Genomic DNA, 288358 nt, shown 5'->3' with positions numbered 1-288358 from the left:
AGATATTACAGATAGAACTGCTTTCACCCTTACTGAAGTTAATTCTGTCAATATTGAACCAAAGCTAAAGCTTCCCAGAATATAAGCCACTAGAGCTTTGTTGTTAAGTTTCTCTGGAGCAGACAGGCCACCAGGGTTGGATGTGGTATTTCGTTGCAGCAGTCAGGATTACTATGAGAATCCTAGCCCAGGCAGTGTTAAACTATAACTCGGACTAACTCCCCCACCCTCAGTCCCAGCAGCAAAAGATCGCTTCTGCAGCATTCTGGATGGACACTGCATCCCTCCTTCAGTATCCCCAGAGCACTGAACAGCTTTCAAAACTATGCCCACTACAGAGCATTCTCAATAGTAAACAAAAATCAAACAACATAATTAATGAACATTTAAATAAACATTAGGTATATCACTGTTTGCTGGAGAACATATGAACTGTGTCCATATATGAATATGCTTTGTATGTATAACGTGCATATATATAGACAGCTGTGAACCAGACAAATGCACTTTATGCTTTTATACGTTTTTTTTAAAAGCTAGACTCAATATAATCAACCAATTTTTTTTCCCCTCTTCACAGCGGCATTTTACAGAGCTAAATGTATTCCTTTTGCCTGTCACTCGCTTGGTAGGAGCAAAGTACAGCAGAAGCTATAATTATTTGAAGCCAGAGAGCATGGAACGCCAAACTCAACTTAAAAATATCCTACCACTATCACTGGAATTAAACTAGAACATGCCTAAAACTCGGTTCCAAGAGCACATCTGTGGCTGAAGTACACCACAATTCCAAAAGTGTGTGGTCACAAAAAAAATTGCACATTCCCTGACCAAATGTTTTGGCAAGTTTTGCTGGTTCCTTCTGGTTTAAATAAAGTTTTCAGTGGGACAAAATTCCCTGTAGCTCCCAGTCTGGCACCCAAGTCAGAGGCTGGAGGGCATTACCAGCACCCCACCCAGGCGGCATGCTGCAGAGCACATACGCAGTCTTTCATGGTGAATTTCAAAAGACGCGGGTCGTCATTTTGTAGCAGAGCAATATCAGATCTAACATTATCAGCTGTGAAACAGAATAATCTTTTTCCATCCACCACTTCTTGAAATCCAAATATCCCCACCATTTTCCATATGACGTGTGAATTTTCCTCAGTTTTTTGAACATCAACAACTAGTCATCAGGCAAGGTTACAATGCAGATGTTGTCTGAGTTCATTCAAAGTTTAGTGTTGACAGTACCTCGGTACCTTGAGCAACTGAGCTATGACTCTGGCCAGCCTCTGCAGCCTGGTCTGACCCAGCAAACTCTAACCCTGTTCAAATTGGGTCAGCATGGGCTGTGTTGTAACCCGCCCATGTGGCTCGCTTGATTTAAAAGCTCATAGGATTTTCATCTCTGGACCAAGTCAGACCATGTTCCCTGGAGGATGTACCAAAAGCTGAACATTCTCACATAGGCCTAAAGGAGGACACAACCATTAAACACACCACAACATTTTGACCAATAAAAATATGAACTTGATACCCTATAGATTCTTTGTGCCTTTTTATGAGGGTGTTTGGTCTTTCCTAATGCTATCTTAACATATTGTAAATACCATCTCTCAATCCATCTGCACACTGTTTTCAAACAATCTGAAGACACAATTTGAAAAGGTATTTAAATGCCTAAAATCCTTTAAAAATCCTAATTGCCTTTAAATACAGGTCTGCATGACTCTGAAGTAGATCTACAGTCAGGAATTAAGTGCTAAACATGTTTCTAATTTTAACTATACAGCTGCCTAGCCAACATTACAACTTGTAGTGCTATGAAGTTATAGTTAAGATCAGGTTTCAGAGAGGAAACTGAGCTGGAAAATACCCATTTAAAACAATGCCTGGGAAATTTGGATGGAAATATTTAAAAAAAAAAAAAGGCTGAAGTGATTAATTTAAGTTTCACTGCTCTAAAAGTGCAAAAGATCTTGTTCTGCACTGTAGAGAAAGTGCGTATTCTCTTGTAGAAAGACTCTTCAGATGACTCTTTCTTATTCAGATATACCATAAACATTAGACCTATGTAAAGTGTCCTGTCCTTAATCCAACAAGTATTTAATTATTCATGGGAAAGAGTAATCATTTCAACAGAAGCGGTTTAGCAATCTCTAAGCTAATGGCATGAATGGCCTGATACCGCAAGTCACTCCAGACAAGGTAGGAGCCCAAATCCCCCCAAGTGAGTAGTCTAATGACCTCTGCATAAAAGGGCTGGTTTTGTGTTGAGTCTCTCTGCTCAGACATTATTAATACGTCTAAATGCCTTCCGAACCAGGTCTGCCTTGGCATGCTACTGGAGGTAGCATGAGGTAGAACAAAATTATCTAAGCAGACCACAGTCTTCTATCCAGGCTGGGCTAAACTAAGAGTTAAGTGCTTTAAAGCATCATAATGATAATCCTTTGCTTCTTCCAGCAGGTGCTTCTACCTCCTGTTACAGGGTTAGACGATATACCCAGATGGACAAAGCTGAGGCTGGAAGCTTTTTTGAAAATATCTCACCCTAGGCCAGCCCTGATGTGACTTTGCAGATCACAACATGGCCTCTGTTCTGATCCCAGTTTTCTGATCTGATCTGATTTCCCTTTTTATTCCTAACCATGTAAGGGGAAAAAACCCAGCCTTCGCTCCCTGTGATAGATCAGCACCAAGAGTAGCAGAGTGTGGAGATGAATATCCATACTGTTACGTTTCTGAGGCTGTTTAGGTTCTTGAAAAGCTTCCATCAGTACTCTGCAAACATTCAGTTTGGAGCTGATATCCTGCAGTTCACAGATCATAATGGATCCACTAAAAATGATAGATCAGAGCAAAAAGTGGTGCCTGATGCAGCTTCATAGGTTCTTCTTCATAGGTTTATAGGATATCCATTAGTTCTAAGTTATTTGCGGGGAGTAGTTTATCCCTGCTAATGCCTCAAACATACCTGCTCTCTGTCTGACAAAGACTGGAAAGTGGAAAACAAAATGCAAGACTTTGAGTAAAACAGTAGAAAGAGTAAAAATTAAGCATATTATAGGCATGTAGGGGAACAGAAATTCAAAGATTGGTGTGAAGAGGGTGAAGAAAGGCTGCAGGAGCAAAGAAGCAGGGGGGATATTTTAGAGGTAGGAGGGGGAAGTGTCTTACTTCAGGCATCTGTCTAGAAAGTGATCAGCAGATGGAAGGTTCACAACATCTGGCATTTAAAGAGAAAGTCAATATTTAACAGGATTTCCTCTGCCTTTCAAAATATTGATTTTTGAAAATAAACAGCCTTTAAAGAGCACATACATATGTAACAAAAAGCCTCAAAAGAAAGCTAGCTACAGTACTGGGTCTTGGCACAACACACAGCTGTCTCTAATGTGGCTACCACCTGCCCCAAGGGTAGATTTAAACCTTAAAGACTAGAAATTGAGGAACAGTTGTCCTCAGTTGATCAGGTCATATGACTTTCACGATTCAATCTAACCCTTAAAGTCTATCTGTAATTCCCATGGGCCATGGCCAGAATATGTGTTATGTGCATCAGAAAATCCAGTATGGGGCTTGTCTGTCAGGGCTACAAGCAGAAAGCAGCCTCTCACATTCTCCACTTTGGATTTTAACACAGCTGAAATGAGCAGGATGTCCTACATCTGTGTGCACCCGCTACAAACACATCATGCCTCCTGCTCCTGTCACAAGCAACAGGGCAGAAATGGGGCACATGCTGCTGCTCCTCTGTAGCACTCATCTGCCTGTGGTTCCTGCCTTTCCCTCATCAGACAGAAAGGAACAGAACTGCAAATGGCTGTTTTGCATGACAAGACATATATAGTGTGGTCCATAGCTCACCTGTACTTAGAAGAGCTCTTCAGGCTGCATTGGTTGCTCTCCTGAAACTATTATGTATTTAGGTACATAAAAATAAGTATTTATCAGATCAAAGACCAGGAAAAAAAAAAAACCACTAGGGTACATTTATTTATTCTTATAGCAATTTACATGTTTCTATATATGTTTATGTACGTACATGTCTCTGATCTCAATGATTCTATAATATAGAGAGATATTTTAGAAAAAGTTGCACTCTTTTAACAGAATACAACAATGAATCTGATCTCTCCAGTTTCCAAACAAGACAAAATCTCCATCCACTCAAGCCTGTTATATCAGTTATGGCTATGACCAGAACTGGGGCTGTATTCCTAAAAACAAGGTTCTAATGATCTATGCTGCTATCTTGGAAATGAATCATAAATACCTTTTAAAACAGAGTAGTGACATTTTAGTTGTATTCTTTTTTCCATAGCAACTTCTAAATCAAGTGCTGCCTCCACATGTCAAGTCAGTGTGGCCAAAACCACCACATGTGGATTAATGTGGATGTTAAAGAGAGAGAACAATATCTGAAGGAAATGCTTTCTCTTTCAGAAGAGGAATTTCTTTTTCTGTTCCTTTCCTTAATCTGAACTATATGCTTTTTCCCAAATTGAAAAAACATGTGCATGGAAAAAATATAACAGGAAACTTGGAGGAAGGAGCCACAACAGGAGGTCATCATTAAAAAATTCTAAGTTTAGAGCTGTAGAAGGCCAGGAAATGTCATTCACCTCTTAGGCCCTGGTAACAAAACCTACAGTTGGGCTGGAAAAATCTGTCATAAAACAAATTTCAGTATGTGCCTGAAGGGAAAGTTAAATGAAATCTGAACCATGTAGCCAAAACTGTAAATTAAATTCTAAACAATCATGCCCCAAAAGAGTCAACAACCTTAGTCCAGATAAAGCCAGCTTATTTTATATACTCTGAGAGCTGCTCAGATGTCCTAAATTCCATCTAAGCCCCTGAGCCTAGCGTTTCCTTTTTCGCTAAATGTTTTTGAAAGCCTGAAGCTAGCCAAGAGAAAACACCAGGCACAAAGACTCATGTGCAATTCTGGCCACATTAATAAAGCCTTAAATGATAAGTCTTTTCCCTTCCAAATTTTTTCCCCTGAGTTTTTTTACCCAGAGCCACTACCACAGGTTTGATATCTCTGCCTAGAAATTAATTATTAAAAAATAGGAGGATAGGCACTGTCATCCCTCAAGGTCTCAGGCTTTCCTTGTAAGAAACTAAAAAAACCGAAACAAATCCTTGCAGAGTAGGGTGTACAAAAGCCAGTAGTAGTATAGTTCACAGGTTGCAAACCCCAGAAGAATGTGTGATGAGTACATGAACATGGGCCAGCTGAACTGTTTCTTCCTACTTAGCAACTCATCTTCTACGTAATTTCTTTCATTTCAAAACTCTTTTCTTTGAAAAGTGAATGTGGAACTAACGCAGCAGCGTGCAGAACACTGCTGCTGGAGTACCTGGTTCATTGCACACGGCTGCTCTAGAAAGCAACTGAGGAAGATGGGACAGTCTGTCTCCTCTCCTAAAAAAATTGCCAGAATATGTCTGCACAAATAGCTGATCGCTGGGAATGGTCCAGTAACTGGGGATTGCTTTTGAAAGAATAATTCGAGTAAGCTACAAAAACTCACTGCTGCAGCCAAACAACTATTTGAAAAGCTAGACAAAGAATTTCTCTTGGATTTCTTTCAAAGTTTCTTCAGCAGCTGGCCATATACAGAGCTGCTTACACTGAAGATGTACGATTTCCTTCACATTATCTAACTCAGTTCTCAAAATTCAGATGTTAGGCAATTTATTCTAATTTATTATCTAATTTTGTAGCATTAAAACCAACAACATCATCTTCAGGTTTATTAATTTGACTACATGTTCTGCTCTCGCCCATTCTCTCCTAATGACCTGGAGCTGTGAATAGGCTGTTGTTTCTGCCACTACTGGCTATGAATGGCCTGTTAGCATTCAAACTTAGTGCAGGCACTGGTTGTTTGGCATCCCTGAATTTATGCCCATCTGTCAAAGTGGTTTTGTTCCCACTCCAACAGTCATATGGTCGGTTGCAAGAGAGTATGGGCACCAGGTGTAAGTTTAGAGTAGATGCAGCTAGAGTGTTAAAAGAAGAAAAAAAGGGGCAAAAAAAAGTTTGCTTTGCAAGAAGCCTCTTCTGATAGGAAGTAATCAAAACATATGGAGATTACGGACTCAGATTTGTTGACACTTTGAGGCATTATGCCACAAACAAACGCTTTTATCCTTAAAATGTTTCATTGCTTGGAATTTACATTGAAAAGCCCAATTAAAGGACATATCGTCCCCCACAGAAATAAGCAACCTCCACAAATTCAGTGGATATCCTTTGAAGTAAGCTGAAAAAACTTGCCCTTACATAAGACTTCATTTTGTTAGTGGTGGGCTGGTGTTTCTTGTTCCTTTAAGTGAGTTACAGGCATTCAAACAGGCAGAGGCTGGGGAAGTTGTCCCATGAAGAAAAGAAAAACCAAGTTCTGCTTTTTGGGAACACCATTCTCCTTTATTCTGATCACATTCATGTTCAGAAGAAAAAAAAAAAGAATGTTTACTCCTTTGACAATAAGCAAATGGGGACTTTTCCTAAAAACCATGAACCACATTTAGAGATTAAGGGCACGGCATATGTGTTAGATACTCACTAGCTTGTTTATTTCTAAGGATTTCTAGGAGATTACACCTGATAGGAAGCACCCCGAGTCTGAGCTCTGACAGAAGACTCTTAATTTTCTCCTTCCTTAGTTATTTGAGTAAGAAAACCCTTCCCTCCACATCCTACATTCAGGATACCCTTGAATAAGAGAAAGGGTCACCTGTTAAACATGCTGAGAGAAGGTGGAGGAGAAACAGAAGGGCAATGGGACTTGGTTTGAATGGGATGGGGGAACAAAACTGGCAAGTGTGAGGGTAGCATCCTTCAGTTGTACCTTTGGTATGCTGAAAGGAGAAGGTGCTTTGTCGTCGCCAAAAAGACACAGGAATTAAAAATACTACCAGGTAATTTTGCTCCAGCTGCTCTACCCCTCATGATTGATAAAGCCCCGAAGCATGAGAGTGATATCCCTCACAGTTCATATTATTGTCCAGCAAACATTGGATAGTGATTATTTAGGCAGCTGGCTTCATAATTGGTTTAATCTTTCTTCCCATCTGTGCTTACTGGAACCTCCAGTTTTCTCTCTTATTCTGTTACAGGAAGTGGCAATGAAAACGATGTGAAGATGGCAGCACCTCAATAGGTCAGATGCTGTGCATCAGGCAGTTTGGAAGGTGATCAGGCTCCTTACCGAACAGCCAGGCATGACACACGAAGTGTCAGAAAAGCCTCTCAAAGACAACTCTGCACAGGTCTGTGAAAGAGGTCTGGCACAAAGTTGCTATCTGGTGTGCAGCATGGACATACCTCAAGGGGTCTGGTGCACCCTTAGGGCTTCCAGGCCAGACAGAGCCTGGGTGTCTTGACCAAGACATCCCTTAGGGACAATCTGTCTGATGTAGCATGTGTTATTTGGAGAACACCGTCATGGTTCTTTGTCCTGCAATAAACTGATCTAGAACTCTGCCAGTAAATTTTTGGAAAAGGCAGAGTATTGAAGGAGTGCCGCACTTTGACTGCAGGGTGATGAATGGGTAAAAGCGTCACTGAGATATTGGACTATACTCTCATTTAGGCAGCAGATCCAGATACAAAACATCAGATTTGGCAAGACAGCTTTGTGTATAAATAGATATCAGGCACAAAAAAGAAACTCAGTAAAACCTCGTGGTAAAAGCTGTAAGGAAAAGTACAACAAGCAAACATCTTTCTCCCCACATCAAGGTAACTTGTAAGCTAACGAGCCAGAAACACGTTTGGTATCTTACTTTCAGAATAGCAGCTCCCTAAAATGATTCCTGAGTTTTGTCATTTTTGGTGTTCTGCTCAAAGCCAACCGTTTAGAGACAGAAATAGTTCTGACAGTACTATGCTGGCTGGTGCTTCAGCTATACTCTCTTGCCTGCAATTTAAAACATTATGTTTTATATCCTTGCGATAAACAGGGATACAATTTTTTTTTGGCATCCAAACAGTTACTTGCTTCAGACTTTTGTGAGAGTTTTAGATATTGCTTAAGAAAACAGGAAATGGAAAAAATGTAAATAAAATAGAGGTATTGGAACAATCCCATAATGCACTCCTTTCATTCTCATGATAGCCAGTTGCTGAGGGTTGCCAAACACTTTCAGTTATGTTAATACAAATTAAAGTCATATTAAGGTGCAGTTCCCAAGTGTAGCTCACACATTAAGATGCCTGAACAAAAACGTGGACAGATGACTCTGGTGTTTGTTGGAAAGAGAGAGGGAGAGAGAGTGGGCAGAGAATGTAATTCCTTCACAGCAAGTGGAAGCATTTCTGGATGAAATAGTACTAGCAGTACTTATCAAATTTCATAACAGGATGTTCTCAGCTCAAATATGCTCCTTAGTTCTTGATTTTGTAACTAACACTGGCAGAGCAAAACCACTATGAGACCAGATAAATATAAAAGTTTTACTTATTTTGAATTGCTTTTTCCCTCTAGCATTTCTGCCCCAGACTCTCTGGATTCCTGAGGTTCAGGCACACTCCTACATATCTCACCTCATGCACCAGGGGAAGTTACTTCTACTTCCCAGATTCCTTTGTAAGCGGTTCTTAAAACAGCCTTGCAATTTGAATGTAGTTATCTTCTGAGTCTCTGTCCCATCCTATTCCTGGTCTCGGTCCCTGCCCTCCCCCCCCCCAGAAAACTCTTCCATCCTCTGAGTTTAACAGGGAAGGTAGGAGAATCACTCTGTCTACTTACACATCAATTAGTTCAATAAATTGGCATACAGTTCTCAGCTCTGTGATAAAATCTTCACAAGATAGACATTTAGGGCAAGACCTTTTGTCTTCTAGTTCTTCTAAAAGGGACCAAATCCCCCCTTTGAGACTACTCAGGTGTAAACACCAGATGGGTCCCCACCTTCTCTCCAGCACAAGTAAACCCAGTTACGGAAGGGTTGGAGCCTTCCTTTACTCAAGCAACAGAGCACTATTGCTTGCTTTGGATATGCTAATATTTCCTGGGCCTCCTCCAAACTGTCTCCCTGCCCAGACAGATTGTTAATGACTGTTCCCAGGACTGCCTAAGCCTTTAACAGGTTGGTAACTCATTAAGAGGAACAATGTCCCTTTTCCAAGGCAAGGAATTGCGCCAACATCAAAGTTCTGCCTTTCCACACATTAATCCTTGTGTTTCATACAAGGTGTTTGTTGGTGACCACACTTATGCATACCTACATGACTAATGCATATGACTCATTGCTGAACATTGATTAAGCTCAGACAGAGAGATAGGCAGACATTTCAGGGTGATAAGAGGTTTGGAATGACACCTGCCTAAATAAGAGAACAGGATCAGATCATTAGTCTGCTATGATTTACAACAGATATTGCTGTGACCACCTGCAGTGTGCTATTAGATTTTAATAAGGGTTTTTTGGGGTTTTTTTCCTACATTATCAATCTTGCACCTAAGTAATGCTACTTCACTCTCATTTTGGTTACTTCTTGTGGAGGAGCCTTCGTCACATTTGCTAGATGCACCAAAATAAAATGAAATTAAAAAAAAACAGAAAACATATGGTTTGATATTTAGTCTGAAAATTGGTAAAACATTCTAACATAGGAGCACAAACAATATAAATATATATCCAAACAAGTACACTTTACAGTATACTCATATGTGCATATTTATACATACACACATATGCAGAATCAACGGCTGTTGTATTGTGAGATGAAGACCATTTTCTACATCAACAAGTTGGCACAACTTGCAATATTATTTCTTAAGCATCTAGCCCAATGGGTATAATATTCTGCCCCTCTACTCTGCTCTGGCAAGAGCCCACCTGGAATACTGCATCCAGCTCTGGAGTCCTCAGCATAGGAAAGACATCGACCTATTGGAGCAGGTGCAGCAGGGAGCCACAAAAATGATCAGAGGGATCAAACACCTCTCCTAGGAGGAAGGGCTGAGAGAGTTATGGTTTATTCAGCTGGAGAAGAGAAAGCTCTGGGGAGACCTTAACTGTGGCCTTTCAATACTTAAAGAGGGTTTATATGAAATATGGGGACAGGCATGCAGCAATAGGACACGGGATAATAGTTTTAACTAAAAGAGGGTAGGTTCAGACTAGACACAAGGGGGAAATTTTTAGCAGTGAGAGTGGTGAAACACTGGAACAAGTTGCCCAGAGAGGTGGTAAGTGGCCCGTCCCTGGTAGCATTCCAGGTCAGGCTAGACAGTGCTCTGAGCAACCCGATCCAATGAAGATGTCCCTGGGTCATTGCAGGGTGTGTTGGACTAGATGATCTATAAAGGTCCCTTCCAACACAAGCTATTCTGTGATTCCATGATTCTGATGCCAGGCCCTACTGGCTATGGGAGTTTAGCTCCCTACACTCAGTGCCAGCTAATTGCTAAGATCTGGTGTGAAGGAAGAACTGGAAGGAGTTTCAGTGCAGGCTCCTCTCTCCTCCCCTTGGAAGCAGCATTTAAGATGCAAGTGCCTGGTCTTGTACCTCCTTAATCCTGACTCTTGCCCAGTGACTTCACTTTCTGGCTTTACCTGTGACCTGCCTTATCACCATGGACTTGCTGGGCAATCACTGAACAGAGGCTGATCTGAGTCACCATCTCTGATCATGGCCCTGACAGTGCTGGCTCAACTGGAGGCACCTGCTTGATGTGGTAATTGCTCTTCACCTGCCTGGCTGTCACCCTCAGCACCCAGCCTCACCTGCCCTTCATGGAGCTGCCAGCTGTCCTTGCTCCCCGCACTGCTTCCTGCCTAAAAATTCGTTTCTTTAAATAGCATCTGCTCCTAGGAATTGCCCAGGGATCTGAGCATACAGAGCTCTGCATTACCACTGCCAGTAAATGGTATGCTGGACAATCCCTACGATTAGTTGCCCAAATTAGGATGTCTATTTGAGACCTCTCTACCTCTGACTTGTTCTGCTCTCACTCCAATATTCGCTTGTGCTCGAGAATGATGAATAGATTTACTAATGTTTTGGAGCACAAGCAGAACCTTAATTGTATTCCTGCCTCCTCATAATATTAAAAGTTTTAAAGAAGAATGTTAATTCTGTGGCCCTTGCATACATTAGCAGCAGAAATTTCCTTCAGTGCGAATACAGAGAAAGCAGGTGTTTGGCGGTGAGGCAAGTTTTTCTCTTGTGTCCACTCAAGAAGACATAATGGCAGCACATATCAAGCCTATTGATTGCAAATGCCAGTGATGGGGCTTACATGGAAACACATCTCAGCTCCCAACAGGCTAGGAGGAACATTAATGCAGCTGAAAACCAACTGTGAGTCCAAGTAGATTCATAGACAAGTAGAAGAGGCTTTGTTGTGTTTTTTCTCCCTTGAAACAGAATTACATTCATGGATGGTGAGATAGAGAAGAGCCCTCTACAGAGCTCTTGTGGATGCCATCTACAGAATTCTAATATATGCTAAGTTAAATCATTAATATTCATAGATCAATGTTACTGCCAAAAGAAATAATTTTTACAACAAATTGAGCTTACTGCATGCTGAGCTGTCAAATCTCTACAGGATTTTGAAGCTCACAAGCTCCCTTTAAGCTCAAAACTGAACCCAGAAAACAAAACTATCTTTTAACTTTAATGAAACCTCCATTATCTACCTTTTTTGGCTCCTTTTTCCAGACACACCAATCCTGTGGATTCAGCTTCTCACTTTCTCTAGCTCACCATGAGTTTGAAGAGGTCAGCCACTACTAAAGCTATCAAGGACTATCCTGAGACAGTCCTTTTGTATTTTCAAAGCATTTAAACAGGTTTTTGGCACACAGAAAGCACAGAGATTACTTTTAGAATATACTGGTTTATTCACTGATCTTCGTTTTTCACAAAAAAAAAGTCTTTTTGTTTTTTACTAACAGAAATGTCTTGAACGAAGTAATCATTTCAGTAAAAAGACTTAAATCAACTTTAGCCTAAGACACCATGTATTTATTAAGTTTTACTTCACTGAATTGTCTTTTGAGGCTACTTTGTTCTGTCCAGATACGACTGTGATTTATTATGCTGTTGTTCAAACCTGAGCAGTGGATGCTATAAAATATCAGCAGCATAAGTCAATGGTGGATTCCTTATATGCCAGTTGCCCTGATTCTATCCTGTAATATCAGAGCAATCCAGCTCTGAAGAAGCCATACTTCACTTTCTCTAAGAAAGAGATGAGCTGCAGAAATACATGTTGTTTGTTTACACTGGAGGAAGAGGAATAACAAAAAGGTAGCATTACCTTATTACAGCTGATGTCTCAAACCAGACTGGGTAAATTCTTTTTGCTTTCATCCAGAACTTTTTATTCTGTCTTCTTGCTTTAAAAATGAAGATTTTCCTTAGATGGAAATATTGTCATAATCTCAGAGCTACGGCAAATTGCACTTCATGGTTACGGAAATCTGTGAAAATGTGCCTAAATTCATTCCTTGCATGTGGATTTCTTTAGAATTACATCATGGGAAAGCTATTTTCTGAAAATATGAATATATTTCAAAAAATGAAACTTAGATGCCACTTCTCATACAGAAAATAATCTTTCAAAATAACCTGAGATTCAAACAATTTGATGGGTAAGACAGAATTTGAAGATGAACAGTCTTTGAGCACAACAGCCCCCTGAAACCAGAGATCCTTTGTTCGTGTCCATCATCTGTATCAGACTTACTAGTGTGGGAGGGTAAGAATGTGGCCTTGAGTCAAAGCAGCTTCACTGACATGGCAACATTTTCATAATTGATCTGGCTGTGAAACTAAACCGGAATGCCACTGATCTATTTTCTTTGTAGGCTTACAAACCAGAGGGACAGGATTCCATGCAAGCTCATTGCCTAATTTGATTTTCAACCAAATTGCAATTTGTAACAAAAGATTCTGGAGAACATCACAGGCATATTTGTGGCAGAGATTCATACTGTTGCAAATTTATGTGTTGTTTGTTCTGTAAACCAAACATGAATCAAGTAGTGCTAGGTCACATTAATACTACTTTAAAAACAAATTGTGAATAGTCATCAAAAAAACCCCAAGTGTGTAGACTTGGATTTGTTCACTGCTTTATATCATCATTTCCAACAGTGGCGCAGCTCTCTGAAAGCTGCTATGACTCTCTATCAATAACAGAGCTATGCTTTTCCTAGTCAATACATACTAATTCTGTCTGCTTGGAGTAAGTTTCTGCATTCTGCTGAGACCTACAGAGGAAAAGGTGTGTGGGATAAAGACACACTGCAGATTTTTGTGCTTTGACTGCTTCTGTCTAATTCTCTTTTACAAATCAACCTCTATGTGCATTCTACACCATTCCTCAGCATCATGCAAGGAATTTGTGCTGCCCAGCACAGTGTGATATATTGCTGAGTACTAAAACAGGGCCACAGAACACATCTACATAAGCATAGCTTTGCATTCCCAAAAGAGTCACAATCTCAAGTAGTGATATGCAGATCCAGATGCATTACCCCAGAGGCTGGAGTGCACACTCAAGCCAGGGCTTAAGTGCACATCCCTTTCTGGATGTCACTGATAAAACCATGACCCTCCCTAAAGCAGTTCCATGTCACACTGAAAGGACACTTACCAACAGTGTCCTTTCAATCAAAGTTGGATCTGTAATGCACACTGGTTAACTTATTAGGTTATTCTATCCTCATCTTTCAATAGAAAAAGGTTGTGAGGCATCACATCCAGCAAAACCCTGAAGGGTGAAGGACAAGAGGGGGAAAAAAGGGAAGTAGCTAAGGCAGAAATGTTTTCAGCTAACAGCTGTATCTGCAAGGGGATACATGATCTATAGGATAAGTCCCAGTAGAGAGGATACATTGTATGATTCAGATATACCTACATTACCTATTTTGTTACAATAAAATAAACTCCTATATGCAAATATGTAGATCTGTTTATATTATGTTCCCCAGGAATTAAATATTCTTTACTATTCTTCATTAAAATAGCACTGCATGTAAAAGCCAAGGCTTCTACAAACAGAGAAGTAATTAGCATTAATGATAATTTACTGGATGGCCTGCATTCTCTTTCTGATTAGACTGTGAACTTTAACGTAAATGTATATTTGTATTCTGCAAAGAATATTTTAATATTTGTGTTGTTTACAGCTAGGATAGGGAAACAGTTTATGGAAAGCAATTTGTCCAATTTAATTCTTCAGTTGCCCATGAATACACCACACTTGTCACCGAATTTATTTTCTATTAAAAATCATTGATGAAAAATGTTAGTTCTTGGTCTATAAATACATTTCCAAGCACTTGATTGCAGACAACTCATATTCTACAGTCTAGAATTATGTACAGATCACATGGCATTACTTCTGGATATCTTTCTACAGCTATTTATTACCAATCCAGCAGTTACACAAACATTTTTTCTGGACAAATGTACTTATCAGAACACATATGTAAAGTGAACTCAAGAACACTAAAATACAAATTTTTTTAAAATATTCTTCTAAATGCATACATATTGACCAGTTCTCTTGAGAAAATCTTGCACCATTTCCTACTGCACATTCAGTGGTTTATTTTTACATATTCTGCACACCATCAAATGAACAGACACAGGAATCAAAACACAGGAATACATCGCTCAAGAGACTGGACAGAGATCAAGTTATGTTGAGTGGAAAAAATTATTTATGCATACTGTCACCCCTAATGAGAGCAGAAAGTCTTCACCAGTGTCTTTCAACAAAAGAAAGTAAGTGGCTCCACGAATGGAACAGTTCAGAGCCACTCTTTGGGATAATACAGAAGGGCAAAAGTTTACGCAGTACTCGCTCAGTGCCTAATCTTTCCTTCTGCCTTCAAAATGAAAGTGATTTCAAAAAACATGAGAGCTAGAATGATGCAGCTAACAAAGACCAAATTCCCTAAAACCCATACAAACCATGTAGAAATATAAGTGAAAATTATTTCCATAGGTTAAAAAAAGTGCATTAAAATGATAGACTAATCTTCCCATTAATGGAGCCTACATGGGAGGATCTACCAGATCGGAAATCGATATCTACACTGCAGAAGTCTAGATCTGAGATGCTTTCTCTAGGGTTTCATCATACTCCATGGAGATAAGTGAGCACTACAATGAGCTACACATCTCACCCTAAAGTGAGATGTATGTATAACATGTCAGATAATTTACGCCCATTAGATATAAGCACTTAGATTGCAGACATTGTAGATAAGATGAATCCTACCCCATGATAATGAGGAATGTTGTGACTGTGAAAGCCCCACTATTAAGTACTCTTCAGCAAGTAGAAACAAATTTCCTGGATCATTTTAAGGGGGTTTTTTTTGCCTGCAAATAGAAACCTGCATGCCAGATAAAAGTAGATTCTTGTAACATATTCAAATGGACTGAATAGGAAGAAGGCTTCTGATTTTTCCCAGAGTATAATCAACTTAATTAAAATTCAGAGGGACCCTTTTTAACTTCTTCCCTATGAAGTGATACAAACTTCTCCATTTATGGAAGAAGAGTTCATCCTCTAATGTAAAAAATGTGAAACAAGATGGTTTGGCACAGATCTAATTTTGCTTGCATGCATTTCTTAACTCTGTTTCATCAGGCTTCTATTCTTTGTACAAATACTCAAGTTGCCACATAAGCAAATCTTGCACAAATAATGACTGTCATTAAACTGCTCATTTAAACAGTTGATTCAAGTGAAATATCAGGGTTCTCTAGTCTGCTAGATAAGCACTTGGGAAAAGTGTTGGGCTGTTATTTGACATGTTTCCTTTTTTTAAAATCCTAAAGAATTCCATGACTTGCATGATAAGCAGCTTTACATTTTAAACTGAATGAGCATAGATACTGAAGTAAAGAAGAAATCTATCTTTGAAAGAATAAACAACTCTGCTGATGCTTCATTGTTGACAGGCTTTCTTGAATAGAACAAAAATATTTTCTTGCTCTGGGCACAAATGAATTTAAAATCTCACAGTGGTCAAAGCATAAAATGAATGCAAGTTCAAGAAGCATGGAGTACTTCTGTAAAAGAAAAACCTATGAAGAAAGGATATACTGTTTCAAAGTATTATTGCAAAGGAAATGAAAGACTTGCATTTTTACCCACATGAATTCCCATCTAAGTCAATCCATAAATGCTTTCATTGCTGATTTAAATAAAAGGACACATAACACTCATCAGTTGGCAATCTAGATCTTCTCCCTCTCTGGTAGTGTGACCATGGTATTTAGGCACCTCTGTCTTGAAAGATGTGGGCACTGCAAATGACTGCCTGTGATTAGATATTAAGAAGAAATTCTTCACTATGAGGTTGGTGAGACACTGGCACAGGTTGCCCAGATAAGCTGTGGCTGCCCCATCCCTGGCAGTGCTCAAGACCAGGTTGGATACAGGTGCTTGGAGCAATCTGCCCCGCCCAAGGAGTCTCTGCCTGTGGCAGGTGGTTGGAATTGGGTGAACTTTAAGGTCCCTTCCAACCCAAACCATTCGATGGTTCTATGATTTGCTGAGGTCTCATCTAAAATACATACACTGAACAGGACATATCATTTTTAAAGTCAAGCTTATGGGCCTAGAGCAGAGTTTATATGCTGCCTTTCTCAGCAGGCCTCTCCATGCCTAGGCAAAACAGACTCCCATTGCTTTGCTTGCTGTCTGGACTCCAGCCGGTTTTTCTCATCAGCTGGGAGACTTTGGCCTCACGCCAGAGGCATCTCCACACTTCCCTGTTTATCCTTCAAAGTAATCACTACCCAGAGACTCCTTATGTGATAAAAGGTGTTAAATGACAGCAGAGTGGAGCTGGATGAAGACTTTAAGAGCAAATAGTAGGTAACGCTGTCTATTAAACAACATACTACAGTTTATGTTTGGAGGCCAGTGGTCTTCAGCATTTGTTTCAGCAACCGAAAAATTGAGAATAAGCCTAAAGAGGAAGAAGCTTTTGCACAGTAATAGTATGGAGTGAAAGAAGACTCCAAAAGCAAACTTGAACAGCAATCTCAGATGCCGGTTACTTTTGTTCACTTGCACACTTCAGGGTCACTGTAACTGTTATCCTTTGCATATGTTTGCATTACCAGGCAAGAGCTAAATGAGAAAAACACAAATTCCAGCTAATTCTTAGCATGGAATGATCTTCCTCTCACTTACTTTTCATTAACTTACACCTGCAAATTGAGACAGGAATCGCACAACAAAAATTAAAGGAACCAGCCACAACTATAACAGCAGGAGTTCTGCAAAACACAAGCAAAAAAACCCTGTTATGGTTGCAATAGTTAACAAACAAACCTTGAAGGGAAGACAGATGTTCCTCTTGTAGCTGGAAGGGAGCATTTGTGACTCACTACACAAAAAAAAAAGTACAGTTTCTCAGTCCTCCACAATCCCCATTGTGTCATTCACCGAACATTCTTTGTGAAAATAATTCCTCCCTCCCTCAAATTTGTTGCAGTCTTTCTCTGCAAGATATCAATGTTTTGGAGCAAAATAGCGAGACACAAAATGTTATGCTTGAAAATTATTAGTTCTAAACTAAAAAGCAGCTTATCTGCCTCTTTTTGCCATTTCTCCTTTACAGCCTGGGCTTTCTGGCTGTACAACTGGACCAAAGGCAGTGGCATAAAGGTAACAATCTCAGGGTCCTTATATAGGCTTTAATTGCATTTTAAAGTAAAGAGTAACAGTACAAGGTATGATGAGGAAATATTGCCTATGGTGAAGCTTTCAAAGCCTTTGTCTTGCAAAACTGAATTTTTTTCTCCACATAGCAAGCAGCTTTGCCCAGGAAGAAAAAAATACTGACCTTTAGATGTGCTATAAGCTGATTATGCATGAAGGAGGTATGGAAGTATTATCAGTGGGCAAGTAACAAACTTGTACAAAGCTGTACTACTGTGTAGGACTAAATATCTGTATTTTGTATCTGGGGGAAAAAAAAAAAAAGCTGATTGAACATATTGAAGATCCCTAAAACATTGTTCAGCTTGGAGAACTGGAGGAAAAAGAGTAGGAAGGACTTTATATATCCTCTATACATAACTTTTATATGCAAAGTAGGACAGATGAGAGGATTCCAAGGAACACCACGTGCAGAGCACTTACATACAGAGGTGGTGAAATGTAGCCATTATTCACTCTCTAAGTAAATCACATTAAGTACTAGCTATAATCCAGTACTGGTATCATTTAAGCATCAAGAAAAAGATTCATTATTCTTTCTTTGGGTTTCACTTGTATAAATTTTAGAAGTCTTTTGCTATATATAACCAACTCTTATAAAACATCTCTTGCAGAGGGAAGTAAGCCCATCCTCCAAAGCAGAAAAATTCCCAGGTTTCTTAGTATTTAGATGGCATAGCTTTTTAAGATTTACTTAAAATCATTCCCCACTTTTCTTCTTCCCCAGCAGGTAATTTCTCAGAATTTGGCAGACTTAATTGGTCTCAACCTTGATTCTAGAGAAGCTCAGTTCAAGAGTGTTTATCTAGCAGTTGCAATATAGACCATGCTCCAGTCTCCACCTGATAGCTAGCCCAACTTCTAAGAGGCCTGAATTGCTTTCTGTTTTGAAGCAGAGATCAAATATTGTGGTATAGCTTCAAGAAAATCTCTTGATTAAAGCTTGGGAAGTGCATAATACCGAGGAGGCCACAAAAGCATGATAAGATCAAAATCAAGTTTACACAAAGAGGAATTGCTAAAATTGCTCCAAATTAAAATTCAAAAGATGAAGTAGGTGAAAAAGAGAAACAATACAAGTTCATATTTTGCTTCTTTTGAAGTATTTCTTTTAATGAATATGTTCGCATAGTACAGTGTAAATTCAAACATTTCAAAAGAGTAAAATGTCATTTTTTCCACTGTGCATACACAAGACCAAACAAAAGTCACTTTACATATCTTTGAATGCTCTGTTCAATTGTGTAAAATACTCAGGTTAAGGAAACACAGGTACTGGAAGTTCTTATTTCGTTACTAGGTGAAGGTGTCAGAATATTTAGAAAAAATGGATTAAACAAAACTCATTTCTCTTTACCAGCAAAAAACCAATCTATTCTGAAATTAAATAAATGCAGCATTTTAAAAATAGGAAAAATAAGTGAGAAGTCTTACACTAACTGAATAAGAACAGGGCTTTAATATTAAGGATTAATGTGTATCCCTTTGTGTATGACTTACAGACAGTACAATTCAAGGCACAACTTTATTACAGTTAAATGATAAAATAAATCTTGTTTATGAGAGTTTGTTGGAACCCCATTCTGAGTCATATATTGAGATATGCAACTGCTTCCATGAAAGATTACCTTGCAGTAAGTATTCATCCTCCTGAAACATAAATTCTGCAAATTATTTTTAGATATGCTAAAATGTAGCTCATTCAGCAAAGAATGAGCAGTTTGAATAATGGAAAGGAGGGATGTGAAGAAAAAAAGTAGTGGGCCTTGCAAATTTGCAGATAATATAATCACAGTGGATCTGCCTGGTACTGTCTGTTCATACTCTCGATTCTCTTAGCAAGACTATATCCTTGAAACACCACTTGTGAGCTTGAGGGGAGAAGGCAGCATCTCCATGGCAGCTGCTAAAACAATGCTTTTACATACAAGGAGAGACTTACCTACTTTACTAGGTAAGTACATCCTTGGCAATGATGGAAAGGTGTAGGAATCAAAACCAAATAGTCAGTTTGTAACACGACACATAAAGAAGGAAGCTGCACCACCACTGGAGTTTTTATGGGAGTTCTCCAAACTGAGTTTACTCCAAGGAAAGTATCATTCGCAAACACTGAGCAAGGCACCATCCATAGTCAAGCAGGGTAGGCGGTTGCCCAGGGCTAATAATCTGTACTGGTTTTGGCTGAGATAGGGCTGATTTTCTTCATAGAAGCTTTTATGTGTTGTCTATTGGATTTGTGACCAAAATAGCAAAGTTTTATCTATTGCTGAGCAGTACTTGCAGAGCATCAAGGTCTTTCCTGCTTCTCACTCTGCCCCACCAGCATTTGACTGGGGGTGCACAAGAAGTTGTGAGGAGATACAACCAGAATAGATGACTCCAGGGATATCCAACACCATATGACGTGATGCTTAGCAATAAAAGCTATGAGGGGGAGGAGGAAGAAGGGCGAAACTTAGGATTCATGTAACCTGTCTCTCCAAGTAGCCATTAGGCAGAATGAAGCCCTGCTTTCCTGGAAATGGCTAAAACACCTGCCTGTCAGTGGGAAGTACTGAATGAATTCCTTTTTTTGTTTTGCTTACATGCATAACTTTTGCTTTACCTGTTGAACTGTCTATCTCAACCCACAAGTTTCCTCCATTTTGCATTTCCTATTCTTTTCCCCATCCCACTGTGTTGGGATTTGAGCAAGCAGCTGTGTGGGGCTTAGCTCCCACCAGGGTTAAATCACATCATCTAAGACTGAAGTCAATCAGATGACTGATAATGGTTTTAAACAAAAGGCTAATACAAATACAATCCTTTCAGTGCACCTCTTCCGGCATGCTTCAAAAAAGTAAACCCCTTGTGACAACTTTGATCAACTTGTATCATTATAACATCTAAGCCAGAGCAATATGAACAGCCAAACACACCTGAGAAGGAGAACATAAAAGAGAAGACAAAGGTACACTGATTACAAAGGTCAAGAAGGAGGGAACAATAAAAAAAAAAAAAAAAAAGCAGCTGTGACAGTGGTATGATTTACAATCCAGAATTAGCTTTTATTGTACCAGGCTCTGTACAAACATTGCAGAAGAATTTTCCTACCTCATTTAAAATTGTTCAGTGATGAAGAGAAGAAACAAGCAGAAGAGAAAGAAGCAAATAAATATTACAATTACATAGAGGCACAGAACATTTTTGTTACGCTAGTCAAGAAAGTGTAACAAAGTATGCAGATGAGAGTGGTAATTTCTAACTACTGAAAGGGAAAGTATAGAGCCTGTCCTCAGAGTATGAGCACTATAACACCAATATTAATGACTAGTCTGCAAGTTCAAAGTAACAGTGTTTCAGTACCACAGCTATTGCTTACCACCTCATATACAAAAAATTCTGCTAAACATGAGTTACAGCTGTACATTCCCACTCCTTGCCAGAGTGGGAGTTCTTGCCAGGCAAAGGCACCACCTCCAGATGTAAAGTGTCCACAAATGAGAAAAGAATCCTTTTCAGACACAGGTATACCTTAACACCTAGGAGACAAATATACCAAGAAAATAATACTAGAATGTGAATCCAAGCAACTTCTTTGGAAAGCCTTTAGCTTCCTATAAAACTCTTAGGAACTTCCTGACTTCTGCAGCATTTGAGAGCCAGAGGATAAACCATGCAAATAAATGTTACCTACATCTAATGACCTTTTTAACTCTCCAACCTTTATTTAGCAATACAGCCAATTGTTGCTCCAGATGTTCGCTTATCTGCTTCCCCCCACTGCCAGGCCCCACTCCTCTGAAATGCAGGCCAGTGGTAGCATACTTCACACCCATACTACTGAACAGTTCTGGCTTCCAGAACAAGGAGATTGAACCCAAAAGTGCTTCTAAGAAGTGGTCCTTATCACAGACTGACCATTGAACCAAACTAAGAGGTTAGTAGCTGCCCTGATCCAAAACAATGACAAAGACCATCTGAAAACCAGAGACAGACGAGTGTCTGTGCTCACGGACGTCCCTGAACGTGTTTAGTTCACTGACCACTAATTGCGCTGTGTTTCAAGGCTGACTTGTCTGAGATGTCATGGTGACCTTGACGTCAAAGTCCTGACACGGTTTCTGCTTTGCAGTGTCACTCAGTCAGTGCACATAGCTCCCTTACCAGTCAGGAATAGCACAGATCTCAGCCCAGCAGGGCCCTACAAAGCATGGGAGCTCCCTAGGGTATCTACTGTCATAGGCATCAATACTAACACCTTATCTACCGTTCCCTTTCTCCAAAAAGATACTGGCAGAAAGGTGAAGCGAAGTTCCTACAAATGCTCTACACCTCTCGCTTCCCATTCACTGATAATTCTGGACACAGCAGAACATCACTAGCCTTTCTGTATTTCCAAAGGGTTGTATGATTAGTGGCAATTCTGCAATCCAACTACATGGGACACTGTTTTGCCAACAAGCAGGAAATGTTGTAAGAGTAAAGTAAGGGAATTATAATCATTTGAGTTTGCAGGGAAACAGGGGAACTGTTCCATTTGAAGGGGGAAGCCAATATAAAAAATCTTGCAGTACAGTCAACAAAACTTAGTGAGGTGAGCATGTGTTTTCCACACTCTTTCCCCAAAGTACATGAAGATCCTGCCAGTAAAGCTCTAAACTGGTGCTTCATTTAAATACTACTGCAGCCTTTACTTCACCATAAACTTACCCCATCAAAGCTTTTTATATTAATGGGAATAAGGCCAGGCCTTACTGATGTAAATCCAGAAAAATCATCACTGAAACCTATAGATACTCTGTGTTTGTGCATGTAAATCAAATACTTAGTTAATACTCACCTGTTTACTTAAATAAAGACTTCAAGTCCATACAAAAGAAGGGCCTATTAAAAACTCCTCATAAGGAAAAGGGGAAAAGGTAACACCTACATAAAATAAATTATATAGGAGCACTGCTATTAATTTGTAGAGTCAAGATAGAGTTAGGATTTAAGTGCTCATTGAAATACATGTCCAAGATATTTTTTTCTGTCCCATGTGTACTATAAAGGACTTGAAATTAGTATGACATTTGGGATTGCAGCTTTGCTCTTACAACTTTTAAAATGTATAAGCAAAAGTACTTGCACAGCTATTTTAGTCATTCATTGGGGGAAGTTATTTGAATTTTCATGAAGTCTGGCAACACATCTGCAATTATTTTCTGTTATTTAGAACACATTTCATGAAACATAATTTCAATTAAAGAGCTGCTATACATTTAAATTTGACCATGTGTAATTTTTTTTTTAAAGGCTGGGTGCATGTGTTCAAGTTAAAACCATAGAAAATAAGAGGATTTAAATGTATTGAGTGTGGTATTACCATTACAACTGGTTTCTGTTTCTACAGGAGTTTTTATTCCAGGATTGCAACATGTTAATTAAGGCTTCTGTTCAGAAGAGCCTTCAGCTCCAGAAAGGCTGTTTAGCACATGCTTAGTGAGACTCATGCATAAGCTTAAATTTAAGCTCATTTTAATGTGACTTCCTGAACAGTGATGTGGCTTTAGCACACAGGTAAGGGAGTTTTTTTCTCTTTACAATTAACTAAATTTCATACTATTCCTGAGGTCTTCTCAATTCACATAATCTCTACTGTGCTCCAGAAAAATGAAACACAGACTGAGATCCACATTTTTCCAATCTGTCCTTAATTTGGAGGACATTTTCTCTTCCAGACCAGCCTAGAATCCTAGGGATTTTTCTGAAAAAGAAGACCTAACTGTGTAAAATGGAGGACTCAAATCCAGGCTACTCAGTTTTACTGGTTCTTTCATATTTGGCTCTAAAATTGAAGAAAATTAGCTTGTTACAGGAACACTAAATCTCTGGTCACCATTAATGTCAATGAATCATTAAAGAATGCAAAACATTCGAAGAACATAAAGAAACGAAAAAGTATGCTCAAATTTGATCACTGTTACATGTGCTTCAGGAGTTTCCCTATAGGATATATTTATGAGTTCTGCATAGAGTAATTTAAGCAAGTAACATATTGAAACCAGACAGTTCCATTCCCAGCACTGGGAGCCCAGTAGACATAAACCTGATCTCCTCTAGAGGCGTGCAACCACATTAATGCAACCATGGACCCAAGTTAACTTCCTAAAATCACGTAAAGATGGCACTTCTTTTCCTGTTTCAAGTTGTAACATGAACAGTATTGCAATGCACTGTAGGAAGGGTTAGACAGTGAGCAAAGGGAGTGAAAAATCCACTTTCCATTAGCTTATGGAAAAGATGAAGCATGTCTGACCCAGAGTCTCACCCACCCTGAACTGACCTAACACATTCAAGAAAGCAAGCAAGACAATACGACCAAGAGCAAACAGTTAATATATTGCATCCTTATTGCATATGTGTACATAGTATTTAATATTTTTCCTCTTTCTCTAGAGCAGTCAGCCTTGCGGTATGTAGCCCACTTGCCAGACCAAGTTGCATGCTTTCTTTTTGTCAGTGGCAAATCCCAGCAGTGCTCAGTCGACTCCCCTAGCAAACCAAACTGCAATTGCGAAGCTGAAATAAACTTTATGGTCTCCTTTACGCTAAGTCCAGCCATCAGAGGTAGGAAAGACAGCAGCATTTTACGTGGTCCAGCTGAAGTCTTAACCTGCGCCCGCTGTTTGTAGATGAGGTCCAGAAAGACACATATTTTAATAAGGTGTTGATAGAGTTCTATATTTCTCTCAACTCTGTGGTCTTAAACACATCTTTGGAAGCTATACTTAGCAGCACTTCAATACTGATGCTCTTGAATCCCTGCAGACATAAGTTCCTTTAGAACTGCATGTCGGTAAGGTTTCTCAAAGGAAAATCCACTCTGTTTTGAAAATTCCTGCTGATTTCACAAATTAGCAATGTAATAGTAACTAATCTATGGCAGTTAAGCTCTTTGGAATAAGCATATTTATGCATCTGCTTCCCAAACATATAGGCAAAGTGGTCAACTTTGATATTTACTCAGAGATTAACAAAAACCATGAGGTAGGAATCCTAAAACCAGGCTGAAGAGAGGGATTTCAGATGAATTCTGCCAACAGCTCTTTCCTACTGCAACCCTTGGGAGCTCCTAAGCAAGGGCCTGTGTGAAGCAGACAGCTAGCAGCAAAATGCAATTCTTATTAAGCCAACAGCTGGATTCTTTCCTGACTTCAATCTCTATTTTCAGTTTAGCCTCAAGCAGTGTGTCATTATGTGTCTCATACTGAAGTAACAGCAACACAGATAATCACAATAACACAATTTCTGCAGAAAATCTCATTTCCAAAAGCAGAACACAAGACACCTTGCCTGGTCCCTGCTAACATTCGCTGTTTGAAATTCCATCTGCCCTAGATATAATAAGATATGGTCTTTCTGTGGAGCTGGCATGTACTTTTCTCCATTCAAAAAGTTAACATGACCTTGAACTCCGAGAGTTACTTTATCTAAGTGAGTGTGACATTCAAAGAAGGTACTTGAGAAGTACTTGCCATTTGGGCTTACAGTTCTGATGTGTCTGAAGTGAGAGGTAAACTAGAGACCAGCACTACCTGTGGTTTGCCACTAATATCTCTTGAATGATACAGATTTGATACTTCCCATGACCTGAGCACACAAGTCTACAAGCTCTCAGAGATGGCAGCCTCTCTTCTTGAAGGTCTCAAACAGCTTTGCAGCTGAAGGGAAAAGATGATACAAGACCATTCTCCTCTTTCAATGCTTTGAAAGACAGACCTACTGGGACAAGCTGAAGATCAACTCCCAAATGACAACTGGAGAGACCTGTACACTGATGAAATTACTCTACTGAATCTGGGGTTTTCTGGTTTTTATTTGTTTTCTGGGGGCCTAGTATACCGGCTAAGTTCACTAAAGAACAGTCCAAATACACAGGCACCCCAAACTCATATGCTGTCATGCAAATCATGCTATGTTTCAGATAATTCAGCTGGCTACAGAAAGTCAGATGCTCTGATGTGTCATGCCAGCAAAACATTATTTTGCAATAAAGCAAATAATAGCATAATAAAAACATTATTAATATATTAATTACAATTATCATGTTATTAATAATGAAAGAATTAGCATTGCATGTTATTTCTTATATCATTATCAATAACAAATATTTTGCGTTATAAAGCTGCATATTGGCAAAAGGCACTTTCTTAAATATTTGTTTTGCTTGACATCAGAAGCAGGAAGCCTGAACTGTTTCCCACTAAGAACATCCTGGAAAACCTCTTTGGGAATTGCAACCCCCTCAGAAATGCCACATGCTTATTTAAAACATCTGGAAGAACATGAGGCTGACACAATGTGTGAGATCATTTTCTCTTTCAGTCTCTTCCCCTTGCTCTTTTGTATGGTATTTGCTATCTTGCCGAGACATTTATTCCACCTTTCAGACCATTGTTCTTAATAAGAAGATTTGTTTTATTTGTCTGAACACTATGATCAGCATCATTTTGCAGACTACACACTGACCTTTCCAGATTTATGCTCATAGAAGTGTGTTGAGATACTGTGAACTGGTGGATGTTGCCCTCAGTGACCAGGAGCTTGTCCCAAACACTGCAATCAAATATTAGATCTAATTACAATGTTGCATGCATATTTTTTTCTAAATTGGATTTGGTCTATTGAAATAATGGAATTTTCCCAAACCAACCGCAAAGACAAGAAGGCCCCTTAGCAGCAGAAAGGTCCCCATGGAATTCTAGCAGACCACAAAAGGAAATGTGTTGAGGGCTAAATTAAATCCATCATTTACATGGGCAGAAAAGGGTAAAAAGAATACAAGAATAGTTCCTTCTTGCCATGCCCTGAGCACCATGAGCTATAAACAGACGTGTGGAAGCAGCATTGTGGCTGTCTGGCACTGCGCTGGGAGCTAGTTCAATCCCACCACCCCAACAGTTGATAGAGCCTGTTATGGAGACTTCTCTTCTGAAGCAAGAGATCTCTGAGCTGCACATTTCTGAAGGACTGGAGAGCATTCAGGGGAAATATTACTACAAGTTCACTTTGGTGTTATCCTTCCTCACCCTCCACAAATCTGCTACTGGCTATCTGCAGGAGATGTAACACTAAGCTAGACAGACCTTTGTTCTGCTCTGGTGTGTCCATTTTTACGTTCAACCTCACACAATCATCTCAGAACATTTTTAGGAGGGATTTGGTTTTCCTGAAACATTTTTTTTTCCTTTTTTTGAATAGCAAGGCTCATCAGACCTGCCATGTCAGCTAACATTTTTCTCTCTATGACCTATCAGCTCATATTCTTTCCCCAAAGCATTTCAAAATATCTGAAAGATATGTCTAAGTTTCATGGGTATTATTTCATCTTTCAACTTTGGCGTCTGTATTGCCTATAGCTTTTGAAAAACACAGCAACATCCTACTATTCTTCTATATTTCTTCTGTTGTTTTTTCATAGAGGCTGTTTCTGTTCAACATGCTTTTGAATCATGCTAATTACACGGTTATCCTCTGGCATATCTGCACAGATATACGCATAAAGACCTCCCTAGAAGTCTTTAGACATACTCACTCACCATTAGTATTTCATCTGTTTCCGCATATAATGGGTTATTCTGGAGTGGAATCCTGGAAGATTTGTTTCAGCCAGACACTGCTGCAGCAGAGAAGCTGCATCTCCTTCCTCAGGCAGTGGGCGCCCTAAATCCCTGCAGAAGCGAAAGGTAAGACCTTAAACTGTAGCAGCTAAACCCACCCAAGCTTTAAGTCAGAGCCCTCCTTTAGGAAGTCTCGCTCTTAGATCCTAGAAAAGGTCAAGCATTTAAAGAGATATGAAGCAAAAATGTTGTTGCTGCCTGATTTTCAAAGCCATGAGCAGAAGGTTTCTCAGGGGCCTTGAAGAAAATGTCAGGGTACAGAGAATTTTTTTCATAAAAACCTTTCCTGCCCAGAAGAAAGTTTACTACTCTCAGCCTGCAGAGGAAACAAAGGAAAACAAAGATAATGTACATACTATAACTACCCCAAGGCACAAGATGACAAAAAAGCAAAAAGAAATAATTCACAGCAAGGTTAGAGAAACATAAGAGAAGAATAACAATAATGTAATGTAACAGGTGTGAGAAAGCAAAATGAATGGATTAGATAGGGCTGGATCAACATAAGACACTAGCATGGCCTGACCTTTAGAGCAAAGGTGTACAAACAGTAAATTACTGTCAAAAGCAATGTGTGATCTATGGCCAGTAGCAGCTAATTTGCTACAGTGCGAGAGGAGAGGTGACATGGGATTACAGCTGTTGTTTATGCATGGGAGAAAACAATGCAATGCATGTTTCTGGGCACCACAGCGCTGGCCAAACTGAGCTGGAAGGCGACTTTCTGGTGCATTCCCCTCATCAGGGTTCAGGGAGGTTTCAATGGTCCAGATGATATCTGAAGCGTGTAGGAGAAAGGAAAATAAACCCAAAAGTCGCTGCACATAGATATGAAGACAACAGCCTGTGCTTGGAATGGTGCAAGGGTAATGACTGTGAAATGGTACAGACTAGGTGAGGTAAGTGGTTTGTGTATGCACAGTGTGTGTGGGCAAATTCCCATGAGAATAAGTTGAAACTTGTCCCATCCTTACTGTGTTTGCTAAATATTCAATATTGGGTAAAAGGCCAGAGAGCCTGATATCACATCTGAGAAAAGAAAACTACCTATGACAATAAATTTAAAACCATTTTGGGTTGGACAGTGGATGCATGTAAAAGTGCTTGTCCTGTACAGAGAAACAGCAGATGATCCAAGGTCAGCAGATTGACAAAGACTTACTTCAGCTATGTCTGCCAGAAGGTAATTTGGAAAGACAGCCATTATCTGTGGGTCATGCTAAAAGATTGTGCTGTATCCCAAAGTGAAGAAAGCAAAGAGGACCCCTAAGGAGATCTCGAAGAGCATTCATGCTTGAGCTTTATTCATCTGGTCTGATGTCATAAATTTATGATCCCCGTAAATGGATATCGTTCCCTGGTTGGTCTTTATAGCTGCCGACAAGGGAACACACTGACAGTACAGCTCAGCGTTCACATCACTGCCTTCTGAGATGGGTACGAATCATAAATATAAATGATATATTTGCATATGAGAAGGACCTTTACTCAAATTAAAGTTTTAAACATTAGGAGACAGCCAATATAAATATGGCTTTTCTTGTGCATTTAACTTTTAATTAATTGTGTTTCTCTATCATGAAGCTGCTATAGTCAAACACATTGGAATGCCACTGTGCTTGGCAGAGTAAGAATTCACTTCCCCAAAGAGCTGACAAGCAAGTACTCCTGTAAGTCAAGTTAGTCAAGAATAAATTTAGAATTTATCAGATGCCATGAGAGTTTGCAGTTTTACTAGCAAGTAAGAAATCTCCTTGAGTTTATGATCTTATGAACCTAATTGTAAACTGAATAAAATTATAAAACTATATATTATAGAGTGCCGTTAGATACTCTCCAGTTATATATCAACAACATTTCCATTACAATATTATTTCATTCTACATTCTTTGGCTTTAAAACTGATTTTGGTTACAGCAGCCATGTAATTTCTCTGCTACATTAAGATGTGAGACTCTAAGCTGTGACATCCCATAAATAAATCTGAGAAAGATAAACTTCTGATATTTTGTTGTCACTTAATAAAGGAGGAGAAAAAAGGACAGAGAAAAAGAAACTTCTTTTGGTGTGGTAATCTAGTTGACTTTCTAGTACAGAGGAATAAGACTAACCGATTACCTTTGACACTTGGGCTATCATGTAATAAAGCAGGAACAAATGTCTTGAGAATCTGAGTTCAGCACTTGCAAAAGCCTGTTTCTCCGATAGAAACAGTAAGATGAAATCATAGGTACAGCAAATGCCCTATTTGGTATCATCTTTCCTAGTATTTGTGCCAACAGTGGTTAATAGGATTCAAATATGTTCTTATTAGGAGGCGTTTCAACACTGTATTTTCAAAGGATGGTACTTTCTGCTTTTGGCTACCAAGTTTTCTTCTTCTTCTTCTCCCCCCCTCCCCGAACTTAACTCCTTGTAGGATGATTTTCAACAAATGATGTTTGCTACCTAAAGCGGCTAGCAGAAGCATATCCTCCTCACAGCGTGAAAGCACATTATACTGATATGCTATAGAGAGCCAGAAGCCAAATTAAAATTTTCTCCCACAGCCTATGGAGTCTGACAATGATAATACTTTAATTACAAAACTGAAATTCAGGCTATGTTGGTTGAAAGGCCTCCCAGAGCTCACCAGTCATTCTGAGCTCATTTCTTTTTTGAAGGAGAAGCCACAGAAACCAGACGAAACTTCTGAGGCTGCTCAGTTTTGACCCCATGCCAAGCGCAGCTTGAGGGCACAAATTAGTTGGGGGTTTTAGTCTTGGGTTCCACTCAAATCCCCCAGTACCAAGCAAAATTCAGAGAAAATGGGAAGCCTCCCACCACCGTCATATCCCATCTCAGCAATTCACTGGGAAAGCTCATTCTGTAACTCCTCTTTAAAACTGCGCGATAAACCTCAAAGCAGCTAGTTGATGGAAATTTATCTCTGCATCTTTGCCTAATGTGGCCACCCAAGATGCTGTGATATTACTAAATATGTAACAGAGAATAAAGCAACTAAACTCAAGCCAGAAGCACGGTCATCACTGAAGATACAGGCTTCTCAGGAATGTTAATTTACAGACAGAAGTGGAAAAATTATTTCAAAGTATGGAGAAATGGGACAAAAATTACAGTAGAGTATATATACCGCATGGCTTTAAGGAAGTTGTGTGTGGGAAAAGGAACTGCTCTGAGCCTGGGTCAGCAGCAGAGAGGGGCAGATTCTCTGCAGACCAAATTCACATCTGGAAAACCAATCTCCTGTGACCTTGTGGGGCCCAGGCACATCCTCCTCCTCCCCTCCAGGGGGGGTAGCTGGCTCCCAGGCTCAGAAAATTCACTCACCTGAAGTTGTTGTACACATATTTTATCTTTTTTCCCCTCCCCACAAAACTAATGCAATTCTTTTCCAGGCAAATATTAACAGATTTTTCACAGTAATTTGCTTTCAGCTTTCTGTAGTCAAAAGAAGAAAGTTCCTAAGCACTGTTTAAATCTGAAATTAAGTTCATTGTTTTCTGCATGGCTTTGTAGTAGGCTTATATAGCAAAAGCAGGTTTACACATAACAGAAACTAATGTTCAGGCTTTTGGTCAGCTTTTATTAAACAGATAGGGAAATTTGTCCATTCTGACTGTCTGCTGCATGCCTAGATTCATTCATGCCTATTCAGGTAAGCCAAGAGAAGTAAAAGAAAGCTCTCCAGAACTGCAATCAAAAGCAGAGTAGTAAATACCTTTAATGTGTTTGAAGAGTGGAGGAGACGAGAGACTGAGTCCCACTGGTTGGCTGTACTGGCCTTCTGCTGTTACTCATCAGAAATTTGGAACAGATTTTCCTTTAGGCTTAAGCTCTACTTAATGTACGAGAATAGAGATTGGCACTAGTTATATCTTTCTGACTCCTACAGACAGTCTACACCTCTGATGAAGGCTTAATCCAGACCTATCAGAAAGAATAGCCAAAGACTACTGCTATTTCTAGTTCAAGCTGATCCCTGTTCTGCAACAGTCTAAAGTGGCTTTGGCTCATGCAGATTAGGAAATTTTCTGCCTTCTCTCTCCTTCCAGTCTGAAACTCTTAACTGAGCATCCTATAGCTGAGAACCAAGGCCAGGCTGTTTATAAATTACAATGATAAATTATAATAATTATTGAGGTTCTTTGCAGCTGGATTTGCTAAAGCACATACACAGTTAACCAGTACAACCACTGAAAACTTCACTGTTCCTCTTGATTACAATTTTGTCATTTGATGCCATGAAAAACCATGGACTACTTTTTCCATTTAGGAGATTTGTAATGTTGCACATTGTTCTATTAGTGACTGCGGGACTGCTCTGTCAAAGAACCAGTGGAAAGAAAGAGTTCAGAGATGAAAAGAATAAAAGGATGAACAAAGGACATGGTGACTTTTTAGGTGATGTGAACGTTTTTCCTAAGTGCTTTTGAGCTGAACTTCACACATGCCTGTTCCATTCTCCTTTCTAAGCCAACTCTAATGGCTCTTTTAGCATTGTGATGACACATGCATATGGATGGGAATCTCTCCTGAGTTTCCTGAATGCTTTACAAGCCCAAGAGATTGCATTTTAAGTATTTTACCAGAGCACTCGCCTTCAATGTATATATTACCTTACAAATTGCCAGTGCTACAGAATATTCATGCCAGCTCATAGGGGACCGAAATTATACTAAACCTGACAGCTGCCGTACTGCCATCACATATGCTCTGAAATAACCCTTGTTCAAAGCCTCTGAACTACAACTGTATAGGCTTTCATGTAACCAATCCATCATTTATTTTGTTTGTGGCACAGCTCTAAGACTTCCAAACCATGTCTAAGTTTTCCTGCAATGCAATGCAATTACTTGCTGACATTGTGCCAAGTTCAAACTAATGGTTTTCACGCATCATTAATTGTAGAATCATAGAATAAACTAGGTTGGAAAAGACCTTTAGGATCATCAAGTCCAACCATTAAACATATACAGAATGGGGATCCTACAACAGGTTTCAAAGTAACTTGAACAGACTTTATTATTAAGTTTTTCATAAATGGCCCACTTCTCAGCTTGTGGCTCTGTTCTCATAAATATTTAAAATATGTAGTTAATACCTCCGTCTCCCAGGAAGTGTCATATTAGCTCTTGAGGTTTTTTCAAGATGAAATTTATAAACCAAGTGCCTAGTAATGGCCTTCCAAATGAGATAAAGATCTCATTTTCTGCCTTCCATTAGTATTGCCTGGCTTATTTCTCCACAGTGGGCCATTGTACGTGTAAATATATGTGTTCATATAGGTCCATAGGGTTTTTCTTATGAAGGAAAGTAACAGACCATTGCAATTCTGTATAAGCTGTCACTAAGGAATCAAAACAACACTCCAGCCTTGTCTAGCCTTTCCTCGCCTGACCATTTCCTACTGCACAAAAGTAATAATAAAATCTATAATAAACATATTTTACACAAGATTCCCATTATAGGTATTAGCAAAATAGCAGAGCTTAGTGGAGGGATGACAGTATACTCCAAGAGATAGAAATAAGCCTGAGCGTAAATATGAGGCTATGACACGTCTTTCCTATGATGATGAAATAAAAGCCTGTATTTTGACTAAGTCTTCCTTGAAACTCTTAAGCCCAGATTCCCCACATGCAGCAGTGTATAAGCATCTTAAACCTGGAGTGGGCTAGTGAGCTGGTCGAAAGTATGATTCCTGCTCCAGTTCAGGCTCCATCCTTCCTGCTGTTTGAGGGTTTAGGGGAAGAACCTGGGACTGAGAGCATAGGCTGGCTAATCTTTCCTTTCCAAAGTCTATTTCTTAACATATTTTACACCTTTATTTCCCAGTTGTTTCTTAAGCACTTGAGTATAACAAAAGCTGAGAAACTAACATTTATGCACAACTTTATTTCGAATCATTAATAAAGATTACTACTCAATTTTATTTTCTAGCACAATGAAAGTTATCTGACTGGGTGGAAGGGAAGGAGTATATTTTTACTTCCCTTAAGTGCATAAACTATGAAGATTAGCATTTTCTATATCAATATAACTGCATCCACATCTGAGAGCATTAAAGAAGGTAAACTTTTTTTTAACCTATTCCAGAATAATCAAAAAGTTTTGAACCATATGCAGAGAAACTGTGAAAGCAGAGTTATCTGGTAATAGGCTGTTTTCCATGGTTGTATTCTGCCTGGAACAAGTTTCCTCCTAATCTGAAATAGCCCAAGTCTAATAACTGCAAGGACACATTGCAAGGTGCCTGTATTCATGCAGAGTGTGGTAGAAGATAGGTATTACATCTGTGTGGGAGAAGCATTTCAGTTTCTGGCAGAGGGCTGATTCCTGCTTGCTGCTAGGGTAAGCTGCTATTTAATTTCATGGTAAATTGTGTCAGAGTTCTGTTTTTCTTTGCAGTATAAATCCTAGTAAATTGCCAAACACAATCTGTGTTTGCTTTAAACAACCTATTCTTATTGTCCATTGATGGACAAAATTCTAACCTACTAAAATGAGTATAATCCACAAAAATCACTTTACCCTGTGGAGGTAGCAGTGCATCAAAAGCTTATGTAAAGTATCAACCTCTCTCTTTCATAGTTAAATGGTCCAAGTTTCACATGAACTGACTATCTCTATTTTTAATACACATATCCCTATAGAGTCCTGTCCAGCAGAGAACATATATAGTGACACTCATTTTAAAGATGAAAAAATCTGACACAGACAAGCTATGGGCCAAATAAACTGTGCCTAATAGGATTTTCAAGAAGTCTTGCACGCCTCTTCAGAGGCTTCAAGCACTGTGACAATCTGGCTTCTTTCTGCTAAGTCACTCTTCTCATTTTGTCCTGCATGCATTTCACTGACATAGGTGGAGAGGTCTGAAGCAAAGCCTAAAGGTTTCCAGATTGAAAGAACACCTTACACTTCAGAAACAAGGTATTCTGTGAGAAACATTACCATACCAAGAACAAAGTATACCAAGCCTTTAAGTCACGTATAATGTACTGGTAGTTTGAGGTTATTAATTCAAACCAAGTTATTCACCCAAGGAGAGACAACAGCAGATAGAAGTATTGTTATATACAGATTACAAGAAGCCAAGATGCACAAAAACATGCCAAAGCTGTCAGAAAACTTCATCCCACTTGTCCTACGACAGGTGAATGTTGTATCCGCTGAGGCAGAGGAGGCTGATCATTTTATCAAAATTTCTTCTTACTATGACTTTTCCACTACACAAGCTGGTTTCCACAATACCATTTTTCCTATCAGCTGTAAAATTTCTCTTTAAAAGTGTCTCTCTATATATTCCACTGACAAATGGTGGCATGTGAACATCTACTTAAGTGCTTAAAATGTGCCATGTTTGGTTATCCCAGCAGCCTGGACTAGGTGTTTCTGGTACTCTAGCATCCATTATTGTTCCTTATCAAATTTTAGACATCATTTTGAAATGGTGCAGTGAGAACTACCTGCATACCACAGCTTTAAACGGTCACATAATACTGCTCTGCTTCACTCTCATTTCTACTGCTCTCAACACTGAGTTTGATTCTTTGACCACCAAGCAGCAAATTCTTCACTTTTTCCTGTGAAATGCTCAATAAAGGACCCAAAATATTTTGCACAGGAAGGCTCCCTGACCTTGAGATTATTTTTTTTCATGACTGGGGTTGCAACACCATGATAATTTTGGTGCTCTAAATTGAGGATTCCATAGTCTCACCCTTCACCTCCCTCTGGTCCCCCTTCACAGCATCCTGTGCCAGGTCTAGTCCTTGTGCAAATGCAAAGTGAGCACTTCAGGGCTTTTAAGATTGCTCAGGGCCTTGAACCTTCTCCTTAGTAGCCAAGTAAGCACAACAGGTTGAGATTTGGAGGTAGAAATGCATCCCCACATTGACTGGCTTGGTACAAGACAGTGATCTTCAACCAAATCCAGTTCAGATTATAATGTTTCAACACTGAACTGACATTATTTTGTATGACACACACACACAAAAAACAACAAAACACCACAATAGAAGGACTTAATTCAGTGATGTTTTGACTGAACAGAAAATACGTGACCTGTTAAAAAATGATAATTTCTTTCTAAAAGAAAAGATACCTTCATCCTTTCCATTAGAGTACACAATGTTCACAGACATAAGTACCTCCTACATAAATTACTGATGGTCCAAACAACATATGGTTTAGTTTGAATATTTTATTCAGCTCTGTCATGGGATTTAACTTTAAGTGAAGTCTTAATTCCTTCTGAAAAGCCCCCAAGACTACTTCCCTAAAAACAAACCAAAATCAAAGAAAGACTTGGACTGAATCCAGGCAAGCCATTATAATTCAGAATTCAAAAGGCAATGTCAAAGGGAATGATCTAAAGTCACGGGAAAGGACAGAAATAGCACAAGAAAGGTTTTTCTCACACTCTGCCTAGTGTATTTCATTTGTGTGAGAAATCGTAAGGGAAACGGTAGGCATAGACAGGGAAACAACATATACTGTTCAAGAGTATCCTCTTGAAAAATCTCTAGCAGGCTTTGTCTGCATTTAGGAAAATGAAACAATGTATCGCCATTGTCCTCCTCAGAAGATATAGGAATGAACTTAAGTACTCCCTTAAGGTAGGCTGGGACTAATAGAAACAGGATATGGAAAGCTCATGTACCCACTAGGCTCTTGTTCAGGTTGTGGTAGCAAAACATCTTTTGAAAACACCATACAAATGAGCATCAGCTATGAAACATTTCATCTGCATTTCAGCTCCTGTATATAAATTCTGTGAAAGCCTGTCCTTGTGGAACTAACGTGAAATGGTTAACAGGAAAACAAATTTATGTGATGGATTTTATGTTTTCATAGTAAAGCTGTCGTTCTGAAGATGCGTGAGAGAATCCCGCGTTGTTGAGCTACCCAATTATCACCAAATTTGACTGATCTTTCCACGTGTCTTTATTTAGCTAACCTTGTTTCATCTTGCTTAATGAAACCTGGACTAACATCCAAGAAAGAAGTTAAGCACATGCCTAACTTGAAACACATGAGCCCTAGTCTCTGCTCTCATTTAGAATCATAGAATCACAGAACAGTTTGGGTTAGAAGGGATCTTAAAGCTCATCTAGTTCCAACCCCTGTGCCATGGGTAGGGACACCTTCCAATAGACCAGGCTAATCAAAGCCCCGCTCAACCTGGACTTGAACATTTCCAGGGATGGGGCAGACACAGCTTCTCTGGGCAACCTGTGCCAGTGTCTCACCAACTTCACAGTGAAGAATTTCTTCTTAATATCTAATCTAAATCTACCTTTTTTCACTTTAAAGCCATTACTCCTTGTGCTATCAGTTGCTTGTTCCATTAGCAACTCATTTTGCTGCTCTGCTACAACAGCATAAGCGAGTCCTCAGGGTGCCTACAGTAACCCAAATGTGAGATTCACCATTAATTTCAGCAGGCTGAGGAAGGGATCCCATTTTTTTGTTCTTTGCTCACCTCAAACATTCATTTATAAACCTATAATCAAACACAAAAGGGTTGCAGCTTTAGGCACTGACCGAAACATCCTAAATCCCAAAATTACAATTAAGTTTCTTCTTCAAGATTTGTCTTGTAAGCAAGCTGCTATGGCCTTTCTGATGTAATTTTTGTTGCTGCCACTTGTTAGTGGCCTACATTTGATTCTTTTGTTACTCATGTTGCCTAGCAGGGGAAAAAAAATGTAGGTGCCTAATAACGAACTCAAAATAAGATTCAAATCATCTAGGCTTCATTTTTAGCTCTGCAAACACAGGGCCTCAGAGCATTCTAGTTTTGTCATTTATTTTGTTTTTGTAAATCCTACTCTGAGTGTAAGGGGATTATGAGAACTGCTGGGGACAAGGGAATAATAATCCTTACCAATATTTTCTTTGAAACGCAGACCTTGAGTTCCCTAATGGTAAATCTTTCCAGTGGATTAGTCAGAGAGACTCACTGTGAGAACGTATCTCTGCTAAAGTCGAATGTCTCTTCCAAACATTTAAAGCCATTTATTTCATTTATAAAACAGCTATTTTTCAATTGATGTTGTTCTGCTTACTGATTACTGAGAAAACTTACTAAGTTTTCATTTAAAGACATTCAAGGTTAAAAAAGCTTTCTTTCATTCATGAACTATATGAAGGAAAATGGCTTTTTCTACATACATTTACACTAGAATAAATACTAAACCGTTTCACTGCTTAAATTGTATTAGAGGAGAACTCAAGAAAGGCCTGATTTGGGATCTTTTACCTAAATCATATATATAAGAGAAGCAGAAGAAGATTCTTCAAACAATGTGAATCAGATAACTTCATCAAACACTTGATTTAGGTACGGTATTGACAGGCTAAAGGACAGTGTCCTAATCAGAGGCAGAATGTATATTTACTCAGTGTCCGAAAGTCTGTTCTTAAAGGCAGTCTTTCTTGTAAGACCAAACCACAAGTAGTTCCTTTTTGCCACTAGTGTTTCAGTTAGCTGCCACCATCATAAATTAATTATATTTACTCATTTAACTAAAGTATGAATTTTTTATTTACTGAATTATTTCAGTCCAGTGCTGATGAGAAGTAAAACATTCACTTGTGAAAAAGAAAACAAGTCAATTTTTTTGAAGGACTGCGCTGAATCACATGGAAGAAGGTGCAGTAAACCCACCATACCTAAAAGACAACTTCAGAGCAGGGCTACTAGACATTATCTGGCCTTTGCAAACCAGCTATCTAAATCAAGACACTCTAAATTTAAAACAGGAAGGAAAGGACTGAGATTCCCCCCCATCAACTGCTTATGAGAGTGTGAGAAAGAGGAGCTGTACTACCACTTGTTAAATCAAGTATGGCTGGAAAAAGAAAGGGATTACTCCCAAATGCAGAAAATTCAGATACATCAATTGCAGTATTATGAGACAAAAAAGAGGATTAATCCCAACCTTAATGTTCATGTTATTTTTATCAGCCCTTATAGAAAACTATATGACATAAAATCCATTGTTCAGCAGCCAAATGTTATCAAGCCAACCTGACAGCAAATTGTAAAAGCACTTTAATAAGATGCTTTTAATGTGGAGACAGCCCAGGGAACACGTGCAGTCAGAAAAGCTGAAATATTATTACTATGCATAAACCGTACTATCACCACTCCTAGCTCTTTGTTTTGTTGTGTGTTCATTGTTTTAATTTTATGAAAGCATCATCCTGTTCTTCCTTAATCTCACCTCTGTTTATACACACCACCAGTGAGCATCTTACTAATGAGACTTCTAATTTTTGTAAGATCTATCTCCCTATCTCTCTTGCTTTCTCTGTGTCTCATAATTTTCCAATGAAATGGCATTAACATTACCCTTAATAAAAATATTATTCTCAGATGCAGCCTTTACAAGTCCTGCTCTAATACCTTCACAAGATTTATCTCTGAGCAAAGACATCATGGTGGCAGTTTAAGACTCAGAACACTAACTGTGCTTGAATTCCTTCCAATCCAAATACAGTTGGCTGAGAATTGATTTTCCATTGCAATGTGGTGTTGGCATGCTTGCACTGTATAAACTAGGCTGCCTGCCAGCCTTACCACTGCCATGCAGGAGTAATAACATAATATTATATAGACTTACATGTTTATTTCTTTGCAAGCTATGAGAAGAAGAACTCAAACTTTTTTAGCCTAGGAGCTATATTGCTATTTGATTGACAGTCCTTCCAAGGGAAGCTGAATCATTACAAATGACTCTGAAATATAACTTTAATTGACTTCACAGTGGAGAAACTCTACTACAGAGTTTCTGTAGTAGTCTGATCTAGGTTCTCCACAATGGTTTGTAAGGCAGCAGTGGTGCATTTGCTACCTGGTCATAAATCCCAGTCAGACACCTCTCGGTTTTAGTATTCTAAGACAAACACTGAAATTCTGTGCTTGAAATCAGTGACTGTTTCCCAACGCCATCTTCTTATGGGTTATACACAGGGTAGGTGCTGATCCAAAGCAACAGTTTCAGAAGTACTTTAAGCAGGAACAAGGTAGGAATTTCACTTAGAGATTTGTACTCCATTGAGCTACCAGTCACTCACCTACAATTAAAATGCTGCCTTTGTGCCATTAGAAGTGTTGGAGGTACAGCAAACAGGATCAGAAAACCAACTGGGTCTAAAAGAGATCGGTGAGCTTCCTGGATTCACTTCAGCTCCAAACTGCTCCACAAGATAACTCTACTGGCACAAACAAGGGATTGGGAAGAAAGAGAGGAAAAGAGGGATTGCTTTCTTTTGATGATGTGCCAGCAAAAAGCGCTCAAATCTACCACCTAAGGGTCATCTTGATGCTTTTGCTGCCCAGCGAGGCAGCATTTTTCATTTCACATTCATTCTTACTGCACCGCCACCTTTTATAATCCCTGCAGTGGTACAGGTAAAAATAGCAAGGAATGTATGTAAAGGAGCACTCTTGGGGTAAGGAAGTGAATACGTAACAGACATCATGACTTCTGGTGTACAGATGAATTTGAGGGGTGTAATTCAGGTCCCAGTCCTTTCAGAAATTCAGTGAATTTTCTCATGCCTTTTTTATTTTTTTAATCCAAAGCCTTCCTCTCAACACAGCATTGAAGAACAGATCTAGAAAATTAAAAGGAAAAAAGAGAGAGAGGGAAGAGGAGGACAGAGAATAAAGCTCTATGGAATCTGAGTATCAAAGTCCAAACTTATAATTCTGAACTCTCTCATTCAGTCCCCATCTAGCGCAGAGTGTAAGAGAATCCTGTAGATCTTCTGTATTTCTAATTCAACCTTTCCTAACAGCCTAGAGTTTCAGTCTTGCTGAGCCCAGAACTGCCGACTATGTTAATGTCGGCAAATCTGATAATACATCCTCCTAGTGAGTACAGAGAAATTCCTTTACCTAAGTTGCTTAAGGATTTGCAGACTTTCTCAGGGCATAGCAGGTCTCTATTCCTAAAAAAAACCAACTAAGCAATCAGCCAAAAAAACCCGCACTTTGGGATTACTCTCAAGACTTTATTGTATTTTGCATGAGTAGGTATGAAAAGTCATTCTATGAATTGTAGGCAGGTACAATAACAACACTGTTAACTCACAAAGCAGAGAAATGGAAGCTCACTCCTCTTCTGCACTGAGCTCCCTGATCACTTAAATGCCCTAACCACTGAGCAATGATATATCGTCAGTCTTTCTTGTCCTCTCTTTCTGACCACATGTTCCTGAGGGTGATCAAAGAGTAACCATACTTTATTCTTTGCTGTTGTTATGGAACTATTTTGGGAGGAAGAAACTGACCTCCTAGATCAGTGTTCTAAAAAAATTAAACTACTACCTAATGAGAAAGCACCTTGCAGATAGGTTTTAAAAGAATAACTGAAAACTTCCTTAGATTATTGGGGGGGGGGAATAAAAATGGTGGGGGGCACTTATCTTCACCAGCTTAAAAGAAATAAACAGAATTTAAGGCATATATATGGTCAGAAATATTTAAGTACATCCACAGTGGTATTATCTACCCGCAAATGGATTTTGAACCATTTTGAGTGATTCCTTGCACAGAGTTCATGCTGTTCTGGATTTAATTTTGAGAAGACAAACTTTCCCTGTATCTACTCACAGTTGCAGAGCTAAAGAAATTTAGATTTCATTGTGGGTATTGGGGGTGATACTCATACTCTCTACCACAGTACCTAAAGCAAAATTTCTGTGTGCATAATGACTTTCCGGTTGTAGATGATGGGTAAATCTGAGCTATCAGAACTTCATTTTTCATTGCAGTATCTTGCACGCAATTGCCAAGTCACCAAAGATCCAAATTTCAAGCTGTGAGTATCATTTTCTCTTAGCCTTGGGTTACAGCAACAGGAATCACTTGTGATACAAAGAGCGGCTAAGCTGAATAAGGCCCCTAAAGATTTAAAAATAGAATTGGACACAGATCTAAGTACTAAACTTTAGCAATATAAAGAGGACTGCTTGTATGCTTAAAATTTGAGTGGATGCTAGAGTTATCTGTAGAAGACATAGCTTAGTGTGGGTTTACAAAATTAATCCTGATTTTCCTAATTTCAATAATTTTAAGTATTTGTTTATTTTCAAGGATATCCCAAAACTTCCCATCACAGACATATTGAAAATAGGATCAAGGTAAAAAGAACTTATGTTTTAGTAGTTTGCACAAAAATAATATAGTGCCCTCTTTCAACTTCATCAGCACATACCAAATAGTATCCTCATAGCTGTGCTAATATCATTCAAAGATGCTGCTGCAGGAAGATATTGAAGTCCTATTTAAATTGAAGTTGCTAAATAAAAACAGTCTTGTCTGGATTCTGTTACATTTAAGAGACAGGAAAACAAATCAATGTTGCCAAATGGGAAAGAATGAGATCAATAGGGGAAGAAAGTACATTTCCAAGGCATTAAAAATCTGAAAAGTAAAACCAAAAGTTTAAAAACTCTGAACAATTACCTGGTTGCATCCTTTTAAATCAAAGTTTATGGCATTTGTAGAATGCTAGACATAAGATAATACCTAGCATCTGAGAGCTTAGCATTGCAGTTTTCTGATAATGTACCTCTAAAGGCCTAGGCCTTAAACAGAGCTTTGTAATCATCAGCCATGATTTATGGACGCAGTAATTCCCCTTCTCCCTATATTTCGTACCATTAACAAGAAAGATTGGTCTGTCACATGAAATTCTTTTTCTTCAGGTAGAGTTAAAAGAACAGTAAAAAGTATAGGTGACCCATATTTCAGCAAAGTTATTTTCTGAAGATTAACTACATTGATACTGAATAAAAGCCTGAGTCGTTTTGAGCATTATTCACAGCTCTTATTTTCCTGTGCAAGCTTCCAAAAGGTACATGGAGCAATATCACTGGAGCTGGGGGGAGGAAAGTATACCAAAGCTCTAGAAAGGCACACAATTTTATAAAAAACTCCACATATTTTATAAAAATATGGTTATTGGCATATAGCCTTACTTTCCATTACACCACTGTATCACATCTTGGTATGGACATGGACCCCAAATAAAATGAATCATAGAATCATAGGTTGAAAGGGACCTCAAGGATCATCTGGTCCAACCTTTCTTAGCAAAAATGGAACTGTTCAGGTGAAGAAGTAGTTTTTCTTACTTGTGTAGAGAGACATAAATCACAGTTTCAGGATCTTCTTTCAAGTCTATTTTGGATGATACACATATAATTCTGTTTTCCTTTTAGTACGGATAGGCACAGCACTAAATGTAATTGCAAAGCTTAACAGAGCTTCAGAGAAAACACATCTGGTAACGCTTACAGCAGAAACTCACTCCCTGGCTCCCAAATGCCAGGCAGACATTTTCCATGCATCTCCATAAATGTGTGAAAGTGCCTTTCTACAATCACTAAAATTTGGGATGCCACTGAAGCTAATCCCTGCTCTCTTCAGAAGTTCTGTGCCGCTTGGCTTGAGGCAAAAATGTCACATTTAAGCTTTGCTTACCCTCCCCATTTTCCATGTAAATCAGGATCTGATTTGTACTGCAGATGTGTGCAGCAGCTATGCATGTGCTCTGTTTCCTCCAGCTCTTTCCCACAGGCATGGTCAGCTGCTCAACAGGAGGAGAGAAAGACCTGAGAGAGGAGCAAACAGCCCCCCAGCTCTCAGAGCAACATCCCAGTGATGCCAGTAGAAAAGTAGGGACTGGTTTTGCTGGGCTGAGAGCATACGCTGTCACCTTAACCTGGAAGAGAGCTGGGTGATGGATTGAACATAGCTTGAATATTTCTGCTTAAAATGATTTTGGTGTTTATACATAGATACAACTGGCACTCACAGGCTACACACCACCGATCAGGAAAAGGCAGTGTAAGAACATACAAAAGCATGCCATGTTTCCGTGTGTGGAGAGAGTCATTTTACACCTCTTTACATCTGCAACACCTCCCTGCTATAAGGCTATTTTCCTTGGGTCACATATAGCAATTATGCCATTTTACTGAAAAATTTCTGTCATTATATATTGGCTTTTGAGGATTTTATAATATGTAATGCACATCTACATTTATTTCAGTCTTAAGCTTTGGCCTTTAACTTCATATCAGCAAATTATACCTATCACTCTCCTTTCAAACAGCTTGGTTATCTAAGTGAACATTAGGTTATTGAGACAGGTGTTTCTATGGTGCTGTTAACCTTAGCCATTAATTTTTCACTTATTTTGGAGCCTTGTCAGTACTAAGCCTTTCTTGCTATTCCTCTCAGTCATAAAGGAAGGAGAAACATTTAATGACTGCCAACTAATTTTCAAATCAGAGCAAGGTTCTTGCTAAGGCACTTGTAGATTCGCGAATGGAAGTAGGGGTAACATTTTAGCAGCTGTGGACACTAGCACTACACCTACAGAGTCTGTTAAAGCCAAAATCAACCATACGTTCTTATATATTGCTGTGTCTGTGAAGTCATTCAAATATTGCAGTAGATTTATTCAAAACTTTCCAATATAAAGGGAAGAAATTAAAAAAGGCAGCCTGTCTGGACTGCGTTGAGAGACTGTTCTTATTTGGTTTTGACAGAAGTCAAAAGCTGCCACTTTAGCAATACGGAAGAAAGACAACTGATATTACAGACATTGAGAGGCTGAATAGAAACATACAGCTGATTGATTAAGAGCTAAGATTCTTGAAGTTCCTTGTTAGCCACGGTCTGAAGGAGCACTTCATTCTTCCTTCTTAATTACTTCATCTCTGTGTCACTCAGAGCACTTTCTCCATAAAAAACTAATTCTGGGAAATGGTTTCCATTAATATCTTTTGACTGTGCTCTATAACCAGTACAGAGGGACAACCTAGTTACAATAGTCGATAAGCCACATTTCCTGACACCTTGAGACCAAGTCCTATGGAAGCACCACCTACTTGGAAATGCCTGCTGAAGAGTTCGTATACTCTGAATTACTAGACAGACAGGTACGCCACTTGCTTTAATGGCAGAGTTCCGCATTCACAGTCATTTAGATCTAATGGCAACATTAGGATTATCACCAGAAGCTAATCAGAGAGCTTCTCTTAGGTAAGACTTAAGCAGCTTTGCAGAACCATTAAAAGCCTGAAGCAGTACTTCAGAGCATGTAAGAGAGGATTGTTTTTCTTTTAAAGGGTTTTAAATTGTGTTACTGTGGTTTTATACATTATTTAATGACTGTTAAAAGAATAAGTCTCAGCCCTTCAGCTACACAGCCCACCACTTCTCTGGTTTTTCGGTAATTAGTGGTAGAAAACATCCTAAAAACCTTTTAAATCATGCAGTTAAAAATATAAACCACATTATTTCAAAGCCTAATGAACAAGTCTCCTTTGCTTTCATTCATACACCTATCCATTATGCAATCCACTTTCCTACAAAGTCTGGCTAGCTACCACAAAAGTAAGTGGAAAAGAAGGGGACAAACTTGACTCGACTTTCAGAAGTTCCAGAGCCAGACAACAGACCATTTTTCTAAGATTTCTTTGCACAAACCATCCACAGAGAAACTCATTTCTTTGCCTTTTCCACTGCAGCTTCCCAGCCCTGTACACCTGTGCCCTGTCACATTCATTCTCCATCATCACCTGCCACGTGAAAGTAACGCTACGCAATGCACCACCTGCCATCAAAGAGGAGTTTTCAACACACAGCCATCCAGCTTTTTGTGGGTCACCACTTAATGTGCTAAAGACCCCGCAACAGGATTTCACAGCCCACAGGGGGCAAAGACCTGACAGAAACAAAGTTTTTGCATATCTCCTGTAGGGAAATGCACCCATCTCAACTCTAATTTAAGAGGCTGTGGTACCTAACTCCTAAGCACTACTGAGCTTCCCACTCAGCAGGAGCCACCTTCTCCCACTCCTAGAGTGACGACTTTGCAAGAACCAGCCTTTCCCATACCTTGGATCCTGCTAAACTCAGAGGTGTAACATTACTTCTCTTCCTTCCACTAAGTTATAGTAGTGCATACCAGGAAAAACAAGGCCAGCAGGTATTAGCCTGCTGATAATAACGAAGGGCATGTTATAGCGTTGGAGAAAAGCTACCATAAAAGCCATCTAAAATGAATGTTCTAGACAGGTGGTCAGTTTTCTGCACCAAATACTTTCCTACACATTTCCAATATGAAAAACTGCTCACTTCAGTTAAAAGTGCAGATTCTGTTTTCTGAGACATCAACAAATAATTTTGATACAGCTCAACTATTTCAGTCTCTGTAGAAGCCTGACAGTTTTATAGCACCTGTCCATCTTGCAAAGCTTACAGTATCATTATATTGTTTTGAAAATGTTCAATATACATCAATAAACATAGATGTGTGTTCTCTTGCTCAGAGACCAGTTTTGTTCCTGTAGAAATCAGGTTTTCTGTCTTCAGATTATAAGAAGCAGTCAGGACTGACTGGCCCTAATTTCCAAATACATAAAAATAAGCTAAAAGAAATACAGTAATGATTTTAAAATAGTAACTACAAGGGAGGTATTCCATGAAATGAGAGGCAAGAAATGGGTCCTGCTAATTCTATGTACTATTGGCTTCAAAAGATAAGAGATTTTAGTCACATAACATCAGATGCAGGGCAGTAAGAAGAGACATATAATAAAACATAGCGATTGGAAAGGGCTTAAAAAACTCCAGAAACCACAGAAAAAGCAAGCCTGGTGTTCTTTATGCAATCTGTCAATTTCTTCCTGTATACTTAAGTATATACAGAGTCTTCACATTCATTTTACAGCTAATTCCCTTTATACTTAGTAGGGAGAGTCCCTTTACTAGGTAAGATTTGACAAATTCTGTACTGAGACATAGGTACACATGAAATTTCCTGTGACCTTCTTGCCTTAATGCACCGTGCCTCAAGATTACTGCTCTCTTGAGATCTCAGTTGGAGTACTATGTACTCAGCACAAAAAGGACATGGAGATTTTGGAGCAAGTCCAGAGGAGGGCCGTGAGGATGATAAGGGGGCTGGAGCACCTCCTGTATGAAGACAGGCTGCGAAAGTTGGGGCTGTTCAGCCTGGAGAAGAGAAGGCTGTGTGGAGACCTCATAGCAGCCTTCCAGTATCTGAAGGGGGCCTACCAGGATGCTGGGTAGGGACTCTTCTTTAGGGACTGTAGTGATAGGACAAGGCATAATGGGTTTAAACTTAAACGGGGGAAGTTTAGGTTAGATATAAGGAAGAAGTTCTTTACTGTGAGGGTGGTGAGGCACTGGAATGGGTTGCCCAAGGAAGTTGTGAATGCTCCATCCCTGGCAGTGTTCAAGGACAGGTTGGATGGAGTCTTGGGTGACATGGTTTAGTGTGAGGTGTCCCTGCCCATGGCAGGGGGTTTGGAACTAGATGATCTTGAGGTCCTTTCCAACCCTAACTATTCTATGATTCTATGACTATGGACAGAGAAAGTTTTATTGGTTAATGGTCGCCAGTCTCAGCTGTGCTCTCCCAAACCAAAGAACTAGAAGCCCAACTTTTCTGATAAGACCCATGCCCAAAAATCTATCAGAATGTCATCAGCTGGAAATCTGAGAGAACTGCCATTCACATAGCTATGGGAAGGCAAGACAGATGAGAACTAAAGTAGCATTTCTAAGAAGATGCTTTTGAAAGGTTTCTACTAAAGAACATTATAAATATTGTATTGGAAGAATAGATAGAAATTTCGCTTGTCCCTTGAAGAGCTACTGTGCCAAATTTAGAGATTAAATTCAACCATTAAAGTATCAGACGGAGAGATTTTAGTCCTGCTTTTATTGGAAATCAAAATGCAATTTTAAACTGTGGAGCCCCTCCTGATGCCTCTATAATAGAAGCATTTTGGAGCTGGACTCATATGCTTTATTCCACTCATCAAAACAACACTGAAGAGATTTAGTCTTGGAATAAAATAGTAATTTTTCCAGACAAAAAGATTGCTGGGAAGATTCCATTTTATTACAGATATAGAAGAGGGCAGCTGTTGTCTTTGATTATATTTACAAACTATGAATCAGTTTTAACATACAAAGATAGCAAACCAGAATAAATTAATGCTCACGATGTGGGGACATATGCAGATGATAAGGATGATCACAGCTCCTCATTTCAATTATAATTTCAGCATGTTGCTGCTACAAATGTCTTCCAGAATTCAGGAAACAATTTCGGACTATCATTAAAAACTTTATTTAGGAAGGGAGAGAAGAATCCAAGATGAAAATAAGAGGGCTTGTACACAAATAAATTGAAAGATGAATCAAGTGTTCCATATCTGAATTCACACTATTTAGAGAATGACATTTGGGCTTTCTCCTGACAGCGAAATCCTCATGTAGTTGAATTTTTAGTATGTGCAGCACAAGGAAACATTTTATCCCTTATGGTGACAAATAACTACAGCAGTACTTGGGTTACAGCACCCAGACAGAGCATCTCAATACAACCTATGCTGTGTATTAGTCAAGTGACCATTTTTGCAGATGCAGAATGAGGACATTAAACCGAACTGTACATTTGGTTTAAGGCCATAGAGAATAAGTATCTTTAAAGTTACTGCAAATAAGGAAAAAACTACTTCTCTCCAAGTTAAGTGATGTGTGCAGATTGTTACAATATTCTAAAGATTACTTGTTGGATCGTGTTCATCCAGTTATTTGAAATAGTACCATAAAACCTTTAACCTCTCCCATGACAAAAAACATAAACAACAAACCAATGTTATTTCCAAATTTATCTGTGATTTTGGATTAAGGATTAATATAAGAGGACATTAGGAAGTGCTTTGTGTTGTATAGAAAGTGAGGAGTTTGAATTTGCATGAATAAGAAAAGACAAAGTTAAACATAGAATAAGTCTTTGACTTTCTGAACACATTCTGCAGGGTATAGACTTACATAAGACAAATTTCTATCTGACTACTTTTCTTTTCACCACCTAGTTGAATATTGATACTCTAGAGACCATCACAGGAAACCCTACATAAGTCTATGAATTTCATTACAAATTTGCAATACTGTGGTGAATTCAAATACTGTGAAGGAGAAAGCAGTGATCTCTGAACAGAATGGTTAGATGCTGCATAAAAAATAATTTATCTATGAATTAGTAAATTGATCCACCTGGTTGCAAACTGATTTGCAAGAAACATAAGTATCTAGTCCTGTCTGTCCGTGTGAAGAAGTAATGTTTTTTGAGTGTATATCTAGAATTGAAAGACTGACATTGTGTGAATCTGTCTGAGTAACTCTACTCCCCTTTGTAGTAAACTGTGTAGAAATACTGTATATACATATACATATACATACACGTAGCATGTACTTCCACTATACATGTAATGCTTTCATTTGCCTTATATCATCAGTTACTACTAAATATGAAATTAAGACTGGTGTACTGTCATCACACTCAGGATTACTTTTACAGTGGTAGAAATATAACAGATAGCGTTAAAGACACACTTTGTTAAAAGGATGGATTTCAAAACTATGTGGCAGAGTAATCTTTACTGTATTGGTAAGTGTCTATTGGAATGTCCTGGGCATGCAACAGTAGAATGGAGAAGGGAAAGAGTCAGATGCAAGCCTTCCCTCAGATTGTCCCAAATGAGTATGTCAGTAATTCATTCAATAACTCATGTATGGATTGCACATTTAAATGAAGAAATTGCTAACACACTCTCTTCCTTTGGCTAAGACAATCTCCCCATTGTGCCTTACCTTCACACCCTCAGCATTTTGTCTTCCTCTGCCCAGCGTGCTGTTAGAAGTGTATGATCATCCTTTTCTCCCTCCTTAACCTTCTGTTAAGACCTCTTTCCTTTTCAACCCCCAGGTCACAGTAGTAGCATATGACCAGGGTAAGCACAACACATTGAAGCCCCAGCTGCACCATAATGCTCCTTCACACAGGTGAGGCCAGGCAGCCCTTTGTCTCCCTCCCTGGTTGTAATAGGTACACCCAGAAATCCTGCCAGACGCACACATTGTGCAGAACAGCCAAGGGTTCCCCAGGTTTGGGTTATTTTGAATCAATTTATTATCCTTGTCAGACCCTGAAACTCATCATCATTGGTCTTGACTTCTCTTGGGAACATGGCCAGAGGCTGTCATTCAAAGAACAATTTCCTCCTTCCTCTCCAAGTGGATTTATTTTGGCAGCTATCTATAAGCAATACATATTGGAGAGTATAACCTGATCATTTCAGAGGAAGATTTCATTCTATCAATGACTTCAGTTTCAATCTACCAAGGTGTCACTTTTATACACAGTTTCTGTGCAGGATATACCAACATTTTAAGTTTAGATTTCTGCTGCAGTCCCTTTTTTGGGGAAAATGTGAAATAATAAAAGGTGCTCCTACCAATACTGTATGAAGACTTATGCACGCATAATTGTTTCTAAGACAACTAATTTCTCTTTGCTACTTCGTAGTTTAATTAAAGAGATACAGTCTCATAGCAAAAAAAAAAGATTTATCATAATTTGTATTTATCATAAATTTGTATTAAAGCAGAGTCTGTATGGCTTTCACATGTGGTTAAAATCAGAATGATTAACAATAACAATACTCCATGATAGTTCATTAACTAGAAGCTCAGTACCAACATTAAGTGCCACAGGCCAGCTAAGGTGATATTCATGCGAAAAATCATGAACATCGGGGGATGTAGCTCAAATACTGCTTATGGCAAGAGCAAAGCTTGGAGCATCTGGTTCTGTGTCACTACTCTGTAGCAGCAAGATTTGTCAGACATTGCTGAGTGTGAAGTTGTTCATAGGGCAATTAAACCACAGCCCTCAGGAAAAAAAGTGAGATAGCAGTGGAAAAACAATATCTTTTTTTTCTGATGTACTCCTTGTTATGAGAACAACTATGACATAGCACTGTACACATACTGAACACTTATACCAGCGTAGCAAAATACTAGATAAAGCAATTATGAAGCTTAGAAAATAAGGGGAGTGTCAAAACACATTGACATCCTGCTCTCCCTGGTCAGGAGAATACCTAACAAAATCTTCACTTTTAATATTTGAATAGGCTTTTTTAAGCCCAGAGGCTACAAAATCACGTATTTAATCTCAGACTTATGTTTAAATATCTGCTAAAGTAAGGTATTTTGTACCCTGTGTTGATTCATTAAGAATTATTTAGGTATGTGATCCAAAGCACTTCAACTATTCCATCAGTAATCAAAATATATCCATTTGTATTTAATAATTTCTACTCTTATTCTTCTATATTACTGTATTCACTATTAATAATCATAATTTATCTTCGATACAACCAAGCCATTAGGAAATATATCTATAGATTCATTCTTTAAATAAAATTAGGATATTACTCTTACCCATTTGAGCTAATCAAAAAGATGATCCTAACCTCTCTGCTTAATGAAGAAAAGTATATCGCAGAAACATGACCACTGGTGCAAAGCCAGGGAAAACACAGACAAATGATAGTATCTTTTAGACACATTACATGAATTTCATTCCAGCAACGCCAGAGACAATGAATTTAGAAAGAAATATCCATTGAATCCAAAATCTTTTTTTAATTCAAGACTATATAATCAAAACATCATCTTTCCCCCTCAAAACCCTGAAACTTCTGGATATTCCACTTCTTCACACTACCCGAATTTAGTTACTCTTGCAAATTGTCATGTGTAATGCTCCCAGAGTACCACAAAATTTCTAACACTGTCTTCCATGTTCCCTGGTATGGAAGTGTCTAAAGAAGTTTGTGATTTTGAATGTCAGTCTTAGTAAGTCTGGTTACCTCCCTGTCTAAGCATTTTAGATTTAACATTACTGCAGTGTCCTTGGCTTCCACTCCAGATACACTTCTTGGCACTGATTTTTATCCTAACTGAGCAGTCTAAGAAATAAGGCACTCGCAAACCTGTGACAAAGGGTTTCTAAATGTGATTCTGTGTTCTTCTGTGTTAGCTGCGATTTGAAATGGCATCTCCCTTTTGTTCCATCATGGCAAACCTTCACTCTTGCACTAGTCTTAGCTTGGCCCATTTGCGATGCGTAAATACAGCAACTTTTACACTTATCATATAAACTGAAGATAATCAGTACTTTGAATAATATAGCATATCTACTAAAATATCCAGTACTGATCATACATTTTACAGCAAAACCTACTAAGTCTTTAGGGGGCTTCCTCAATTTTCTTCTGTAGTCTTTGTCCAATCATCCACCATATCATTCTTCATTTTACTGGTAATTATTACATAGAATGGCAATAGTTCAGACCTGAGAGTGGTTGATTTTACATAATTGTGGAAAATATTAATATATAAAATATTTTTGTGCTGTTTGATTGGAGAGTAAAGGAAAACTTCAAAGAGCTCAAACTTCCCTAGGGTTTACATGCTTTAAAATAACAGTATCTCTGTATTGCCAAGGAGGGGAGGGGAAGGGAGTGGGGTGGGAGGGGGGGAACCAACAGACCTTCAAATTAATATTACATTGGCAGCAGGTTTTTACAGTCTACTTTCAGGGCTGCGAGCTGACTCCATCCCTTAATGAACAGTTTGATTTAGAACTTAAAATTATGAAGTGTTCTAAGTGTTCTACCAGAGTCATAAATAATGCAGTTTATAATATTCCTATCGAGCATATAAAACTACATTTGTCTTCCATTAACAACACACTTTTTTTAAGTAGCCTGACCTCTTCAGATATATGAGAGCATGCAATTAGCGCAATTTGTCACAGGTCCTTTACATTTTAATAAGATGTAATTAATTGTCTGTTTAGTCTAATTAACTTTGAAACCGTGACAGTTCTTGCACTCTGGTATAAAGCACAGCTCCTTATTTGAATTGCTAATATTGGACAGAGTGCCTCCATACAACAATAAATTTAAATCTGTATACCTTTGCAGACTAAAAGACACTGGGCTAACCTACCAATATTTGCATTAACTTTTCCAAAGCCTTTTTTATCAATCTGTGCCAAGGTATGGAAGTCAATGATATGCAGGAGTCAACGTGTTTGTGAAACTGCTGGAGTTACCATATAGTACTATCAGAGTTCTATTAACGATTGCACAACTGAATAACTCTTTTTCAGTCATACTACTCATGTTTCATACATGGTTTAACAAATGAGTTACAGGCTCAGGCCAACAGAGATTTAAATCCTTTTCATTCTTTGAAGTCAACCTGCAGCTCATGAAGAATGTAGTGCGGCATTAAACAGATGACCCTGGAAACATGACATTTTCCTGATCAGAGAAGGGTATCAGCTGCATGGAAGTAACACTGAACAGAGTTAACTGTTCAGAGCTCTGGAACTCTGATTTTAGGGTTGATTTTTTCTTCAGATGTATGAGATTATGACAATATATCTTGATTATAATGCAAGTCATTACTTTAAATATGACAGATTTATTTTATATTCTCTCCAAGATGATTTGAAGTACTTAGAGGATTGAATTTTCAGATCAGTGACACTTAATTCAACTGAATAGTAAATAAAGGGCAGATTCTGACATCCTGTCCTCTCCTGAATAAAATCATTATATGTAAAATATACAGCAAAAGTTAATGATCTTCAGAACCATAGAAACAGGAGAATGTGAGAATCTGTACAGAAAAGAGCATATGAAAACAGAAACCATTCAATGAAGTGTTGATTTATGTTCAAAAAGAGCATATATAATACATTCAATGGAAATTTTTGCAAGTTGATTTTTTTTTTTCCCCTGAAAACAGGAATAATTTCACAGTCTTGGGTTCTGTGCATGGCCCTTACAGAATGCTAAGCAAGGGGATGTATAAATCTTGCCTGCTATAACATATAGACACTGACACGGACAGAATGAGCACCAAAGCAAATACGAGGTAGAAATGATTTTTTATTACTTTAGGTATTTCTAGATGTCAGATAAAAATGAGAGCGTTGCTAAAAATTTTACAGAATGACAGCTGTACCTTATGGATAGTATTCTATAGTTTGATGTATGAGGCAGAAAATGTGAAAAATATTGTGAAGTACTACTTTGACATGATGATGGAATACCACAGGAAGCGTGTTAGCTCCGGAGGAATGTAATAGACTACTGTTAAATAAAAGAAAGGAGACTTCAGGTCCAGCAGAAAAAAATAAAAGAAACATCAGGTACTGCCTTTAGAAGAACAAAAGTTGCAAAACTTTGTTTCTTTTTTACACAGCTGCCCAAGTTCTGATGCTCTTTTTTGAACAGGATTACCTCTCAGAGTTTCCATAGTTACAGAGGATTTTGCAAACATTCATACTACTCCTTTTACAAAATACCAGAGGATGCAGCACCTCCAGCATTACAGAATCTATAGTACAGGCTACTACAAGGGACTACATATTTTTTAAAAGTACTTAAATAGGGCACGTGAAGGCTCAATAGGCAGTAGTTATGTGGCTAAAGCAATTTAAACTAACTGTTATAGTTTCATTTATTAAAGTCTGCTCCAACCCTGACTAAACAGGGTTTAGTCAGGGGAAGTTCAGCTTAGATATAAGGAAGATCTTTACTGTGAGGGTGGTAAGACACTGGAACAGGTTGCCCAAAGAAGTGGTAAACGCTCCATCCATGGCAGTATTCAAGGCCAGGTTGGACAGAGCCTTGGGTGACATGGTCTAGTGTGAGGCATGTCTGCTCATGGCAGGGGTTTGGAACTAGATGATCTTAAGGTCCTTTCCAACCCAAACCATTCCATGATTCTAAAAGTCAAAAATGAAGAAGTACCAAATCTACTTAACATCCATTTAAATGTCCACTTAAGATCACAGATACATACCATAGATGCATCTGTATGTTTCATATGTTATACAGAGTATTATCCTGTTCTCTCACATTAAAGCAAGTGCCACATGTTAAACCTCAGTCTATGCATCAGCAGAGCAAGAATGGCAGGGTCTGCCCTGCAAGGTGAGGCCACATGCAAACCCCATTCCCGGTTTAACATCAGACTTGTATGAAACTTACATAAGCAGCATTCTCTTACATACCTGGCTGACTTCAGGAGGAGACCAGGCCTGCAAGCAGAAAGGGCTAATGGATGGTATGGCAGGTCCCCGACGCAGCAGGTCTGGCCAGGGCTGCAGAGCCTGCCTCATGCTCCACACTCACCCTGCAAAGATCCTAATTATAGAGCCCTATCCTCACCATGCAGGGCAAACACGATACAAGTGGTGATGATTAATAACAGTATTAGTTAATAGCATTAGCAGGCACTGTACATGAAGAAATTAAATGTATGAAAATAGTGAAGACATGTCAACATACTATGCACAAGACTCCACCTACTGAATACTTAAACCCAACAAATCTCAGCCAAAATGTTGCATCTAGCTTTAAGCACACCAATTTTAATGAATAAAGACTAATTAAAAGAAGCTTAGAGAGTATCAATAGGAATAAGGCCTCCAAAACCTGACCCAAGCAGGAAGGCTGAAGAAATCCGTTTACTAACCTCGGAAAAAAATTGTAATGCCAAGTCACATGACAACAGATTCCCAAATATGTAAGATTTGTTCTAAACTGATAGTAATAGATCTCTACTGAGAAAGAAAGGAATTATTAATATTTGGGAGGTGAGAAACAATCCTTAGTTTAGACATTAAGAAATCTGATTTTTAACCACAGCATTTCAAATACACCTGTCAGGGATGCTTTCGGTATGTTTGTTTCAGAGCACGTACACAAATAAGTTCATCTTTTGAGGTCCATTCTAGGCTCAATCTTTCAAATAGTTCTAATAATAGAAAGAAAAAGTAATTCCTAATATGCAGCAACATTTGAATGGAAGCAAACTTGTATCAATAGTGACTTACAGATATTCTTCAGTTTCATAACATGTATCAGAGGTGAAAAAAATTTTGTCTGCCTATGAAGAAAAATCACTGCAAGAGCTCTTACATTAATATATTCTAAATTAGTGTGTGCCAGAGGAGAAAATCCACTGAAGAAGTTTAGCATTGTTGACAGTAGTTGACATGCAGGTATGATTGATGTCTGCCTTCCCTGCAAGGATAAACGGAATGCTGGCAAATGCCACATATACATAATGCGGTGAATTTTAAGCCAAATTGGTTTTCAGACATCATGCTTGACATTTCCCCCTCATACTTCAAATTATTCTTTGGTACAAATTGCATGTTTATATAATGTGTTTTGCTGTACAGTCTGGTTTGATCACATCTCCTTTAGGCTTTCTCCAGGCAGCTGCAGTTATAAATAGGCCAAAAGCACTGCTTGTAGTAGAGATGAAATAGAGATTACCCCTGTCAAAAAAAAAAAAAAAAGAAAAGCAAAACCAAAGAAGAGCTGAGGCCTTTGTATTGGGCCATGAGCAAGTACACTGAGTTTTTACACTGAATTCCACTACTCTGAACTGCCACCCAGTCTACTGTGGCTTGCTTCTGTTAAGAGGTGTTAAAATTATAAAGGGGAACTTTGGCCTTTCTGATATGTGTTATGAGGTTAAAATAAAACCACAGAGAGGCATTTCAAAGGGCTCATTGGCATATGGATGGTTCTGGTGTAGCAGTTTAATAAGGTTTCAGGGAAGATACAGCCTTGTGATCTCAGGAACACGGACCCAATCTCTGGACATGAGAGATGCCAGTGGACGTTTTACCCAGTGTCTCCTGTGACACTGCCATGCTGCTGACTCCGGTTTGTCATGCTCCATGCCTGCTACTGAATAAGATAATCTGATCTATGCCCCAGGGCTTCCTTCTGTTGCTGTTTCTGTTTTATCCAAATAGGGGGTGGGGAAAGCAGACTTTATAAGCTTACAGGTTACAGATTTATTCTTGGAAGACATACACAAAACCTCAGGCAATAAATGTGTGAGTGGTATTTGCTGTTACAGTTCAAGACTCCATCTGCAATTCCTAAGTGTCTGTGTTACAAGGACTTGGTGCGCTAAGGTCTAGCTATGGAGTAGAAAACTAGTAACTGCAGCAGTATCTGGTGATCAGAAGACAGTTGTCTGCTTAAACACTTTTAAGCATAGCACATTGATTTGCAGTCTGCCAATTTCACACATAACTAAAATAGATAAAATCCTGAGTAAAGAAGGTGGAACCCTGATATTGATCCCCAGACTCATATTGACAAGTGCAAGTTCAAATGTAAATATAAACAGCCCAAGTTTCACCTCAAGTTAAACCCCCAGGCATGCTGAGAAAATGTGAACTGTGAAGATTTGCCTACAGGCAAAACAGTTTGCTGAGACTGTAGCACTCACGTTAGAGACAAGGATGTGCGAATAGCTGTAAACCACTCAGTTTAACAGGCCTTGGCCCTGTTTTTCTCTTCTCCACCAAAAAACCCACCACCCACCCGACCCCAAAATCCCAAAAGGCAGCTATCTAGCTGTATTAGGTTTGCATTTGCAGTTCCTGCAGCCCTGAAGAACAAAACATCAAACCCAATCTTGAAATGCATATAGCTTCTTTCAAAATTTGGGGACAGAAAAATCAGTGCTGCACAAGTTATCCATTTTAAGACCAAGATAGCTTGCATCAACTTGTTTTATGGTAATCCAGTTTAATATTATATTATAGGTGAATACTTCATACAAAATTCTGATCCCATGATCTACTCTGAAGTATTTAATTGAACCAAATGGCAATCTTTTCTCCCTCACTGTTTTTTGAAATTATATTCACTGCATTGATCTTGATACAAACTGTCTACGTCCTAGAGTTATGCTTTTGACATACATACGGTTAACTCTCTAGTAAGAATACAAAAGGAGAGATAATGAATGAAGTTGGTAATTCCCAACTCTGGTAACTGTTAAAATATATACAAGTTGATTGATGCATTGAACCCCCATTCATTTTAGGTCAATTCTGTTTGTGAAGTGCTGATAAGATTGCTACCTATCCTAGACTCTGCATGCTAACTATTAAATGTAAGAGAAAAAATGCCAAGCAGCACTCAGGGGATTGAAGCTGCATCATATCAGATGGTGTGATACAATCCTGATGAAAACAAGTTGAAACAAACCTGCCCTAAGCATAAAGTTACCTCTATGTCAACATTGAATGTTATTAACTTTCATATCTATGTTATCAAAGAAACACCCTGATGGGAAGAAGACACATAGTTTAGCTATTATTGCCATCTTATTTCTCAAAACTGGATGAAAGTTTTAAAGGTTGATCTCACTGGATACTTTCCATGTTCTGGTGCCATATTTAGCTTTCTAGAAGTACAGCAATGGAGCCTTGCTCAACATCTCAATGCACAGTTAACACATGCTAGAAATCATGGAGTAGCCTGCATTTGGATTGTACAATAAATGCAACAAATATGTACATTTGTGTTAGTTACACAGTAATTTGCCTCCTTGATTCCCATTGATTTGCCTGCATTTCACACAACCCCTAAAACTTAGGTAGCAGATTTTGATGTTGGCGCTCAATGACCCTGCAATAACTGCATCCTCAGACTGGGTCAGAAGTACGTCTCTCCCTCTGAGAGAGTACATCCATTGCGTGCAACCACATCAGGATTCAGTCTGAGTGAGTGTATCTACACAAATTCAAGGAAGTCTATGTAACCCTCTGTTCATCATTAGCTTATCATGAATCTCATTTTAATCTAGGACTCTCACTGTCACAGCAGGAATTAGCTAACAAAAAGTACTAATCAAACCATCAGAGGTCCTAGAAGAAGCATCAGACAAAAGCACAAAATACAGGAAGCTCTTTAACTCCCTTGCTTTCTCTGCCACTAGACTTCTGGCAGATTCACATTCAGACTTTGGAAAAGGGAAAGAAAATATACATCCTTTCCAAAACATTCAAATTCAACCACCAATAACATGAGAAATGTCAAGAAGAGAACTGCTGCTAACTGGTATCATAGACTACACAGCAATCATTCCTGCAATTCTAAAAATTAAACCAGGCCAAACCAATATTGTCCTAAATTTGTTTAATAACCAAGTTCAAAATTGCTTCTCAACATTGACTTATACCTCAGTGTCTGAGGGTGGTAGTATGCACAATTCAGCTTATACCTACTAATAAAATGATTTAGACAACACACATTTAAGACTTTCGATTTTGATTCTACAGCTTCTAAAAATAAGCAAAATAATTTTCTGTTATAGGAGCTATAGGTGGGTTATATGACAATTTATTAGTTCATACATGAGTGAAATGTGTGATCACCTCCCCCAACCCCCCCAAAGCATAGCTATTACAGAAATGAAAAGTACTATTAGAAACATTTACCTTCATTTCTCATGGGAGTTTTAATGGATTGGAGATAGATGGTTTCGGACTTATTTTGCATTACACATATTGAATTTTTAATATATGGAAATCTTAATATTTGCTCTCTGTGGAAAAACTTGGCTCATCAGCAATCCAATAGTCATTTCCTTGCCCTGGAACAAAACCTAAGGCATTTACTTGGTTTTTATTTGTTCTTTATTTAGGCAGACTTGCTGACTTCAGTGAGAGTTTAGCAGAGCAAAAACTGGAAATAAAAATTGAATTAAGACATTAGCATATGTTCACCTGGAAAGAGTATCTGGATTTTTCTTGGCTTACTTTATATACCTGCTGCTGAATAAAACAGGCAATAGCATAGTTCTTCACAGAATATTGTAAAATGGATAATTTTATATAATCCTCTAGAGAGATTAAGGATAGGGGAGATGATATCTAATTTTTTCCTGAACTATACATTGAAATTCCATCATCAGATAGCAGCAGTCTAGCAGAGCTTCAGCTGTGCCAAAGGAGACTACACAAACACTTCTAGCATACTCAAAAATCTCTTTGGTATACTGCAGAGACACTCGGGTAAACAGAAACTGTACCATAAACCTCACTATATATTGCTGAGTTCCCTACCAAAATAGTGTCTTGACAGTAACTTTCAAGCACCCTTTTTTTTATGTGGACTGAGTGCATTGCTTATGCTCTCATTCCTCCTGTCTTCCTGTAATACTAAGAATTATAGGTTTTGGCTCTTCATGTCTTGTACTACAGGTTTCATTTTTCTCTTCAGTTCTCAGGAGAACGCTTTGGACTTGTATTTTGCAGGGACATATGGTACAGATGTTCCATGGATCCTTCTAGACTAAATGTCTATTTATATCAGTTGTCTTTTACACTAACTGAGTAGACTAAATGGTTTCTTGTCCTTATTAATCTGTGTTCCTCAGGAAAAACTTTTAGCTTTAACTGCTCCAGCTGTTGGTTTCTACTCTGCATGTTCCAATTTCTTCTCACTGCAATTCCTGTTGTTTCAGGAACACAGCAACAACAGCAATGCATAAAACGTAATGTAGATGTCCTTTATGATGCAATTCTCCAAAAACGATTGAAACAAAGCCATAAATTCAAACCTCCCCCAGCATTTCACTCTACACCAGCAGGTATCACACTGTCAACTGCCTGAGATCTCCAAGTGATATGCTTGTACTCTTGACTGACAGAAGCACTGAGTGCCCACACAAACTGAGTATACACAGCAAGTTGACAGAAGGTTTTCAAATCTATGTGAGCTAACTGCTGGATTTTGAAACACAAATTCAGCACAAACCAGGGATACTGTACCTTGAACTCTTGTAGGTAAGTCTATAGGTCTGAGACATTTCTGTATCTGCTTTTGTTTCTTTAATTGACCAGTTATCTCCATTATTTCGAAAACATCGAGCATCTATGCAACAGAGCAGTGGTTGCCTTTGCAACACAGAAATTGTGTTTCTTTTCTTCCCACTCCCATTATTGCTTTCTTGTTCATGCATGTGTCTTCTGCCATGCAAAAAAACCCCACCATAATATAAAGCTCACTGTGTAATTTCAGTCGCTTCTTTGTAAAGTATTTATGTTTTATATCATGCTCCATCCACTCATTCTGTCCAGCAAGCCACAGATGACCAATTATTCATTTTCTCAACTATTAATTCTAGATCAGGCTTTAAATCTCTTTGAGATCAGCAAGCCCTTGAAATTTCAGAGTTTGACAGTCTGAGCTTCCCAAGTCAAATGGTTGTAAGCATACTTCTGTGTCTCCATGGATTTTACAGCACCACTGCTATGCATTCTTAATCTGAAATTGCTTTCTGCCTGAGGCTGGAATGCAAACCTATCTTCCAAACAGATGCAGAACCTAGTAGTTATCTAACTTACGTTAAATGCCATTGAAGTTATATTATGTTTGTATCTCTCTGGAAATTAGCTGATAGATAAGAAAAAACTAAAGTAGTACATTTGGTCTATTTGGTTTAGCCAGGAACTTGGCCAATAAACAGAGATAAAAACCAGAATATCCCAACTGCTAATTGCTCAGGCTGCTAACAAACTCCAGTCCTTTATGATAAGAACCCAATACACTCCAAGGACTACGAACTGCCCAAACAAAAAAGATAATCTGTCATGGATCAAGGAGAATATTTTATGCATTTCAGAGCTCTAAGGATTGAATATAATTGAAGTAAGACTCTAATGAGTTTAAATTTAACTAAATGGGAGGGCATTTTTGGATGTAGGGAAGGAATTATAGAACAACTGTGAAAATGGTTGATGTGCAGAAGTTCCTGTAAATATGCCTAGCTATTTCTTCAAACTCTACATTAACTATTTGCCAGTGTGAGCAAACACTTTGCCTGGGAGATTCAAGATTGAACCAAAAGGTACAGCAGTGGCTGGAAGAGACAACACTGAAGCTGTTACTTATGATTAGTCTTTACTCCATATATTTGAGAACTCGGGTGTTTGCTGTAGTTCATGTTCTTTTACCAGTAGCAAGAATCATTTTAAAAAGAGATCATAAGTTGCATTTCCATTACCCATTTCTACAGACAGAACTGTGTTTCTCCTGATTGACCTGTGTCACTACACAGAGGTAAAGAGTATCTGCTACATAGAATTGTAGAAAAATAAGTCTGAAAGGGAACTCAAAAGGGTCTGTCATCAATCTCTACATACGTCCTGATTAAATTAATCCTAATAAAATTTCTTACTCATTTGTTAAGCCTATCTGAAAGATAGCCAATGGAAAAAAAAAATAAAATAAAGTTTTATGTGGGGAGTTCTAGTTGTTGAGTTTTGTTGTTTTGTTTGGTTGGTGGTTGTTATTATTCCACCGGGTCGTTCAGCTAATCAAATCCCTAACGGATACTCAGGGACAATTGAAATTACCATCCTTGCCCCAGTCTAGGTACAGTACAACAGGGTATTCTTGCTCCCCTTCTCTGAACTTCAAGAATATAAGCTAGATAAGTCAGACAAAGTATTAATTTGTACTCAAAATGGACATTTGAGCTCCAGCACTGAAAAGATAACAAGATAACACGTGACAATGTTCTGTCCACAAATCCAGGCAGGCTGACTGTCTTTGCACAGCAATATAGCATTGCATGTCCTATCCTTAGCCTATGATAAACCTGAATTAAGACAATCAACACCCCCCCAAAAAATCACAGAACCACAACTATTGCCTGTGCTAAGTTAATGCATTTGCGTACTTCTGCCTAGATCTAGAAAAGCGCTTTTGTCCTTGTTGAGCTGCATCCTTTATTTATCACTTGAATTTGACAAGTTCAGTCTAATTCCTTCCTCAATAGAGATAGAAGAACAGAGAGTAGTTTCCAAATTTCCAAATTTTCCAAAGAAATTTCCATTTCTTTTACCTGGTAAAGGAGTTGAATTCAGCTTTCAATTTCAAATTTCAAGTCAAGCTTTCCTCTCTTCAAAATACCTTTAAACAAACCTCAATATCATGAGCTTACCATGTGACATTTTGGTTACATGATAAAATAATGTCACATGATATACATATAGGGGACCATGAAGCTGGGGTAGGAAGCTGCTACTTGGAACACTGCATGCAGGTATGATGCCCTCACTTTAAAATTACTACTTATCATGGGAAAAATTTGAAACCCACTCACACGACAGCAACAGAAGTCCATGACACTCCCAGGCCTGGTTTCTCACATTTTAGCCCCAGTGCAAATATTCACTACTAGTCTTGTTTCACTTCAGCTTTTTACTTTCAAAGTTTCAAAATCCAATTGCAATAACCCATTGAGTCACTTGTGTACCTGGAGGGCCAGCCCCTCATCTTTCTTGTGATGTGTTCTTTCACTTCTGTATAACCTTGCAAAAGTCTGAAGTGAGAATCCATGTGATGACTGGATTCTAAGGATTTATCAGCACTTCCTTCCTACAAATCACTGTCCTTTTGTCAACATACATAAAAATAGAAAAAGTGCAAAGCTGAATTGAAATAGTGAGCTTAACTCAGAGTACAGGATGACAGTAACTGCTATTTTATATTGTATAAGCTCCCAGTGTATCACTCACATGGAGTACACCTTGGGATGTAGGGGTATCCAAGAGAATTTACTATTTCTCTTAGTGACCCTAGGAAATCTCAAGTTCCCAGCACTTCACCAAGGTGTTGCAGAGCAGGCTGCCTAGATTTCAAGAATATTCTAACAAGTATTCAAATATTTATGCAGTCTTTTACTTCAATCTTTCAAACTATTTAGCAAACTAAGATCATATATAAGAATTTAAGTATTATTATTATTAAAAATAGAATGCATTTTATTGGTTTGATTTTTGCCAGAAAAGCAATTGTGGTACATTACTATTCGTGGCACTGTTACAGGAACTGAAAATGGAATATGCCAGAGTTATTTGCTTTCTGCATTAGGCAGAGACACATTTTCAGTGCCAAATGATTTTTGACACCTAATTTGAAACCCATGATACCTTAAAGTTAACTATCTAGAAGTAATAGTGATAAAGCACCAGAGCATTCCATTTCTAGGAAGTGATTTTTCTGGTTGTTTTAATTAAATGAAAATACATCTTATGGTCAATACCTCATGCTTTGAAACTGTCTCTTTTTCAGCAAAGTATTCAGTCTGTTCAAGTACTGACTTTGGGTTGAATCCTCTGTGCATTCTGTTTTGGATTGGGGTTTGGTTTTGTTTCATGGAGAGCTAGCTAAAATATCAAGAGATTTAGGTACATGTTCCAGTTACTTGAGAGGACAGGGGATGGATTAGCAGTGGAAAAAGCCTTCCAAACAAAACTTTTCACAAAGTATGTTACAAGCTAAAATAATTTGTGGCCTTGTGCAGAATGTGATTTGTTTCAGAGAAAGCTCCAATCATGTTCAAGTTATATTTCGTGCCTTAATCTACCATTACAGTGGGGGTGCATAGTCTGAAATTTTTGCTGTTTTCTTCAAAAGTTATATTAAATAGCTGAAGTTATTTAATTTCTTTAAATTCAGATATCCCTTTTGTTTTTTTATGCTGGCCTGAACCCTACAGTATTTGTGGTACTTTAAATAAACAATTGGCAAAGAGTCAACAAGAGTTAAAGCAAGACCACAGATTAATTCAGACAGAATTATTTAAAGGCAGCAGTAATACGTGTACAGAGATGTGACATTATGTATGCACACCACTGTAGCAACTCTTTAAGATTTAATTTTACATAAGTGTTGAAGCTTCTTTAATGACAGATTAGGCAACAATTTAGCATCTCACAACAAAAGTGTCATCATATAAGCTACATTAGTGCTGAGATCAGTTGCATGCACAAGAAAGTTCGTTTGTCTAAGAGAGGTCAAATGAAGAAGTTGAGCACTCAGAATAAAAGAGGGATGTAAATTAACTGTGTAACATTTACATGCAAGGCTCTTCAACAGTAAAGGCAATATTTATTGTTTTAAAAGAAAATTTAATATCCATCCGCTTTGACTATTTCTTCCATCAGTGTTTACTGAGGCCACAAAACAGATTAGATGAATTTCATGTTTTAGCAGCATAAGCGCAATCAATTACAAGATGATATTTGTTTGCTATATCTCACAAACAAGCAGTTCACATTAGCATGGTTACTTCAGATGAAATTTGTTCCTCAAGCAGCTTGGAAGTTCACTGGGGCTGTGCAAGAAGGTCAATACAACAGCTTGCATAGGCTTGCAAATACAAACTTAGGTTATCTCTTCTGTTAACAATAATCCATTTCTGACCCAGTCTGTGTTGCTTTCTCAGTCAACAGTTATTGTCTTAATTAGCCATAGCTTTTTCAGAGTTTTAGTTTGTTCTCTGGTTTCTCTTTATAAATCAGAGATGGCATATGGTCTAACTAACCAAACCACTGAAGCACAGTCAAAAAGAAGCAACTATATGTGTTTATGTTAATCTCTTTAGAGACCAGGATTATTTGGATTAAAAGGAGCAGCCATTCAAAAAGTCTTTTCTTTACCCAGAGACAACTAATAATCTGACTAGAAATCCTAGAGCATTAAAAAGAAAGCCAAAACAACTCTTCACTAATAAAGAATGTGTTTCAACTGCATAAAATCCTTTCCCATGTGGAAAACAAATAATTTTATCAGTTTAGAGCAAGATTTAAAGTGTGAATAACAAATTAACGCATGGCAAATTAGGTCACATTTAAAATATACTTCATTTATCCAGTAAAAATTCTTGCTGCAAATGAAATTCTAAGCAGGACAAATGAAAGATGATGGAAAAAGTGTCAGCTAGAATGAGATATGTCAAAACTGCAGTAAAATAATTTAAAAGCTATCTGTAAAAATGATGTGTATATATGTCCAGGTACCCACAATTTTAAATTGTAGGTATTAAAAAAAAGTTATTTTCTCATTGATGAGTAACTAAGTTTAAAAGTCTGAACTCCAACAGAAACTAAAGCAATATAAACGGCTCCTAAATGGGCACATTACAATTACATTCCTGCTTCAAGGCCTACTAACTACAGCTAACATAAAGAGAGAGGTGGCTTTATAAATAGTTTCATCCTTCAAAGCAAGGTCTAATTCAGCTAATTTATTTATGCTAAAAAGTGGGTATGGTACCCTAATGACTCCCAGCAACTGTAGCATTTGACTCTCCCATTTCCTCCCATTCACCCTTGGGTGCAGGAGTACATTCACTCAGGGTTCCCACCTAAACAAAACCACAGTCTGGGTTGAAAACTTGCAGTCCATTCGAACTGGCGACGAATGTGGAAGAAGTCAAAATCAGTAGTCCTCCATGAAATATGTTGAAGACTTTTTCACAGATATGTGCCTATTTTAAGCATAAAATCAAAGCACCTAAGCAAAGGGTGTTTGGTTTCTTGAGAAGTCTATATTTTTCACTGGAAGGAGTTTTCAGCTAAACAAATAGCTAACACTGTATTTGCCTTTGAAAATCAGTTCTGATGAACATTTATTATTACTATTATTTGTACCATTTCTGTCCAGCTACCAGAGTAAATGCAGGCTCTGGGTTTATTCCATGACTTAGCCACATACCTACTTCCTAACTACAACTTTCAGGGCCTAATTCAAAATTTGGATCCAAAAATGAAGTATAATATGAAATTAGAAGGTGCGAATCAAGCTAAGGTTTCACTGATTGTGATGGGTTCTTTGTTATAACCCCTGAATTAACAAAAAGAAAATGAAAAGTCATAAGATATCCTGAGTTGGAAGGGACCCACGAGGGATTCTTTCCACAGCACCATATTCCTAAGTGATACCTAAGCAGTTTTATTGCTATACACTTCCAAGACTGAGTAAAATACAAGTTGCATACACAACTTGCCAAAATACTGATTCACTCAAACACACTTCAGCTTTTTGTATTTAAGAACTCCAAATTTGACATCTGGAGGTTTCTAGGGATTTATGTTGCTTTCTCTAGGGTTCAACTATATATACTTATATATACACATACATGTATTTAGATAGTTAAAAGCAGAAGATAACTATTCAGTAGCTTACTTTTACACTAAACAATTCAATTTCTAACTTATCAAAATTATGATCAAGCAGTATTTAACTGTAGCAAAGGAAGGTTTGAACTAAAGAATGGGAACAGGCACAAATTTGAAGTGGGAAAAACTAAGTCTAATACTATGCTTCACTGGAAATGGAATTTCATGTTACGCACAGAAGAAACTGGCAAAACAGTTGTCTGACTCAATTCAACATTTCATACTACAGTTTCCCAGTTTCTCCTCTATCAAAATGGAGATTTTTTCCAAATACCAATGGCAATTTCAAAATTAAACACTAGGACAGCAACTGTGACACTTATTTTCAGGATCAAATTATCCATTTCCATACCTTTTTAAATTTCCAATTATTTTTAGATGTTTTCTTACACATGAAATACCACATTTCTATATTAAAACTGATGAAACGCTGAGAAACATAAGTTTCCTTCCTGCCCAATGCATTTTATAACTGGTTCAGAACTACTTGGGCATAACAAGGTCTTTAACTAGGGTTTGGAGGGAAAAACAGCTAGATGAGCTGAAGAAATGACTTCTTGTTGGGGGCAGGGAGTGAGAGGAGCTGCCTCTATGCACATTACAAAGATTATAGAGAGCATGAACATAGATAAGGGCAATTCCACTGATGAAATAAGAATAGTTTAGGGGTTACTACTTGTTATAGATATAAATCAAATCAGTGAGAAGTACCAATAGTGCTATAAGAAGCCATCAGAATTAGAAATACAGAGTGAAGTATGCTAACAAATATTAATATTTTGAACCATTAAAAATACATGTATATACACACCAGGGTTCCCATTCAAATTAATGGCTATAATAGCCAGAGCACCTATCCAGCTAGGGGGGAAATATCCTATTGCTGACACAAAAAAATAAGCAAAAAAAAATAAATCACACAAGACAAACCAATCATGCAGAACTGCACCTTGAGTAAATATCTCCAAAATAAACCTCACACTACTGAAAACATCAGCACACCCTACAACTCTGGCATTTATTGTTGCATAGATAAAAAAAAAAATTGTAACAACAAGACAGAGCAAAACTTAGAAATATTTTCTTCCTTTTGAGTCTATTTAGAAGAACTAAAAATTCCAAATGCACTGAGGTATAATTTTTAATGGCTATAAATACATTTCAGGAGAAGTGTTCCCTTTCTAAAGTCTGAATGCATTTAGCCCTGAACACATGGGGACTTTACCGTACACTTCTATAAGCGGCTGAAATCCCAATAAGGAAGTTTGTTATTCAAGTGAAAAATGCAAATAGCATACAGCACATTCCAATCAGCTCTGAGAAAAGAGGGCACTGACATTTCAGAAGTAAGAGAAAAAAGAAAAATCTCTTTCTCCAGCTGATGTGACTTAATTTGCCCTGGAGAACTTTGCTGTCTGGTATAAGAGGCCCACCTTTTGGTTAACTTTTTGGGAACTGCTGCAGCAGAAGGTCATCTTTCACCTTTCTTCTTTCTGTAACCCACATATTTCTTACATGACACAGCTTCAGACTAGGTTTTGCTGGGGTTAGAAGGGGCATGTAACAGCCAGACAACTCCAGAGCAGGTTGGACATGAGGCTACTGCCAAAGTGTGTTTGGTGGTCACATGCGTCTGCGATCACAGTAGTGATGTGGCACCCCGTACTACTGCAACATTAACCTATCACAACTTCTGAACATCACATGGCATGGTTCAGATTTCTCTAATTACTTGTGTCCGTTACTTGCTACCCCACAGACCTTTAAGTCATCTGAAAATTTCACCACTAATGATTTTACGTCAGTGTCTGGATCAATGATAAATATGTAAAGAAGCCTTGGCCCCCAGGAGACCTTCACAAAAATGGCATTTCTTATTGATCTCTCCCCATTAGCAACCTAATTTTGATACCTGTCAGTGAGCCAGTTCTAATCCATCTGCTGTGTAGCCTGCTAATCTGCACAATGTGGTGTTTTTCAATTGAAATGTTATGTGGTACTAAATTAAATGCCTCAGAGAAATTAAAGTATCTAATATTGACACAACTGTCTATCAGCCAGACCTCGAACTCTGCTGAAAACGAAACAAAAGCAGATTTGTCTGAGAAGCTCCATACTGACAAGCCTAATTATATTTTTAATTTCTAATTCTTATTTAACAGTCACAGAGTAGCCATTTCATTATTCTACCTTGGGTTAGCATCTGGCTAATGGTTTTACAGTTCCACTGATTAATTCTTTTTAACCATCAAGACTATCTTGCACATCCCTTACATCTTTTGTCAGCTTTCCAAGGAGCACAGATAAATACCAGGGCATGACTGCACTCCTCAATTCCTTACAGTCCCACACGACTTATTCTTAACATGCTTTGCCAACATGCTGTCCTTGTGGCACATGGTCATAGCTACATAAAAAGTCATGTTTAACAGGGAAGGGGAGGTTACCCACAACCCACTGGACTAAGCAAAAGCAATCATTTGCTATAACTTCTAAAGCCAATTCAAATAAACTGGGTAGAGCTGATTCTCCTACTCAGGAGCTAGTTTCAAAGTGATGGACTGATTTCTCCTTGAGACTTGTCATCTGGGATGCAGTAACAGCTCAAGTATGGAAAACTTGGAAAACTCTTCCCTGTAATCTCTGAAAGAGTCCTTTCACACTCCCAGAGTACACTGCCAAAACCAGTGCCAGACTTCATGTGTGGATCTCTGAGGAGTTCTGGGGTTGGGGTTTTTTTTCTCCATTTTGTTCCAAGAGAACTAAGGTGTTCATTCCAACTCCTCTAAAAGAAGAACGTCAAAACTTTAAAGTCCTTTACAAATGAAAATTACTGTTCTCTTGACACTTCTAGAATAATTTCCAGCTTCTTTCTCGCTTAGTTCCCTGCTAATGTTTTAAAAACATTGAAGCTCTGCTCCCAACTTGTTAAGCTATTTTGAAATTCAAATCCTGTGACTTCTGAAGTAGAATTGTTTTGCAGCTGTCAGGAAATACAGAGAGGCAGAATTATTTTTCCCAAGTCACACAATTGCTTAGTATCTTACAAAGAATAAATACTTATTTATAGGTCAGATCATGAAGTATTTATTCTTTCACACAGACATGTAAGTAGTCATGTTTAACAGAAGGGATGCTTAACCTGAAGAGGGACTACACAAAAATGGATTAAGTGCTTCAAAATCTGATCAATACTAACAATATTCATATAATGCAGCTTCATAGAGAACAGTGTAGTATTCATGCTTAAAGCTGCTATTAGAGTAGAAATATCTCAATACTTTCTTTGCATTCTTTATGTATGTAAGATGCAGAAAAAGAGAAACTCAAGACGACGACAACAGAATTCAGACATTTATGCAAAAGGAAGAATTAAATTTCAGTGTTCTCTTTGCCTCAGGTACACTTTAGGGAAATGTGTGACACATATGCGTGTATTTGTGCAAATAGGCGTAAACCCCATGCCATCATTTTACACTGCAGCTTTCATTTAAAAATGTGGAGAAGCAAGACAAACCTCTCTTCATCATTCCCTTTTTCTGTACCACCAGATACGGCATTTGCTTTTAAAAAGTTATTGGACTCTCAAAGAACTACAATGTCCTAATTTAACTATGCTATGGGAGCCATCAAAAAACTAATGACGTCAGTTTGGTAGCTTTACACCCTGCCTTATAGTGGCAAGAAGTTCAGATCTCCACTGACTGACTGTGACAGGTCTCAGCACTGCAGCTCCAGACACCTGTTTCTAAGTCCATCAAGGCAAGAAACAAGGTCTGAGGTGAGAGCTCTCTCCTAACATAAAAAAGAATACTCTGTCATTAGCAGTGGAACCACACTGAGCAGGACAGAACAGCGTACAGTTAGGCAGACACTTCTATTGTACATACAAACAGTAGTCAATTAGCCAAAGAAAGTTTCCAGCAGAGGAAAAGTCAGGTGGCACATGTCCATATAGCATGACACTGTTCCAGTGTAAGTTTACAGTTTCCTTTTTTCCTCATTAGGAAGTTATGCACCAAACTGGGTTCTGAAATCAGCCTTGCCCACCTCTCCCCTTCTTTACTGCACGTCCAGTGGGAGCACAAACACTGGGGACATCTCTTTGGGACACCTAGGTGTGCTAAGCAGTAAGTTTGAGGACAATGGAAGACTTCAGTCTAAACCGCAAATGCTTATTTGAGTCAAACAGTGAGACAACTGAGGTGTTAGAGGACTGGACCATGAATAATTAAATCACCTTTCTTGTATATTAAATGTATTTGTACTTAAAAGTTTCTGGTTTTGAGAAAGTAATTCAGTGTCTATTTTATATGGGTTCAGGCTCACAAATTACTGTATACTGCCGAATGATAATTTCTTCCTTTTTTTAATCTTACAAAATATTTCCAAAGTCTATTCTGTGCCCCAAGAAGTGTTTACTTTTAAAATTTTCTCTTCTTCTATTGATAAAGATCCAGCACAGAAATGAATGGACCTCTAACAGTCACCTCTAAACATGGGATACTGAAATCTACACATCCAGCATTCTAGTTTTAAGCCAAGTTTTAAGTCCCACCTGCTGGGGGAATAGTGGGTTCTGATTGCAGTTTTACCTAAGAGCTCTGCTGAGCATCTGTCACAGAAATCCATATCTTACAGCAAGTGCTGAGAAACTTATAAAATTAAACATAACAGACACTATAAACTGATTTTCTGTGCTTTCAACAAAACCACTGTTACTCTCTGCCATGGGTATAATAGCACCCTGAAGTTCAAACCATACATGGACTTGCCAGACCTTTCTTACCACTCAGATCAAGTAAAATGTACAGGAACCATATAAAGCAAGCAAAGATTTTTTTCTTCTGACATTTGAACTGAAACTCCTCACTTTCTTCTGTTCATTCAATTAAGAAAAATAATATTTATTAAAAATTTTAAAAAAATCTTACCTCTAGATTGAGGATTTTTTATATATAATGTGCATTTCTGCAGTTGAAATATTAGCTCTTGAATGTTTGAAAGCCAGTCTAAAAATCCACTAGCCTTGAAATGAATACTATCAGACTTTTAAAACAATTTTCCATTATGATCAGATCATATTTGATAAAAGGAAATGACACTTCTAGAAAGCCTGATGACTTTTGTTTTATCTGATGTGTGCACAAAGCTCAAGACAGTTCGGCAGTTTCTGAAAACTTCTGCTGGGTCCAGCACATCAGAAGAGTTCTGAAGCCAGAATTTTAATGTATTAGTCATACATAACTTCCATGAACATTTTCATTAAGAGTAAAACCCACCTTTACCATGGGAAACAAAGGTAAGAAAATCCCCAACTCTTTCAGCCTGCTTTTACCCCTTTAAATGTTAGGATCTTGGCACAGAGTTAGGGTTGCATTTGAGGCTAATTAAAACCACTCAGTTTTTCCTGAAGGTAGCATTTAATAGAGCACTCCTCTGTGGTTATCTGTTATCTTCTGAAACAAACAGCAAGTAGAAAAACAGTTCCACTAGGGGTAGAAAGAGCCACCAGAAATGAAGCAGTACATTTTGAGTGAGAATTTAGATCACACTAGTAAGTTCATCGCTGGTATCATGACACTTTTTTGGAGTTATGCTCCAAATAAATTTAATTTTTCATAACATGTACAGCAGAGACTAAACTTTTTCTACTTTGCAGACAAATCTAATTACCTACATTCTCTGTATACACTGGCTTTCAATCACATCTTAAAACTTGTTATTCTCTCATAAGAGACAGCATAGCATTTCAAATACCACATTTGTATACACTCTAGTTCATTTCCTTACTAGGTTATAAAGCTGTGGCTCCTGAATATCTCATCACACATCAGTGCACAGCTTTTAACAAGTCCTTCCCAACTATTAAGTCCAGTACGCTGCCACAACCATGTAGTTCAAAAAGAACAAAATCCACTAACTCTGCAATTGGTCTAATTTATATACTAGATCATATCCCTCCCACATTCCACAATTGGATCCACATGTTTGCTTACGCCTGAGTCAGTAGAGCAGCATCATGAAGAAAGTTTTGGCTATGAATCCAGAGACAGATGGAATAAAACAGGAATATCATTATTTTCTACTGTCTACTGATGGTTTGGGATTCAGCTCTCAGGCTGCCTTATTCGTCTGTAGGGCTGCACAAAGTTTCCCACAGTCTCCAAGGCAGGAAAGGGTGAAGGAACCCACAAGAACACAGGGCATTCTGATTTCAAGCAGTTGCTCTTGCAGTCACACACTACTAAAAAGTAGTATGCTAATTTAGTAGGTCATAGGAATAAATCCTTTTACCAACTCATTCCCCACTGTACATCCGTTTACTCAAAATTTCAGCAAAGATGTATCCTATTTAAGAGCTTTGATACCCAAACAAGTTCTACAAAAAAAACCAAAGTTACCAACACAAATGAAATTCACATCAGCTTTACGCTGAAGTTAGGCATTCCCTCAAAACATGTTAAATTACTGCAGAATTCTACACTTCCAAAGGCCAACATTGTTCCAAGACACTGTTCTTAGAAATTGATTTGAAAGGAAAAATGTGAAGTCTTAAAACTTTCGTGTAGTGATAAAATGATCCCACTACCGCCTCCTCCCTTGGCCTTATTTAAATACACACATTATATTTTTTTCCCCCGATTTTAGCTGATTAAGATCTTTTTACGTTTGTCTAAGCCTCATCTGGAAAAGTGAGGCAAATTCTATTATGATTTATGAGCATTTAAAAGATTCCAACCTTCAATCAAAAGAATTGATTCAATATATTTGACTGAAGCCTAAAGTAATCTAATCATTCAGAAGAATTTTATTAAGCTCCCTACATTTTCTTCAGTAACTTAGTTAATTATCATAATTTTGGATGGCATTATTTCTAAACTCCAGCTCTCTTCCAAAAGCTCTAGCATTCAGTTTTTCAGATACTGGAATTTCCTTTCTTCTTCAAAATATAGTTTCTTCAATATGTTATTTTAATCATTGAAAGGAAAATACTACTTTCAGTGTGCACCTCTGCTTCATTTTTACAATCATTCAAAAAAACAAAAACAAAACAAAACCAACCAAAAAAAAAAAAAACCAAACAAACAAACAAACAAAAAAAAAAAACAAAAAAAAAACCCCAAAAAAACCACATTTCCAAATTGTACTTCGTCAATACTAAATGCTGAGTAAGGAAACTTGTTGTGAGACATCTTCTGCCCATGGAGTCATAGAATCTGCTCTTATTCACACATCTACTTATTTTTAAGGCTTTTTCTCTGAAGACTCCTCAACTAACTCTGTATTCTAAACATAGAGCATGTCAAGTATAATAGATAAGAGCAGCAGTACAGGTTTCCTCCACATGTCAGAACCACTATAAAGAGATCAAGCATTCATGCATGATAGTCAGAAAGTTTATTTTTAAATTCTGGAAAAAAGACAAGAAATATTTTGATATGACTGTTTCATTTCTTCCTCTGAAGAGAGCTGATTTCTTCTGATGTCATTGTGAACCAGTTCTACTGATGATTTATAAAACATGAAGTTCTTTAATACTTCTACAAGGAGTCACACAAAGTCACATTTATTTGGACAATTCCAGAGATCAGGGAGACAACACACCTCAAAGCCAGATATGGCATTAAAGCCAAGAGGTAAAATTAATGTTCAGGTCCAAAGTGCTGGCAAAACCAGTCCCCTTAGAGCCAGTCAAAAATATTTAGATCAATTGCTGGATGACCAACAAGCATTTAGAGAATTGAAGATCTAAATGCAATGAGAATACAGAATGTTTCTAGGTAAAATTACTTCCTTCTCCACAATTCTCTGTTACCTCTCCTGTTACACAACTTGCCATTCACTCCTCTTTAGAAAAATAAAGGCAGTTAAGTGGTGTCTAATTTATTGAGTGATGCAGTAGAATTGCTCCGTCTCATGACAGCAACACAAGACCAGGATAACTCAAGACCTAGGCATACATCCTCCTCTTCAAATCACATTCTAGCTTTTGTGGGAAGAAATCTGGCTATGCAGACTGACTAAGAAGCTGCTGGTCATTCCATCAGAATAACTGGATGACAGAGAAAGGACACAGTGAGACATAAACCTGTCGTACATTTGATATAAATATATACACAAGTATCACTTCTGCACCAAGAAATAACAAGAATACAGAACAGAGCTTCATAATTTTTACAGAAGTATTTTACAGAGAAGATATCACTGATACAGCATTTGCTAGCTCCAATTAGATGACAATAGATAAGATATGCCAGTGCAGTCATGTGCATTGGAGTGTTATGAGATCTGGGCACAACCACAGTGTAATTGCCAAAATTATATGCCACAGTAAAATTCTCCTTGGATGTTTGAGTGTTTACAAGAACCTTGCAGATTGCTTCTTACTCTGGCTAATCCCAATTTCATAACATGGCTTGTGCTGATGCCCTTAGCTAGCTAGCTAGCTGGCTACTGACTTTGTTTATTAATTTCTCTAAACCTAGTAGGCACAAATCCAAAATTTCCTGACGTTTCCCCCAACCCCAACACAAACGTTAATTGCCTGAAACAACTTTTTTTTTTTACTACAGAGCAAAAGCATTATGCTTCTGAGTAATGTTTTTAACTTCACAAATCACACTTCTTGATGTGAAGATCTATTGGCTTTTACCTCACTACATTTGTTTTTCTTCATAATGATAATTTGGGGTAAGCTTTGGAAATCAGCAAGCTCTGGTAAACTACAAATGCTGAAGAGTTTGAGAGATGTCCTGTGTCTCCTGTGATTACTTGTATTTCTAGGGCTTGACATCCTCTTGGTCCTGGATACTACTTTTTGCCTAGTTGCACAGTAGTGATTATCAACATTCCTCAGCTGAGTATTTTTTTCTACTTTCACAGAGCAATGAGGGTGGACAAAGCCAGTGTAGACTTGATAGTAATTTACCTGATAAGGAATTGGGTAGTATTGCATCTTATCTGCCACTGGACTCTACTTTTATACTTGTTATAGATGCACAGTTCGACTCTGGCCTTTGTTTTTATTACATGCTTTAAAGGCATATTTTAAAAGACACACTGTGGAACTCAGGTATATGTTGTGCAACTGTAGGCTTTCCTGCAAAGTCCATGACCTTATGTATGCTGAAATTAATATGCATTTTCATATTTACTTCAGTTGGGCTTGTATTCAGAAGATGATGTTTAATAATTTCCTATATTTTTGATTAGTGTTTTCCAGCAGACAATTCCCCTCTTATGTGGAATTTTCACAGAGAAATTAAAAGGAAAAACAAAAGGATTTTCAGCAGAGCAAGGTAAATAACTTTTCAGGATTGTCTATATTTTTGGCCATAACATTGTGTAATATTTCTATTATTTCTGTAAAAGCTTCTGATCTACAAATCCTATGGACACCATCTGAACCAGTTTTGAGGTTTTTCTACCTATATTGAAGATTGGAAATGTGTCTCTTTTACCTTTCATAAGACCTTGGTGAAAGCTACCTATCAGTTTCGTGCAAGTTGGCAAGAGAAGGAAGAGGCTGTGGATTTTTGTTCTGGTTTTGATTCCCTTAACTAAATTTAAGCTTTTACTCCAGGGACACACATGAGTTCCCAATTTTTTTTTCCTACATTTTTCAACTAGTGGAGGGCTCAAGCTATTCTACAGGTCAGTAGGCAAAGAACAGCCTTTGTTGGAGTTGCACAATTAAAAGGGTAACAGTTTTGATTAGCCCTCTACTAAGATAAGAAAGGCAAGAAGCTCAGTCAGGCAGCCATAGGATTAGCACAGAGATGAAAGTGCATCTCTACCTCCACAACAGTTCCCTGAATCAATACACAAATTCTTCTCAGATGCGAATTGTCATCTAATGGAAGAAATGTTAAATCTGTGAATAGTTAACAACAGTGTGAGTATGGCCTTGCACTAACCATTTGCTACTCCTTCACAGTAAACAGGTTTATGCCATGTATTTGCATACTAAATTTCCCAACCACCTGAAAGTAAACTCGGTATAAATCTGGTAAGACAAACGAATGGAGTATTTGAATCACATTTATTATGCTTATAAAAGTAGATCAGAAATTCTACCTGCCCAATCTTTTGCTCAAATGTTCTAGTTTGCATCAGATCTGGGCAACATTTGTAGAAACACAGATGCATGCATGCTTTTTTTTTTTTTTAATTAACTGGCCTAAACTTGAACTTAGCAGACCTTAATTAAAAGTAAACCAAGACATTTTCTGTTAAGGCTAAAGCATTTGTTTTGCTCATCCGACAACTCCCAGGAATAGCTGTCTGCCCTCACAGAAACAAAAGAGAAGCCACCTGAAATACACGTGTACTATATATATGTATATATATACACCCATATGAGCCAATGTAGAAATATGTGTGCAATTGTAAATTAGCTTCACAAAAATTCCATGAGGAACTGAGTACAGAATATATATATGTATGAACATGAAATGCCTTTTATTGCCTTACATCAAAGGAAAATTAAAGCACTCCTAGGAAGCAGGGGTTTTGCTACAGACAAGAGAAAACGGGATGGTGTTTTGTATGACTAATGGCTTCCATTTCATTTTGAAACACATCCACATTTTTATATAGCAAGTGCAAATAATCCTTTGTAAGAAAATGCACCCAAATAAACTTACTAAACCTATATGTGTTAGTAAAATAGTATCTCTATATACAGCATTCTATATATATATATATATAATTTTTAAAGACTAAAAGGCACAGAAATTCTAAACCCTAAGTTACTGCAGCTGCCACCTCCTCCTCACTGTCTGGGTGTCTGCAGCTACATGTCTCAGTAGCAATGCTAATTCTAAAAACATTTTCCTAAAACACTTCAGTGGAGGATTTTCCCAAAGGCAAGGTGCTCTAGAGCTTACACATCTGTACCAAAGAATGACACATTTCACAGCTGCTCATTAATTGCCAGTTTTCTGAGGATACAATTATTAAATACCAAATTGAAGTGCTCCTGTGAAGTTACACTGGACCAAACTCCTACTATTGTTGTCAGATAAGAGAGCAGGTAGTAACATTCTGAAAAAGACTATAGCCTTTTTCCTACCACTGTGCCACTTATTTTTCCTGACAAAACCTCTATGCAATTGCATATGAACTCAGCTTGAAGCTGCCACTGGTCTTGTGCATGGCTAGATGCTTCACACCAACCTGTTTGATGAGGAATTCTGCAAACTGCCCTTCAACATTCCAGGTCCAACACACAAAAAACATACTTGTTTTACTGAAGGTTATTTTTCCCTGCTACAAATAAATATTATATAGTAAGTTAGGTTACAAAAAGCTGTGAAAATTAAGCCACATATGGTTCTTGGAGAAACAGTGTTTAAATTGCTGTGTAGATTGGATATTCTTTAGTGATATCTGAAGTTTTCTTGCCTGCTCAAATCCTTCAAATAGAATTTAAGTCCTCTAAACTGGTAACGATTTTCAAATGCCCAACAAATTGCTTTTCTGATTAATGACTAATTTGAATACTCAGGGGTAAACTCCTCAAGCACTTTGTATTAAAGAAAAAAAATCGTATTCTCCATACAGTTCTTCTGTAATTACGTAGTTTAGAAATTTACCCCTTAGCATTCAGGGATATTCAGAATTTGGCTCAGAATCAATGTGGAAGCCTTAATGACTTTGCTACCATTAACATTCTCTAGGAAAAGCAGGGAAGTTTTTTATTTGTTTCAGAAAAAAACCCCAAACACACCAAGTACTGAATTACTAAGGTTTACTTAGTCATGGACTCCAGATAAGTACACACTGAACAGATTTATTGATTCTCAAGATATTTATTCATCACTCTGCTCCTTAGCAGGAGAAGATCAGAAAACATTACAGGATTGGTTAACAACGTTTGTACAGGAACACTCCTGGGGAATCTTCTTATCTTTTTAGTATACACGTTAACATTTGCTTAGATTATAGTAACAAAGAGTATCAGTCCAGGAAAACTTCCAGTGTCGAACACGTTTGCCCTGAATGCTCATCATGGATGTGCCCTGCTGGGCACTTGGACTGCTGGTTTACCCCCATACACTGTTTTAATTCACATATTTTTCTTTTTCAAATCATGGCCTTAGCTCTGAGTCTAGGAGTACTCCTTTGATGCAGAACCTCCTCTCACCAACCTCCCAGAGCTGAGACTGTTACTCAGTCGCCTTAGCTGCTGGTTCTACAGAGTCAGTATCAGCAAATTATAACCATCGGAAACAAGAACACAAGGTATATTCTGGTTCTCAGCCTCCATTTCCACACCTGCTGCACCACATTGCTATTCCTAGGTTTTGACCAGAGACAGTCTAAAACATGCTTAAAAAAGGCAATACTACCATGAGATTTAAAGTTCTTGGATATATTATAACAAGTAATAGTGACTGCACTTGAAGACAAGCAGACTTTTTCCACTGTAATCTCAAGAAAAAGGCCGTGGTTTTACACTATCTTCTGCCAAATAAAACCCTTAATTATTTATAAAATAATTTAGTAGCAAAAATAAGTTACCCAAGAGAGTATAGGTGTGACTGAGCCCTCTCACCACATCAAATTTAGTGTAAATATCCTGGTTAGCTTGGCACTAATAGACTGTGGTTTTAAAAAATCTGTCTAGGTTTAGAATTTAAGTCCACATTAATTCTAAGCTGTTTGCTAATTTTGCTACACTATGCTTTAACACAAAATGTTACTTTACTACCAACGCAGCCAATTTCATCTTTCTGTATATTTTCCATTCTGGTGTAACAGCATGGCATTCATTATTTTTCCTTCCACTAAGTTTCCCATATGCCTAGTGTGTGAGTGTAGTCTCATTAGGAGTTCAGTATTACAGCTTGCCAAGAACTGTTTTCAGAAGCTTCTCAAACTCTGAACCAAAACAATTTAATAGCTTAAGTTTCATGGGAAGATACCTTATTTATGCTGACGTGCTTCCATCAGCTTTAACAGCTGGTCACCTAAATACTTTTGGTATTTCGAAAAATTTAGTTACCTCAAAATTACAAGTCATATTTGTTTAATTGCCTCTTCTACTAAACTCAGACTACAGAGAAATGAGGACTGGTCCATAGATTCCAGGCAAAGGGATGGTCTAATTTTGTCTCCTACTATCACATGCAAAATTCACCAGTCACTGAACATGGTAATAACAATTTATGATCTTGACTGATTAGTTGCTTGTTTCTTTCGTCATGTAGGTATTGAAAAACAAGTTATCTCAGTGTTTGCACACAAACACCAGCAGTTGATGGTTAGATTATAACTCCAGGTTGGCAGATTTACTAGAAAAGTGTAACAAGCTCAAACACCACTTTGTAGCTCTCCAATATCAGTATGATTTTTAGTCTAAGCAAATAAGATGTATCGCTGCCTCTATACAATGGATTATAGAGATTGGTTGAAACGCATTAACTATGAAAACATCAAATACATACTATTTTAGATACCAGACACTAACTCCAGAGGTCCCAAATCACAAGCTTCTTAGTACATTAAGAAACAATCAGTTTTACATTCTCGAGGTTTGTGAACTGAGTCATAAACTTTTAAAGAAATGAACCATAAATACCATACCTATGAAAATGAACACAATGTACCATTTATAACATTGCAGTTAAACTACTTGTCTTGCTTTTAATCCCCCTTATACAGAAGCAGAGCAAAGAAAGGCTGAGAGAGAAAATAGCAAAAGTGATTGTTTATTTCATGAAGAATTCTCAGAAAAAAAAAGAAGTAGTTTGAGAAGTACCTTTCTTAAGCATTTTATGTCATCTTCTTAGGTCTTAAGGTTTTATGAACTTCTGCAAGTATTAATATTGTAATAATCTATGCCCAGCGATGGAGCTGTCACAAAGGCAACCTGGCAAACACACTGACAAAGAAAGACACCCCTGATAAACTCACCCTAAGCCTCTTTGATGGGGAGCAGTTGGCAGGACAAAAGAACTTTGATGGGTGCAGAGCAAAAACTGTAAGGATGACCTTGTCTGCCAGGAAAGCTGGAGTGAGCAACTATTCTAGGAACTGATGTCCTACAAGCACTTAAAAAGAAAGCACAAGTACAACGAAAAGGTATTCAAAATTATTAACTATTCACCCAGCATCAGCTTCTGTGCAAGAACCTCTCTGAACAAAATCTCACAGATCAACCAGATCCTTGCCAGGGACACATGGCTGACTCCAGCCTGTTACAGATAATTTTTAAGTGAGCGTTTTCAATCATCGATTAGCCCCAGTCCTGCGAGCAGTTTTGGAGGGTTTTTTACCATTAATATCTCAAAAATATAGGTGCACACAAGTAAATGTTTATAAGTAAATACTTGCTGCCGAAGTTAGAATGTTGTAATAACTTGTAAAAGACATATCTGCTCTACTGTTATGTTTACTTGTTTTCCTAGTGGCAATTTTTTAGTGACTTGAAATGTTTTTGTGCATGCACATATATAAATATTTATCTACTTAAATATATATATATAATGTTTTTACTAATAGCAGTTTTATAGTAATTTATAATAGACAAATTATCAGAAACCCAAATCTCGGTCCTTGTGCATTGCAGAATCCTAAGAACACCACGGTTATGATCTTTAAACACTCACATGCTGGGTAAGCCTCATATGTTATTACTTTGACAGCTACACCCAGACAGAGAAGAAAGTGCAGCTTGTGTCATGCACCTAGAGCTATGAACAAGATGACCCAGTCGAAGTGAGCTGTCAGTTCACCACAGATCCTTTCCTGCCATTGGAGCCAGGAGACAGAAGCATTCCACAGTCCCATTGTATAGCTACCTCCTCAGCGACCAGAAACCCGTAGTAGCCGATACCAGAAAACACTACCAGCCTATGCTTGCTTAATAAAAAAAAAATGGTTCTGGTCAGAAAAGTGAAACACAGGGAACAGAAGAGTTGCACCTGCATAAAAAAATCTATCAAACTTGCTCATCACATAAAATGAGCCTGATGATTACAGTATGTCACCCACATTCTTGCCAAGTGTCCTTATTTTACAGAACCACCACCTATAAGAGTTAGGGCTCAGTAACTTTGAGTCTTTTTGGTCTTAGATTATACTCAACTACTAGAACTTCACCAACAGTTACATACAAACAGCAGCTGTTAAATGAAGCTAAAAGAATAAAGACCACAACCAAAATGAGCTCAAAGCTCTCTGTTTTAACAGTGCCTGCATTTCTCAGTCCTACAGTCTTAAAATGCAAATGACCTTCACGGGGCTTCTGCATGAACAAGGAAGGAAGACCTGGCCTTTATTTGGCAATCTTCTTTTAATTAACCTTTAGATAGCTCAGAGTCATCCCTTTGTTTTTGCAGTCAAGTGTTGCAATCAAGAAAGCAACTTGCACTACCAGGAAAATGTCACCATTACCTTTCAAGAGGAACAGAGTAGGTGTGGGATCTGTAACTCTGTATTATCGATTTGATTCAGAGATCAGTCCAGCAGTAAACCTGCTCTACCTATTCCACATATGCTGCACTACCCTTCACAGATGGGTGTGCTGTATGCATAACCACAGCACATCCCACCTCAGTTACTATGACTTAATATTCTGAATATTAATTGCCAGGTTGGACAGGGCTTTGAGCAACCTGGTCTAGTGGAAGGTGTCCCTGCCTGTGGCAGGGGGTCCATTCCAATACAAACCATTCTATGTTTCTTACTTGTGTAACTATTTTCCAAGTCTCTTCTCACTGACATTTTGTAGGAAAAAAAATTGTAGTGGGAATTAATATTAAGAAGGAAAAACCCAAGGAAATAATGTAATGTTTTTCCCCTCTCTCTCCAGTAAATAAAAATAAATAAATAAACAAACAAACAAATAAATAAATAAGAATTTAACTGAAGAAGTTGTTCTCATCATGTTCTTTTACCAGGAGGAACTTGCCACAGAAGCAATTACAGACATTGTACCTGGATGGGTGTCATTCTGAAGGAGGTACAGAACGCACCTCCTCGCCCAGCCGAGGGAAGCCACCCCAGGCCCCACAGGGGTCCCACAACCACAAAGGTTTCCCTCAGGCAGGGCTGGGAGGCACGGACAAGGCCAGAGCTGCTGACGTGTGTGTGGCCACCCAGGACTCAGGCTGCTAGAGCCTCTCCCCAGGGCCTGGTGTGCAGAAGTTCCTCACACACATGCGAGGCAAGATCGGCTTAGCCCAGCATCAGAGCTGTGGTAGATGATCAGAGCATGAGGGAGGCTGAGAGAGAGACCAGTGGAGCCATGCTCTGCCCTCCCTGAGACAGAGATGGGGACAGACTTTTTAGTGATGGGACAAGGGGTAATGGTTTTAACTAAGAGGGTAGATGTAGATTGGATATATAAAAATTTTTTTAATGGTGAGGGTTTTGAGGCACTGGAACAGGTTGCCCAGAGAAGCTGTGGATGTCCCATCACTGGACACATTCAAGGCCAGACTGGACGGGACTCTGAGCAGCCTGATCTATTGAACATGTCGCCACTCATTGCAGGGGAGGGTTGGACTTCATAACCTTTAAAAGCCCCTTCCAACCCTAACCATTGTATGATTCTAACATGACCAGAAACAACTTTTCAGTTTGCATGATTCAATTTATCACTCTAACTTCATGTCAAATATTTCGCCCAATACTAGCTCAGTTTAGTGGAAAACTTCAGGTCAGCAAACAATGACTTTAGCAGAAGAGCCCATCTGCTTCAGATTGGGTATGAAATAAATAGCTTGCAGAATCAAAGCCAAAACAACCACACAGGTAAGTTTCCTTAAATATTGTCCTCATGGCCTGGGGCACATTTACCAGCTTACTTTATAAAGTTAGGATCCAATTTATTGAGAATTAAGCATACATCTGGTATAAAATGACTTATTTTTTGAGTGAATGTAGGTCTCCAGTAATATAGACGTTTAGAGTGGAGAGAGAAAACCAACTTCCACAGAGATCCTATGACCAAAACTGACTCCAAGGGGCACAAAATGTCATCTGCGTTCTTGGATATCAATTTGCTTTCCCAGGCTTGGAGTAATTGACTCTGCTTCTTCTGCTTTTCTTCACCCATCTGAAAGACATTTCCTTCTGTGCTCATTCACTAATAGCATCTTGGAAATGCTCTTTACATGCACTTTTCTCCCATGTATGTTTTTTATTTTTCAGTGCTTTTGCACCTACAATCCGAAGCTCTTCCATCGCTTTGGATTCATTGTTTATCTGATAAAGTTCCCAGAGTGACTTCGGAGTGCCTAAATGCAACTTCCTCATCTCCCAGTATGTTCCCTTCCACCACCATCTAGGCTTTTCACAATTCAACATACTTATCATGCCTCAAAGACAGAAAATGTTTTTACAGGAGGGGAACTGAAATGCAGGCACGAAATAGCATATAACCATAGAAGCTTGAAGGTAGCACTTGTCTCACCTAATTGGAGTCATCTACATCAGCATTTAGTAGACCTTTATACTAAATGGAAACAGAAGTTTGCAAAAGACTTCAATCCACCTAGTGCTTTAGAGGGATCACTGTCTGAGATGTCTGCCTTTCTCCACCAGCTGCTGTGACACCTCAAACTCAGTGGAGATTAGGGATCAAACCTTTCAATAGATGGCTGTCTTAATGTCAGTGGGTGACTAAATCTTGAGGGTCTGGACTGCCTGGAGAGGTGCAGGCAGACATGAGCTTCCTCTGTGTGTCATGTTCAACAGCTGCTTGTGCACCTACTCCTCAGCACCACAGTGAATTAACACACAAATAGTGCCCCCAGTAGGGACAGAACCAGCACCAAGTTCTGGCATTCTTATCCCAAGTTAAGCCTTTAGCCACATTCCTGTCTCTTCTTTTAATTTTCCATTTATTTTTCTATTTTAAATATTTACAAGGACACGTAGAGACAGGACAAGGGGGAATGGCTTTAAACTAAGAGAGGGAAGAATTAGATTAGATATTAGGAAAAAGTTCTTCCCTGTGAAGGTGGTGAGACACTGGTACAAGTTGCCCAGAGCAGCTGTGGCTGCCCCATCCCTGGCAGTGTTCGAGGCCAGGTTGGACACAGGGGCTTGGAGCAACCAGATCTAGTGAAAGGTGTCCCTGCCCATGGCAGGGGGGTTAGAACTAGGTGATGTTTAAGGTCCCTTTCAACTCAACACATTCTATGATGATTCTATGATATTGAATGTTCACATTTAAAGTCCCAGGAAAAGGAAAAGTAAACACCAGTGTGTTTTCCCTTTAGCACTCTTCTGGCCATTTGCACTGGCACTACTTTTGTACCTTAAAATAGAAAAATCCTAAGGCACCTAAAATTAAAAGACTTTATGGGGTCTTCTGAACTGATGTAGACAAAATCTTTGTAGTTGCTAAAAAGAAACACCAGAGTGAGTTATTCCAATGTATTTGCAACACTGCATAGTATGCAAGTATGCATGACAGTCGAAAAGCTTCCTCTCAGGAAGGAGATGGGCAAAAGTGATAATCCCCCTTTTTTGTGGTGCTGGCATAGATGATATACAAGAAGACAACATGGCTTTCCTGCAGGTTTTTCCATTTCATTGTAATTTCATTTACACTCATTTTAGAAATTGATTGAAATCACTCCAAAGACCAGAGCTGAAAATTAGTAATGTCCTATCTGGAGCCTGAAGTAATGCATAAAGTGGGAGAAAACATACAAATAAAAAAAAAGCTAGATTATCCTTCTTAACATGACAGAAATAGCACAGTCCCCATCATATTTCCCATTGAAGATGAAAGAGACTAAATATGCACCAACATCTTGAATTTCTCCTTCCACCCCCATTCCAGCTTTCCCACAGAGAATTGTTAAACATTACTGCCTCAGTATGAGACTGAAGAACCGTTACTGAATGCAAATCTATAGACCTGTAATATTTAGATGTATCTACTAGGTTCAGAAGAAAAGTCATAGCGTAAAGATGTTATTAAGAAGTGAGTTAGGGAGACTTAGTGGAAAAACACACTGGCGATGTCAGCCTTAATCAAGCGTATTCCTGGTACTAACAGGGTTTAGTCTGAGACGAGCCTTCAGACTCCCATTTTCCTTGCCTCACAATCTGTCCTCACATCTGACTTAATACGTCAATAGTCCTAGAAGCTTCCTTTTGCTCCCTGCCACAGGCTATTACCTCTCTGCAGGCCAGGCTGACCTTCCATCACCGACATCTTCCCAGCACGCACACAGCCCAAGAGCACTCCTGCCTTCACCTATCCAGGGAACAGCCATCCTGCTGTTTCTCCACATGCTTTATTTTTTTTCCTAGGGCTTCAGATCCCCAGTGAAACAGCAGCAACTCTTTTGGCTTTAAAGGATACCTTTTAAACAGACATTCACACAGCCTTCAACTTCAAAGGCTAGCTGAACAGCAGAAATAAATACTTCAAGAGCGAAAGGGAATGAAAAATTATCATGTTCTATCAGTTTTAATAATATGGAAGCTACATTTATAACTTTCCCCACTTAAAAAAATAGGCTTTAAAATACACACCTGCTATAGTTAGATGAATGCTAGCTTTGAGAATGGATAGGAAACATCAGCATTTGGAATGAGAAGAAATCAGTAGAGGTTTTATTGCTAAAAGGTCAACAACACTTACAAAGAGATTCAATCTTTAAAGCCCTGCAGAATTTCATTTAAAAAATAAAACAGCAAGGAGAAAGAAAAGCTCTGAAAACGGGAATCTGCGAGTAGTTTCTCACTTTGTGACCCCATGTTTGAAACGCTGTTGCATAGCGTATGCCCACTGCCACCTACAGACCAAGATAAGTGCACACAGACCCAGCGCAGGGAGTAGCTTTGCCTGAACCCAGGATGTCGTGATTTCCAAACATTAGCCACTCAGCAGTCTGAGAAGTGTGCTAGCTCAGCTGTTGTGCTAGAAGGCTGATAAAGCTTTCAGAAACACTACACACATTCAAGATTGCCTGTGACAAGAGTAGCAAGGAAAACATAAAAGACAACAATAGTGTCGTACTTGATGTGTCTATTGGCAACAGAGAGTTGTACAAAAGAAAACCAGGTCCTCCTAAAATGAACTGTATATTTGAAAAAAGCAGTTCTTATATGCATATGTACTGTAATCATGTTTATGTTGGTGAAAATTGACTGTTAGCAGCTTTTAAAACATCACTGTGGGAAACACAAGCAAGGATTTTAAATGGAGAAAGCTGAAAAGAAAACGGAGTCAACTGGGTTAACAATAACATGTGATAGCACTGATACTTTTCCTACAAGCATGGTCTTTCTTTTCTACAGCAAGATTAAGTACAACTGCATGCAGTGTAGCCAGTACACATGTAGAATATTCCCATCATCTTCCCTTCAAAGCAACACATTAAATAGCATGATCAAGTTCCATACAACTTACAAAATACATGTAAGAATTAAGAGTTTGTGATGAACTAAGGAAAACCTAATAAAAACCAACACACAACACACGGGTAGAAGAGTACAATTTAGAATTCTGCCTCCAGATGAAGGCAAAGGCTTTGACAAAAAAAATTGAAGACAATTTCAAAAATTATTCCAGCATAAGTTTCCCCAGTTAAAAATAAAACTGGGCTCAAGTTTCAGACAAACTTTTGTAACATTTTTCGTAAGTATTTCAAACACTCTCTGCAGTGTGCCTTTTTGTTTACTGGTATGCTGAAATAAATACTTTAAGGTTTTTTTCTTCCCCCAACAAATGACAAGCAGTGTTTAAATTTTCATTCCATTAGGTTAAAATATGTCAATGTAATGAGATTTTGCAGGGATCAGAGAAACAAAGGCAGCAATATTGAAGAGACAGGTTAGAACCTTTAAAATACTGCAATTATTGTCAAGATCTTACAGCAAGAACATTTTCCTGAATGTTTTCAGATTGAAATAAATATACACACACACTTTTTTGTTTTAAGACTGGTGAAGCATTTACCTTATTTCTATTTGAAAGAAAGGTCACACATCTCTATTAACACAACAGCACTATTACTAATGATTTGAAGATCTATTTCCTTGGAAAGTCAGATTTATCAAACACAACTAAGACAACAGCCTTTTTCATTCATAATCAGCTTCACACAACTGAAAACATAGGTTACTGCATTATCTGCAGGACTGGTATGCCATGGAAATGCTCTAAGTCCTGACAGAGCCTCTTGAAAGTGCTCGATCTCCTCAACACAAGATAAAAGTGCTGTTCTTGTGTGGAGATGGCATGAGAAAACAATGCCCAGATCCGGGTCTGCCACAGTTGTCCTTCCTAAACCATTTTCAAGTGCAACATTCTATGCAGAAATTAATCTAGCAATGCTGCATGTTGACCAGCTCTGCCAAATTAAAATACTGGTAGCTATATTACTCATTTATACCACACCCAAATAATTTAAAGTAATTTTTATAACATCCTCCAAATAATAATTTAAGATAAATCATCTTCCATGCTTTTGGTCCTGAATATGGAAAGGACCTCCCTCCCCCCAAGCTTTACAAGCATAGAATGGAAGAACATATATAACTGAATTTGCAAGGTCAATCTATACCATTTATGATGCACTGGAAAACATTAAACTCATTTCCCTTGTGCAGCAATTCCTATGGGCACAGATCAGGAAGAATCAGCACTGCAGGATGCTTCATGTCATTCAGTTCCCAGACTATGTACTGGCCACACCTGAAGATGTATACAGACATATAAAAGTTTCTATTAGCTTCAGATGGTTAATTTGCACTTGAGACTGCAGGAAGTTTGAATCCCTGTCACAGCAGGGATGGGCTACGATTAAAATGTAGGCTCATCTAGACAATAATCCATCTGGTATATTCCCCAGATAAAGCAGCATAACTAAATAAACCTTAATCTTGGAGGACCAGCCCTCACCAGGTATGAATCTCTCCCATAAGCCAGATCCTGCTCATATACAGGAGAAAGAAATGCAAGGTAAATCTCAAACCAGGAAACATGTAATTAAGACAATTTCCCTGCAGGAAAAGGGCTCTGATTGATGTGATAAGAACAAGGGAGGAGAACACACCCTGAGGCTAACTGTCCATGCACTAGGTACAGATTAAAATAAAACGTTGTGGTTTAGAGAGATATCATTTTTTAGGTTTTGGGGAGTTTGAAAAAAATCTGACTGGGAGGTATATACAGGTTTTCCGTCCTCCTTTCACAAGCTCTAGTGTGTTAGTACGCCTGTTATGTTAAAACCAGAGGTATAAGCTCTGACTCATTCCTCCTAATTTCTATCCATAAGAAGAAATGTACTGAATGCTATGGGAATAGAGATGGGGACACCTGGCCAAAACCAGGTGGGAGGTACAATGGGCAAGAGGTAGTGGAGACAGGCCCAGGACCAGTGAACACTTCAGCAAGCTTGCAAATTGCACCAGCAGCTAAAGAAAACTCCAGAAAGCAAGCAGCAGCTTTACAGATGCAGTCATAGCTTGCACAGCGCCCAGTTTAACAAACTAGAAACAAACAAATAGCTATAAGATAACATTGTCTTGGGTAGAAGGGGCTGTATTTTATGGAAGGCAGCTGGAAGCACATCAGTCTTCTCTCGCATGCTTCTAGCTACTGTCTTTACCGTGTAATAAAACTCTCAAGTTCTTTTGGCTATAGAGAATTCTCTGCCTCTCCTGTCAACCACTATAACCTATAAATATTTCAAAATATTCTCTATTTACCTCTGCTCCTTTTTAAACTATATAGGAGTATGGAAAAGCACTTAGGAATCAGGTACTATTTTGTACTTTTAATGAGCTGCAGAGCATCATAAACATATGCGTACACGTCAACTTCATCAGCCTCATTAAGTCTTACAAACATTTCTTTTATTGAGAATTAAAAATATCAAGTTCACTGATGAAAGACTTAAAATTGAACCATGATAATTAGCCTGGAGGTCGCTTCTTGCTAAACTAACTGTATAGCTCCTGGAATCAGAACCATTGTCTCCCAATTACTGAACGCAGCTCTGTGCCATGAAGATTTAGCAGTTCAGCCCTGCATCTTCAGCATTACACTGACAGCCCAGAAGATGTGCAAATGTACAGCTCAACTAGAAACCAAAACTTTCACTTCCCAAAAAGATTGTGTTCATAATCATCTTACCCTGATCAATAGCACAAGTCAGGTGCACCACACGCAAGAATAGAGGCAGGTGCTGCAACATACAAGATGCCACATTAACACAAGGGCAACATTGCAAAGCTGTTTAGTTTCTTCACCCCCTGCTTCTGTTTGCCTGAAAAGCTTGGGAGCTTTTTTAACTAACAAACAAACAAACAAAAAACCAAACCAAAACAAACAAAAAAAACTGTCCCCCAAAACCCCCAAAACATTGCCATTCTGGGAAAGCTCAATACGCTACCAGCCAACCTTACCACTTTGTTAATGTCATTTTTGGCATTGAACTTGCTTTTTCTGCAGTCTTTCACAGAGGAACCTTCACATCAAATTTCCTTTGTCACAAAAAGTATTTCTTTTAGTCTTTCCTTGTCCAAAAGAGTAAAAAAAAAAAAATAAAAATCATGTAGTATATTCTTTTTTTGAGGCTTAGGTTGGCTTTTTTGGTCTTCTGAAAGTCAAATAAGGACTGTGTGCTGAAATAAAGCTCATGAACCACCATGCTGAGCACTGATACTTGAATAGAAAGACAACTCTGGCACATCTCCACTGATTCTCAAGTGTTTTTGTAGTCGATAACATTCATCCACAAGTACTCCACATTTTATATAAAGAGGAATCCAGAATTCACAGATAAGGTTTTGTTTGTTTTTGCAGTATAACCATTTCCTTGAGAATTCCCTTTGCTCTCAGTTCATATTCCTTCCCCAAATTTCTAGCTATAAATCATTAAATAGCCAATACTCTTCTAAAAACCTATTTCTCTGAGGTGCAAAATACAAAGTACCAAACTTTCCATTGTTAATGCAAGTTCATATTGCTTAGCCATAAACTGAGATTAACAAAAATCAGTTGTGAAATTATTTATACACTATAATTACATAATAGATGATGAAGTTATAATTGCATGGTTTTCTCATTGCCTAAAATCAATCCCTTGGAATGGAAGCTGGTTCACAACTACGAGTTCACATAAGATAGAAGGAGCCCTGGCAAAAAAAAGAAAATTTGCTAATTTGCCTGTAAGAATAGGCCTATGACTGCAGGGTAAAAAACAAGCTACGTTTTAGAGGTAAAGATAAATGGCATTTCAAGTATTTTATTTCTAGGGATTGGGCTAGAAAAATTTAAAAAGTGGCAACGCAACACTGAATTCTGAAAGACCAAGTACGAACCATGCTTATTCATAACAACAATGTATGTTACTTATAACGGCTGATGAACATATTTCACACTAAATGAACTGTGATCATTTATGTCAAAATAGTGAAGTTTTACAAAAACCTCATTACTTCATATATTTGAGAGGACTCAGGCTGTCTTTCATGAGAATGACCCTTGTCATTATTAAAACTCAAAGAATTTGGAGAAAACCAGTCACCTTCCCTTATTTAAAGTATCAAATTAAAATTTCCAGTATGTACTTTGCTGAGAAAAACAAAGTATCTCTGTTCTGAGGTATGCAGAGGAAATTCGTATATTGATTCCTTCTGTATCAAAGACTTTCTGCACTGACTTTTTTCTGTTGACACACAATAGGACAGGAGTTTTTATTCTAAATTTGCGGATTCATTTAGAAAAGAGGTGAACTAGTTTTTTAAATACACTTTGTTCTGCAAAAGACAAGCTGGCGTTTTAGCACAGGCAACGAGAGTTTGTCCCATGCTGTGTTTGGGACACATGATGTCCTAAATTGTTTTATACAACACGATCACGAATTTTTAGCTGATATGCTCTGGATCAACTGTGAAAGACCTCCAAACCACAGCAGTCCTCACAGATGTTCTACCGTGCTTCCAATGGAAAATAGCAGTTTGGATTAGACAGACACACAGATCCTCATCTGCAGTGTCTCCAAGGAGTACTGCTCTGTATTGCCAATGCACCTCACTAGTGCATTTTCCCCGGCTATCTGCCTCCTGTGCAGGAAGATTATATTATTTCTTCCAGGCTAACCTGCTCATGGGATGAAATAAGTATTTAAAAACCCATGCCATTTCGACCCTTGAGGAACAGACCTTTTCAAAATAGGATTTTAGAAGACATAAAGGGAATGGGCAGCTTTTCATTCCATTTTTCAAAATTTCAATACTTTCAAAACTTTAGTTTTCTGACAGCAAAATAAAGAAAAGTTATCCTGGCACTAAATAGCTCTTTTTTAGTTGTACAGCTGCGTGCAGCCTGATTTCTTGTTCTCTAGACATTTTTCCCTTGACTTTACCCCTTCTTCCTTATCTGATTACAGCAACTTGTGCCAATAGCAGAAGAAAGAACATCATACCAGAGTACATCACTGTGATGCCAAGGAATTCAAGTTAGAGATTTGGATTCCTATGACGATGAAAACTTGACACCAGTGAAGACTGTCTGTGGTAGGAATAAATGTTGAACTTTGGACCCTTGGTAGTAAGGGGGAGGATACAAGGGATAGAAGGGACATGCTGAGAGATGTGCAGATGGAAAAATGAGTGAATTATAACCCCTTCCTTTTTATAGTTACTTGCTAGAAAATTTTTATTCTTACAGCTAATTTAAGTCCTATTTATGAGGAGGAAACCCAGCAGTTAACTTTTCAAGTTATCTGATTTTAGGGTTGTTGAGATTCAGTTGCGATGTACAAACTGCATGCTCTGCCTTTTTAAGGCCATTCTAAATTCTACTCTTGGCCTCAGTTGCAGCAACTATTCAGAAACAGAGCCTCAATTTGAGACCTGCAGACAAAGTTTAAAAGCAGAGAGGTCAAGCTCATGGCCTCTATCACTCAAGAAGCAAGTGCCCAGTACACCTGCAGTTTTCGTATGGGAGGTCCCAGCAAGCACAAGCAGAATTCTTCAGGCCCTGAGGCGTGGCGCACAGGAAGAATGAAGGAGAGCACTGCAGCCTGACATGTTTTCTACATCTTAGATGTTGACTTTGTTCCTGGATTCAAATAGACTAATGGCAAGTTATTTGTTGTAACTCTCTTCCTGGTTTCAACAGTTTGATTTAAAACTGAAAACACAAGTTCTCCAAGATGCCCACAGTTTGCTTAGAAGTTTTTGGCAAATACTAGGAAGATAAAAGCCATACTGTAGCAAGGAGGTGATCTAAAATGGTATACATTACACAGACTGGTGCTAAAGTCAATGTGCAAGTTTCATTGATGTCTATGCTATTTCGCCTACCTGTCCAAACATATTGTGTTCATCTGAACAAATGGTTGTGTGAACTCCAGCTAAGCCCAGGACCTCAGAGTAATGAGCATGTAGAAAAAAAGTTTTGCCTTACTAAGCAAAATGACAAGAAAAACCCCATTGACAACATGCATAGGTAGGTAGAAATTACCTGCCACATGCACGTGCCCACTTGCTTTTTCCTGTTCCTTACGTACCATGTCCTGCTGATTCCACTGCTGGTTGAAAGGGGTGGAAAGAGGAAGGCTCAGAGGATCAGGTACACTCAAAGAATAAAATCAGATTATAAAAGTAAGTTACTACGTAGTGTAACAGCCAGTCTTACACGCAAGTTTTGCGAGACTGACTCTATATAGAAACACTCTAGCACTAAAATGTATATGGGAAAAATAGTAATGGGCCATGCTCTAGCTAGACAGCTGTATACTTTCCCTCTGTCTGGATTTTCCTGTTGTCAGGTTGATTAATGGAATGTCTTCATGTTTATCTGCTTTTGGATATCTTAAATCTCAACAAGTCGATTTCATGTTCTTGCCACCAAGATTTCCAGTAGATTTCTTTTAGCATGTCAGAATGACAGATAAGTTCCTGCAGCCAACCTTGTAGAGAGCTCATTATTGTTTCAGACTTGCATACTCTCCCTGGAGGTCTTCTGTACAAAGGCCTCCAGAGTTTTAGGTCATTTTAAAATCTATGTTGAGTAAAGGTGTCATTCCTCTGCTAGAGAAAGCTTTGGAGCAGAGTTCAAGGCCATGTTCTGAAGTTTACGCTGTTTTATATCAGTTCACAGAAATAACCACAATAAACACTAAGTAACGCAACATAGCATGTGCTTGATCTATTTTATTTATATAGTTGCCTGCTCTATGTTGAAGTGCCATAAAGTTATTTATGAGATGATAGTTTTATTATTTTCTTCTGAAAGCTTCAAGCTCTCACTGGCAGCACAGCAACATTATCAATACACATTTTTAATTCACTTGTAAAATGTTGCTGGTTTGAAACTAGCATACCATAATTGCTTTCAATGTTTTAAGAGAGTTTTGAAAATGTACAACTGAAATCCCTTATGCTAATTCCAAATAAACCAATTCTTGCCCTCACTATGGATTTTTAGCTGCAATGGTGAACTTAATCAGGCTCCAATGTAGCTGTATTAGTAATGGTGCTTTATTATGATCATGATTGTTTTTGAATGAGTGAATTTAAGAGTGAGCAATGAGGTGGAAGGTTGATCAACCACATGGGAGAGATCATATCCTACCTCTGCTCTACACTGTGCAATCATTTTCTTTTCCACGCAGCTGAAGGACCAATTGCCCATACTATCTGCAAGGCGTTTTTAACATCACAGCATAATTATTTGACATGATTGGAATCAGAGATATATCTTTAATTGTACCCTTTCCCTTCACTCCCAACAGACCCTTCCAACAGTCTTTTAAGTTGGATTTTAGTATTGTGCCGCAGCTCTGTACTGGAGACGTATTTGGCATATTGCCCTGAAGTGGCTTAAAAGAAACCTTACTCATGACTCATCCTGTACTGGAGAATGCAGGCATGGAACTTGCAGGCTTGGAAACTTTTCCTTTCTAAGGAAAAGGAACATACAAGTACTTCATGGTTCATGTTGCAAAACTTGTCATACTAGCCTGCAAACTTTGGAGCAGGAAGAAGGAAGATGATATTTGGGTTCTTTTATTTGAGTTCTAGGTCATGAGAATGGACCCTAAGAAGGAAGTTTCCCCATATTCTTTGTTATTGTGACTTTTTCTGAATATGAAATCTTGCTTCTTCACTTTGAAAACACAAGCTAGTTTTCCCAGTCTATTTAACTAGAGCCTGCTATGGACAACAAGTTTAAACCATGTAGATCTTCCAAGTAATCAGATCACAAGTAATCAGATCAAGGTAGAAGTACAAAATGGGGTCAAATAGGTAATTGTTAACAGAACTGATAGTAACTAAACGAGACAGTTAAGGTAGCTTTAACTTAGAGTTGCAGTCAGCTCTACATGTGTCTAGAAATGACTACCACATTTAAATCCCACCTACTGCCCAAGGTCCACACAACGCAATTTAAGGCACCTATCAGTCACACACAGAACTAATGTCATTAGCATACAAGTGTAGTCATCAACTTTCTGTTTGTATCCAAATATATAAATGGATGTATTTACAACAATATTTCTCATTCTTCTCCCCATCTCAGAAGGGTCATCTGCTTTGTAAACTCTAGCTACCAGCCAGATACCAGATATACTGGTGAAAATTATTCTTCTCTCCAGAGCAAGGGAAGCTCTTCCCTCTGTTCAAGTGAGGAGGAGCTACCGGGCTGTTTCCCTGGAAGCATGGTTTTACAGTACAAATCTGATCTTTCGTACATAGTGAAGGGCACTTCTCTCCAGCTGCGATCAGAAGAGTTTCTCAGAAGATCATCTGGTTCAAATCCCATCCTTTCCACTGCCTGCTTTTCTGAACTGGTTTATGATCACCTGACAAATGCCTTTCAGCCCATACAATTATAATTCCTGATAAAATAGCAAGAATCACAGCTTCTATGTTAATATATTAACATTTTCTGTCTATTTACTGAACATGTTAGTTCAATTTACTTCCCAAATCTGTGTAGTTTAACATGATTAACTAAGTGTTTATTTTAAGATAAACACTTTAACACTTAGGTCTACCTTTCACTGGTACAGACAAGCAGTTAAAAGTCTAATGATAAGGATGCCATTTGCTAGTCAAGTTTTCTCCCCCTCCTCCCCCCCTTTTTTTTTTTTTCCTTAAACTGTTGTCTTTGTTAGCCTGAGTTGGCAACTAAGCTCACTTCCCCCCATGCTCCATGGGATGGAGAGGAGAATCAAAAAAGAGAGGGAAGAATAAAACCTGAGACAGACAAGTGATGCACAATACAGTTGCTCACCACGTGCTGACCGATAGTCAGCCTGGGAGCAGCAATCAGTAGCTCCCAGCCAACTCCCACCAGTTTCTGTACTGGGCATGACGTGCTGTGGTATGGAATATCCCTTTGGCTAGTTCAGGTCTGTCCTGTCTCTGCTTTCTCCCAGCTTCTTGTGCCCCTCCTCACTGGCAGAGGATGAGACTGAAAAGTCCTTGATCAGGGTAAGCACTACTGAGCAACAACTAAACCATCGGTGTGTTATCAGCATTGTTCCCAGACTAAAGCCAAAACACAGCACTGCAACAGCTACTAGGCAGAAAATTAACTCTATCCCAGCTGAAACCAGGACAACAGTAAAATGAAACATATCCTGTGGAATTACAGGGTAAAAGTAAATGAGAAATTTAGATTGGAAACATGAAAGTCAGAAGCAGAAAGCCATATTCTAGTAAATCTCAGATGTCTCTACAGTTCTGTTTAGCTTGAAATCACTGCTGATGTGCCCTTGTTCGTTGATTGGTATTAACTTTAGTCTTTCATTGGTGTAAATAAAGACTTAAGTATTAGTTCACCATTTTACAATATTAATCCCTGAACACTGCTTACAAAAAATCAAGGGACAAATACCTGAACTCAGATGAAATCTTGAATTTAATCTAAGTTTGGTATAATCCTGTGGCAAGCATTTCTTACTCAAGCTCTCCAGAAAGTGAAAAAAGGTAATATAGAAGTTCAACGCTCAGATTAAAAAAAAAACACCAAAAAACAAACAAAAAAACCCCCGAAACAAACCAAAAAAAAACCAACCCAAAACCAAAACCAAAAAAACACCAAAAAACCCAACAACTTGCCGTGATAGAGAAGAAAAAATACTTAATAGCCTTCATTCTGAAAAGTGGTTACCACTTTCCATGGTGACTTTTTTCTCATCTAGTTGACAGGACACAGAATGCTTAAATGAGAACATCTGCAGCATTCTTTTAGTACACTGGGGAAAGGCATGAAAAGCAATATGTTAGAGTATAAGCAACAGGGATTCTTTCTTTGCAACTCGGTCAAAAGATGCTGCATGTAGGCATCTTTAATTTTTAAAAATGAATTTATTTAGAATTCTTAAAGAAACCAGCTGTTCTTATTGTATCACTGCTTCAAAATCCTCTGAGTTTAGCATTTGGAAGCTGACATACTTATTCCATTAATTTAGATGTCTCTGAGCATTTCCCATAGAATAATTGTGCTGCATAATGCATGACTATTCATTATCTGGTAATGTCATTTGAAAAAGGAATGAGAGGAGAGGAGAATGGGTAATTTCTTTGATTTTGGTGGGGTTTTTTTTGTTTGGCTTTTTGTTTTGTTTTGTTTGGGGTTCTTCCCCCCCCGCCCCCATCAGAGTCCAGAAGTTAAATTTTATTCAGACTTTCCAAGTGCAAGAATGTCATTGCTGCTTTCATAGGACTGAAGTTTACATGGTCCTGCCTAGGTCTCTGACTAATCATCAGTGTTTCCTTTTGGTATATATTAGCCACAACATCCCATCTTTTTTATAGTCTGGGTCTGATTACTTCTGAACTTTAGATCTGTCTTGAAAAAGGACATGCAGCAAACTAGTATCCAAAACCACAGACCAGTTGTTGTCTGCCTAACCATCATTTGCATTCTCAGTGAATTCAGTTTCCAAAGTGATAGTAAATCCAGAAAACACAGCTTGTTAAATGCACTTGGTTTCAGTACTCTTAAAGTAGAAGAACATTTCATCGGGAGAAAACACCTCCTGAATACTAGTCTTAGCCTTTTTCTTGTTGTGTCCCAACTTCCCTTCTCAATCTGTTGAAGAAACAGCTTCCTTAGGATACTGCAAGACCCTGTACATTGGGATTGCCAAAAGAAGTGGTCATTTGCAGAACCTGCAATTTTCTCAGCTAAAGCCAAGGCCAAGAGACTTCCACACCCTTTCCCCCTGACCAGTTATGGCCACAAGCACTCAAACTAATCATATGCCAGAAAAACTGCTCTTCATCCCTCATTTATCAGAACAGTTTCTCTTGGTGGAGTCCAACACAACTGTTGGGTGCAGAAGGGCTCATATTTTCATATTGTGCCATATATAACATAATAAAGAAATGTCAACGCTTGTAAGGGGAGTAAGAACACTCACTAAATTGCTTATTTATAATAGCAAGCTGTGCCCATCTACTTTACTATACTGAGAAGACATCTAGAAGTTCCTTGTCGCTGCTGTCTTACCATTCCCATGTATTTCTACACTGAAAGGTTTAACAGAAAACACTTCAAATATCAGAGTTGGTATAGACAGTGTTTCTGCTATGAATAAAACAAGATCTCTTGGCAGACATTATCCAGCAGGAAATATCCCTGGGCTTTTGGGCCATGAGGTGCAGAAAGCTGCAGAGCTAGGCCCCTTGGCAGGTCAGCCTGTTCAGAAAGAGGGTCACAATGCCATGGGAATCCATTAAAGCATCCCAGTACTAGTGTTAGTTTGCAGAATGGGTCACAGACCGGAGCTCAGAAATGCTGCACTGATTCCCAGTGTGGATAGTTTCCCTCCTGTCAGCCTTGATGCTCTCAAAATCAGTGCAATATTTTAGGGTGCAAATAAACAGTGACTCTTATCTATGAACAGCTAGGAATTGTCCATTTAAAAACAGCATCAGTGTCCTAGGTCAGATAGTATCAGCAAACATCATGAGGCTTCACATCAACGCTAACATCCACCACAGCTGCTAGCACAGACACAAGAGCAACGGACTTTGTGTATGCCACTGAGGCTAGAATAAGTTAACTGAAGAAAACTTACTAGGATAAACTTTGGGTGACTAAAGAAGTGAAGTGGAGATACTGCTAACAAGAGCACAGAAACTGAAAAAGAGGTAAGAGAAAAGTAAGAGATCAAATTAAAGACTGAAAGATTGGCCTGTTCTATGTAAGGTGGTGGCAAAATCGATTAAAACCATCCTTTCTGCCAGGGAACTATACTTTGTAACAGCAAAATCTGTACTACTGTTCAAAAAGAAAAAAAAAAAACAAAACCAAAACCAAAAAAACACCACCACAAAAACAAACAAATAAACAAACAAACCACACAACACCACACAAAATAAAACAAAAACCACAAAAACAGCTTTGCACACCACTTTAGACTCAGTAACACGTAAGTTCTCATCCCATACAGGCAGTTGTCTGCTCTCATTTTTAATCATAGCATGAAGCCCTAAGAAAACAGTGACTGGCACAAACTGATTTGCCCCATGGATCAAATTTGGCCAGGCCAACATGATCACTCTGATCCACCCATTAGCTTTAAAAGGATGTAGTCATGGGCTATAAATCTGACTATCACTACTAGCAGAACAAAGAAGCAATGAAAAACTATGAAAAAGTTTGAGTACACTGTATAAATTGAGATGAACACTGTGTAAATTGAGACAAATAGCCAGTGAGAAAAAGACAAACAGAAATTAAACATCAGGTGAAAGTGAATAAAACCCCACAACATTCTTGCATACATACTGCTTTAAAGCCTCCTCACAACATACACAAGACAAGAAAAAACTACTGGCTCTTGTTTATATGCAGGTTTGTTGATTGTTTAAACAGAGATTAAACAGCAAGGAAATTCTGAACAATTAGAGACCTATTAGCTTTCAGCCTGCATTCTACAGCATTTCAAAGACAAAATAATTGGACCAGTATGGCACTAGCTATCCATGGGTAGAGACCTGAAAGTTGTCTTCCCATTAAGATTTTCAACAATAAACCTGTTTTGTCATCAGTCTGCTACTGAAGACAAACATAACTCTACCACTATATACAGCATTTAGAAACTATAATAAAGATTCTCCTTTGTTGACAATAGTAACCACTATGAATTTATACCTACAACTATAAACAGCCACTTTGCTTTTGATAATTGTATGTGAAAATGAACAGGCACCAAAACAGCTATAAGAAAGTCATGAACTGAGGTGACAGCAGGAATAAAATGACCACATTGTATAAAAGAAAAATATGTAGAGTGCTCAGGAATAAAATAAAAACATCCTACGTCAAGTATATGATGTAGTGGAGTTAATACAGAAACTCTACAGTGAAAGCAAGGCAAGGTTAAGCGCAAACAAATCATGTGCTCACCACATGCAAAGGGAAGATCATTAAAGAGAGAAATTACCACATGGGAGAACACAACACTTAAAGCCTCAAGAGAGTCTGCAAAGGAGAGAAATAAAAGGTATCATACATGATGGTCTAGAGTGTATTTAAAGGAAATTGAAAATTATTTCAAAAATAGTTTAAATAAAACATTCCAGTGGACAGAGGGTCTGCAGCTACACCATTTCATAAAGATTAACCTGCTGTAATTAAGAAATGGAAATATTGCGCATTATTTAAGTACTTCAGCACTTCTCATTACCATTACCTATATAGGGTTACACAGCATTGTTGGTAATCTTCACAACTGTTATGTGGACCACAACAGTTTCGGTGACATTCGAATTTTCCCTTCTGTATTTTGGACACTTTTCTTTGAAGATTTTTTCATTTATTGAATAACCATAAAGGAAGTTTCTTCTTAGGAATTACTCATTTTTATGCTAGTAAGTTCTTTTTTTCTGTGAAAGAAGCAGCCACATATGAGCAAACGTTTAATTTTGTATATTGATAGATCAAAGTTGCTATGAGTATTGAATACCGAACTCTGCCTGAATGATATCAAAGTGGAAAGGCATTTTTCATGTTTTACTCCATATGATATTTAATACCTGATTCTTAGGTCTAAAATGCCCCAGATATGTTTTTAATTTTATATTTTTTTAAATCAACACTAGCATTATTCTCAGAGTTTCTCTGTTAAAACTGATTCACAGTCTGTCATTATGTTTATTACCACATTGGCCATATTTACTGGAAAAATGGATTAACTATTCTCCAACGTGAATTCGCTTTCCTTTTAAGATATTGGTACCCAGGATCAGAAACCTATCATTTCCTCTTCTCAGTTTAGTACTTGTATTCATCATTATGAATCATGTACCATATAAATTTACCACAAACGTAGAGATAAGCATTAGTCAAAAAAGTGTTAAGTGGGCGTCAGTGATTTTATTGCTGTTTTAAAGACCACTATAAAAAAAAGAAAAAAAAAAAAGCACAAATCTAATTTCAGGTTATACATCAGCCTGCCCACCTAACATAGTTACCTACTGGTTGATAAAAGAGCCAAATATTTGATCTGCAAATTCTCCCCCGAAGGCCTGCACACAAAGAAGCACCCATATGCACAGCAAAGTCACAAATGCAGCCTCCCTTAACGCACACCATCAGCAGCAAGGTCAGCAAGAATCCACATTTGGGGATATATCCTCTTTTCCCATAGAGACAGAGTCTGTGAGAATGAGATCATGAACTTCAGACACCACTTGAAGCAGATTGGGGCTCTCCCTTTAACTTCAGAGGGACTACTCTTTAACCTGTATGTCAGAAGTTTGGTTGTAAGTGTATTAGTCACAAATCTTTCAGCAGTTTTGATATCAGTTTCAAAAAGGAGGCATGTTTGCTGCCTCCCTCTCCCCCCCCCCCCCCCAAGATTGCTCTATTCTGCAGGTACTCAAAACTAACGTACAGCTAACATTCAGTTGACACTGACAAGTTGAAACATTAACTTGTTTAATACAGCCACTTAAAACATCAATAAAGATATATTTTAAATGCCATCAATTTCTCTGTATGTGTCAACCCATTAGTGCTATATTCTGTGCACTGAAGCATATTTTAAGACAGATTACACTTACACAGTAAGTGAATTAGATTAACTCTCGGCTAACAACTTCAGGGCGTAAGGACTGAAACATTTGGATAACTAACCACTGTATTTTGGCGATTAGACCATGGCCACACATGCAGTGTGAGCAGCACCTGGGACCCTGACCCATCAGCTGCTTCTGGCTTAGGTAGTGTTTTTTCCTAATTATTAGCTCCTAGTCTCCATCATGCAGGGCACTTAACCCATGTATTTACTGTTGAATACATCACTTTGAGACCGAGATCTACCTGACCCTACTATGCTGCCTGTCCTTTGACCCTAGAGCTATAAAAAGTCTTGAAACCTTTTGCTAAGGATACTGTAGCTCAAGCTCAAGACAAATTGCCAGATAAAACATACTGCACAAGACCAAACTCAGCCTCAGGCTAAGTGCTCTGTGCCGTGCCGGTAAAGCAGTTTCAGCCATGGGTTGGAGTATACACTTGCAGCTCTACCTGGAAGTAGAAATCAGTCTGTACTCTGCCCTCACACAAAACCCTTACACAGAGGACATCCTATCTATGGAAGTGATTCCTGACTGAAACCAGAAAAGATTAAGAGATTAAGAAATAGGTCACTAGGAAAATAATTAAGAAACAAGCCTACCCCAGTGGAACACTCATCAACAGGAACATATCCGAATTAATGCTGTGAGTGTATACAGTATATCTTCAGAGATCTCCCATATAGTTGCAAATAAAATTTACACTTTCTAACAGCGATACTCATACTTCAGGATGTTTTTTAAACAACCAAATTCAAATTTGAGCTGAAACACATACAGAAGTGAGGAGAGCAGGCCTTGAAAGAGAGCAGCACATATGAGTGGAACTACAACTAGCTCACTGGTGACAGACCTGCCTCAGCACAGCAATTTAAAAAAACAAAAAAAAAAAAAAAAAAAATCTTCTCACAGAATGAGAAATCATGAAAAAGACACTGCACAGTAAATTTTCTCACCAACATCACAGAATTGCCCCTTTTCCACAGGCATTCACTCGGACCACAAATACATGTAGATGATGGACATGACCTATGCAATTCTCTCAATTCTGGCTTTATCCTAGCAAAGGAAGACAGGCATTTATTCCCTGATGCAAGGCAGCTCTAAGAGAATTGGACTGTCCTTTAAAAATAAAGGATAAAGCTGCTTTTTTTCCCCCCACTGGGGTGGAGTAGGTGATTCTTGACTCAGGGCTTCAAAAGGCCTTTTTTGACCAGTGGGCCTTTTTGAACCTGAATTTAAATGCTTTTTGAGAGAGAGAAAAGCGATTTTAGTAGACTTCTCACACTTCAGACTCTGCAGTCAAGCCATGATAACCTTCAGAGGAATTCATTGAAAGATGCAGATACTGCAGTGGGGGTGACAAAAATGGGGAGGAATGTTTTCTCCACAGTGCTATTGTCTGATTTTCCATCAGAAGTCATGGCTATTAGCCTTTCCTATTTATAAGGAAATATTTAGAAATATTTCATCTGAGAAAAATTTATCATCAGTAGTCAGGTTCCATTTTCTTAGGCTAAACAAAACATGCAAAGTTCAAATGCTATATTAAAGCACTGGTTTTGCAATATTAAGGAAAAAAAAAAACTAAGCATGAGTAATTAAGCTTCTGATTCTACTGTGAATTTGTAAAATACAAACACTGCAAATCCCTTACAATTTCCAAAGCAAGGCCTGTGGAACTTGATCTGCTATTAATAAAATTTCGCAGTGACCACATAGGTCTAAGATACAAATGGCATTGAATGTAAAATCCTGTAAATAATGACAAAAAGCCACTGTTTCTGTTCATCTCAGTTCTCTTACTGATACTCCTAGCAAGTGTAAAGTGTGCCAAATTTACTTCCTGGCTCTTTCTATGGGCAGTAAAGATTTAGATAACAGATCTAGTTTAAATCAGCAATACACAGGCACTCATCTACAGCCACTCTATAAATCAAGCATTGAGATTCAGCAAGTTAGTGTTACAAATCTAGGATAGAAACTCCAAATAGCAGATAAGCAAATCACTTTTACACAGTAAAAGTGGGAGGCATAGAAGTTTTCTGTTTATGCAAATAGGCTCTTTTAAATTAAAAATAATGATTTGCAAATTATTCTTACTCAATTACAAGAGAAATGGGGTTTTCTGGAAGGAGGATGGTCCACATTTAAAGAAATTCAGTATTGGCCTACTCAGCACTGCAAAATCAGTCATGGGCTATAATCTAGCTCTGAAGTGGAGCTGGTGGCCAAGATCCTTTACACATTCTGCACTTCAGCTAAAATTTATGCACTTAATATACCTCCAGCATAAACCTCATGTGACTGTAGCAGCTGAGAAAACATTTATACCAACCACCCACATCCCAGAGCCAAAGTAAAGTGAAAGGCAGCAAGAACATCTTCAAGATCACCCTGTGCCATTTGCAAGAGTTCATTTATTGGATCCCCCAGTTTTCTGACAAAGGTAGGTAAATTCTTCCTGGATTACTTCTTGCTGTTAAGGCTTCAAATAGCACAAGAGCTACTCCAGATTTCTAAGGGGAGTTTTTTGAAGCTCATACAAAGCTGCTTATTGTGATTGGCTATGTTTCACATGTAGAATAATAATAAAAGTATCACTACCATAACATTAAAATAATACAGTTCCGAGCTCAATGCATTTTGCCTCACAAGGATGACAAGGTATTGAAACTGCAGTAAAATTTAGTAGCAGACTGCTTAAGGTTAGAATATAAATAACTTTCTCCAGTAATTTTTAAAGCGTAGATGACATAAGGGAAGCACTTTAGGCTCCAACAGTATGACATGGAGATGATGTGTGTAGTATTTCCCTATTATACAAAGCCTGAAACTAAATGGATTGCTGCTCCACAGTTGACACAAATACAAACTTTGCAAAGCACAAGCCCAGAAAATTTGCAGCATGAGAACCTAGAACTCCATTTCCAATATTCCTCCATTAGGTTGCAGAAAACAATACAAAACAGAAACAGAAAATTACAAAAGAATATTTGGATAAGACATTTCTACTTGCGTGTTTTACACCACTAGCATCTAAAAAAGTTAAATGTTGTAGTGCTACCATCTTTCACCTTCAAAGTTGTCAGTCTTAAATAGTGGACTTTGTCATTTTTACGTGTCAATTTTGAAGTCACAGAAGTTTATCACTTGTCAAGTATTTTTACCCCTGGCTCATGGAATGTAGGATTGAGGCTTGCCAACACTAACTGTTAGGTAAAGATTAAAGTAACAGTGACAGGGCATATGCTTGCACCTTAGTTTAATATCAGCCATAAGCCTGTTCCCTTCCAAGATTTGCAGAGTTGAGAGTTGTTAGGAATATATTCATTGCAGTGTCTAATTCATTTGGCTTATGAATCTGAAGCAACTTACTTTTCTGCCTCAATGACATGAGCATAGGATAAACAATAATAAGCTATGAGCAGGCATAGCTGTTCATAAACCAAAAAGAACAGCTTATCTGCAAGTATTGTACCTGTAGCCTCCTAAATCAGTGTAAGTACTGCAAGAAACAAGACAAAACAGTTTGGGGATTTGTTTGGTTTGGTTTTTCTTTAAGAAAGCTTAAATGAGCAAGGAAGTTGAGGAATAAGAACTATTTTGATGCATGCTTTGACACATGACATCCTAAGGCTGAAATCAAGTGTTCCAAATGAGAAGACAATTGGGTTAGAATCAGAATGACAACTAGTCAAAAGCTTACTGGATTAAAAGGTAAAATTAGGTAGTAGATGCGGTCTCAACTTCTCTCGGCTGTATTTCTATTTAGAAGCGTGTTAAGAGCTTGTTTGCATAGGTGCACTTTGCATTTCATTGCTTCACATTTCATTATGGATGTGATTCTGTATTGCCAAAAATGGCTTTTTATAGTTGAGGGGAGTTTTTTAATCCTCTAATTTAAAAGAAACATACAGAGAGCTGAGCTAGCTCTAGCACTGGCTCATGATTTATTTTACAAGCAGTTTCACGCAGCTCTTTACTAAACAGACATTCTTTGTGCTTTATTACAAGTTTGCTCCATTGAGTCATGCTCTCTGTGGGCTATTGCGTCTATATTTTATTTTACTCTACCCATTAATTACCTTGTGGGCCTGTATCATGTGTCTCAGTCTCATTTATTATGACGGCGCCTGCTAGTGTTGCTCAAGTTAAGAGGCTGTCAGTATTTCCATTAGAAAACCCATCTCTCAGGGGTTTATAAGTCAGCTGTAAAACTTTACTTCTGGCTCACGGTTGGCGTACATGAATACAGCCAGAAAGGTTCTTTCTCTTCTCAACATCAAATTGAGCTAGAAAAACAACTCAATGTTTTAAAGTCTTAGAATCAGAGATAAGTTTTGACGCCTTGTTTTTGAAACAGTTTAATTTCTTTAAACCAAGTTTTGCAGGCTATTTGCTGATAATTTAAGTCAGTGCCGTGAATATTTTCTAAAAAGGATTCAAGGCATCCTTCCAACTTCTTTTCTGTCATTACACTTCCATTCTTTACACCTTGCCTGCAGCAAACAGGTCCAGGTTCTGCTCCTCTGTAGCTGCTGCTATCTGAAACAGCTTTAGAGTATTCCTTTATATGTTTGCCCTTCCATTTAAGCTCACCAACTAAGACATTGATGTTTTCTGCCTATATCTCTACAACCACTGTGTTCAGTTTCACTTACTAACTTTATGTCTCCATTTTGAGCAGAACTGGGAGGAGGCAGCTCATGAGAACTTCCATACACCAACACCCGATTTCTTCTCACTTTAGAATCAAAACAGGCACCCCAAAAGCTTCTTTTTAAGGGCTTTGAAGCAAGTTGGTTTGACAGCTAGGGTCCTGAAAGTCCAAGCGGTCAAGAAATTCATGAGTCTCAGAGCCAGCATTTGCCGGTACTAGTAGTGGGGGTCTCAGCTAAGCCAGAACTCAGGTCACTGTAGCATGCAGATGTCTAGAAAAATCTGACTGGATTCCACAACAACTTACAGAAAATATGACCTACAGAGCAGATTGACTATGACAATTCAATAGGTCGCTGGATGAAAAACACTAATACAAAATTTAAAGCCAGTTATTCCTATTTTATTCCAATAAATCAATGATGGATTTTAGTGCCTGTCATTGAAAGTTTATGCTAACCAAAAAGAAAAAGACCTTACAAGCTAAGTTTTAAAAGTAGACCTTTGCACAGAAAGAACAAGGCTCAGAAACTGAGATGTGTTTGAGCTCAGTGATCTCATTACGTGGAAGCAACTTTACAGCACAAGAAGGGTATATATTCACAACTATATATTACGGTAGTACAAAGCAATTGGAAGACTTAGTGTGGTCCATTGTCTTAGCTATATTAAGAAGATTTAACCTAGGTCACTTCTTCCCAAATAGTTTGCTGAACTTATACCACAACTGTTTTTCACATGCTATACAAAGGAGCTTATAAAAAATAAGGCTGAGGTGTTTAACATCGGCATACTGAAAGGCAGTGACTACAACCTATTACTACATCTGATAAATTTTAAAGCATTCACATTCAAACAGTGTTCACCTTTGCAAGTCATTTGTACTTGTAATGAAAAACCTTCAAGAGAGTCCCAACTTGACCAAAGTTGATAATTTCTCTTGGAGTTTTAAAGAGACCACAACATTTTGCATCTGCGTCGGATGCTTAGACAAAGGAAGTCATCTTTATATTGCTATTCTTTTTTAATCACGTAAACCAGCAGCAAGGAGGTGCACCACGTCCTTAAGAATACTGTGACTGCACAAAGTTGTTAAAAATCTCCATACGTGGATCAGATGTCCCTGCACTGCCCTTCCCCTCAAAAGACAGCAGGGGGGGATAAAGCAACCTCTTAAAGCAATTGTAGAAAGAAAACAAAGTTACAGAAGACTAGACAAAGTCTTGATTCATCTGTATTTTTATACACAGATTGATTAACTGCATAATGGTGGAAAATAAGCTAGCTATCAACCACAGACAGAAACATAAGAATTAAGTTACTGCATTTATGAGCTACAGGTAGGATGAAAGTGAATGCTGTTTTAGTGAGTAATGAGACTGATAAAAACCTGAGCACCACTAAATCAACTAAAAAAACCATCCAGTTAAATAGAATTACTGCCCCTGAAAATCATCAGCAGTTGTCATTAAGTTTCATTTAACCAGGATGCATCCCAGGGAATTTATCCAAGAGCATGGAAATAAGCAACCTAGCAAGAAGTTTAAGTGAAGTGATGTAACTTTCGAAAAGTCATTATCCTCATTCTTTTCTTTTAATCGCTCAGAATATTCTGCTATATTTTCATCATCTAAAGAGGATACAGTTGCCAATCACTCAGCTCTGCTTTTTACAATTAGTAAGGAAGAATATATATTACATTGAATGGAAGATGAGGTACAGCGACAGGAGGACAATAAATCTATTAAAAAAAAAAAATCTACTTTATCTAGCTGAAAGAACATCTTAGACCCAGGGGAAAGCAAAATATTGCCAGGAAAAAAGGCACCCTTCAAATGCAGAGCTAGAATTTTGTCTCAAAACATGCAATCACATTAGATTAGGAAGTTAATCTTAAAGGGTTAGAGCTAGTCTAACTGAAATAAGCCTTTGTGACCCCCTCCACTGTAAGCATCCTTTCCAGTTGCTCCTAGGAGCAGTATAGCTATCCACAGCCTCTTATTCAGAGAAAATTATTTTCTTCCAAGTTAAAAGTGTAGTGAGTTAAGATATTTTACATCACAACAAATCTGGGGCTTTTGCAGCTGCAGAAGTGGAACTATCGCAAAAAAGGCCATAGCTTGAAATATAGCTCTGAAGCTTTTGGCCCTCTCTGTGTTAGGATATGTTCTTTTAATTGCTGTTCTTGTGGGTGGCTTCGGGATTGCCTTACAATATACATGAGTAACTGAAAAGGTCCTATCTTCCTAGGTAAAAAGCTGTATTGACTCAAGTACCAGGCTAGCAGTCAGCTAGCTGTGGCACTTGCTCCAAGCCTAAATACATCATCAATACACAGAAAATGAACGTTCCTTAAGACTTTTTAATAAACAAGAGATCATACAAAACCAAATGAAAAACAGGCTTTTTTCTTTTTTTAACTTTTTGCCTCAAGATACAAATTTAAAGCCATCATGCCTGCAACTAAATTACAGGTAATAAATGCTCCCAGCTCTGTAGTACTTTGCTTCATTGACTGTAGCTGCTCTGGGCATCCCTTAGAACTAAACCCAAAGAAGAGACTGAACCTCAGCTCAATGTTGAATACTAAAATATTCACCTCATGAAATCTCCTCACTTTTGTAGGCCCAGTAGTTTGGTATTATCATAATAATTTTGCTTTCCAGAATTTTGAAGGGAACAACCTTGTATACAGCTGGAGTTGATGCCTCTATAAGCTGCTTTTTGGCATTTTTCTGTTCCAGAACTACCCAAACATTTTTATTTCATGAACGATTTAAGTATTTCCAGAAGTGATTTCGTCCCAGTGAGTGAAATGTTTTAGACTTTTCAGAAAGAAAAAAAACCCCACAGATATATGTGAAGAGATAGTATATTCGGAGTAGGCTGCTCCAAATCAAGACAGGGAGGAGAGGTAAAACTTGCTCATTCATTTCCTCAATGACTCTTCCCAAAGCTGAGAAACCCAAGAAATTTTTAGCTGAAAGTGATAGATATTCTGGTTTGATGAGTTAGCCACTGGCAAACTCCCACAGGAGACACTGGCAAAACATCCCCAAGATGTTCTAACTCTTAGACACATAATACCTAGACAGCCTAATACTGGAGTTCATGCTTTGAGAGTGAATCCTCTGTCTTAATAGGTGTGTTGCACTCCTGCAATTGCAAGGAGAAAAAAAAAAAAAATAAAAAAAGGTAGGTTCATTTTTCATACAGATTTCAGGTTTCTGACCGTGCAAACCTTAAAAAAAAAATAAAAATGAGCCTAGTCATGTAAATTAACAATCTATTCTTTCTGCATCTATTTGAATTCAAAGACAAAAATAAATCTTTACGCAAGAACAATATAGGGCGAGAGTGCAACCTTTCATCCCAGTTACTTCAGCTGATTTTACATTTCTGCTCCTACCCCTTTCTTACTGCCGTGAATAGTGTTTACTTATTTTTCTCTGCAAAGTTTACACAAGCATTAAAGATTCGCTTCAAACAAGAAGTGGTAGCTCTTACTTAAGATCCATGTTTGTATACAGTCCACAGCAACCTCATAAATCAAACTGATATTTCTCCATAACTCCTCTCAAGCTATTCTGCTCTCTTTTCTAATCCAAAGAGGAACTGCCAGTCATGTTTATAGGTCAATTTTCAGTTTATTGCTTTGGTTGACTAACAGGCTTCCTTGCTAGATCTGACCTATACTTGCCATTGTAAAATAATTAGAAGTGATGCCTCAAAGTACTTACTGTTGTGGGTTTATTAAAATTAAGTTTTTCTCACAGAAAGAAGCAACATGCTTCAGCGAGGAAAGGAGACTTCCTCAGCTACAGACAGCTATGTGCTAGGGTCAGTTTTCTGCAATTTGTATTCATTATTAAACAATAAAAATAGTATGCAAAAATGACATAATACTGTTGTCTCTGCTTCCCCTGCTCCTGAAATCCAGAAGGCAAATTGACAAGCGATGTAAAGGTCTGCTATGCCAACATTCAGGATCATATGCACTACTAGGCCATTACTAGGATAACATAAAACTCACAAACTATTGCCAGAAAAATACTTAATTATTAGTATGCCTTTATTTTGTGCACCTCACATGACTCTCCAAGCAGCTACAGAAAAGGCGGCAACATGCTATTTTTCCGAGTAGTGACACCTATGAGGAATCTGCAAAACTCATTCAGCTTAAGTCTCCTAAATAAACTCACTGTGTGATTGATAGAAAAATAAGAGGATAGAAATGGAGAAGGCATCTTGAATGTTTTGAAAAAATAGTCTTAAATGGAAGATGTTACAATGCACTTCTTCGAAAAGCCTGAGATAGTGAGAGAGAGCTCAAATGGGATTGCTTATCAGGAACACAGTTTATTAAAGAGCATATTAAGCATAACAGAAGCCTGTTTGTTTAGTTTTGTAATCATTTTTAAAAGTGACATCGTTTAGAAGGATGAAAAGCTCACGTACCCACAGCAAACCTCAAGAACTTCAATAAGGAAAGCACATATTTATTGAAAGAAAAATATTTGTGTGCCTGAGGCTTGCTTTAAAAAAATGTTATAGAAGATTTATAAAATGCTAGAAACTGGATCTAGAGATAGATTTATCCAGGATGCATTAGATGGAGTTTGAGGTGTTTTTAACCTGGTTAGCAATGATTACAGAGCCATCGTTTGTATTGCTTTGCAATTTCACTGAGGTGTATCATTTGGAAGCACAACTGTCATCTCTGAAGCACTCTTTAGCAGGGATATTGACAAATATGTACCTAAGCCACTATTTGGCTGTTGCTAATAGGTGAATGGGGAGTGCAGGGCTGGAAGTCAAATGAGGTAGACTATAAAGCCTGAACTTCTGCTACAGAAAAGATAAATTGTCCAATTCAGATGTGATAGGGGACCTAAAGATACTTAAAAACATTCAGAGCTATTTTTCTTCCAATCTAATAGCAGACCCATAGCTTTTGGCTCAAAGGGTTTGACTCAAAATTTTAGACCATTCATTTCACATGCATATCACAAGTGATAGCAAGGTGCTGCCACTGGTCACAGCAAAACATGAATACAGCCTTCTAACACAGCACTAAGATATTGTCCACAGGGAGGAGAACTCCCTTGCATTGTAATCTTGCAAATTTATGCTCAGTTTAAGTCCAGAAGCAATATGCAGACCTCTGCAAATGGTCATAAAATGCTTCACCTTCCCATTTCAGGTGCAGGAACAGTCTTTATTGCCTATTCATAGTAAATTAAAAATTAAATTTGCTCTTGCCACATCCAGTAAACTGATTACATTTAAATGAATTTAGACATAGCCAGTAATCGTATTTGTAAATAATTAGTAACACTTGCATTGCACCACAGAGGCAAGTGCTGAAGTTGCTTCAGCAATTAACATTTTTGATGTGTCTTCTCAATACAAATGGAAAAATGGCATCTTCTAATAGGCTGATACCAAAGGTTAGACTTCTACAGATCTTGGGGACACTGCCTGCCCAGGGGACAAACTTGAAGAAACGAGAACACTGTGTAGAGGAACTGCTCTGGACCCAACTGTCATGGTCCAGCAGGTCTACCAGCTATGCCGCAGCACTAGGGCTGGCAGCAACCACAGAGGTACTCATGGCAGAGGCAGGGAGCTTGGAGGGGAGAAAGGAGGGGGCTAGCTGTATTGACGAGTGAGGTCATTTATAGCAATACCTCCTGACCCTGAAATAGAGAGGCACCTAAGTTTCATTCTACCAGCTTGCTGCTCTTGAGGATGGGAGTGGGTTAGGCGGTCACACTAGTACCAAACATCTAATTCATCTAAGTTTAGAGATCAATACCACTGAGAACATTAAAATATTTTTTGTTCACTCAATTCCTTTTGCCAGTACTAGAGAGCATGGGAAAGCATAGTCCTGCAGTGGATAGTATCTGCAGGGTTCAATCCACACACAAACTTTTTTATGGGAGTATGTAGATTGAAGTGTGGAGCATTTGGCTGCTGAAATATGAGATTTCATTAAGTGACTGCATGAACAAATTCTTCTCAAACATTTGCAGAAAGTGAACTAACATGGCAGAATAGTTGAATTAACTTCTCTAGAAATCCCCACAAGCCTTACTCAGGGGTGTGCATTACACAAATAATGTATATAAAAATACTATAAAAGTTTTTCATTCTGATTTTCATACACAGATCAAATACTTGGGGAGGAGGAAATTGTTCTTTGTTGTTTTCAAAACCAGTACACCATAATAAATATATGAATGCTGACTCTAATTATTAAATTACGATTCAAGCTGCAGACAAATTGTTGCTTTTTAGGTATTGTATTGAACTCTTGTTTGTTTGTTTGTTTTAAGTGCACCACTATCCTCCAGCAAAATCTTTTATTTATGATACAGGTACCATAAAAGTTTGAAGTTTTATCCCCACATATCTCAAAAAAAATTAAGACAGAACAAGTATCTAACTAGGAATGACACCAAATGTCAACATTCTAGCAATTTGTATGAGAAACGTACTCTCATATGGGTAGTGTTGCAGAGGATCAGGGTAAAGCAAAATGGATGAGTCATACACAGGGGGAAAAAGACTACTTGGAGATGATGATATAATATATTATTTTTGGTGGAACCTTAGTCATTCACACACAGCTTTTTTTGCCCCTAACCAAAATTGGCGTGTCTTTTCCCTCACTTGGATTTGACCATGTTCACAAGTGCATAGCCTTCCTGATAAGCAATTCCAAGTCAACAGTACAAGTTTCGTCATCACCTGTATTTTTCAGACAAGATTAGTGCAGCCTACATCTATGCTCGAGACCCTTGTAAACTACAGTGATCCTTCTATACAGGGAGGCATTCTGAGGTAAAGCAGTATGATTTGGGTTGTTAGAATTTACACAGTGTGAGCCTGAACTTGGAGAACATCATAACAGAGCAGACAGGTACAGCAATACCGTTATTTTAACCTTACAGTTAATAGTATGGTAAAGTCACTTGATAATTATTCAGTGGCCAAGAAACCTGGCCTTGTTACTCAAAAAAGGCCTTTCTGATCATGATGCTCCATCTAGTCACAGGTAAACAGAAGCCTGCTGTATATGGGGAAGCAATCCTAGCAGACAAGATGCACACAACACTGCAAAACCCTCTGCACAAAATAACAAGTACTGAGTTTCAGCCCATCTGCTGTAGACACAACACCACACAGTGTGCTAGGGATGTCGCAGCCCATACTCACAAGGAAAATGAGCTCTTCTCTGAACTCTGTGCCATGCTTGCACATTTATAGATTAACATAGAGGAAACTGTATAGTTACCACCACTGTAACTCCTATGGGGACACCACACAATCTCTTTAGAGCGGTCTCGTTACTGTTCAGGAAGATGTTAGACATCAGAGAACAAATCTATTAGATTGCCTGCTGATTTTACAGCAGAGAACTATCTAGATGCTCTCTCTAAAGGGTAAGTTTAGGTCTTTTATGATAAAATCTTTTTATTTGCAAGGAAATACACAAAAATTTGATCTTCATAAGGATCTGACAGTCTATTCAGATTTGGATGTGAAGAAAAACAAGCAGCAAAGACATAATATGGAAAGCTCATCAAAGCAAAAATACAATCTAACAGTATCCTGTAAAATAAGTGAAACCTTGCCAAATCTTCCTTTTTTGAGACAGTCAAGAGGGAAAAACAAAAATCAATGAAAAAACCCCCACACTACACTAGTGTTATAGTAATGTAATAAAATTCTGTATTGATATTTCCAGAACAATTGTTTCAATATTTCCCCCCAAAGTAGGGTTGTTTGGGTTTTTTTTTTAAATTATCTACTGCTGTAGAAATAAGTCAACATTAAAATTCATTCCTAGTCCAAAATTGCTTTTCCACTGGATTTGATTTGCAGAAGAACTTGGACCTCTGAGGTTATTTTAAAAGAAGAGCAAGTGTTGCATCCTTTGCAAGGCACTCTAATCATATGAAGTTAAACAATACAGCTTAGTAGCAGCCAAGAAGCAAACTAGCAGGAGAAAAAGAAAACAAACAAGGAAATCACATTAAATCACTCAGGACAGTTGCTCTGGTGCAGATGCCTGCCTAACAGTGGAAGCTAACTGGAAGTCCCAGTGCCCAGCCTGCTGACTAGAGCCTGATGAGGATTAATCACCTTTGCCAAGCACAGGGATGCCCTTCCAGCAGATCTACACAGCTGAGGTACCTCTTCACTCCCCACATATATTCTAACACTTGAATTCAGCATCCTCAGTTGGATCTTACCCAGTCTTCTGACTGTAGCAGACTTCTCAGCACAGTCCTCATCACTGCACATAAACCTATGGGGCCAGGCAGGAAAGGGAGCTCAGTTCTCTGCTGGTCTAGCAGAGGAGAAGCAGCTCATGGCATCTGCCACAGCCACAACCAGCAAGTGGCACTAAAACAAGTGACACTGGGTGCAGGGTGGTATCTGAAGGGGAGAAAAAGCCCCTTAAACACTAAGTCTCTGGGAGAGCAAGCACTATAAAGCTGCTTTTCTTTCCCTCTGGAAAAGGGATGAAGTTCACCCTTGCCATCGCTATTTCTCCAAGGGCAAAACTCCACAGAAGAGAGGCTGACTAAACCTCCCATATTCAGTCTGTGGCAACAGGCAAGCTTTTTGGGCTGGAATAAGAGTCTGAACACGTGGCTGTGATCGGAGGCTGAGCAGAGGGAGTATCTGTGCCTCAGGCAGCCCAGTGTACGCCAGGTGAACAAAAAGCAGAGCAGCTTCTATGTCCATGCTTCAAATAGTGTAAAAAATACATCCCCACTAATGCTACTTGTTCTGGTCTTGGGGCTAATGGCAGAGACTGCTGTTTCTGCTCTTTCTGATCTTTGTAGAAGCTTGTGCCACTGAGGGCTTTAAGCCTCATGTTTAAATTACACAGAAATTGAGACTTAAAATCTGCATCAATAAGTACAAATGTTAAGTAGCAGTGGTTGGTCTGCTGTGACCACAAAAACTATGTTTAATTTGAGTGCAAACAGTTTTATCAGTAATTCAGCTTATCCCCTTTACTTCCCACTTTGAGGTCACTCTTTAAAAAGTCATTACAACTCATAACAGAAGTGTTGTTCTTTTCTCCAGTTTTGAACCAAGGTGCCCACCTACCAGAAGAAATCAGTAGGAGTTAACCAGGTCTATTGAAAAGGGTGGATCAAAAGTGAATCTTTGCCTGCTTGCATTACTGCTGTGTAAAAAATGCACTATAATTAGGCTTCTGTACACACAGATACCAAAAAAGGGTCATTACACCTGTTCCTCTCAAGAAGCCTTGGTACTATTCACTAGTTAATTATCCATCTCTGCTTTCCTCAAAATAAAACAGTGGTTATAACAAGTATTTATCTTCAGCCAGCAGCTGCTTGACAAAGATTATTCAGTACCTAAAATGCAAGTTGAAGTGAATTAGCAGTTGAACACCTTTTTTAATTATTATTTTTAAAGTTGAAATGTCTGCCTTGAGTCGCAGGCTTTTTCAGAGCAGCCAGATGCTGTTTCTTTACACTACCTCAGACTTGCAGTGAACTACTTGAGGGGGCAAGAGTGAAGGAATGAGAACTGCCCACACAGCAGAGGGATGAGCAATTTAACTTCTACTTGCAGGCACAAGCTTCTATCTCCTCTGTTAAACACCAGCTTTAACTGTTGAGAGGCAGTGAGCCACATTTATTCTTAAAGGTTTTGTTTTGTGGTGGGCAGATGCAGGTTTTAACTTTGAAGAGGGAGAAAGTAATAAATATTTAAGAACACCCACAGGTAGTTTGTGAATAGTAGTTAACGTCTGTTCAAGCTACAATGGATGCTTCAGAGAGAGAAGGCCATAGGCAGTTTGCCCTTCACCACTTGCACAACTTTCACTTCAAACACAAGATGCTTCATTTATCTTTCCACAGTTACAAACTGCCAATATAATTTGCCTGTTTGTAACAGAGAAATGGCCCATCACCAATGCCTCATTAAGTATTAAGAGCTGAAACTTCTGTGAAGAACCATTTGACGTGCAATTTCTCCTACTTTGGCAATAAGGTTTACCTGTGCAAATTTGATGTCTGAAGATTTCCCTACTAATACTACACAGGAACACACCCTAAGCAAACCAAGCCAAAGCCTTTGACATATCCCAAGTGGCATATCCTTTCAAGCTTACCTTATACCCCATCTCTATTCCATATGACTGAGACAAAGAGAGTTAAACTTGGGTGAAAATGAGTGGGAGAGAGTTGCTTCAAGTGCTCTTCAGAATCAGTTGGTTTAGTTCACTTGTTTTTTTGAAGGCAAGAGAAACTGTATAAATTTATAGGACCTAGAAACTTAACACTGAAATGACTGAAATTTGGATCTCATCTTGTGACTCTGGGAATCGATGCCTGACAATTGACAGTCTGCCAAGCATAGGTAAGCACCTAATACAATTTATCTCAGTTGAATTTGGTCACTTAAATATTTTGGGAATCTGAGTTAGAGATGAAGCTTTAACCTGCCCTTCTTCAGGAGAGAAAGTAAGGCAAGAAATACTGGAAGCTTTCCCTGAAGTGCCACCAAGTTCTCAGAGATAAATGAATCTCTGAAATGAGAGGGAAGGGGCACCCAGACAAGTTACAGAGGGAAGATGTAATGCTTTCAGTAGCTACTATAGCATTGTTGCCAACTGGTAGTTTACAGCCCTGCCATACAGCCCACAGGCCTGTTTGCCTAATGCTCAGGACCCAAACTCAAGACAACAGAAGCTAATCAGAGGGTGGAAACTTGCTGGTGGACTCAACACCTCTGTGACTTTTGTAAACTTGCCTGTAAGGTCACAGGTACAATTTTGGTTTGGCACAGCCTTTAAACCATTGCTGATGAGTTTTCTGTATGCAGTGACCTTCCTCAGGGCTATTTAGAGAACAGAGGAATTTATATGTACTATTTGACCTCAGTAACATCCATAGATTAGAAGTATTTCTTTCTAGAGAGCTGAAGTGTGTATATATCCTCATACAAAGCTTAGATATAAAGGAGTCAGCTGACCAGGTTGGCTATGTATGACCTTGCTTCCAGATATTGCAAAGCACAAAGAACAACGTTTAAATCAGAATCCACAATGCCAGACATTCACATGAAGAAAATGAAAGAGGCAGTTGTGATAAGAGAAGCTCCAATATGCACATGCATGAAAGGCCAGCCAGTAAGATACCTGCACTTCCTCATCAGGAGAGACCACAGGCATACTGCAGGTTCCCCACGTTCTCCCTCAAAATCAGTCTCCACCTGCCCTGACAGGTGTGCTTCTCCTTCATCAAGAACCCAATATGCACTCAAACCCACAACTCCTCTTCAGCCTACTTGGCATGAAGTCTACCAGTCCCAAATCAACTAAGCAAAACTCTTCCAGGAGGAAAGTGGAGGACACTCTGTGGAAGGAATTGCTGCAAGCTGTCACCATGATGGACCAAAAAAAATATATCTTACCTGTTGCTTCAATAGGAGCACCTGGCTATACCTAAAAGTTTTCCCTCTGTTTGCAAAGCATTAGACATTTCAGAATTAAACCCAAACAATCTAGGAGACTTTAGGTGATGTAAAATATGGCACAGATTATGAGTCAGGGAAAAGCATGCCCTACCTCTCAGTTACATTAAATCATAGATCAGTCTTTTTTGCAGCCTAATAATAAAACTTTTACACAATTCTTAAAGCATAACATGAAACTACCATTATTCTGGTTGCAACTCATACATATTGTAAAACTCTTTCTAAATATTGCTATGTTGCCTGTGGACTGCAAGAATCTGCTTTCCCAGTGAAACATATTAAAATAAGACTGAGGGCTGCTCTGGAACCAGTTTTCACTCAAAATATGCTGATGCACATACCTAATGGATATACACCTCTTCCTGGAATAAAATAATTTCTGAATTATAACATATGTACTACTAAAAAAGCAGAAAGATTAAAATATTCTGCTTTCAGTGATTAACCAACTGCTTTATTCTTCCAAATCATGACGAGAGCACAGGAAACTATGCAATGAGGAAGTTTGTCAGTGTATATCTAAGCTTACTATATCATCTGGTTTTAGTTAGAATCTCATACCTAAACCACCCTGTCATTGCAATGACTACATCCTATAGCGCAGAAAGATGACTATGGATGTCAGAAGAGAGTGTGCTATGAGCATATAGGCATCAGATGGATAATGTAGTTCTGAGTGTTGTAGAGCAGAAGTCAACACGGTATTTTCCAGAACTTTTCCTTCTAGTCTGTTGGAGGTTAGAGAAGATAAATAAAGCAACAGTTACAATGTTCGTCACCTGCATTTCAACATTTTTATGTGAAATGGTAATGTGACATTTTCCTGCAATTTCAAACTGTGTGCAATAACTTGCTAGAATTATGTGGGAAAACACCTCTAAGGCTTTTTTTCCAGGTTATTGTATTTCCTTTATTACAACAAATATGTTTATGTCAATTTTTCAGAGCACTGATTGTGAGAAAAGGGAGAGGGAGAGAGGAGAAAAGACAAAGCAACTCTCTGATCATTGCCACCACCAATGCAGAAAACTTCACAGGTTTTTAATCTAATGACAGCTCCCAATGTAATTGTTGCTTCCACACTGACTACTCACCAAAATGACAGTAAGAGATGTTGACACAAAATAACAAGCAATGGCACAAAGCATCTAACACACACAGAAAGAAAACCCTGGAAAAGGGTGTAATAATGACAGTTCATCATCTTAGTTCTGAAACACCAGAGTTATTTGTGGATTAATGTCCATCCTTTCACCAAGCCACTCTGACTTTTCTACTTCATTTTAGTTCCCTTCCTTTTGATCTTTCACTTACTCTAAATAAAATGAAATACAGACTAAAGGACTCCATCAGGAGCTGAAGGTATCGTAAACTTTAGCCCTGCCAGTGATAGCTCAGACAGTTGCTGTAAAATGGAGGGCTGCACAGCATCAGAGCTCTGCCAGGGATCCCATACACAGTGTTAGGCCAGATGCAAATGAGATGCAAGAGCTCAAGTTCAGGTCTTCAAAGGCATATAACTCCTAATGAAACCCCTGTGAGGCAGGACACCTGATTTTGAGGAACTGGACCAGTCACGTTTTCGTCTGAAGTCAAAGTCCCTAAGTGAATTTTCAGCTATGCTGAAGGCTTTAGTCATTTACCAAATAGAGGTACTATTTACTGAAAAAAAACCCCACCAAACCACACAACAAAATAAATTTGAGAATTTCACAAGAACCAGGGTATTTTCTTAATCTTTCTCCTGATACCAGAGAAAACTGGTGTAAATTTAGTGTAAAAATACACTAAAATTCTGAAATACTGCACTCCTAATAGCATCCGTTATCCCAAAGTACCTGAAAAGCTACTTCTTGCATGCTTCTTCATGAACACTACAGTTGGTTTTGCACATTGTAGCAATACAAAATTAAGAGGAGAATTTTGGGTTTCGAATACCTTTTCCCAAACATAAGCAGTCCAGTTTCCAGTCTAGAGTTACATAATCCTCTAAAGCTAGAAGACAGTCAGTAATGACTGCAACAAATAACAAATAACATTTATTTTGCCTCTTGCCTAAAATTGCATATCCCCCAGGACAAAAAAGAAAAAAGTTCCTTAATGCTGAGGGATGCCTGTTCAGAACTGTAAATCAGGGACTTCCAAACAATCGAGCAACATTTGTTCTTCTATCCTCCACACTGTCTTTGAAATCTCCCACCCAAGCACAGATGTAGGCAAACCATGATTACAATAGCTTGTGAAATCTGTCAGATCACAGAACAAGGTGGGAAGGAAGGCTGCAGATTTTCCTGACGTTGAGGGCATTAAAGGACAGTTCAGGGTTCCTAAGAACTCCCACAAGTACAAAGAGAATCCACATGGAGGCTATGGTTTCATATCTTCTGGCAGTTAGGTAAAGCTAATAGAAAATACAAACCTGATCAAAAGAAGAATCACCCCACACCCCAAAAACAAATCCAAACAAATTGGCTGTGTTCATATGCCAACTGAGGAACTGGGAAAAATCAGGTGAACGCAAAGATGCAAGGTTTCTTCACCACTATACTCTTCGTATACCAAAATATAATTAAATGATTTAGACAAAAAACAAGTCCAATTTGTTCTTCTTTCTCAGCAGATTAGAGAAATTGCACTCAAAGCAGCTTGTTAAGCAGCAATCAACATTTTAAAAAAGGCATTTAACAATCTGCTCCTTACACAACACCTTTCCAGCCAAATTACACCTATAAAGTTATAACAGAACTGCTTTGGAATCAAACAAACATGAGTTGCATATTTTTATTGCAACTAACATGTGAGGTGGTTAGAGTATTATAATTCAGTTAGTGCACATATACAGTTTTCTTTCACTGCACTGTATGAGCACTCCAGCAAAATCGTTTTATATGTTTACAACATGAAATTACTTTTAAGTTTGATATGTCCAGTGTCAGGAGGTTGGCATACACAGAATAATAAGTTTTGCTCATCATCACCCTGTGCACCTAACCTTCCCATGGGTTTCTGAACGTCCTTTTTTCAAGTTTGCTTTAAGCTTCAAGAGTCATTTTTTAGTGTGACAATTTGGTGGTTTCCAAAGCGCTGTCGCTAACCCAGTTCCCCCTTTCCAAGGGCAGGCTGGGCTTTACAACTGCACCATCCATGAGCAAAAAGCACAAGGTCCCAGTGACAACACAAAGAGGCAGAAGGAACCACAGTTAGCCCTTCCACCCAATGTGGAAGTACATTTGGCCTAGAAAGAGCAGCAATGACCAGAGAAACAAGGATTAGAGCAGCTCTCTGCTCAGTTCCATGGTCAAGCACTCGCATTAGGGCTACCTTCAGATCAAAACCTTGCTCAAGGTATTCTGTTCTCTTTTAAAGTGGAATTTACTCAGCCACAGAGATAAAAACCCAGTGCTACCCATCACAAGTATTTCTTATAGTCAATCCCTTGTCAACATGACCTGTGCCTGGGATTTTCATTTACCCATGGGCAGCACTGAGGTACACTTTTGCATCATTTCATACTCAGTTATTAACACTAAATATTGTTGGTTCCTTTTCTTTCATAAAAGGTCACTGTACAGTGCAGTGTAGAATCTCTTTGCCTCATGAATAATCAACACAAAATCTGTTCTGCCCTTCTACAAAGTACGTTAAGGATAAAAAAAACCAAACAACCCAAATCTTCCTCCCCATGTGTGTTTTCAAAAATATTTTGGTGTTTTGGTTAAACTTTTCACTAGAACCTGCACTCCAGTGGGAAACAAGTTTTATTTGTGTTTATGTGGACATGTACTTGTCCTTACCCATGTCAAGTGGGTGTTTGGAGAATAACCATGGAATAGGTCAGATCTATTAAAAGCAAAGTGATTTTTGCATTTTTGAAGCTTGTTGTCATGCACATATTATCCAGCATAAATTATGAATTGCCATTTCTGAAGCATCAGGTCACTGTTCTTATGTCCTCCCACATTAACTTGCAAGGTAGTCCTGGATGATCTGAAGACATCAGACATGCTCTCCTCCAAGGTCTTGTCCTTCCCTGTCACTCAGTATGTGACGGCACAGCTGTTTTCAAAAGTTAGGTAGAAAGAACACATGGATGCGTGGGCAGAAGCACAGGTACTGTCTTCCTGGACAAATATAACATATACTGAATTTCTTGCTTTTGGAACAGAAACAGAGTGGGCACCACCAGCACCTTTTCCCAAAATCAAAAGGCTTAAAGTATTCTGAAAATACATGAGGAAGAATGAAACACTAGACTTTTTCCATTAAACTTCAGATATACTCTAAAGCAGAGAAAGCTTTTCTACTCATAAGTTGCATTTGTAAAAGGCTTAGGGAATTGCAGAATATTCAGGATCACAAAATAGCTATTATCAGTTCTCTTCATTTTAGTTAAGTCATTATTCAGTGCCCCTCAGCATAGGAATACCAAGCCTGACAGGTGCTCCAGGCAGAGAGATATCTAGCTGTTGAAGACATATATTCAACTTTGCAAGTGAACTGAGTCTAGGTCAAATTTAGTTTCCTGGGGTTGTTAGAGGCAAAATAATTTGAGGAATCATTGTGTTATTCACCTTGTTATTAACAAAATAGATAAAATGGTTACAGCAGAAGTCCTAGAGACAGAATTTCACTATTATACCACCCTTAGTTCTGTGACAATTCATTGCAGGAACTCACATGGGTCAATTATTCCCCCTGCTCCTTTTTTAAACTGTTCAGAGAAAGAGGATGCAACACTAAGCAGAGAGATTTTAGCCGCTCTGCTTGAGTTTCACATCTGTAAAATGGTAAACATAGTAAATGTCATTAAATACCATTAGACATTTTGTTCAAGTAGTAACCAGTCGTGCATACAATAAGCTAATTGCTAAGGCAGTATTATAAGATTGAAATTCATACATTTTATTATTATAAAGTTACTAATCTAGCTCTCTGTATTTTAGGATAGGCGATGTCTTCTGGGCTAGCCTACTGTGCATGGTAGAAAGTTAGGGAGCTCTCTGCAAATTCTAGGAGCATACCTTATATTTTCATCTATGCAGACACTGTTAAAGACAAGCGTGAAGTTCAGAGAAATAGCAGCACAAGGAAAGATGTAATGAGGGGTTTGTGAGGAACCGAGACTTTGTCTCCCAGAAGCAAATAGAAGTAGATGCTTCCCAAGGGCTGGAAACATGGGAAACATCTCCAACAAAACTTCTCCACTGGGACTCCCATTTCAGTTTCCCTTTCTCTTACACCTTGGTATCTGAGGCAGGGGAAAAACTAAAGTCTGGTAAGAGATAAGAAAACAGGGGATGCCTTTCCCCGATTTAGTAGTGTGCGTCCCTGCTAATCATATCAGGATGATTCCTTTCTTGCTCACTGTATAGCAAGGGCAAAGTTTTCAGTGCTCCATTATGTGGCAGCACTGCTTTAAACTGTTCCACCTGTATGAAGCTTCCCCATTTTCACTATCAGCCCGTCTGAGAGTAGGTATTATACATTAAAATAGATCAGAGATAATCATACATTTCTCTTGATTCAGAAAACAAGGACATTGCTATGGAATATGTCAGTGGCCCCTCATTCTGCTGTTTGCCCTATAATAATGCCCGTCACATCCATATGAAAAAACAACCTCAAATAAGAGATGAGAGAAACAGAATCTAAAGGAATACGACCATGTGACTCAGTAGTGTCATCTCTCCTGTTCCTAGGCAATGTCTTAATTCATCTGGACATAGAGTACATACTCGAGAACATCCCCAAGCATCTTAACAATTAAATACATACTTAAAACTACAGAGTTCAGTTGAAGGCAATACAGATCCTAGTTTAGGGCTTTTAAGATAAAACAGCATTATCATTATATAATCAGAATTATTGTGATTACACCTATAATCTTATACTAGCATCTTCCAAACACTGCCAGTTTTGATCCTCCAAAAGATTCCTATCACGATCCTACAAGAAGTTGAAAAAAGGCAAAGGTCATATACAGATAATTAACACTGTTTTCTGAAAGTCTATACTAATCCAAGAAGAGGGTAGTTCAACAGAACACAGCTACCTAAGTGAGCACCAGTTTTGTTTTAAATCAATGCTCAATTAAATATTTCCTGCAGTCTTAACCATTAATTGCTTCACAGTAGAACAAATAACCTTTTACTGCCTGTAGGCTGGTAACCAATGCATTACCTTATTTTGTAACTGTTTCTCTTCCTGGCATTCTCACAGTTCTTCCTCGCTCCTGTCCAAATGCATTCCAAGAGTGAAGGGATGATGCGATAATGTACATACAGAGGTAGAAAATGCATCTTTTGACCACAAAAAGAAATACTGGAATAAATAATAGCAAGTAGAAATATTGGGATAAATAATAGCAAGTGAGAAAGTGATAACTCTGATCAAAACCCACTAACGGTCTCTAATTTTTTTTGCTCTTTACCTGTGAAAGCACCTCAATCTCCTTTTCAAATTTAGAAAGTTATCTAATTTTCATAACCAGAAGATGTTTTTAGAATATTAAGGCTTCTTTTTATATAGTTTGTAATTACACTAGGATGATATCAGCAATATTTACCTCAAAATATTAAAAAGAGGGAGTAACGAACATCTATCATAAGCCAGAAAGTAAATATTTTGTATCCAGACTTTCCAATGCCCAAATCAGGAAAGAAGTTGCTTGTTGTCATTAATCCTGCAGCTCACAGAACACAGAAGTCAAAAAACAATGCCGGACTTCATTCACACCATATGAAGAGCATTAAAACATCTGCTCTGCCTAAAATGACTCATTTTTAATTTAGAAACTTCATGATGTCATAACATCACCTGTACAAACCTCTGCTATTACTTCTTTTCTGCAGAAAAACCTCATGTGGATGCTTTAATTTCCTCCTTCCCAGAGCGGCAAAATACCCTCCTCTATCACTTTCTCTATTCTAATATGTTTCTCAGGCTTCAGAAACACACGGGCTGAAGGACTACAGCAGCTCCCACCTTCAAACAGCTCCATTGCCTCCTCATTTTTTGAGATTAGTTTGCTCACAGGCTGTAAAGCCTGAATTGCATCAGGCTTCTGTACTCGATCCATTACCTACCCCATGCCTCTCTGAAAATCTGCATTCATGGCTTCCTGCAGCCCTTATCTAGAATAGACTCTCCTCAACTCTTCACTTAATTACATCAATAATAGAGTTGCAAACTACCCATTGCTGCTGTTTCTTATCTTATGTAGCCCATAAAATGTTACAGGAGATAGATGATTACAAGTGATGGCATGATTCTACATAGCAAAAGGTAACTAACCCTGATAATAAAGGGTATAGTATGCTGTTTAAATCATTTTTATTAAAAACAATGATAAGAAGTGAAACTAAATCATGCAACAAATTTGGGACCTTAATCTGATGCTCAAGACCAGGACTTCAAGAGGTAAACTGTGACTAAAATTACCAGTGAGTCCCAATGAAGACTGGGAACTCTAAAAACACAGCTTATTCTATTTTATCAATTAACAATAGACTACTATTTATCACACTGTTGCAAGCGCAAGCTGCAGCATCTGTGAAATCCTTGTCTCCAAGCACTCCTAATTGGGACTTTATAAGGTTTCCCCACAGCTGGCAGTCTTGAAAATAAAATATAAGTTCTGCATATGTCCAAAATATTCTTCTATTAGTAACCACCAAGTAATTTTTTCCACACAAACATGTAATGAGAAGTCACCAAGACTGATTACAGTCAGCTGAGCTAACACAACTTTTCCCAGACTGACACAATTTGATTTGCTTAAACCAATTTTTATGCTGTTACCCACTTCAGCACTGTGCCCCGCCTCAACACCAATCACATCTAAGATGAGAAAAGAAAATTTCAACTCAAAACACACTTGGGAAAACAAAACATTTTCAGTAACTGAAGAAATTAGAATTCAAATTTTAATTGGAACCTCAGACTCTCTTACACTTTGCGAGACCATAAGCCAGCATTCTCTTTTTACCATCAGATATGCAAAACTCTTAGCTTCAGGTAGCTTTAAAAACACCTACATAGAACAGAAGTTTTCTAGAATGCCTTGAACCATTTCAGAGAATGGAAAAACATGTTTTTCATAGATTCACAGAATGGTTTGGGTTTGAGGGGCTTTAAAGCTCATCCAGTTCCAACCCCTCTGCCACATGCAGGAACACCTTCCACTGGAACAGGCTGCTCCAAGCCCCATCCAAGCTAGCCTTGAACACTGCCAGGGATGGGGCAGCTACAGCTTCTCTGGGCACCCTGTGCCAGGGCCCCACCACCCTCACAGGGAAGAATTTTTATCTAATATCTAACCACAGGCAGTCCTTTGCTGTGTCCACATCTTTCATGACAGAGAACAGTAAGAAAAAATAAGACAGATTTGCCATCAACACCAAGGTAAGAAGAAAGAGCATAAAATCTTCCTATTAGGAAACTAGAGTTGAAGGTTTAAAAATCAGCAATGCTTACACATAAGGTAAGGATTTCCACCTACATAGCCATTAGACCAATTACCTCTTCAAAAAGATCAGTTATCACTCCAATTTCAAAAGCCACAGTGTATTCCTATGGCATGGACTTATACACTCATTAAGGCGAAAAACTTCTAGTAGCTTTCTGGAGGGTCCTCCAAGAGACAGCACTCACACTGTGTTAATACAGAGTATGTCCATGAAGCACAAGCAGCACCATGCACAAGAGTTGACCTAAGAAAGCCAAGCATACTTAGAGATCAACTTTTCAGCTCTTTTTGCATTGACAGCTCTCAAAAGTCCCTCCTTCAGACCAGACAATTCTGCCCCATGCTGAATACCATAAACCTCAAAGCCTGCCCTCCATAATCAGCTTTGACTCTGGACACTGTAGAATAAGTTGACTAGATTAAACGAAGGTCATATGCACATCTAAAATTCACGCAATAGAAATAGATAAATGCTAAGTTACATAGCATATTGAAACAATTGAAATCAGTGAGGACACCCACTTTAAAATCTTGCCCAAGCTTGATAAAAAGTCCAGCCTTAATGCACCACCAATGGCTACATTTCTAACCAGTAGCCTGTAAGGGCTCTTCAGCTGTAATCACTCTGAGGACCACTGGCTGTTATTTTACATGGCCCAAGTTCAACACCTTACCTCCTCACCTTTCAAAAACTTGGGAACACTCTCCCTAAAGTTCTTTCTTAGCTAAGCCAATGCTACAACCTAATAAACAACCCAGTGATCTTTTACTCCCCTTCCTGCACACAACAATGGCGAAATATACCCCATAACACTACTCACCTCTAACAATTGTCTTGCCACATGACCTGGAAACGAGAATCCACAGCTCTCTGATGTTATTCCTTCTATCTGGAAGAGGGACACACTACCCAAGTGGATAGGCTTTCTCTGAAACTTTGTGAACTCCTACATTTACATCCACATCCAGGAACTATCAGCCCAGTTTACTGACCATTTCACCTAGCCAATTCAAAAGCAGAGAACATCTACCCTTTTAGTTACTTAAAGCTGTACAGGTGCACCAGGCCAGTGGATTCAATCCTCACTTCAGCCATGGGGAGGAGGGGTGAGAAATTAGCCTGCAGTTGATCAGCAGAATCAATCACTGCTGCTAGAGAGCACACAGGAATCAGTCATTTAGTTTAACTATGCAGGAGTCTTATCACTGATGGAGAGCTTTTAATGAAATTTAAAAAAAAAAAAAAAAAAAGGAGAAATTTCCACACTCTATCTGAACTTCTGAAGTCAGCTGTGTTCCTGCTTTTCAAATAGCAAAATTCAACCAAAGTGTTAAAACTCAAACTCACTAATTCCAGTGCTCTATGTTACTGTTCCTCCTTACACCTCCATAAAGTTCTGACCAAAAACTTGCAGAAAAACAGTGTTTAGCCTGCAGCTTGTACTAGGAAGGGACACACAGAGGAATGGACCTCCCTGACTGCCCTTATAGTCATTACCCCCTAAAGCTCACAAGTTTCAGAACATATTAGCTCCTTCTAGAGTGACAGACAAGCTCTGTCAGGCTGTTGACACCTTGATGTTGCCCACAAACACCCCAGGTTCTGTCTGTCAGTGGTTATTTGTTCGAGCTGGCAGTCATCCTGCAGTTGTTTGAATAGGGTGTTCTGTTTTGATGCTCTTCTAAGTAACCTCTCACCAGCACATTCACAATTACTCCTTAAGAACTGTGGCATCTGCTTCTCACAGAAAGAAAGGGTAGACTGACGAGTGGTACAAAGGCTCAGCACTTTTTCTTCTCCAATTGCTAAAATAGTTTGTTTTAAAAGATAATTTAAAGATAAGGGGAACAAGAATAGCTTAGAATTGTAGGCACAGCACCAGTTTGGAAATTTCCCCTTTTCTCTCTTCTTTCTTTCACTGATTTAAATTTCATTGGTTTCACAGTTATATGGAGACTGAAATTAGGAAACATATTCCTAGATGATCTTTAAGGTCTCTTCCAATGCAAACCATTCTACGTTTCTAATATTCTATGTCCCTTAAGCTTCAACTTTTCCACTAACATGGATTTCTTATACAGTTAAATTTCAGGTTGACTTGACAGTGTTATGTTTATGTTTGGATTCAATGATCTTAAAGGTCTTTTCCATTCTAAATAACTCTTATTCTATGATTCTATAAAATGGCCTCTCCACAATGATGACCATAATTATATAATGATAAAATAACAAGCTAGTTATTCATTCTTACAAAGGGCTGATGTTAAAGCTGACAATTAAGCCCTAAAATGCCTCAAATGGGAAAGATTTGGAAACTGTCCAGCGTTCTTTGTTTTTCTAAATCATTTCCTCAAGAATCCTTATTCTAATACAGCTTATGGTAAATTAACACAAATAACATAGCCTTAGGACTCCAGTAGTTTTGTAACTATTAATACAAATAACATAGCCTTAGGAGTCCAGTAGTTTTGTAACTGTCGATGTCATGTCAGATCACCTGCAGAAAGAGCAAACAAATCATAATTTTCTTTTTAAAATAAGCCGTTACTCTTCAACAACAAAACCAGCAAAAAGTTTGTTATCCTATATTTTGAGGAAAGACGAGATGCTGGTGCTCTGACTCCTGCCAAGAACTCGTTCCTGCACAAACACTGACTTAAATGTGACTACGCAAATCCTTGAATCAACAGGCAAACTTGAACTGTGACAGGTAAAGAAAACCCACTCAAGCCAATTGCCATTCTTTAAGGTAAGCATAGGAATAAATTTCTTATTGAATTTTGCTTCAGATCATAGTCAGGTCTGAAGAAATTCATTAGAATTTTATTTGGAAGAATCTAACCAGCCAGAGGAAAAAATCCTACTGTTTAACTGTGTTTAAGTTGAATAATTTGGTATCCAAAGACAATGCACCTGTGTCTGGTTATGGCAAAATACTATAATATAGATAGGAAACTCATTCCCTCTTAACTATCCTTCAAAAATATCACTGTGATTTCAAGTTTAAATAGCTTCAAAAAGTTCTACAACGTAATTCTTCTCCTAAGGATATAATTCTGGAGGGGAAAACTGTAAAATGAAAAGTTATGGTGATTTCCATAGACTGTTAGTGTAAGTAACACAACGTGAGCAATGCTTTGGTCATGATATATAATTATGCAAAACTCAGGAAATGTACATGAAAGTAGACACAGTCTTTGTCTCAAAAGCTATTGAACATGTGAGCTAAAAACCATATAATTTGGTATTAGCAGTATTTCCCTGTGCTCCAGATTTCCTTACAAATGTAGGACAGTTCATAACTAGCATTTTCACGGAGAACGGAATGAAGCAAGTGCATCCTCCCTTTCAGACAGGGGCAGTAAAGGGGTACCCCCATCATGGCAGCCTTTAGGCCACTGCAGAACGTGAAGGCAGCCTCGACACACATTTTCCTGACTGACCTCAGGCTGAAGGAGCCAGTCTGAAAACATTTTCAAGGTGGGTGGGTCTGCATTTGTAAAAATCAAAAAGAATAACACAACAGGCAACAACAGTAGTCAATCTTTCTAGAAGCCAGTGGTCTTCTGATGACATGATTTTTTTTCTTTTTCCCTTTTTTTTTTTTATTTTTTAGGAAAACACTCACCTTTTTGCCGCAGCAGCATGGTTAATAAATCTAGTTTCTCTCAAGAGCTCCACAAGCCCAAGTCTTCCTTGCCTTGCTCAGAGCAGAAAAGCCCATATCTATGCCAAATGCTGCCACAGGGGATGTCACACAGGAGTCATAGGCTTGGTGACTACTCGCACTGTCCCAGGGCACACCAAGGTATGAGGCAGGAGAAACTCAGCCTCTGAATCCCTGGTTAAGTTCCAAAAGAGGCACTTCCAACTACTGCAACTTTTAAAATGAGGCTATCCCATCTTCTGGCCTTGAGACCTAATCCAGTGGTTTTCGCTTCTCTGAAGTCAGAACATCCCTGCTTCTTATCCCCTTACTGCCTTAAATACTCCCCCAGCAAACAGCATATACCAAAGGGTGCTTGATTTCCACGGTGCCTATACTAGCAGCGATACCAGAACCAAAGATGATAGCATATGTACTTTGTTTCTGAGTCACGTGCTGTTTCTCTCTCTGAGTTTTGACCTTCAAGCTCCCCATTAAAATTGTTGCTTTTGGCAGAAACGAAAGTTCTTGACCACAAAATAAGGAGGAGGAGGAGGAGGGAGAGGAGGGAGCAGTGTTGAAATGGAAAAAAATTAGGCATCTGACCAGAATTTAGACTGTTGGAAGAATAACATTTCCAAGTTATTTTTCCCACCAGAAATAGGGAGGAGAAAGGCTATGATAGTTTTTGAAACTGTGGATGGAATGGTGGAATTTGGGGTAAAAAAAAATAAAAACAGTGGTACTCATATTTCCTTCAATGCTCTCTAAACTTTGTATAAAATGGAGAAGTGTTATCATTCGTTTGGGGATACCGAAGGGATGAAGTGATATCATGACACAAGTCTGCAAGGCAACTTTCCTTTATGCCTTCCCCTTCCCCTGCTTGTCCTGCCACCCACCTCCTGTTCTTGTTGCAACTAGGTGCAACAGCAAAGAGCCAACCCAGGTGCCTACTCACCAGGTTTCCCCCAGCAGGAGGGCCTTGTCTGCAAGTAAAATACATAGCTCCAGGTAATGCCCTATTCCAGCCTTGTCATTTCCTGACTGCATCTGATTCAATGACAGGAGACTTGAGGATGACCTTGTAAAGATTGTGTTTTACCTATCATGGCCCAAATACAAAGGGGGACATCAGTCAGCATCTTGTTGTTATAGTCGGATGAGTTTGTATCTCAGAGGAAAAATGTCAGGAAAAAGCAACGGAGGGAGAGAATTAAAGAGTGATTTTAAAAGATTGCTGGTTTAATGTAGTAGTCATTAGCCTGTTTTGCTAACCTCGTTTGACTGCTGCTGCTGTGGTCTTACAGCCAGTTCTTCTCTGCTTGTGCCCTGTAGTATGCTCCCACTGCTTGGGATGAGGTGTGTGTATGTTGAAGTATATGTGTGTATGCATGTTTGTGTGCATGTGTGCGCATGCACATGTGTGTGCATGCACATAGCTTCACCTTTTGCACTATCGGGGCAGAAATTTCTCATTTTCAAGTGGTGTGGGGTCGGGATGCTTAGCAAAAAAAAAAAAACTAACCCAAAAAGCTACCAGCTAAGGAGGAGCATCAGAAAGAACAGCTTTGGAAGGGAACAGGCCACACACTTCTTTGAGTCTGAAACTGCCTGAAGTTAACAGCTCACATAAGAAGAATAAACTGGTGGTGCTGTAATTGAATTTTTATGGAAATAAACAGGTGGCAGATTTACTATGGCTGTGGGAATGGCAGGGGGTGAAATGCTGCAGCCACATTAACCTGTTTAATTTAATAGCCTCTCTACTCCGAGAGAGAGAAAAAAAAAGATACTGAGCAGTTAGTTCAGTCAGCTGGATGCCAAATGTAAATAACTACAATTACCCTACTATGCCCATGTGCTCTATGGGAAAGAGACTTCGTGCCAACTCTTAGTTGTCATGTTTATTAATTAAGCTCCAGGAAGTTTAAAAACCCAAAAGTTTTCATGAAAAATCAAGACACACAGGAGGAGCACGCATATGGCAGCAAGTGCAGGGTTTACCTGAAGTGGCTGCTACTTAAATCCAGCCCTGCTGCCTCACTGTCCGAAAGACGTGACCGAGCCAGTAGCTTTGTGCCAGCCTAGCACCTATTGAGCTACTGAAAGCTGGTCAGCATTTGATAGCAACCTTTAATGCTCACAGGGAACCTGCATCAAATTAGCACAGGGAATCTAAGCCCATTATGTATTTATAATCAAGGTAATTGTATGGGGAGGGCTAGAAATATTAGATTTAGCTTCTTTCCCCTTAACTGCTGATGCAAAACAAAAATAGGCTGAGGCATTAGTAGTGCTGTATTTGCATCCTGGCATGTTTAGAGGTATATGAAAGAAATGCTGCAGTAATATTCAAAGAGGGCTCCAGGGCAGCCCTATAAAATTACACATTAAGGGAAGAGGGAAACTGCACAGTTAGGCAACCACCAACCAAAAATGGGTTCCAGGGCTCTGCCCCTTGCGCATATGGATGATGATACAGTCTTTTAAGTACATGATCAGTCTTTAATGGTGAAATACAAGAACAACACATTTCCTAGTGCACTCTCTCAGTTAATTTGTGTAACCCCATACACCGGTGGGTGAGTAGTCGTTAAAATACTTTATACATAGTACTTCTTTTAATTCAAGCAAATGAATGTACTTCTCCAGAAAATTGATCTGTTCGAGAAAGGGAGTCACATTCTCTGCTAGTGTATCCTGGCATTGCCCTTCATAAAATTACTGCCATTTATATGCATTGAAGATCTGGTCCAAGTGATCATGTAATTAAAGACTGCAATGCGATTGCATCTCATTAGTATGGCTGAGGTAAAGCTTTAATTTTGTCTACCTGCTTTCTGAGCAAAATATCTGGGGTTTTAACATACTCTCACTGTTAGTCTTTATGTAATTTCCATGCTAGCTTATGAAGAGTATGATGGAAATCAAGAAGATCCCATAATTAGAAACACTTCAGCAAGACATGACTGGAAAAATGCACATTGACCCATGTCTCATTCACTATGCTCTGTGGAATACACAGATTGCACATACAAGAATCCTTCCTTATTCCTCACTAATCTTCAGTAAATTATTGTCTTTTCTCATTTATTCATGGACAAAACCCACCTGCTTTCCCCTCTGAACATTTAACAATTGCTGCTCAACTTACTGAACATCTTCAACCCCCTTCTCATCATATTGATTTGTTATACCTGCCACTCTACATGACCTAAAAAGATTAGGAGGACTGCTAAAACGGAAAAGAGATTTTAAGGAAAGATGTCTTTTAAAACACAACAGGTAACATTTGGCTTGGGAAATGGAATTCCATTTTTCTTTTGTTCTAGGTATTCTCTAAATCCCCCCCCAAAAAAAAAAACAAAACAGGAGCTTGCACTCCTGGCTCAATTTTAAAACTGTACCTTCTGAAAGAATACTGGTTTTGAGTAGTTACGGTGATAAAAGTATAAAACAAATGCACAACAAGGGCCGGGTTTTCTGTCCCCAATAATGCATCTAGGCAAGCCGTAAATTTAAACACTAGTAAGGGTAGCATGTTGCAAACTGTAACTGCTAAAATATAGCTCCTTCGGAGACATAATTAACGACCCTCCTCTTAGCTGTAATCTATCTTAAAGATTGCAGTGCACAATTAGGGTATGCAAAGGATACAAGGTAGTGAATCTGTAAGCTGAGGGTAAAAAACAAAATAACCTGTTAGATCATTTTTATCTCCTTTACTTCTCCCAACAGCCTTCGGGCTGATCTTCCTGAAGCCACTGTGGGTGCATGCCTACTCCTGGGAGTCAGTTCACCTCTTAATAAACGCTACTATCGCCTTTCATGAGGAGACACCCCCCCCCCCCCCCCCCAGAAGCAACATTAAGTACGGCAGAACAGAAAGCACACCGCTTCCCCCCACGAAAAGGCAAATCACCATCGCTGCGGCATGTTGAAGGCACACCCCGCAATGCCTGTAGCAGCTGAAGGTTGCAGCTGGGTTGATGCTACCACCTAGTGGGTATTGCTGGGAGAAGTCAACCACAGCAGCTCCGGAGTCCGGCTCACTAGCAAGCCATCAAAACCCTCTCGTAAGCCTGCAATTTGACTGAAAGCGCAATGAGAAATGTAGAAAAATAAACGGGCAACCGATTATCGGTCTCCTGGTGTTTGCTTGTTCTCAGGAAGGTCTCCCAAGCCAGCAATGAGGCTTGCTGGAAAAGGTTTTCTTTGAGCAAACAGTTAAGGCAGTCAGTTAGCTGTCATCTGCTGATAGCAAAAGATGAGCTCTGTGTCTTTGGACTATGAGAAACAGCCCTGAGTGTGCAAACTGAAAACTCAGTATTTCTTAGTATTGAAGCTCCCACTGAAATTCTGAAAAACTATCACTACTATTGCAAATGAAAACAATATAAACTCACTTTATTGACATAAAATCTGATTTTTAAAAATGTATAAATAAATGAAAAGGATGTTTCTCTTCTACCTCTCGCCTTAAGTTCTGATGAACTTTAGGAGGGTTGCTGTTCTGCAAGAAATATCTTCAGCTCACCCATCCCCCACAGCACTAGAATTTATCATGCAAGAAGACATTCTAGCTCAATGTCCAAATGGAGACAGGTAATGAGTCGTGTCCCTCGGGGGTCGGTGTTGGGACCGATCCTGTTCAGCATCTTTGTCGGCGACATGGACAGTGGGATGGAGTGCGCCCTCAGCAAGTTTGCTGATGACACCAAGCTGTGTGGTTCGGTTGATACGCTGGAGGGAAGGGATGCCATCCAGAGGGACCTGGACATGCCAGTGAGGTGGGCCAAGGCCAACCTCAAGAAGTTTAACCAAGCCAAGTGCAAGGTCCTACACCTGGGTAGGGGCAATCCCAGGCACTGCTACAGGTTGGGCAGAGAAGAGATTCAGAGCAGCCCTGCAGAGAAGGACTTGGGGGTGTTGGTTGATGAGAAACTTAACATGAGCCGGCAGCGTGTGCTTGCAGCCCAGAAAGCCAACCGTATCCTGGGCTGCATCAAAAGAAGTGTGACCAGCAGGACAAAGGAGGTGATCCTGCCCCTCTACTCTGCTCTCGTGAGACCCCACTTGGAGTACTGTGTGCAGTTCTGGTGTCCTCAACATAAAAAGGACATGGAGATTTTGGAGCAAGGCCAGAGGAGGCCACGAGGATGATAAGGGGGCTGGAGCACCTCCCGTATGAAGACAGGCTGAGAAAGTTGGGGCTGTTCAGCCTGGAGAAGAGAAGGCTGCGTGGAGACCTCATAGCAGCCTTCCAGGATCTGAAGAGGGCCAACAAGGATGCCGGAGAGGGACTCTTTGTTAGGGACTGTAGTGATAGGACAAAGGGTAATGGGTTCAAAGTTAGTCAGGGGAAGTTTAGGTTAGATATAAGGAAGAAGTTCTTTACAGTGAGGGTGGTGAGGCGCTGGAAGTGGCTGCCCAAAGAAGTGGTAAATGCTCCATCCCTGGCAGCGTTCAAGGTTGTGTTGGACAGAGCCTTGGGTGACATGGTCTAGTATGAGGCGTCCTTGCCCATGGCAGGGGCGTTGGAACTAGATGATCTTAAGATCCTTTCCAACCCAAATCATTTGATGATTCTATCATTTTTATGGGCAAAATATGCAAAGTATTGCACTGATGGGGATGTTCTTCATCAGAAACCTGTGCTTAAACTGACCGCTAGAAGCCATAAATGCAGAAAAATTATATTGCTCCTCATAATGGTATAGGATAATGAAAATGTTGAAACTAGAAAAATATCATACAGTGTCATATAAGTGTCCTGGGAGTCTGAAGATATCATAAACCACTCATGCTTTTCTCTTTTTACTATCTGAATGCCATAATGCCTACATAGTGTTTTATCACCAGTTTTTCCTCAGTTGGTTCTTTATATGTAATGGATACAAATAACTCTTATAGGTAGTTGTGTATTATTCAGTTATGTAGTACTGGTAACTAAACACTCAGATTATATTTCTTCTTCACATAAACTGTTTTTTCAATCCAGGTTACTCATTGGTACACATACACAAGAAGTTAATATACCTTTGAATGAACAAAAAATAAAAAATCAAATAGCTACTAAATAACATTAGAAAGATTTCTCCCTGACAGCATGATAAATATTCCAAGGAACCCAGTTCTACAAATGTGCAGGAATTTTACAGCTGTTCTGATACGCATTCAGCAATATAACTGTAAAAAACACTCCAAAAACAAAGGCCATAACTGTGCATATCTGCTTATGAAATTCCCCAAATCTTTTTGCATCTTTTGTGCTGTTGTCCCATCTTTTTCTGGTTGGTTTTTTTTTTTTGTTTGTTTGTTTGTTTGTTTGTTGTTTGGTTTGGTTTTTTTTTGTTGTTTCTGTATTTGGATATTGTCACTGAAGCATTCCGTGTTTATTTCCCAGAACAGTATTTTCAGTCTAGAATAATATATTCAACATATATTTAGATCTTATGGTACTGATACTTGCTTTGGGGTTTTGGGTTTTATTTTGTTACTTCCACAATGGCTTCTTTACAGTGTTATGCTTTAAAACATGGTGCCATCTCACTTTTAGAAATACATCATCTTGTTTACATTTTATGAGTGCATGAGCTCCATCAAATATTACTCTTTTTTTCCATTACGGGAGTGCTAAAAGCCTGTGCTTTTTGTTTCACAGAGTTTTGGTTTGGATTCATAGAGTTTTATGTAAAATATTCCTTCAACTCTAATCTGAATGAGTGCAACATCCTTTAATTTTATTGTTCCCTAGCACATAAGGGATCTGACCCAAGGGAAATTCTATCTGAACTTGAGTTTAATCTGAATTCACATCACCTCTTCCAAACTCCTTTTTTTTTTTCAGATATAGTGCTCCATGTTTTAAACGAAGTGAAACTCAGCTCACATCCAACCTACCATCAGTGCACTGTCATGTGAAATATTTGGGAAGCTCTGATAATGGTGAAACTAGCACAACTTCATTTATACTTATAAACTGTATGATAACTCGAATAGCAAGCCAGACTAAGTCTCATGGCTCTAAAACTTATTTAACAGTCCAGGTCTAAACTATCACAACTGAAGCACCACTGCAATTTGCACGTTTCCATTTGTTTGGAAATATATCACATTACTTTTCTATTAAAGCAAACCAGGTGTGTGAACACAGATATGTTAACTCAAAGGATCCAGAATCCCTCCTTATGAAAATCAGTTGATGTTAGCGGAATTGGTTGATTTCCACCATTTAACCATCTGGCTCTCTGGCATCTTCTATAAAATACAGCCAGAATAACAGCTGAGTAGCTAAGCATAAACTAACAGCTAGTGAATGTATACAAAACAGTAGTACATTTTGTAACTGGAAAGTAAGAAATAGATGTTCCAGATGAGACTTAGCTCTCCATCTGGCACTGAAAGTGCCTTCACCTGGAATTTAGATGCTGAAAATACTGAGCTCTAATCTGCTTTAGCACACAGAACTATGGCAAGCTAGGCACACACACACCTACCCAGCACCTGTGCCATGGCAAATGCCCTGGGGCATTCACCAACAGGCACTTCCCCCACCACCTAGGGACATGCTGATTTTTTCCAGCTGAAGTGGCTCCACTTGTGAAATCTGAATCAATATTAAATCAATGAGGAACCCAGCCCTATGCTGAGGGACTTCGCTTCTCTCCTTTTCACTGTAGTGGTAGAAACCAAAATCACCTCAAGCCCTCAGAGAGCTTGGAGTGACACTGGTGGGCTTCTCAGTGTTCATTGGACTTTTCTGTTCATTTGCTTGTTTGGAGGGAGAGGCATTGGCCAGCCATCACTCACCTCCTAGCCAGCCTTCACAGCTGAGCACCCTGAACACAGAGAGACCTTTCCCTCCCTCATTGCGGAGAAAGGCATCTAAACCCTTCTCTTCCTTTCTGCTGATCAGGCTAAGCAGCTCCCTACTCAATGTGCTGGCTTTTACAAACCCAGGTCTTAGCCTTTAAGATGTATCTACAAAGCTGGGCAGTTGTATTTAAGTCAGCAGGGGTATCAGAAAGGCCCTGGCTGTGTTAGCACAGTACCCACTGACAACCGGGCTGGCCTGTGTGTGCCCAGGGGGGTTATTGGTCTACATGGCCATGCCTTCCAGTACTCCATCCAGCTACCTGAGCAATGCAAACTGCCTCTCTCTTTGCCTCGCCCCTGGGCCTGCAAGTTTCATATTGCAGCACTAAACCCACTTGGGAATCTAATCTTAGGTTTTTCCATGACTAGAACAGGCTTATTTTCCTATTGACGTGGCAATAAGAAAACTGGAATTTTCGTTCTCTTTTGAGGATCTGAATCCAGACCTAAAACCTTTCCTCAACTCTTATCACCCCCTAAAATCCATTCCACATGTCTGCCGAAGCTGTTTGTCTCTGCTTCGACAATCACAGCAAAATAATACGGTTGTTGCCCAAATGCCAGGTGCTGCCACCTTCTCAGTACAAAAAAAAAGGTTCTTTGATCTGAGCTCATTATTCATCCTGCCCCACACCTACTACTACTGTTAAAAAACATAACACACTGGAGGGAGATTGTGCTATATTTCATGAGCATTCATTGCTGGCGCTAAGGGACATACCCATCTGTTATTTGCTCTCAGCTTTGCTTACTGACAAAACAGGAAAGACAGCTTGCTGATGGGCTCTCTGAAGCAAAAGACTTCTCTCGTTTTTACAATTAAAGTCTATAAATTATTTTTTCAGTAGACAGTTGCAGCCTACCTCAAATCCAAACTATTTCTACTAAATTAAAATTAAATATTCTGTACATTTTTTTGTATCACATGACTTTGAATAATGGAACCTTACAGCAGCATGACTCGTTTGAAAATATATTGGACTTTTTCCCAGCACAATCTGGCTTTCTGTTATCTGGGTTTCAAACATATACTCTAGTGTGTTTTCCAGCTGCGCTGTCATATAAAAATATGTGAAGGAGTTAGGGCATTCTGGCTCAGGGACCCATGAGGGAATTAAGGGCAGAGGGCAGGAAGGATGTAGCTGCCTGTGGGATAGAGGCTATGATGGATACTGGGCTGTGTCCTTTCAGGGTTTCTCTCTGCTCATTCTTATGACCATCACAGGTCCCAGGAACATCCCAGTACTGAAGACAGACAGCCTGCTACAATGCTGGGAGTGACCTTAGCCATCCAACACACCACACAAATCCCCCCCAGTGGTGACTCCATCCATCAGAACCACTGGAAGTCATCGTCCACTTTGGGCTCTCTCAATGCATCCAGGGGCACTGCAATAGAGACGGTCCTGTCAGAGCAGGCCAATGCAGGGACCTGGGTATTGCCATGATGAGCAGGCACTCCTATCATTTTATTTCTAGGCATCTTGCTGACCTTTCCCACACCAAGTTTCTGCTTGAGAAAGTGGAGATCTCTATTGTGCAAAGAACAAACATTCAGGCATAATATTGGTGCCACAAATACAACTCCCCCCCCAAAAAATGTAAAAAACACCCTTGTTTTTGTTGTGCTTCTACTCTGCATGTGCTCAGACACTTCAGTTACCTCACACTTTTTCAACAAGGCAATATTTGAAGATTTCAGCATCTAAACAGGGATGGTTTTCACCTCCAGGGACATGTAATTGGAGATAAACCACAGCTATGCATGTGGGAATTGTGTTTTCAGAGTACGAACAAGTCTCTCCTTTTTGTTACTCAGACTAATCATTGCATTTCCAACCACCATCAACCAGTGCATCAGCTCAGATTTAACACCAAAAGAATATTAAAAGTCCCCTAGAAAGTTCCCAGTCCTGCCAAACGTGTAACCTGGCAGCTACTCATCTAACATGTGGTTCCTGTGCCATTCTTCAAGCCCCAGCAGTGGAATGCTGGCCAGGCATTGAGTTCCTCTTCATTCAGTGCAGGAACATTCAGCAGTGACAGTTCTGAGCCATGAGAGCTGCTCAATGGAAAAGGGACACCAGTGACAGATGATATACAGTTTCTTTTGATATATAGTTCGAAGTGACATTTAAAGCTTTGTGATGGAAAGTTAATTTCCTGCCATTATCATGCCTGCTGGTATTATACAACCTAGAAGCACAGGAAGGGTGATCCTGCATGACTCACAGTCAACAGGTTCTGAGCTTTCCAGATTTAACAGTTAACAGCATACTCTGTGCATTTCTCAAGATACTTGGGAACAAGTAATTGTTCTGACAAGGTCATTTCTACCACTTGGACCAGTTAAACCTCTTAAAGAGAAAAAAAAATACATTGCCCATTAGCTCAGAAAATTCACCTGTAGATTCAAGTCATTTCAAAGTGCCCGCATAGTTCAGAAAAAATAACCTTATAACATTGGAAAAATTTGCTAACACAGACATCTCTGCACAAACAGTTTAATTTTGCTAAATGTGATCAATATACAGAATTCCCGTAAGGGGTGTGCGACCGCAACATATGAGATACCCAAATAACTAGATGAGCAATCTTTCCCCATTTTTCTTCCCACATACCTCCTTATTGTCCACAGCAATTTACAGCATAGTAGAAAAATCTGATGAGTGTGGACTGGTGAATTTCTAGTGCCTTGGGAGGCTGGAGGGCTCTGTAAGCTGAGTCACCGTGCCACAGATGTCATCCTAAAATAACCTAGGAAAACATTCAAGGAAGAATAGCAGTGCTCTCTGGTTGTGTTGTTTTTCTACCTTTCCTATACTGACAAGCCCTCAGAGAAGACCGGTGAGAACTAGCTTACTCACGCCAGCCAAGTATGCTGAGATTCTTGATGAAAAGCGTTGCTGAAGAGCAAGCATCACAAGCAGTGAGAGGTCTGAGACACTGGAAGCTGGCCACCAGAGCAGCTGAGCAAGCCCAGCCCCATAGCAGAGCCCAGGTGGCTGGAGTCTGCTGCGGAGCTTTGCTATGCTTTGTGGAGGAGCAAGTGTCACAGATGTAATGTGCAGGTTTGCATGGTTTATGTTTACGAGGTGATTTAAGATGGAAAGCAAATGCAGGCAAAAGCCACAGAAAGTGCAGTCACCCCTTATGTGCCTCCGGCTACAGCAATTGGTTTGCCTGAAGCACACTGTAGCAGTGGGTCACCGGGTCTCAGCTGGACATTGGGGGATACATCTGTATGTACAAAGTCAGGGTAACCTCACAGTGGAAAAATCTCCACCGTCTTACTGCTTTGCCTGCAGCAATCATCATTATCTCTTCTGTAAGCATAGCTGTTATTGTTGCAGCTGAATATAATTACATTAGTGATTTGTCTACACTTTGAAAAAAATGTGTAATTTGCAATGGTGTGACCCGTTGTCATGGACTGTCTTGGCTCTGTTGCTCTTCTCCACATAGCATGTGGGGAAGAACATTTGGCATGTTTGCCAAATTTGCTTTGTTGTTTGGAGTTTTTTTCCCCCTCTTGGTCAGAATAAACAAAAAAAGCACATAACAAAACCTCCACCGGTCCCAAGGCCCTTAATCTTTACTCAGGCAAATGTGCCATTAAAGTGGAGCTAATATCTGTCTCCATTCAGAGGGACTGGCTCCAAAAGAGCATGTCTGGTTTCTCCCTGTAAACTTCCCCATCCAGGAGAGCCCTGGACACTAGGCTTCACCTGGTAGCGCTGGAAGAACAGTACAGGTACAGTCTTTTGTTATAAAGACTTTCGCTACTGACCAGGAGGTCTCCCTTCCTGTTCCAGGCAATGAGGACCCTCCTCTAGAGACTTTTTGGGGCCATAGATCCTCTCCCCAGAGGCAGAAAGGACCACCTCTCTATTGCAGTCCAGCAGCATTTCCAAGGCACCAGAACAGAAAAGGGGCTTATGTAGCATCAGTTCATGAAACCTTATGTCATGTGGAAAGGGTCATCTCCTATGCCGTTTTCTTGCTTAAGAAAATTAAAGAAGGGAAAGAAGAAAAGACAAGCTGATGCACAATAGAAGTGAAAAAAGGTAGACAAAAAGTAGGCAGAAATACCTATGCTTGTGCATTATTTGCGATTAACAAATGCTTTTCATCTCTGGTGATATAATACATCCGACCCTTGAAATATACCTGTATGTGTGGATATATGCGTCTTTTTTTTTTCCCCCTCCGGTATAATTAGTTCATTTGTTAGCCTAGTGTTATGCTGTCAAGAGCCTTCTGGGAAAAATAATAGGGATTTCATGGATAGTCTGAACTTTTTATTCCTTCCTTTCAAACAAGGTCTATGGATTGTTTATCCGTTCCCTTCAAGTGTGAACACATTCTGTCATACATTATTACATGAACCTCCTTAGGGACTGTATAATGCAATTAGATCCTTCTGTCACCTTCTTTCTAGGCCTAGAGATATCATATTCTCCAAGCCTCTTCTCATACATAACATACTCATTTAATTCCCCACAGTACACTTTTTGACCTTCTCTGCACTTCCTACTGTATTTAAGTACCATATTCAAACTTTTGTTATGAGACTAGCCAGCGAAACAGCACATAGAAATTAGTCCAATTTTTGGAGACACTGTAGAGATGTTTTCTTTGACTCATAACAGTGCTCTTGCTGGTCTTCTGGCAGCTCAATCCTTTGAGAAAAGGAGCCTCAGAAGCAAGCCATTTTGAAAAGAGAGCTACAGCTTGTTGCTTTCTCTGTTACATTTCAGTCACTTTCAGGGCTTTACTGAGTGTCCTGGGTTATACGATTTCCTTTTGCTCAAGTATGTCATCGGCACCTCAATTCTGTTTTGGTAGCGTTACAGTCAGCATACAAACAGTGCAAGGGATGAATTTCAAAATAGATATGCTGGGAGCTAAAGGGCGTTTTCTTAGTTTTCAAAGTGTTGTCACAAAGTGCTAAAACCTTGAATAGCTATCAGAAAGAATGAAATGTCTGCTTAAGAAAGGAAGGTTATAATTTGTAACAGGAAGAGTTTCTATTCTAAAAAAATAAAATAAAGCTGAGGCAACAAAATATCAATCCCTCATCAAGCAATCCTCTGGAGAAATCAGCTATCTCCTTACCAGCAATACCACTTATGAGTGAAGTATTCTCCACTTTTCTTTCTCAAATGAATTTTGTGCTTAATAAAAGCATGAACGTGTGATTACATTATGCTTCTTACAGTTGCCAGTGCCTAACTATATTTAGTACACTTCTAAACCCTGTCAGGTTTACATTTTCCCTAGTGTGAAATAGACTATTTTGTGCCATTTATTTCTGCACAATAATGAGCAGACTGGTATGTGTCACTCCTGCACTGTCATTAACAGCGGACTGGAATGAGGCCATGCATTGCTGGAGCAAAGCCAGACCAGAGAATTGTCTTAATAAATGCCAGAGCTTGTCCAAGAGAATACCTCATATAAAGCAAGCCAGAAAATTTCTAGCAAAATAAGTTTTCATTGAAATGCATCAGGTTTCTCAAACACAAAATACTAAATACAAACATGCTGGTTTTGGCGATAGCGGCCCTGAGAAGTGTGACTAGTTTCCAGCCAGGTGAAGCAATCTTTAGGAACTGCCCAGGTCTGCCCTGGAAGCATCTTTGCTGTCAAAAGCCCAGCAATTATTCCATGATTCATGGCCCAGAAGCAGATCTCATTTGCAGGCTGCCACAGGTAAGCGGCTCTATGAATTACTCAAGGAGGGTTTTTTCCCCAAAGTTTTCTCTATTTTTTTTTTTGTTGGAAGTTTCATATACATACTTCCCCACCTCCTTTTTTTTTTTAAGTGGAAAGCTCCAGGGCTTCTGAATACCTTAAGACTGTGAAAAGAAATCTCTGCTTTCCACTACCTCTGTTCTCAAATATTGACTTCTCCAGAGAACTCATAGTAAATTTGAAATGCAGGTCTACACAATGCAACACTTGGGGTTAGTATATGCTTTAACATGTAATTGCTTTGGTTTCTCTACAGGTAGAGGAAAAACACAGTAATAATGGTGTAGTGTTGCCCGCTCTTAAGTGTTTCTTGCATTTCTTTCTTTTTTGGTGAAATACGCTATATTTCAAATTTTTCACTGGAGTCATCAGCACTATGCAGCCTTATAGTACGGTAAGCAGACTCCTTGAAGAGTTAGCTTGGATTTAATAGTAGGTTTAATGGTCTAGCTAGTGTGCTTCTCTGCCTAATCTGAGTGTCATTACAACTCGCCTGTGTAAAATGACATGAAGATCCAAACCAGATGAATTGGTACTACATCTGCAAAATGAGAATAGCATTGAACTCTGGTCTTCTCACTAGTGTAGTGCAGCACAACTGTAGACATGACTTATGAGGCAATTCCTCTACATTAATTTAGACGACATGCTCTCCCCCTCAAAAATAACTTCGGCATTCTTCTGCCAGCAAGTACATTCTGCTGAGTCAGCCTCTAGCTAGCTCTTTATTTCAATGCCATAAATTTCAACAACTGGTGATAAAATATATACTTTTTCTTCCTTAGGAACACCAGAAGTTTGAGGTCTACATTTCTCTAAGCATGGAACTCAGTCTGGTCATTGCAGTGGTGCCTGTGGATAAAAGTAATTAATTGTTCCTGACCAATACTATGCCACAAAAACAACTCACCATTTGTATGTACAGACACACATGTGTCTGCGTCAGAAGAAAAGCTCTTAAAAATGCTAAAAATTCAAGAGATATGAAAATTTGCCTTATATTTGGGGCAGGGGTGGTGATGCTGTGAGCTATATTTACAAATGAAACTATGTACTCTTTTGCTTTTAAGATCCAAACTTACCTTAACTATTCTATCAGCAGTAGCACCTGGGGTTTTTTTTTAGAGGATACTTATAAATGCCAAATCCTAAAAGTAAGATTTTATTTTGCTATTATCTTGAGTCTGATAGGGGCCTGGGTTGTTATTTCTGTGATTTTAACCCTCGTATTTTCCAGCCTCATTTACCTGGCATGTGTGATGCCATGCCATGCAGTGGGAGAGGTTTGTTTTCCCCTAGAGTGTTGAAAACACTGTCTAAAGGTTTACAGACTCTTAGTGGTAATAATGTCTAATGTCCCCAATTCCCTGTTCTACTCATACACTCAGCGTCAGCCTGTAAACCAGATTTCACGTCTAGACAGATTTTATATCCTATTGGCTTGGCAAGGACAAAAAGATGGGGGCTTTAGCTCTCCATTGTGTGGAGTGTAAAGGGATCCCTAGGCTCAGATGGGTATTCTACACGACAAAATGCTGTGCCATAGGGACACAGGACACTGGGTTCTATGTACATATGCATACAAAGCACCTAATCTCAGTTTTTCTCCTTTTTTGTCTCTGGCTTCTCTCCGGTGCTGCTTCCTGTGTTTCATTGTTATTTTTGCCTTTGAATCACTTACTACAAGTCTTATGTTGATTATTGGGTATCAGGGTGTTTTGCGACCTCTGGAGGCTGGCGACAAGTGGAATAGATGTAGACCCTTCTAACCCAGACATCAATACTACAGTTGTCTGTGGTAGTGGTCAGATGATCCCCACATTTCTAACGTATTTGAGCAAATGTTAAATGCATCCTGCCCCTTCCTTCCCTCCCTCTGTTTTTCCTCTTAAAATGTCATTTGTAGAGTTAGACTTGTAAGACAGAAAAATATCTGAAGATATCTGATTTAAGGCTAAATTTCCCTTGGCTCATGAATATCTGCCCTGAAGAGGAAAGGACTGTAGCACCTTGGAGGAAACACTGCAGTGCCATGGAGGAAAGAGTGAGAATCGAAACACACGCTTCGAAGAAAACACATATCCAGTTTCACATACAATATCTGAAGATGTGGATGGGTATGCTGAATCTTACATTTAACTTCACAGTGAGATGTTATCTTTGTTTTGTCTGTAAATATAATGAAGGACTGAGCCCAAAGGCACTGATTCAGCTCCAAGGTTGCAAATGCCCTTTCTGCATCATATCTCAGGCTCTGTAGGTGGGGTTGCTTGCTTGTTCTTAACCCCACTTCTACACATTAAGTGTAGAAATCTAGAATTATTGTCTAAAGTGAATCTTTATGATTATTCCAAGGTTTCTGCCTAAAGCAGAAGCTTCAAACAATTGCAGATAACTGAAACTGGGATGTTGTACTGGAAACCATCCCTTTGTTCAGCATTATGTTTATTCCTCATTAGTAGTTCCAATTTAATTTATCTCTGAAATATTCACTTTTCTTCACTCTGCTCTTGTAGTGTTGACCACAAGCTGGGCTGTACTGGTAAGACTGGAGGCAGCAGCTCAAGGAAATTATTATGCTCCTCTTTTTAGCACTTCTGACACCACGTTTGGAGTAGTGTACCCAGTTTTGGGCTCCCTGGTACCATCAGGACATGGACATACTGGAGCAAGTCCAGCAAAGGGCCATGAAGCTGGCTGGGGGTCTGTGAGGACATGCCAAGGGAGCAACTCAGTGTAGAGAAAGCAGTAAGTCCTCAGCTGTCCAGTAACAGGTTTTTTGGAGGAGCCAAATGCTTCCTGGACGACGAACAGTGAGAGGACAAGAGGCAAAAGACACCAGTTGAGCCAAGGAGCACAGTTTCCCATGAGGGTGGTCCAACACTGGAGCAGACTGCTCAGAAAGGCTGTGCCATCTGCATCCCTAGAGGCATGCAAAACTCCACTGGGCATGGCCCTGAGCAGTCTAGTCCAGTTTAGAAATCGCCCAGCTTAGATAAGGAGGCTGGACCAAACAACATATAGAGGTCCCTTCCAACCCATTTTTTTTCCTGTGTGCAAGTTTAAAACTCCTGTGATGAAATGGAGCAATGTGTAAATCAACAGGCAGAGGTGTAAAAAGAGGCAGGAAGCCAGAGCAATTTTAATCCCAACCTGAATTTCTCTGCCCTTTGAGATTGTAAATTATTTCATAAAAATAACTAGGGACATGTCCAGTTCCTGAGGCCCATTTATAAAATATGCTGACATTGAAAGAAGTCTTCCAGACCAACATCCTTCCCCCTCTTACAAAATGTGCTTGGATTTTTGACGACATTTCACAGAGGGACAGCCTGCCGTGAGAGAGCTGAGTAATTCCACTCCCTGTTCACCAGAGGTGGGTTAAAAGCTGTAACGCAGGCATCTAGCCTAGCAATGCTAATTATAATAGCAAGATGACTAATGAGATGAGTAATGGAGGACATCATGGCTTAAAATTTCACCTTTCCCAGGGATGAAAGGTTGAGGGAGATAGTTGCATTTATACACTAATTCCTCCCATATAGGGACCAGATGGCTTTTAGAATTGATTCCATTGATTTTGGGGTTTTTTTCTTCTTTTTTTTTTATTTGACATTCCAGCAAGAGAGCTCTTCTTTCATAGCAGCTGTGGGACTTATCTTTACATAGTTCTGCAACAGTTCTTTCTTCTCTTTCTTTTTCCTAATCTATGTGGGTTTTGGTAACCAAAAAGCCAATTTTGCAAAGTTTAAATGGAGCAGCAGTGCAAGATGGAAACATTATTCTTTTGCTTAACATGGTTTATCTCTTATGTTAAATAAAAAATCGACCTCAGAAAAAAGGTTACACACAGGAGAGATAAATGGTGGCTTACTGTACAGCATGTTAAAATGTTTTGCCTTCTACTAGGCCCACACTGGCTAATATTGTGTTAAAGTCACACCTGGAAAAGCACTTTAGCACATACCTATTTATAGGTGGCAGAAGTAGTTTGCTAACTAGGAATGGACTACTCAGCTGGGGACTGCATTCACAAATTGCACACTTATCAGCAAGTCTGAGTAAGTATAGCAAGAGGAACTGTCTGAATAGCACACATATGGTGCAGAAATTGCCATACTACCAGAGAGAAAATACACAGAGTGGTAATGATAATCACTATTATTAGTATTGTAATCAATAGAAATGATGAGTAACCGGTAATGATGTATCCCAGTGTTTAGATTTGAAAGGTTTTTTCTGAGATTAGGAGTTTCACAAAAGTTTGCACTATAAAGGGCAGTATTTCCTAAAGGAAGGCAAGCTTAATGCCATGTTTTAAAGAGCTCTAAACATCAGGACATTTCAACAGCTGAGGCTTGTTCAAGCATCATTTTGCAGAGCATTACAAGGAGGCGTTGCTAGGTCCCACACAAGAAAGTTTTCTGCTCCCTGTGAATCCATAACTGCTCCTTGCAGCAGTACTGACTGTTCTCAAGTCTGCTACTAAGGGTCTCTCCAAGTGGAATGAGGGTGTTTGTTAGAAAAGCAAGATATTTCATGCTCTGATTTAGAGTTTTCATCTATTGACAGCTACTGAGGCGAATAAGTAGCTTCAGCATCAGGCTCTGAAAAAGGAGGTTTCCATATGCTGCTTTACAAGTTTTGCAGCAGAGACTGTGGACATAAACAAATTTGTTTCACAAGAAAACTCTGGCCTTTATATCCCCAGCTTCCCTCTGATAAGAAGACAGCTTGAAAGACTGTAACATCTGCTGTCTCTTAGAAACAGGACAATGATATTAACTCAGCCTTATTGCACAGGCTGGATACCTGCATCCATGTAAATGTTGAGATCTGCCCACAGGGAGCACACTGACTTCCCAAGTCATTTAGAAATTTTTGGGAGTCTTGTACGTCAGGTCAGATTCACCATTCCCACTAGTCTTCTTTTGCCTCAGGGGAAACCATGACAAATATGTCCTCAGTTTTTGCTTCACAAAACAAGATGGTGCATGCAGAGTGCCAGTTGTCTTTGCTAGGTGACTCAGAATTTTCAGTTCTTTGTTCAAGAGGTCTATCTCTAAATTTGGAAAGGTTTTTTATGTTTTCAATTTATTATCCTGAGTTCATTTCAGTTGAACGGGAGATACCCAGTTTAATGATTTGAATTTATAGGCCTTCTGCTAATAACTTCATCAGAGTGTGAAGTGTGAACAATGGTAAAGACACAGAGTAGTCTTATAGTAAAATAGCTTTTGAAAAATTGAAGTTGAATTTATGCTAATACAGCTATAAATAAACAGGACTAGTCTATGACGTCTCTAAAGAGAAAAATAACGCAGCAGGGGTACTTCTTATGGCCTTTCTCACACTTCTTTTGGTGATTTTCCATTTCAACTTCAGGCACTTCAGGGACAAAGCGCAGCGATGCTTAGTTACCATGACAGTACTAAAAAACTGTTTCAAATTCACCACGAGTATAGCCTCTTGCTCGTAAAATTTTTTTTTCTCCTGGTATTGGCAGCCACAAGAAGCACAGTCCTGGATCCGTGCCTTGTCAATGGGAAATGGGGATGGGAGTATTTACCCCGTATGAGTGCAAGACATGAACCCTCATGTAGGCCAAGGTCTTGGGTCTTGTCTTTATTCCACACCTCCAGGAGCCTTTTCTGTTTTCCCTGGTGTATGGTAGACCAAAAACCACTGGCAGATACTTTGGAGAAAGGGTCTTTTCTTACAGCCCTTCCCTCCCTGTTCCTCTCCACTTACGGGCATTGCCTAACATACCTGATAAAAATCATAGAATCATAGAATGGTTTGAGTTGGAAGGGACCTTTAAAGGTCATTTAGTCCTAACCCCCGCAATGATCAGGTACATCTTCAACTAGAACAGGTTGCTCAGAATTCTGTCCAGCCTGACCCTGACTGTTTCCAGGGATGGGGCATCCACCACCCCTCTGGGCAACCTGTTTCCTCCTTATATCCAGCCTAAATATCCCCTCTTTTAGTTAAAATCTTTAACCCTTGTCCTGTCGCTACAGGGCCTACTAAAAGGTCTGTTCCCATCTTTCTTATAAGCCCCCTTATGGAAGGCTACTCAAAGGTCTCCCCAGAGCTTTCTCTTCTCCAGGCTGAACAACTCCAGCTCTCTCAGCCTTTCCTTACAGAAGCATTCCATCCCTCTGATCACTTTTTTATAAGAAAGACGAAAGCATCCTCCTTCCTCACAGCAATGACTTTATTTGCAGTTGACATTTATCCAGGGTTTAGACATCACACTTCTCTGTTGCCTTCTTCAGCCACCCTCCACCCTCTTTTGGAAACATGAAACCTTTGACTTGCACTGCCCTTTCTGACTTGCAGATGGAGCTTTGATTGCAGATGAACTTAGAAAAGCCTCTGTTACCCGTTAAATTTTTCTTTCTATAGCTATATTGCAGTTCAGCCACCGAAGTCTGATCCAACTACTGTAACAGGACCTGAAGAAGTGAGAGGACAAAGTGTCATACAGGCAGCCCCGCTACATGAATATGTACCTTTGTGTGTGTCTGTGTGTGCACTTCAGATAGTGCATGCACATCCCCCCCCCCCCCCCCCCTCCCCCGGTGCTAAATTACTTTTTTTTTAATAACTTCAGTCTGAGACAAATGAAATCACCCCTCCAAAAATAATGAAAACCAAATTGATCTCCTAAGTGGATCAATAGAAGCTTAACTGAAATAGATAGGGGAGTTTATCAGACCTGATGTAGTAAAACACTAATAAGATCACTTCCAATTCACACATATAGGACTAAATTTTCAGCACAAATTGATCTCATTGCCAAGGATGAATGGGAACCTTTAGTAACGGATTAGGGCTGTAAAGCATTCTTCTTCTATACAAACAGTAGATTTTCCTCTCATCCTTACTGATTGCATATTTTTAATGCTGGCTTCTGCACAAACCAGTACATTTCTCTCTGAAGTGCTTGTTTGTTTCAGAAAACAAACTATCAGTTCATTACCTGCACCATTTTACACTGAATGGTACCCGAGACAAAGAGTCTGGGAGTGAAATCGCTTATTGTCATGAGTGTAAAAGCATTCCTCTCAGAGCCCTCCTTGCTACTCCTGCCTTCAGTGTCCACATAGTGAGTTTGGGTGAAGTGGAGCAACCTCAGCAGAAGGGATGGAGAGTCCCCAGCAGCACTGAAGAAGAGAGGAGATCTGAACTGGAGGCTCACATGGCTGGTGCTGACCACTGGATATTCGGCACCTTCTTCCTTAAATTTTCAATTTTGAGATTGTCTGCAAGAAGGAGAAAACTACTTTTACCCTAACTCCTTGATTATGAAATCTGCAAAAGGCACGTCACTCCCTCTGCTGCAGCAACAGGCACAAGGCCATCTTTTCCAGTGAAGCACCTCCTTCTCTTCATTCCCCTCGGCTAGTGAGATGCTCTCCTCCCTCACCACATTATCCTGGGCTGTTCACCCAGGCATCTGTATTGCTAGTTGGATCGATAATCTCTTTGGGCTTATCACTACTCACTTCAAAGAATGGGATTTACCTCATCTATTTTCAGCTGCCCTAAAGTCCAATGTGTATGTTCTTCTATAGCTCTGCGCTCAGCGGGGAAAATCAGACTCCTCCAGAGGGAGTGATGGGAAAACCCACCATGCTCAAATGGCTGTGAGCTGGGATGTGTCAAAGAGTATTGGTGTGAAAGGTAGCAAAGTCCAACAGTACTGGAGCGATAAGAAAGTACAACTCTACTAAAAGCAGAAGGCAGACAGATAGAAATTCATCCTGCGTACAGCAGAATGGGTCACATCATCTCCTGGAAGGACCATTTTTTCTCCAGTGACTAAAGATCTTCAACACTTGCACTGACTAAATGCATAAGTTTTCAGATGGTTAGAGGCAAGTGAAACAAATACAGCTTTGAAGATCCAGCAACCACAGCTGTGAAGTTAGCTCTTAATCTGATTCTATTTTTTTCTGGAAGGCTGTTCATGCAGCTGGAATATAACTTGTTTGCTGCAGGTCGATCCATTTAAAGGAGATAAAAAAAGAAGGACAAGAGAAAACACTCGCCTTCCCATTTTTAGCTATATACATGTAAATAAATGTATTCAAAAAGGAGACAGCCCTTGCACAGCTTTACCTTTCTCTGTCTGATGCCTAAAATATAAAGAGAGAAATAAAAGGAATTGCCAAGAAGAATCTTCTTGTGCTATAGGACATGGGAAAAAAAAAAACAACCCCACAATAAGTTTATAGATAAAAAACAAACATGAATTTTGACTATGTAAAGTTTTGGTAATGTTAAGAGGTACTCTCTACAGCAGCAATTTCTGACCCATTGGATACAGGATACAGAGTTTTGTTGCAACTCTTTCCGAGGCTAATATACCATCTGTGAAGTAATACTAATTGTTTTGATACAGAGATATTCAGTAAGGAGTTTAGTATGCTCTGGGATTAAAGGATCCAGAAGACTTTCAGCACCAGAGATGAAAGATGGTTAAATATTTTTATGCCAAGGTATTACATTTAGAACAATTTGCAGGAAAAATAGGGATGAAATTATAGCACAGCATAATAACATGCCTTTCTTAACGGTTTGGGGTTTTTGGTTGGTTGGTTTTTGGGGGGTTTGGGGGTTTTTTTGTGTGTGTGTTTTTTGGGGGCTTGTTTGTTTTCTTTTTTTTATATAAAGGGATATTTAACAGGATCGTTATTCCTTTTTAATTGTACGACCAGCTATATATCATTAAGAAAATGGGCTTCATAGATAAAAACATTTCTAAAAGGTAATAATTGCTTTGTAACGAAACCCTATAGCAATATACAAGAGCAAACACTGTCTATCAAGGAAAGCAGAATGATATTGAATATTTCTGACAGTAAGACAACAGGATACCAAATGCAGGACTCTCAGCACTCCCAATTACTACAAATAAACTTACTGAAAACCAGACAGAACTGAAGAAAGATAAGATTTCCTGGACCAGAACTTCTGAACATGAATTGTTGTCTCAAAGAAGCATGTTGAATATGGCATAGTGTAATAGATGAGAAAACCAACTAAAGTGGAGTTACGATCAATTTTTGAAATAACAGAAACATAAATAAGAGAGCAACAGTATCATGATACCCATCAGACCTGTATTTTGTTAATGAGAAGTAAAGGATTTCTGCAAAATAGGTTGTTAATGTAAAATCCATAACTCTGCCTAGGCTTCAGATAGCTGTCTCTGGAATGATAGCTCCTGGTCTGCTCCTACTATTGCCAAGAATACAAGAATATAAACTGTATCCAGAGTGCAAACAGTAAAGCCAAAGCCTTTTTTTTCTTTTTTTTTTTTTTTTGTTGAACAAAATCTTCTAGTAATGGACTTGAATTACAGGCTTTGCAGGCAAAAATTTTGAAGCACTTTTGGAACCCAGTAAGTGATATGCACACTGTTCAGAGATTGAAAAAAAAAAAATTTACTGCTCCAAATAGAGTCCCCAACTTCTAATTTAAGGCTCTGAAAGTTCCTCTTAGGTCTGAAAATTAAACTCAAAATATATCAAACCAGATGCTCCGAAACACAGAAAACCAAAATCTGTTGCTGTGTTTCAATGTATGTTTTTCTTACTTAAAAGGCATAATTGCAACTGAAGCCCTTTGTGCATGTCCTTTCCATTACCATTTGAACTGTTGGAATAGGTGCCCTAGCTGAACAGAAACAATATTATGTGTCTGTCTGAGCCAATCACAATTGTTTTATGAATATAATTCCTCAATTGTAGACTAAAGAATTCAAATCTATTTCTCAAATACTTTTGAATGTCAAGTGACCCTCAGGGAACCATAATTTGTCAATTGATATAATAGTATCAGAAAAAGGAGGCAACTGGCAAAAACCTATTAAAAATGCATTGTCCATGTATTAGTAAGAAACTAAATCAAGAAATAAATTTCTATTAGATGCACACACATTGTTGGGGAGCCACAAACCTTACCAGAATGAATTTTGATGGCGAAGAAAAGCAGGACAGAAGAAACTTCAAATAAACAGTGCTGCAGGGACACTTACACCTCAGGGTAGGGAGTGCACTTTCACAAGTGAAGAGAGAGGTTATTGTGCACTGCTTCAGAAGCACCTGCAGAGGAATATGGTGGGTGCCTGACCGACAAACAACCTGTCTTGGGCCACTTGTCATTTGCCGAAGGTTCATGTCCACCTGTTGGGCATTTATTCTTTCTTCATCTCTTGCCTGAACATTTCACAAGGTGAAGTGACTGACTCTGGTCACGGCTGTAGGCAGGGAGACCTGATGTGGACAAGCATTTAGTGAAGTTTGGCACATCATTTTGGAGTCTGAAGAGGAATATTTTGGTGCTAATGTTTTGGTGGGAACTCATCAATGCTCAGTTATTTCTTTACAGAGCTTTGCATATGACACAGCTCTCTGTTAGATGTCTCTCCGTTAACCAGGGCCACAATAGCATGTGTTACACAACTCGTTAAAAAACATTGTTGCCTTTCATGAAACTTGGAAATATGTGATTTGTTCTAATGATTAATTCTGACCTGGAAGAAAATTAAAGTAAAAAAACCAAAATGGAAAAAAACTCCAACCCAAAACCCCAAACTACTCTTCTTTAAACTACACAGTAACAGCAAAACCAAAAATGACTAACTTCCTTCCTAGGCAGGCTCAAAACAGGAGAGAGAGCACAGTTTTTGAGGATGTGTTCCTCACAGCTGTTAAACGTCCTAGTCCAGATGCAGTCACTGGCTCAGGAAGTCCTTTCTCTCCTGGGTTGCTGGGAGGTAAGCCAGGGAAGCTATGTCTCTCCCTCTTTCTGACAGTTTTTTGTTTTCAGAAGAAAAGCCACTGGCAAGGGCAGGACACTAGATTACATGGACCTTTGCTCTCAGCCAGTTTAGGAGCTTTTATATACATAGATCTGTTTCAACCATTTACGTTATTTGAAAAAAAAAAAAAATTAAATGGTACAGAATACAAAGAAACTTCTGGGTCTCAATTTCCTGCTTGTTTCAGTCCCATCTGGTGGCAGAAAGGTCTTGGGATGCATAAAGCTGAATCAGGGCTCATCACAGAAGTTGCTCAAATTTGTGCATTCGTTGCCTGAACATAAATATGGAGAAAAGTAGAGAAGGCAATTCAGAGAACTTGAAAGTTTTATAAGAATGTTGCTTCTGTATTCATACAAATGAAGGCCACAACAGCTTGGATCTCTTTCAGTTCAGTCCTAGTCAATATAACTTGTCTAAGGCATCTCTTATTTACCCTTAGGTTTCTTCCATCAGCCATGAGTTTTCTCTGGCTGGGAGAGATAGGTCTGTCTCTCTGGCACTCTTCTTTAAGAGGCTTTTAAGCCTGTAGTTGCCTCTTTGAGTCATCTTGGCTTGAAATTCATGGCGACAAAACTGCCTGTTCATTCTTACAGGTGATGACTTTATCATTTTATTGCCCCATCCTCAATTTGGTCTGTCTCCCCACTGTTAACTTTCCTCTTTTCTCCAGCTACCTAAAATAAGAACTGATCCAGCTTTTGCAACTGCCCTCAGGAAATGAGTCTTTTTCTTTTTTTTTTTTTATGATATGCTTGCCTCTCTAGGGTGTTGAATTAATTATCCCTTATGGACACAGGAGCACAAAAATGCATGTAACACTGGCAGCACTGATATGTTCAGTTTTGGGGTCTATTTCTTTTATACAGAAATAGACCCTAAATACCAGTCTATTGTATACCAGTCTATTGTAGCCTGGTATAAAGGACTCTATAGTTTGCAAGCTTCCCATAGCTTACATTTGTCACAAATACTAGGTTTTGGGTGGGCTCTCAAAAGCCAGCTGTTTTCCCCAGACTCTCATTAAATACAACATTCCCCCTGGGTATGGTGAAAGCAGGAATCAAGTGGCGTAGGTCATGGGCCACCTCTCCACGGGGGCTGACGGCTTTTCCCAGGCACTTGCTTCTGTTAATGCTTTGCAGCTCACGTCTCCCATTTCCAGTGAAAAAATGCTCCAGTCAAATTTGTCCATGGTGTCAGCACCTGAAAGGCTGGTGCTGGAAATGCCTGGGAGGAGAGATGAGAATATCGGAGAGGCATCCCAGAACTGCGACAGCACAACTCTCCCACTGCAGGACTCGCTCCTTCCCCGCAAGCAGCTCAGTTTTGGTACACAGAGCATTGCTCTTATGTGCTGCTTCCACTAGTAGTGCTTTATTCCCTCTCTCACACACAGCTATCCAACTTTTATTAGAACAAAAACGTTTTATATAAGTCTGGAGGACTGGGTTTTATTTTTAAAATGTTTGCAATAGTACTTCTGAAGCATCTCTATCATCTGGTAAAAAAAGGGAATTTAATGCAAACCCATATTTCAGTCGCTCTCCCAACACTGCTGCTTCCCCTACAGAAATTGTTTTATTGAATCTGATTTTTTTGAAATGAATTTGGTATTCATGAAAGAGCTCAGATTGATAGCTTGGAAAGCGATGGCCAGATTTCCACACAGAACCCAGGCAGCAAAACTGATTTCAGACCTGCTGCAAATAACTGCTTGAAGAAGTTCAGTTTTTAAAGGGGTTCACTGGGGTTTTGGTTCTAATCTGCAGGGAAACATTTCCCCCATGTGCACAATGTCATGCAAGGTAATGTTCCCACTGACACCCATTCTTTTCCCAGGCTCATTGTAAAGATTTGTCACCTGGATTGAGCTCTACTGGAGATCCAGCTCTGCATTTGGTGCCTTTGTGAGGCAGTATAAAGACAGACAGTGACCAATAATATGGCCAAACAGTGATTCAAACAACTGATCCAACATCAAAAAGCTGATTTATTACCTGACAGATTCAATCTTCTCTTTCATCAGTTTAGTTAGAAAGAAAGGAAATGGTTGCATTTTAAAAGCAATGTTGAAAAATATGGTACAGATGAAATACGAAATAGAAAACCTTTTCTTTCTTAGGGCATCAGAAAAGACTACCCAAAACCCTACAATAGTGGCTACATCCTCCGAAGGACTTCAAAGATTGCATCAGCATTTGTGCCTATCCAAGAACTATCTATCTTCACATGACGTGATATACACAGCCACTTTGATATGAGTAAACACAGGTTCAGATTTGCATCAATCAAAAAAAAACAAACAAAACCCACAAAACCAAAAACTGTGTTATGTTTATCCAGTATCTCCCTTTTATTTTATTATCTTTCCCGTTTCCATCCAGCTTTGTTCCAAGTTCAAAATAACAAGCCTTTGATTCATGCGCAGTTGTAGCATTTGACAAACTGGGGGCTGGTATGATACCTTACCTATAAAGATGTAAAATGCATAAGGAAAAGAGGATCCATCTTATTTTGTCTCATATATATAGGGGAAAAATAGATTCTGAAGTACTGTAGAATTATTACAGAGAGCTTGAAAGAACCTCCTAATTATTATTCACTGCTTTATAGATCATTGTTAAAAGTGTTAATTTCAATTATCTAAATGTTTTTCTGGCTTGTATGTCATTTGCAATAAAATTACTAGGGCCAGATTTACTGGTGTACACCATTTGCTGTGTGCAATTCCAGCCTCTGGTTTACGACTGCTTTGTGTTGCTGGAGTGGTGCAGTGAGCTTTCTAATGATTCCAGCTTATTGCTTTTTCCCCACACATTCTGTATCAATTTATTATTCCATGGCGGATGGTTATATGCTTTCTGCAATTTACTTTAGAAATAGTATTAAAAATGAAGTTGACATGCATTAAATAATACTTTATTGATTTTCTTAAACTTGAAACACAGGAATGCACCTCTGCAACACTAGTCCTAAATTATATATATACACATATATGTATATACAGAAAACCACACGTATAATAGAGAAAGCCAGATGAAAGCCATATAAGTTGAACATAAATACATTTCAAATGACATATGGAAAAACTGTGAGGAAAAAATCCCCAACACTGTACTGCATGAGCCTGTGTTTTGTATGCAGGCACATTCATAACATGAATGAAATACCATTTCTCCATGAGTGTAGCTTCCAAAGGAGCCACACTGTTACAGTGGCTACACAAGCCTCTCACCAGCAAGCCCAGGAAGGGGAGACAGCCAAATGCTGCTCCCCTCATTCCTCTACCCAGGGAAGCTGTTGGGTTTCAGACCACATTTCCAGCAGAGTTTTGGTGCAGACATCCATCATCAAGAGCTTAACAGCAACAAATCAAACCCAGATCTGTAGGCCTAGATTGTTTCTGATACCCGATTAAACAGCTTTTTTCTAAAGCAGAAATAAAGGCAATATTTGGGTGACCACCTAACCTTCTGACTAACATACAGTGATTTAATTTCTAAAAGCGGCAATTTTCAAAAGAGGTAAGTGAGCATGGAAACTAGGTATTTCATTACCCACATGTGTCTGCTTTAGATAAAGGCTTTACATTTCCATTCTGGAAAGGATTTTGAAAACAATTTTTGTTTAAAATATGGGTAAAGGAATAAAAATGGGTCAAGGTGGATTCAACATAAGAGATAATTATTAGCATGAGCTACAGCCTGAAGCATTTTAGTGTACACATGCTGCTAGATAAATATGACACTGGTGTAGTACTGTATGCTATCTTCTAAGCTAGTATGCTTTTCATCATCCAGATGTCTTTGTATGATCTAAAGCAGGGCTGCATGAAACTTGCAGTCAAATGCAGTGCTGTCAGAGAGGTATGATCAATCATCTCCGTCAAGCTGACAGTACAGAATCTGATTTATCCTGCCTCTGACTCAAATATTTATTATAAAATCAAAGGTAGCCAGGGTTTAGCACCAGTACAAAGTGCTGGAGTTTTGTTCAATAGTGAGCTGTTGCATGCGGAACAAGCATCAAATCTCCTGGCATTTAATGATTCATTTTAAATATGTCTGCCACATGAATTAGCAGAACTGTGAAATACTAACAGCAGCCAAAAGTAATTTATGAATATTGAATTGCACTGTGCAGTATGTCATGTAAAAATACAGAAAGAACTCCTTTAAAAGATTCTTCGCATGCCTCAGCTTTCTGGTAATCAGAACACCTGAGTGAGCTGCACTGAATGTAATGTTCTAAATCTCCAAATTAAAAAAAAAAAAAAAAAAAAAAAAGAAGAAATGGATAGCAGATATTTTTTAATGAAGCTGTTGGTAACTGAAAATATGCAACTAATTACGTATATATAGATAGCTAATGATAAAATTCACTGCTGTGCACAAAGTCTTTCAGTTTGTCCCAATCTATCAACATCCCCACAGAATTTTCATAACATTTAGCAGAGTTTGTCACATATCCAAATTTTCTAACACAAGTTGTCTGTGTCAGGACCTTTAATAGGGTGCTGGAACACAAGGATTCTATTAAACCACTGCAGGACATCTGAGGTACCCTAGAGGAGCTGAGTATTTGACGTGATAAAGTCTTAAGATTCTCCAGTTGCAATCTGCAAACAAAACTATATGAGCCTGTGAGGAAGGAGCTGCTCGGAAAGGCTTTAGAGCGTTATGTGACCATAACTCGTGATCATGTTACTTTTTAAAAGTACTGTTACAGCCTGGAAAACAGGTTTTCTATGACGTGACGGTTTTCAGATGAAGAAAAATATGAGGCTTAAAAAAAATCAAAAGTGTATGGGCAAGACTAGCACCCAGCTTAAAATTAAATACAGATGTCTCAAAAAGCTGGCTTGCAGAGGAGATACTGAAAGGAAATGCTTTCAGTGAAAAGTTATTTGCAACATTCAATCAGGGTCCATGCAGGAGAAAGCACTGGGGGAATGGTAAGAACCATCATCTCCCTAGGAGTTCATATTTATACGTCTAAGATTTTCCTCATTGCCTCCCAGAAATTTTACAAAGTGCAGCAGAATGCACACGTATACACAATCTAAAACACCTCAGGCTTTGCACACACTGTGTCCTGGGCTGTGTCAGAAGCCCTTTGAAAGACCTTCATCCACTTCAAACCAGAGATCCTGCCTCAATGCTTTTAAACAGCTTGATACATAGGTACTGTGAAAGCTCAAGTTCTTGTGAAGACTTACTCATTCATCTGTGTCTGTCTACTATGCTATGCATACTCATTGATTAGTATCCTTTAGAAATCAGCTGGATGTCATAATTAAGACAAGCCAGCATTGCTAGCAGCAAATTATACACATACTTTAGATCCAATTACACTGTAATGACTGAGTGGCAAAGAGATATTGGCAGCTAAAGCTTAATCAAATGGCTTTCTTGATGCAGAGCCAACAGTATGGGGTAAAATAAGAAAACTGTCCCATAATATTTAGACTTCTCATAATAAACAGGGAGGAGAAACAAAAACCCCACCAAAATAAGTTTTCTAAAACATTGTAAGTACATGCATGAGTGGTGATGGAAAAGCCAGCTACTTTATAAAACCCAGGACTCCAACTTCCCTTGAAGAGAACAAGCTTTGGGCTCAGCAAGGTGCCCGTCTGCAGCTATGCTCACTTGTTAACAGCCAAAGCTGTGAGCCAGGTGGTGAGGTGCACCCCAAAGGAAGGGATGGTATTTGCCTTTCAAAGGAGATCTAGCCGAATTCCTGGGAGCAGAAAGAGGCCTGCAGAAAAGCTTAGCAGTGGGAAAGTTTTGTAGCTTGTCTTGTGAGAAGAGAATGAGCTACAGAAGCAAAAAACTGACTGTAGCCACAGCGCTTTTATAACCATGTTGGATCATCATCAATGTGATATTTAGAAAATATCAAAGCTGTGGTTTAGATCACAATGCTGTAGACATTCCTGTAACAGGGAATGTAAAGAGGATCCAAACTCCCTCTTGATAAAGTCAAGCCTTTGTTGAAAAAGGTGTTTTATCCATTTGGGTCTTTGCATTTCAAGGAAAAAAATTATTTGAAAAGTTTCTTTGAATGAAAAGGAAACAAGAAAGCGAATGTAAACAGAATTGGTGTGTCAGTTGTAGACATGCTCCCCAGCAGTTCCTTGGCAAAAAGACAATAACAGAAAGACAATAACAAAATCAAATTAAACACGGACTAACATGCAAGAAAAACACAGAGACTTCTGAAGGCAAGCAGGAAACTCAACATCAGTTTGCCAAGTCTCAACAAGTCACCAATAGGTGTTTAACACAGAGACTTTCCTGAGTTATTCCAGACTCCTTACCATGGAGAAATGGATAAAAGAGAGCAGGGGGGGAAATGTACAAGGTGAAAGGAATCACAACTGCCATCTTGCACACAAGACCTCCTTTCTTAGGATGCTTGTCCTCACCACTGTTATAAAGCTTGCGCAAAAACCACCTTTACAGACTATATATAGAGTGTGAGTAGGCTTAAGAGTGCAAGTTCAAATACCTGAAAGTCCAGTGATGTTCCTGAACTGGCATTTGCTACTGGCGTTTTCTGTGCCAGCAGTCACACAGACATTGCAGCCACTGAAAAAAAGACTCTGGTCTTTGGAAGCAGCCCTATAACCAAACAGGAGTTCAAAATGCCAGCTTTTACCCTTTGCATCCTTCCCAGATACGAATACCCTTTCAGCACTGGATTTCAGCATGTTCCCTGCTACAGGGTCTGCTATGTGAGCCATCTGTGCTCTGCTGGTCATTAAACACAATGTTTGATAGGTATGTTTCAAAAATTAAATGTCTATTTTCTCCTGAAGAAAAATCAACACCCATTTTTCTAAGACCTGCGCTGATTAAAATCTGCCTGAATCCTAATATATGTCTAATGCTTGAACCAAAAGTTCTGGAGGTACTGAACATTATGGAAAGTCCTTTTCAACTTGTTCTATCAACACAATTAGCTACCTATCTTGTGGATATAAGTAACATCTATCTTTTTCTGTAGAAGAAAGTTTGAAAAATACTCTTAAATTGAAAGCTGATTTTCCTCTGAAAATCAAAAAGCAGGACCATACATGTTCAGCCAAAAAATATATTTATATCTACACAGTCAAAGGCAAATTAACTTCTTGCAAGCCAAGTTTCTTGGTTTTGTTTTCATTCAAATTGGAAAATCTGGAAAACGGAGTGTGTTCTAGTCAAAGAAACCTCTATGGTAATTTGAATTGAAAATAAATAATTCTTAGGGGGTAACTGTAATCCTCAGTATCAGTTTAGAACATAAGAGCTTTTAGTAATTGTATTATACCAGCTGCAGTAATTTAGGGTTCATTTCACTTCTGCTCAGCTATCTGAGATGTTAAGCATGCCTAAACTAGTCTTCCCACCTCCTCATTCAAGAAAAACAGAGCTATGAGCAATTCCAGAGATCAGTTCATGTAATTTACCTTAAATACCTGTCTTAGCATGGGATGCATCACATCCTCAGGCAGCTTAGTTTTCTCAGGCTTGTCTTTAAGCCAGCATGGCCCTTAGTTTATGATACCAATCAGATACATATTTACATCAAATCAGATTAAATGTCTTTGTTACTGTACATTAGTATTAAAAGACTATTTTTGAAATGCACAAGTGAGAAGAAGAATAAGCAACAATTTCTGTATAAAGTGAAAAATGTACCAAAAAAAAAAAGACATAAAAGTTATGACACTGCTTTGTTTTTAACAGGTTTTCCAAAAGTACTTAGAAGTTTTCTCATAAAAACATAGCTTGAACACGTTATGGCAATATATACAAATACATATATATACACACACTCCTAACAAGATATTAGGTGGTTAGCTGCTGAAGCCACAGCTCCGAGCTACCTACCTCTATCCACTGTTGAGAGGCTCCAGAGCCAGCTTCTAAAACACCATGATTGGTGGTACAGTATTTTAAGGCAGACCAAAATCAGTGCAGGTTGACTGAAAACACCACACAGCAAACTGCAGCAGCCTGGGAGCTGATTGACAGGGTGAGGAGCTGGGAACAAACATCGTGCTAAAGCATCTTTGCTCCTTGGCCACATCTTGGTGCCATGGTGTCCCTGGAAAGGCGCTGCCTGTCATCGGCATGTTGACACTACTGCTTCACAAACCCCATGCCGTCAGAACGAAAAGTACCCCTAAAACATTGCAGCTGCCAGTCACATCAAAGACCTCAGTGTATTTTGTCCTGTACCAAAAATGGTCATGTACAACAATGAAAAAAGGGCACTATGAAAAGCTCTATAGAGTGGATCTGGAAGCATCTCACACAACACACACAGTTCAGATTTTATCAAATGACAGGCACCTCGTTTAAAAAATTACATTATCTCTTACCTGCTTTGATTCCTGTGTATAAAGATTATCTGGAGTAGCAGAAACAAAGCATGAAAGCTCTAGAGCATGAATACATCCAGAAAAGGATGTATTGCTGACGTTGGGAAGGAAGAGAGGACCCTCTGGCTCCCCTCCAATAGCCCCTCGAAAGCCATAGCAGACTCCTAGGCTGGGAGGGGATGGCAGGGACAGACCTGCAGCATGTGGCACCATAGAAAAGCTCAGTCACACTATGTCCATGCAGAGCTGGGAGCAGCCTTCACAAATCAAAACATGCCCCTCTGATTAAATTATGCCTTAGGCCACATCACATTTGAGATCAGGAGGTGAAAAGATAGGTCAACATCTTTGGAGGCTTCAGATGCTGAACTGTTTCTCTAGGAGGTACTGTACCAAACCTCACCAGTATTTGCTGCTCACAAAAAAACCCCTGCTGTCTTTGGTGACACCAGTGCACTTACCCCAGAAGAGCAACAAATTTAAAGAAGAAAAACAACAGCACAAACCTAAACAAAAAGAAAGAAATATTTTGACAGAGTCCAGTTGATAAAAACATGAAAAGTGTAAGGAAAAAAAATAAAAAAATTAAGGATCATTAAAATTCCCCACAGAAGTAGTCTCATTGGCCTGACCACCTCAGACCATAATAAGAAAATTACATATCAAGTTTACCCTTTATTCTGGAAGAATTTCCTTTATGACTCTGAAGACAATACTTTTTTAAAACTTCTAAAAAAATAAATTGGTGCTTTAAAAAAATTCTGTCTTTCCTCCATTTGTGAGGATATGCTTCACTTCCAAATGTAATAAAAGTCCTTAATACTGACTTTTATAACACAGTGGAAACCCAGTTACAATATTTTGTATTGTGATTCTGTGTGCTAAAGAAACTCAACCTGAAGTTAGAATCCCTGTGCATAACATGTACAACTTCATAATCAATGAGGTTAAGGATTTCCCTTACATGAAATAAACTTTGTAAGAATGTGGTCACTGAATCAGGTTTCAGACGCATTTCTAAACTTTAAAGTCCACGACAGGAAAACAAACAACATTTGGTTATATCCACAGAGCCCATTTATTTCTCTAAGTTAGTACTGCCTACATTTAAACTTTCAAGTAATGTGGCACAACAGGAGAGAATACTTGGAATGAAACAGTTGGTGCTAAAAAGCTGGCACCCACATCACCAATGTTCAGATGGTTTTGCTTTGGACTAGCTCTGGTGGGATCCCATGCACTCAGCATCCATCAGCGGAGTGTGTTAGGTGCAGTCCTGAAGGGCATCATGTAGTTTATTTTTATCAGAGAGAAATGCAGTTTGTGTACTCCAAAGATGCTCCACGATGACACAGGCCAAACTCTGGAGAACTGGCATGGTAGGAGATGGCATCAAAAGCAGAATTTTGACCCAAATGTAAATACTAATCAAACACATGCACTGTCAATATAAAAATCTCTCTCAAAATGTTTGCCTAAAAAAGTTTCAAATAACACTTTAAGTTATTGTAAATAGAAAACACTTTAAGAAAAATTGTTTGCAAGATTTTTTCTGTGTCTTAAATTACCACTCTTTTACAGAATTAATTACTCACATTTCTCTACTTCTATAAAATTCCACCATAGAAATACAAGAAAGAAAAACATGTATAAATTTAAGGCATTTTACTGTACACCGTTAAAACATTTGATATTCTAGATATATACAACACATATATAATACACAGTCTCCCTTTACTGTAGTGGTCTGGCTACTAGTTGTACTTTTCTCCCAATTTAGGAAGTTTAATGTTGATTAGTTCCATAAAAGTTTTCATGAAACATATGACTTCCTGACAGCAACCAGCTCAAAAAGTAGTGCATTAAATATTTAAGCATTATATTCTTTAATAGAGTAATAACAAACCTTAAGGTTGAGTAGTCTAACAATATGAAACTGAATTTCTAAGCATTAAAAAATCTTTTCATCTACAACTATTTTTAAAAAAGGGAAAAACTTGAGCTCATATTTGAGCTAAATCTCAGCTTGAACATCATTCCAAAGATGAATTTAATTTGATTTTATCAGTTTTCATGGCCTTTCTCTGTTTCTGCTGAGATAAAACTGGGAAGAAGACATTGGCAGAGCACCTTTTCCTTGGTGTTTCAAAGCCCAGTTAATTGGAGTGTGCTTGAATGGAAAGTCCACAGATTAGGTGCATATCCTACTCAAATCAACAGACCTGTTATAACTTGTCTTATACCTTATTCATAAAAAGGTATTGGATTTATTGCCTTGTTTATACTGTATTCCTAGTAGTGACTATTATTTATTTCTGCCCACTGACAATGATATGAAACTTTAAAATCAGTTTTGCCTGACTGATAACTGCAGGTCCACAAGCTTCCAGATAGAAAATATTCATACAGCAATGGAGGTTGCATCCAAATGTTTTCACTCATTTGGAGGTGATTACTCAGTTGCTGTATTTTCTATACATATGTACACGGAGAAACATTGGCAAAAACAGCAATCATTTCCAGACTGGCAGAAACTTTAACATGTATAAAATTAGTCCCCAGGCTAAAATCTTCCTGCCTCACTGGCAGGAATACTAATTCTCAGAAGATGTTCCTATCAGCTATAGTATAACAACTCTGGAGTGAAGAAACCTTGCCACCACAAAGGTGCGGAAACAGCTGTGCTTCTGCATCAGCATGCTGGTGCTCCCAGTGAGCAGAAGTCATCAAATCAGGCTGCCAAATGGAGTGACAGGAAGACCACTAGTAAGTGAAACTCAGCAGCTTTATCTCACCCTTTATCCGGTGAGAGTCGGGTTCTTTAAGGACAGCAAGCAGGATACATTCTTCACAGTACACATGACTACTACTTACACGTTATTTAAACCTATTTTCAGTGACAATGAAATCGAAATCCTAGTTTGAAGAACCTAAGGTTTGTTAAAATATGACACTGTAACGAAAGAAATAGTGAAGAGATTTGTTGCCTTGTAGCACGAGTTCTTGCTTTCTACGTACAAACCAATCCTATTAAAATAAAAATTTGTAGCATCACAAAATATAGTTCTGGTAGCTGACTTGCTCGGTATCCATCTCAGCTGCGACTTGTTCCTCCAGAACAAGTTCCTTTGCAGAGCAAGGGTAAGGTAAGGGGAGAAATCTCCCTACCCTCTTCCTCAGGTAGAAATGAAACACCAAGCCAAAAGCTGTACATGAAGATCATGATTTCTGGTCTTCCTCTGATGGGACAACTTCCAAGAGGATTTGCAATGTCACAGTTAGCTTGTCTGCAAAGATAAAAGGATGGAGAATTTTGGTGGGGCTGGAGAAGGCAGAAGCAGCCAGAAAAATTATCTTAGCTGCTCTATAGCCTGCTTACACATGTGGTTCACAACAGTCATATATACCAGGTGCGTATATCATTTAAATGTCTGATTCCATTTTTTCTTCTTTTAAACTATGGGGTTTTTTTTTGTCTCTGATCCAAGGCTACACATATACTATAATAATGGAAGAGCATAGATGTATAAACTTGTTCAGAAAAGGTCTGCATGTATTCAAAAGCTCTCTTAAAGCCTAACTAGGCTGCACAACTGCTTAGCTTTAACAAAGTTGCAGTGGTGAAATAAAAGTCTGGAAGAGTTCAAACAATTCAAAAAGGAAACTCTGATTACAAAGCTTCACAGGCCTAACAACATCACACATCCAAAGCAACTTCACACTGTCTTTTTGTCACTCTGGACATTTATTTCCTTCAGGTGTTTTTGATAGTTTTCTTCTTAGGGCACTGATTCATAAATAGCACAGCTGATTTAAATACAGAATAGTAAACCAACATTATCAACCACTCCTTTCACTTGCCACTTTTTTTAGTAACTCATTTTAAACAAGCAGGAGTTGTTGTAAGTCAAAGTTCTGATTTTCCTTGTCTAGCTCGACATCAGTGTAAAGCAAGGACTTGCTTTACACCGCACTGAGGATAAAATAGTGCAAATCACAGCAGACATGAAACTACTTTCCTGCTCTCCTAAGGCATACTCTACCATCTTTTGCTCTTCTCTCTAGAGGTCACCAGTTCAATGCAGAGCCAGGTTGCCCTAAAACTATAAACTGATGGGGTCAGGGAGGCTGAGAGTCAACAGGGACTGCATTTTCCTCCCATTTCCCTCCCCTACCCACAGCAGGGACTTCAGGGCTGGGCTGAGCATGGCCGGGGTGAAGGGCAGGAGGAACGCCAGCTGCAGGAATCCAGCAGGGCTTTGCCCCGGCCAACCCACCCTTGCCAGGTTTGAGCCTGAGCAAAGGAAGAGGAAGAAAAACAGACTTTCTGTCAAGCCGAGCTACGCTGTAACAGCTCTTGGAAAAGGGCACGGCAGCAGAGCGAAGCCTGGGCATCTCGAGAGCTGTCTGGGATTTTAATAATCTGTTTGACAAACTGGACAGAGCCATCTGCAGCAAGACCTTGCCCTTGCTTGTGGCAGGAGGTGGCTGCCACTCTTCCACCGACACACAGGAGTTTTGCTCTGTGCTGGGATAAAGCCATGGAGGAGCAATCAAACAAGTTGGGGGGGCTGCGGTGCTTGCTTGGTGTTTCGTTGGTTGCAACGTACTGAGGATAACACAGTGTAAGGAGTATTTCACACCCCAAAATGTTGTGATCTGTCTCCAGTCAGTATATCTATATTGTGTGCTTTGAACAGTACCTAGGTTTACAGGACTAGCTTCACATTTGTAACAAGACAACTTAACATACCATGACAGTAAAGACAACTTTCCCTCTCTCTTCCCCACCTCTAATTTTTCCTTTCGAGAGGAGAATTCACAGTAAACTGATCCCAGGGGACAGCCTTTAGAAAAAAACCTAGACCTGGTATCTACATAAAGACCTCATAAAACTTGGGTGGGGAAAGAAAGAAGTAATAATTTACCGCATATGTATAAGGCAAGACATGAAATCTGCAACAGCAAAACCCTGAGATGACTTCCTGCAGAGCCCAACATAATAAACTGACAAAGAGAAGCAAACCAAGCTTATAACACTATGTCCTGAGTGAGCAAGTGTCATCTTTTGGTGTTTGTAAATAACCCTGAAAGAGACATTTTGTTGTATAAACAGATCTCTTTTCCAGTATGGGCTCAAGCTATGAAGAAAGTGGGATTCAACTTTTAAGCTCCTCGCAATTCAATCCACTGTAAAGAAATAGATGTTTTAAATGTGAGCCTAAGGTTGGGTTTTCAGCTGAGAAAGTCCAAATAGAAGCATTCTCATGCTGGTGCTGCATCCCTTTACACACTGATCTGCTTTGTAGGATTCGCTAGGCTTGACTTTCTTTTCATTTTTGCATTAGTTCTATAAAAAACAAGAAAGTGGAGGTCAAATGAAGCCTGTACTAGCTGGAAATTATTTGTCCCAGCACATCTGGTGCTACAGCAAAATTTTTTTTTTGGAAGAGGAGAGAACAAAATGTTATTCTCACTGCAAAATACCACCCAAACCCTATTAAGCCCACAAACTGTGATGTTACCTTTTGTTCAATACAGTAATTTGGTAAGGAGAATGGGCAACATAAATGCCATTAAGGGCAGTCAAAATGAAAGATGTTCAGCCTGGGAGAGGATTTTGTGGGCAATCCATTTGAGGGTTACTGTAACCAGCCTGAAACCCCTTTCACAAATGTACTCATCTTCAGTCTGGGCCTTTTATCCCACTACTCATTCTGGCTGTTCAACATCCCTTTCCTCTGGTCCTAGCAAAACGTCTTCTGAATATCCAGTCTAATCTTACGTGGGGCTGGTCTGTACCCACGTGTCCTTGCACCAGTGCTGTCCTTTACTTAATAGCACGTGTTCCACATAGGGTATATGAGCAGCAGTCATTTCTTGTATCCATGTCTGGGTAGCTGAACAAGTCAAGTTCCCCACAAGGTGACTCTGCAAATGAGTAGAGAGCCCCACAGTGCTCTGTTCATGCACTGAGCTGCGCAGATGAAGCAGCTTGGGAGTAGCCTTGTTAGCACGGTGCCATGTTCAGACTAACAGGCTTTGACCCTCCCCATGGTGCTACACAAAATGCTTTGTTGAAGTCTAAGTAGATTGGATCTATCACATTCTCCTTTGTCTAGAAACATCAGTTATCTTCTCAAAGACAGTTACCTAGTTCACCTGGCAAAAAACTACCTCTTAAATGACAATCCCATTCTTTCCTGCTGTCCTTTACCTGATGTCTGGCATTACTCTTTCATGCTTATACACACATAATGCATATTGTTTCAAGGTTAGAACATTAAACTTGCAGCTGCCCAATGGCTTTTCTGTATCTCACAGAGGTACCTTAAGTGAATTTATCCTCACTCAATGCCTTTGAAAAATGCTCTCAGGCTATACAACGGAGTTCCCTTAACACTCACAAAATAATGCCAATTTAATGGCTCCACACGGAAGGTTTATTGCTTCTTCTGACGAAATAAAAAAATCTTTTTATTTAACAAGTAAATATCCACTCTGCTCCACCCCAAAACTGTCAGCATCAGTTTTCCGTCATTATTTTTGTTCTTTTGGGAATAATAATTGCAAAGCAAACAGGCTGTTTCACCCAATAACTGGCATCCACTGCTTTGCCCTCTGAGCCAGTAAACTGTGTCCCTCCATAGGTATTACACAGGCACCAGGCCTTCTTTCTAGGAGGGGAATTTTGTGTTATCTGAAAAGCTAGAAGATTCACCTTCATTGTCACAGCTGGTGGAAAAAGCTTCACATCTATCCAGTCTACCTTAAAGAGAATATTTTTTCTTTCACCCATGCAATGTGGTTCAACACTGGCATCCTGTGGCCAGAGATTCAAGTAACTGTATTCGAAACCTCTGAGACTTTACAGAAAATGCCAAAAATCTCCTGGGTTTGATAAGGGAAAATTTCCTAAATGTCAGTGCTGAGAAATTATAAACAGACAAAATCCCAACTATTTAATAGAATGTCCTTTTGCATATAACTGTTTTCATTTGCACTGGAGCTTTCTACCCATTCCCAGGACATTGCAAGAACTTTATAACCCTAGGGATAAAAAATTAAGATGACCAAAGTGTGCTAGCCTAAAGCTAATATCTTTTTCTGTAAATACGTTCTTCCCTATTGTCTGTGGACTTCCCAGCATGACTTAGGAGGGAAATTCATAGATCCTACAACAGATAGGACATAACTATACAGCCCATATTTATAGAGAGAAAATACATAGAAAGGGTTATAGTATAATAACATACATATGAAAACCCTATTCTTTTATTCTAAGCAGCTCTTTTTAAATCATCCTTTAAGACTGGAGCACAGAAGACGATACGCATTTCTGATTCAGCACCTATACAAATAAACGATTTTTAGTTGAAAACTTTCATGGCTTGAGTTTTTCTTTTGCATCAGAAGAGATTTTCTTTCAGTTTGGTTTAATAAATTATCCATAATTTCTGAAATATTTTGTCTATATTCTTGTTTCATGTTTTGAAAATTACCTCCACTTTGAAAACCTATCATGCTAAGTAAAAAAAACCAGAATAATGGGGAGCTGTAATAAATGATACTGACTTCTCTCTAATGGAAATGCTCCAACAGAGCAGAACTTCTGCAAATGTTTTCAAAAACTTTCAGAAATGGTATAAAGATTATTCTTAGTGTATTTCAGGTGTGAAATACTACAGCCAAGTCACACAGAGGTTGTTTTTCATGAAGCACAGAAACAATTTCCACAGAGGTGTGTCAGACACGGTATCTTTTGCTATTATTTTGTCAGGAGCCACTGCTAAGGACAGTATATTCATAGCAAGCCCTCCTGTGCCTGTCTCATTCCAAACACTCCACAGATGCATGTTCTCCGTAGAGTGTACCAAGCCCATCCTGTCATGCCCAACTGTGATGTTTAAGTTTCCAAACAGATTCTCCTGAGAGTGTAATACTGTCTCTACTAGCATAGGCCAACGGATAGGAGAGGGAGATGCGTGATTCAAAAGGAATCAGATGTTTGTAAGAGAGGGAGAGAAGAAGAGGACAGAGGAAGCGGCATCTAGCCATTTGAAGTCAATCACTAGGTGAAGAATAGGCTTGCTATAGATGTACCTCATTAGTTAGTGGACACTAATTGTAACCAGCAGTGCAATGCTATAGCATGTGCCGAAAAGAAACTTGTATTGTCATCCCCAGCTAAGAGCAGCTGAGAGGATCGACTGGGAAGGATTTCACAAGACAGGGAGCCCTGAGAAATTCCCGGAGGCAGCATGAAGGAAAGGAGTCCCACCGGGACTTACCTAGGAGGTTTCTGAACCACTTTGGCTTCTTGTCCCATACAATAAAGAGGTAGTAGGCAGGAACTCCAGTCAGGGTTATTGCAAATCCAATCCCTGTATTCACTGGATCAGAGTAAAGTGACAGTGCAACCATGAAGAGGCAGGTGAAGGAAAACAACGCTGGAATAAATAGAGGCACCTGAAACATAACCACACGAAGAACCATTACTTTACATTGACCTTGCTATTGAATGACTGTGGCATTTAATGTTCCATGAAATGTAAATTGGATAAAACCCAGCAGTACAGAATAGTTCTGGAGAAATACAGGTATCTGGAACATGCACACAGAATGTCAGTGACTGCAGAAACTAAGCTATGCAGGGTGCTATGCAGTAAGTACCGCAGAAGTCCTTTAATTACACACTAAAACACTACAGTGTTTTCCATCCTCTAAAATGTAAGGGCTGTAAATAAGTTACATTGCAAAAGTCCTTTCTCTAATCCCCCAGTAGATAAGTAAGCAGGTCTAACCTCAGTAAAGATTTCCTCTTTGATAATTACCTATTAGAAAACACTTTAAAATACAACCAGGAGCTCAAGTCACCTTTTAAAACTATTAAGAACATATTGATTTTCTTCCTAAGATAAAAATTAAAATCTGGAAGGAAGAGATCAAATTAAACACTAATTTGACTGGTGATAAAGATATTTGATAACGTTATGCAATTAGTAGCTACCAAAAAAGCACTTTCTGACTGTATGACTGGTAGTATAGTCAGTGTCACTGTTGAAAGTAGAAAAAATAACAATATCAAATTAATTCTTTCAATTTTCAAGAATATCATTACAATCACTATGGTAGCACCTCTCTGAAGGAAACACCTAGAGGCATGGCTGAGATGTTTGGTGTAACGGAGAATTGGAGAATTCCTCAGAGATTATTCTCTTCCTTTCATGCCTTGAAGCATTACTGTTCCTGTTTTGTGGACTGTCAAAGCCTTTTTTTTTTTTTTTTTAATCAAAGCAAAACAGCTTGTGCTGTTGACCTTATTTTCAGATATACATACAGGAATGCAACAGTGCACATTCTTAGTTCTTCACAAAATAGGCTTCTTGGCAATATATAAACAGCGATAGATTCCTCCATTTTTTCCGTGGTGGACATTATCTTTCCAGATACACAATAGGACAACTTACTTTGTAAGATGTTACTTCAAATCAGCAAGACAAATGGCAGAACCAAGGCTAAAACAGCTACTGTTCAATGGGCCAGACTATTAGCACTTTCTTTCAGGGTTCACAATAACTGTGTTTGTAAATCCATTGCAAGTCTCAGATATCATAATAACAGCATTAACAACTCATTTGTGCATCAAATTGGCATATTGGATAGGCAATGAAATAAATGCTTAATATTAATGCTTACGCTTGACATGAGTTTTGGTGGCAAAATTATTCAGGTCTTTATCAAAGAAGAGATTAAGTAGAGGATTGGCTGAAAATCAAGCTGGCACATGTAACCCCAATATTTGCAGTTTGAACCCTATGGACTACACAGGACTAGAGGCATTTTCACACAGCCTGGATCACACTGCATCAATGCAACAGACAGGCAAAACTGAGCAAATACCTTCCCCTTGGCGCAGCAGCTTCAGTTGCTGCCCCCCAAGCACCATGGAATAGACAAGAATTATCTTTCAGAAGTGAACATATCTGAAAAAGCACTAGGGAGCTTGCAGGAAAACACTCAGAGACCTTTCAGTGCAAAAGACTATTTTCTATTAACTCTACTTTTCTCAAAAAAGAGCTTAGCTTTCTACATCAGAAAATTCTCCTTTACTGTCTCACTACACAACGGGTAAGAGGGAGAAGGATTCATGTAAAACAGTAGAGAGCAGAGGTTACCTTGAAAGGACGAGGCATATCAGGACGTTTATATCTGAGATAAATCAACCCAGCAACTACCAGTCCAATAAAAAGCCACCTGGCAAAACTGAGGAAATTCAGAAGGCTGTAGAGATCCCCGGTGAATAACATTATCATTGTGAGAGGATGCTGCAAAAGAAATTCAGAACATAAGAGGGGGTTAGTGGATTGATCTCTGTTATTTTACAGCCGCGATGTCAAATTTTTTCCACAGGGACAAGTAGCACAGCCTTGTACAGAGACACCTGAGAGCCACAGACATGGGGCCTGCCTTTGTCATACAATCAGGTGTGTGATCGATCCAGCTGTCCCCCGAGATCACATCTGATCAATATATATCTGTCTCAGGTGGCCACAAGTGACCAATACATATCTGTCCATTGTGTCCCAGACAAACACACAGCACACAGCCCACTGCACCACCAAAATGCTTGAGCATCCTGGGCACTGTTCTCATGGGACCTGACAAATGTATTAGCCCACTGAAGTTTTACTCGCTCATCACTGATGCAGATGACAAGAGGAGCTGAATCTTGGTCACATCTGATCATATGAAAGCAGAGGTTTCCAAGCATCTTCTGAAAGGAAAAAGTCTTACAGTCCTGCAAGCTGCAACCGGGGAAGTCTGCAAAGAGGGGTAGCTACACACCACGGGATGACAGCTGGGCACACTGGTTTGCCACCAGCTTGTATTTTCACTATGCCTTTCAGGCTTGCAGGGTGGACTGACTACATATCAGAAGTGCAAACGTTCCTAAGCAGGGAAAAGCATTTAGTTGTTATTCAGGCAGCTACTCAAGAGCAAGGAGGAGAGGGGACACTAGAATAAATGCATTTCCTCATTATAAAGCTGTTCTGAGAGACAAGGCTTCTGTGATGCAGGCAAAAGCTCACATATAAACTAATGCTGTGCCTCGGGTTAGATTATTAGCGTAGGCTACAGGAATCTATTTCAGGGTAATGTCTAGACAAAAGCAGATTTTTTGTAGCTTGGATTAACTCTGCAGGGTAATCTGTACTTCCCATGAGACAGCCTATGCCCACAACAACACAGTCCTTGCATTTGGGGATGAAGGAAGGAATCAAATCCAACACAGCCCCTATTGTTCAACAAGACGGATGATCCTGGCAGCCACAGTCTCTCTAGGTATATAATGAGGCAACAGGTGAAATCAACTGCAGATGCTGTAAAACACTGGGCTAAATCTTAATGTCAGGAAAACTAACTTTTATTAGTTATCTAGATTCACAGCCTCTTTGTTTCTCTCTCTCTGTCTGTCTGTCTTTTAAGCAGTGAGGACAGCATGGATTTGAACCAAAAGGATCAATATTTCAAATGTGGGTCTCTGGATTCCAGCCTCTAAGGATTTACAAACTGCTTGGTCTTTTACACAAATATTAAGCAAACTCCTCTGTAAAGGTCAAAGGAAATTTTACCACTGAATTATATTGGGCAAGATTTCTTCTATATAGACTCAGCCCCTAAAAGTTTAAAAACTCAGTTATAAGCATGATAATGCAAGGAAGGGCCACAAACAGTGAAGAAGAGGTATCAAGAAATAAAAAACTTGATTGCATGATTTCTTGGAGCTGTTTCACACAAATCTATCATATACCAGCACATACATACATGAACGGATTTCTTAATTCCTAAGAATGTTTTTTTTATTTAGCGAGCCTCAAACACTGAACATGCTCATTTTCTCAGTTTATCCTCAAAAGCTCTTTCCTTTCTTACAGCGTGGAGACCTTGGCAGGAGAAATAAACCAGGAAAATGCTAAAATGAAGACTATTGATGCAGAACATATTCTGCAACTATTCTATTTGCAATAAGGCAAGAAAAAAAATTACTATCTCTGAAGGAAAGACATCTTCATGTGAGAATCTGACTTTTTCAAAGGAAATCAATGCACTGGTGTAACAGAACCAGATGCAATAGCAGAAAATGTCTTTCAGGAAAAAAAGAAATATTTTAAGCATTTCATTCCACAGAAAACAATGCATTTACATGAAAGATATTACTACTCACCCAAAGAAATAACATGCAAAGTAAATGCTTATGTAAAATGAATTCCGTAAAACTTTTCACCATAATCACATTGCCTAATGTTCAAAATGTGGAAGCCTGCAGTTGTATCTGCACATATAAAATTCAACACTTCAGCTGGCACTTCAGAAGTGAGCTTATAAGCATGTAGAGCAAAAATTGATTTGAATTCCAGCACAAGCATCTGATCTTACTACCACAGACTCATAGGTGCACATGTGTCTTCTGCTGTGGCTAGACCTCCCCACAGATGCAGAGGTCTGCCCAGATATTAGTCCCAAAAGAGGGGCTAAACATCCATGGTTACAAAGACTGCAAGTTAAGTGAAAATCTTCCAAGCACTTTGCAAACCGAGGTTTGAGGTCAGTATTTTGACATTTTGTCCTAACATTTTACCATACAAATTAGTCTGCAATGCAAACACATGGCCAACATTTAGCTCTGCTGTTATTTTAGAAGTCAGTAATAGGATTTCCACTATAATGCTGGTGTTTTCCTTAGACAATTCACAGACTATTGACCAGGCACACGTTCTCTCGTTTTTTAATCACTGCTACACTGCACTGCTGAGGGTTCCCCTTCCATTATCTTAATGCATAATTGTTTGCATTTTTCACTATAAGGTAGTATAATGAGCCTTTAGCATGCTCCCAGATGCTGGTGTTTAGCTGCATTTTCAGTTAAATGAATCCCTTTTTTGTTTGTTTGTTTAAGTGGAATTTGTTCCTCTGAAAGGGAACTAGCTCATCACTAAGGCAGGTCCTTAGAAACAAAGGGCAATAAGACTTGAATGAGGTTGCAGCGATAAGCAGACAAGTGCTACCAACAAGATAGCAAGGAGGAGATGATAGAATAAGAACAACTCCCAAATCTCATTCCTCTCTTTACTGTCCTCTGCCCTGCCCAAAGCCCACGTACACATTAATAAGTGAGACTCAAGCAGTGCCCAAATTCTGTTCGAATCCTCCAGAGCAAGCCTGTAATATGAATTCTTTGTGCAGGAACATTTGTTTGTATGATTTACCAAAACAATGACAGCTGGCAGAGGAGTGTGCTTGCGGACATGAATCATGGAGAGAATTTCCGGAAGGTGACCCTCGCGGGATGCAACGAAGAACATCCTGGTGGGAAATAAATGTGGACAGACTTTAAATGTACTCATTACTGTGACTAGGCAAAGCAGCTCATGAAAGTCACAGAGCACAGCAGCACTTCTTAGGCTTGTTTGAGGCATTCTGAATGAAAAGACTAGCAGGAGAAGCCTATAAGCAGAAATCAAAGTCATCTCTAAAGGTGTCCCCTCCTTACTTTATGCTATGATCAGTGTTTAGAATTAGTTAACATTTTCCTTCCAATTTCCCTCCTTCACATGAAACAAAGCAGCCATTAAGTGATATGCTCAGAGGGATCCACTTCCAAATATTTCAAAGGGTTTTTTAACAATATGAATCTAACCTCAACAGGAAAGAAGGTGAGAAATAGCCCCACACCTGGTAAACATTGTAGTCATTTTTCACTTCATGCTAATGGAACGAATCCTACTCTCCTATCCTCTTGCTTCAAGTGTATATCCTATGCCCTTCACCCCCAGTAATATTAGCAATGCTCACCTGGAGACTGCAAAAATGCCGCCATTCATAGATCCAAAGCAGGAGAGAGCAACAAATACTGGTACAGCTAAAGAAAAGTTTCCCATCAGTCGTTCAGCAAAGGTCTGTTAGAGGAGTGAGAGAAATACAGTGATTTTTCCTAAAACACAAGAGTAATTTTACTCTATTAACTAATCACTAATAAGTATGATAAGTTCTAGTTATACCCCTTTTCTACATCCCTCACTGGAAGTTGTGCTGTGCATTTGTTACCTCTTATTTTGTGACACCAACACTACTGTGGATGAGGTCTCCCACCCTTACTCCTGACTGCGTGTGGAAAATTGTCAGTTAAAGCAATGCTGTGATGGTCTTTTTTGCCAGTTTAGACCATTATGACTCAAAAAAACCGGAAGACCTAATCTGAATGGATCACAGCCTGATCTGCTTACCTAATATCTTTTTCCTACAGTCTTCACTTTACTTAGCTGATACTACCAAGTGATATAGTCCATCCATTCATGCTTTTTTGTTCTAGATTACCAGAAGAGCCTTAATGGTAGTTTGGGGCACTACAGGAGATTTGCACAGATTTCTTCAGGTTTGCAAAATGTTTTCTTTCTAAATGTCCCATGAGCTACAGAATTTGGTCATTTTTAAATGCCACATCAATTGAAATAGCCACAGGCAGTGACATTACTGGAAAGTAAATGGAAATTTTTATTTCCTCATTGTGAATCAGATACCGTAAATATAAAAATCAGTGTCATCACCACAATTCAGCAAGAACAATCAAAGCAGTATTCTCAAGCCAGATTGCTTTGCAACAACTTCCCAAATGAACTTCAGTATTCACAGCAACCCCCTTCCTAAGTACTCCGGATGCACGTTGTACAGAGACTTACAAGAAGCAAGGCAGTTTCTTGCTACAAAAAATAAGTCAGAGCTCCCACTTCCACAGATATCTGTGTTTCCTGCTTCCCAGGAGTTTGGCCTACAATTTAGCACAGAATTATTCAAGCATACACTTGACTATAAAATTTAAGTCCTGTTGATTTTGCTTTACCAGGCAAATAAATACGGTCTAACATTATACTACAAATACTATGTATGGCCTTAAATGCAATCCCACTCATCAGCCAAAAATCAGACTAATTTCACCAGGATGCTAATATGTGATGTAAAAGAGGAGCCATAGAAAAGCCTGATTGGATGCGTTCCCCCGTTTTTTTCCCCAAGAAATAAGAGTATATCAACAAACACAACTGCAGCAGGGATATAGCTTTGTATTTTATTTCTGTAACTTACCACTGCTACAGCTTTTGAAAGCAGCAATTCCCCAGCACTGATTGTAGTGAAATAAGCCACGTTTGTTAACACATAGCCAACTGTGACGATAATCATTGAAATGCATATTGCGAGGGGTATGTTTCTGAAATACACAAGGTAGCTCATTATTTTGCAATCTGGTTGCTATTCCCTGAACATGAAACAAATAACATGAGAAGAAGCCACTAATGATGGTGAATGCACATTTGGTGATCCCGAAATATCATAATTGGAAAGTACCAGTAAAAAAAATCACACATCTAAACAAAACCATCTATATAGAGCAAATAGGTTTATACTCAAGAGGTGAGAAACCATTTGAGGGAGGAGTTCTTTGGAGACACCAAGAGGTTTTGGTCCCCATGCTTCCCATACAAGAAGTATGGCCCATTTGAACTGCCTACCCATACAGACTTTCAAGCTGAGCCCAACGGGAAGGCAGCAGGTATCACTGATTGATCCAGCAACAAAGCAGATGACAGGCACAGGTGACCCAGCTCTCTATCAGGAGAGCAATCACAATGGCATCTCCAACATACCTATTAGCAATCAGTGAGTGCCCACCTGGAGGTGGTTCAACACCTTCCCTTGGATGCCAAAACATCTAGCATTTGGAATTCTGCCCTTTCCTCTTCTGTGTCCACCCTTGCACACCTTATCATATCCCAAATATTTCTATTACTATTTAGGGATACATGAGGCCAGAATATGACACAGAAATAGGAACAGCACAAATTTGTGCTGTTAGTACACCACAAATAGTACTGAACAGCACAAAGCCCTTAACATTTTAGCTAAAAAACATTAACAAACAAATAAATAATAATGCTGAACTTTCATACAGCACATCCTCCCAGTCAGCAAAGCAGAAAAGCAGATTTCTATTTTAAAGAAGAGGAACAGAGACACAGTGAACTTGTCCAAAGCCACACTGCCAGCAAAAGTCTGAGTTAGGGGAAAAAAAACAGATGCTTCAAGAGTTACTCTAGTCTCTTTCCTCTTGATATCATTGCTTGATATCATTGATATCTGCATTGTACCAAGAAGAGACTCAGATCTGAAACCAATGTTCAGTCCTTTAATTCCAAGGCTGAGAGATGCAGTTGGAAAGACGCAGTATGTGCACTCCCTCTGAGGAGAGCTGAGAGCTCCTACTTCACAGCTGGTTCCCTCTGGCTATCTACATTAAGATTGCTTTTGAAGAGATGGAGAGGTTGCCATATGTGACGAACTTTGTTGTGAAGGTCACCCCATCAGATGGGAGAAAGGAGAGACAGAATGAGGAATTCTGGTGTCCCAGAAGAGACTGCAAGCACAGTCCTAAACGACTACTGCAATTATCTCAAAGGAAAAGGTGCTTTGAAAACCAACCAAAGATCCATTATTTTCTGATATTTCTTCTCAAAGAAACACAGCTGGGTCAGAATTTAAGGATTCTCTTGACTATCAGTCCTTATTTCTCAACAAAATTCTTATTATGCCTGTAGAGAGCTGAAAAGCAGTGCTAAATGGAGACTAAAATAAATAAAGCAGGACAGTAATGCTGTTGCACACCTTGCCTATGAAACCATGATGTCAAACACTGCCATTAACCCAGACCCACAGGTAGGTAAGAGGATCATACCATATTGCAGCACTAAATCTGGGTAGACAGGATGATTCTGCATTAACCCATTGCTACCTCACACAGTCTTACATGAAGAAGCTGGAAGGAGAGAAGCCAATCAGCTTGTAGGATGTGCTTGTTGATGGATAAAGCAACAGCAAGGATCACAGCAAACAGCCCAGAATACAAGTGCTGTATTGCTGGGAAAACCAGAGTTGCTGACTCAAGCAACATTGCAGAACTGCATGTTGATAATATCTGCAGAAAAAGTTTTTGTAGGTCAGTTGCCAGATATTTTGCAACTAGTTTGTTCAAGCTCGTTACCTGACCTGGGTGTAAATTGAATCGATCCACTTGGCGTCTGATTCAAGGTATGGATACATGGTTTTAAAGCCTCTCAGAACAGAGATTTTAATTATATCTTCTGCATCACAGCTTCAACCACTAAGCTATTGGATAAATCAGCACTTACTCCACCCTTAAAAAAATATTTCCAGCCAAAGATATCAAATTTGTACTATTTTCAAAAATACTGTTTGAATGACTGAAACCACACTGTTAAATTTAACAAACTTTCTCCATTCGGACTCTTACCAAACACCCGCTCACTGTATTTGTTTCTAATTTAAACCCCAGTCTAACTTCCTCTAAAACAAAATGACAGTTCAAAACTAAGGAAGGGGAGCAGAATCACGCTTCCAAATATGACTGTTTTCTTAGCACTGCAGCTCCTGCCTTGCTATGTTGAAGAGCATTAACCCCCTTGAATAGTAATACCAACAGCAACAACAAAACTCCAGAGAAGAATAAAAGCCCAAAACAAGCCAGAACTAGTCAGCAAGCACTGCTCATTAAAAATCCCGCAGATCGTAACTCACGCCTGGAGCCGCACAAGGGATGCTGTGACTTCTAAGCTCCTGAGTCCTCATCTTCTGAGCAAAGTGAGCACTCAGGTTGCACCTCCTTTTGTCTCCTGGCAGGAGCAGGCCTTCAGAGGGCTTCTGTATGTTCACACACAGCTCTCTCTGAGTGCTGCTTATTAGCCACTGCTTCCCGTGACAGATTTAGACAAAACTGAAAAGCCAGTTTCAAGATTTCAGGGATGAGTAATACAGTACAGTTCATTTCTCACTCATACCTCAGTTTAGATTTGCACTTGGTCCCCAAATCATCTGAAAGCACAGACAGACAGGTATGAACCATATGTAAAACCACTAAGTGAGAGCTTTAATCATGTCTTTCCTATGCATCCAATTTAAGAGGCAGTTCCCAATTTGCAACAGGATCCCATTACCACACTTTCTGCCATGAACTACAGTCACTGCACTGGAATAAAAACTGTAATGCCATTACCAATAAAGATTACCTCCTTTCCTTGGAGGACCACTGTACCAATTTTCTTGTATTTTAGATATTCTCCTAAACTTCCAAATCTTTTCTCCAAATCAGGAAGAATCATACCTAAGTTCTATTCTCCATTAAATTGTCTCTATCAATGCAGATTTAACCTTTCCACTTCTGTATCCTAGGAATCAAACACAACATGGGTGTTAGCACACCAATAAGCCATATTTCTGATATAAGGCAAATTCACAACTGCCACACAGCTAGACAGGAGATGTTATGGACAACAGTGTTACTCTGTGCAACTTGTACCTTTCTAGGCCTTAAGTTTTAGCCAAGAGTGTATTTATGCTAATTTGTTTTTTAGGAAAGCCTGCTGGAAAGAGTATTGAAAGCATTTGAGAAGTGTTGTGGTTTAATCCTGGCCAGCAACTAAGCACCATGCAGTTGCTTGCTCATGCTATGTCCTTCCTGGTGGGATGGGTAGGAGAAATGGGAAAAAAAGATAAAACTTGTGGACTGAAATTGTTTAACAATCAAAATAAACCAAAGAAAATATAATAATAATACAAATACCACTCCTGCTACTTCTAATAATAATGAGTAGGAAAAAGAGAGGAATAAAACCCAAGCACAATGCAGTTGCTCAACACCCGCTGACTGATACGCAGCCCGACCTGAGCAACAATCAGCCCCTTCTGGGTGACTCTCCCCAGTTCCCATACTGGGCATGACGTGCTGTGGTACGGAATAACCCTTTGGCTAATTTGGGTCAGGTGTCCTGTCTCTGCTTCCTCCCGGCTTCTTGTGCCCCTCCTCACTGGCAGAGCATGAGACTGAAAAGTCCTTGATCAGGGTTAAGTGCTACAGAGCAACAACTAAACCATCGGTGTGTTATCAGCATTGTTCCCAGACTAAAGCCAAAACACAGCACTGCACCAGCTACTAGGAAGAAAATTAACTCTATCATCCCAGCTGAAACCAGGACAAGAAGTTAACAAAAGCTACTACCCTTCCTAACGTGCTTTTTAACACAGTTTGGCCCTTTAAAGTCAGCTAGTCATAGCAGACCCCTTTTATGAACTGTAAGCAATTATAATCCAAACCAGTGAAGTCAAACACCAGGAAGAAACTAAGTAATTAGGCACTGCAGAAGCTTTTCTTCTCTTGCTAGGTGACAGAAAGAAAGAAGGCTTTTAAATGCAGACTGTGGCCTGATTCTTCACTCTATTATCCCAGTGCTGTGCTGCTGGGTGTCTGCAGATGTCAGAGGTACAGAACCAATGCACTGGAACAGAGAAGGGAGCCCTTTTTAATGCTCATTGCAGCAGTAACATCCATGGAGTGTGTGGTGGCATAAATGACAGTGCAGCTTAATAGCTAGTCTTCCTGTTTTGGTTTTTTTTTTTATTTCATTTCTCCCTGGAAAATCGCAATCAAAAGAAGATGAAGAGAACTCATGTAATTTAACAGTGCCTGAGCTGCAAGCCCACAAATAGCAGCTCAGTCCAGAACATAAGGCTGGAACATATTGTGAGGCAGAGAAAGGGGGAAGCGGTGATCTGCTGAGGAGAACCTTTGCTACAATAAACAAAATCATAATAGCTAATTGCTGAAGTCAGCCATTGCCAAAACCCATATTAGCATTTACAAATACATGGATTCAAGAGGTGCTGTGATGATTCCTATCCCTTTTGCCTCTATTCCTGGCTTTGATTCTGTCCTGGCAGGTGGCCTCCTTTCAAGTTTTGAATCCTCCTTTTCTCCTAACAGATAAGCGAGATTGTAATTTTTTCACACATTGACATGGTGAGAACCATTTGATCCCTTTAGTATAATGGGCTGTCCTGTATGCTGCTTTTTACATGGAAAACATGTATCCCATATAAATAAATTTATATCAAAACATACAGCTTTGCTGTCCTGGGTTCGGGATTGCTACAGCTCACAGAGTGGCTATCTAGGAATGGTGAGAGATGTAGGTCAGGCTCTGAAATGCGGCACTAAGCCAAGCCTATACATCTTCTGTTCTTGCAATGAGGTCCTGGGAATATTAAATTACCACGTCTCTCTTGCTGCTTTCTGTATAGTATTTGGTTATTTTTTTTCCAGTGTCAGGTTATTTGGATAAATTTACACTTGTGAATTCTTCTGCCCAGAGTTGGCCCTATGGACAGTGCAGTGGATGATTAGATTTTTTTAAGAGTGCCAAGATCTGGGAAGAGTTCATTTTGAAAACTGTTTAACAGATTGCAAATGGTGAATAAATTATCGCAGAAGGGAACTTTTGAAAAGAATCTTGAAACTCTTTCGGTGGTAAATTTTCAACTAAAGAAATAGAGCATATACAGATTCATGCTCACAAAAAACAAGTGAATCCTTGCCTGGAAATCATGTGGAGTAATTAGGACTTTGCCTTTTTTTTTTTAATATTTATTTAATTTTAAATGTAACGAAGTATCTTTCACAATTTCCATAGCACAGTAAAGATGTGGTTTATCTCACTTAATGTTAACAGTAATTAATTGATTTGTTTAGACGTTCTTACTTATGTTTCCCATCTGGGTCCCACTGGCACAGCTTTTTCCAGGACAGTCGACTCAGACTAAATATTTGTAAAACCTGGCTTTGAAATGAGTGTAAGGAAAGTATTTTGGCGCAGCCTCTGAACAACAGAAGATGCAGTGACGGTATGTTTCATCCTTGTGAACTCAGTGGGGCATATTTGACTATGTGCTTGTCATTTCACAGAAAGAACAGCCCACAGTGGTCACAGCTCTTAGAGCTCACTGTTGTTATAAAAGTTGTCATTACACTGGAATATGAGCTGTAGACTTCTGGGAATGTTCCTCAGCTGATTTATTGACACTGTTGCTCTTATCCCCAGGTTCTCTCTCTGGCTTGCTTGCTTTCTTCCTTCCCACCCTCCCCCATCCCTTGGTCTGCTCTGGTTTTTTTTCTCAAAAATATCTGTAGGAGGTAGAGCAGTATCAGAGCAGGTTATCAGAAGACCTATGATTCTGCAACACCAAAGGTCAAATCCAAAACCCAGTGGATTATCCTGATTAACTGAACCTTGTGCCCTAGCTCTGGGGCAGGCTCTAGAAGAAGGTAATTTGTTTCAAAGCTGTACACAGCAGAGCTCGGCAGTGCATTTCATCCCTATATAGCCATGAAATGGACTAGCTGTGTTCCTCAAGGTGACGGTAGACTCCTCAGTGATTCTTTCAGGGAAGCACAAGGTAGATGTGCTCTTTCTTTAGGCTGTTGTGCTTCTTCATTACAATTGCTTCGTATATAGGGCAGAAGGGGAATATTTGGTTTTGAATAGTAGCTAGGGATGAGTAAGTCTTAAAACGCATGGAGATTCAAATTTAATCAACATTCAGAGGCTTATAAGCTCCCCTAGTTGTCTCTCAACTGATTTTATGAAGACTTTTTAATTTCATTGCCAATATTTTCCGGATTCAGGCTTCCTCAGATACTTTTTTTCCATTTTGATACTGATTTTCTTCAAAGTTCTGGGAGAAGAGATGAATATTGCAAAAGACTTTCATGGCAGTGGCTTCCTCTTCCACCCAAGGAGCAGCCTGCTTGAATACCATCTTGACAGTAATGCACGAGACAATTACAAATCATGGTACAAGTTTCAGTCTAATATCAGCACCTCAAAATTTACTCAAAGCCAGCTGATTTGAAAAGAGTTTTCTCAATTTTGAAATCTGTTGAGATTTCATTCCGAGATGAAATGCAAAAGGAAAGCACTGCCCTGCAGTAACCAGTAGCCACGTCAATGCAAGTTCAAGTCCTGGGCCTGCTTTAAGTAAATAAAATATTGCAATCTCCTGTATCAGAACACATACAATGCTATGGATTTTAAGCTATTGGCCATTCTAAAGTCTTTACAGGTTGAACAAGATTTATGTCTTGGTTCTAAAATTTTTTTCCTAAGAAATGTCATACTGAAATGCGTCAAGTTTCCCATCAGAAATTTTAGTTTCAAGGAATCAAAATCTTAGAGTGAAGAATATTTTTTTCTTCAATTTTCTGACTCCCTCTAGTCTAAAACTTTTGCCTTCTAAGCAAATCCTCCCAGCTGAAGTCCCAAGCAGAAGCAGATCTATCAACAGCCCTTGAGAGACTGAGGATAATTGTTACCCTCGCAAGGTGTAATTTGCTTTAATTTAATAGAGATTTAAGCTTGGCTGTGTTCACATCGTGTACCAAGTCAGGTTGGCAAGACAGATCTCCCCATAGTGCTATATTCAATTATTTCATGGCCCAAGCCCTAACTTGGTGAAGCCAATACCTTTTCTGAAACACCTTTCTTTAAAGAGCTGGATGGATTCCTCTGAAACTTGGACTACCAGTTAGAGACCTCTCATGTTCAAGCAGGATCCTGAATCTTTTCACATGGAGTGCATAGCATTCCTGGCATTCCCAAAGAAAACTAAGCCAACAGAGCAAACACTAAAGATGACAGCTAAATCCACGAAAGACTTTCAAGGTCACAACACCGTGTTACTCACTCTGTCTCCGCTTGGCCATGCATATTTCTTGTACAGCAAGCATGTGATTACTGTTAGGAGCCAGAAAGCGAGCACAAGAGGCAACACACAGAGCCGTTGGAAATATATGAACTGCAAACAAAATGGGGGCCTAATTTTTAAAAATATCTCTTTGAAAAAGAAATAGAACACAGACTTGAAACATAAGATATTATCCCCTGTGATTTCTCTGTCAACTCTTTGATAAACCACTTCCATACATCCATCAAGTGCCAATATTCAACATCTTCACATTACCTCGCTTGCAAACTTATTGTACAAAGTTCATGACCATTACCCAAAGACATATGAATAATCAAACCGGGTTTTTATTTTGCACTCTAACTTGTCCCCAAGTCACACCCCTCCCCAGGATCTAAAGGTCCCAAGGACCTAAAGCTGGCTTTTCTTTCCCATTGTAATAGTCAGGCCTAGCCACCCCCGCCTGGAGCTAGGCTTGCCCTGGGAACTCCAACATGCTTATTATCAGGGAGTTTGAGAAGTTTAGCTAGGGAACAACCAGGTGCCTGGAAATATGGGCACCAGCTGAGCAGGATCTGTAGCAAAGGAGCTTCATTTAGCACTTCAAAACCTGAACTGACAGTGAAGATGTTCAGATAAAGATGCTCATTTATGTAGGGCATTGCAATAAAGGTGTGGTTTAGGTTGGACCTGTAATTTAAACAGTGTCTGCCACACTAGTTAGCAAAAACTTGCTTTTAAAATGCAGCATAGTCTAAATTCAGAGGATTCAAATGCAAATCTATTGTCATTCCTGGGTTTGAAGAATGACTTGCATGCTTCTACCTAACATCAGCTTTTTGACATCCCCCTTTATTTGCCATTTTTGCCTAAATGGCTAAGCGACACTTTGAGTAACGCAAGGGAGCAGGCTGGCGAGGCTGCTATCATTCCAAAAACAAGCTGCTCAACTTCGGAGTCTGGGAACAAGCAGCCTGAATACAAAACACCTCACTCAGTTCTGGTGGAGGGTACAGCCTCGCAGCTGAACTTTTTAGGAAGCATTGCTGGTAGCATATTAATGATTCCTTATGGTATCAAGAGAAGACAAATTCTTTGGCGCATAGAAAGATGAAGCGAGGAGTGTGCATCTCTGTGTGTGTGCATGAAAGGAGCTGGATTTTTCATACTTGTTAAATTCCTTGACATTTAATTTTGAACAAGAGAGTTTCCACAATGTGAAGGATCATAAAGAAACAATTTGTTGCTGTATGTTATCATTGATATTTCGGCATGAATGAAAATTGCACAATTTGGTGATGAAAACAGCAGCTACTTGTAATAAGGAGCACCATGGAAACTGAAATATTTACTAAGAAAGACTCTTCTTCTGAAGGAATTCAGAATGAGAAAAATGGTAATGGAGGGTGCCTTGAAGCATTAGCATTTTAAAAGATATAAAAGGCTTTAAATGAAATTAAAAGGAGATGTCTTAACAATACTGCACTGCCATGAAGAGGGTTGTCTGGCAGAAAAACAGTTTTCTCAGCAGAAAGCAAGGAATAAGGCTCTTGCTAAGGACAGCCTGGCAGACTGGCTACAGCTGTGGGACAGCCCATATAGCACACTGAAATAACTCTGAAGAAATGCCTAAGTTCTGACACAGAAATCTAGAAAACTCCAAGTTTGAGCTGAAATATGTCTTCGTAACATATCATAACCAGAGGCGCTTGAATGGAGCTCAAATGAGAACTTCTTCTATTTTATTACCTTCAGTGTTTTGAGAAAGGAAATATCAGGGAGCTGAAATCTTCTCTCTAAAACTTCACAGTGCTTGAAGTACCATTACATGCACAGAGGAGCATATCTGGGTTTTGGGGCTTCGGGTTTTTTTTGGGTTTGGGGTTTTTTTTTAAGAAGTGATGAAGTGATGTCATGAAAAGAAATATACAAAATTTTCAAAAATTTTTTTTTTTTTAAAGGCTTTGCATCCAAGCTGAAAAATCTTAAATATAATCCTTCGAGAATTCGCACTGAAACCCTTCTGCAAATCAAGTTCCTGCTAGTTTAGATAGTGACACGAAATAGCCAGAATTCTTAATCTTTTTCAAGGATCTTGGACAACATGGTCAATGAGACTTGGGATTTTAAGGATGATTTATCCTTGCAATTGCACACTGCTCAGTGTACCCTCAGTGTACCTGTCCACATTGCACTACTCTTCCATGCTACAGTCATAAAATGAAAGCGATAATCCTGGTTTACACAGAATTTACTGCATCATCTCTTGTTCTGACTCAAAATCAACGTATTAAAACCCATATACTGGTGCTACTGAAAAGCCCTACATTCTGGCACTCCATAGCACACTGACCAGTACCAGCCTCCCTGACATTTGCACCTGAAAGTAAGCCTAGAGAAAACACCAGCTCTGTGGAACAGGACAAGTTTATGTGTTAGTTTAGCAAAAGTGCTTGCGAGGCTTGTTTCAGTAACCAGAATAAGCACAAAGCAGATGGCAGGATTTGGGCCACTGTGGGAGAAATTACTTTCTTAAGAGCAGTGAAACTATGTAATTCATTGAACTCCAGGGTAGATCCTCTAGGACAGTATCCTGACTATGATGATGGTTAACACCATGCCCAGGTGGCCTACAGTTGGGACCCACTTGTGTCTCGGATAGCCTGCAACTAAGAAAAAGACTCTCCTCATGACCTTCACAAGCATCAAGCAAGAATCCTAAAGGAATTCTGCTTATTTTTCACATCTATAGAAATATTTTGTCCTCAGACCCACAAGAAGCTCATCACCTAATGGAGTTTTGCCCAACAAAAAGGAATCTCATGGTCTTCTATGCTCTTTGTGGATGAATCTTTAATTTCTTTTGGTTTTGCTTAGCAGCAGGTTTTTTTGCGTAATAAACAGCTACGAAAATCAGAAGCACCTGTTATTCCTTCACTGTAGGATGAATCTAATCCTTCTTTTCTCTAAAATAACCCACACAGAAGTTAAACCTCTCATCATACTAGAGTGCTCTTATTCTTTATTCATTCTCATGATCTACGGAGGAGGTCTCTCCATCACTGTTAGACGTTTTCAAATGATGATATCAAAATTACACTTCTAAGGGACATTTTATTCCACTATTCTTAAAAAAAATTGAATAGTGTTATTATATAGTCATTTTTTTTACAATGAGCAAAACATAATGACAAGGTGAAGATGCAAATAACAGTACTTGCTCACAAACAACTGCTACAAGTAAATGAGGATTGACATAATAGACCACAGCAGTGCAACTTGTAAAATGCAGATTATTCACTTCACAGCTCCTCTGGAGCCATTATAATCTTATATAAATCCTCTTAGTTTACAGTTCATGGATGTAGGCTGTACTGTAATTTAAATGATTGAAAACCCTTATGGGTTGTTGGTTAACAATATTCTTTTCTTAAATAAAGTATCATTGTCACTGTGCACTCAAAATTCCAACATACTCACAGCCAAATATCAAAGTATAAGCTACACTGTAAGAGACCTGCTTGCAGAATGCCAGTACACCCATAAGCACACCCATAAAACAGCTACACGTAGGGAATGGGTGTGCAGGGGAATAGGAATCTGAGCACTCATTGGCTACGAACAACTTAGACTCTCCTCTGATGGAAATTACGTGATCACACAAAAAAGAGATATGTTATCCACAGGAAAGATGTACAAAGCTGAATTGTCTTGTTTTGATACAACTACTACATATCCTAAATACAAGCCAGCATTTTCCCTCCTTATTGAAGTGGAACAATCAAAGACGACAACCCCATTGAATGTCCCATCCAGCAAGACCATGTCAAAGTTAAGTAAGTTATTCTGCTACCTGAATCAGGTGGAATATATTCCTTTTATTGTGTATGATAATACCATTGCTATTGATATTTTGACCATGCTGTTCTGAAGGATAAGTACTCTTGATGACATGGCATGTGTTAATAACTGTGCAGTTGTAAAACTCCAATCTGATGCATATAAGTACAACAAAGAACATACCACCCTTGCAATTTTAGTAGTTCATTCCTTTGTTTTCTTCTCACATTTGTTTTTTATACCAGTAAAAGAAGCTATCTCACTTTCTCTGTCAGTTAGGTACCAGCATCAGCCTATAGTAGATTTAGATGATGCTCTAATAAAAGGTTACTGCTAATGGCATGCAAGATGTTGCTATAGTTTCCAGTATAACACCACGCTCACCTAACAGCGGCGTAGCACTCTAACAGTTTTGAGGCTCAGCATTAAAGGGAAAATGAAACAAACTGGGCACAAAGAGGCTTATCCTCCTGCAGCTAGGAAAGGATGCACCACTGTACAGATCAGAACATTGCGCTGTGAATTAAACTAGCGGTCCCTGCCATACATAACTACCCATAGGTAGTGTGTTGGCTTGCTTTTACAAGTTAGAGGAATAACAGCTGAAAGACTCCCCTTTTTTCTATGCAGAGGATGTAACTGACACCGAAAGTACCCATGAGCATACTGCTCTACGCCTATGCAATTTCATGCGGAATTTCTTGGCAACTGGTGGGTTTTACAGTGAGATTTCAGTGTTATTTGAAACACATCTAAACGCAAGACAAAAACATTAAGGCGAGTACTCAGATTGTCTCCCCAGTGGCCAATACCATTGGTAAATAAGGAAATAAGAGCAGCAGCATCAGAGGAACCTAGGCTCCTGTTTTGTACTGGGAAGGGGAAAACCCAGGAGAGGTTTGCCCCTGCTACAGACCAAGATCAACACTAAAAATTGCGTAAATCACGCTTGCTTTGTTTCACACAGGGCCCAAGATGATAAATGCAGAGGCCATGGAGGAGCCACAGGGACTGTGCCTGTGTCAAAAGGCAGGCTCTGAACCACCTCACTTGAACACACACTTTGCCACCTTACCCAGCTGTTAACCCAAAGCAGTCTGATAGTGGTTATCAGCCAGCACAATCAGGGGTTTTAGCCATCTCGTTGGCATACAAAGGGGCAATACATCATAGTTAAATGAAAAAACACTTCTTGAGCCAGCAGTTCTTACATAGACAAAATGTTTGCTGATTTGGCCAGGTATGTTTGGCATAAAGGACTCAATGCTGTGGCTGATGTAAGTGTATAGATACAGCTTTATCTGATCCCTACTTGGACAATTCTAAGGTTTTTTGCCTCATCTGGTTCTAATTGCTCTGGTGAGCTTAGTCACTATTCTATCTACCACCAATGCGCTGCTGCCTCACCTCTTTTCCAGTAAATTCAGTCAGGCCTCCTGCTTATGGACCACTAAAAAGAATGAAAACATCTGATGAGAGCCTGGGATCTTCACTGCAGGCAAGAGAAGAGCTGGCTTAGCCCTGGGAGACTCATGATCTTTCCAATAAAACACAGCATGATTTACAGCTCTGAAGCATCAGCTGTACATCAGTCTTGCAAGAGATTTTTATTCCTGCAATGGACATTCTGCTGAGCAGCCCAGGGTTCCCATAAAGGCTAAGAAAATTTGGGCTGTTCAGCCTGGAGAAGGCTTCGTGCAGACCTCATAGCAGCCTTCCAATATCTGAAGGGGGCCTACAGGCATTCTGGAGAGGGACTCTTCATTAGGGACTGCAGTGATAAGACAAGCAGTAACGGGCTCAAACTTAAACAGGGGAGATTTAGGTTAGATATAAGGAAGAAGTTCTTCACTGTGAGGGTGGTGAGACACTGGCACAGGTTGCCCAGAGAAGCTGTGGCTGCCCTATCCCTGGCAGTGCTCAAGGCCAGGCTGGACGGGGCTTTGAGCACCCTGGTCTATTGGAAGTTGTCCATGGCAGGGGGGTTCAAACTAGATTATCTTAAGGTCCTTTCTAACCCTAACCTTTCTATGGTTCTGTGATTCTATACAGAGGATACTGTCATCCTCCTGTGCAGGTGCTTCTATGCTCCTCTATGTGAGAGAAACAGATGTTAAAACAGTCTGGCATGTATTTCAGGAGGTGAAGATGAAGGAAAACACAGGGCAGTGGAAACTTCGAAGGTTACATTGTTTTGTCGTTACATTACATTAGCCTGCTGGTAAAGCAGATTAGGATTTTGCCAACTACCCCAGGGACACTGTGAATAAACGTTTGTTCTACTTCTTTAGCAGGGCTAATGCATAGTAACAATGATTCATATAAACAAACAAAAAAGAAAAGGAAAAAAAGCAAACAAAGCAAACACACCTTGCACTCAGCAGGTTATCACATCAGCAAGCGCACAAGGGTCACCAGGACTGGAGAGGAGAGACCTGCTCTCTAGCAACGGTGACACAACACAAACTAAACATCCACCGCAGCGACGGCCAGAGCCACCGTGTGGCTTATCGCATCCTTACACCTCAGAGCCACCAAAGCTCCATGAAACTCTGAGCCAGAAGTGCTGCAAGGCAGCCAGCCAGCTCCTGCAAACCTGCGGGACTTGTGGCACCCTGGCGAGACACTTCTGCCAGTGCGGAGGAGGAGGGAGGGCAGAAAGCTCCAGCTGGGTTCCCTGAACTTTGCTTCCTCGAAAGAGGTGCCACAGGCTTGGCAGAAGATGAAAAACCTGATTGAGGGTTTGCCATTTAAGTGTCCACTTCCGTGTACATGCTTGACTCTTCTTGTACACTCCACGCAATAACTTCACCCGCACCCAGTCATGACACCTTACATCATCAGTGTCAAACTGACAAAGGCAGTTACCTGTAAAAATCAAAGTATTGAAATATCCTCATCCCCTGCAGAAGAGATTAGCCTGGACTCCCCTTTCTCCACTACTCTTGGATCAGAAAAAACAAAGTTATGCATCACGGCAGCCCAAGCACCTGCTTGTCCACTCATCCCACCAGCCAGCACACAGGAACCTCTCCCATCCAGCAGACACCTCTACTTCAGTGGGAGTCCACCCAAATGATGCCTTTTCAGAGCTATAAATAATCCTCAAAAAGTTTCAAGTGTCTCCAGAATTCTGAAGGATTTTGTGCACTCATTTTCATTTCAAGTTGGGCCTTTTATCTTAAACCACAAGGTCTACATAAACAGAAACAAACGTATCAAAGCAATGGCTTTTGAAGTATTGCTTTAATGTAGGTGCTGCCTTCGCAGGGAGACCATCCGGCAGTCAGCCTGCTCTCATATTCTGCCTCACCTTCCTCCCTCCTAACAGCATGCACAGGAACACTGTTACACAGGAACAGAACCACTACTAACCCTGTGTCCTGACATATATCAGTGAGGTATTATGGCCTTTACCTTTGCAATTTATCTTTTCCCTTTCTTTTTCCCTCCATTCTCCAGTTATGCTGAATATCTTTGATTTTTCAGGCAGGTGATTACCTTCCTGATTTCTGTACTAACATCTTTGCAATATCTTTATTACATTCTTGAGAAATAAAGGGATTTGAAATCAGATAAAGGAATTGAAATCAGATCCTATATCAGACAATTAGGGGAAAAAGAATAGTGATAGTACTATTTATTTTCATACACATATCCACAACTAAAACCCAGCACAGTGACACTGATTTAACCCTGCACCTACAGCATTCATTTCTGTTCTTCCATTTTTCTAATAACTCTTCCTGAACAGCCATGCCAGATGTGCTATAAGTTAACTTTGACTGTATGAAATAATAAATCATACTACAAAATCAAACAGAAATTAGATAGAAAAATACAATTACACTTCTGGTGGGTTTTTTTTTTTTTAGAATGCCCTTAAAGCTTAGGAATGAAATCTGCGTTTCCTAGTCCTGAAAGTTTTCATGGCCATCAGTTAATCAGCTCAATTTTTGTGTCAGTAGAAGCATTTTATAAAGGAATATAAATGTTTGAACAGGTAATTATACAAGAGACCTTGCCTTTCTTTATTCTTAGTCCCCTCAACTGTAATTTTATGAGGCATCCTTATTGCCTTAATTAATGATCAAGGTACATCTTTGAAACCTTTACAGACCCTATAGATTATATGAGTCTCTTTTCTAATTTACACACATTGACTGGCATATCAGTTTAAACAGGTAGCTCTTCACTGCAGTCAATTGCTAAACAGAACATCACATTTCTTTCCTTTTTTTTTTTTTACCATTAAAATAGAAGGATTATCAAGTGGGTGTAGGAGACAGGAAGACTGGAGGTCAGCTGAACCAATTCAAATGCTAACTTGGTCTTTAGAAAGCAGCTGCCAATGACAAGGTTCTGCTGCGTGAAAACTGCACCCGAAGGTCAACTTTCCCTCTCTGCTGGTGTGGGATTGCTCCACAGGACCCAGCACTGATATAAGCACCGAAAAACATGGGGTGGGGAAAAATAAAAAAAAAAACATAAAACTGCACAAGGGAAAAGAAAAAGGAAATAACAGCGTATGTTGAATGCATGTCATGTACACATTCCTGAACATACAGATTGTAATAGTATCCATTAGGTCAGTCCCTAACTGAATGCTTAGGGAAAATATGCAACCACTGGAAAGCAGTACACACACATAGCAGCACAGCAGCTACCTCCAACTGACGGCAGAGGTAAGGAAGAGAAATAGTGCCCAATGAAATCTGCAGCCTTTTGGTTATCCCTGCTGCTGAAGCCTTTGCTCTCCGAGATCCCCATTCCAGATGACAGGTGAATTCATGCAGCAAGTCATCTCCCAAGCCCCTCTGCTGTCTGCATATGTTGCTCTGGTGAATTCAAAGCACTGCTCAGACATAAAGTGCATGTGTCAAAGGCAAGGCAGGGGATTTAGGTGTGCAAAGCGTCTTTCTGCATACATCTGGATCACTCCAGACTCAGACTTCACGGCGCACCATGTTTTCCAGCTGTGCTTTCTGTTTCCTCTCTCTTGTGACACAGCACTGCTGTTGAGGAGGACCCACTGCACCCACGGGGCAAGGGCCATCCAGTTTTGGTAGGATGAATGTGTGTTCAACAGCCCAGAGCAGTGAAAACAAGAACTAAAGGACTGAATCTGCATCAAGAACTAAAAGACTGAATCTACATCCTCAGTTAATTATGAGATACTATATATGGCAGCTACTGTGCAGGAACTCTCAAAAATTGCAGGTCCAAAGAAAAGTCTTTGCTACAAGAGAACAGGATAATCCACATTATCAGATAAAAATAAAAAAAAAGAACCCAACTACTTGGATTTTAATTTAGGTTAACAATTCAAATTCAACCCTAACATTTTCCCTGTTTTAAGCCAAGCTGCTAACACAGTTAAATCAACAGTTTCCCTTCTTCACTCCAGCTGGTTAGAAATCTTTTGTGGACTCGGTGACCCTCACCAAATCCTACCACAGACGGGCCCCAAGTATGGTTCACAAGCAAGTTGCAGCCCCTGAAACATTTGCATGACTCGCATGTGCCTCACTTAATTGCATCCATCCATGGCGGAAACAACAGGTTGTCAAAGTTAGGGCATTTATAGCATTTACAGCATGTCTCATGAGGGGTGGAATGGAAAGGGGAGAGAGAAAGAGAACTGGACGTGCCACAGCACCTGCTGCTCCAGCACAGACTTTTTCTTCAAAACCATTTTATCTGTGTCTCTAACAGTTCCACTCACTGACACGCAGGACAGTGCAGCAGCAAAAGCAGTATGTCCTGAAAGAAGTCTGTTGGCTCTAATTGACCAGCATCCCCAAGAGGAATTAGGAGGCATTGCAAGAAATTCTGGCTGCAATACTACTATGCCTAAACTGAGATCATAGCTGGCCAAAGAGTATTTTCAATACTTCTCCCCTGGCTTCGTAATTGGTTTTGAATCCAAGCTGCCTCAGACTATCACCAAAAATTAGCTGAGATCAGGTATAAGATAAAGTAAGAATTATTACTTCCTACCAGCAAGTTGTATTTATGAAGCATATCATGTCACAGATAATGCCTGCATTGCTCCCACATAATATTCCGTCAAGCAGTTCTGAGCCTGATGTTGTACTTGTGGTCTTTAAGGGACACAGTTTGGGAAGCCCCTGTATACCAAACTATAGGATGACCAAAGTCTCCCAAACTAGGAGTTTCAGTGAAAACAGATCATAAATAAAAGCAAAGCAACTCAGAACATTTGTATCTCACTCATAAGAGAATTTTCAGCTTGCAGCAAGAGAAGAAGCAACATCCTTTAATTAAAATAAATAAATCATGAAAAGCAAAAAATTAGTTTCTATACTGAGATTTCACAAATCTGAACCCACCAAAAACATGCATTCAAGACTGAAATGCTTAGTTTCAGAAATTATCAGTCATTTATAAAAAACTATAATGAATGTGTTGACGATGTGAGGCATGTAAGCAGTAAGTAGCTAATAAGGTTAGTGAGAAAGCGAAAGTAAAGGCAAGTTCATTTTATCAAGAATAGCTTCATTCTGGTGAGCCATCTCCCCTATGAGCTAGTAATTGTCTCTTTCTCCCTCTCAAACACACACAAATACTACTACTGAATTCCATTCTTAATTAAATGCTTTCTCATACACTTTACAAATAGCAAAATCCATGCTTGGTTTTGTTAAGTATATTTGGTCTAGTAAATTAATTTGTTTTCTTTATTTGGCAGATTCAGCTCTACATTAAAGGATTTTATAGTTCTGAAGGCATGCATGTGAATCTATCGTTTTATCCCTCACACAGGGTGCAATTATATTGTGGGAAGTGATGTTGGATTCACCAGTGTCTGGATATCTCATCTTCTGAGATGCTTAGCAGATAACTGAGGGGAATTTAGGTAGCCTGTGATGCTGTTAGATACAATAACATTTAGAAAGAATAAGATTTCTATTGAAGTGACACATCAAAATAGTTGGAGGGAAGGTAATTAGAACATCTTTATTCTATCATGGAGAATAAATATTCAAATAGAAGAATAACCCAAGACACAAATAATATACTGAAGAAAAAACATGCAAATGCTCACTTCACTGACCTGGCTTTCCCTTTAAGGTGATCTGATGAATTCACGTGAGAAAATGGGCTTTACAAAATATTTGACAGATTAGCATTTGTCTTTTTTATTATCTTGAGGTAAAATATCACAACATAATCCTACAACTTCTGCACCAAGTATTTGGTACTGTAGCCTGACATGAAGAAAATGGAGTCAAACATATCTTTTACAAGTACATGAAACAGAATAATGTAAGAAAGATTTCAAACTCCAGGTACTAAAGCTATTCTGCTTATATCTAGGTAGGATACCTGCATCCAGTGTTAGACCTGAAAGGAAGAAACTGTATTTATGCCCAGCTATTTTGTGAGAAAGGTTTGTCCAAAGCTTATTTAAAAACAAGATTGTAACCCCATGGGGAACACCCCCACGTGCTAGTTACTTGTGTAGGCACCTACACACACTTCCCTGTTCCACTGGTACTATATGAGACTTTACAGGACCTACAGAATCTGCTAGGGTTTGATAAATCTGCTAAAGCCTACAGTTCAAGGAGCAGTCATGTAGATTTTTAAACCCAAATAAACTTCTTTTTGGTTCCCCATAGTCCATGGCTTACCCCTGACCTTGGAAGGACATAAATACCCCAAAAATGAAGCCAGGAAGTGATACCTCCCACTCCATAAAGTGAACAGAGAAAAGAAGGGGAGCAGAGAAAGGAGGGAAACATGAGGAGAAAAGATGAAGTAACCTGCCCTCCATTTTCACAGCAAGTTTGTGCCTGAGCCAGTTATCCTGAGTCCCGGTTCATTGCTTCAACTACATCATCTGTCTTTCACGAATAAAAAGCGGTGGTGAGGTGTGTTTGAAATGATAGACAGCATCGCTGCAGGGAGATAAATTCTGACTTTATTCCTTTTCTGATGCCTAAGATAATATCAATATTAATATTCCTCTTTAGAATAGAGGTTGTCATTAAATTATAAAACAACAAAAAATAACAAAGAGGCAGAGAGGCAGAAAAGGCAAAGGCTTCCATTCTCCCAATTAACATTAAAAATATTTTTCATTGTTATGATTACAGGGAATGAGTAGGCAGGGTCTAGACTGGTAGTGAGAAACAGTGCAATACAAGTTTCTGATTGATATTGGAAGGGGGTGGAGGGGTGCATCCTAATGCGAAGTGCCCAAATCAGATAATCTGAAACAGCTAGGGAGCTGGAAGAATTTTAGTGTCTTAGCCACCATTCCCCTCCCAGCCATCTGCACCACTATAATGCATAAACACCCTGGAAAAAAAAAATAAAAAATCACTAATACCACATTTCTTTCAGTCCTCACGGATGCCAAGTGTGACTTTAAACTTCAATTAATACAAATTGGTGGTACACATTAGATTAACTAGACATGACAATCACATCATTTAAACCCAATATAAAACCAGTTTCTATCAAACATTTTGATATCCTGATTTTACAAAATGTCTGATGACATCAAGCTTTGGTGACATGCTATACATCTACTGCTTCTCAGTTCCTTAGAAAAGGAGGAATAAATGAAGTGAGAACAACACTGGAAAAATCTAATAGACAAACTGACTAATCTCAGACCCCAAGGTCATAGCAAAGCAATTCATTTCTTGGCTTTTCAACAGCACAAGACATGATTTATCAATCTGAGACCAGGCTTATAAACATTATATATCTCAATAATATGTTCTTTGCACTGTGTAACTTTTTAAACAATGATAGATTGCCTGGGCTGAACCAAAGTTATTTTACAAACAGAAACAGAATATTTACAAATGAAATGAACCAATAAGGGAAGGGAAAGAAAAAGAAGAAAAAAAACAAAAAATGACAAAAGGATTATGCCAAATAGCAGCTATACTTAAGTGCAACTGTAAAGGAATCTAACTTCTTGCTGTAAAATATATTCAGAAAACATGTCCTTTAAATATCTACTATCTATCATTTTGTACAACTGAAATGGAAGACCACTGAAGGAAAAATATTTCCTAAGTTCAGCAACACTAACAAAAACTTGCATTCCCAAAGAAATAATATGACTGAGTTAAAGGAGGACTGTGAATCAATACCCCTAGCTGCCCACTTTATCACAGACTGCCTTGACGTCATTATCGAGTTCGAGTCTCAATTTCCCTTCCCTTAAAATGAAATACTATTTTCTTTCTCTTCCAACAAGAGCCTAATCTTTATGTGAAATGTTTAGGCTCATCATCTGCTCATCCTGAGGATGAGGAACATAGTTTTTTTAAAGAAGGATTCCTTTTGGTCAGCATCTGACACAGTCTGGCCCTGATTTTGACAAGGCTCTGAAGACATTGCTGTAATGTAAAAATATTCCTGTGTTATTTTCTCACATGGAGTTCACTGAAATTCCTGACAAACAAGGCTCTGCTTTGCCTGGGAAGGGAGGAGGGAAGTACTGTTTGGGCATGAGCTGCTTTTAGGGTCTTTATTGAAAAAACTTGGTCTTGAGAGTACAGAGTGGATGCTCAAGAATACAGATGAGCTCAAACACTATGTATAAGAAATGAGTTTGAAAGTTCAACATGCTTGATTTCCAGTCCTCTAAATTTACTGCTCCAAGCAACACAGCGCCTGTCAATTTTCAGGTGACAAATTCTCTCTCAGAGACCCATCAGTTCCTTCATTCACTTATTATTCAGATAATACAATACAACCTCAGTTTGAGTAGGGCTGATCCTTATAATGTAAGAAAATCAAAAAGATCAAAGCTGCATGTGATGTGGCTGCACGAGGTTATTTTGGTGAAATTCTGCTTCAAGGACTATTCATGGAATCATAGAATGGTTAGGGTTGGAAAGGACCTTGAGAAATATTTCATTTCAAACAACAATCATTACTGACCCAGCACACATGCACAAAGTATAATTTTCAAAAGCAAAAGAAATTTGTTATTACACTTCAACTTTGTTCCACATAGTCTAGATAATAAAATTATTTCAGGCTCTTTTTAAAAAAGATTGTACTTTAAAGCAGCTGAACACTGCAACCACAGCTCCTTGTAAAACAAACATCAACTTTGTGTTGCTTCAGGTCCTAACAATGCTGTATGAGGGAAGCACTGTGACAAAGAGGAATAAAGAAATGAGTCCAGGCTTAAAAATGAGACATCAAAAGGGGGTTTAGCAGGAGACAGAAGCAGTTACTTTTACTTCTTATGATAATTTGGGTTATAATAATGTCCTTTTTTTTTTTTTACAAAAGAAGGGACTGTGATGTTTCCAAAGTGAGAATTCAGCACTAGTTCCAAAAATCTGTTAGAAAAATAATGGCATTCACTTTTAGATTTTTTTCCCCCTTTTTCCATTCTCCCTTCCATAATTTAAGGGGCTCTTCCTCTCCACTTGGCTCATTTCCACTCTCAGCTCTCTCTCTCTCCAGGATTTCATATCACCTAGCTATCTCAGTGCCTCAGGCCCATAGTATTCATCTTATTTATAGACCTAAATCTGCAATTTGTTGCACCTGGGCAGACTGCTGAACCTAGACAGACTCCCACAGCTTTCAGGAGCCCTTTCTGCAGGTACAAACAGCAGCTCTGCTGGAACACAAAGGCGGCTTTCAGCTGGGCAAGGTCGCAAGCATCCCCCCCCCACTCCCCTGCCTCGGTCCTACATTTCCAGTGGCACTCGCTGTACTCCAGCAAGCTCTGCTGGTGCTGCACACACCAGAGCAAACAAAGCAATCCCTATCTGCAAAACTTTAATGTCTAAAAGTGTATCTTTCCACCTTCCTGTGTATTTCAGGATATATCCTAGGGCCGTGACCCATCTCTCTCTCACCCTCCACAATACCACAGAAGTGGAAAGGGAGTCGAGGACTCACTACATAAAGAGGGGCTTAAAGCCAGGTCTACACAAACGCAGGTCCTGGACAGCTCTGCTGTAACTCCTCTCTCTGCTAGAGCATTTCTCCATTCTCCCTGCTGCAACTGTGTTATTCGAGGCCAGGTTGGACGGGGCTTTGAGCAACCTGGTCTAGTGGAAGGTGTCCCTGCCCACGGCAGAGGGATTGGATCTAGGTGATCTCTGAGGTCTCTTCCAACCCAACTATTCTATGGTTCTATGATTCTACTCTCCCCACAACTGTTGGGATACACTCCATTATGGGTTTGTAGCAGGGTGGTTAATGTGGGGACAATGCTGATCATTCATCTCAGCACCAGCTGTCAGTTACTCTAAAAGCTGCTACACACCTGGAAATATGCAACTGTGACTGATTCTCAGAAAAACATTTACCTTGGCACACACAGTGCAGAAGGCATCACCGTGCTCACCTCTGTCACTGTATGTAATTTTGCATCCCTAACCACTGACAAACATCACAAATTGCACACCTGGAGCTGTTACAGACTCTATGTGGTTCAAGCCTATACTTCCCTCTCTCCTTCTAAAAACAGCTACATAATAGCTTTGCGGCACTATATGCAACCTTTAACATAAGGCATACAACAGGAATGAAAGGAAAGACAGGAAATGGCCTCAAGCTGCATCAGGGAAGGTTTAGATTGGCTGTTAGGAAAGATTTCTTCACCAAAAGGATTATGAAGTATTGGAAAAGGCTGCCCAGGGAAGTGGTTGAGTCACCATCCCTGGAGGTATTTAAAAGACATGTAGATCTGGCACTTAGGGACACAGTTTAGTGGTGGACTTGGCAGTGCTGGGTTAATGGTTGGAGTCAGTGATCTTAAAGGTCTTTTTCAACATAGACAATCCTACAATTCTATGATTTTAGGTAAAAATATAAATAAAAAATAAATTAAAATAGTAGCTGAGTTCTAATGAACGCCTACAACAGCAGGACAATTAGTGGCTCATCTAACGTCTGCACTGTTTGGTGGGAGCTGAAGCAGTTGCCCATGGGATTAGTCCACACTATTCCCTTGCCCTGTATCTTTAGGAATGGTGGTGGAGCAGGCCTCCATTCAGCAGGAAGTCTTTCCAAGAGAGCCATTCAGAGTTGGCAACTGGATAAAAACATATTCCAACCGTTTTAATTGCTTTGTTTGGGTTAATGGAGTCCAGAATTCCTATTTACAGGTGGTGCAAAGATCTCCACCAGCCCAGCCAGCAGCAACCCACTTGCCCTGCCACCACCTGCTACTATTTAGCAATGTTTAAAATCCCAAGTTCTTCTGCTTATGCCTTTACATTAATTGTGATCGCAGGCACGCTGCTGTAAAACCTGGGCATCTTCCCTTATAATCTTCTCGAACGGCGACCCCAGGAGGAAGAGTGATGAAGGGAAGCTTTAATAGCTTTGCCACAGCATTGCACATGTAACACTGAGCTGTTTTTTCCAGAGCCATCCTGGAATACCCTGAACCAGCCAGGCTAGGTGGCTTGAAGTCCAGCATCCCCACTAGCAGCACAACTAACTTCAGCAGCAATCTAAGGTAACCTGGAGAGCAGAGAAGCTCTCCAGAGATGGTGGGCAGAAAAGACAGTGTCTTCCTGCCTCACATCCCAGATGCAATGAAGAAAACCCCAAAATCTAATTCATACCACTTTTCTTAGCTGTGATACAACATGCTTCAATGGGTTCTTCGTTAAAAACATACAAAAAAAGGAACTATGCCTTTTTGTCCTACACAGCAGAGGGCACAAAATGTTCAAAAATATGACTCAAACCACAAGAAAAAAAGTCGACATAAACCAAAATACCTGTAATAAATATTACCAATAATTTCAGTTAATTGCCATACAGTTAAAGGGACTGCAGAGACACATCAGTGTATGAAAAGTCCCAAAGGGTGATAGGCATGCGCATTTTTAAAACTATTACATAGTATTGATGGTAACCACATGATAATTTACAAATTATATTGCTTCTAGCAAATACTTTTGATCACATCACCAGGTCTTTGGCTCCTAACCCATCACTGCAGAATTTCCTGAAGCAGCAGAAGACCTGGACCAGAATCACTTCACTCCTTTATTTAGTTTGATATTTCCCTCCAAGTCCATCTACCATACAACAATTTTTCAAAAGTAAAAAAAAAAAAAGTGGTTTGGGTTTTTTTCAAATGTCTGTCTCCCCTGACTTTATAAAGCACACAGATCCTTGGTAGTTAAACCCAGATTTGCTACTAGATCATCTACCCTGAGTTCCTGTGTGTCCCAGGCCTAGGAAGCATTAGCCAGATGCTCTCCACTGAGGCAAATGATGTGTTTTACAAAAGCACAGCTCCTAAAAAGGTGTTCTGTCTGAACTGAAGACTGCCAATGAAAATCTAAATTGTACACAGGTATCTGTGTTAATGATTAGTCAAACACCGTGTTAAATATTAATGTCGTATTTGCTACCTGCATTTGTCTGGTTTCAGCTTCCAGTCATAAATTCCTTTGTACACATATCCTGATCACATTAAAGAGCCTGTTAACACCCAAGCCCCATCAAAGCTAATGAAACAATGGAAATCTGCCAGTCTTTCTGCCATCCTCATGTTTAATCATCAATTTCTTTATAACTACTTTCAGGTCTCTCAAGAAAACACTGAACAGCATTGGGCTTGGTTCAGACTCTGAAGAAACCAGCTAAAAATCTTCTGCATGCTCCCTATTCTTTCTTTAGATGTCTCAGATATGTAGCTTCATATTCTCTGCGTTTACAGCGATTGAGGTGTTTTTAAACAGTAAGTTCTTTGGTACCCAGTCAGGCATCTTATTTTAAACACCTAAGAAAATGTTATCTACCCATTAGTTTTTAAGCAAGTAAATTGTTAATTTCCTCAAAGAACACAATTTGACTTGACAAAGCATATTTTATATAATTTTTAGAGAAGGTTAATATTATTACTGGCTGTCTGTACCAAAGCATATCTACCAAAATAGACCTGCCAAATCAAACTCTCCCTAACAGGACAGCTTTTCTTGCCATATTTTACAGACAGACACTGTGAGTGTATTTGTCTCTGCTTTGAAACAAACTCCCACCAATATTCCCTCTTTGTTTAATTGGATCGGATGCTGTACTACATGTATTCAAGATCCTGCAACTCTGAGACGTCTAAAACAAGTAGAACTAAGTATTTGATTAATATTTAAACATAGCAAAACTGCCAAATATTGCAGGAGATAAGTTTCTTGAGCAAGATTTCCCTGACAGGATACCAGTAACTTCCACTGAAAGGAGCCACTGATAGTTACTTGTATCCTGAGGGGGAGAATCAGAGCCCTGGAGATCTACTTAGTTTTCTGCTTTCTGTGCACATAAAAGCAGAATACATAACAAGGTCATGACACACCAAAAATAGCAAATCTTCAAGCAGTTGCAATTCAAATAGATAACAGATCTGCTGGAAAGCAAGCAACTTGACCAGAATGCAGAATTTCTGAAGATCGCTGCTTTTATAGCATTTTAAATTTACAACCATTTCTCAAAAGTCAAGAAAAACATTAGGTACATACTTTTCAGGGTTTTCCACTTCTTCAGTAACAAAATTGAGGTAAAACCTAGAAAAGAGTTATAAAAGCTATTAGAAGTGCTTGGTAGATTTTGAGACTGTATTTCTTTCCCAAAGAATCAAGAAGACGCTTCTAGTTAAGCACTCTGTTAATTATAGCAGACTTTGCAGACCCATGATTGGATTAAGGAGAGTGTGAGATTTCACCTTCCCTCAGCCCTGTGCCCAGGAAGCGAATTCTTAGAAAAGACAGCAAAGTAGAAAAAAAGACAAAAGCTCTTCTATGTCAGCATGGAATTATTCTTTTTCCCCTGGCATACTAGGCATATCATGGTTTACCCTAATCTTATGCACAAACGCACACACATACCCTCAAGCATCATATTCCGTTTGTGATTGCAGCCTTTTACAATTTCAGGTTGTATTGGCAAAAATTCTCATCAAGGTACTCAGCAAGGACTTCTTAACAATAAAAATAAATGAAGCCTCAAAACAACCCTCCTAAAACCAGGATTTTGACACTAGTGTGCCATATATGATCACAAACCCAGGCTGCTAATCCTGTGTGCTCTTGCACAGCCTCCTGTACAGGTTGCTCTCTGATCATATTCCAGCAGCATACAAGAGATAGCTATGTATAGGAATTTATAGGAACTATTCACTGGGCACAGCCCTGCATACAAAGCAACTGTAAGCCTCAAGGTCACTGAACCCTCTGTTCTGCATTTATTAGCACTAGGTCTGTGCATCACTGGATTATACAGATGTGCCTGGCTCAGATGTGGGCTCAAAGTCACATCCTGTCTAATTAAACAGAGCAGTCAATACAGTGCTTATGCTTGCTTTCTGCTTTTATGCAGAAAGACAAATGATATCTGGCCCAAGAGTGCTACAGTGAATAAACAGATGGCACCTGAGCTGGCAGAAAGTCTGGGAATCTTTCCTCCATCACAAGTCTTAGAACAGATCTGGGTTAGCAAAACGATTTAGCTCTGGATTGTGGTTTTAAAAAAATGCAATTTTGTAACCAAGCACTAAATTCTGTAAAAACTATATTTGCCATTTATACAACCACCTCAGTACTTTTTTCTAAACTTGGTATTTCACAGAGCACAAAGGAAGAGGTTGGGGTAGTTCAAAGGAGAAAAGGCTTCTGAAGAGTAAGACGTTAAGCTACTTCTTTCTGGTCTTAGTCCTGTTCTAGACAGAAGTAACCTGACAGCCTGGCATCAGTGACGCAGAGACATGCTTCCTTGCATTCTTTTCTATATTTGTCCTTTTTCACTCAGCATTTTATATATTAGATTGTCTACACTTGCTCTTCACATGGATGAGCCCACGCATATACAAGATACCACCTTTGGTTTGTTCTTTAAAGCTGTGTCATTGAAAATTAATAGTCTCATAGGCTATGCATAAAACTCTGCCTGCATCCTCAGACATAACACCAACACTTGTAACACTCCTTCACATTCAGCTTATTGGATTGATTTAGCCCCATGAAACTGTTAGTGCAAGGGTATTGACACTCCACTTAATGGTCTGCTCTCCTATGCTCTGAGGCAATCAATTTGAGCTGGTGACATAGACAAATAGGCAGCTGTGAAGAACCACTAGCCAAATTAGGTCTTTTCTTGCTAATTTCTTTTATAAGTAGCGAATAAGAACCTTGAAATAAAAGTCAGAAGGTGCAAAGGAAAAAACAGAGATTATTTTTATAGTGGAGGTTTGGAACGTTAGGTGGAAAATTAAAAGAAATGGGAAAAAAACAACAGAATAACAGTATTTTTGGTGCAGCATTTTACAGCAAACAAACTGTACTTCAGTGATGAATAATAGTAAAGTGCTGTTAGAATTGCCTTCATACAGAAATGTACAGTTAGGTTAATATTTTAAAAGTGAGAAACCGTCACATGTATGGATATGAGAAACAAGGGCAGTTTTATGAGAGAGAGCAAAGAAGGTAGAGACTGTCTGCATAATGAGTTCAGTTTCTTTGAGGCTTCAAAATACCAGGCTCATATATATATAGATAAGATATATTGAGATATATCACAGATAAAGGCTTTAGACTTTCTTGGGTTTTCACCACCACCACCATTTAATATAAAAGCTCTGTTCAGTATTTCAGCACACATGTTTGTAATACTCCTGCAATCTGGGAGTTACAGACAGGCAGAGAACTAAAATGCTCAGCCCACTGTCCGTCCAAATTAAATAAATAAATCCCTTATCTCTCAGCCCTCGCCTTTTTATGCAAGATGAAGGACTTGACTGCCTGTGAAGCTATGGAAAGGAAAGGGAAGACCTGCAGACAAAGCTGCCTCAGAATAAACCCACTCTGTGCATTGTAGTCATCTTTTTTCCCCCCACACTGCTGCTGCAAAAGTATGTTGGCGCTGTGCAGTGTGGAGCCCTCACTAAGCATGAATAAATCGTAAGGCAGATTAGAAGCAGCAGCATCTTTCAAACCAGCTGCTATGTACTTTGGTGGGGAAAGGGAAAGGACTTGAAAGAAAGTTCTGACTAGGATACTTAAAGGCAAGATTCTCATACCTTTGCTTACAGTCAATAGCACTTGACTTCCACAGAAGCCAGTTGTACTTCTTGTACAGTGAGGTCCAAACCTCTCAGAGCAAGAGACATAAGAATCTAACATTTTATCTTGTTTTGTGGTCTATACTGATGTTATCATGGTTCGCTTCTTATTCTTCAAATACTGCTTTTACAAAGCAAAGGCTGAGGTCCACATAACTTTGTAACAGTTCCTAGACTTATTTTTCATGTAATTACTTACTTGCTCAACAAAAATTAAAGCTTCATTATCCCTTTTATCCTTTTATCAAATTACTTGATGAAAATTTAGAAACATTCCTTTCTTGTTGCCTTTATTTCTGGTCTTAAGAACAGAAATAAAAGTCTGAGGGTTGGTTTTTTTTTTAGTGTTCAGTGCATGTTTACTTACTGTACACGAGAGAAGAAAAATCTTTCCTTTATAGAGCTGTTTGCAGAATAACTACTGAGCGTATGGAACAGTGGTGAGATCTACCCTTACTACACGATGCAGTTAGAATGTGATGCTCATTTCTTCATACAAATAAATCTCTTTGTTAGAGCATATATAGTGTTAGTTTTCAGGATAAATACTCACAAGTTTCAACAACTTACCAGCCTGAATAGGCATACATTCCTGAATAGAAAGCAAGTGGTAATCCCATAATACTGGCATCATTCCCCGCAAAGGCATTTTTAAAGTGCTGTGTTTCTCCTGCAACATCAACAGAACAATATTGAAAAATCAGCTCTTTTGTCACCTCCTGCTTTATAACAAATAAATATATCACACCACGCAATATTCAATCACCCAGCAGTTCACTAACTTCCAGTTCTGCCCTTGACCCTAATTTCTGACCCAACCCTTGCAGCCATAAACTGCCACCAACTGTAAAGGCTTTGTGGCGTCACTAAGTCATGCAATAGCAGAATTTGACCTATTAGGTTTTTTTCAAAGCATTCCGAGCTTGATGACACTCACTGCACTATCATCTCCAGCAGTGACTTATAACAACATGAAAGAGCAGAATGAGCTCTGGTTTTTGCTATGGAAAATTTCACTTGTTTCACATTTTAATCAGAAGGAACATTGCTAGCATTTCACTCACAAGGAACATTTTTAAGGTAAATAAACCCAGTATCTCTACCACTGAAAGATTAGTAACTCCCTTTATAATTAGTACTGTGTTAATATTACACTAAGAATTACAGATCTATAAATGCAAACATTTAAGAGTTGCATTATGCTCTTACTCATTTACAAGGTCCTTCATGGTTTCTAAGACCTCCCTACAATATCCCAGATTTCCTGAGAAGCAATGATCCTCCAGTGAAAAGGAGCAGGAAAAAACAGAATTCATTCACACTTCAATTAGCAATAGGTCAAATCCTCTACCCTTTACTCAGTTTTTACCGAACTCTCAGTCTAAATTCCCACCAAAGAAGAGGCTTTTTGGGGTAAGGAGAGCTGTGGCCAGAGTAAGGTCCCAGTGGGGAACCAGGGACACTATCCAAGCTACTTAAGCGCAGCAAACACCATCCAAGCCTGGGTCTGGCCTGCTTCAAAGGTCTAGGAAAAATGGGGCAGATGGGAACAGAGGGGCATTTTGCACATGAAAGGAGGTAAGGGAAGAGGCATTGCATCTGCCAGAAAGGAAGTGAAAAACACGAAAACAGAAACAGTGACTCAGTGGAGTACTACACAGGAAAACTTTTATTTCAGAGTCTATTGCTAACCACAGAGAGCCGCCTGTCCTGAGCAGCTGAGCTCACCACAGAACCTAGCGCTGTGCTGTTGACTCAGACAGGATGGTTTGTGCAGCATCACAGCAGAGCATCCCAGGGGCAGAGCCAACAACCATGATAGTTTTTTGTTAGATAAAATCTGTCACCAATTAATTAAAAAGTGCTCCCCATTCTGACCCTCTGAGCTGAATGGCTTCTTGAGCTCTGTGTAGTTAGTCTCTAGCATTATTGTAACGAGAGCGAGCTAGGGCTTCTCACCATCTCACACCCGCTGCCGACAGGGCTCTAATGGAAAAGCCTCTTCAGGTAGCTGAGCGTATCTCAATGAAAAGAGTTTCTCTGCCGGCATGGATTTACCCAAACAACTTCCAGAGAGCCAAGGAAAGGCCTCCACAGCCGTGTTCGTGCTGGGTGCTGCTGGGGAGAACAATGGTGTGTTTTCACACTCCTTGCTTATATAGCAACATTGATAAAGTATGTAGAGTCGTTCCGTCCTTCCAAACACTTCTGCTCTGCTTTCTTATGCTTGGGTTAGCCCCACACTATTGCCTTTAGCTGTATGCTTTAGTTTTTCACTTGGAAGAAGTAAAGCATGCCTGCAGCATGAGCATCCAGTACTTGTAGGCAGGAAGCCCATGGAAGCAATAGCCGACTACAGTTTCTCTTGCCAGTACAGCACCTTTAACTTCACAATTTACATCACCAAAGTGGTAGAACAGCATCCATTATACCGCTTCTTTCATATATTCCCGAATTCTGAGCCTCCTGCACCACCACATACCCAGGACCAAACAGACTAGGCACTAGCCCAGTTAAAGGAGACATACTCTGCATGTGCTTTGGGGAGGGATATATCCATCCTGTCCCTGTCACAAAGTTCAAGCCAAAGGCAAACTATAGAGAAGAGCAATCCTGTCACTATTTAAAACATGACTCTGATCCGAATAGACTCATTGGCATCCTGAAGGAAATACCAGTTCGTCCCAGTGTAGTTCCACTTCTAATCAATTACATGACAGTACAGAGCTTTAGTTAAGCAAGCACCGACTAATTAAGAGATTTTGCTGCTATAAGCATAATTTGGTGGAGACAGGTGGGGAAAAACTGGGGAGGGTAAAGAAAAAAGCACTTTAAAAGCATTTACTTTTCATTTCATACCTTTAATTAGCTGGATAACTCCAGGGACTATAATTATCAGAATTGCTACAAGCTTGCAAAAGGTAAGGAAAATCTGTATGCGGGCACTCCAGCTGACACTCGTGCTATTCAGGACCATCACCAGTGCTGTAAAGGGAAAAAGAAAAGTCAGAAAGAAATAGTCGTGCTGCTGAAATTGTCACAAAATTCTTCACCAGCAGAGAGGCCGTGCACACCATAGATCCTGATGCGTTAAAGGAAATACACCCCGATAACCTTCTCCAGCTTCTGCCATTCTCTGCCTCACTCCCTCCACACCAAATTACAGCTTTGTTTACCCAGAATTGTTACCTGCTGGCAAACAATGGGCTGGCAGGACCCTGTCTTGAATAAAAGAAACTAATTGCCCAACCCTTGTCACTCCAGATTTCTGTATCAGTGCCAGTTTGGGTAGAGATTTACATTTTCAGAAAACAATAACCATTAATGATCATATTAAACTTTCACACCCGCATTTAGCCCTCACATAAATTGGTCACTCAGTCACTATCTTATTTACCCTTGCTCCTCTTTTCCACTCTTTCTCCTCTCTTATTTCTGTACCACCAGATATACAGGAAGGCAAGAGTGCAAGTAACATGCCCATCCTTGCTGGGTATTGGTGAAGAAACAGAGACTTCTAACTTTTGAAAACAAAGCCCAAGTCTGCAACATGTAGAGAGATAAGTGAGAAGGACTTTTACTTCCTGTCTGCTAGGCTCACATCTTCTGGGTCAGGGAGGGCTTCTTCTGGCCTTTACTACAGCACTGAGTGACAGTAGGACAGTAAGTCTTACCATTCGATTGCCAGTTATTCTAGCTTATTTAAACTGGAACCTTATTACCGTGGAAAAACAGAATCAAAGGAGGAGTTTAGATTTTTATTTTTTTTTTTAAAGTACGTAAAGAATGGAAAATGAGTCATTTCACTAGATAAAAAGTCCTGTTCCCCCTCTGCTCCAGGGAAAGGAGAACATAGTCAAACAAGCCTACTGACTCATCTTCTCTTTCTTGTCATCATATGAAGCTAATGAATTAGCTCCTCACCATAGTCCTCACATACTTCAAACTCTCTCAAGAGCACTGGTTCCTCTATATCATCAGCCATATCAACACACCCCAGGGTACATAAAAACACAAGTTGATATCTCCTACCAGAGTCTGGGAGCTAGTTTGTACGAGCTAGCATTGTAAATCTGGCATGGTACAAACTTTCTGGCAGCAAACCACACTGATTTGTCCCAAGTGTTTTATATAGATTCTGTTCACCAGCAAGGCCAAAACATACATATCATAAAAAATTCTCAGTTTAAACAAAAAGTTTAATGGAAAATGAAGAATATTCCAAGTAATCTGTATTCCAATGTATTTTTAAGATATTTATAATGAAATAAAAATTCCAAGAAAAAGCATACGAAGTATTTTCTGGAATTTTTGTCTGGGAGGAGAGCGCCCCACTCTCAAATGTACAATTTACAAAGTCAACATAAATTCGCAACATCACTTAACGTGAACTTTTCACCAAAAAAAGATCTTAAAGGTCAAAATGTTTTTCCAGTTCTGTATTTCACCATATTTCGGAACTGAGGCATTCTTATCTAAGTCACCAAGTAATCACTTAGACTTCTGCAAAGTTCCCCTTGAGATCCAAATACTTATTTTTTGCTTTATTACTTCCATGTATACCTATACTTGGCAGGAAACAAAATCCCAGGGGCCTGATTCATTACTCTGTTGTCCCTGACATATCTTCATTTTTAAATGCTGAAAGATCCATTTTGGTTGCTGCTGAATACTAGCAGTGATTGAAAGTCCTCCTCTTTTCCCAGGGCTTGATTACCAGGAAGGTTAACAACTGTCATTTAAGCAAAGTATACTCAAAATATTCAGTTGACCAACAGTATTTACTTATAAAGGACTTATAAAGAAAATCCAATGCCATAAACAAGCACTGGCTTATTTCAAATTTCCTAGAAAGTTCAGGATATCATACCTTTCTTTCCCAGAAGATGAAGCCCAGTCAGAGACCACGCCACAAGAAAATATCAAGGAAGAGTTTTATGTGTAAGAAAGTATCAGATATTGACATCCAGCTTATCCAGAGTTCAAGCTGACTGCATCTGTCTGTTACTTTACACAGGTCAGAATAGGTAGCATGAGCATCCTCCCTGCAGAGAGCCCCCCTCAAGGTTTTCTAATGCATCGGTTTCACCTTCCTGATACACACACAAGAATGTCACTGGACAGCAAACTAGTACAAACACTAAGGTCAGCTCACACAGAAACTCATAACCTTCCTTGCTGGCCAGCCACTCACAAATCACAGTCCCAGATCTGTTGGACAGCTACCCCAGCTTGAAAGAAAAAAATGCAGGCTGGTATTTTCATGAAGGCAGCCTGCTCACAAGCAGTGTTAAAATCTTCTCCTTTCCCAACTGTGAGCTCCAGCCAGCCAAATGTTTCATCTGAGGCTTTCTAATGAAATAGTGAAAGCAAAATGGACACTGCGAGGACCTTCATTTAATTGGGAAGCTGAAGGGACACTACACCTGCACAGTCCAGCGCACATGCTGTTAGTTTTGATGGTCCTCTGTAAAAGTAAGTCCTTTGCAGTGTTGGGCAACTACATAAATATTGCAGTTCAGGTTGCAGGGCTGGCACTTAAGTTCTTGTAAGAGTTAAGACTGATTTGGTATTTTGGGGAATTTCATTTATTGGACTTACTAGGCTACAGAAATTTACTGCCTACTTATAACACATTTAGTCTTCACAGTTGTATGTGCATAACAGACATACAGGGATATGGGGCTTATGCTATTATCATGTATCAGCACCATACTGGTTGTATTAGCAAATGGATAGAAAAAGGAAACAGAGGAGTCATGAAGAAAGCTGCTAAAGAGCAGGAAAAGCATATGACAGCTGTGCCAGGATTCAAGAAGGAAATTATATCTTGGGACTGTGGTCATTATTGAGCACATCACTTCTATGAATAGGGCCTTATGGAGATACTTCAAGAAACTGACTGCAGACACTTTGATACAGAATCACATCAAAGATCAGAAGGAAGCAGCAACTCCCCAGACAAAAGAACAGTGAAAAGAGGACTCATGTCTAACTTTGCTAACTAGAAGTCAGGCATCTATCACGGCTGCATCCTCAATGAGGATACAGTTACCTCCAGAGGATGAATAACACCTCTTTCAGATGCCCATCTCAGATGAGACGAGTTGTCTTCAGGAAGCGCCTCTTCCCCTCGTTCTTCACTACGGGGAGCATAGACAATTACCTTAAACTAAACACCTAACTAAAAGCAAGATGAATCCTGACTGATCAGAATAGGGAGGGAAAAGAAAATGGGGTTCATGAACAATCAAACACAATGGTAACACCGACCATGTTGCTTTTCACAATCTCTTTCCTTCACACAGCCACAGCTATAGCTGGATAATGAAATCTAATGGGAGAAGTAACAGTAAGCATTACATCCTGGCCTACTTTTCAAGACTGTACGCACCATTGCCACAGCAGGAAACCAAGATAACTGCCCTCCCCTCACTTGTCAGGCTTTTAGGGTCAAGACATTCACACATAGCAAAAAAAAAAAAATACCCTCAATTTGCAGATCCTAATGTGTCAATTAAAACAGTCACAGGAGGCACAAAAGCACCCATCAGAGCAGCTTTTGCTATCCCTGCAAGCCAAGAGACGTCTTAATTTGAACTGCTTGTCTGAAAACTGTCAGCAGTAGAGAGCAACTGTATGTAACATTTGCCATGATGGGGAGAAAAAAAGCAACCATAGACTCACATACACACCAAATTTATGCCAATAAAGCTTTGGGCTGGAGTATTTGCCAGCAAGCACTGATAGATGTGTACAGCTGACCTTGGTTTTCAAGCATAACACTGCCTCTAACAGCCACAGTTTTTAACAGCCTTATATTTGAGGCATTTTGGCAGACCTCCAAAAAAAAGGGGGGGATATTATATATCATTGTAGTGCAAAATGCCCAAAATACACATGAATGAGTGTAAAAACTTTAAAAACATGTGCAAGTTGTCCCAATTTTTAATAACTGAAACCTGTTTATCTGTTTTCTGATATAGGGACCGAGTGAAAAGATTTGAACAGTTAAGATTGCTTATCTATTTGGGTTACATATTGATAGTAGAGTTCAATACCTTTGCACAACATAATTTATCCCTCCCTGTTACCAATATACTTAAGCTTACCATTATCAGAAGAATTGAAAGATACTGATAAAGCAATATATGAAAATAGGGAGGATTTGCACTGTCTATCACCATGCTTTGCAATCGTGTTAAGCACGGTGATAGGATGTTTCTTCATTGTAAGAAACAAATATGGAGTCTACCACCTTTCATATAAAGAGAAAAATGAATTTTTAACTCTTTCTCCTAAACAGACCATCTTCAGCAACAGAACAAAGATGGACATTATCCCTTCCTTCTGCTTTGTGTCCTGAGGCTGTTGTGTCCAGCTCAAGCAAAGTCGGCATTTAAAAGGCCTGTCCTCCTGCTTGTGTTTTCTTCAGCTGCCCTTCCTTATGCTGGGGCATATCCAGGTTCTCTCTCCTCTACCTGGCCACTTATTTTCATAAAAATTGTAGTAACTAGATATCTTTGAGCTGTCTGCTCTTCTCTCAGGTACAGACCAAGATATTCATATCCAGTATTTGCCTAGTTTTTCTCCTTGCAGAGATTCACTTGAGAAATACCAAGTGAATAAAAGTGATTTCTAAGTTTGGAAAGAACAGGCAGCCTTTGCTTCAGAGGTTCAGAAAGCTGTGGTATCTGCAGAGAACCTCCACACAAGCACCCTTCTCTCTACCAAGCCCCTGAAATGCCTGGACTTTTTGGTTGGTTGGTTTAATAAAAAAATAAAAAAAAAGCAGGCATCATACTGTGGAACAGAATAAAGATTGTTTAAAATTGCTCAGAACAGAGATGATTTTGAGGGGAATTTTGTGCCCAGCACATACTTTTCTTCTTATAAATACAAAACCAAGAATGAGGGGGTTTTTAAAGATTACCCTCTCCAGTAGTTCCATTTTAGGTCTCATCTGACCTACATCTTCTCTGCAGCACCATTGTTCCTTTTCCACAACAGAGAGACTGAGGTGGAGTGGTGGGGATCAGAACAGGCTGTAACCCCTCTATAAGAAGTACTTATTTGCAGCTTGCAGAAGAGCAACAGTATTTGCCACTCTCTATCATAATTCTGGTTGCATCCATCTCGAGCAACCTTCTAATAACAGGCTTAAATTGCAGAAAAGGACGGGGGGAGGGGAGGGGTGGAGGAGAAGAGATGTCTTGTGACAAGGATAGAGAAAAATGGGCCACAGTATTAGATGAGGCTTTAGAAACTCCCTTACTGGCGATTTTAAGACCAGTTTAGACAAATGTCTCTCAGATATTGTTTAGATACACTGACTGTGTTGGGGGGCAGGAGATCACCTGCACATTTTTCAGAATCTCTTCCTGCTCTTTCTAGTATGATCAGAAATGACAAGGTAAAAACTACAGAACAAAGTCTCACACAAGGACAGAGTTTAATGGTGCTTCCCACTACCTTTCCCTCATGCAATAAAGACAGATATGCAGTAAGCACTCTGTCATGAGGCGCAAGAGGGAGAAGGGACCAGAACTGGATAAGAAGACAAAAGGCAGTTCACTTCCTGATTAACTTAAAATTTTCAATGGAAGCAGAGACTATCTTTGGCACCATTAAATTGGATTATAAGATCTTCAGGGCTCCAATGTGTCTGCTCAGCTCAACACCACCTTAATCTTACCTATCACTCTGCCTACATGCACAATACAAAACATTCATAACAGTTACCACCAAAATAGCTAATTCCCACCCTACGAAAACAACAATCTCATTGCTCTGGGATCCCTGAGCTTAAGTATAGCATATAATCAAAAGCTACTACAAATGAAAGTCCACTGTAGAGCATACTGCAAATAATAAAGATTGAGCCTCTGGCATGTCCCTCTCAGTGCTGTCCCATTCATTGCTACAAACTTTATACAAGAATCCCTTCCTTCAGTGACATGACAGCTCATCCTACCTGTCCTACAGAGACCCGCGCTCACCATACAAGCACTCTGCTGTGAACTCCTCTCTCCCTTTAGGCTGTAATTATTTCAGCATAACTCCACCACCCCTTCTCTATTCTCCCCCCCACAATGCTACTTCTTTGTTTAATTACTTTGCAGTGCCCTGGCTTATCACACAGATTTTCAATTAAATTAAAAGCAATAAAAACCTATTTTGAATTGTTCACTTATTGTGCTTGAATCACATGCACTTAACAAAATGCTTTGATGGAGTCCTCACTTAACATTCCTTCTGTCTCAGTGACCTTGAAGTTACTGAACATCTGTTTCACCCTTATCTTGCACTGAAATATTTTAGACAGATGTAGCTATAAAAAGTCATTGACCTCAAAATTCAAGCCCTTAATTCAATTATTCCTATGAAACCTATAGTTTGTGCATAATTAAGTTAGAAAGAAATGTGGTCACATACTGATTTTTTTAACACTCTGAGCAGAAGGGAACTCTTGTCAAGAGAGCGCCTACAAAAAAACCGCAGTAACCTGGATACTGGAAATTTCAATGTCAATTGAACTCCCTACCCCAAAGAAAGAAAAAGGCATCTGAACCTATTACTGTGCAAAACTGAAGGGGTCTCCTGTGTGCCTTTGATCATTTTGCATGTCTTAATTCCTTTTTCCGGTCCTTTTGTTCCTGATATGTGCATTGACCAAATTGAAAGGAACAATCTGTTACTAATTACTCAGGTCTGCTCAGCACTCTCCTCCCAACACAGCTGAACACGAATGTGTACACAATTGTGCAAGGAGCAACTTCACCAGGGACCAGACAGAACTGAAAACAAGCCTCTAGTGCTATAGGCACCCTGCTCCAGAGTCCCATTCATATCATGATTTGTGTCTTCCTGTATCATATCCACTCCAGCCCAGGTATACTGTAAAGCTCGTGGTCTCGGGGTAGCCCTCCTCCTTCCACTGGCAATTATTGATTGTAGCCCTACATGATCCTTTTCACACTAATTTCAAAGTCAGCAAGAGTAGGATGAGCTGCTGGTAACAGACATGCATTTTCACCAAGCTGCACACCCTGCTCCCAAAGTCATCAGTTGGGTTCCTGCTTCCCACACTGCAAGTGCCCCAATCAGTTTTATTGCTATGAAGGACAGAGTGGCACTAGGGAAGATGATCTCATGTTGCCTGTGCTCCACTCGAGACAACTACATTTCTTCATGGCATCATACTTGGCACTCAATTGCCTCCTAAAACAGAGGTAGAGCAAAGCACTTAAAATCAGGCAGTCATTCTTCCATATCTCTGGCACTGGCTCACCATCTCTTAGGGACTGAAATTGCTTACACAAAAGTAATGAGAGTTCTGCCATTAATTCAAGTGGCAACAGAATCAGCCTTGGCAATAGATTTTCCCTGCCATTAATAAAGGCTGCTATTCTCTTTACTATTGCGTATGTTCACGAACACACATACCCAGGCAAAAGGTCACGCCGATGCCCTTGCCACTGGATGCACAGTCATTTTGTAATGATTCATATGAAACAAATACCTGTTCAGTGTGCAGTTACTTCCCCCTCCCCCAATTTATATCATCTTTACCCTTCCCTTAAACCTAAAATTAGACACTTACTGATGCCAACAGCTGTAATAAGTTTAATTGCAAGTTCTGGGATTTCACACTGCATAAAGAAAGGTTCCAAAATGTAACGTCCAAAGGCCAATGATATCACTGCTGTGGCAGCAGGGCTAAAGAAAAAACAACAAGAAAAATCACAAAGTTAATCCACAATAGATAATATTCTTATAGGATCATGCTTTATTATCACAGAACTGTGAATCGTACTTAATTTTGGTAGGTGCTTGTAACATGCTGTCAAGTACCGTGATCTCTGAATGTATCAGGGAACCATAAGCAGTTTAGCTTTGCTCAGCTGTTCTGATCTTGACAGCAGCACCTTCTTACCAGGATTATTCTTGCAAATTCCATGCTGTAAAGCAGCCGTAAACAGAAAGGAAATGTATCAATAGAAATCTTCATTAACTTGCTCAAAGTGAACACGGCCAGAATTAGATTACATGGGCAAAACCCCAAGTCATTGAGGAGTGAATTTTAGCGGCCAGTTATATCTCACCACCCCTCAGACACAAGCAAACTAATTTCAATCAAGCTGAGAATTCTGCTATATTGAAATAAGTATCCAAAACCTACCCAAAGCTGTTATTAAAATCTGAGACCATGCAAAAAATGAATTAAAATGGTATTTCCTAAAACGCAAACAGAATTTGTTTCTTTTATTGACTGACAACTTCCTAGCACTGCAAGTGAAAGCAAAAGCCCTTGAAGCACAGAAAGCACCTACTATGAAAGAGAGAAATGTGAAGGCATGCAGTTGTTGCATTTGTAAATTTGAAATACACATAATCTTCATACAGCCCTTCTCTTTGAGATGAGCTAAATGTCTGCCAGAAGCCTTAGCACTGACACATATTAACAACAAATTACCCTGTGTCTCAGATCAAACATCATCTGCATATTACAGTTCCAGTGACCTGTTCACGTTTGGTTTGGGAGGACACTTTCACCCTTCTCATGACAGCTGGTGGCATCTGTGCTTCATCACACACGCCCAATAAGGACAAAAAGGCATATGATTCTGACTTAAAGGATTTTTGTGTTAAACAAGAGTCCATGCAAATGTCTTGTGAAAAAAATCCAGAGCATTTAATAAAATAATGCCTCACCTTACAGAATTTGAATACAAATACAGTTGCTAAATATGCTATGGAACAGTGTAAAAATTCTGCAGAGAAGTTATTCTCCATCAAACAATAAAGGAATTTTCCACAGAAGAGTTTTGCCCTTGAAACAGAACCGACTTTTTTAGTGTTATGACTCAACCAAAATGTCTCACATCGCATTGAACCAAACAGCAAAGCAGTGAAAAACAGAAGTTTCTTCCTCTGAAAGTTTGTGTGGACAAATCAGGGCTGTGGCTTGTGCATCCCCCACGCATGAGGACTGTTCCTCTCACTGGCCAGCAGCTGGCTTTGCAATTTTTGCCTTGCCAAATGTCTTCTGTATCGGATTTACACAGATATTTAATGACTTTACCTGGGTGCAATATTTTTAATTTACATAAGATCACCAGGGTTCCTTTTGGCTTTTCAACACCTCAGGCTGCCAAAAGTAGTTTGAAGTGTCCTAGATCAGATGAAAGATCAGGTCTTTGGAGCTTTCCCAGGCTTTTTTCCCTCAGTATCAGCTCCTTTTTCCAGAAATTGGATTTTTCCCTCTCATTTTAAGACAGGCCTTTCGGAAGAGGCTGTCGCTGCTATCCACATCACTATGTTTTTAAAAACATAGCTCCTAAATTATACCTCTCATAGCTGTGTCTCTCGTATTCATATGTCTGGGGGGAGATGTTGCTGACAGCTTACTCAGTGGAGGTGGAAGTTGAAGGAATGGGACATTTTCCTTTTGATCACAGTCTTAAAGACAGGCTGGCAGCCCCCTCAATACTGTGTGTTCAGGAGTGGACAGGAAGGGCACCAGGAGCTTTCATTGAAGGACAAGGAGCACAAAAAACACCAGGTATAGTGCCCCAGCACATACCACAAGCGAGTCAGTTGCTTGGCAGCTTGCTCTCACCCAACCTGTGTGTAGCAACAACTATAGTTAATCACTACAGCCAATGCATTCACATAGTCTTATTCACTTGTTTGAGAACTAGCCTCTTTTTTTTTTAAGGCATGTAATATACCTACAACCTGACTTTTGGGGAGAAAAAAAGCTCCTGCTTGTACTGGATGAGGAGCAGCACAGTGTAAGGTACATCTAAACTGCAGATGATTCTGGTACGTTTTAATCAGTACGTGGGCAGAGTTTAAGAGTGCCCTAGACTGTAAAATAGTGGCTGAAAAGATACGTGAGAGCAGCATATGTTTATCTGGGTTGTGGCTTCTTCACCAGCCTGTGGGTGTGATAACCCTATGATCTTTCAGAGGAAAAAACGGCTTAGCTAAGAAGTGCCTGTGCAACTTCATCTTCTGAAAAAAAACCCTAGATACATATTAGTCCTTAACTTCTTTGATAGCAGCAGCCAATTAGTTTACCAATGCAGGAGTCAGATATAAAACCCTACACAGAGCACCAGCAGCGCTGCTCTGATCATCACAAGTTTTAACAAGTACACCTCCCTTGCTGCCTCTCACATTTGATGATTAAAGAATTCACTGATGTTCCTTCCCATGCAAGACGATTATTTTCTGGGTGTGGGGCAGATCATGGTGACTAAGAGTGTTTTCATGACACTCCTGGAACACTGTCGTATGTAAAAAAGTAATAATTTTGCAAGGAGAGGAATTTATGAAGCCTGGTTTCGTGTGGGTATTTGTGCCTATGTTCATAAGGTATCCCTGCCTAGTAATGTGCGGGTTAAGAAGGGGATATTTAAGACTCTTTTGTTGCTCCTGGGATGTGCAATGATATAGGTACGTTCACAGCACTGTGCTTCTCACAGTTTAAAAATAGGTCAGGTTCCTGTCTGGTTTTCCTTTTGTCAAAAAGTTAATAGGGTTAAGACATCTGCTCTTTCATCACATTTGATGGAAGTTACGGAGTTAATGCAAAGTTTACTTATGGGGGGCAGGATGTAAGGGACCATCTGACATACGCAATTACTTCCTCCGGAAACAAGATAAGGATCCTTGGATTCATAATGACTCAGCACTGTCAGTGCTTTTAAACTCAAGCCTATGCTAGAACTTGTTGATATTATGTAAACATAGTTGTGATTTGAAATGAGGCGTGCACTTTTGTGACTAATTTGCTGATTGTGGAAGAGAGGGGAAAGGAGTGCTAACTACCCTGAGGCAGAAATGGAGCATTCCCAAAGTCATTTTATAAGTGAGTTGCCCCTGTTCTGCATGTAACAAGCCCTCCAGCCTCAGTGATACCGTAAAAAAAGAAAATAATTCAAAGGGCCACATTTGAGTTTGATGCAAAGATCCATTTAAATTACAAAAATATATTTGACATGATTTGGCATCTTCATATTGTAATTCACCTATACAATGCCAAGGGCTGCAGGCGTCACAGGCTTACACACTAAAACAATACTTTGGACATTTTAGATATGTAAAGAATTAACATTGCTTTATTTGGCCAGTTAGTGCTTTTCATAGCCATCAAGAGTTAAGCTCTCCAACACCCCACAAAACCAAAAAAACTGGGACCTGAACTGACATATAAAGAATACATAGCACCCCAAATCTGAAAACTACTGGGCAGTAGCTTCACCAGGAGTTATTCCTGTTTCCACAGACAACAGCAGCTGCTCCAAAAGCCAGTGCCAAGACTGAGAAAATGTAAAGGTGACTTCCTTCTTCCACTATGCTATATACAGACATGGATATTAGCATTATTTTTGACATTAACAGATACAGTAAACTTAGAAAAATTAAGGCAAGTAGGTGATTTTGTGTGGCAGGCAGTTTTCTTTGTATCATTTTTTTCTCCTCCATACATGCACATGTCTTCTTGAGTGTTTCAATGCTGAAGAGCAAAAGAGTGTTGTTGTGTTATCTGAAGCAACCATACTAGCAGAACACAGCTCATTAATCAGGATATATTTGATTTGTTTTGCCCACCACATAGTGGAGGTTTTTTCTTTATGACTGAAAAGTGTGTTGCCATCAGAAAACAAAAACAGAAAAACCACAATAAACTTACCGAATGATGAGTAACTCAACCCAGACTCTCACAAAAGCAGGTAAGGGGCCAAAGGCCTCCAGGATATAGGTGTAGTGACCACCAGATTTCTTAATGCATGTTCCTAATTCAGCATAGCAGAGGGCACCTGTGAGAATTAAACTCTGGCATCACAAGAGGTATTGAGAAATACCTTCCAAAACATTTGTAAGCAAAACAACGGAGCTGCTGTGGTATCACAACTACTTTAGATATATTTTAATAATTTTTTTCAAACAACTAGGTAAGTTTTAATTCATTCAGCTAGGCTTGCAGTTAACAAAACTGTACTTGTATCTAGTTACAATTAGGTGAAAAGCCACTGAAAGAACTATTTGCTATCGACATGTTTCATTACTCATTCATATCCTATGAAAAGGGACAACAAAATGCTGTGTCATGCCAGCTACCCCAGCTCCCCAGCCAATCACCACTAAGTGAAAGCCTTCTGACACATTTGCTTGTTATCAAATGATGATAAACACATTACGCTGCACATTGTACCAATACATTTAACATGTGAGCAAATGGGTCCTAAACTCAGTTCGTCTGACTCAGGTGGGCTTAGCCTGCAAACAGCCCATGTTTCCTTTAAGCTCAGAGCCAATTTACACAGGGTGGCATTTGCATGTTCAATCTATTAAGCAGACCCGTTAGCCAGTCTTTGCCCTCTTTACCTCCTGATGGAAAACAAGTAATTTCTGTTTTAAATAAAGCAAATATTCCCGGTAGTTCTTCAGCCTCTTTGAGATTAGCTCATTAAGTAGGTCAGTGGACCCCTCTGTCCCACAGAGGCCAGGGTGCAGTTTGCCACTCTGAATGGAGGCTTTGTGTACGGAACAAATAAACCGGCATTCTTCAGAATTTAACACTCTTCAAAAGTACACAAAATTAGTAAAAACTGTCATGATATGCAGGCGAGCAATAAAACTTGCATTACAAATTTGTTTCCATCATGCTGTTATTTGCAGCTCAATCTTTCAAAGTAACATCGTGAGCAAGGAACGCAGTAAAGACTGGCGAGAGGGGTTATTAGTGTTACTATTATTTTGTTCCTTTTCAGCCTATACAGCTTAGGTCCAGTGGGAATTTTTTCTCTCAGACCTTGCTCTAGCCTCCAGGGAACTAAATTGAGCTGGCTAAACATTCATCTGGTGTTCAAGCGGAGTGACGCCCATCCCCAGCTGCTGGGGGCCTTTCAAGCAAACTGTAAGCTACCTCCTACATCCAGAAGAAAAAGATTATACATACAGCATGTTGCATGGCATTAACTGGACATTTACTTCTCCTGTTCCTTAGGGACCCCTAAGAAACAACAATTTATGCTTCCAACCTGCACTGACCAGGCACCGGTGGGACAGGGGTTGCATACCTCTGTGCCCTCCACGCAACCTATCACACAGCAAAAACCTTCTGCAGCCCTATTGGTCCTTAAGCTCCACACTGTGCCTTGACATCCAATGACAAAATCAGCCAAAAAATAGCAATAATCCACCGCCCCCCCCCTCTGGACCAATTAGAAACTTTTAAGGGACTTACCAAAGAGCGAGAGGATACCACACACTGTCCAGACTGTCAAGGACATGCCCACGCTGCCTGTGTTCTTCAGGATGCCTTTGGGAGAGATGAAGATGCCAGCTCCAATGATAGTGCCAATTATGATGGATATCCCCCTCAAAAGTGTCACTTTCTTCTTCAGCACAACTTTTCCCTCCTGGGCTGGCTGTTCGCTGTCCATAGAGGGCAACCTGCCATTAGCTTGTCCCTGCAAGTAGCTTCCATTAGAGACCGTGGTTACAGCAGCTTTCCTATACATGCTACAGTGCCACTAGCACACCAACAGCAAGCACAGGCAAAAAAGTTTTCAGCAGAAACTAAAAAGTTTTTTTTCCTCTGTGTAGCCAACCACTTGGTCTCTTCCTCTGCCCTCTCTTATCTTTCCAGCTGCTCCTACACACAGGTAGAGAGCTTCTGAAGTGTATTTGAGCTTTTACTGCAATCAGAGCACTGCTCAGGAACACCTGCACTTTCACACTGCAAGCTGGTACTGCCCTATCATTGGGAACCAGCTCAGCTTCCGCGTGGACTTGTATTTAAGCTCTTGTCATACCAAGTTACTCCAGCTGAATGATGATGCAAATTCTCCAGGTTTGCATCAGCCATTTGAGAAACCTCTGGCATTACTCAGCATTTCTTTTTTTTTTTTTCTTTCTTTCTCTTTTTTTTTTTTTCTTTTTGAGCAGTAGGGGCATGTTGCACAACTGACCTGAGGGTGGTGGGAAGAACAAAGCACTCCCAAGCAAGCCAAGCCAATCAAGCTAAGCACATCACCCTCAACACCCCGAGACACACTCCCAATTTTTTTTAAAGCTACTTGGAGCCAGAAACGAAAGCCTGCCTAAACACAAAGCTCGTCAGAGTGCAAGGAGAAAAGAAATCAAACAGGGTACGTCATCTCTGGGTCTAATCCAATTTCTTCCTTGAAAAACTCCTCTTACTGAAAGTTAAGTTTGCAGGCTTAACTTCTTGTGTCACAGCTGATCAGCTTCTCTCACATCTATGTTACTTACCTGGAAATCTCTACAGGGACCTGTACCTACCAGAAGAATACATACAATGCCCCTTGTTACCCCGAGTTGCCTAGCAACACACCCAAATCAGCCTAATGAACACCCGGGGTTATTTCCACGGTACAGTAATTTTCACACATGCTGTGTGTTTCTAGGATGTCAGTAAGCAATGCCGCTATGACACTTCCCCTTAAGAAATACCATTCATGTTTACAGCCACTTCACAAGGGTGATCTGGCAGGAGGAGGAGGAGAACACCCCAGAGCCCAGGATCTCCAGCAGCTCAGGAATCAGAAAGTGGGTTTTGTGCTATCCTAGTTCTTCCCTGACCAGATAAACAAGTAATCAGCTGCATAAATACTTTTCTCGCATGACTTGATCAGTCAAATTCAAACTTGAGAAATTAAAAAGGAGCATTCTCATAAAACAGAGTAAAAATCAATAGCCTTCAAGCACTTGTAGCCTAATCAAGGGACAGCCTGTGCAATATATGCCAACGGGGAAAAATCCTTCGTAGCATAAATATTGCAGCTGCTCGTGGCTTCAGATTAGATCAGTGCAAAGAGAAATTATTACTGCAGTTACTGCCCTTACTGCTTAATTAGGACCTAGGATTTGGGGGGGGGGGGGAGTTGGGATCATAATTAAATCATTTTATCATTTCAAAAGCAGGCACTGATCTCAGAGCATTACTGTGCTTTCAAGTTTATGTGAGAAAGAGATCCTGGAATATCAACACTCTGCAGCTGTAAACCTTCACTGTTTTTAAAGCCTCCTATTTGCAGTCATAACTCACCTGCAGTAATTTGCACTGAGATAAAAGAAGGCATAAAAAAAAAAAGCTTATCTGGTTTAAATGCACCAAGTAGAAACCAAAGTGATTGTAGGTTTTGACTACATACTGGTAGCACTTGCCTATTTTCTGAGCACATCCTACTTCTCCCTCTGTCTGCTGATCCCTCACTTCCCTGCACAGCTCACACTCCCATTGTCATTGCCTCATGTGCCCAACCTTTTGGGGAAGCAATTGCTCCTCCAGCACATGCTGCAGGTGGCTGACCATGGGCAGGACCTCCTCTGGTCATGCCAGAGTCCAAACCAAGCCAGTTTTCACAGCAGCAGTTATGAGCAAAGCCACAAGTAGGTAGTGTGCTATGCAGAATTGTTTTCCCCTTGTAGTACATTTAATAGGCTGCCCCCCAATAAGATTATAAATGCCTGAAGGGAATAACTAGATGAAATCAAAACAGGAAAAAAGCATTAACCACAGAACTCCGCTTGGGCTGGTGAATTCTGTTTTAATTTTCAAAGGCTGTTTAATGAAGAAACACATGACATCTTAAAATATCTAATACTTTAATCATTCTTAACTAATGCTTACCCTACACAGGAAGATGGGTCCAAGATCAAACCAAAAGCTCAGTAACCTCCCAGATGATCTGAGGCAGCTCCCAGTAATCCAGCTATTCAGTAAAAACACTGGACAGTATAATGGTTTTCAAATCTCATTTAACCGCTCGCCAGAAGAATGCATGTTTTCCCATTGGACATAGCTATTAATGCTCTCCCATGCAGGGAAAAGGGTGCTTGCTTCTTCTGTGGTATAGGGATAACACACATGCAAATCTTAGGACCATGTGAAAATCCCAGTGAATTTTCTAAAGTGGGAACTAAGGAAAGCTGAATGCAGAAAGTTCTTTTTCCTAAATACTGGCAGCTTGTTAGTGATCATGCTATTTGTTGCCTTCCTGGTGAGTACTGTTGTTATACTGCTTCTCAACACTATCCCCTATGAATAAACAAAAAAATAAGAGCACTTTTTCTTCTTGGAGTTCAAGCTTTAATTCCAGCCAGGATAGGGAATATTTATGTGGTGCTGGGGGATTATTTGTTGTATTCTGGAAATTTATAGAATTCTCTATCAGTTGAGTCTATTCCCAAGGAGGGCACAAAACTGGAAAAGGGCCATCACTGTTTGCTGCCCCCCATTATACAGCACACTCACAATAATCTGTTCTGGTTATTTGCAGCCCACCAGCCACTTTCATTTGAATTACTTATCACAAAGTAAGGACTGGGTATCACTATGCAACTGCAACATACAATGCTCAGTGTCTTTTCAGAGAGCTCCTCTGAAAGCAAAGGGCTTAACTTGTCCAAGACTCAGAACAGCCCTGTTCTTCCATAAAAATCCACTCTGAAAACAGAAGAAAAAGACCTAAGGAGCAATTTTCTCTGGACTGATGAAATTATTTGAAGCAATGTTTCTCAATAAAACCAATGCTCTGAAAAGAAACATTCAGCCTTTAATGGCAGCTAGCATTGTGCACAACTTTTTATTGTTTCTCTCTAGCTGGTGGTTTGTTTTTTTTTCCAAATCCATAGACATTTTCTCCCAAACATTTTAAAACGTAACTGAGATCATCACTGTGAAATGGTTCCATTTTGAATCTCACCATCAGCCCTGAACTATCCACTTACAGTTTCAACTGAAACTCTTACCAGCCGCAAGTCTTCCTACTCTTACACTCTTAGCAAACAGCTAAACCACTAGCTGAAAGGATCAGCTCCCCATCAATGCTGGTTGCCTGCTGCCATCAGAGGGCTCCGACAACCAGGAATGGCTGTGCTGTTGGGACCTCTCACGTTGTATATAGCATAACTTTTGGGAACCTGCGCTGCACTACTCCAGCAAATGAAACACTCAAGCATCACAGGGAAACAATGATACTACAGTGTTTCACAGGCTGAACATGTCTGACATGGGGGCACCCCCGTTTTCCACACTAGTAGAGCTTGTGCCACATACCTGGGACACAGCTGTATCTCTGATTCCAAAGAAGCTACAGTTCTGATATTTCCCCTGGGGAGTGCTGCGAAACACACACACTCCGAGCATTCCCCTTTCTGGGAACACTACAGCACACACAGAGCAAAGTGAAGCACCTGAAATTCAAGCCTGGACTTGAGTTTCCACTTCTCAAGCCCACAAAAACTCCATAATTTCTAGGTGTAGTGAGCATACCTTGACAATCCTTCCAGGCATTTGCGTATCAGCTTATTGCATCGAGCAAATCCAAAGAGTCACAAGCCAAGCCTTCAGGCCACACATTGCCACAGTGACTGGAGACTCAGGAATAAAAAAAAAGGAAGTGTATCAACACTGAAGAGGCGAGGAAAGCCCCAGACTCTTTTGTGTGGGTAGCATGGCATGAAAATGTTGTTGGGAAACTGAGCTGAGTCTTCTCTGTATAATGCCGAGCTGTTTGTGAGACTCAGAAAGCAGCCCTGTGAGAAGGCAGTAGTCTGGTTTCAAATGTCAAAGGAGGGCAAAAATACTTAAAAGTATTTGCCTCACATAGATAATCTAACATTGAAAAGTTCTGACTGGGAATTTTCTGCTCCTTTAGTAGTTTTGAGAAAGAGTTTAACTAGCATTAAGGAAAAAAAAAAGAAAAATCTGTAAGCAATTTAAGAATTAAGGTGTCATCAAGAATTAAGTGAGAATAGTAACATCATGAAGTTTACAAAAATCTCTGTAGACTGGGACTAGGTTTCTAAGTTATAATGTAAACCTAGAACTTTAAGAAGATTAAAACAATTTGTTATTGTCTCTACTACAGGCCAAAACTTTAGTTAAAAATGGAATTGCTGAGAATGTTGGGGGGGGGAAAGTGTTATTTTGTAGTCAGACTCAAAAATTACTTACTTAATTATTTTGCATTCCACTTTGTGCTAGAGACAAAGAAGACATTTAGAACAAAAAAAAAAAAAAAAAAAGAAAAAGAAAAAGAAAAAGAAAAAGGAATGAAATACACATCCCAGCTCAGAGGCTTTCAAAATAAGACAAAATCCTGTAAGAAATCCAAAAGCAATTCAAATGTTAGTTTTTGTATTTTCTGTAAAAAGCTTCCAACAAAATGCCTATGCAGTCAGCAAATAGAAATCTGGTTCAAAGAAGACTGCAGACAATGATAGCAGTTTAGAAGGCAAATACTTCTGAAAGTTTCCCTGTCTCCGATTTGCTGATAGCTGCCAGTCAATTTTCAGCTGGGGAAAAAAAAAATAAAAATAAAAAAATTCAGAAATACCTCCTCTTTTTCTCACTATTAGAGTTTTATTCCAAAAAGCATCATGATTTCTGTTGAATGATGTGACATTTTAATTATTTTTTTTTAAGTGGACAACAATTATTTAGCGCCTGGTACCACACAAGAAAGCTCCACATGTGAGAAGCCAATTCTTACTGAAGCCCTGTGTATGTGAAAACATGACTGTGTTTTATACCACCTCATTTTTCTTGTTCAGGATATATGCAATTATAACCTAAGCAATGCTGTACATAAATATTATTCTTGAGTTTTCCGTGTTTGCATTTCTCATCAGCAGAATGAGACAACAATTTCCAGAGTCACTATGTTACTGTTCCTCAGTTTTTGGATGCAAACACTGAGGTACCCCACAGCTTTCAAGAAATCAAGACCTCAGGGTAAATTTCCACCAAAACTGCATGTGCCAGATACCTGGCACAATGGCAAGATTGCTGTCAGCTTCAGGGAATCAGGATTTTACTTGAGCTGTCTCAGGCTAGGCTGGGCATGTGAACAGAATTAATCAGCACATCAGAAAAAAATTAGGATTTCTAAAAAAAAAAAAACAAACCAAACCAAGATAGAGACAGAATTAACACCAAGAATGCTTTCTTTCATAGCTCCCTTCTCAATTTTCCTGATGAGAATTCCTCGCACTAGATAAAAAGCTTGTAATGTGAAGGAATCATACAACAGCTACCTAGATTATCAAATTCAGGTCTGGTTATTTAGTTACTCCCTATTCACTTTTATTGTATTTTTCATACAATTCACACAACACCATGTGCACAAGAAACAGGATCTTGGAGCATTTCCCTCACTCCTCTATTTGGCCAGGTGCTGTACTTTATGCGAATCATGTTTTTCCACTATAAAACAAATATTTCTTTTTTAAAGAGAGTTAATGATACTTATCCCAAATCACAGGTGCGACAGACAGATTCAGACACTGAATTCTATTACTGAAATAAGCTATCCAAAATCTTAGAAAGGAGAATTTCAAGAACTTAAACAAAGGATTAATTTACTGACCACTTTATGGGGAAATCTTTCAGATCACTTGTCTTAGTCTAAAATCCAGTTCCTTATTGTCACCCTTAACAGAGGTCACCCTTCTTTCCTGTCAGGTTTAGCAAGCTCATTCCCCTCCTTTTGCATATAACCTAGACTAGATGGAAAACACACTCAAAGTTGTTTGATTTTTCTGAAACAGAAAACTACACTCGAAGAATACTACCCGAAGAATAATTGGAATAGGATTTTTAGTTCCCATTTAATTCTCATTCCTCTCTCAAATGCCAGATGTAGCAATAGTTTCATCTGTGGATTTCTCTTTTGGTTCATTTAATGTAGTTTTTTGTCTGGAGACCAAACATTTCTTGGCTGTGACCTCTTTCAGGTCACGAATGCAACAAGGTCAGGTTCCAGTCAATAAACTGCCAGGTGGTTACGGCTGCTTTAGTGTCAGCGGCAATGGCACAAAACATGCACTGAGACGGATGGACAGAAGCATCTCAATTAGGGGTTGAAGTGGTGACAGAGTTTACCACAAGAAGGGATTAAATTGCAGAAAAGCAAAAGCACGTGTGTGCAGAAATGCTTCAGTGGTGATTGGTGGTCAATCATTCACACTGTCATTGTAAATTAGCATTGAAATGCAGCCTATGGGTCCTACAGGGAATCACTTTATTGGCATCTAAATGTGCATACTATGTCTTCTCAAAGTATTAAAAACTCCATCAGAAAGGGCATTCATTTGGAGTGCCGCCAAGGTGCTTCAGTAGTTCATACTAGTGCAGCTCCGTATATTATTCCCAGATTTCAATAGAGAGGAACATCTTAGTGCTGAGGTCAGCCTGTTTCTTCTTTGAAAGCGAAGTCCCTCTTTTCCACATTCACAATAGATTCTTCAGGGATGCTGTTTATTCAAGCATATCAATTTTATCATGGTTTTGTGACTTTTTGGTAAGAAGATTATGAAGCCAATGTACAGCAGATGTGTGCAGTGCGTGGGCATCATGAGAATAATTCTGCCTTGTCTACTCTAGAATTTATACTTTTGACAAAACAGCTACCATGTCAGAAATCTGCCCTCTTCCCCTTCACTACCTTTGCAGAAGGGTACAGGTTATCCAGAGCATCAGAAATCATGTCTCCAAGACAACAAAAAGTAGTGGCATGGATTTCTAAGTACATTTTAAATTCATGTTTCACACATAAGCTTACAAACAGCCAACAGCTCAATGCCTTCTGTGTATAATGCACCAATTCTAGTCTTTTCCTAGCCCTCCCACATTTAATCTAGTCCAAAGGTTAAGAGAGAAAGCTTTTTTAACAAACACCTCCACTTCTATCAGAGGCTCTTTTACAACAAAATGGACACTAACTACAGTGCTTTATTCTTCTTTGTTAGTATCTTGCTTGCACTTCAAGGAGGAGAGTTGAGAGGACTCTATAAGAGCACACTTTGAGGACTCCTGCTTTAAAATAAATTGATATAGTCAATATCGCTCACACTTTTCCAGAGGGTTCAGGCCCCTCACTGTAGGAAGGGTGGCAGAGAGGGTTTCAGCAGGACAAAAGACTCCCACACTCCTCTCTCACTCGCACACTGCTGAAATTTGGAGCCAATACATACAGTAGAAAATTTATATAGTCAGCTGCCTTTACAGCAAAATCAAATCCTGACTACTGCATAACCTGTCCCACACAGGAAGGACCTTTCTCTGAGTACATAGATATCTCCATTGCTTGATGGGTAACCCATCAGCTTTATTGAAAGTACAAATTGTACTTGAGTGAAAACAGTACATGAAGTTAACTATGGTCATTTTCAAGTAGCACAATACCTCCCTGTAAAAGGTACCCATTCTTCATACAGCAGGCTCAAAGATGGAGTACAGAAAGATGCTGCACTGTAAATCATGTGAACACTTACAGGAGAATAGGTCAAAAGTAACACAGAAATTAAATTGGGGAAAACTTGGCCTGTATCAGTATCTATTCTGGTTATACAATGCAGGCTTTTATTCATTCTTAATTTAAACAAAAAATGGGAATAAATGTTTATCTGGACAGGAGTATACTTTAAGAAAAGAGATCATGCTAATCATCTCAGTATATTTATTAATAATTAACTTCAATTTATTAATCCCTTTCAGAGAAACTAGGAAACATATCGCAAACTGGGTTTCTGAAAACAACGCAGATATAAAGGTGCCTCCTCAGACAGAACAGTAATGAGTATGGTACATGAGGAACATGTTGCCATTAGTTGTTGCTTTATCTTAATTTTCCATCTTTATTTCTCACTTTTTTCCAACTTCAAGCACACTCTCTAAATTCTACACTAAAGTAGAGATATTCAGAATTTCCTCTTATTTTTCCGTGAATGGAAAATGGAAAATGGGGAAATGAATGCTCAGTCTCAGTGAATATCCAGGAATAACATAGAATTCACTCTTTGATCCAAGTACCCATCATTATCCCAGATAGCTCAGGGAAGCCTCCACCAAGCCAAGCAGTTTAATCCACTTTTCTGTCATCCTCCCTTAGGCTATGCTAACCTCACACACTAGAGGAGGATTTAACCAGTCAGTTGAGCCAGCCTTGTGCATCCACACTAGTGCACAATCCAGCAGAAACCTCAGTGAGGAAACAGCAGTTACCAGATTATCTTTTGGCATTTAAGAAATTTCTTTAGCTAGTCTGGGGGCTGCCACATCTACTTCCATTAAGTGTAGAGTCAACTCAGGGTACAAAGACAGGAATTTATGGTGTTCTCTAGACAACACAGAAAGAACAAGCAGTATCATTAAAATAGGAACTCCTCTATTACAGGTCATTTTGGAATAATTCCACTAGTCCTCCCCTTCCAAATGGGAGAGGCTTCATTGCTCCTTTATCATCAAGGAAGAACAGAAGAGGTGCTAACAGACAAAATACTAAAGAATACCAACAGATCCTGTAGGCAGAGCAGAGATTTTTTTTTTTTTTGATGGTCTCTCCTCTTCATATGGACAGCCTTAATCTTCAGGATGGAGGATATCACCACGAAGTACAGTGCAAAGTCTTGAAAGGTCAAACTAGTAAAGAATTTTATGCTACAGAATGTATTTCACATTATATTTCTAATATTGCTTCTCCCAACAAAAGCTATTCTGAACACACTGGGCAACAAAACAGAAATTCAACCTCCTGACAATTATTCTGTCAGAGAACTGGAAATGAGAAAAAAATGCTCTGAGCCACTGTCCATCTTCCTAACTCTCCCTTCATCATCCTATAAAGGGTACGAAGTCCAGTTTTCCTGGAAGAGTTCCCTTTCCTCTTGTCTTCTGCATGGCACACACAAGCAATCATGTGTTTGGGAACCTTTGCACCAGCAAAGTCAAGCCACAGTGACAGGCGATTCTCTCAAAGGTTTGGGAGACCTTTTTACATGCCTTGTTTTAATTTTACCTTGTGAGCTTATTATACCCCAGCCTTATCTATCCAGATATAAAAAAATCACCTCTGTAAGCTTCAGGATCTCCTAATAAGTGAATTCATCTTGTTCAATTTGAAAATCTTTCCACTTCAAACAGTCCAACGTATAATCTGCTTCATACATTCTCTTCTGATTTAAACAAACAATACAAAAGCGATTTTCAATCTCTTAGGCTAAAAAACTGAAGCTAAAATTCCTCACCTCACATACACCAGGGGCAGAACTTCTTCCATCACCTCTTATGCTACGCTGAGCATAATAAACTCAGATGACATGAAATCACAGTATCTCTTGTTGGAAACCAAGCTGCAACTCCTTAGGGTAAAATACCCATGCATTTTTATTTCCTCTTGCATGGCCTTGCATTTACTTCTTCTCCACTTCTGATAATTAGTGACCTGGGAGGGCAGAGAGCAGAGAACCAGGTGGGGAGAAAAGCCAGGGATTGTGTCAGCCTCTGTTTTGAAAAAGTTGCTTTCTTCTCGATTTTGGCAGTAAAATTTTGCATTAGTTTTCTTGCATTCCATAACTGTAGCTATAACTGACTTAGTTTACAAGGGAAAATTGTGAGAGCATGCAAAAGTCACTCCAAAGCTAAAAAGCAGGAATGCATCAGCCTCTCTATTCTGGATTTTCATATATCTGTTGGCAGTTTCTATATCTGAAGCAGCAGATTCAAAACTCAGCACCACCAAAGATGTAATGAGGTGCAATAGTACAAAAGTTTACTGGGTTAAAAGGAAACCTGCAACTATTCTGTCCAGCAAATAAAGCCTAAAAGAGGGGGGAAAAAAAAAAAAAAAAAAAAAAAAGAAGAAGAAAAAGAAAAAAAAATCTGGGAACAAACCCAAATATGCATCAGTTTGGTTTTTTCCTTGAAAAAATAAATGCTCAGGTGCTAAGCTATCGCCCAGAGAGTGAACATTTTGGCACACCAGGGAGTATGCAAGCATGAACAAAGGGACTTCTGGCTCCTTTCTCTGCAACCAGCTGACAGGCTACTCTCTGTATGTATTTTAACAGAGCCTAGGGATTACATGCCTTTGTTCCTGTTAGGGATGAAAAGAGCCAAACATATCTGAGGCATTGCTGTAAAGACTGCAAGACAAGAAACAGCAGCTAAAACGGCAGGCAGGCACCAGCACCACTCCAGCACAATCAGTGCAGAAGAGAAAAACCCCTCTCTATTTCAGTGATCACCTTGCAATGTAGTCTGTCAGCTTCAGGTTCAGAATTTGCCCCTGCAAAAACATTGACCTTTTGGCAATATCTATCACGTCAAAAACAGGATGCTTCCTTCCTCCAGCCAAGACAGATGTGCAGTTTAAACCTCTGTTTTTTACCAAAATCTCCTTCCTACCTAGCTGTTAGCTAAACTAGTCAGCTTTGTGTGATAACCTGATAACATGAAGTGCAGTACAACATCTCTAGTATTTAAAATTAAGATTCTGCTTACAGTTATACTCAGTATTTAACTTCATCTGCATGGCTTTTCTGCTTCCATACTCCTGAGTTGAAATTACGGAAATTTATTTGTATTCAGGGCTCCTCAATATATTCTTCTTGGTTCTTTTTGTGTTCATCAGAAGGATATTTTCATCTTCTAGAGTCTGACACCATCCTGAAGAGCAAAACATTACAAATAGATTATAAGCAGTATGCATTCAAATAAATTACATGTTTAAATGTGTCAGTTAAATTATAATGCTCAATTAGACAACTAATTATGTTGAAAATGCAGTTGTGTGCATAAATTGACAGCCACTCCCGCAGCCTGCCTGACTGCTTGCCTTCATATATTGTCCCTTTATAAGTTCTATTTTTCAAATATCACCTAGCAGAAGGTTTATCTAAGTGCAGGCATATATTGTTTTATTATTATTTCATTAAAAAAAAAAAAAAATTTGAAATACAATTCAATATTCACACTGAATTTTAATACCTGCCATCAGAATTTTCGTGGCAGTAGGATTTGCGGATCAGGTTCCCAGCCTTCTCAGGGTCGCATTCCCAAAAGGCTTTCCCTCTATTTATGATGTCTTACTTTCCAGGATGCTTTTTAATCACTCTCGCTGCACCATTTTATGAAGAAAAAATAAATTTCTTTTAAATTCACATGCACATGCGACTTTTACAGATGGCCTTTGGAGGTAATGAAGAAGTTGTGCAGGAAATCATAACTGACACACTTATATTTATATAACATCGTATAAAATTGCCATTGCACTCATTAATACTATCTAGGACCTGGAAATCAAGTAAGTAGAAGAGTCTGTCAGCATCAATTAATCAAAATTTGATTTAAGGATAATGCTTTACCATGACAAATTACATCCTTACACATATTCATGACATCTCATCCTACAATCATCATGCAAAATAGAACTCTTCAGAAATATTCCCCATGTTTCACCCTTCGTTCAGTTTCTGTAGGTTTACAGTGTTTATGGGCAACCAATCTAACTGAAGCACTTAGAGCAAAATCCAAGCTCTTGTAAATGATGAGATCTGTGAAGAGTGAAATAATGACTTGTTTAGTGTTTCCAGACAGTTACGTATCTCATTTCTTACCACATGAAAGGAATCATCAGTAAAGTTCAGCAGTATCACTCTGTTAAAAATTTAGGCAAAATAAAGCCAGTATGATGCCACCAAAGAGAGAAACTCCGCTTGAGCTCAGCATACAGTAGCATTTCAGGCAGTCAGCTGTTCTTTTCAGTTCTTATGCTTAGATAATACAGAAAAAATAACGGGGGGAGGAGGGGGGAGGGAAATAAAAAAAGAAAACCAAGCCTGATAACTTACTTTCCCTTGTAGCTTTTTGGCCTTTCTTCCAAATTGTCAAAGGTAAGAGTTTTATTTTTAAGTCTAAAACCATTGTCATACAGTTTCTCCATACTGTCAGGCCATACAAGCCATAATTATTTGTGGAAGTGTTCTCAGTTAGCCCATATTTCCCGATAATCCATTTAAGATACCTCCCAGTAAAGAAAAAGCAACTCAAATAACCATGTCTGCAGCTCTGGGCATACATGGCAGTAAAATCCAGCTCCTTGAGACATCTAAAATTAATCTGGATAAGTACAGCAAATGACAACGTGTAAACCTACTCCAACTTTGACAACGCAAGAGAGAAAATGATCTATTGCACTACATCTTTTTTTATTATTGCCTCTATGGTCATTCAAGAGGGAAATCTTAATAATTATGCTATGCTTTGTCCTTTTGGGACTTGTCCTCTCAACTAGCTCAACTACAGAAATCTGGGAATTCCAAAGTATGTTTTTTATGACACACACTATAAATTATTAAATTCCACTTTGAAACTACAAGATCTGTTTAAGTCTCTTTTCAAAAACAGCATGAAAATCCACACATCAATTTCTGACATGTCATTTTGAACCACTACTCATGGTACAAACTTTTTTAAATATATAGAAACAGCATTAGTGTTTATCATTTGGTCCTACATCTCTGAGCAGCACCAGTCTGCCAGCCTACAGAGTGACACTGAGAGAGGCTACAAACTGCTTAGAGATTTCTAAAGGTTCTTATGACTGTCACTAAGCTCGCTGCACCACAACAGATTGAAAAATGTGAGAGGTTTTCCAGCTGAAGTCACGTGTGTGTTAAAGAGGATTAACATGGACAGCCAACTAGCAAATGCCAGTTTCTTTCTTTCCAATTTTTAATCCTCTTTTCTTTCTATCCTGCAATAAACCACCCTCTTCTCCCCCTTCTCCCCCTCCAATTCTATATATTTCCTCCTGTTTGGAATAACCCATAAAGGAAGCAGGAAGTCATTTAACACACGCTTCTAGCACAATGAAATTCTGTGCTACAGACTGATGATACAGACTGCGTAGCAAATCTCACTCGAAGCAGAGAGTATTAAATCACAGAACCACTGGAATAACTCAGGGTCACAACTGTTCATTTACACAATTCAGTTGTTGCATGCTTATCTCTGCATTCTCTCCTGTCCCCCATGTATACATCAACAAAACCTGTTCAATCAGGAAAACACCTTTGGGTTAGTATCCAAAGCCATTGCAGACAGAAACAGAAATGCTTTGGGTGAACCACACTAAAAGGCAACCTTCAGAATGACACCTCCACTAAGGCTTTTGGACACTGCATAGCCTCACCCCATCAGCTGGCCGGCTTTCACCTTCATCTACATCTCCAAAACATTAATGATATCACATTTTGGCCCAATTCTAGAATTACTATTTGCACACAGTAGGTTAGCTGAGTATGGCAAGAAAACTGGAGAAATAAACATTGTAACTAACAGATTAAACTATTCAAACCTGGGAAAATGATGAGATCTGTTTGTTACAACGTTCCTGAACCTAGGACAGCTGTATACTTCTTCATGTTGAAGTGTTGCCATGTTGAATGGATGTGTTCCCTTGGTGCTCTCCACTAAAAGTTAAGGGAAGGAAAAGATACAAAGGTTGGGGTGTTTTTTTCCAGTGGAAAAAAGTGAGACCAGAGGTCTGTGGCTAATATGGAGCCAGTATTATTCACCCTTCTCTTTTAGGAACATTTATTTTCACAACAAAGAAGTAATTTCTGGTTACCTCACTAACTGCTGTTAGTGGCTCAATGCCACCACCACAGCAGTTCTACAACGCCTGGCAAACCAGGTTCCCCAACAAACACCATCCATCTGCAGGCCACACAGAGTTGGCTACAGCTGCAGTTCCAATATCCTTGACACAAAAGCTGCATTTGAATTACAACTATTTTAATTGCCAGAACACACCTCCACCATGAATTTGTATAAGTTTTTCAGACATAATTCAAGTCTGGAGAAAAAATAAAAACAAACAAACAAGCAAACACCACCCAACATTTTCTTTAATTTTCCTTGAAAGTTTTTCTTTTGTTTTAGACCACTGACTCATATAAATAAATAAATAATATAAAAAACCCCAAAAACAAAACACCACACCCAAAAATCCCAACAAACAGACTATGCTCTTTAAATTTCTCGCTTTAGAGGGCAGTTTTCTAAGATGTATTTTTCAACAACTTTAAGGAAACATGTTAAAAAAAAACCAACAAACCAACAAATCTTAATCTTCACTAATTTCTCTCATAGGATTTTTATTTTCTTTTTTTTTCATTAACATTGTTATACATCATTCACAAAGCAATTTGACATCTGTAGGGACTTAAACTATGAACATCTCAACGTTTCTCTTTTAAATTCCTCGGGAAGTAGTGGTCAGATTTAAATGCCAAAGATGAGGAAGATAGATTTCTGCATGGGACCTTCGAGAGATAGACTATAGCACGTTGTAACTATTACATTAAGCTTTCTCCTGGTGGGGAAAAAAAATCCCCAAAGGTAAAAGAGACCTCTTAGTCTCTTACACTATTCATTTAGGTCAGAAACCTTTGTAGTGCCTAAATATTTCAAACTAATTCCCCTAGAGAACCTCAAACAAGTAGTATTCCACTTTTTCTAGTAAAACTCTTGAAGTACAAAGTTGGCTGAGCTGCAGATAGGAAAAAGTGGTACTTTAGTACAGTGAGAGATTGATTTCACTGTACTTGCAAGCCAACAGAGTATTACTTTAGTGTAATATCTTCTTCTCATGCCCTTTTGCAAACGAACTTGATTTGGGCCAACACTGCTCTCAGACATGGGTGCAAAAAATGGGGTAATTAGGATGTCAGAATAAAATAAGTGGGATTTCTTCCCACCACAATTGTTTCATTTCTTATAATTCATATATTCTTGGTTCAATTACCTGTCACCAGAGAGTCTATCTATGTTTCAGACTTTAATGAGCACATAATACTCTTCAAGATATACCTGTTTGCTGTGTTTAAGGCATTAACTATTTAAGTGATATTCAGTTCCCACATAGATCTTCAACTCCTGCTTATTGAGGTAGACTTTTCTAAACATAAAAAGCACCACTCCAGCAGATTACCATCATGAACTTTTTCAATGTATATCCAACAGGAAAATTAAAAAAAAAAAAAAAAAAAAAAAAAAAGTATGGACAGATTTCATAGATTAAAGTTTGCAGATCCTCATTTTGAAGCAAATAACATTTGCATATTGTCCTGGTTTTGGCTGAGAGCTTATTTTCCTCCTAGTAGCTGGTACAGTGCTGTGTTTTGGCTTTAGTCTGAGAACAATGCTGATAACACACAGATGTTTTTAGTTGTTGCTCAGTAGTGCTTACCCTGATCAAGGACTTTTCAGTCTCTCCTTCTCTGCCAGTGAGGAGGGGCACGAGAAGCTGGGAGGGAGCCAAGACAGGACACCTGACCCAAACTAGACAAAGAGATATTCCATACCACAGCATGTCATGATCAGTATAGGAACTGGGGGGAGTTGTGGGGATAGTGGGCCAGGAACCACTGATCACTGCTCAGGGACAGGCTGGACATTGGTCAGTGGGTAGTGAAAAACTGTGCTGTGCATCACTTGTCTTTGTTTGGGGTGTTATTCCTCTCTCTCTATTTCATTATTGTTATTACTATTATACTTTATGTCAATTATTAAACTGTTCTTATCTCAACCCACAGGTTTTACCTTTTTCCCATTCTCCTTCCCATTCCACCAGCGGCAGGGGGTGTGGAGTGAGCGAGTGCCTGCGCGGTCCTTAGTTGCCAGCTGAAATTGGTAACTCTATTACTCTGGGTACTTAGGTTACTCTGGAAAAACAGAGAAATCAAATTAAAAGGAAGAAAAAATTAGCTTCATGTTCTCTTGGAGGGCAACAGAGGTGACAGTCCATGTGCAACTTCTTGCATCCAGTTGTTCAAAGAAATGTGCATTGGCTGCACAAAAACCTCTGACATGAACCATCAAGAAAATGCTGAACCTTATAATATAAACCACCTCCACTGCAAAAGTAACTCATCCAGCTGGCAGTAGTAATCAAGAACACAGTAAATTTATTTATCATAATACACAGGTTGCATGAAAGAAAAGGGAAGCACAGCAGTGCAGAAAGAAATGCATGGCTGAATCTATCTGATTTAACTACACTTACTACAGAATCGTGATCAATGAAATAATCATCAACTAATCTCAGCGCATAACTACAGATATGATGATGGTAATGATCATTTTATTTTTACATGATTATCAGGCAATTTGTTTTGTTTTAAATAAAAAGCAGTCCACTCTCCTTTGTCTGTTAGGTTCAGTATACCCACTATTAATATGTAATTTGCTTCTACTGCTTTTTTCATAACTTTCATCAAAATCTTATGCTTGTTGTATCACTGTTTCATGAGAAAATCTTTACAGAGTAGTGAATTATAAACAGCAAAATCAGCTTATTTTAGAGTACGTCAGCTTTTCTAACATAGAATTTTGGTAATTTTCTCAAAAATTCCCCCATGTGAGTAACAAAAGGGAATTTTTCACTCTGCTTTTAAAATGAGGAAAATATATAGCATGTGGACCATGGCAGAATCCTGTGACTTCTGTTTTTACCACCCGCCACCTCCATTTTCTTGTATTCACAGCTAACATCACAAGTCCCATTGCCTACCCAGTGACTCCCATGCATTTCAGTAGGGTTTAGGCTGCAAACCCTTTAAGGCAGGGATTAGGTTTTAATTTACAAATGTGAACCAATCTACACAACAGAAGTTCCTCAGACCACTCTGTACATGGGCACGTGCAGGTATCTTCTCATCCCAGGTATTCATGCTGCTGTGGTTTACTCCAGTGCCACTGTCTGTCCACACCAGCCCATTGACATGGCAGGCATCTCTCTCAGCTGTAGTATAAACACACCAACAAGACTCAGTCAGTTCTTGAAAACCAGCTGGACCCAATGCTACAGAAAATAAAGCCACATGGTACAACATGCTTCCTTACCCAGCTCTATTGATGGACCTAAATCAAAGATTTCCTCGTAACATGGGAAAACTTTCTCTCCACCAATATTTAGAGGTACAAAACTAGCTTTTTAGACTGCTGTGATTCCTATACTTTTGACAGGAATTCCTGTTCTTCTAAGAGGATACTGTCTATACAAGGTTTGCCATTACAACTACACCCATTGGCAGGGGAAAGGAGAATAAATCAATTTGTCAACCCAAATAATAATAGCAAAATCCCTAGTGTAGAAACAGATTCACTAACAGCTGAGTACTATTGCAGGCTTAGGTTATGTCGTTTGTCATTTTTTGTACTATGCAAATACTCTGCAGTTCTGCTACACAGTGCCTCCACCTTTGCTATGTTAACATTGTGACATACATTACTAAAGCGATTCCAGTGCTGGCAAGGTCAGCACAAATGCTCAGCAACTCCAACATTTTTTTGGTATCTTTTCTATGAGAAATAGAAACCCTTCCTAGAGAAGGTGGATTCATTACAAGAATTCTCCTTTTAGGGTATGGGTCATCAGAGCCAGAGAGAGGCTAGACTGGGCTCATAAAAGGACACAGAACATGCAGACTGTGCTGCAAGAACCCAAGAACCGTCTCATTTTCATCCCTTCCCTGTTCTAAGTTCATATGAAAACTACGTGTGATTAATTTTTTAAAATTGGGAAAGATGATGCCTAAGGCATCTCTAACCAACTTGCTGGCAAGGTACCTATGACTGCTGCAATCCTGCACAGCAAATAAGCTACATAGAATTTTAATACAGAAATTACCACCTGCCACTTCAAGATAATGACTGCCTACCAACCCATTTAAGTCATGTATATATGTGCATCAACAAGAGGGATAAATTGCAAGCTCCTTCAGAAGAAGAGGTGACAGAATGAGGTTTTTACCAGATGAACAACCCCATAACACTCAAGAATGGTAAAAGGAGTCATCCAGGCGAGGTAAGCTCACAGAGTACATCTGCTTTACAATTCTCCAGGGTCAGATAATGGCAGCGTAACAAAAATAAGAAGCAAGGCCACCCATCAACATAACAACACCCAGCATTAAAGTAAAGCCAGTAGTCTACCAAATATACTGGCATGGACATATCGCTGGGCAGAGAAAATGTTGATAACTGAGGAAAAAATACTAGGAAAAGTGGAAAAGAGGGTTTGGAGAGCACACCTATCTATTATAGAGAAAAGAACCACCTGAAAAAATTGCATCATTTCCCACCCATGTGCTTGTCCTTCTGACCTGTCCCTGAGATCCTCTGCTTTTCAGACACATCCATATAATCCTTTTGGGCTATAAAAGGCACTCACAACAAAAGGTGGTGTAGTTTCTCTGCTTATCTAGCATTACCAGCCCAGCTTTAAACCAAGTGCAGCCAGACAGAGATTCAGAGGTCACTGGTTATTTTAAGCTCCATCTCTCTAGGAAAAGCTTTTCCCATGGATGTTACCTATCAGTTGAAGTAATTGTGTGTACTCTAGAATACATTAAGATATTACTATGCTAGACCCAGATCTTCAGCAAACTTCTCCCTAGCTACACAGAAGTAACACTATATATTTTTATGACATAGTGATGGGCAAAATTTGGCAGAAAGTGTTAAGACATAAAAATGCAATAAGCTGTCTGTGAATGGCAAAAAAATAGATCAGGACCCAAATAAGCATGGCTAGGAACAATTTTCTCATACTTGGGACTAGCAGACCCTGGGAACATAAAACAAATCACAAGAAGAAACAGCCTATTGCTGCATGCCTCTGCCACAGTCAAGCAATGGAAAAGCTAGCTTTGAAAAACAGCCCAGCTTTCTAATTAGTTTCACGATAGTGCATAGATGTGTTCAGAGTACAAGAGGTGACAGTAAGAAACACTGTAATGTATCAGAAAACTGCAGGGTTTTAACCACTGTGGGTAGATGCTGAGATAATAGATTCATTGCAGTTAGTCTTTTCTGTGATTTTAGAGTATAAACCCAACATGTGCACAAAATTCCTAAATGTTTGATTATTGGTACTTTATATAAGATATATACATATAAACACACAATGACACACTACTTCAGATTAGTAGGATGACAACCATTTGAACTGTAGACAGCATGAAAATGCCTACATGAGAATATTCACTAGAAATTTTTGAGCAGGAGATTTGTCATCCTCCTCTAGACAACTGCAAGGAATTCCTAAAACAGAAACAGAAGCTGGAAGGTAGATTTAGCACTTCAAAAAGACTTTTACAGATTTTTTTGCATTCAATGCAATAAAGTAAGTTAAGTAATTTAGAAAAATAAAAAGAAAGTTCAGTTATAGATTAAAAAACTTAAGAAGAGTGAGTTTTAAGGCAAAACATCATTGAGTTACAGTATACTTAATGGAATTGCAATAACACTAATGCTCTTTGCTGTGCTTATTGGTGAAATGGGAAATGAGGTAAAAGGGGGAAAAATTGATAATGGCACAGAAGTAGTAAGAATTCTGAGAACTAAATTCTGAAGTCATAGTAATACTTCAGCACGGAGCAACATGGTGCCAGGCAAAACTGAGTCTAGGCAAAGACCATCTATTAACAGAGATGTCTTGTGGATTACTGCAGTTACTGAGGAAGAGCAACAGTGAAGAACTGTCAATGCACGAGAGCAGTCAGAGGAAGAATACTCAATGACATACTTTAGAATATATCCTTTCTGAACATCTCCAGAAATATACTCATTATTACCATTTGCAGCTTTATGAAGAACTGGAGATCCATTTCTACCCTACATCTAATGTTTTGATCTTGTAAACGCAATCCAACAACGCCAGCTCCCAGTTTTGCAAAGAGTTTTTGGCTTTGTTTCTTTTAGCAGTTCTGTTCTCCCCAGCCATTGCCCTCAAGGCATGCCACCAATTACACCAGAAGTCAATGCAAGCATCACTGACTTTGGAGGAGTTATGCGAATACACATAGCATGTCAGACAACAGTGGTATGTGGACAGCAAGTAGCACTTAGTTGAACAAACTTGTTGACTACTTGACCATAAAAGACAGCACATCTTCCAGAGTTGTGTCACTTGTGCAGGGCTAGCAGGATTTTATGTTAAAAATGCTGTTTGACTTTTTCCCCTAAGGACATATGACTCTGAATACCTAACAGAAGCTGAGACAACTCTAGCACCTTATTACTGAGGTTTTTACAGAATTTCTTCGCAGGGTAGATCATCTGGTTAAAGCTTGGCTCTTTCTGTGTTTAAGGTCTACTTTAGCAACAACACATAAAACAGGCCAGAAGATGTTTTCCACTGAAAGCCTACATTTCAATGCATAGTTTCTGTACTGCTCCTCTGCTGAAAACTCTCTTTATGAATAAGTGTGGGAGATGGACATTTTATAAGGTTAAAGCGTAACACGATACATGCCTGCATTCCTCACTTTCCCCTGATAGCTGCCTCATATTCTGGTTTTCTTTCTGGAAATTGCATATCGCTGCATGTCAGGTCAAAAATGTTTGAGGTCCATGAGGAAGCATTTCTACCTGTTCCAACTTCGTTGTTAACACTTCTTTGTCCATCAAACACTCAGAATACTTCAAATCCAGACAAAGATGTTACAGAATTATTCATCATCTTTATAGGTAATTAAACAACACTGTACTTTTTGTTTTGTTTTACCTCCACTTCATGTTAACATTAATATTTTCTTTTTCATATACATGTCCTCACTAATTTATAGCATAACAGGAGGAAATCTTAAGAACATTTAATTGTCACAGTCACATTCCCAGCTCTTTATCTTTTGGCACTTAAAATCAGACTAGAATGCAAAGAAAGAGGATTAGCTTAGGCTGTAACTGAGGTCAAAACATATAGCAACTCTAAAATCGTAATAACTATAGTAAGAAAAGTTATGGAAAAATCCATCATGTAAGGGGATCTTTAGCCACATACGAATGACCAGAGCAAAAGGCTAAGCTGTGCGATTGCCTTGCTGCTATGGCACGGGATGTCAATTTTCGCTGAATAGGAAACTGCTAAAGCACAAAATTTGCGATGAGAACATGACAGTAAGTATTTCTGATCTTGTGTCCTGGGGACAGCTTTTGACAACAAAGTCTCAAATACACTTGGCTGCACTTTTTTGTTTGTTTTTTAATTATTATTATTTTTACTATGGCAGACTGATTTTTATGTGTGTGTTAACAGTGATATCAGGCAACAATGGCACCGGCGCTTCTAACTGTAAGACAACAGAAGACTGTAAAGCCATCTACATTCTGCTTCAACATAGCATTGAGATTAGTGCTAGTCGACATCAGTAGGAGCCTCATGAAAGCCAAGTAATTATACAGTTGGCTTTCCTTTAAAATACATTCCATAGCTGCTATAACCTGTTAATAACTTTCTGCAATGTATGAAGTATCTCTGAAAGTCACACACTAGGCAAAATATGTCTGATCTCTCTTTAATCCCACTGATAAGTTTCCAAAATGATGTTATAGTTCAATTACATTATTCTTCTGGTAATACAGCAGGAGATGAGGGTGGGTACTGAATCATTACTCAAGTCTGCAGTTGTAACATGCTTTTTCAGCACTGATGCAAGGGAAAGATGGTGTCACTTTTAAAGTCCAACAGAGAAAGATGGAAAAACTCCAATTAATCCCAAATGCACAAAAACAGAGAAGGCTGTACAGATCTGAAGTTTCTATTAGAAGACTTATAAGGAGGCTTATAAGATGACAAAAATATAAAAAAGCATAAAGTTAAATGTATCCTTATGTGAGCAAAAATTCCTGCATAAATATAACAAAATCCTTGTGGAGAATAAGAATTTTCCTAAAGCAAAGATATCTCACTGGTCCTACACAGATGTGCTAGTCTCTTACCTGCAGAAAAAAAAAAAGTGACCTCCATGTATATTCATTGAAAGCTTGATTTAACAAGTGAATTCCTTAGAGTTTTTATGTGCCCATAGACCGTAATTCAGACCCAGCAAGACTGCTTTTCTTACCACAAAGATGAAAGCCTGTTGAAGATGAACAGGTATGTATGCCTTCTTTCATTTTGCAAGGTTGCAAACATGCTGATTGCAACACAGGAGCAATTTTTGAAAAACTACTACCTGCATACCTGAGGGATGTGATGAGCCGAGAGATAACCTTCCAGTGTTCCACCAACCTGTTGTAGAGCTACCAGCAACATCTCCTCACTATCACAGAGGCAGTTTTCTACCATGAAAATAAAAGAAAGGATGGTGTCTTATTAAAAGAGAAAACTGAAGCCATCTATAATCTGTACAAATGACCCAGAATGATCATATGCTTTAGGATCATTTCCCCATCCCAAAGCCACCACCTAGGATTATTCCAAAATGCACATCACAGCCATTACACAAAACAGTTGGTCTTTCAAGGAATGATAAATTCAGAGTCCAGTTAGGATCAATAAAGATCAGGTAGCAGCTTTATAAAATCAACTTTGTCACTGAGGGCACCCTAATTAAATTTCTGCTCAGGTCAACGACCAGCAGCTCCTGTGGTGCCCCCTGCTCCCTTCCCTTCCCATCTTCTCCATTTCCCCTGTGAAACTTGTCAATACAGTCACACACTTTTAAGACACTATTTGCACTTCAGGGGTAGTCAAAGTTAAACTTATATAGCTCAGTCTTTCCATGTGATGTGGAAACTGAGTAAGATAAAATAAGCACACCAATATGAGGTTCTTCTCTCAGAAGACACCATAAACACTTGGAGAAATGACTTTATTATCTTTAGACCACCCTGGGGACAACTTTTCTCTTTCTAAATTCAAAACTTTTCAATAAAAAAACAAAAATTCCCAATAGGATATCTTGCATCAAATTTTACTGTATGTTTTTCTTAATATTGCCTATCTTATTTTACAAATAGCCTTTTTTGAGCTACAGGCAGAAAAGCTTATGAGCTCCTAGCACATCCTAGTTCCAGTGGGCTTCACAGATTATTCATGTCTATACACCCCCCTCCTATCTAGCAACTAAACGTCACCATAGACATGCTAAAGAGAGGTACATAAAACGAAAAACTTGAATTGTAGCACCTAAAATCCAGGCTCACTGATATTCTGCTGTTCTGCAGAGACTTTCTTTCAACTACTGTTTTCTTTGTATGATACTTGTTTTGGTCTACACAAGAAGCAAAAGTCCTTTCCTACATCAAAGTTATTCTGAAATAAATCCATGGAAACCTGTGTGGACATAGCACCTCCTGATCTGCAGTTAGAATTCGGCCCAAAGTCAGGATTTATGAACCTGGCAGTAAAATTTATGGCAGTACTTAAAAATGACACAGTTTAATTAAAATGAGAGATGCTAGGGTGGATTTTTTTTTTATCTTTTTACAGTTTCGTGGCCAGACTGCTACAGTAATTGAGGACTCATCTTATTATTATGATCCTCATCGTAATTATCTTTCTTTGTTTAATGTTCAAACAAAGTTTCATTTCTATCTTTCATTTCATTTTACAGATTTTGATCTTACTAGCAGCCTGGAGAGCCTTGTTTAATTCTCCTACATGTTAGGACCAAAGAAGAGAACTAATTAAAAACTGGGAAGGACAAAGAAGGTTCAGGGCAAGGTGGGGGGGAGCATCATAACAACAATTGCCAATAAATGCACACCTAATCAGAAAGCAGAATTATCAAGGTATTATTCCAAGTACTAGTCTCCTACCTGAGTAGTTCTGCCTTTCCTTACTAGGTCTGGAAGAGAGTTTCTGCCTGTATTTTCATTAGGCCCTCACACATCTAAATGTCCTGCACAATGTTTTCTTATTTATTCATTTCCAGTCATCTTATAAAAAAACACAGGACAATTTTAAAGAGCATATAGCCTCTCTTTGTGAACTGAAAACCAATACAACATGAAAATCTATTTATTACAGAAATGATGAGTTCTGAGTATTAATAGTGCTACAGTTACAATGTGACAACCCAACTATCCTTCCCTTACAATGATTACAGCCAAAATGTTATCCCAAAATCTGGCCTAGCTGACTTTCTAAAACAAGTGTTAGCAGACATATAATATTACTCTGCAAGTAAGGGAAGAGTAGATCAGAACCTGTCATACTACTGAGCTTAATAAAGCAGAAGGGCCAGGAGGTCACTGCTAAATTGTCACAGCTTTAAGAGGAATTCACATGCATAGACACTGTCTAATTCATTTGCAATGCTTTCAGGTATCTTTCTGCCTCTGCTGACATTCCAGCTGGGCATGGGTATCCCATAGATCCTGTATCGCAACTGCCAACCATACAGAGGTTATATCAGCAGGTATAAGTGTCTATCACAGTTAAGTACCTGAATCAGTTCTCTTTTATCTGTCTTTCACTGCCTGCAAACTGTAAGCTTGTAAAAACATTCCTTGTAGCAGTACTACTCCTGATACTGCATTGTCCATCACAATCCACTGGGATACTCACTATTTCATTTAAGAAAAAGGTCATATTTCTTCTTCTTCTTGCACTGGTATAATACAAGATACCAAAAAGGCATGCAGGATTTAAACAGGTGGAAGTTAGACCACCCTTGAGATCCAGTATATTTAATTCTCAAATTTCTGTATCAGACTGGGACAGATCGCATTGCAAGGTGCTTCAGAACAAGGCATAATTTTAAGAATCAAATTTCAGCTTCCATGCCCATGGTCCCACTGCATCCCAACTCCACCAAAACGAACTCTAGGCACCCGGACTAGCCAGAAGCTGTGGCAAGTTTCCCCAGGCATCTTGAAAGGGGATCCATGACTCCAGCGAATGCTGCAGAGCTCCTCTCCAATTATCTAGATGCCACTGCTTGTAACATTCAAAGTGCATTTCCTCTCTAAAATTAACCCTGACTCCCATGTTCAGAAGGACTAAGAAAGTTTAGAATTTAGAAAACAAACAGAATTATTCTCCCTGACTATTGGGGTTTCAGGAGACTTTGGCAGAAACGACCAGCAAAGACACTTGCTTTGAATTACAAAGAGCAACAGGGAGACAGACTTGTTAAGCTCTCAAAATTGCTTTCATTCCATTTACACCAAAGAAATCACACAGTGCTCAACACTTCTAATTTTCAGTCACAGCTAGCCAAACTTGATCCCATGGTCTCTTATTAATTTTTCCTTCTTGCAGTCCCAAGCAGCTATATTAGTTCTCCATTTTAATGTGCTTTCATCCTGTGTGATTTAGATTCTAATGGTCAAACTGAGAACTTCTATTACAGGTATCACTTAAATTGGATGAAGGGCTTCCGGCTGCTTCTGTCAACAGAGAACAGTTGATTGTTTATTAGTGATATGCTTTTAGCTTGTTTTTGAGACACTGTTGCTGTTTTGCATCTAAGAGGCAATTCAGCACTTTTAACGTTGCCCAGACCCAAAAGGTCAATTCAAGAGAGCTGCATTATCATGTAAATATCACACAGATGCAAATCTTATTCCACCGACACATCCTGAAACAGAGTACCCCTCAGGCTTTTTCTTTAGGTGAAGCTATTTAGGACCAATTCCATACATACATTTTCAAAGAAAGGGAAGGGAAAGAGGTACCAAATATTATTTTTACTTAGGGTGCATTCAGAAATAGCTGTTGAAGCAATTAGCATCCTTTTTTCTTGTAGGTATAGACACTAACACAAATGAAAATCAGCATTAACACATCAGGTTTGGTATCAAGTTATCTTTAAAGTCCAGTGCAAAGAGAGTAAGACTTGTTGTACCTTGATGGTGTACTTCTTATACGACTGTGGCTGTAGGCCTGGTTTACTTTATGGAGAGCACAAAATCATTTGTAATTAAAAAGCAGTATTATTATACTTTAGAAGATGGTAACTGAGAAAGGCCAACATCTTCAAGCAAGCCTTGACCTCCAGTAGCTGAAAATTTACAGATTTCTGCTCCTCAGGCTACTTTTGCTTGTGGGTTTATGACTATTCTGAATTTCCCCAAAACATATATTTAACTGCCAAGATTTAGGTTTAGATGACTAAGCTTTAATGGGTCACATAAGGTATGCTTCATAACATTCAACTATAGATTACACCATAGGCTTTGTTAATAACAAAGAAAGAGGCATTTTTAGGGCCAAGGTCATCCGACCTATTTTGTACATCTACCTTCAGAATGAGATCAGTCATGACCCCAGCATCATTCATCCTTTTTTCCATTCCCTGCAAATGGAGTTTTGCAGTTTCCTCAGATGGAGACACACCATAAAGGTCTACATTTGAGCAAATGAATCCCTGCCAAAAAGGCAAAGGGCAAGTTCCCACTTTGCAGTGGAGGGCTGGGTGAAGATCCCTGAGCTAGTGGTGACCAAGCTGGACAGACAGCAGCAGGGAGCCACACAGCAAAATTAGCCTGGGACCCAGGAGCAGCAGAGTGCTGCGCTCAAAACACGAAGTTCTGCTTTCCAGACAGCTCTGCCTGCAAAACCACCTTCACAAAGAATGCTTCTCTATATCAGGAAATAGTATCTTATTCCTATTTGTTGAATATAAACACTTGGATACTATTCAGCTTCAAGTGAGGCCCACTAATGCACTATTTATAATGACTGCTTGCTATCAGAATGGTTTCAGACATATATTCAAGGTTCATTTATATTTTACATGTCTTGAAAAAAGATATTATTCATAATACTAAAAAATATGTGACAAGGAAAAGGAAATAAACACCACTTGTACTGCAGAATTGGACTTTTAAACTGGTGGAAAACCTGTATTTCAATATCTCTGGATATTTAGGGGTAAACAACAACTTAATTTTTTTAAAATGCCTAATGCTTGACAGCGTGTGAACTTCACAGCTATAGATCATTATATCTCGCTTCTACAATACAGGGCTGCAAACCCACATATCCCTTCATGAAAATACAGGTTAGTTTACAAGACCTCACATTAAAAGTTTTCTGGAAGTGAATTAAAAAAAAAATAAAAATTAAAAAAAATCCTACCAAAAAAACCCAACAACTAAAAACTTTCCTGCAATGAAAAGTCCCTATAAACATTGGATACCAGTAAATCACAATTAAATAAAGTCTTTCAAATAAAAAAGATTACTTAATTTATTGAGAAAGAAACTGCTGTTATGCTTGGATGTGCTTTAAGAAGGAAACATTTTGTAACTGGTGACTTCAACAGAAAAGGTTTTCCTGATCTTCTCTCTCTGGCACTTAGAAGATTCATTTCTATCTGCTTTAGGTGCTAACGGGGGTATGAACAATAGTTATTACGGACTTACTTGAAGATCTTTATTGGAGCAGCATGTTTTTTTCTCTTTAAAAAGTACTTGAGTTTTGAAGTTAAAATTATTAATAAATAGTGAAAAAAAAATATTTTCTCTGTATTTGTTTCCTCTAGGTTAGAGTGTGTCCATTTCTGGGGAATACGTTTTGGATGTGACATTGCGTAAAATCTAGAGGGCATTTCTGCTAGGAATATCTCCAACCTGTAACAAACTCTTTGCAAGTTAAAATCTCTAGCAGTTATGTTGAGACTTTACTCAGAAAATTAACTTCAGAAACTATTGAGCTAGAGATCCATGTCAGCAGTTTCCAGAACAAATCTGATCACTCCACAAACAACACTACATCTATAGCAACTGTCAGTCCTATAAATTTAGCCTTGGGCATTAGAACAGAAACATAAAAGCCATGTACTTTGTTCCCAGCACAACGCTAAAAAAAAAGACTGCCTGTGCCCGTTGTCTCCTGAGGAAGAACAGAATCATACTCCTATTTTATACCCTCAAGGTCTGACACTACATTTTAGTAAATAATGCTTCACCCTTCAGATGTCCATTAGGATTAACTACCTGTATGCGTCAGGATTAAATTTCAAGAAGTAATGTGAAATAAGACTGAGAATAATGGGATGAAATGGAGAACCAGAAAATGCATTATATTTCCTGTCCACAACCCACGTGCTCAAGGGGGGCTGCTTGACTTCTTTGTTTTGCCAAGTTTCTTCTGCTGTCACAGCTACAGACTCAAATGCTCTTCTTGAACCCTTAAGATATTAAATAGACATGTTACAAAGTGTAACATCTGCTCTGGAAAACAATCCTCACCTGGCAGGAGGAGTTAATTTTAATGCTTTATATACTTGTTAAACTTATAATTACCAGAGCTATAGAAAGTAACACATGACCTACAACACTAGTTACCCAACATGTCAGTGCTTAGCGAAACACTTTGGCCAGGAACATTATAAACAAACAAATACATAGTTCTATAGCAGCTTTATCTCTGTTACTTTAGAATTAATCAGAAATTAGTCATTTGTTTTGCTGACTACTCAGTCCTGGCTTGCTCACAACAGAGTAATTCAATTTTGCCTGCATCACAAGGACAGGAATTTGAAGAATAGCTTCTATACAAAAATTAAGCTGATTTAAACCTGATTTTTTTTTTTCTTAATAGGAAATTTCACTGTATTGCAACTGGTTCACATGTGGGTTTTTCTTTCTTACATGAACAATGTATGATAGAATAGTTCCCCTAAAAAATTAATAAATCAATCTCTCTTGCCCATATTTCTACACACTTCTTCATTTCTTTGAAATATGTATGATCAGCCTAGGATGTAGTTCAAAATGTACAGTACTTCACAGTGAAAATATTTCCCAGCTTCCAAAAAAAGGGTTAACTTAGTTTGAAGGGTGATCAGAGTTTTGACATACTTCTTTTATTGATCTGACCATAATAAGGCACATATCAAGACTGCCACCTGAACAACACTTTTTTGAGCTGGGCATGATATCTGCATGCCAAGAAAGCTCTCAGTCACTGAGTGACAGCAGCTATTGCATCCACTCATCCCTAAAGGAAATGTATTTTCTGTTAATACCCGCAAGTGCTCTGCTAGCAGGAATTTCCAAAATCTGGATTGTAATGGCCTCAACATGCTTTATTGATCTATTTTATTTCTTTATTGGAGCGTGGCTAGAAGCAAAATGATCTGTTTTATATAATGTCCTGACCTTCCCCTAAGCTTGGCAAGAAACCTCAGGCATAGCTGAAAGCATGGATGTCATGTAAAAAAATAGATTTTGCAAAGGCTTTTGAAAAATCATTCTCCAGCTAAAGGTCACCGAATACTAGTTAAACTATATAAGGACACTGGGAATTAAGATTATGTACCTTTGGCTGTTTTCCTGCTTCACAGAATGTGAGAACAATTAATAATGGAAAGAGCTTACAGTATTAAATGATCAGGGCACTTAGCTGAATTACACATGCTATTTCCAAGACACCACAACAAAGACTGAATCGTCTGAAGGAGGTATGCTCTTCTGCCTGCACAGGGTATCATCTTGTTCCTTTATGATTTTTGAAAGCTCTACCCCATTCACAACTTCTTTCCTGAAGGAGACAAGACAAACACAACCCAGATTCCTTTTGTTTAATTGATTTAGAATCATAGAATAGCTTAGGGTTGGAAGGGACCTTTAAAGATCATCTAGTTCCAATCCCCCTGCAATAAGCTGGGACATCTTCAACCAGACCAAGTTGCTCAGGTACCTGTCCAGCCTGAATTTGAATGCTCCCAGGGACAGGGCATCCACCACCTCTCTGGGCAACTTGTTTGAGTGTTTCACCACCCTCATAGCAAAAAATTTCTTCCTAATATCTAGTCTAAATCTCCTCTTTTTCAGTTTAAAACCATTGCCCCTTGTCCTACCATTATAGGCTCTACTAAAAAGTCTTACCTCCTCTTTCTTATAAGCCCCTTTGAAAGGCCACAATGAGGTCTTCCTGGAGCCTTCTCTTTTCCAAGCTGAGTAACCCCAGCTTTCTCAGCCCTTCCTCGCAGGAGAGGTGCTCCAGGCCCCAGCCCTCTTTAAGGCGCTCCTCTGGACCCAAAGGTTTACCATCTATCTTCGATTACACCTGAACTTCCAGTTAACTTCAAAAAAAAAAAAAGAAAAAAAATTACCCAGGAAAGAAGGGAAGATCCCTTCCTAGATTAATAACCAGTTAAAAGATATGCAAAGAAAGGGCCAGTTTTTGCAGCAGAGGGAGACTACCACTGGGGTCTGTGCTACACTCCGTTCTGCATTCCCAGCGTCTGCATAAAACAGGAATCTGAGAAAAGAGAAGACAGCAAAGTGTTTGAAACCAGGAATTATTAGGAAGGAAACTGAGAGCATGATGGAAACAGACAGCCAAGACAAGAGGTGAGGCAGAGGAGTGGGGGCAGCCATCAGGCTCTGCCTGCACACTGGGCACCAAAAAGGCAGAGTCCAAGAGCAGGCTCTAGCAGACATGGTCAAAAGTCTAAGAGCTGAACCCAGCTCAACAGCCATCGGTGTGATGGCTCCACGCACCCTGTGTTGGTCTCAAACTTGCGTAAGTGTTTGTTAGAGAAAGAAGAGGGGCAGAAGCTGCAGAAGTCAATATGTTATTTTAATGCTTCCCTGAAGCATGTGCTCAGAGTAACAGATTTGAATGAGAAAAATGATGGAAGGTAAGAAATAGTAAAGCTTCAAAGATGATAATGAAAACATTTGGTTGACAACTTTACTTACATCCCCTCAGTAGCAGTTCTCAGAGTGGAAGCTGAAAATACATAGAGCTAAATGGAAGAAAACAGGAGTTGGGGAACACTGCCTAAGTGGAAACGAGTCAGAATGCCAGGCACTTTGGGATTTGGGACTGGCAACACCTTTCCTCTTCCCTAGTCGCGGGTCATAGTTGTGGATTTTAATCCCTTGCTACAGTGAAGTAGACACTCTGGGACATACTGTGTAGCAAGGCAAGGAGGTTCGAGGGAGAGTGCTAAAGATCTAGTGCAAGTCTGTCTGCAGCTGTAATCCCTTTTCCGCTCTAAACTGTATGCAAGTCCACAGGAGACGCCATATGGTTCAGTTATCTTTGTCCACTAATCTGAAGCCAAACAAGAGAGAGATACCCTGATTAGAAGGAAAGGAGTAAGGAAAGCAATGGAAGGGGCAAGAATACACCCAACCCCCTCTACCTTACCAATGCAACACTAGCACGCACTTCAGAGAAAGAGAGTCATATATTTAATCTGTTTATCTTTATTCATCATCTTGCCTTTTGTACTAAAAAAAAAAATAGATAAAAATATCTAAAACAAAATTTGGCACAAACCCATGCCAACTCCCACATGAAACAGATACTTTCTTCAGCTATACATATTTACCTGATCAAATCTTTCTTACACACTCTCGAAGCAGAGTGATTCAATAAACTTGGGATAATAAAATAATTTAGTTAATAGTTTTAATTAACTGAAAACAAACAATCCCACATTGATTTAGGGGGTCTGCAAAACAAAAAAAGAAAAAAAAAATAAAAATGAAAGGGAGTAGATGAAAATATGGAAGAGGAACATTTTACTTCAGAGAACTAGCAGCTCCTAAGAGTTCTGCACAGATTTTTCCTATGGTGAAAGTGTATTTAGGGTACAACTAATCTGAATCCAGACCTGTACTTCTACAGAGCCAAGTCAATTTTGGCTCATTACTGGCAGACCAAAAATGAGTGAAGAGATACATCATTCCTAATATTTTCCTATTCTAAAGTATATATCTGATTTGGCACCTTAGAAGAATAATAATCTCATAACTGTAAAATAATGCAATACGAACTGGCCATAGGAAAAGCATGGGGATTTTGACAGAACAAAGTTTTTGCAAGGATAAAGATGTGTTTTACTGGGACTACAGAACTACAGATTTATTTTTTTTTTTTTTTTTTTCTACCTGTTCTGGGCATCTGCACTTTTATTTTTCCAGTTCTCAGAGTGAATGGGAGTTGAAAGCAGCTCTGCTCCAGCTTTTACACTTTTGCACAGGCTGAGCACCAGCAGTACTACTCCTGTGTTTCTCACTAATACATATAAGTAAGAGGCAATTTTTTATTTACTGGAAAACAATAAACAAAAAATATTAAAAGAACCAAGGAGAAAAACCCCAGTTTCTAATGAAAGCTTTCATGACATGGCATGTCCCACTTACCCATACATCCTCTGCTTTCTGATGTTCTCTCTCCTTATTCATCTCTGCTGAGGAAGTACTGCCAGAAGATCCTACAGTGAGGTTACTTCTTTCAGCACTGCTTCCAATGCAACTAGTTTCTTCTGCATAAAAGACAAGAGCAAGTGTCTTTCATTTCTTTTTAATGGATTTCATGCCAGGAAGAAAGTCAGGACTATTTAGCCATGCTATTTTTGTCATCATAAGCAGAAACAGAAGAGATGTGAGCTACATCTGTGCTACCAGGCTTGGCATGCACTCCAAAGCAGAAGTTCTGCACCTCCATGTGTCCCAAGCCACTCCCGAAATCTAGCTTCTATACTACTAAGGACACCTGGATACATCATAGTTGATCCCAGCATATTGTCTAGGTGTATCTTAGGTAAAGTTCTGAAGTACACCACCAGATAAATTTAACCAGGCAAATCAACTCCTTCCATCTTACTTGAATTTGGGAGGTTGGTCAAGAAAATATAAGACTAATTGGCAACTTTCAGCAATTTCTGCTTTACTAATAAAGACTTTGGCTATGACTGAAATTTCTCAGAGGCTGGAGAGATTTTTCAGATGGTCAGCAGAGCTCAGTCTGCAAGACATCAGGAAATCATTCATAAATGGGGTTTCATTTTTAATAAAACCACATAAAGACCCCTACAGACAAAAGCAAGCCACCGAACAAAGCAGAAAACAAACAAACACAAACAACAAATTACACCCAAATTTTTAAAGTTAACTATTTTGCCTCCAATGTCCAGGACTGACCATGGACTTTTGTCCATAACAGGTAGTCCTCAGATTGAGAACAACTGGGATACCCTAAAAGAAAGCACACTGTTGCCCAGGCTAACCCTGTGGTATTCAGATGGCTAACTGTTGCCTGCAGCTGCCTTTAAGGTCTGAATAAAGAAAAAGATTTACTGCAACATGTTAGGAAAATGTAGTGCAACGTAAACAGAGAAAATTACTGAGATTTGCAAAATTAAGTGCAGGTTTTGACAAATCCAGTAAGGTAGAGAAGATGTCAGAAAAACTGAAGAAGCAGAAGGAAAAGGCAGCTGCTGGAGTTTCAAACTGCAGTCTTCCCTGTCCCCATGGTGAGGGCTGGACAAAGCATCACACAGCTCCAGCTCATCTGGTCGGAAGAGTTTGCTTTTGCAATAGGCCTGTGCCCATATGTCAAGAAAAGCCAGAATCTTTGATCCTGTAAACCTCAATCCCATTGAGAACAAGGAGCAGAAGAGCTCAGGCTGGGAAGGACATTTTAATCAAGGGCAACCTGTGACTGCAGGGCTCTGACAGACATGCAGCAGCAGATGAAAATTGGACAGATGAAGCCACTACCACTCCCTGCCTTCCTCCCCACCTGCCTAACAGATGTTGCTGCCCCCAAGGCAGGGATGTCTGATCCACTCATGAATCAACTCCTAACTCACCCCGCTTTTCAGCCTGGCGTTTTGAGGTAACCTGACATCAAAGAGGGTTTACCACCAGCGGGGTGGAGCAGACAGCTACAGGCAGTAACAGCTTTAGCCGTCTGATGCTAATTCACTGCTGCATTCTTGACAAAGCCGCTGGCCCTACTGAGTGGCCAGCTGTGCCGGAGGACCAGGATGGCAGTGCCCCCCTCCTGGAAGCAAGCCCTGGCAGAGGAGGGTGATTTGGCTTTCTCTGCCCAAGGACCAATTTGTGCCTTATCAGTAAATCTGCTCCAGGCTCCAAGAAGGACAGTGATTTGGGGAAGAATTCACAGGGGCCTGGAGATTTAAACTCTACACCGATGCTGAGCCCTTGCTTTAAGCACAAACTTGACTCAAACATGTGTCCTTTTATGCTATAATTCAGTGTTTTGGTGAGTTTCTAAGAAGAACAAGAAGAAACAAGAAGAACAAGAAGAAACAAGAAGAACAAGAAGAACAATAAACTTGATACTTACTGATCTGTACCAACGTATCAATTGCGGCCCAATAAGCATCTTCTGAGCAGTACTACCCATTCATTTCAACAGCTGCATGCTTAGCAGGAAAAGGCCTGACTTCACATAATTTCACTCTCTGAATAATATCATTTACACATAAAATTACAAGAGTTACTTTACATTTTGTTCTTTCACCGAAACAACTGAAAACTTAGTGTTATAGCTATCCCAGGCACTGTATCCCTGCTTAGCCCTAAAAGGAATATTCTGAAGGCATTGTTTTGTTCTTTATTTTGTTCAAATCTGAACCAAGGCCAAAGTAGTAGCCTTGGCAAAAAACAGCCATCCCAAAAAAAAGGAAGTAAATTTTTCTCAGAGAAAAATACCAAACACAATAAGGATATGGAAATCTGTGGAACTTAGAGGTAGTGAAAACCTGGGCACACTGAACTCCAATCTGCTCCTTAAAGAGTTCCTGATCTGTTTGCTTGGGGACATAATACTAAGGACAAGATTATTTATAACATATAATAAAAGCACAACTTTAGGTCCTTTTAAAAAGTTAGTGATATTGATCTTCAGTTCTTTATACAAGACAGTATCTGTTACTTTCCTAAACATTTACTGGATTGCAGCTAAATTTATTTTTTCATATAAAATGAAAGTGTGTCTGGCACAATTTCTTTTTTTATAATGCCATATTAAATCAGTCCAGAGACACTGACAACAGAGCGGTAAATATTTAAGATTACATCTTCTTTCTTACAACATTATTCTTTTCCTTCTTTATCAGATCTACTGTCAAATAACTCAGTTCCTCCTTTTATTCTTACTCTTCAAATACTCTTCGCCTCTCTGTTACTCTAAGGTCATCAGATTTTACTGGAAAGATGAACAAGACATTGAAAGTCTGAGAGAGCACTTAGGTCATGATCCAAAGTTACTGGAGTCAAGCAGAAACACTGTCTTCTGTTAGACCAGCTAACATTAAGCTGCAGATATTTATTGCCACTTCTTGTGATCATATGCCAAAGCCTTCAATAACATTACAATGAAGTGTTTATTGGAAAATGGCAAAAGTAAATGATTGAAAATATGTCCAGGTAGAAAATTTGATGTTTATAACCCTTTTCCTATCGAGGAATTCCTGAAAGAGTGAAACAAGTATTTCTTTCCATTTCTAAGGAAAAGATTCACAAAAGACTTCAAACAAAGCTCAGGGAAGCGTTAGGAAAGTAGCATTGTCCAGCAGAGCTGGGATAATCCTGCAAGTATTATTCTGACCTGGAATTCCCAGCAGGTGAACAGCTACCTTGCAAGAAATGCTGGTGACCATCAGGCAATTGCACACTTCCTATGGAAAAAAAAGCAAACCTCAATCAACCAGTTATGCTTATATACGATGACACAAGACAAATGTTAGCTACCATCCACAAACATTTCTCAAAAGAAAGCTTTTGTATTTGCATGTCTCTGAAAATGAGTTGGGTCAAGCAGAGGGTTGTGTTGGTCAGTTGTTTAGTTGGTTATGGGCTCCTGCTGCTGTTTTGTTTCTCCTAGATGACAGACTTGCCTTGTTTGAAATTCTGATGCAATCCACAGTAACTCAGGCAATGCTCAACATTTCAGGGGTCTGCCTTTAGCCATAATTATCAGCTCACCTTTGTGCTCTGCACTTTCGAGGGTGGCAGTTGCTATATATTACCACAGGTAGGAAAAAACCTCACAAAACAAAAGCATTCTTGAAGGGACACCAAAAAAGCTACAAGTTTGTCCACTGACATTTTCCTCCTGGATAACTCAGGCCAGGAGGTCAAAACAATGGCTGACTAACAAGACAGCCTGTAGGGAAAAGGTTACCATTAATAATGCAACAGAAAAGCACTGTGTGCACAAGTAATGTAGGAAAAACATACCAAGACGACCAGGAGGATACAGGGGTCATGCAAGAAATGGCCACATGCTAGTCAGAGAAGTGATTTTCTGAAAATGATGCAATGTTATTAGCTAAACATCCTTCCAGGTGTTCAGAAACCTATGCTCCCTATGCATTTCCTGTAGAAAATAAAGATCTACTAACATTCTCACTTTATTATTAATATAAGTCAGTGCTTTGATGATCTTGCTAGGTGGCTTTCATGAAGGACCCCTGACTTGTGCAGTCAAAACAGACAATTCAAGAAAAAGAAAGAGAGAAAAGGGAGAATGCGAATGGTGCTGTAGATCTGGCAGATCTGGAGAAGAGGATTCCTTGCCCATGGCAATGACTGCACAAGCGTTGGCGGGTCAGTCAAATGATGCCACCCAACTCACACAGTCATCCCTAACAGTTTACACACTAATTCAATCTTTGGTCTAACAGATATTGATACTACCAAAAAGACTCATGAGGGATTTCTCAAGGAAGCTATTGTCCACTAACCAAGTCAGCTTAAGAGGCAGCTGAGAAAAGACTTAATATCACACCATTCCCAGATCTGTGAAGAACTGAGTCCTGTACAAAACACAGGCAATTTCATAGCAGCATTCTTAGAAGCAATGTCAGCACATAACAAATTTGCATCTAATTTGGATAAAGCCCGCATGTCTTTTTCCTTTCTGTGGACACCAGAATGCAAACCTTGCAAGTGGAAATCCAAACGTAAGCAGTACAGGCTGAGAAAATAAATGTACTCTTCTTCAGACATCATTGCACTTCAAATCAAACATGGGAGGCTTGGAAGCTTACTATTTGAATGGTGTGGATTCCTGATTTCGAAATAAATTCCATTAGCAGCATTCTGACAGAAAAAACACCTTCTTACAACACACATGTAATTTTAAGGTTTTAGAAATGCATAATGCCGGGTATTAGTTAACAGCAAACCTGTTCCATTTTCTTAGAGTTAAGTATTCTTTAACTCTTCTCTCACAGTACTGTAAACCACGAACAACTTAAGTGAATTCCTGTGAGTTACAGCAGTCGAAGGCTTATGTAAGTGGGAAGAGAATCATGCTGTCTATGCTCCATAAACTAAGCAGAGAGAAGAGTTTGCATAATGGGTTTATAAACAAAAGCCCTTCATATCTATACTCCATGACCAGAAAATTAATCTGTCCTGCATAAAAAAGGAAAGATGGCCCACCTTACAACCCCTCGTATGAATAATAAACATGAGATACAAGCCAGCGGTCAATATGAAGGAATTACAGCTAAATCACTAACAGTTTTCCTTTTATATAATAGCTTTGGAAGGGGTTTTGCAGTTTATTAGTATGAAGACAGTTCTTCTGTACAAGATGGTAAGTGTGTAAGAGTATATAATTGCAGTGAGAAAATGGAGACAGTGTGTAGGCAAATTGCACATTTAGTAATCTTTGTTGCTAAATAATCCCTTCTCCTACCAATGGCAAAATGGAAAGCAGTTCCAGAGTCTTTGCACTGTCTTTTGCCTGCTTAACACAATGTGCTTGCAAAGAGGCTTTTAATCACCCTTTTCAGGTACAACACAATAAAAATGGTTTAAAACTGCTTTTGGTGAGGTAGGAAAAACAGCCTCAGCAGGGTAGCTTTCCATTGTGAGCTCTGTACAAGTGAGGGAGATAACAAAAGTTTCAGTTTCCTAATACTCTTTCTATTCTGATCCCAATCTTGCAATTTCAGCCGGTCCTCATTGCAGGCTACTGAAATAAAGACTTCATGGGACTATGAGTGAGGCTTACTAAAAACAGTGTTACCTATTTCATCAAGAACTAGCATATATGTGGTATTAGGTCAGAAGCCTATCCTGTCTATAATTGATCATATTTGGAAGAACAAACAAGTTTCTTCATTGCAGCGTGTCTGAGGCGTAAGCATAAAAGCTGAAGAGAGGAACTGAACACAGCTTTTAAGAAATAAACCAATTAGAAACAACTATACTTATTTTAAGGATAATACCACCTAAAAATTATAACTAATTCACATGAATATAACAACATGCACAAATCAGTTAATTGTGTTGCTGGCTTGTCTGCAACATCCCCCAGTTGACGTAAAGAACAAACTTTCCTGCATTTCTAGTTACTTCTCTGAAATGTCAAACATTTTCCTCAGAAGCACAAGGGCTATACCACAGAGATTGATGAGAAGAAACATTCACACTCCTATCCCAACTGATTAATTTCTAGAAAAATTAAACCACATCCTGAGACCTTTGGGACCTCCAACCATCTATATGCCTCATTGGTTTTACACATAGCTCTAAAACCACTATGGTAAGCCACAAAATCAAAATTATCTGGACTAAGTGTTCTCGACCAGTGATGTTTTCCACTGAACTCCCTCTTCTGACAGTGCAATATCTAAGGAGAAAAGACGGAGAGAGTGTCAGCCAAGGAGCTAGACAACACTAATCCATCACACTTCAAGGGGAAGGAATAGCTCTACATTGAGCCAACCCTCGTTCTAATCATGTGGATATCTAATCTCTATATCAGAGACATACTAACAAGAACAAAAGAGGCTACAAAGACAATGAGTTTTGCTAGACTTTGAGTATATGAGCTCCAACTACCTTGGGGTTGGACATTCAAAGCAATGGTGAAGCCAAGGTGTGGTCGGGTAAAAGTGGTTTTCCTGTGACTCAAACACTCCCTGAAAAGCACAGAGACACAGAGGCATCAGGGCATCCAAGTCATTGCAAACATGACAATCTGATTTTGGACTGGCACACACTTTTCATCCTTTATTTAATGAACCAGTGAATTCAACCTAGTGTTAAAGCACGTTATTCATGTCTCAAGTGCTCTGTTACACTGTCAGATTTTACTCACCCTGCCTGACAGAAATCAAAGTTTATCTGGGCATAAACAAGGAAATGATACAGTGCCAATTTGTGTGGCAATTATAATGGGGCCAGTTGTCCATTTCCTCTTCTCATATAAGCTGATACCCTCCAAAAATCAAGAAAAAGAGATACAGAGAGGAGAAACCAGTGAATGAATACTGAAGCACCTACCTTTAAAGCACCTGGCCCGAACAAAGAGTGGATAGAGTACGAAGGAGTCCTGCACTCCATCACAAGAACACATCTGTGCCAGCCAATGTGATAGCTGTTCTGTACTGGGGATTAGGGAGTTGTGGGACTAATTGGGGAAGGGTTTGGTTCACAGGGCAGCAGCCACTAGGGCTCTTCAGGAAGAAGGAGGGCAGGCCAGGAACAGCCTCAGCTGTCATCATGACACATATCTATACGAGGATTAAGTCTCCATCTGGACCAAAGTAAAATGTCACTAGCAGCAACTTCTCTAAAACTTCCAGGGGTGTCAGCACCAGCCAATGGTGCCTGAACAACCTGCACTGCCAGCGATGCTGCAATCTTGTCAGCCTGGTCCTCCCTCCCTGACATGAGAGCTCATTTCCTCTCCTCTGTCCACCAACAACCAAACTGAATCAAAACTCTTGTAAAATGATGAGAAGCGGTCAACTGAACTGACAAACAAGGTGATTCAAAAGAAACAAATGTTTGTTACGGAGAGTTATCATCTCCCCGTTTGTAAAAGGGGAAAAAATACTGCTCATTTTGCAGTCATCTCGCTTGGGACAAACAAGCACTGAAAAAAATCCCGCTCCCATCCTTTCCAGTCAACTCCTCCCTGCTCACACATTCCTGCTCAAGATTTATAAACTGGTATAGGAGGTATGAAGGCCAGAAGAGACTGTAGTCATGCCCAATGCTATTTTACACAATAGCCAACCCTGAATCAGCCAAGACTCCTGCAAACCTCATATCTTGTACTTCATCAAGAATCTTATTTGAAAGGGAACTAAAGTAACTTTGCACAAGCAACTGATCAAAGAGGCACAAGTTATTGCTCGTATGACACTTCCTTTTGTTAAGACGACCTCTAAACAAAACGTGGGTCCAAAACTGGGTGATCAGAACACCCAGCACACTGCTGAGCATCAAGTAATTCAGAATCTAAATGCATCTGTACAATATCTGAAATATTATCTTGCTTTATAACACACAATCGTGGGATCAGAGTAATTGTTTTGCAAGCACAGGCACTTTTCTCTCCTGTTGTAATCCACTAACCAGGAAGTGCATCCAACCTGCACAACAAACAAAGAAGACTAAATTGTTAGCTGTCACACACAAGATAAAAGGGAGAAGTCATTTCTGTGTCTCCAGTTGTACAGGCTGAATTCAGTTCCAGATCATAGTCAGTCTTGCCAATTCTAGGCATTATAAATTCATCAGTCAGACTTTACCCCTCCTGAAACAACCACCTTCCTCAAATGCCTTTTAAAAATATCTTTCTCATGCTGGATCCTTTGTCTTGTGATGTCTGGACACAGAGGAGGAATTATGCTCGTATTTTCAGGCTTTTCCCTGCAGAGCAGCTGAGCCATGAGATCTAACACACACTCTCCTCTTTTTCTAATAAAAAAATGAGGGTCTCTCGTCCAGAAGTCAGGGCTTCCAGAAAACTGCTAAGGTCCCTGATGAAATATTGGCACTAGTTAACAGTTCATATACTTCTCTGAGATGGTGAAGGGAAACCAGTGGTAAAGCTAATTTTGACACAAAAGTGTCATTATGAATGACATTTACAATAAGCATTAGATTGTAGTTTAGTAAAATTTTTAAATGAATCCATGATACAACTAAAACACAATTTATTTTTATGTATGACAAAAGTGGAGAATTGTGGAGAACAGTGTCTTTAAGAGAGACTGCCATAAACAAGTCAGAACCAGCCACAACAGATTTTTGTACCAAACCAGGTGTCTCTAATTCAAGCATAAATTATTAGGCTCACTCTAGGTACAAAGGGTAAATCTCTGCGGCCTGAAATATCAGTTTTCTAAATACAAAAATACTGATTAATGGTCTCCATTAAGACTAGCTCAGGAAGTTCCAGCACTGAGGCAATATTTCAGCAAAGTTGTCCGATTTACATTTTTTTTAATATAAGATACTTCTATAGCTCACAAATTAACAGACAAGGAAGTTTTGATTATCCTTAATTGAAAATAAAAGCACAGACCATCCCTGTCCATCTCCACTCACTAGAAGACTTCAGTCTTCTGTAATCCCAACGAAGTCCCCAGTTTTGTGACTATAGTCCATATTTGTACGGTACCCTGAACTTCAATACTTCTCTGAGCCTGTACTTTGCAGCTGAGCAAACCCAAAATAATTTAGAAAATCTAGCCCCCACAAACACATAGAAAATAAAGTTGTAAGACAAACTTGTAGGATTTCATTTGGGCCTAAGCCATTTATTATGCATTAAATAGCTTGTACATGTGCACAAAAAAGCATCACAAGCTGAGGTAGTTGTGTTTGGAAACTTTAATTTCAAATTAAATTCTAGGGGAAACTATTTGTTTACCTACCTATTTAGATGATCTCAATTCCTACGAAATCAGTGAAAAGATATCTCCTCCTCTCCTCTGCTATTCTGTATTAGTGAAAGTAGTACACACAGACAACACTGCTTAAAAATGTCAAATTACTATACAGAAATATGTCATGCCTCTGGCAAGTGGGATATACCTACTGGTATCACATACACTCCTGGACTTCCATTACAGTCAATGGAAAGAAAACGTGCACAGGTCAGAAGGAACTGAAAAGGGATCAGGGGAATCACGTAATAAAAATACACGTTTCTCTCCTTTGGATACGCATGGATTTTAGGGTGACTGCCTCTGATTCAGGCGTTGACTCCTGTCAGAGACATCTGAAATCAGGTGAGATGAATCTCAGCACCTGTAAGCGCTCCACAAGCAGGGACCTCATCTGACTGAGAGGAGGCATAGGTAATCAGCTGAAGGCGAACCCTGCCAGAAGGTGTTGTAGCAGAGAAGTCCCAGATTCCATCAATCATAAATATACACATGGAGAATATGAAACAAAAGGAAAAAAATCAGAATAAGAATCTTACTGAGAGCTCTTAGCCTTGTCAGATACCACATGGCTCAGAAGATCACTCCCATTTTTTTCTACAAATGTTGTATTATATTTACACTCCATTCAGATTTTGGAGGGACATGCTCTATTACTGATCAAGTTTGTTTCACCTGTTCGCCAGCTAAGATATCTTTCTTCCATAAATCTATGTTTATTATTCATCTCCCTTTTTCAATGCAAAGTCAGTCCAAACATGTCATTGGAATCCCATGTCCTTACTTTAAATGAAGGATATGTGTTTCCTATATATATTTATAATTTTTAATGAGATCTATACTACATTGTGTCTGCAGAAGACTCTCACATAACTAAATATCCAACTAGCAATCTGGAAGGCATCTTAAACAGCCTCTCTGAAAAAGAACTTCAAACTCAGAAGCGTATATAGTTCATAAATTGTCAGTAGCTACTAAACTGTTATGCAAACATCTGCAGGATGGGAACTTTTAAACTATAGACACCAGTGATTCTATTCTCCTAGGGATTTGTTACAAAAAAAATCCCAAAAAAACAAAAAAAGAAAACCCCACACATATTATTAGATAATATTCAAAAACTGCATATTATTCTAAGCTATTCAGAATCCAAGTTTCTGACAGAATACAGGAAATACACATTTGTTTCAATCACTACTACAGATTTTACTTGCTAATAATTTGCCGTGAAGAAAAAGAAAGTAATTAAAGACAACCATTAATACAGAGAGAAAAGAGGAAAATATTTAACAAAAGATAAGTGTTCTTAATGAACAGTACAAGGGAAAGAACAAACTTTTCTTCTATTTTAATTTAATTAAAAAGTTTTTTGCTTTTTCCTTAGAAAAGTGAAAGAAAAGAAAAATACTTTGAAAAATTATTATTCTAACTATGGTTAGTTATAATTAAAAGCCATCCAAAAATCACAATGTAATATTTAGCAAACTGTATCTCAGGTAGTGACTGTTCAGTTGGAGGTTTATCATACATAAAATTAATCCCCCCAAAACTGACAATAGAATGCATTTTACTGACTTGCTTAGAGTAAATGATTAGTTATTAGTTCCAGCCGAGACTTCGCTGTGACATCAATGTAAATTCCTGCAAGAAAAACACATATCCTTTTTTATTTGTGCTCTTCCCTGCCTTCGGGCATCCATCTCCTGTTGCTGCTACTGCTGTTATCTACTGCAATGGTTTTCACACAGGTGGTATATGCATTACCATGCACAGGTCTAGCCAAAGTTTGACATAGGTAGGTATTTCTCATACCTTTTCTTCCTCATTATGAAAGATTTGTAAAAAGGTTTGTTCCCATACTAACAATTATGTGATCTAGAAAGCCAAGAAGTTTGACTATAGGTTTGGGATGGTCCTAAATCACTCTTTAAAAGAAAATCTCTGTTTCACAAGGCTACTCATGAGACAGTCCTGTTTCCTGTTTGAATCTCATGAAATTCCCGACTCATTCTCATGCTCCAGGCTGTACCCCCTCACTGCATCACACATCCATTTCCTTCCTCTTGAAATGGGAGGGTGTATGAGTCTAATCTTAGCACATTAAATCTTCCAGCTATTTTGTCTTCACCAGGACTTGACTCTATTTTTGGTCATTCAAAGCACATTTTCCCTAATGAAGGTCCAGCTCTCTGGGAAATGAGGCCCAAATTTGCCCATCACAGCTGTCATTCACTCAGGTACTCAGCACATGCCATCACCAGAGACAAGTCCAGGTCATGAAGGAGAAGTACAGACAGCAACCTATGAGTGTCAATTAGTGTTCAGGTTCAAGCTGACTCAGCTTCAGTGGCAAGACACAGCTCAAATTTTGTGTGTACCAGCAATTTTCTGCTTTCTTGTGCCTGTGCTCTAGCTATTACCAAGCTTTGCTATTAAGATATTTTTTCTTCCTTAAGTCCAAATATAACTGCTGCTTCCTTAGGCTCCTGCCTTTTCTTCCTTTTTGTATTACAGGCTTACAGGCTAATGATCTGTCAAGTAATGCTAAATTATTTGCTTTCTAATTGCCTGTTTACAAATAATAAATTGTGGAGTAAGGTGACTACCTTAGCACTTCGCATGCATATTTCAAAACAAGAATTTATACATTAGAAACAAAAAGCTCAAACCCCAAGAAAACTCTAGTCCTAGTTATTATTCACAGAAGTATTTCATCCACGATATCAAAATATTTTACAAAATTTCTGTAGTATTTATTTTTTCATCCCCTTCCAGTATCAGTTACTTTGACTCCAAAGTCTAGGAGGTTTTCTCATTTTCAAAATCTCCTGAAAATTTAGTACTGCCATAATGCTGTATTTTAAAACAAACAGAAAAAAACCCACGATTGAATCCACTGACATTTTTTCCACCTTTAAGAATTCTTCCTGTATGACAACTAAAAAAATAAAATAAATAAAAAAAATCCACAGACAGCTGACCAGGTTTGATATCAGTTCATAGAATCATAGGATGGTTTGGGTTGGAAGGGACATCCCCTGCTACAGGAAAGGACACCTTCCACAACAAAGTTGCTCCAAGCCCCATCCAACCTGGCCTTGAACACTTCCAGGGATTGGCATTCACAACTTCCTTGGGCAACCTGTTCCAGTGTCTCATCACCCTCACAGTAAAGAATTTCTTCCTTATATCTAACCTAAATCTCCCCTGTTTAAGTTTGAACTTGTTACACCTTGTCCTATCACTACAGTTCCTGATGAAGAGCCCCTCTCTGGCATCCTTGTAGGCCCCCCTTCAGATATTGGGAGGCTGCTATGAGGTCTGCATGCAGCATGACACAGGGGCTGCACAGGTAATTTGGAACTCCAAGTTTCTAAAAGTTAAAGAGCTGATGAGGATCTCCGTTTGTAGCAGGGAAAACACAGAAAGCAGAGGTGCAAACGGGATGCACACACACAGGAAACAGGGCCCTCTACCTGTCTCCTCCAAATCCTGTAATTATTTTTCTTGGATGGATTTTTGCTTATATTTTCTTCAACTCTTTCTGTACTCGACAACAAATCAGTTACACCAGTGGAGCACTCTGGTTACCCTGAACCTCTGAACAGACTGAAAGTGGAAAAAGACATGAAAAAACACTGACTAAAGACCTGCCGGCAACTCAATAGCGTAACATGGGAGGGAGCCAAATAAAGCTCCTATCTTTCAGACCTTTCAGATTCACAAAACAAATTTGCTCCAACAGTCCACTGAGAGCTTCATCCTTGTTTCACAAACATGCTGCAGTTTGACAAAAAAGAATGTGTGGGTTTGGAGAACAGAAAAATGAAACCTTGCATCATCGCAAGGCACTTGCAGAGGCAATGAGAAAATGATATAACATCAGTTATAGCAAAGTTGTGGCATTAAAACCATCCATAACAGTATCCCTTCCTTTTTGCTCATCCTTTATCTCTGAACTCACGTGCTTTATCAAGTAAGCTATCTCAGAAGCAGTTTACAGAGAAGAAAAATCAACATTGTGTGACATTGCTGTGTCTTGTTATAGCATTGCACCCGTACTATTAAATTATCTTTTGTCACTGTGGTCTCTAGTGGTGGTCATCTGTCACCCTTATGGGTTCAAGGACAACATGGCTGGTTCATGCAAGTGTTTCTACATCATCTCTTGATTATATTATTAGGTTAGAGATGAAGTATCTTGTAATTGAACTTTTGAGAAGTTACATTCAGTTACTGTTCTTGACAGATGCAGATAATTTGTTAGTAATTAACTACCCTTCAAAAGGAAATTTAAAGTTAAAGTTAACTTTTTTAATGTGAAAGTTTTTTTAGAAATTTATTTTGTTTGTTTTTCATAAAAGATTTAGGTTATCTACACTGGCTTAAGATCTAGCTGGCTATTTTGTATTTTAATTTCCTGCCTACCTTGAGAAATAAATATTAGGTATAGCTGAAATCTTCTTAGGCTTTCTGTGTTTAATGTCACATATTGCTAAAAACTTTGAGACACAATCTCCTTGCTGTGACATCTAATGCCAGATCAGGGTTTGTCATCTGCAAAGAAAGAGAATGTCTCTGTTGGTCTTTCATAAATATTTCATTTCTATGATTTTTTTTTTTTTTTTTTTTTTTTTTTTGGGCTTTCCTTTTTTTTTTTCCCTTCTGTTTTTTTACCTGCTTATAATCAAGAATATTAAGATCTGACTGTAGCTGCTAACAGCATTGTCGGCCTCATTACATAACATTTGTGAGAGGGCAAGTCAGATATAAATATCCATTGCTATATGCTTGCATTCCCCATATAGAACTTTCCCAATCAAGGAAAGTGACCTACAGTCATACCTAATGACTTCAGTCTGAATCATGGCCTTATGGCTCTCTTCCATAGTACCTACTGTGAGTGAAACTGTAAGTAAAAAATAAGCGCATATAATTAGGCAGTGCCTGGCTCACATGCTTAGACTCACATTTTCTAAGTGACTACATTAAAACCAAGATAGACATTAAGATTTAAAATGCTACTTATTAAACTGAGAAAAGTACCTCCCATTCTGCTGGGAACTCCAAGTTACAAGGAGGCCACAAAATCAGAAGTGCCAATGGGAAAGTAGGATTCCTGTCCATCTCCTCCAGCTCCCTTAGTTTTGGTTGGGGTTTTTTTTCATAGAGCTCTTCCCTCCACACAAGCGTTCTAGTCCAGTTTTGGGGGATCACCCTTTCAGAGAACATTTCCTTTTAAGAAAGACAGAGTTTGAAAATACAGTTCTTCAAAACAGAGGCAGGTACTGCACAAAGGCAATAGCTAAAAATGATTTAAAAACTGATTCCAGTCCAGCCTCAGCAAATGGAGTTAGAATTTCACACTAGGAATTAAAGTGGCTCCAGTAGGAATTTGAGGTTTTGTGTTATCTGTAAAATGAGATGCCCATTCTGCTTGTGCATGTCATCATTAACAAAAAGCCAAACCAAAATTAGTTCTCTTTTCCATCTCATTGAGGAAATGGGAGAAAACTTTCTGCATGGTTCATTATAGCCAACTGCAATTAATAGCAATACCTTCAGGAATTTCAAACAGCTCTGAGGGGTTTGACTACTTGCACAACTCCCTGTGCCAAAGGAGACCAGCTGTGTTGTGAGGCCACTGGCTACCGGACAGGGTCAGGATCTGTCTGAGCAGATCAGCCACCTTCTTATCAAAAGTGCTGGGCAGAGTGTCAGGTAATCATGAATAGCAGTAGGCCATCGCTCTCTGCCCCTATATTTTTGCAACAGTTTTTCAAGTCACTTCATCTTTTCCCTGCAAGCCAAAGCCAGATGTAAGACTGGTTTTACTGCCATGGAGAATAATAAAAGAGATGCCATTAGTCTTTAATTTAAGGTTTACGACACAGAAAATTTTAATGGGAGTTAAATTAACTATTGACATTTATCACAATAATTTGTTCTGCAGCCTCTGACCTGCAAGACAATAGCAGGATAATAAAGGCTTCAGGACATGATCAAACAGGGAGAAGAAATCGTCAGTTACCAGATGCAAGGGAGCAGCCTGTCAAATGTGAGACCTTCTTGTTTTACAGACAAAGGAAATCCAGTGGTGACTATTTTATCTATGAGATATACTATCATACAAGCAATCACATCAACTTTCACATCCATTCATTTCACAAGTCTATACAAAATGAGGTCCTGAAAAGTCTTTTCAGAGGTAGAAAGCTACATTACTACTGACCATCATGGGATACTAAATGGCCAGCATGACATCCTCACAATAAAAAATGCTTTAAAAACTTTAAAGATGATTTAAAGATGCAAGATTAGCTTCAAAAATACTTCCCATATAAACCAACTATGTTTTAAAAAAATTTTAGGCAGGGTAATATAAAGGAGATCTAAGACAATAAAGGACAGTCTTTTCTATTTAATGCTTTATTCCAAGAATACTGTGACAAACTGGAATATTGTGGATTTCCTTTCAAAATAATTTTTAACACCAGCTATTACTAACACATTGCAGGTAGGTCTATATTCATCCAGGGTAATTTCACTGGATTTCGCATCATGGGTAGGTAAAGGTAAGGGGGGGTTATATTAATAAAAGGATAATACCACAGCATATACCTGCTAAAAGCCTTCATTCTGGAATTTTCTAATTAAAATGTTGGTATCATATAAACATGACAGAGCTTGTGCAGCCCAGGAGCAAAAATATCCTAATAAATATTCTCCTCCTACCATACAACCCCTGTGGCTTTGCATTCCTGCAGGAAGCCTCATCTGTTAGCATGACTCTACGCAGGACTTTATGCCCAGATCCTTGCCCAAAATTGTTCTGTAAAAGTATGGCCCAATCGAAGCTATTAGTGTAAACTGGCTTTAACATCACAGGGCAGGATAACTATGGTATGTTAAGACAAGCATTAGCTGACTTTTTCACAATAACATTTTCCAAAACAATGAAAGCTAAAGAGACAGATATTAGCACTAAATCCTGTGTTTAGGCATGGAGTGGTATTTATTTAAATATACTTTTTCCTAATTATACAATCACGTGGAGAGGGTGGAATGATGAAGCCAATCACATAGGCCTTAATTAGACCAAATTCTACTGAATTTAAGAGATTTCTTCCCTCTTTAAGAACTCAAGGCTCAGATATTTCTTCCTGCACCCAGCAGTCGATCATTATTTTTCCCTTGAAGCCTGATTAATTGCTCATATAATGTAACTTTTTTCCTGGCTTGTGTAACTGAACTCCTTTTCATGTGTGTCTCGTCATTTTTTATTACCTAACCAAGCTATTGGCAACAGCATCATCCTGCCTCAGCAATTTCTATAGATTAAATAAATGTTGCATGAAAATGTGTTTCTTTATCTGTTTTAAATTTGTTGCCTTTTAATTTCAATATCCCTTTGTTCTTTTGTTATGTGAAAAAGCTAAGCATTTGATGGAGCTTCTCCATACCAGTTCACATTTCATACACTTCTAACATCTTTTACTGCGTCCTCCTTCCTTAACCAGGTCAGCCAAGCCTTATAAATATCTCTTTGCTTAGTAGCCCCCTCTGCCTCTAATAATTTTCATTGCCTTCTGAATCACCTATTTCTGCCATATCCTTCTGCTGTAATGCAACTAATTCAAGGTTAGGAGAAAGACATATTTCTGTTTAGATAACACAAAATAAATATTTCCTGTTCTTTTGTGTTACCGTCTGATATATCCCACTACTTCACTTGCTCTGATTGCTACTGCAAACCCTGTCCTCACCCCTACTGAACTGACCCTGGGTGCCTCATAACCCTATGTCATACTTCCATAAGTCAACATATTTTAGTGAATTCAATTGAGAGATGAAAACTTAACAACAAAACGCCCCAGCTCAGACTGTTTTCTACAGCTCATGTTTTCTCACCCACAGAGAGCCCATGGCTCTGGCTGCAGTCCTTAGGCATCACCATGCAAATAATGGCAAGCACTTCACCCTGGAGGCACTGGAAACCCAGACACTACCCAGGCAAGCACTTCTACACATACATGTTCACAAGAATTAAGTTACACATGTATCCAGAAGCCTGAGGGTCGTAATTATTTCTATGCCACAATTTTGAACTACCTGCTCCTATGCTCAGGTTCGAGACCATCTTAAGAACCTGAACGTGCACAAGTCCATGGGACCTGATGAAATCCATTCACGGGTCCTGAAGGAGCTGGCGAATGAAGTTGCTAAACCACTGTCCATCATATTTGAAAAATCCTGGCAGTCGGGTGAAGTTCCCGATGACTGGAAGAAGGGTAATATAACCCCCATTTTCAAGAAGGGGAAGGTGGAAGACACAGGGAACTATAGACCAGTCAGTCTCACCTCTGTGCCTGGCAAAATCTTGGAACAGTTTCTCCTGGAAAGCATGCTAAGGCACATGAAAAACAACGAGGTGGTTGGTGACAGCCAACATGGCTTCACTAAGGGGAAATTCCGCCTGACCAATTTGGTGGCCTTCTATGATGGAGCCACAGATCTGATGGACAGGGGCAGAGCAGCTGACATCATCTACCTGCACTTGTGCAAAGCGTTCGACACTGTCCCGCACAACATCCTTGTCTCTAAATTGGAGAGACATCAATTTGGTGGATGGACCACTCGGTGGATAAAGAACTGGCTGGATGGCCGCATGCAAAGAGTTGTGGTAAATAGCTCGATGTCCAGTTGGAAACTTGTAACGAGTGGTGTCCCTCAGGGATCGGTGTTGGGACCGGTCCTGTTCAACATCTTTGTCGGCGACATGCACAGTGGGATTGAGTGCGCCCTCAGCAAGTTTGCCGATGACACCAAGCTGTGTGGTTCGGTTGATATGCTGGAGGGAAGGGATGCCATCCAGAGGGACCTTGACATGCTTGTGAGGTGGGCCTATGCCAACCTTATGAAGTTTAACCAAGCCAAGTGTAAGGTCCTACACCTGGGTCGGGGCAATCCCAGGCACTGCTACAGGTTGGGCAGAGAAGAGATTCAGAGCAGCCCTGCAGAGAAGGACTTGGGGGTGTTGGTTGATGAGAAGCTTAACATGAGCCGGCAGTGTGTGCTTGCAGCCCAGAAAGCCAACCGTATCCTGGGCTGCATTAAAAGAAGCGTGACCAGCAGGTCGAAGGAGGTGATCCTGCCCCTCTACTCTGCTCTTGTGAGACCTCACTTGGAGTACTGCGTACAGTTCTGGTGTCCTCAACATAAAAAGGACATGGAGCTGTTGGAGCAAGTCCAGAGGAGGGCCACGAGGATGATAAGAGGGCTGGAGCACCTCCCGTATGAAGACAGGCTGAGAGGGTTGGGGCTGTTCAGCCTGGAGAAGAGAAGGCTGCGTGGAGACCTCAGAGCAGCCTTCCAGTATCTGAAGGGGGCCTATAAGGATGCTGGGGAGGGACTCTTCCTTAGGGACTGTAGTGGTAGGACAAGGGGGAATGGCTTCAAACTTAAACAGGGGAAGTTTAGATTAGATATAAGGAAGAAGTTCTTTGCAGTGAGGGTGGTGAAGCACTGGAATGGGTTGCCCAGGGAGGTTGTGGATGCTCCATCCCTGGCGGTGTTCAAGGCCAGGTTGGACAGAGCCTTGGGCCACATGGTTTAGTGAGAGGTGTCCCTGCCCATGGCAGGGGAGTTGGAACTAGATGATTTTAAGGTCCTTTCCAACCCTTACTATTCTATGATTCTATGCTCAGTATGTAGCATCAGATCTATTTGCATCACTTCCTAAGGTACTGGTTATTTCTGTCATGTGGGTGCCCATTTCTCTTCATATAGAGGTTACCTTTTTTACACTAACAAGCCAAAAATGTTACCTACGATTACAGCTTCTCTGCCATAAATTATTTATTGCTCTCAAGAGCCTGTTTGCTTTGGGGTTAGGGAGAAAGGGTTGTTTACCTAATGAGGAAGCAGCCTATAATTGTGTCGGTAGCTTTCAACACAGGATTTATATTTAAAAAAAAATGAAATCCAATACTCTAACAGTATTGAAAAACGCAGAAGTATTTATAGTTCTATTTAGGAGTGTTTGCTTTTAGGTTAAGACACTGTTTTCTCAAGGTGCTTGAATTTTTTATTTGTTTTTGATCCATATCTTGCTTCCCCCAGCGTGGGTAGATATATGCAGAAATACATACACTATGCTATGTTTAACTCCTCTGCTGCCCTCTGCTAAACATGTTATGATAATACTATTCACATTCAGCCCTTAGACCACTACTGTCCTTAAAGCTCCACATAGACTAAAGGGTCAGTTAAGGCCTATCTCATATTGACCTTTAGCAGCGAGCCCAGCGCTAAACTTGAAGGTGGAAATGGTGTCAGCAGTAGCAGCTGCCCCCTAGCCTGCCCCATGGATTCATGGCTGGTCTTTTCTGGTACATGTGGACTTGAAACTCCTTGACACTGGCCAGTTCTCAAAGTGTCAGAAGATTTCCTAAGCAATATTGTAACAGAACTGTAACATACAGATCAAATTTTAAAACTTTTCTTTTTTTTTTTTTTTTTTCTAAATTCCTCTCTTTAGGAGAGGATCTGGGGGGACCCGAAAGAGGCAGGGGTTACTCTGGTATTATTGCTCATTGATAACTCAAAAGCAGCTAATCCACTGCATTTCAGACACACCATCATACATCTCGGAGATCCCAGGACTGGAGAGGGTCATTTGGTCATCATCTGATAACATCGTTTGCAAAACCAGGAAATTAGACATGGAGCAATCTGCCAAGAGCGATCACACTTGGCTCTGTCGTACTTCATTCTTAGAGACCAAAATCCATATACTATTTTTGAGAAAACCTTCCATAGAAATAACAAGCTGATTATATCAAGAAAAAAAGAGAAAGGGAAGCACAAAGTCATTTACCTCATTCATTATTACCTCTCATGGCCCCTCCTCACATCTAGTTTTGTAAGGCATTTCAAAACGCTGCAGTGAGAAATTCTTCTGAAATATCGTAGACTGGATTAGATTGTTAATATGTGATGAAAAATAAAAGGTAGATACCTAAAGAGAATAAAATGCAATTAGACACAGGTGCCTGGCAGCTGTCTGAGGACATTTATAATTGGGGCAATAGATGGCAAGACAACATCTAAACCCCTCCATCAAGATGAGAATTAAATAGCTTACTGGACCAAAGAGACATTTTTCTTTTCTCCTGCACCCTCACTTTGCTCAGGTTTCAGGGACAGGAAACTAAAGCACTTGGATTAGGAATGAGCAGTGGCACTCCCTGGCCAGATAGGCAATGCACATGGTCAGGAAAGAGAAAGGAATTTCAGAGTCCACTGGAAAATCCACCATTTATGGATTTTTTACCCTCCCCCCTTAGATTACTTACAGTTTTGGTTTAGCCTAAGGTGCTTGGAGGGTACATGCCTCTTGAAGGGTATATGCCTCTCAGACTATAAATGTCCAGCAGTAAAAGATGAACAATCCCATCAGAAGCAGCTCAGTGAGCAAGGACCAGGGTAAAGAGGAACCTAAGAAACAGCAGGCAGCTATATTTAAGGCCACTTTCTTTACAGAAAAAGAACCATATTGAAAAGCAGAATTTCTAGCCTTCTTCAGAAAGGATGAAAGAGTGAAGCTAAACCATTAAGAAAGGAAATGGAAGAATTCTTAATTTTTTGTTTGTTTGTTTAATTAACTTGTATTGCTTTTATGCAGAACTCTTCCAATACCTGTTCTGGAAAAATCCTCAGGTTATTTAACATTTTTGTTTTTAAACAAAACAAGAGAAACTTTTTGAACTCATAGAACAAAGTGTGTTGATCAAAAAAAAAAAAACCCAAAAAAACCCAGAAGTCTTTTTGTTGTTCTTTACCTGCTGACTGTGGCTAGTTTTCTTTCATAAATAATCACAGTCCACTAAAGTCCTCTTTGTAGATCTAAGAGAGGAATTCTGAGGTTTGTGTGTGAAAAAAATAAATTTGGATACTCCTGAGAACAGAAGAAACCTATCAGACCTGCTGTCTATGGCAGTTGTCATCTTCATTTTTGTTCCTGGAAAAGAAAAAAAATAAAGACCTTTACCTTTTGTGGAAATAAACATACAGCTGCATCTAGAAACAAACAGTTATCAAAGTGATGAAACCTAGCTTTCTGAGGCAAATTCACACGGTATTGAATCTCACACTTGTGAGACCTCACTTGGAGTACTATGTGCAGTTCTGGCGTCTTCAACATAAGGACATGGAGCTGTTGGAGCAAGTCCAGAGGAGGGCCACAAGGATGATAAGGGGGCTGGAGCACCTCCAGTATGAAGGCAGGCTGAGAAATTTGGGGCTGTTCAGCCTGAAGAGAAGGTTGTGTGGAGACCTCATAGCAGCCTTCCAGTACCTAAAGGGGGCCTATGAGGATGCCGGAGAGGGACTCTTCATTAGGGACTGTAGTGATAGGACAAGGGGTAACAAGTTCAAACTTAAACAGGAGAAGTTCAGGTCAGATATAAGGAAGAAATTATTTACTGTAAGGGTGGAGAGACACTGGAACAGGTTGCCCAAGGAAGTTGTGAATGCCAATCCCTCAAAGTGTTCAAGGCCAGGCTTGATGGGGCTTTGAGCAACCTTCTTGTGGGAGCCAGTTTATGCCAATACTTGCAGCTTTTAATCATTCCACCCTACAAACGCAAACATTTAGGACCAAACACTCTCAGCGTAAGCAAAAAACAGTTTAAAAATAAATAGATGACGGAAAGGACAGCCCCGACTCAGTGACCCTGCAGGCAGCAACAACCAGGCAGGACATTTGTTTGAACAAACAATTGCAGTAATTTAGAAGATAAGATTTCATGTTGTCTGTCAGGCAGGTAATCTTGTCTATACAACAGGCACTCTCCAAATTGCTTTATTCACCATCAAGAAGAGGAAGTTCATAGCCTGTCCCTGGGCTGGTTACCATGTAAGAGAGGCTGGGCAAGATGACCAGAAACTAGAAGTCAAGATACACATAGGGATAAGAAAGCAAAAACAAGAGAGAAAGCCAGCTAAGGAACCCTGAAGAAACAGAGTCCACTGAACTTTCTCTGATCCTTGAATATCACAAAATACCACAAAAAATACCACAAAAAAGAGATAAGATGATAGTCTATTTCTTAACACAACCTTATGGAGAAGATAGCCTGATTTACTGAATGACACAGTGGAAATGAAGAGTCTTAGGTCCTCTACCTTTACAAACCCAAATCAATCAATTTTATAGCCCAAAGAGAATACAAGTTGTAATGGTGCAGTAATCACTTCTGCAAAAACAGCCCCATAACTATGTAGGTAAATCTATGTTATTCATTTGAACTAACAGAAATAAAGAGTATCTTACAACCTCGTTGTAAGAAAACACTGTCATACAATCAATTTCCCCCTGCTCTGCAATCAATAACTTTGCTTTGCCTTGGTTTCTCTAAACTGGCAGGAGATCATTGCCTTGTGACAGGATTCTTCCATTTACATCTCAACCCTTTAGAAACTGTAGAAATACTCCATTGGACAGAATTTAACAATAAATATTGACCTAAGATGAAAAAAATAAAATCCCAATAGCCATCATCATTTAAGCCATCTAACTTGAGCAGAAGCATACTTCTCAAGAGTGACTTGTTTTAATGAAGAACAGTATGACAGAGGAAAAAAAAAATCTTTTGTAGAGTTAAAGCGTGCTTTCTGCTAAATAGCCTCTTTGTATAATTAGGGTTTGCAAAGTGGCAAAACACAATCCAATTAAGTGAGTTAGGTTCATGTGATTAACATTAGACTGGCAGTATTGCTCTCATCGTTCATCAGTAGCTTCACTAATTAGGACATTGCTAAGCAGAGACGTCTGACCTTGCCTCAGCCAGTTCAGATTATGGTTTACCCTTCTGAAGCCTGCATCAGCCTCACTGCTTGCTTCTTTCCTTTCTTTCTTTACTGGTGGACAATTTCCTGTGATATTCTGTTCCTCTTGAAAGTTGAACTACCAGTCATCAACCATCATCAAACAATTAGTGCCTCCCTGCTCACTGACTGAAGAACAAAAAAACAAACAAAAAAGATAAAAGAGCTTTCAACAGGGATATTTTTTTGTTCATACTCTGAATTCATTACAATATTAAAATCAGTTCAGGCTAAGCAGAAAAGCAGCCAGGAAGCAATTTTAAGTTTCAAGTACCAAAAAATTGAAATAATCTTTGCCCGCTAAATAGTAATCACATAAGTGGAAATGGTGTCACAAATGTTGCTCAGCAGCAGCTCAGTAGTAGAGCAGAGAGGTTACTGCAGGGGAAACAGTATCTGTGGTTCCAAGTCTTGACAGCATCCCTGACCCATCATAGAAGGACAAACTGTATTCACTGATTCCTTTGCTTCATCTCCTGCTGCAGACAGCTTTCTTTGCTGCGCTAATGTAGGTGTGACTACAGCCCTTGTTATCAAAGGCCAATTATTTCTGCTAAGTGAAAAAAAGAAAAAAAAAGAAAAAAGAAAGAAGAGTTTCTAGATACTGTCTTACATATTATAGCTTTGTGGCTAAGTGCCTATAAAGTGACAACCAACAGAATAAAAGAGTTTGGAAAGTACACTCAACTTTATGATAGTCATGAATCAGTCACTGGTAAACATAATATAGAAGCTCTAAGTATCAAGAGCAAATGTTATAAATTTTACTTTTCTCTAAAGCAATTAAGCAAATCATAATCAGAATTGCTTCCTAATATATAAAAATTACAGAGCACAAAGAACTCCTTTTTGGATCAGGTTTTCCATTTGACACCAGAATTCTTTTCTATATATTTCCCAGGAATGACTGCTATGCTGCAGAAATAAAAATACTGATTAGAAATCAACTGTAGGTCTTTAAGGATAAACCCCAGCAGCCCAATGCGATTACAACTAAAATGTGCCTATGATATTAAAATATGGTAATAAATATGTTAGGGACAGGGAGACAAACAATGAATTAAGCAAGTTAGTGGAAAAATGAAATCTCTAAATAGAAAAGAAAACTAATTATGGGATTAGGAAGGATTAAGTGGCAGAGCTGGTGATGACAGGAAACTTTACTCAACAGCTCTTGAGATCCCTTTTGTCCTGCATTTCCAACCTTTTCAGGAAAGATTCTAGCAAATTTGACTGCTGCACAGATCTCTCAGCCGTCTGTTTAGTTTCTCATCTAACCAAACTAATTTACACTTGATGCAAATACTTTTTCAAACAAAGTACAAGGAGCGTACCATGCTCTCCACTCCATTCCTTCCTCTGCTTCTCCCTGCTCTGCTTCCTCTACTCCCTCCTCTGTGTGATTTTAGCCATTAGAAACACAAATGCCAAGGATGCTAAACTTCTCATGGACCTTGCAGATTAGTTCCTGGCTTGTTTCCTAGAGCAAGGCATATTTTCAGACACTATGGCAGTGCCTCAGCATATTACTGCAATAGTGAAGCTTGTCAGAAAGCCTATGCATAGATCTCCACAAGGAAGGGGTTTGTTTGTGAGTTTGTTTTTTCTTGATTTGTTTTTGTTTTGGGTTTGTTTGTTTCTTTGTTTGAGGTTTTTTTATTTTTTAAATAAAATCCATTCCCTCTGCTCTCCAGTGATATCAAAAAAGCACAATAAAGGCCAATTCCAATTCTAGTTAACACCTAGATGCAGTATTCAAGTGCAATAAGTAGTACTTCGTTCACATTTCAGTGATAAAGAAACTGCTTAAGCTAAAATGCTTTGCTAGCACTCAATCAATTTCTCAAATCAGTCAAAAAAATCACTGCTTTTCAGATACTTGACTTCACATTTTGAAAGCACTCTATAGTTTAATTTCCAGGGGGGAAATATTTTCTTAAACTGTGTGCCCACATACACAAATACTTACCCGCAAAATAAATCTTGTGATGACATTGAAAGGAAAATTAATTTCAGGCTGCAGAACAGATGAAGAGATAGACATAGGTAACATGATATACAAAACTACCTGCTATTTAATGTACAGCTTTTTTCAAATATGTTAAGTACTGCATATACCAGTTCACGCTTATTGTCCTGATTGCTGGCAGATGATGCTGTTTGGGTGAGTGAAATGATCTTGGAAGCTTCCCTTTCCACAGAGACAGGGGTTACAAGGTGATTGTTTTACTGTGCACCTTTGCTTGCAAGTTCTTTAAAGGATCAGAGCACTTGTTGTATGGCAAGAACATTGTGGCTATTTCTGTTGCCACCAAGGAGCAGAATTAAGGCTGTGTGGATCCATTTGCAGTGTGTTTTAACCTTGGATTTAATGTGAGTTATATTATTTAATCTTCTATCTGTATGATTTATAATGGATTGTATTTGGGATAATTAAACCTAGACATACAACTCTCTTAAATTGTAGAGTTACGGTTAGGAGATAAGCCAACCTAAGAGTTTCTGAACTGATATTTCTAGGATACTGCTTCCAAGGTATTGACCCACACCCTTTGCAAGAGGCTTTAGGTCAGGCCTACAGCTGTCAAGATTTCAATAATTTCACCAGAGACAGCTCAAGAAAGAAAGGATTTGAAGGCTGCCAGGGATGTCTTCAGCTGAGATAATTGCATACATAAGTGAGGCCAGCTATTGATCAAGTGGGCCTTCATAAGAGGTGGAAACCATCAGTAGGAAAAAAGGGACTCACTTTTTGAGCCACCTTTCAAAAGACATCCCTACAACAAACTGAATGGAACTAGGATGAATGACTTCTTGCTTGGATCTGAAAACATGGATCTATGTCAACTAGATCTAATTCAACTAGATCTAATACAACCAATTCTTAGACTACCAAGACAAATCGCCCCTTAAGTGGGATCCAGATGAATCAGCCCTTCCTGTAGCGTCTTGTGATGTTCCTTTGTTTCTGCTCTTCTGAGCATAGTAGTGGCTCCTAGCCTTCTGCATTTTTCCCCTTTGTGATCACATTATCTGTGATTTTATTCCCTTGATCACATGGTTGTAACTTTTTCTTCCCCTCCTGTAAGGAGCAGGATTTCAAAAGTTTGGTGGAAACAGCTCCTTTGTACCCTACTGTCACACTGCCACCTGCGATAATTTCCATTACTGACCACCTCATACCTCATCTTCCCACTCTCATCAGGTCCACAGCAAGCTCTGGTAGATGGAGAGTGATGGGTGGCCCGATACATGGCATAGCCCGAGAACACTGGTCAGAATTACCATTTCCAAGAACAGGTGTATGAAACCCATCATTGATGAACCTGAGACAGGGAGCTTAAAGAACTGAAGGAATAATATGTGAAAACTGGACTTCACTAAGGTAAAAAGAAAAGGTTGGAAAATTGAGATTTCCCTGTCAATCAGATTATAATGCGGTTTACTCAGCACAGAACTCTCTTACTCCTTTCCTTGTTCCCAATCATGCTTCTCAAACCAGACTTCCCAAAGGTACTTTCTGCTTAATATGTTCCACATACACAACAGCAGCCTTCTGTTGACACTCTCATCCTCACATTGGGCACCGCAAACTAACAAGCCTGAAAGATTTCTGGCTATGTCTGCAAAAGCTCTAGTTTGGCTGCTTCCTTGGGAAAGAATTGTAAAATACTCATTTGCACCAAATCTCCCATAAATCTGCTTGAACAGAGCTCCAGAAAAAGAGGGCATGGCCAGGAAGAAAAAGAAAAATAACTGATAGTAACCCTAACTATGTACAATTTCCTACCATGGGTGATGCTGCTATATGAAGATTTGCATCTGAAAAGGAACTGTTCAACTAATTTTCATAAAACACAGTCCCCAGTGCAGACACCACCGACCTTTCACCTGGGTATTAAATACACAGAGAAATATTTCTTTGACACTGCACCTTCAGATAATCACCAAAATCTCATATTTTCTTGTTATATTTCTACTTGAAATTTTCTGCCCACAAATGCAACTCATATCTATAGATCTTGTGGGAAATGAACAAAGGCACCTTTATTGCATTTGACAGCAAACGGCCATTTAAAGGTGTGCTAAAAGCTAAGTGGTTTATATGGATGGCAAGAAATAAATCATTGTATTCCTCAAATTCAGAGGACCTAGCCAAAAATCTTACCTTAATGAAAATCAGCTCACTGAAAACACTGTAAGAGAAGATGGTGGCCTAGAATAAATCTTTGCCCTAATTTTACATAGTGACACTGCATTACTTCATGCGTTCCACTGCATGCATGTAAATTTAATCTATGCTACTTTACGGTATGCGTACATGATACTCCTACAAATTATCTCAAGGCACTTTCTGCGTTATTATGGAATACAAATACCATTGTAATTGATGGTATATAAACCAATAATCATAGGGTAAGGCATTAAAAATTTCAGAAGGACATTTATTTTAACATTTTCCTAATAAAAATTATGTATAAACAGATTGATTTTATAACAAGCATTTAGCAGCAGAAATCTTCAACACTTTGCAAGTTAAAAATACTCCTTCTCGGAGAAATACAATTCTGTACGGTGTTTAGAGTAAGGTACAACAACAACTGTGTATGATTTGGCACCAGTTCACATCACACAGACCTCACATTCTTCTTTTTCGGCCCAAACGGGTGCACAATCTTTACCTTTTAAAGAGGTGGATGTTTCAAAAAGCCTAAACTATTAGCAGTAAAAAGCAGCTGAAAATGTCAAGTCTTCTCCTGCCTTACCTCCTCTTTTCCTTGATACTTTTATGCACAATTCTGATGGAATCTTGAAGTCAACACTCACCTGAAATATTTTTTGTGATGAAGCCCAAGAATGAGCACAATCATGTTTTCAGCTTTGTGACAAATATTTCACACAGCATTCATAATTAGTTTAACATGTGCTTGGTGTATGCTGATTTTACTGGGAAACAAGAAAGAAAAAAAAAAAACCAAACCAAAAAAACCCACACACACAAACCCCCCCCAAAAAAAACCAAAAAAAAAAAAAGAGCTTGCTTTTCTCCACCCCCCCCTTTTTTTTTTTCTTTCTTTTTTTATTATTCCACAAGAGCAAATAATAATTAAGGAGGTTAGATAAGATGATCATAATGGTCCCTTTTGGTCCTAAATTATGTCCCAGCTATGAATAAAACATTCCTAACTTTGATTACATTTTGTAAGGACAGCATTTTAACGTTAGTACGAGTCTGCTTAAGAATTACACCTGAAAAGCAAAAATAGACTCTTCCCTCTACTTATCAAATACATTCTTGAATCCTTCACAAGAAAAACAAGAAGAAATCTAGGAGGGCACTTTATCAGCACTATACAAGTTTGACCTCACAAGTTCTCCATCTTGCCAAAATCATTCCTTCGCTTCCAGAGCTTTAGACCTTGTAAAGAGCAAATACAGGAAAGGCGTTCCATATGTGTTTGTGAGGCATCCCCTCTGAGTTATACTCTTATTTTCTAATAATGAGATAATAAGCTTTACCAAATGGAAATGGCATCTCCCTGGTCATGGTATTCTTTAAAAAAAAAAAAAAAAAACAAAAAAAAAAACAAAAAAAAACCCAAACCAAAACTAAAAAAAAACCCACCAACACAAAAAAAAAAAAAAAACCCCAAAACCACAACCAAAACCTAATCAAAACCAAAACCACCAACCCCCAAAAAAACCCCACACAACATCCCCCCCTAAAAAAAACCCCATACAACCTCATCTTTTTTTATTTGAAACATATGCATTAAAGATGGTTTAATAAATGTTCTTCCTGTTCTCTGCTCCTCCAAAGAAGTGGTTAATCACAGTATATAGAAAATCTAATGTGTACTTACACTATACATTAACAAAATAAAGTCTGAGATTATAAAGGCCACCAAGAAACCCAAAAATGGGACTTAAGAAATGAAACACACAAAATTCACCTTCTCTGCACATTTCCCTGATGTCCCCATCTCAGCATACTTTTCCTGTCAATGCCGAAGTCCCTTGGAGTAGGGGAGTATCACACTGTATTTATACAACATTTTATAGAAGAGTGTCTTCCTAATACTTATTAGAGGCTCTGCTGTGCAAATAAAAGTGATACAGAATCATAGAATGGTTTGGGTTGAAAGGGACCTTAAGGATCATATGATTCCAACCCCCCTGCCATGGACAGGGATACCTTCCATTAGGCCAAGTTGCTCAAGATAGACATATATAGATATATATCCCACTACATTTTTGTATATATCCCCATATATATCTCCCACTGTATGCTTTTATATATATAAAATTCATTCAAGTTAAGCTCCCCGTATTTAAGCAAACATAATAAAGTGCATCTTGGGCTTCATTCTTCCACTTGCAGATTAATGCCGCATAAGAGAGTGTAATGTAATGGATTAGTGAACCAAATCTCTGAAATGTGCCAGAGGTAGATCACATCTGTTATTAATAGTAGCAATCTGTCTTTTATAATGCCTTTCATAAAGAAAAAACCTAAATGCTAGTCAGTTTTAAACGGATAACAGCAACTATGTCAAATATGTTGGACTCATTCTGTGCACAGTTGAAATGTGAGAATGTAAAGGCACTAGCAGTGCAAAACGACCTCATACAACCAGAGCATACCTCACCCAGCTGAGAGATTGTACACAGTACTGTCCAAGGAGTAAGAACAAATCACTCTTTCGCCTCTGAATAATTTTTCTGCAACAGCAGGGTTAGCTTTAATAATAGAGGGTTTGCTTACAATGCACTTGAAAAGGCATGAACAGCTAATGCAGTGACCCAAACTAAATGCCAACTCCATCATCATGAGTTGATGTTATCCCCTATATCAGCATCAAAGTTTTTGTAATAAGTAGGTTTGGCTCCATACAAAATGAGACTTTACATACAAAAGGTTCAGGATGCTCCCAAGTGGAAGAATGGTGAAGATACCTCATCCTGAATACACTCAGGAGAATGATAATTACTAGAAAATGTGCATGACACAGATCCCTGTCCTAACCTTGTGAGCAAGAACAAAATCTCAAAGCTGCTCATCAGGAAAGGAAAAATGTTAGCTCTACATCTAGGACTTTTACCACAGGCACAACCTGGTACTAAGAGTATCCAGTGCCTCTCAGAAGGATGTGCCAGCCAATATGACAGGGATTGGAGTTTCTTTTTCCCCAGTCTTCCTTTCTCTCATCACTTTTGAAATTATGTCTGGAACAGTTTCCTCAAGTCAAATACTCAGAAGACTCCTTCTAATTTCCTAACCTTATCACAGAAAGACTTTGTGCCAAGAGTAAGTTTTAGCCCATCCGCAGCACAGCAGATCTCCCACATCTTTAGTAATTACTTCAACTGTTAAGCCCCACTGTTAGGGTGAGGCATATTCCCACTGCTCCCTTGGCTGTGTACTAAAATAGCCAAGGCTATCATGTTTGGGTAGGCACTGACGTGTTTGATCTGCCTAACAGATCAAACTGAACAGATCAAATATCTTCAAGGAGACAGGTCTTAGACATGAGCTGCCAAAAAGCAATAGGAATAAAGTGCTTTTAGCTATATGCACAAACAGACTGTAGCCAGCTGGGAAATTGCAGTGCAGTCATAAACCATGTGGGCTGCATGGATCTACCCCAGACAGGCATAGACTGGAGCTGCACACAGGTTTTTCATGCTCACAGTTCTGGATGTAACTGACCTGTAGCTAAGACCACCTTAACGAACCTCCTCTCCATCACCCACCTTTACAAATAACTTTCCATGACACTAAAAGTGTTCGTATGTATTTTTCATACCATTTCTGATCCCTGACTTAACTCTTTAGCATGCAGAGTGGGGAGCTTGTCTAAACCAGAAGAAAAATTATGCAGAGAAAAGTTCAAAAGCAGACACGTACAGGATTAGCTGGGGGAACTCAAGGCAACGTAGATTACCACTCTGAAATTTTCCCTAATTCCAACTGATGACCAGAGTATCTTCAGCTGCCTCATCAGCATCATCCTAGCCTTGCAAAGATTGAGCTCAACCACTTGCAAAATACCATAGGTTTTCTGAGTGCATTTATCACTTATGTTAAATCATCAGGGATACAATAGTAAGCCCCAGAAAATAATAAACTGAACTGTCCTGTCAAATTTTTATTTAGGCAGCCAGCAGCACTGTGCCATAAGATCTTAACAGGATTTGAAAGTGTCCTCTCAGCAGGCTGCCATAAACATTTTGCTTCACTTTGAGAACGCTGACTAGTATAGTTTATAATAGATAAGTCACACCAGCCCATTCAAGGACACTTTTGTGGACTGGATGCCAGAGAAGAGTATAGGCTCTGGAACTGGAGTTTTGCCAATTAGAATACTATTAAAAAGAAAAAAAAAAAAAAAAAGGCAACCCAAAACCCACCACTTTACCTTCTTCTTTCAAGTGTTGATTTAGTGCTTGCAATGATTCTTTTGATCAGTGACCCAAAACGCACAATAAAAACCAAGCAGTAGCTAAAAAGTACAGTAAAGGGACAGGGGCCTTGGAGGTATTAGACAAATATCTTTCCATATAAAACACATTTTTCCATAGAAATGAAAGGATGTGATCTGAAAAGAAATGCTACTGTCAGCACAACACATCTGTCTATTTGCTAAGTCTCAAAGAACAGCATCAGCACTCCAGCCCAAAAAAGTAAAACGAAAACACCACCACCCAGTACTACAGAAAAAGATCAAATTGGGGAGGGGGGAATGTGGTGGTAGAGGGTGAGTGGAGAAGGACAGATACAATTTCTTTCACAAATAACAGAAAAGATTAATAGCCATCTTCAGTTCTCCAAGCTCTCTAGCTTCTAAGAACAAGCACTAGAAAGAAAAATATTTTGCTGCTTAATTGCTGGGTAACATAAAAAACAAGAGTCAATGGAATTGTTTTTTCCTAATTAACAACAAGAAAAAGAGAGGTTCTTGTAAGGCAACATTAGCATCTTGATATATATGACAAAATAAACAACATACTTGTTCGCAGAAATTAGAAAACTTTATAACTATTATAATGAGCATAAGAGAAACTGGCAAGCACTGAAGCTGCTTTGTTAAAACTTTGACAACAGCAGCAAACATTTATTTATGTGATCTTTCGCCAGCCTAATTTTCACAGCTTGACACTGAGCAAGCTCCAGTCCCCAAGCGCATTCAATGTCAAAAATTCAAATTTCCTCAGGGAAAGGTTGGGCTGTGTCCCTCAACAGCCAGCACTGTCCTCTGGGACAGCCTTTGCCCAACACAATAGCCACATCCCTGAACCACTCTGGGTTGGATTCTAGGCTGGGACCTACATGACTTTGGGGTAATGGCAAACAGTCAGCCAAGCATAAGCAAGGGTACCAACGTGCCAGAGTGGTCAATATAATCTCTAGCATACAAATTTGGGAACACTAAGATTACAGAGGAATGATGTTATGTTTGCATTAGGAACTGGAACAATTGCTACTGAGTTGGTATGCATATTGGTAACACCAATCTGCAGTTTACAGACTAAAGACAATAATTTCACCATCTCACAATAAAAGCAAACCTGCACTTACTTTCCATATCAGTATTGAAAGTTTCAGATTTTACCACTGTGCATTAACTTATCTTTGTTACTTTAAGAGTGAAGTGACAGTTTTGTTTAGAAGAACCACCTGATTTATAAGATACAAAACAACCTAGTTTTGTTCAAACCTTTAACAGCGACATTGAAACTGTACAAAAAAATACAGTAAGTCCCAGTTTTGGTACCCATTATCATTCCACTGTATTTTCCATCATGCTCCATCAGTACAGGGTCCACTTGAACAGGAAGGCAGTACTGAGCAGGAAACTGAGTGATTGAAAGGACCCACACCAAAAGGCCTAACTTCAGCCCTTCCCAGGCCACTGACCTTATGTGATGCTGCATATGCATAAGCATTTAACCTTTTAACATCCTGTGAAGTAATTTACTATATTAACGGGTTTCTAAACATTTCTCTCCTCATACATTTTATTCAGCACGCAGTCATTGCTGACAGACTGTTTTGTGGCTTGTTTTTGGTTCGAGCACGAAAAAACTTCATAAGAAATGGAACATGTTAGAGGTGCTAGGAGTGACAACCCCTTAAATTAAATTTTTCAAATTCCACATTGCATCACTTATATCCTTCAATTCAGCACTCCACTTAAACACTCATTAATGCTTTTCTGCAGTCTATTTCATTTATTTCGAGAAGGATAAAGAAGCTTCCAGCAAGCTCATAATTTTGAGCATCTCTACAAGCGTACCTTTTTAAGCAACTTTCCCCCTTGAAGTTGCTCTTTAAAGTCAGAAAGACCATACAGCCTATTAGAATATAAAGTAAGGAATAAACTGAATAGAGTAACTGCCATCTAGACTATTCCAGGAATTAAATAAGATGAAAATGTTTTTTTATTATTTCCTTTGAAGTTAA

General features: G+C 39.2%; 1 protein-coding gene across 6 annotated transcripts; it reads right to left on the bottom strand.

Moving 5' to 3' along the window:
- Nucleotides 1–163443: 163443 nt before the first annotated feature.
- SLC7A11 (solute carrier family 7 member 11) lies at nt 163444–257979 on the bottom strand. 6 transcript variants are annotated; one of them, XM_030492887.1, is made up of 18 exons: nt 257910–257979; nt 254693–254814; nt 244815–244912; nt 238388–239588; nt 236139–236253; nt 232027–232223; nt 222215–222450; nt 220658–220784; nt 216557–216672; nt 208813–208938; nt 206524–206623; nt 203360–203404; nt 177522–177645; nt 176235–176338; nt 175649–175745; nt 172556–172705; nt 170669–170846; nt 163444–165664 (listed from the first exon to the last, which is right to left on the bottom strand). In XM_030492887.1, exons 6-18 carry the CDS (start codon nt 232056–232058, stop codon nt 165597–165599), a joined length of 1503 nt encoding a protein of 500 aa, XP_030348747.1. In that variant the 5' UTR covers nt 232059–232223; nt 236139–236253; nt 238388–239588; nt 244815–244912; nt 254693–254814; nt 257910–257979; the 3' UTR covers nt 163444–165596. The 6 variants fall into 6 exon arrangements, with proteins under 6 accessions (XP_030348747.1, XP_030348749.1, XP_030348746.1 ...); XM_030492889.1 differs by lacking the exon at nt 257910–257979 and having other exon boundaries at nt 238388–238509; nt 239479–239588; nt 254693–254956; XM_030492886.1 differs by lacking the exon at nt 257910–257979 and having other exon boundaries at nt 254693–254956.
- Between the last annotated feature and the right edge of the window lie 30379 nt (nt 257980–288358).

The sequence above is a fragment of the Strigops habroptila genome, chromosome 7 (assembly GCF_004027225.2).
Source record: "Strigops habroptila isolate Jane chromosome 7, bStrHab1.2.pri, whole genome shotgun sequence".
NCBI classification, from domain to species: Eukaryota; Metazoa; Chordata; class Aves; order Psittaciformes; family Psittacidae; genus Strigops; species Strigops habroptila.
The sequence above is the reverse complement of the archived record's forward strand: the minus strand, read 5'-3'. Positions and strand labels throughout refer to the sequence as shown.

What these genes read in the sequence shown, in the direction of transcription:
- SLC7A11 (XM_030492885.1), bottom strand. Translation starts at nt 222,491, where the DNA reads ATGTATAGGAAAGCTGCTGTAACCACGGTCTCTAATGGAAGCTACTTG. An exon ending in ATGTATGCCTATTCAGGCTG is followed by an intron (nt 203,405 to 206,523) that starts GTAAGTTGTTGA and finishes ACTCTTTTCTAG; the next exon opens with GTTTTACCTCAATTTTGTTA. An exon ending in GAAGTGGAAAACCCTGAAAA is followed by an intron (nt 177,646 to 203,359) that starts GTATGTACCTAA and finishes TGTGTATTTCAG; the next exon opens with AAACATACCCCTCGCAATAT.